General features: G+C 46.9%; 21 protein-coding genes, 2 long non-coding RNA genes and 7 other non-coding genes across 47 annotated transcripts; 16 read left to right on the top strand and 14 right to left on the bottom strand.

Moving 5' to 3' along the window:
* Positions 1 to 17,441: 17,441 nt before the first annotated feature.
* Positions 17,442 to 17,879, bottom strand: LOC108165565. Its single transcript, XR_001775974.2, has 2 exons — positions 17,773 to 17,879; positions 17,442 to 17,691 (listed from the first exon to the last, which is right to left on the bottom strand). It is a non-coding gene; the product is annotated as an uncharacterized LOC108165565 (long non-coding RNA).
* A 5,032-nt stretch (positions 17,880 to 22,911) lies between these two features.
* Positions 22,912 to 24,337, bottom strand: LOC108150996 (60S acidic ribosomal protein P0). The gene is made up of 3 exons (XM_017279346.2): positions 24,228 to 24,337; positions 24,018 to 24,111; positions 22,912 to 23,960 (listed from the first exon to the last, which is right to left on the bottom strand). The coding sequence occupies exons 2-3, from the start codon at positions 24,069 to 24,071 to the stop codon at positions 23,061 to 23,063; spliced, it is 954 nt and encodes a 317-aa protein (XP_017134835.1). The 5' UTR covers positions 24,072 to 24,111; positions 24,228 to 24,337; the 3' UTR covers positions 22,912 to 23,060.
* Positions 24,338 to 24,668: 331 nt separating this feature from the next.
* LOC108150998 (dnaJ homolog subfamily B member 4-like) lies at positions 24,669 to 25,309 on the top strand. 2 transcript variants are annotated; one of them, XM_033387819.1, is made up of 2 exons: positions 24,669 to 24,758; positions 24,822 to 25,309. In XM_033387819.1, exon 2 carries the CDS (start codon positions 24,823 to 24,825, stop codon positions 25,210 to 25,212), a length of 390 nt encoding a protein of 129 aa, XP_033243710.1. In that variant the 5' UTR covers positions 24,669 to 24,758; position 24,822; the 3' UTR covers positions 25,213 to 25,309. The 2 variants fall into 2 exon arrangements, with proteins under 2 accessions (XP_033243710.1, XP_033243709.1); XM_033387818.1 differs by having other exon boundaries at positions 24,692 to 25,309.
* Positions 25,310 to 29,110: 3,801 nt separating this feature from the next.
* LOC108150989 (NEDD4-binding protein 2) lies at positions 29,111 to 33,149 on the top strand. 2 transcript variants are annotated; one of them, XM_017279340.2, is made up of 6 exons: positions 29,111 to 29,516; positions 29,594 to 30,356; positions 30,434 to 31,178; positions 31,241 to 31,929; positions 31,988 to 32,565; positions 32,627 to 33,149. In XM_017279340.2, exons 2-6 carry the CDS (start codon positions 29,631 to 29,633, stop codon positions 32,697 to 32,699), a joined length of 2,811 nt encoding a protein of 936 aa, XP_017134829.1. In that variant the 5' UTR covers positions 29,111 to 29,516; positions 29,594 to 29,630; the 3' UTR covers positions 32,700 to 33,149. The 2 variants fall into 2 exon arrangements, with proteins under 2 accessions (XP_017134829.1, XP_017134828.1); XM_017279339.2 differs by having other exon boundaries at positions 29,111 to 30,356.
* Positions 33,150 to 33,377: 228 nt separating this feature from the next.
* Positions 33,378 to 34,421, bottom strand: LOC108150997. Of its 2 annotated transcripts, XM_017279349.2 has the most exons (2): positions 34,206 to 34,418; positions 33,378 to 34,145 (listed from the first exon to the last, which is right to left on the bottom strand). In XM_017279349.2, the coding sequence occupies exons 1-2, from the start codon at positions 34,221 to 34,223 to the stop codon at positions 33,585 to 33,587; spliced, it is 579 nt and encodes a 192-aa protein (XP_017134838.1). In that variant the 5' UTR covers positions 34,224 to 34,418; the 3' UTR covers positions 33,378 to 33,584. The 2 variants fall into 2 exon arrangements, with proteins under 2 accessions (XP_017134838.1, XP_017134837.1); XM_017279348.2 differs by having other exon boundaries at positions 33,378 to 34,421.
* A 992-nt stretch (positions 34,422 to 35,413) lies between these two features.
* On the bottom strand, positions 35,414 to 66,979 carry LOC108150999 (tyramine/octopamine receptor). The gene is made up of 3 exons (XM_033387817.1): positions 66,316 to 66,979; positions 37,278 to 38,909; positions 35,414 to 37,183 (listed from the first exon to the last, which is right to left on the bottom strand). Exons 2-3 carry the CDS (start codon positions 38,751 to 38,753, stop codon positions 36,791 to 36,793), a joined length of 1,869 nt encoding a protein of 622 aa, XP_033243708.1. The 5' UTR covers positions 38,754 to 38,909; positions 66,316 to 66,979; the 3' UTR covers positions 35,414 to 36,790.
* A 6,457-nt stretch (positions 66,980 to 73,436) lies between these two features.
* LOC108150994 (glucose-6-phosphate 1-dehydrogenase) lies at positions 73,437 to 75,212 on the top strand. The gene has a single exon (XM_017279344.2). It carries the CDS (start codon positions 73,520 to 73,522, stop codon positions 75,107 to 75,109), a length of 1,590 nt encoding a protein of 529 aa, XP_017134833.1. The 5' UTR covers positions 73,437 to 73,519; the 3' UTR covers positions 75,110 to 75,212.
* Positions 75,213 to 114,779: 39,567 nt separating this feature from the next.
* On the bottom strand, positions 114,780 to 116,617 carry LOC108150995 (actin, larval muscle). Its single transcript, XM_017279345.2, has 3 exons — positions 116,514 to 116,617; positions 115,452 to 116,412; positions 114,780 to 115,380 (listed from the first exon to the last, which is right to left on the bottom strand). The coding sequence occupies exons 2-3, from the start codon at positions 116,374 to 116,376 to the stop codon at positions 115,175 to 115,177; spliced, it is 1,131 nt and encodes a 376-aa protein (XP_017134834.1). The 5' UTR covers positions 116,377 to 116,412; positions 116,514 to 116,617; the 3' UTR covers positions 114,780 to 115,174.
* A 2,519-nt stretch (positions 116,618 to 119,136) lies between these two features.
* LOC108150990 (delta-1-pyrroline-5-carboxylate synthase) lies at positions 119,137 to 129,449 on the bottom strand. Its single transcript, XM_017279341.2, has 11 exons — positions 129,205 to 129,449; positions 125,497 to 125,661; positions 125,278 to 125,418; positions 125,101 to 125,208; positions 124,856 to 125,023; positions 124,588 to 124,776; positions 124,310 to 124,505; positions 123,483 to 123,724; positions 120,636 to 121,119; positions 120,299 to 120,577; positions 119,137 to 119,489 (listed from the first exon to the last, which is right to left on the bottom strand). Exons 1-11 carry the CDS (start codon positions 129,298 to 129,300, stop codon positions 119,224 to 119,226), a joined length of 2,334 nt encoding a protein of 777 aa, XP_017134830.1. The 5' UTR covers positions 129,301 to 129,449; the 3' UTR covers positions 119,137 to 119,223.
* Positions 126,063 to 154,232, top strand: LOC108151000. Of its 2 annotated transcripts, none has more exons than XR_001774708.2 (3): positions 126,063 to 126,494; positions 153,506 to 153,785; positions 153,842 to 154,232. It is a non-coding gene; the product is annotated as an uncharacterized LOC108151000 (long non-coding RNA). The 2 variants fall into 2 exon arrangements; XR_001774707.2 differs by lacking the exon at positions 126,063 to 126,494 and adding an exon at positions 153,204 to 153,401.
* Positions 132,334 to 138,671, bottom strand: LOC108150988 (chitin synthase chs-2). Its single transcript, XM_017279337.2, has 10 exons — positions 138,584 to 138,671; positions 138,225 to 138,475; positions 137,976 to 138,148; positions 137,742 to 137,868; positions 137,450 to 137,656; positions 137,211 to 137,386; positions 136,503 to 137,123; positions 135,359 to 135,608; positions 133,719 to 134,948; positions 132,334 to 133,645 (listed from the first exon to the last, which is right to left on the bottom strand). Exons 1-10 carry the CDS (start codon positions 138,622 to 138,624, stop codon positions 132,498 to 132,500), a joined length of 4,224 nt encoding a protein of 1,407 aa, XP_017134826.1. The 5' UTR covers positions 138,625 to 138,671; the 3' UTR covers positions 132,334 to 132,497.
* LOC108150991 (organic cation transporter protein) lies at positions 139,713 to 142,317 on the bottom strand. Its single transcript, XM_017279342.2, has 6 exons — positions 141,679 to 142,317; positions 141,370 to 141,619; positions 141,198 to 141,301; positions 140,360 to 141,129; positions 140,065 to 140,246; positions 139,713 to 140,005 (listed from the first exon to the last, which is right to left on the bottom strand). Exons 1-6 carry the CDS (start codon positions 141,906 to 141,908, stop codon positions 139,799 to 139,801), a joined length of 1,743 nt encoding a protein of 580 aa, XP_017134831.1. The 5' UTR covers positions 141,909 to 142,317; the 3' UTR covers positions 139,713 to 139,798.
* Positions 142,992 to 145,389, bottom strand: LOC108150992 (solute carrier family 22 member 3-like). The gene is made up of 6 exons (XM_017279343.2): positions 144,874 to 145,389; positions 144,588 to 144,819; positions 144,417 to 144,520; positions 143,583 to 144,358; positions 143,341 to 143,522; positions 142,992 to 143,275 (listed from the first exon to the last, which is right to left on the bottom strand). The coding sequence occupies exons 1-6, from the start codon at positions 145,086 to 145,088 to the stop codon at positions 143,099 to 143,101; spliced, it is 1,686 nt and encodes a 561-aa protein (XP_017134832.1). The 5' UTR covers positions 145,089 to 145,389; the 3' UTR covers positions 142,992 to 143,098.
* On the bottom strand, positions 145,477 to 152,719 carry LOC108150987. Of its 3 annotated transcripts, none has more exons than XM_017279333.1 (7): positions 152,541 to 152,719; positions 150,828 to 151,179; positions 148,769 to 150,764; positions 148,293 to 148,697; positions 146,775 to 148,230; positions 146,624 to 146,717; positions 145,477 to 146,567 (listed from the first exon to the last, which is right to left on the bottom strand). In XM_017279333.1, the coding sequence occupies exons 2-7, from the start codon at positions 151,159 to 151,161 to the stop codon at positions 146,227 to 146,229; spliced, it is 4,626 nt and encodes a 1,541-aa protein (XP_017134822.1). In that variant the 5' UTR covers positions 151,162 to 151,179; positions 152,541 to 152,719; the 3' UTR covers positions 145,477 to 146,226. The 3 variants fall into 3 exon arrangements, with proteins under 3 accessions (XP_017134822.1, XP_017134823.1, XP_017134825.1); XM_017279334.1 differs by having other exon boundaries at positions 152,551 to 152,719; XM_017279336.2 differs by lacking the exon at positions 152,541 to 152,719 and adding an exon at positions 152,292 to 152,481.
* A 3,704-nt stretch (positions 154,233 to 157,936) lies between the features above and the next one.
* Positions 157,937 to 197,392, bottom strand: LOC108151823 (sterile alpha and TIR motif-containing protein 1). Of its 8 annotated transcripts, none has more exons than XM_017280682.2 (11): positions 196,718 to 197,392; positions 196,533 to 196,657; positions 174,193 to 174,495; positions 169,265 to 169,620; positions 168,807 to 169,203; positions 163,055 to 164,995; positions 162,806 to 162,985; positions 162,550 to 162,719; positions 162,187 to 162,410; positions 160,821 to 161,760; positions 157,937 to 159,128 (listed from the first exon to the last, which is right to left on the bottom strand). In XM_017280682.2, exons 1-11 carry the CDS (start codon positions 197,343 to 197,345, stop codon positions 159,044 to 159,046), a joined length of 5,349 nt encoding a protein of 1,782 aa, XP_017136171.2. In that variant the 5' UTR covers positions 197,346 to 197,392; the 3' UTR covers positions 157,937 to 159,043. The 8 variants fall into 8 exon arrangements, with proteins under 8 accessions (XP_017136171.2, XP_017136175.1, XP_033242184.1 ...); XM_017280683.2 differs by lacking the exon at positions 157,937 to 159,128 and adding an exon at positions 159,217 to 159,507 and having other exon boundaries at positions 196,718 to 197,391; XM_017280686.2 differs by lacking the exons at positions 196,533 to 196,657; positions 196,718 to 197,392 and adding an exon at positions 193,886 to 194,311.
* On the bottom strand, positions 157,984 to 158,706 carry LOC108165430 (vesicle-associated membrane protein-associated protein B). Its single transcript, XM_017301469.1, has one exon. It carries the CDS (start codon positions 158,704 to 158,706, stop codon positions 157,984 to 157,986), a length of 723 nt encoding a protein of 240 aa, XP_017156958.1.
* LOC108151825 (dyslexia-associated protein KIAA0319) lies at positions 175,574 to 180,066 on the top strand. Its single transcript, XM_017280691.2, has 8 exons — positions 175,574 to 176,376; positions 176,439 to 177,770; positions 177,833 to 177,964; positions 178,026 to 178,134; positions 178,194 to 178,384; positions 178,453 to 178,969; positions 179,033 to 179,200; positions 179,267 to 180,066. Exons 1-8 carry the CDS (start codon positions 175,735 to 175,737, stop codon positions 179,479 to 179,481), a joined length of 3,306 nt encoding a protein of 1,101 aa, XP_017136180.1. The 5' UTR covers positions 175,574 to 175,734; the 3' UTR covers positions 179,482 to 180,066.
* Positions 197,393 to 199,173: 1,781 nt separating the features above from the next.
* LOC108151827 lies at positions 199,174 to 200,336 on the top strand. Its single transcript, XM_017280696.2, has 2 exons — positions 199,174 to 199,275; positions 199,344 to 200,336. The coding sequence occupies exon 2, from the start codon at positions 199,373 to 199,375 to the stop codon at positions 200,231 to 200,233; it is 861 nt and encodes a 286-aa protein (XP_017136185.1). The 5' UTR covers positions 199,174 to 199,275; positions 199,344 to 199,372; the 3' UTR covers positions 200,234 to 200,336.
* Positions 200,337 to 200,422: 86 nt separating this feature from the next.
* On the top strand, positions 200,423 to 200,506 carry Trnal-cag. Its single transcript has one exon. It is a non-coding gene; the product is annotated as a tRNA-Leu (tRNA).
* A 150-nt stretch (positions 200,507 to 200,656) lies between these two features.
* On the top strand, positions 200,657 to 200,740 carry Trnal-cag. The gene has a single exon. It is a non-coding gene; the product is annotated as a tRNA-Leu (tRNA).
* Positions 200,741 to 203,039: 2,299 nt separating this feature from the next.
* On the top strand, positions 203,040 to 203,123 carry Trnal-cag. The gene has a single exon. It is a non-coding gene; the product is annotated as a tRNA-Leu (tRNA).
* Positions 203,124 to 208,262: 5,139 nt separating this feature from the next.
* Positions 208,263 to 208,346, top strand: Trnal-cag. The gene has a single exon. It is a non-coding gene; the product is annotated as a tRNA-Leu (tRNA).
* A 186-nt stretch (positions 208,347 to 208,532) lies between these two features.
* Positions 208,533 to 208,616, top strand: Trnal-cag. The gene has a single exon. It is a non-coding gene; the product is annotated as a tRNA-Leu (tRNA).
* A 1,205-nt stretch (positions 208,617 to 209,821) lies between these two features.
* Trnal-cag lies at positions 209,822 to 209,905 on the top strand. Its single transcript has one exon. It is a non-coding gene; the product is annotated as a tRNA-Leu (tRNA).
* A 185-nt stretch (positions 209,906 to 210,090) lies between these two features.
* Positions 210,091 to 210,174, top strand: Trnal-cag. Its single transcript has one exon. It is a non-coding gene; the product is annotated as a tRNA-Leu (tRNA).
* Positions 210,175 to 211,527: 1,353 nt separating this feature from the next.
* On the top strand, positions 211,528 to 215,242 carry LOC108151826. Of its 3 annotated transcripts, none has more exons than XM_017280692.2 (4): positions 211,528 to 211,845; positions 212,247 to 212,396; positions 213,675 to 213,939; positions 213,999 to 215,242. In XM_017280692.2, exons 2-4 carry the CDS (start codon positions 212,248 to 212,250, stop codon positions 214,878 to 214,880), a joined length of 1,296 nt encoding a protein of 431 aa, XP_017136181.1. In that variant the 5' UTR covers positions 211,528 to 211,845; position 212,247; the 3' UTR covers positions 214,881 to 215,242. The 3 variants fall into 3 exon arrangements, with proteins under 3 accessions (XP_017136181.1, XP_017136182.1, XP_017136183.1); XM_017280693.2 differs by lacking the exon at positions 211,528 to 211,845 and adding an exon at positions 212,086 to 212,170; XM_017280694.2 differs by lacking the exons at positions 211,528 to 211,845; positions 212,247 to 212,396 and adding an exon at positions 213,433 to 213,537.
* A 656-nt stretch (positions 215,243 to 215,898) lies between these two features.
* Positions 215,899 to 217,271, top strand: LOC108150764 (borealin-like). Of its 2 annotated transcripts, none has more exons than XM_033387174.1 (4): positions 215,899 to 216,152; positions 216,213 to 216,259; positions 216,458 to 216,633; positions 216,693 to 217,271. In XM_033387174.1, the coding sequence occupies exons 3-4, from the start codon at positions 216,468 to 216,470 to the stop codon at positions 217,094 to 217,096; spliced, it is 570 nt and encodes a 189-aa protein (XP_033243065.1). In that variant the 5' UTR covers positions 215,899 to 216,152; positions 216,213 to 216,259; positions 216,458 to 216,467; the 3' UTR covers positions 217,097 to 217,271. The 2 variants fall into 2 exon arrangements, with proteins under 2 accessions (XP_033243065.1, XP_033243064.1); XM_033387173.1 differs by having other exon boundaries at positions 216,455 to 216,633.
* An 870-nt stretch (positions 217,272 to 218,141) lies between these two features.
* On the bottom strand, positions 218,142 to 220,902 carry LOC108153592 (JNK-interacting protein 1). 2 transcript variants are annotated; one of them, XM_017283674.2, is made up of 5 exons: positions 220,483 to 220,902; positions 219,936 to 220,321; positions 219,140 to 219,849; positions 218,882 to 219,066; positions 218,142 to 218,811 (listed from the first exon to the last, which is right to left on the bottom strand). In XM_017283674.2, exons 1-5 carry the CDS (start codon positions 220,596 to 220,598, stop codon positions 218,739 to 218,741), a joined length of 1,470 nt encoding a protein of 489 aa, XP_017139163.1. In that variant the 5' UTR covers positions 220,599 to 220,902; the 3' UTR covers positions 218,142 to 218,738. The 2 variants fall into 2 exon arrangements, with proteins under 2 accessions (XP_017139163.1, XP_017139162.1); XM_017283673.2 differs by having other exon boundaries at positions 219,140 to 219,870; positions 220,483 to 220,901.
* A 3,493-nt stretch (positions 220,903 to 224,395) lies between these two features.
* On the top strand, positions 224,396 to 226,845 carry LOC108153552 (tryptophan 5-hydroxylase 1). The gene is made up of 7 exons (XM_017283622.2): positions 224,396 to 225,036; positions 225,111 to 225,276; positions 225,344 to 225,394; positions 225,478 to 225,759; positions 225,815 to 225,941; positions 226,008 to 226,240; positions 226,305 to 226,845. The coding sequence occupies exons 1-7, from the start codon at positions 224,469 to 224,471 to the stop codon at positions 226,594 to 226,596; spliced, it is 1,719 nt and encodes a 572-aa protein (XP_017139111.1). The 5' UTR covers positions 224,396 to 224,468; the 3' UTR covers positions 226,597 to 226,845.
* LOC108153553 lies at positions 226,726 to 227,695 on the bottom strand. The gene is made up of 2 exons (XM_017283623.2): positions 227,428 to 227,695; positions 226,726 to 227,368 (listed from the first exon to the last, which is right to left on the bottom strand). The coding sequence occupies exons 1-2, from the start codon at positions 227,445 to 227,447 to the stop codon at positions 226,885 to 226,887; spliced, it is 504 nt and encodes a 167-aa protein (XP_017139112.1). The 5' UTR covers positions 227,448 to 227,695; the 3' UTR covers positions 226,726 to 226,884.
* Positions 227,696 to 235,132: the final 7,437 nt, after the last annotated feature.

Below are 235,132 nucleotides of genomic sequence, written 5' to 3'. Positions count from 1 at the left end.
AAGCTCTGCTTGACTTAAGCTCTATTATATTGCCTCTTGCGGCAATCACACTTTTTGGCAAATGTTTTTGATAATTTAAGTGCCAGATTATGCGGATCAAAACAAAAAGGTCGCTGTCAAAGTGTTATAACATGGTTCTCTCAGTGAGAGTCCCAGGTAATAAACAGTCGATCAATTTTTAAGCTTAACCTCTTTGCTGCTGCTGCTGCTGCTGCTGGTGCTGCTGTTGGTGCTGCGTGCAGTGCACATAAATCGAAATCCGCACCTTCTCTGCCATTGTCAGGATACCAGAGGATACCAGAGGATGCCACTGCCTTTTCTTTAGCCTCTGGGTTGGGTTCCTTTGGAGCCGAAGCCGGAGCCGGAGCTGGTGCTGGAGCCACCTCAGTTGGTGGCTTTCCTTGGGTTTCGACCGACTTGCCTTGGCATGGCTTGGTTAGATAGCGATAGCGGCGGCAAGTGCCATGACTATGACTATGAGCGACATTGTGCGATATGATAGCGGGCGGACGCGCATTTTATTGTCGTTGTAAATCGTTGCCGTACGTTTCGGCATTAATAAAAGTTAGCAAATAACTTGACAGAGCGAGATGGAGCATGGCAGAGCGGAGGGGCGAGAGAGAGAGAGAGCGGTATGTCAGGATGGCTCGAAGTGACGCTGCGACGTTGTCGTCGAGGGTTTCGGTTTCCATTTTTATTGTGCTCGTCATCAAGTTGATTGTTGATGACTGCCTCCAGCTGCCTGCCGTCCGAAGCCCCACCGTCCTCTGGGAGTATCTGTATCTGGGGGTATCCCGGGCACTCTGGGATATTCAAGGATATTCGTGCAAGAGGCACAATGAAATTGAGTAATTTGTTGGGTCAGGCGGTCAGCGTTGTGGTTTGCATAGCCAAACAGGTTTCCGTTGCGGCTGGCTCCTTCCTATTCCTCCTCGGTTCCTTCCTCTCACCTTACACCGGGCTTCACTTCTGATTGATGTCTATGTATGGGTTTGTAACCTGTCCGAGTGCTTTTTCCCAGAGAGGGAGTGCATTCGAATTGCACTTGAAGATGCTCAGGGAAATGGGAAGATGACGACTAGCGATGGACGATAGTTTTTCCAGAGTTGATTTGTAATACGCTTCCATATCGAATGACTACTGTGAACGGGAACGGGAATGGGAGTGGGAATGGGAACGGGAACGGGAATCTCCCCGATAAGCCAGCACGCACAGACGCGTCTCTGCCTGTCAGCAACCTGAGGGTTCTAAATTACAAGTACACACACACACACACAAAGACAGTGAAAGAGAAGAGTAAGGTGAAACCCAGCGAGAGAGAGAATGGGAAAGAGCGGTGGGTGTCAAGAGAGTTGCCAGGTGAAGTCAGCAGCAAATAGATTAGGCAACGAATTGATGCATACCTGCCAGGCATGGGCGGAGAAAGGGGTGAAAGGAGAAAGCAGACGCAAGGAGTCTCTGAGGCCAGAGAGAGTTAAGAGTTGTGATAACCAAAAACCGCAAGAGGAAGACAAGAGGAGCAGCAGGAGCCGAGTTGGTAAAGAAGTTGCCTGAAGGAGCAAAAGTCACAGCCAGAGCTGCATATTGAGCAGAGCCTGATAAAAGGCTTTCGGCCCCCGCCCTGAAATTGGTTATTATACCCCGCTACCCAGTAGAGTAAAAGCATATACTGTGCCCCTGAAGGGATATGCAATAGAAGTATTACATTCTGTTGGTGGAAACACCTTGATCTCACTTCTTTAGCGGGTATCTTAAAGTCGTATGATCCGCCATGGTATTCTTAGTTGTTTTAACTCTGCTTTTTGTTGGCATTTGGCAAGTTGCAAGTTTCTTGTGGCAAGCGCAGCCATGTAGATATGCAAGCACAAAGAAGGAGCAGCAGCAAAAGATTAATAGAAGTCGAATTTCGGGCAAAAAATAACCCAAGTCCGTACTCTTTAATGAACAGAGAGAGAGAGAGAGGGAAGGACATGCAGGCGGGACGGGACTCTAGTCAGCTTAAAGCCTCAGCTTTTCAAATGGCATCTCGTTAGCGCTCAAGTGATTCAACAGAATGCTTAACATGCCTAATGTCATTTGACACAGCGCTCAAATTAATAGCCAGCCACTTTTCACCTGACCAACCCAGAGCCACCATTCCCCACTCTCTGGTGGTGTTTTTCGTACGCATTTCCACCACTCAAAATGAAAATGTTACATTTTCTTACCGCCGTTCTTTCAGCTAATCCGCAGCACACACACACACACACACACAAAAAAAAGAAAACAACAGAATAAGATTCGAGGGCCAAACGTTTTGATACCCTTGCCAATTAAGAAATCCCATTGGATTGGCATTAAATGTCTAGGGAATCTTTTGAATATTTGTTGTCCGAGAGAGATTCAACTGAAATGCATCGATTAAACGAGATTCTTTAAAAGAATGTCTTGAATTTCTCCAGCTCCTTTCTTTTAATCCAACGATCTATCGCTGATTTCATAAATAAATTAAATATTTCCATAGTTAGATTAAATATATTTGCCACAAAATGTAATGTGTTATATACATTTTAAAATGCTTTAAATAAAACTTAGATTGAAAAAATTCTTTTCAAGTGAATTTCATACTTTTTTTTACTTTAAAAGCCGAATATTTCATTTAAATATGGCTATGCAATTTTTCTCAAATATCTGATCAATTAAGTAATAGCTATACCTTCGGTAAGGGTATCATAAGAAAGAAAAGAAAGAGAGTAAGTAAGAGGCACAGCTGAAGTACTGAGCGTTTATAACAGAGCCCTAACAATTCCCTATAATAAATGGCCACGACTCGGTTCAGGAGTTGTTCGCCTCTCTCTGATTTTTATGCGTTCCTCCTCCAGCAAGAGGGGGCAAGGGGGCCCTCATATATAGAACTTGGCAATAAAATGTGAAATGCGAATGCCAAATGTAAGCGACACACGAGTATATGTACATACATACATACGTGTATGTGTATGTATATGTGCAGGAGAACTGGCCATTATGACTAATGGTTGACATTTAACTTAATCTGCTTAAGATGATTATTGAAAATGAGTGCCACTTATGCCAAATGTTGCGTCATAAATATTCATGCACTCCACAAAAGAAGAAGAAGTAGGCGTGGGAGAGGCAAGAGGCAAGAGGCAAGAGGAGAAGCCGAGGGTATGAAGAAGAGCCACACGAAGAGAAGGCATCGCGATGCCTTTTATAGGAGACGCCTTGGCTAATAGAAAGGCATAAAAACTTGCCAACATGATTTATACATAAATATACATAAAATCCCTACCCACCAACTACCCCGCTGCCCCCCTCTACACTGTTATCAACATAATGCATATGCATGCCGCGTTTATATATGTATATGTATGTATATATTTTTATACACCACCCCATAGCAAGAATACAACAACAATAACCACAAGAAAAAAAACTCATTTCGAGTTTCGGTTTCATCTATGTATGTGTGCAGTCGTGAGTGCGTGCGTGAGAGTGCGTCTGTGGCTGTGAGTGTTTGAGTCCAGAATTTGATTTATAGGAATTTGGCGTATATTTTACAATTTAGCGGCCATAATTCATTTTGTCGGTTTTGGCGATTCGATGCGTTGCGATGCGCTCTCCCTCTTTCAGAGTAGAGCATTAAGATATGCATATGCAGTTCGACATTTATAGGCGCTACAATGCAGCTTAAGATTTGTGTGTGTGGGAAGAGGGGGTTTAGCAGGCGACAGGGACGACAGGCGATGGGAAGAGACAGATCAAAGAGATTATTGGTATAATATATTGACCGAGAGAGGAATGTGATATTTTAAAAAATAAATTACATGTGTGGGGAATGTTCGCAGCGGAACATAAGTTGAAATTCAATATCGAATGGCTACCAGTTGATAATATACTTGGGAATGTATCCAGCATGAAATTGGCTTATAATCAAATGGATTTCCTTTACTGAAATTCAATTAGAGCTCAACTGTTGCTCACTGCTTGGCTCATCTAGGATAACCGAACCTTGGCACCCTTCCATGCTTTCATCTCTCTCTCTCACTCCCTTTACACCACGCTCAAGCTCGCTCCAACGCTTAGGCCAACAGCTGTTTGTTGGAGGCTGTTCCCGGGTTCTTCTGACCATATTGCAATTGCCAGAGCCAGAGCCAGAGCCAGGGCCAAAAGGGCAGGGGCTAGGGCCAGGCTCGAGGGCGTAGATTTTGGGCCTGGCCTGCGGTTATGTTAATGAGCTTGCACACAATTAGCAGCTGCTGCTGATTCTGCTCCTGCTCCCGGCGCCCGGCGCCCGGCTCTCAGCTCACGGCTTCTGCTGCCATCAAAAAGGGACACAGGGACACGGACACGGACACGGGGCAGAGCACTCCAGGGGAACTCCAAACCATTTCGATGTAGTGGCATTTGTGCTTGTCACTTCAATTATGGTAAATATTTAATGCAATCGAGGGGTGGCCAGAGAGGCTACCAGGAACTGGATGAATGTTGGATGGGGGGCCGGAGGGCGTAACCATATAATAATCAACGCAAAATCAGTTGCGCATTCTAATAAATAAATAAATAATCCTGGTCCGTGCTTTAATTACAGAGAGCGCAAAATTAAATTGAAAATAAAATGCCGCAGATTGTGTTGTGGACGGACATGGGATGGATATGGACATGGGCATGGGTTAAGGGATAAAGGATACCAGAGGATATATGTATGTATTAGGGTAAGTGACATTTTATGTTTAAAATATGTTTAGCGGATGCAATTATTGGATCCACTTTGAATATGAAATCAGCATTGGAAAGCCTGAAAACACTATTCAAAATATTTCCGAATCTACTTCAAAGGTAGTGAAATTATTTCAGCTTTCCAGAATCTAGGTAGCGATTCCTAAACAATTCCTAGAGCACATATTCACTCTGAACCATGCAATAGATTGATTCATTCGTTTCACTGGGCATCCGTCAGTCGGTTCGGGGGGCACTTTCTTTTTTTTTTTTTTGCCCCAACACGATACTTTGATAAATTGCATTGGCAATTTGCATTTGAATATTTCAAACACGAATCTAAAAACCGCCAGCCAGCCAGTCAGTCAGTCAGTCAGCCAGTCAGCCAAGTGGCTGGCCAGTCAGCCATGGCCTGGCATCATTTGAGCTATCGAACTGAAAAATTTCCTTTTAAATTACAAAATTGCAAATTAAACTGCAGCACTGAGGACTGAGGACTGAGAGAGAGACAGTTGTACAGTGCTGTACAGTACCCAACAATCAGTTCTTGCTCTTTGTCTGTCTGCACTAAGAACAAGAAACACACGACACGCTTTCTCCCTCTTTTTCTTTCCTTGGCTCTTCTTACAGCTGTCTGTCTGTCTGTCCGTCTCTCTGTCTGTTTGGCTGTTAGTCCTTCTGTTGCTCGGTCACATAATTCAATTCCAGACGAAATACATGCAATTTCTTTTGCCAGAAGAGAGCACAGCAATACATAAGTAAAACATAATTGAATTCAAATTTGTGCAATCGTAAGTAACTAAGATACAATTATGTACGTGGCTGGTACTCTCCATTCTACATTCTCGAGTCCCCAGTATCCATCTCCAGCTCCATCTCTATCGCTATCCCTGTGGCACTCCTTGTCGCTCGTCTGAGGACTGTCAGGTCTCGTCATGACTACATTTTGACACACAATTGAAAGGCGCTGAGGACACACGCACACACACAGCACACACTCCTGGCCCTCCTCTTCCCCTCGGGCAGGGACTCAGGACCCGGGCAGACAATGAAACGTAATCACACTAATGGCTCCAGGAGCAATGAAGCGCACGTAATTGGTAAAGAGCCCGACAGTGTACAGCAGTGTAAGAGTGTTGCATAGCGCTGCCAGCAGTGTTGTGTAGGGCTCTTGTAGTGGTGCATTTGCAACTGATGCAACTAGAGGTGGAACCCTGTGAAGGGATCACATTTATGGCGATGCTAAAATATTTCTTAAGCGATCTTTCAAACTTCTTCGGAATCTAGGTATGTAGGTATATATATTTTGTATCACTATAATCCCGCCACCCCCACCGCCCAAAGCCAGTACCAATCTGTCCTGATTGCCATCTACAAACAGTGAAATTTCCTTGAAAATCACTTTACACCGAGACCCAGAGCCTGAGCCAGAACTATACCCAATCCCACCCCTGGGCATCCGCATCCCCCTTTGCAGCCTTGCATCGCCCGCCCCGCACCGCCCCGCACCGCCCAGCACTCATCTCGTCTCTATTATGTAGAACACGCTTTTGTGTCGCTATATTGGTTAGCTTTGGTGGTTGGTGGTCCTGAAGAGTTTCGGGCTGAGCTCGGCTGGGCTGGGGGTCCCACTGGGTCCTGCCAATGCATTGCATTTTCGTACGGCATGGCATAGCATAGTTTTTGGGGCGTAAGCAAAAGTCGTTGACGCTCGTTACCATTACCTCCCCGCCTCCCCCCCCCCCCACACACACACACACACATACACACACACACCCATACAGATACCTATACATACACATACAGAGTCGTACAAATGATGACATGTGATGTGATGTGATGTGATGTGAAGAAACCTGCGCCAAAGAAATGCAATTACATGTTACCGTTACCGTTGCCGTTATCTGTGTGCTTGTGTCTGTGTGTGTGTGTGTGTTAATGCGTGTGTGCCTGTATGTGCTGGTGTGTGTTTTATTAATGAGTTGCTCGCTGCCGCCGAGAGTTTGAGTTTGAGTTTCAGTTTGAGTTTGAGTTTGAGTGGAGGCTCCATCATCATCTCCATCTCCATCTCCTCTCCTCTACTCGCTCGAGTCCTGTATTCTGTATTCGGTGTTCTGTGAAGTTATGTCCCCAGCAAAAGTTGCAACTTTTGCAGCGGCATATTGAAAAATGATGCAAGTGTCTTCATTCTTCCTCTTTTGGGGGCTGGCTGGGGCTTCTTCCTTCTCTTGCTTTTTAATGCGAAAATGAGCGACTGTCAGTCGGATAGATGGATAGACAACGACAGGGGGGCAGGGAGGCTTACCACAAGGAGGAGTCATGCATTTCTTGCTGAAAATTTGAAAAAATTTTAAGACAGAGACCGAGACCAAGAGAGAGAGGCAGAGAGAGTAATGAAAAGTTTCAGAGAATCTCGAGAAATGAGAATGTCGTGTGTATGTGTGTGTGTGAGTGTGTGTGTGTGTGTGTTTGTGGTATACTCTACCTCGTAAATTAAAAATCAATAACTCATTTGCCAAACGTCGTCAGGCAAAGTAACACAAAAGTTGTCATAACCAATAACGGTGAAGGCAACGATCATCAACCAGGATAACCATCATGATGACGCTCACGATATGGGGCTTAAGGTGTACACTGTACAGTGTACACTTTTGTAATTTGCGTCAGTGCTGAAAGAGTTATGGAACAGTATTAAAAGTGGGGTTTGGACTGGGACTAGGCCAGGAGCTGGGGCTGGGTGGCATTTGGGAATCTGGAGTAATGGGTATTAAGGAAAGTTTACCGGGTTCACTGGGGATGATTCCATCAATGAAAGTTTCTTAATGAGTTTGGTAGCTGATTAAACAACAAGAACAATGAATGAATGAATGAATGAATGCAGCAATGCGGAAATGGAAAACTTTAAGTGGAGTAGTATGGATTTGATCAGAAAATGTTATGCTGGAAAATTTCGTTATGAGATTATTATAATGCGTATTTGTATGCTGGAAGCGGGTACGCAGGAAACTCAACAATTTGCCCTGGAAAATTACATTACAATTAATTGCATAGTAAAAGAAACATAACCACTTTTAATTTAAATATTCGGGTTTTAATTACAAAACTGTGAAATTTATTATAATAAAACACTTTAAAATAAGTATACCTGCTAAGTCCAGCATTTCAATTGCACCGCCTGATGTCATTTGTAAGCGTGAATTTGAGCGCATGACAATAAGCACCAATCAGCACTTTCAGATGAGCGGAATATTCAATATTTGGCTCGTAGGCGAGTGTAACAAAGCGGATGTAAATGCAAGAAATACAAAAAAAAGTTTCAATGGTTTCTGTTATACGGAAAACTGTTATACTGTGTGCTATCATCTCTCCCTGTTCTCCCACCCTCCGCTCAATTCGTCAATAGATCGCTTGGAACCGAACCCGCCTCTAATCTCTATAATTGATGCAGTTGGCTGTTAACCTACATGCTGAAAACCCTCTAAGCAGTTCTGTCAGCTCCAATCAAATCACCTTCCCCAAAAGTGCACTCCAGCATTAGCCTTGATTCTTCCGGGTTACCTTCCCCCCAACCCATTTCATATCAGTTTTGCCTTTGGCAAACGCAACACACCCACAGACAGACCTGACATATATCAGAGTGATCCCATCGGCTGGTCGGGCCAGGCCTGGCCTGGCTCACTTAACTCAGTTTAGTGGAGAGTGGGCCGAAAAGCCACAGAACTGACAAATAATGCTAATGAGCGTACAAAAACTGCCATTTTCTAACCAATGAACTTCCGTCAATTGCCGGCACAGAGGATGGGACGTGGAGACACAGAGTCAGTGCAGTGGCGGAGGGGGTGGCGGAGGGGGTGGCGGAGTGGAAGGAGTGCGGTTCGTTGGAGTAGTGCAAATCGGACGCAATGGTTGCAGAAATGGCGGCCCGGCGCTTTGCCAAGTGCTTCCAACGAGGCTGACAACCGAAAATTGTGCTGCACTCTCTGCTATAATAATAGTTAGTAGGGCAACCGCAGGGCAGACACACAGCCAGGAGAAGGAGAAGGACATGGCTGCAAGTAGCTGGGCGTTGATTGGACTTTCTCTCGGAGCCCTCTCACAGCGGCTGCCTGACTGCCTGGCCGCCTGCTGCCGTCGGGCATTTATGTCAGTTTGTCACGATAGGCGATGGAAGCACAGAGATTACCTTGGTTAAACTTAACAATGGCTCCATGCCATGGCAGACACCAGGATCCACCCCTATCCACAGTCAGGAACCGAGCCCGAGCTCGAGCCCGTGCCCGGGCCCGGACCGGGCTCCATCCGCATCCACATCATCAAAATGCAGCGCCTGGCCGTGCCGGTTGTCGGTTGCCTCAGCCAGTGCCTGAGCCCAGAGGCTAACCAGCAAAACGGTCGACAATATGGCACTGTGTGGCAAGGAGCAGCTGGAGAATGGGCTCACTCTTTACTGAATGTGCAACACTTTCCCATCGCCTGTGCCCCACTGTGCGCTGTGAGGGGTTTTGGAGTTGGGAAAACTAGGAAAACGTTTTGGGCTCGCGTGCAGAGCTGTTGAATCGCATTAAAATCAGTTTGCTGCATCTTCACTGACTGCAATTTTCGGGGCAAGGACAACACCGGCATGCCACTCTCCTGCAGAGAGTGCAGAGAGGAGGGATCGGGCAGTAGTGGGGTGGTGGGGTAGTGGGGGGACTCCCTCGCTCGATTGGCTGCTGTCAGCAGCATTTTATGTTAATTTTCATTAGCACTGCCAGCGTGGCTGGCTCGGCTGGCTCGGCTGGGCAATTTGTATGGAAAGTGAATTTGAAACTTGGTTACCCACGGTCTGTCCACCCCTCCCCCCTTCCCCCTTCCGCCATGCAGCCATTCGAAAAAACTGTGCCAATGGGCAGACTCAATTTCTGTGGCGCCCTCTGCCGCTGGATGGGTGTGTCTGTGTGTGTGTGTGTTTGAGGAGCAATAAAATTGGACAACAAAGTATTTTTCAATTAGCCAAACGGAGAGCTTTCGGGAGCTGCTGGGAGCCAGAGATGAGCTCGTAAAAACAATAACTGTAAACGTGTCTCTCCTTTCTCTCTCTCTCTCTCTCTCTCTAGCAACCCTATGGCTCTTTGTTATGGCGCGTGAGTTTTTGTGGAACAATTGCAGAAATGGTGGGGTTTACACGGCAGGCCCGAGGCATAAATTGTTTAATGGTTTCGGCATTCTTATTCTTTCGCTTTTATGACAGTCCTACCTGGAGGGCCAGCATGAGTATCACCGACGCACAGCATCCATCCATCCCTGCTGCTAATGCACCCACATGGACTCGCCTGATTGAGCACTTCCATTCATCGATTCCATTAGGCAATCATCGGCATCATCAGCTTAATGAATTTCCATAAATTTTGCGACGATAATTAAGCGATAGCATTTCTTCAGCCCTGTCAAAATTCATTAATGAACGAATATATGTATGCGCCCACAGCACCCCAACGCACCCCACCGCATCCCACTGCATCCCACCCACCCTACTGCATCAATCGTTTGCTGTTTATGGGCGCCTAATTACAGCAATCAGGGAAACGAAATGGAATCAAACGAAACGAAACGAAACGAAACGGAACAACAGCCGTAGAACTTTCCCACAGTTTCCATACACAAAATTCGTATGTAGTTGAAGGAATAATTTCCACTTAACACTAATTAGTGGTGACTCCAACTGGAGTGGAGGGGGCAGACAAATCGTGTAAGCAAGTCAGTGCAGTTAGTGGATTTTATAGGCCTGTGCCCTGTGCCGTTCCGCTTGCTTCATTAAGCTGCATTTTCAGGCCAGTCAGCAACAGAACAGAACAGAACAGAACAGAGCAGAGCCCAAGCAACAGAAAAGACCCCACAGCCACAGCAGATTCGAGAACATTCATTATATGCACCACACATGACTACAGTGGGCATCACTTAACTGAAATGCACGCAGAGAAAATAGCCCTGAGAATCGAATGGTTACACATAGATTTGAATATACATATATATGTACATATAACGATACCGTCGTCATATCGGCGCGATTGGTCAATGTATTGTATTGTATTCTTCTAGGCGTACGTAACCAGATAACATAGGGTATTTCTCTTGATCGGCTTACCTTCCTTAAAATGATCATCTGCTGGAATTCGTTAGTAGATCTTGAACATATGCAGGGAGCGAGAGATACAGATAGATAGAGAGGGAAATGCTGTGCTTAAATGCTCAGATGGTGTCGTATTTCCGTCTTTGTCTCTCATTTAGGTTCCCCACTGTACTGCATTATATATGAGCTGCTTATGTGTGTGTAAGTGGCACTTGACTTGTTCGACATAAACATGAAAATGATGATGTCACATTTGCACAATTGTGCGTACAGCAGCAGCAGCATCCAGAGATTGGGCCCCCCCTCCCGTAATTGTTATTGTAGGCCCCTATCCTGTCCCCGTACCGTGCCGTTCCGTTCCGTTCCGTTCCCCTTCCTGTGTGTACTTAATGCGCGTAGTAGATCGTGCAAGCGTGAATCTGTTGATATGGCGATTAAAAATCGTACTGCCCAATAAAAAAAACCCCCTCTCTCTTCTCACCATTCTACAAACGAGTATGGGTGTGTGTGTGTGTGTGTGTGTGTGTGTGTTTATGCGTACAACAATGGCAGACAGCGCCACGCATTCGATGGGATTTCATTTTTGAAATTTCCCTTTTTTTGGCATTCGACATGCGATGGCAATGGCGACGGGAACGATAAAACAAAAGCCGATTTTCAGTTGAAAAGTTTAATTGAACAATGATAATGTTGGGCAGAGTTTTTTCCAGCGACGACCAACCGAATGTCCGCACATAAAAAATGTCAAACAAATATGCACACACACACACTGGTACACGGATGAAATTGTATTTATAAATGCATGCCTACAATGGTGGGGGGCACTTTGCTATCATAACAATGCAAATTGGTTAAAAGCCGGGCCAATATTGTGACTGATTAAAGATCAGGGCCCCGCGCAGAGTTCAATAGTCAATCCATTATCAGGACTAATCATACTCCATCTCTGCCTCCTGGCGAGATGCGAGTGTTCCTGCCACTTCCACCCTTTGACACTCTCAACATTCTGTCATTATTTCCTATTTCCCTAGCACTTTCAACTTGGACTAATTTAGCCCTGAGGGGCATTAACTCCATTTAAACTTATCGCCAAAAGTTTCCCTAACAATGCCAAAGAAGAATGAGAAATCTGGGAAATCAATTCATTGCATTTCCATTTTGAGAGATGTCCAGAAGAGCCTTATGGCAACATAATTCCCCTGACACAAAAAAGCACAGAACCGATTGCATTTCAACACTTGTGATACTCTTTCAGAGGGTCATATTCGTTAGTGCTAAAGTTGGCAGAGGAACAAAATGATCAGTAGTAATAAAAGATGGTTGTATAAAGTGTCCGGTAAGTACACATGTATCAAAAACTATGCGTGGGGGCCGGAATGCCACAAAGATTAAATTACCACATCAGGCCAATGATATTATCAGTCCTAGGACGAAAAGTACATATTACCTACTTTAGTGCATTTTTTCCTGCAAAGTTGAAAAGATATTTCTGACTGCCTGTGACATTATTTAAGATATATTCATGAAACTTGTTAGGCAATGACCGATTTTTAAGGGTATAGAATGGTCTCACTAAGCTTCAGCTTTTATTTTCTTCCTTTTTGTTGCGCTTGAAGCCCCGAGGACATTTCAGGTTCTCTCCTTTCAACTGTGCGAAGTTTTTCGAGCATCTGAGGAGAAATTCTCCCCTGATGGGCCACTCCTGGCCCGGGGGCCATCTCTCAGTGGGTGGGCGGGGACTTCATTTGTTTGCCTTTGTTGCTGCCACAACAATTGGTGACGATTTTGCGTCAACGAAAAGTTTTGCACACTCTCCTGGTCCCGCTCCCACCCTGTCGTCCGCCTTGCCACTAATTAAATAAAATCTATTCTATTCTTCCGCTCCATCATACATATATATTTATACATTAATTAAGACTTTACAGTGCAGATGACACATGCAAGACAGGAAAGAAAGGGGCGGCACGGGGCGGGGGTCAGGGCCTGGCAGGGCAGAGGGTCTAAGCAAATATGACAAAACAATAATGAAAGCTTTGACACGACTAATTGCCTGCGGCGTTTGCTGTCTGCTCAGATTTAACTCTCTGGCTGGCTGGCTGTCTGGCTCCTAGGGTTGTGCTGGGTCCCTGTCCCTGTCCCTGTCCCTCTCCCTCTCGCACTCCCACTCATTGGATTTGTAATTGAAATAATGCAATTTCCGTTACTCGTTTCAAATACATTTCACAGGAAATCTCAAAGGGCTCGTCGACATGGCCCACCCGAATCCGTTCGCTGAAAACTTAAACCAAAATTCATTAAAACTTTGCATTGTTTCCCCATCAAACCCACTTACCCTCCTTACCCCCCTCCTCACTGATACTGCTACCCCGTTGCCTCTTCCGTTGCCGCTGCCGCTGCCACTGCCACCGCCACCGCTACTGCCACCGCCTATTTGTGTCTCTCTGTCTGTGTGTGCGCTTCTCTCTTATTTGAATAGGTATCCATTTTATTGTTTATTCTAGACTTTTGGTATAAGCATGTCGCGACTAATTCCAATTAATTCAGCAGACAAATATCCTCGAACGACGGAAGCCCAAAACTTGCAAACTTCCTTCGCTCTCTCCCCCTACCCCTCCCCCTCCCCCCTTTTTCATCCTGTCTCAATGAAATGCTGAGCATGCAAGCCAGCCGGCTCACTCAACGTACAAGAGCGACAGAGAGAGAGGGGAGGAGAGTGAGTGAGCAAAAGCGATGAGCTTTTGGCTTTGGCTTCAGCTTTGGCTAGTTGTCTGCCTTTGATTGTTGCTGTTGTTGTTGGTGGGCAAGGTCGCCTTCGGTTGCAGGGCGGAACAAACAACGAAACCTGAAAGTGAGGCGGCACAGTGGAGCGAGAATAATGTATCGTTGATAAGTTTTGGCTCAAAGACATGTTCTGCCATGAAGAGAATCACAGTGGTCCACATCTCTTCAGGAATGTTTTTTCGTTAATCAAGAGAATGTTCAGTACCGAGGAACAGAAGCTCCTATGGGAGATTCCAAGGATCTGACTAAAAAGGCTTCAAGCATATGCCTAAACTTGTAGAATGGAACAATTTTACACTTCTCGCCGTCGTATTTACCCCACTGTGACGCATAATCAAATTTCCCAAAATTCCGAGCGGAGTCAGAGGAAGAGGGAGAGGCGGGGGCACATTCGGAAACATTCAGAATCGGAATCAGAGTCCTGAACTTCTCCAAGTCCTGGCCCCGGCATGTGTGCATGTGTAAAATCAGCTTATAGCCTCTGCCCTCCACTCCGGCTCTCTCTGTGTGTGTGTTTGTGTGTGTGTATGTGTGTGCAACACAGAGTCAGAGTTTATTTAAGCAAGTTGAAAGTTTTTGCCTGAAAGATTTACCTTCTGCCAGTCGGGAAGACAGTCGAAAACTTCTTTTTGCAGCACCATTGACTTTTGTATTTGTTACAGTTTTCTTCGGGTAATTCAGATTTTAGCAATCTGCAACGTGCAACGCGCAACGTGCTACCTGCCGCTGTCAGCTCCCATCCCACCATCCCACTATCCCCCGCCTCGTCCTCTAGGATGTAATTTGTTTGTGCTCAAAATGCTAAGATGCTGAAATGAAACCCACACAGATTTCGACTTGGTGCAAACAATGGAGAGCAGTGCCAAGCGGAGCAGAAAGGTATCTAAATATATATATATGCGATATAGAGATTAACCAGAGAACTGGAACTGGAACTGGGCCTGTGATATGTTTATGCAGCCATAGGTAAGGAAAAACAATCCCAGACGCGCTGGGCGAATCTTCTCACAAGATTCCAATAGCAGAAGCACCACAGAAAATTCATTAAGCCATATCCATGCTCATTAGAAGTTCAAATAACTTTCAGATACTAGGAGAGCAAACATAACCCAAGCCTTAAAGTTCCATCAGATGGATATCATGGCCAAGGGTTAATTGGCTGAAGCCGGGCCGAAAAGTGAATGAAATGGATGGCAAATCTCGTCTGGCTGTTAATCATGTTATTACTTGGCAAGGCAATTAATTAATTTGAGCTATTTATATATTATGCATGAGCCGGATACAAATGTATCTGTATCTGGCCATCAGCACAGAGCGCACACACACATACGCGCACCCAGAGATGATGGGGGGCGGGGTGAAATTTGCTGAGCCAAGCTGTCAGAGACTTTGGTCATATTTGGTTTTATTATTATATGCATATGTTGACATTTACAAAGCCAACAGTGGAACGGGGGCTGGTGGCAAGAGGCGGAGGTGGTGGCAAGAGGCGGAGTTGGAGGCGAAGGCGGAGGTTTCAGCTTGTGCAAATAACTTTTTGTATCTACTATGATCCATCAGCAAATGCAGTGAACAAACTTTTCCCCAGCAAAAACATGATTTTTTAGCCCAACCCCAGACTCCTAACCCTCAACCCATGTCCTCACCCTCACCCCACCCTCATCCTCGCCGAGCACCACCGCTCAGAAACCATAAACCAAACACAGCAAAGACATTTAAACAAATCAAGCAATGAAGCTAAAAGTCTCTCAACCGTATCACACATGAGACCCCGTCTGTCCCCACAGTGGAGTGGAATGCTTCATTTAGCCCAAAAATGTTACGGAAAATACCAAAGCAACGTAAGGGTTACAAGAGTCTCTCTCTCTCTCTCTCTCTCTCTGGTTGGTTACTGCTGTCTTAAGTGATGAATATCTGGAGAGAATTTTGTATCCGCTTTAATGGATAGATTGCTTTAGCCGAATAAGACCCCTGGGACAGGGGACTGAAACCAGAATGGAGCGGAACCGAAAGCAAAAACGTACCAAAGCTAAGTAAGTAAACGGATCCTTTCATCAGACCCTGCTGCGGGGTTACTTTATGAGTACTAGTGCTAATTCGGATAGCAGATGTTTCGTCACTCTATTTAATTGAAACTTCAAGTGGAATCAACTGGAAAAAAAAAACTAGCAGTGTATCGGAGAATTGCGACTGTTTAGTCCATCAATTGATAGTGTTTATTTGGAATCCGTTCTGGTAGCCAACAAATCTACTTCCTACCTTCGACGACGATATTGTTCTCATTTACGTTCTCATTGGCCACGGTTTGTGCGGAAGCCCCAGCCAGAGCGAGGGCCAGGATCAGGTAGAGAAACCTCATGTTGATAGCTATGGTTTTCGAATGATTTTCGAATGTTCAGCTTACTGCTTTGGGGACCGGGCCCCACTTATATACCCTCATATTCCTGGTCATGCTTAAATGCTATTTTCAATGCATGTTTAATGAAAAGTTTAAGCTAGATTTCATAACTGGAATCAATGTGGCTGGTAACTGTTTCCTCAACTAAACACTATCGGTAGAGAATTCGGATGCGCTTTACTGGATCGATTCTGGTCCACAGGGACCACAGGGACAGGGACTGGATCAGGATCGAACGCGAGAAGTACTAAAGCTAAATATTAGTACAATATTGTTCAGTAGGTAACATTTCTCATTAAATATATCCATATACTATATTTTAGGGTAGTATGACGAGTATGACCTGGAGTACCTGCCTTCACTCATGAATCACCTATGATCATATGTAGATACAGAGAGATATCAAAACATAGGTATATATTGAGATGTATCTATGTTTAATCTTTCTCTCTCTCTCTCTCTCTTTATCTCTTCTCCAATGTGGCTTAGCAGTTAAGGGTGAGGTCTTATGCCACGCTAGGTTACCTATCATCGCACCTACATGTATGGGGTATCTGGACAATGACTTTCTACCAGATTTGTGTACAAAGATAATCAAACTAATCGTTCATAATTATATTTAGGTATATTTTTATCATATATTTAGCTGGGGAATGCCATCCCTTTAATCCTTCAAACCGATTATAGCGTTTATTTATCAACCCTTTTGGTCTCCACGAAACTACTTCCTACTTCCCTCCTTCGATGACGATTGTGTTGTTATTTCTGTTCACATCGGCGTGAACGGATAAAATACAAAAACATCATTTTTTGCTAGCCAAATGGTCTTGGAAGGTAGATTCCGCTAACTGGCGAACCCTATTTATACCCACATGCTTATTGGTCATGCTTAAATGCTACTTTTAATGGGTATTTATGAAGTATTACTGGACGGGAAATCTGGAACTAATAATGGTTACCAAAAGTACTTGGCAATTTCCCATTTGTATTTAATGTAAGGTTCAACAGGGATTCTTTAATATGAAGTTATTCGAATTGCTATATTTCGAATAAACTGTACTTTTTTCTACCTTTATAAATGGCTTGTTTCAATGAATTCCCGAAAATCTTTCGAAAATGTACTTCCATCTCTTGTTTGTTTCTCTAGTGCTAGAAGGTTGTACTACCTTATAAATGATTTAAATACAAAATTGTACGTACATATATTGATACGATAATTTCTTGGCAAAATTCAATACATTTTTTTTTTTAAGCTTAAATGTCTCCTAAACATGATATTTAATTCGATGTGATTCATATTATTTAAATTTTATTTGAATTCTTTGTTCTATCTCTTGACTCTGGGAGAAACAATCCAACATTTTATTGCATTCTAATTTCGCTTCTCCCACCCGCTTTCCAGCTTTTCCAGCCCCATTATTAAAGAGGCATGCTTGATTATCATTTTACGCAAATTAAAGATTTCTTTGCAAGATTATCTGTCCAAACCATAGATCTATCTACGACCAACTTTGATATTGTTGGTATTCTTATTGATATTCTCTCCACCTTTTCCACCTACTGGGCCTGGTTGTATTGGTTGATTTTGTGGCATTTGTTCTGCTGGTGGTCCTCCTACTTGGCCTGGTGGTAATGGTTGATGTTGTGGCATTTGTTGTGGCGGTGTTCCTCCTACTTGGTCTGGTGGCTGTACTTGTGTTTGATATGGATTTTGTTGATATTGCACTGGATATTGTTTTTGTTGTTGTTGTCCTTCATAACCCATTACCTGTCCATTATATTGGGTAATCGCCAGAGCCCCCCATATGATCGGGAGCAGAGTAATGCTGATGCACTTCATCTTAGCATTGGGAGCAGTGAAGCCAATCCCTGTTGACCGGACGCTTTTTATACCCGAGCCCCTGGCTCTCACCTTTCGGTGGTGCAAGTGTAGAGAATCGATGGAACCGTGTCGGGCTCTATTTCCCACTCAAAACTGGTAGCCACTGGAGAGAATTGATCGAACTCCTTAATGCTTCTGTAGCGGGCTGGTAACTCTAATGGAACTAATCCCAGGCAATGCTTACATTGCACGCATCTTAGTCACGGACTTTATGTAACTTTCAGGTGAAGTTTTCAACGTATGTAGTTTTGGAATGGGGTTGGGTTGGTGTGATACATATCTGTTTGTCCTGGCTTTTTCCAGGACTCCGTTTCGTCTTGTTTGTCTTGGCCTTTTGCTGTGATAAAATTACATTTTACACATTAATTTGTGTAAGTGGAAACATTTTACATGACATTTAAACTTGCGTCAGCTCACTCTCTCTGTCTGTCCCTCTACTGGTGACTGCTGGCTGTCTGGCTCCTTGCTGCTTGCTCCTTGTGGTTGTCTGGCGGTTGTTGCAGCTGCAAACCACCCAAAAGATACACCACACACTAGTTAGATAGACCGTGGGGAAAGGAGAAAGGGGAATGGGGATTGCCTTGCACTTTGTCTGTTGAGGCGGAATATGCCGCGTTCTGTTCTCAGTCCTCACTTTGAGCTTATTTTTCGGGGGTACAGTCTCTCAGTTCCTCATACCCAGCACATGCCCCAGCAAACTTTCCGCAGAACTGCAATGGTGTAAGTGGTCTCTGGGGGGGTGGCTGGGCGGGTGGCTATGGGGCAGCATTGGCATGGTGCGCCACGCCACGCCACGCCACTCCTCCCCGCCCACCACCACTGCGGTCGTGTAGTCAACTTCAACTTCACTTAAAATCCTTTTTGCCATTACGTTTCGATGCATATGAGGTTTTGTTTTGGAGGCAAGTGCTTCGGATCTCGCCGCCCTCTCCACCCTCAGCTTATTTATAATTTAAATTTGGCAAAAAGTTTTGCCAGGTTGCATTCCCAGCCATCGAGTGGGTGAACTTTACTTTTATGTAAATGCCGCACACACTATCACTATCCCTTTCCCTCTTCTCATGGCTCTGGGCCCCTCTCTTGGCCCGGCTCGATGTCATTCAAAAAGTTTCGCTTTTGGCCATGCCAGAGAGAGCCCATCAGCCATGAGCCATGAGCCATGAGCCATGAGCCAAGAGAGAGCCCTGTCCTGCTCTTTGCTGGAACACCAGCAGTCATTATGGCCTATGATTAGGGCTTTTAGAGTGCAGTTTAGTTGGGCTTATGGCCTGTGTGTGTGCGTGTGTGCGTGGACCTTTGACTGGGTTAGCTGCTGGATTATTCCCCATTGAAGTTGATTCCAGGGGAACCACTCATCCATTTATCTGTGGTCCAACAGCCGCCGCAGCAGCAGCAGTAGAATTCTAAGCACCCGAAAATAAATACATTTTGAGCAGCTTTATCAAAGCTGAAAAGCCTGCTCCAGCCAACAGCGTCCGCCGACCACCGTCCCAGCCCGAAAGACAGTTGGAAAACTTCAACCAATAAAAATTAAAATATTTAAGCAAAGCGTAAAGATGCAAAGCTCCGCAGTAAAGAAAGATACATGGACCAGGGAGAGCTTTCGGCTCAGTGCCGGCTTCTATTGAAGATTAAAAATTCCACACAACCTGCGTTGGAGCAGCAGGGGCGCGGCAGAGTGGGGTTCCGACCGAAAGTATCATTGCAAAAGTTTCATTCGCTTTTCTCCGAGAGATTTCGAGGCTGCGGTAAAAATGCCTGTGCACAAAAGAAAGAAAAGAAGAGAGAAAGAGGATTCTCTACCTTTCGTATGTGTGTGTGTGTGTGTGTGCTAAGTATTTTCTCGGTTAATTATGCAAAGATATACGCTTAAAATTTTGCAATATTACGTGCATATTTCAAATACCCGGTCCTGGAAAATTCCCGCTGCCAGCGTAAAAACGTAAAGCCGTAAAAATGCCTTCAAGGAGACAAGGCTCCAGCGATACACACACACACACACACACACACTCCAGACAGCTGTGCTAAGGAGTAGGGCCAAGGCTTACGCCTCGTGGGTAGCATGCCCCAAGACCGAGACCAGGACCACGACTAGGACCAGAACCAGAACCCAGACACAGGGCTCAAAAGTGTTCTTTTTTTTGGATGTGTCCAGAGACGAAGGATGCCTGCAATGGCTGACGCTGAGGCTGGGGCTGGGGTGGGTACGTGGAAGGTTACTCCCCTGGCACACGGATTTTTAATTGCTCGTTTGCCTTGCAATCATCGTTCGTCGTTACGTTTCTTGTCGTTTATTGTTACCGTTAACACAACCGTTACCACTGGCCCAGAGACAGCGACAGAGTGAAAGCGCGTTAGATGCTCCTCAGTTGAACCCGTTTTGTGTTTAATTAAAGTGCTCCGATTTTAATGACACCCACCATGGAGAATCACCAGAAAAAAGATGTGGGGTATAGGATTTATCCACTTTATCCACAGAGAACAAATCAGATCTTCAAACACGAAAGGAAGACAAGGATAAATGATCATAAATGTCCTAACTTAAAGCTTAAAAGAGAACATCTTGTAGTACCTAGTTCTCATCTACACCTACGAATATTCCCAAATCCGAGCAAATCCCAGTGTTTTTTCAATAGGCACCTGATAGAAATGTGTATAGATGCACATACATATGTATATGTATAGGTATAGGTATTCATGGCAATTGCTTACAACCTCAGATTTTTCCGTATCGAAGGGCGAATCTTAAAGTCCCAGCGACATGAAAGGGGTGTTGGATCGGTGGTTATGTTGTTGGGTTGTTGGGTGGGTGTTCCTCTGAGTGCGTGCTGTTGACTGTGATTTATTGGGGGCCGGGGCCGGGCCTCGTTTTGGGACCACCTCAGCTTGAGCTTCCCTGTTTTGGGCAACTCGAAACATATGCATAGATAAATTATACGCGGCAAGCGCCCCTCAACCACAGCAAATCCTCGTATCGGCGGGGAGAAAGCAAACATTTTGATGTGACGAGACTAAATTGAGCATGCTGTGCAGTCGGGGCGGGGGGGGGGGTAGGGGGCGTGGCTCCAGGTGCTCTGTTGGCCTCCGCCCGGACAATAATCCCGGGAATTTGTGTGTTCAGATCTCTATTCAATTTTTGTGTGGCTTCCCCTTTCATGTTTTCAAAAGATTTCACAAAATATGTATGCTTTTATTGTACGTCAGTCAGTTGGAAAATATATTTTTGTTTCGGCCATCAACGGATGTGTCCAACAGCAGATGCGATCCCGACTAAAGTTCAGTTCATTTGGAAACTCCAATTCCAATTCCCATTCCTTTTCCACTTCGCAGTTCGCAGTTCGGTTAAAGAACTGCTGGCCAAGAATCATTTAAGCCATTCCACAGGAGCTAAACCATTTTGCTCCAAATCTTTTGGCCAAACAAATCACAGCTGAGCACACACACACACACACACACACACAGACATTGTGGAGTGTGGTCGGTCTAGTGGGGTGATATACTAGTATGTCATGGCCCGGCATGGTATGCCCGGAGAACAGAACATGCATAACAGCAGCATCATCGTTATATCGATGGCATTCACATGTTTAGCACACAAACGAAATGCCAAAGCAAAAATATGCATACAAATCTATCTGTGTTCACATTGGATAGCCCAAAATCGAGTACAGTTTGGCGTCTCGTGGGAATGGGGGGAGGAGCTGGAGTCCATTCGAGAGAGAGAGAGAGTCGCATCTGTATCTGGGATCTGTCGACTGCTCCACATTTTGTTGTGCATTGCAAACATGGCGTTTGTGTGTGTGAGGCGATGCTGTGTGTGGTGACGTGTGGTACATACATATATCGTATATTGTCTATATGGGTCTTCTGCTGTCCGTCCGCCACATGGCTGGCTGCTGTCCCAATCAATTGTCCGACTGTCCAAACTTCATTTGTTATGCGCATCACAAAAATTGAAGCAAATCATTTTGGCAATCGCATTTTGATTTCGAATGTCGCTTGCTGATTGAGTGGGATGGTAGGATGGAGGATTTCAATGGGGGATTGGGGATGATTGGTCAATCGCCCCACAGTTTATGTTAATTTCGTCGTATATTTGCCGCCAGAGGCGCTCGAATTATGCAATGCCCTTATTAATTTATCTAGCAATCAAATGGGTTTCAAAGCCACATAGTGATAACAACGTGACACCGGCAACTCCATGCGATATATGTACTATCTATTAATTTATATTGAATGTTAAAAGTCTTCATTGATTTTGGCTATCAAACCCCATACACAAATTCTTATACAGTATTCTTATTATGTGAAAAAATTCTTAGCCCTCTCATTCTATGTTCATAGCTTTCTCATATCCAGCTGTGACTCAACTATCGCTTCACTCACGCTACCAAAAATCATCTCTAGATCCAATGAAGGCCTGCGGAGGATTTATTTTTGTCAGGGTTTCGGTCCTGGCTATTTATGCAGTGTTTAACTTGGCCCGCGGCTGCTCCTCCTCTTCTTACTCCTATTTTTGCTTATTTTCCCCGTCCCATGAAGGCGTGGCACTTTCACGCCCCAGTCGCGTAACTCATTTTCGCTCTCCAGACGGGCCAGAAAAGTGCCGAGAAAAGGGAAAGAAAGTTTCTTTGGCTGCCACTTGGCACATTCTTAATTTCTTGCGTATTTTGTCAAGACAAATTGAATTTTTATGAGCGTCGTCGTCGTCGCCGTCGTTTGCGAAAAGCAAAAGAAATCGCAAAAGTCGTCGACAACGAACGACGGCAGCAGAAACTTTAAACTTTTCTCATCTTGTGAAATTCATTTTAGCACAAGTAATTACTTTGTAAATATATGATGGTGGGGGGACGAGAGGCAGCAGCAGATGCAGCCAGAGTCCACGTAGAACAGCACATGCTGCCTTCCGGCTATTTAAGGGGCAATAAAGTGGCTTAAAGGTGTTAGGGGCGGCGCATAGAGGGCGCTAACGTGATCCTCTTTGGGGGTATCTCCTTACAAAGTAGAAACAAAACAGATTGCATATTTGCTTTCAAAACAGTTTACAGAATGTTTAATGCAACTCGCCATTGGGCTTGTCAAACCGCGACGATCATTTGCTTTAGGGACACACATTTTACGATCTTAGAGAGTAAACGCTGAAAGCAGCAACGGGCTGCAGGCGGCTAACCAGCTTAATCGAAGAGACCGAAGCCCATGTCATCGTCCTCCTCTTCGGACTCGGACTCGACCTTCTTGGCCTCCTCCTTCTTCTCGGCAGCACCGCCGGCAGCGGGAGCAGCCACAGCGGAGGTAGTGGCAGCAAACTTGCTGGGGTCCTTGATGTACTCCTTGATGGTGGTTGCCTCCTTGAACTCCACCTCTGTGGTGGCGGCGATGGCCAGCAGGTTCTTGAATCCATTGGCAATGCTGTGAGGGGCCGAGGCGATGGTCGGGTAGCCCACGGACAAACAGACGGCAGCCAGGTTAGCCACTCCTTGCTGGAACTTGGCGCGCAGATCCTCTGGCTTGATGTCTAAGATCTCAGGCGAGAAGATGGAGCCAGAGTCGTATACCTGGCTGACGATCAGACCGTACGAGAAGGGCGAAATGTTCAACATGTTGAGCAATGTGGCCTCGGAGGCGCCCACTTTGTCGCCGGGCTTGAGGATGGGCACATCGTTGATGATTTCAATTGTACCCTTGGAAATCTTGGTCGGGATGGACAGAGCCTGGAAGAAACTGGTCTTCTCGGGTCCCAAGCCAGTGTTCTGTGCTGGGATGATGACGTTCAGGGGAGCGATGGCACCCGGACGGGCTGGGGCGCGCACCTTCGACTCAAGCAACTTGTCGCGGACCTCGGCCAAATCGCCCTTGGTGAAGACAAAGCCAACATTGCCCTTGATGTGGGGTAGCAGCTTCTCCAGCTGGGGATTGTTCTCCAAATGACCGCGAATGGCCTTGCGCATCATGGTGTTCTTGCCCATCAGCACTACAGCCAGTCCGCGCAGGCTGGTACGGATGTTCTGCATCTGCTTGGAGCCCACATTGTCAGCGCCTACAATGAAGCACTTTGGAAACTCGTCGAAGAGTTCCTAGAATGGCACCTATGTTAGTGGCAATAGCCATTTGATGTGGCACACAACACTTACCACAACTTTCACGAAGTACTGAGCCTTCCATGCTGCCTTGTTCTCCCTAACCATATTGATTGTGTATTAGGGACTCGTTGAAAGAATTTAAGAACTGCAAAAAGAGCCACATATTCGATTAAAGGCGTTCCGTCGCATCAGTTTGTTGTTATTTTCTACCCATATATGCCAAAGATGGCATATATTTTCAAAGATTTAATTTCCACTTACCAAAGCAAGAACTTTTCACTGAGGTGACTTTGACCAAAATGGCCGAGCCAAGGGAAATCGTAAATACAGCTGCAAATCCATCGATAGTACTATCGTGTGCCACTGGCGGAGTTGCCACACAGATGAGAATTCCTGAAACTGATAATACAAATCATCTAGTGCGACAATACAGATGTCATAATGCAGTATTGCAGTCCAATCAGTACGAAATTAGCACCGAGGACGATCAAGTTTATTGGTCGAGTTCCACCACTCTAAATACCGATATGATATGAATACACAACGATAGTTTTTTTAGGGTTGGTGGTTTGCATATGCACAGGTGATTCATGTACCGCAAATAATAATTTCAGAGTACGAATTAAAAATTTAAAATTCATTTAAATAAGAAAAAGAATTTTGTTGATAGCGGTGTTGCATGTGCTGAAAATATCGATGCATTGCTCCAAAACATCGAATCTATCGATAGTGCCCTCTATGGTTTGACAATACTTAATCGTCTAAAGTTCTCCTCCTGTTTTAATGAAATAAGTAAGAGTAAAGCTGCTCAGGCAGTCAGTCAACGTACAGAAGTCACATTCCACTTTATATCAGAATGGGAAAAGATTACTACCAGATACTGGGCATAAACAGAAATGCAACTAAGGATGACATCAAAAAGGGATACAGGCGGATGGCGCTCAAATACCATCCGGATAAGAACGACCACCCCCAGGCCGAAGAACAGTTTCAGGAAGTTGCCGCCGCCTTTGAGGTGCTGTCAAACAAGGAGAAACGAGAACTTTACGATCAATACGGAGAAGAAGGTCTCACGTCTCAAGATGAGGCGGCGCAGACATTTGCCCAGCCCACACCTGATATGGTGCCCTTTATGTGCGCAGTGGGCGGAACCGTCTTATTTGCCTTTGCAGCATACAAAACGTTTCAATTTTTCTCGAAAAAAAAGAACCCAGATGTAGACAACGACGAATCTTCATCTGATTAAATTTATTGTTAATTTACTAAACGTACTTTTCGGTGTTATTGTTATTAATTTTTTCGAATAAATAAAACAGCTGAGTGTCATCGATATTTATCCAAAACGATAAACAAAATTATGGTAGCTCAAAAAAATATCAGATGGGAGGATTTTTGTGCATTGATTTGATGTTTTGGAAATTATTAAAATTATGTCGGTTGACTAGAGGAACATTACCGGTGTGGATTAGTTACAATTAACAAATATTAGATAACAAAAACAACAAAAAAGTTTTCAAACTCCCGGTCACGACATTCCTTGCGATAGGCCGCAGCCAAGGACCATATAAATATAGTCTTTGCCGCAGCTGAGTATATTTGAGAGGAAAGTTCTGTACCTCCCATTAAATAGGTCAATAAAATTGCAAGTAGAAATTTGCAGGTATTTGAAATCAGTTATATCGAAACATTAAACATATATTGTAAATTTTATATAGGATAAAATGGACAACTTCAAAGTTTTGGGAGTGAAAAGAAATGCTACCTGGCAGCAAATTAGAAAGGCCTATTTTAATAGGGCCTTGCGTTTCCACCCAGACAAGAACAAAACCGGAGAGGAGGAGTTTAAGAAGATAAGCGCCGCCTACAAAATCTTGGAAGATCAACATGAACGAGGCAAATTAGATCAGACCTACCGCGAAAAACAAACACGTCCCGAAAAATCACAAGAAGAACACCAGCGGAAGCACAGTCAAGACAAGAAAGCTTCGTGGAACAGCTCAAATTGGAAAATGCCGTCCAAGTCAAGCCTACAAATTTATTTTCTTGTTCTTGGAAGTATGGCTTGTGCATATACGATCGTTAATAGGACCACAAAATCATCGACATCTTCTCTATCGTCGGCTACCAGCGCCGTAGCTAGCGAAACTGCCGGAGGGATATCCAAGATATGGAAGTGGACTACAGGGTCATCGAATGCAGAGACTTCATTGACTTCCTCCCTATCATCAGCTACCAGCGCCGTTGCTAGCGCCACTGCCGGAGGGATATCCAAGATATGGAAGTGGACAACAGGGTCATCGAATGCAGAGACTTCATCGACATCCTCCCTACCATCAGCTACCATCGCCGTAGCTAGCGCAACTGCCGGAGGGATATCCAAGATATGGAAGTGGACTACAGGGTCATCGAATGCAGAGACTTCATCGACTTCCTCCCTATCATCAGCTACCAGCGCCGTTGCTAGCGCCACTGCCGGAGGGATATCCAAGATATGGAAGTGGACAACAGGGTCATCGAATGCAGAGACTTCATCGACTTCCTCCCTATCATCAGCTACCAGCGCCGTTGCTAGCGCCACTGCCGGAGGGATATCCAAGATATGGAAGTGGACAACAGGGTCATCGAATGCAGAGACTTCATCGACATCCTCCCTACCATCAGCTACCATCGCCGTAGCTAGCGCAACTGCCGGAGGGATATCCAAGATATGGAAGTGGACTACAGGGTCATCGAATGCAGAGACTTCATCGACTTCCTCCCTATCATCAGCTACCAGCGCCGTTGCTAGCGCCACTGCCGGAGGGATATCCAAGATATGGAAGTGGACTACAGGGTCATCGAATGCAGAGACTTCATTGACTTCCTCCCTATCATCAGCTACCAGCGCCGTTGCTAGCGCCACTGCCGGAGGGATATCCAAGATATGGAAGTGGACAACAGGGTCATCGAATGCAGAGACTTCATCGACATCCTCCCTACCATCAGCTACCATCGCCGTAGCTAGCGCAACTGCCGGAGGGATATCCAAGATATGGAAGTGGACTACAGGGTCATCGAATGCAGAGACTTCATCGACTTCCTCCCTATCATCAGCTACCAGCGCCGTTGCTAGCGCCACTGCCGGAGGGATATCCAAGATATGGAAGTGGACTACAGGGTCATCGAATGCAGAGACTTCATTGACTTCCTCCCTATCATCAGCTACCAGCGCCGTTGCTAGCGCCACTGCCGGAGGGATATCCAAGATATGGAAGTGGACAACAGGGTCATCGAATGCAGAGACTTCATCGACATCCTCCCTACCATCAGCTACCATCGCCGTAGCTAGCGCAACTGCCGGAGGGATATCCAAGATATGGAAGTGGACTACAGGGTCATCGAATGCAGAGACTTCATCGACTTCCTCCCTATCATCAGCTACCAGCGCCGTTGCTAGCGCCACTGCCGGAGGGATATCCAAGATATGGAAGTGGACTACAGGGTCATCGAATGCAGAGACTTCATTGACTTCCTCCCTATCATCAGCTACCAGCGCCGTTGCTAGCGCCACTGCCGGAGGGATATCCAAGATATGGAAGTGGACAACAGGGTCATCGAATGCAGAGACTTCATCGACATCCTCCCTACCATCAGCTACCATCGCCGTAGCTAGCGCAACTGCCGGAGGGATATCCAAGATATGGAAGTGGACTACAGGGTCATCGAATGCAGAGACTTCATCGACTTCCTCCCTATCATCAGCTACCAGCGCCGTTGCTAGCGCCACTGCCGGAGGGATATCCAAGATATGGAAGTGGACAACAGGGTCATCGAATGCAGAGACTTCATCGACTTCCTCCCTATCATCAGCTACCAGCGCCGTTGCTAGCGCCACTGCCGGAGGGATATCCAAGATATGGAAGTGGACAACAGGGTCATCGAATGCAGAGACTTCATCGACATCCTCCCTACCATCAGCTACCATCGCCGTAGCTAGCGCAACTGCCGGAGGGATATCCAAGATATGGAATGGCTTTCGGAGTTTTCTCTATCGACAAGTATTCTTCTCTCGAAAATAATAAAATATTGTCCGGTTGTGGCGTTTCGTTCTGGTTGATGAGACTGAATCAAAGCGATGTACGAGGACTTCGGGTTCATAAATTTCTACATGGTGCTGGGCGTCGACTTGAAGGCACCGGAGGCTGAGATTAAGAAAGTCTTTCAACACCTTGCTCGTATATATCATCCAGATAAAAGCGGATCGAAAGAAACAACAGAACAATTCAAGCTAATCTGTCACGCATACAATATTCTTAAAGATTCAGAAAAAAGACTGAGACATGATTGCGACTTGCTGGCAAGACACCGTGCGAAATACAGAGATCACAATGGCAATCGACACCACAATCAGAAACAGAGCCAGGAGCAGCATCATCAAAGCCCGAACTCAAGTTATCTAAAAAGGTGGTTCAACTGAATTAATTGGCTGCCCGTAGTCGCTTTCTTTTCGATCTTAGAGCAAGTGATGAAATATTGTCAGCGCTGGCTGTGTTGTCAGTTTGTTCTACCGCTGCTACTCGAACTACTCCACGTTGCAGTCAAATATTCGAGAATTGTAATCCCAATCGTGGCAAAATTGTCTCTGCGAACATTGTTTTTTCTGGCCAAGGGCCTTGTGACCACACTGGCCCAATGGCTGGTCCAATTTCTGTCTAGTCGCTCCATTGTAGAGAATCTTGTGATTTTCGGCCACCTGATGCAGATTCTAATTCTGGGATACTGGATGGGAATATTGCCCTTGTTTGGGTGGAGGATTTTAATAAAATTTAGTTTAAGATCTAGTAAGTATCGAAATTTATTTAGAGGTAATTGTTGTTAATCATTTTTGTTTAAAACTTATTTTGTAAGCAATCCAATCAGACGATATATTTTATCGATAAGTCCACTATCGATATCCTGTGACGAAAAAATGAGACGTAATTATGAATGGGCTATAAAAAAGGGTATGGACAACAGGCAAAAATAGCCAAGGCAAATTGCTAGGTTCGTACGACCTCACCTCGCGGGTGAGCACAACATACCTTGAAGACAAAATCGGCAAGGCATATTAGGTAAATGTGGTGAATGTCACCTTGCATGCGTTGCATTTTCTGGGCTGTATTGCCTATTGTCCATACCTTCTTTTCCCTTCCATTATTTCCTTTCTTGCAATGCTTTAAGTTTTAAGTGTAATTACTATAAAGTGTCTCAAGCTAAGCCTAAAATTTTACTCATCGCTGGACATAGATATACTGGAAATCGATGGCCATTTACATATGATCATTTATATATGTCATTGATGCAGTGGTGTTGTTAATGCGATGCAGCGCAAAAAGCACTTTGATGCTTCCAAGACGTATTATTTAGTTTATGTACACAAAACACAACACACGACAAAAAGGGACGCATCTGAAACTCGAACCCAAGGAATCCGCATGTGTTAGCAGTAAATAACCAGCTAAAGAACGGCCCCCAAGTTTGTGCAACAGCTTGGGTCGAGGATCGAGTGGATTGGCAGTTTCCATAGTATTGGTGAGTCCGGTCCGCGATAAGGGAGCGGAGCAGAGCAGTCGAGATTACTGCGTATTACGTTTCACTTACACATTCAGAGAGAGCAACAGTTGCGCAACAACAACAACAAATAGAATGTCAGCGGCGCGAAATGCTGCTGAGCAAGCGGAATTGGCGGTCTTGCTCAACAACGAGCTGAGCGTCAGCCAGCCCAACGTCAACAGCAGCGGTAACGGCAATGGCAACGGCAGAACCAACATCGCCATGTACACTCCGAGGAAATTCGTTGGCCCAGCCGCAACCAGCAGCTTCAAAATGAATCCCAGCAGCTTCGAAATGTATCCCAGCAGCGCCAACAACAAAGACAAACAGTTCAATGCCATTTGCATGAAGGCCCAAGCTGGCCAAAAACTGATGATCATCATGCGCGGGCCATCGGGCAGCGGTAAGTCCACGCTGGCTGAATCTGTAATACGCCAAAGCGGTCTGCTGGAGCAAAACGACATGCTGGACTTCGTCTTTAGCACAGATGATTACTTCAACAGGCCGCGTGGCTATAAGTTTGATAAAACTCTGCTGACGACCGCCCATAACTGGAACAAGGAGAGGGTACAAAAAAAAGCCTCTCTGGGCTGGAGTCCCATCATAGTCGACAACACCAACATAACGGTGTGGGAAATGCAGCCTTATGTCAAGATTGCCGTACAGTATGGCTACCTGGTGGAGCTGCTGGAGCCTCAAACAGACTGGTCAAAGTCGGCCAGCAAGCTGGCACAAAAGAACATACATAAGGTGCCCCGGGAGAACATTCAGCGCATGCTGGAGCGCTACGAGAAGACAAGTGTGCCGGAACTAATCAAGGTAAAAGCAAGAATCAAGTGCAAATCTAAGGTTTTCCCTATTCTCAAGGCTTTCTCTCTCTCTTTCTCTCTTCTCAGTTGCTGAAGGAAACCAAATACACAGTAAAGTTGCCACAGCTACGACAATACCCGCCACTGCCGGCCTTGCCCACGATAGTTACGCTGCCAGAGAACGACAATCCTGATAGTCTATCCCCAAACGGTGTCAAGCTGAATGTCAATGCCTGCAGTTGGGTGCCCCACGAACAAGGTGCTCCCAAATATTGGTCGCAATCGGGCGGTGAGCAGCCCCCATCAGCCCCCAGACTAGATCCAGTTGCTGTTGGGACTGGTTCGTACGAGAATGCGCTTATAGATCTGCTGCGCGATGACCCGGCCGAAAAGGCCCCACCGAAGGCTGGTTCCAATGAGCAAACCACTTTCGAGCGCCACTGTCTTAATTGTCCCAACGAGCCCCCAAATTTCGTTTTGCTGCGTCAAATGTATCCGAACAAGCGGCTGACAGGCCTCTGGGATCTCTACGTGAAGTGCAAAACGAATGTGGATTGGGCCGTGGACATACTAATCAAAGAGGATGAGCTGAATGCCGGCTTGGAATCGGACCTTGACGCGTCCATGTTGCCAGAGGAGTCGGCACAATTCCAATGCGATTGTGGCAGAGCTGATAAAAAGGAGGAAGCTTCTCCACCCCCATGTTCACCATCGCCAACGGCCTTGGGGGCCAAGTATATGCCCAAGCCCCAACGCCAGAGCCGTCACAAACGCTTCTCGGCACCGCCAAACAAGAAGCTGCAGTTGCAAGTTGAGAACTTCTTTGTACTAGGTTTGAGATGCTTCGAATGGGAACCATTGCCCTCAAGCTCATGGATTTGATTTGTGTTTTAGGTGATGAACAATACTCGGAGCACACCCGAAAGATACGCGACATACGCAATGGTATACTCGATCAGCCGATGATTGTGCAGCCCACAGAAGTCGTAGAAGCGGAGGAGGAGGAGGATCCCGATGACAATATTCTGGAGGAAATGGATTTGGGGGATACTCTGGTCAAGCAACTGCGCACTCTGTTCCACACAGATGGGGAGATGATGCCGCCGGAGCTGCCCGCCACCAAAGTGTTTGTGCCACGGCAATTGCTTAAGCAATTGTACATGCTGTGGCTGGAGGGCGTCTATAATCAGCTGGAGGAGCAGCGCCAGAAAACGTTGCGCGACGATGAACAATTCGCCCGTCTACTGAAGCATCCCGAATATGCCGAGTGCAGCGAGTCGCCCAGGAACGTGAACGAGCTGCTCGACATGGAGCTGGCCTGGAGCATTTACAACAGCGAGCAACAGGCCGCCAAGCAGGCGTCCGAGATGGCCGCCCGTCATCAGCCCAACGACATTGCCACCCATTTGACAAAGATGAAGCTGTGCGAGAAGTTCCCGAATATACCCAACGAAACGGTGCTCGAGATATTCTCGGCCACCGGCAGCAACTATGGCAAGACCGTGGAGGTGCTCGACAGTGATGTCCAGAGTTCTCTCAACGAGGCGGAGCTTTATGATAAGGCGTTGCGCGAGAGCGAGAAGGTATGCCATTCAAATATGCTTAGTCTCTGCCTCACTTTAAACCACTTTTTCTGTTTAGGTCGCACTGCAGGAGCAACAGCAACAGCAGAAGTTACAGCAAACCGTCAAAGGCAGCGAGAATAGTGCTGCAAGCCAAGGCCAGAGGTGTGTCTCGACAGCGTCGTCGAGCAGCCGCTCGCCGCAGTTGCACGAGGAGGCAAAGTGTGCCGCTCTGCGTGACTTTGAGGAGACCCGCAATCTGGCCGCCCACCATGCCCAGCTAAAGGCCGAATGCTATCTGAAGGCCAACCAGGCTGTGCAGAAAGGCAACGGCAATGTGGCGCTGTACTATTCGCAGATAGCCAATCTGCACAAGACAAAGATCGATGTGTTCAACCATCGGGCTGCCACCTGCATTATGGAAGTGCACAAGCACACCCAGAACAATCCGGATCTGCTGGACCTACACTATCTGCACACTGTGGAGGCCATCAGCTGTCTGGATCTCTTCCTCGATCGCCACATAACCAAGCTGCGCAAGAGTACGCGTGTGTACAAGCATGTGTTCATCATTACAGGACGGGGACTGCACAGCGCCAATGGAGTGTCCACCATAAAGAACAAGGTCAAGTGCAGATTGGGAGAAAGGCGTTTACGGTGAGTCTTGAGAGGATACATTTATGAGGGATCGCTTATCGCTTGCATTTTATCACTCCAGCTGGCAGGAGGTCAACCCGGGACTTTTGCGTGTGAAAGTGTTTTCTGCTTCGCGTCACTCGGATAACTTTTGATCAACGTCCATCAACGGTACAGGACAGGTCGGAAGAGCAGCAGCATCAGCTATCCGGGATCTGTAATTGCTCTTTGTATTGATTCTTACAAAATTCATAGTCAGCCCATTCTGTTCGCTGTGTGTTTTTCTTTTAATTTTAAGCATGTTCGTCATGCCGCTGCCAAAAGAGACATTCCAGTTTAATTTTGAACGATGCATGCTTGCAACGTACCTTCAATTTCTTTAAAACTTTCTTATTTTTCTTATCATCGAAGTTTCGTATGAAACACGAAACGGGGAAATGGAATGGAGTCGATAAAACAGGTGCTATATTCGCATAGCCTAAAAATTAACTCAAGTATCTATCAAGGATATATAACTATATATTTTTGTACTGCTGCACAAGTTATTATATTAGAATACATAAGAGTCTAGTCTTAAGTGTAGCCGTAAGAAAAAAAAAAAAAAACTACAATTAAATATTTTTGTTATGCTCTGCAACTTTTCCACAATTAATCCAAGAGTCCCGTGTTAAGTCCTTGGGCAACGCAGGTATTCATAAATGCCATTCCGAATATGATTGGTGATATTTCTGCAGGTACTGGCACCAGCAGGTACCAGGTAAATAGCCTCCTACCTACTGGGAACGGAACATCTGGTCACCATAGAAAACCCCATCGCAGAGTGGAAACCAAAGTTTTTGTTGAATGTTTGAAACATGGAAAGACGATGTTTTATTTAAGACCACAAAAAGTAAGATTCCTGGTCTGTAAAATATAAATTCAGTTCATTGCTTTCAGATACACATGCAGTGTGTACACAAAGCGAATGATTCGTATTCGGTACTTAGTCTAGAACTTGGTCGATGGCAGTCTAAGGAGTGCTCCTATGGCTTTGGTTGGGTCTAGCGGTAGCTTGGTGACGCCTTGCGCGGAGAGGTCGTTGGCGATGGCCACTTGGCAGCAGCCACTCCTGCTCCCGGCGACTGGTTCTCCTTGCCGGTGGTGGTCTGTACGCGATTGCCGATGGCCGCCAGTTCCATGAGATTTGCCCGCACGCGCTTGGGCGTGAAACGCGAGGAGCCTGGGCTGTTGTTGGGTTTTTCGCGTGGCGGTGTGTTAAGGAACACGCCCTCGAAGATCGTCTCCAAGCTGTTGGTGCGACTCAGGGCCATCTTAGAGTCGTCGGCGTCGCTGGGTGGAGTGATTTGTGCGTTGATTTCATGCAGGGCCACAAAGTCGGGATGGTTTTGGCAGGCGGGCTCTTCTGGATGATGCTGCTTCGGAGTCTCAATGTCCGAGATGTTCAGGTCATCGATGGGCGATGGCGTGCGTCCATGCGGCGAGAAGGCGCGTATCTCAAAGGCCGGTAATTCGTCGCAATTGCTCGGCTCCTCCACGCCCCCCAGATCACGCTCGAATGCCAGCGATAGGTCACTCTCGCTGTCCACCGACGACAGCGAGCACTGCAGGCGAAAGGAGCTGTTATGCTGCTGCTCGATGATGCCGCACATGTGTGTATTTACCGAATCCGATGAGTCCATGTTGTGGCTCGAGTCCTTCGTCTGTCCTGTATTTATATGCGACGCCTGCAAGGCCAATGTTTCTGCCTGCTCTGGACTGCCTTCGCGGAAATCTAGGCTAGCAGGTAATCTGTACGCTGTCCTTTGGTTGCCGCTCCGGTCGGCCGGTTTGTTTACGATAAATATATTTTTGATTAACAAGTTACATTTTAAACCCAGCAAATATCGAAATGAGAGGTGTCAAATATATCATATATCGATATATATCGATTAAGGTATACAATGAACTGAACCACCAAACGCAATTATGAGCTTGAACTAATTAACCCTTTATGGACCAATGCGTGTTTAAATACTCAAGAGGAGATCGTGCGATCGTTTTATAAAGTTCCGGGTGTCCTTTATGCACTAGAAAATAATTAAAAGCGATATGCTTACACGCCAGCCAGATTGGTATTTAAATACCAAACGGATTTTTGTGTTGCTATATGGCAAAACTTAAACTGGAGCAACAACCAGATGAATATTATAATAATATTTTGTCAGTGGTATTTAAATACACAAGATATTTATCAGATATTCGCAAAATTAAACATTTGTTATTGTCTCTATGAGAGGAGGAGCGAACCGTAATGGGTTAATGTTTCGGTTTCAGAAAGTGTGCGCCAAAAATAAAAAAAAACACTACCATTCTCTCATAGTTATTGTGTTTCAATATGGCTTAACTGATTGCAGCGATTATGATGCCTTTCAAGCTTATACTGTGGTAGAGTTTAGTTACTTTATTAAACGAATATGTTTCGCTTAGACGTTGTTTACATTGCCGCTGCCGGCTCGCGACTTGTCCGAAGTTCTGAACGTGGGTGATCGCTACGAGCTGACAACACATGGACAATGGCCGAAAGACTGGAGGCCATCAAGGTACGGCGGTAATCGAACAAAATTTAAGTGAGATATACATTTGAATGTTTCAGGACAACCCCGCGCAATTGAACCTAGTGAATCCGGATCTAACCAGGTCACTGATAGAAAAGGACGTGGTGAGTCGCTGGTACCATCTTTGGGAGGGTTTTTTTCCGATATTCCTGTAAAGAGCTTGCCGTGATGTCGTTGAAATCTGAAATCCAGCCAGCAGCAAAAACTTTCTAATGGTGCAGGTATATAGTCAATTTTAGAGCGGCGCGGCTGTTGTTCTACTTTGACAGATACATTTGTAAGAAGCTAAACATAACTGAACACAAATAAGAGAACTGTTTCCGATTGATTTCTCCTGAGATCTGTCGTTTTTTCAGGCTCTGAAAAGAACCTTCATCATCTAATATAAATCATACAAAATTTGGAAAAATTCTATGCCACAAGATTTACCATCTCTACCCGAAATACAATAGTCAATATTTTTCATAACTTTTATTTGAATCTGTCTTTTGTTGGTTTTTTGGTTTCTGTTTTTTGTTTATGCTTAGTTTGGTTTTGCTCGTTAAACAATTTAATTAGTGAAATTATCGTACATCGTCGTTAAAAGTCATAAATTGTGGTGTATACGATGTGTATAGTATGTACTTTAGATTAGTTTAGTTAAGTTTAGTTTAGTTTATACATCGATTTATAGATCTCGTCGGCTAACTCTGTTGCATTCTGCCAAGTGCAATGAAACATTTATTTATGTATTTATATTTATTATAATTATTATGTATTTATAATTCTCGAATGTGCTAGCTTTTAGCTGCCCATCGAAACGCAATTGTTGCTGTCTGTCAAAAAAAAAACACACATTTAAAATTAACGGTTATATTATATTATATTATGTAACAAATAGTTTAAAGCGTATTCAAAGTATACATTAAGTACAATAGTTTAGTTCTTTGGTTTACATTTGCCTACAATTACAATTAAATACAAATCGTTAAAGTAATCGCCTAGAAAAAAAAAACACATTTCGTTTCATAGAAGTTGGTTTTTTTTTCTTCTTTCTTCTTTTGTTCTGTTTCGTTTATGTAATTAATTTATGTTGAGCGCATATTTAATTTTACTAACACTTTTCTTTGGGTTTTCTGTAGTATGCATAGAGTGAAACACGAAGTTTTTTGCCACAATCCTGTGCCTAAACATTTAATTTAATTTTATTAAATTCAATTTCATGTTTGTTCTCTTGTGTGGAACGATATATGTATGTATGTATGTATGTATGTATTATACGAGTACTCGTATGTATGTATTTATGTAAGTATGCATTTTTTTTTCTTCGATTTCATTGCATAATTTTGATGTGGGACTTGCTTGAGGCCAGTTGCCCCTTCGCATGAGTATCTAACGGGGTATATCTATACGCCAAATACAGTTTTACTCGCGCCTCGAAAGATCAGAGAGACAGAAAGAGAGTCAGTGGCCCCCGAATGCCAAAGAAAGGAAACCAAATATGTGCTCAGATTTTCTGTGATCAATCGATGTGGGTATCTCCTTGCCAATGCTTTTGTTTCCAGCCAGTTCTCTTTCTTTCACTCTCTCTACTTTAAGTTTGGCACAAACTCTGAGTAATGCTCTCCCTCTCCGTTCCGTTCCGTCCAGTCCGCTCGCTCTTTCAACCATCCTTACTTCATGCCTAGCAGCCGCTTGAAGGCCCGCCTATAGTCCAGGTTAAAGATGGTATAGATGACCGGATTCAGGCCGGAGTTGATGTAGCCCAGCCAGGTGATGAAGTTCTTGAACTTGTCGCTGGGACAGCAGCTCTGGCAGAACGGCAGGATGACATACATGAGGAAGAAGGGCAGCCAGCAGATGACGAAGACGCCCATGATGATGCCCAGGGTACGGGCTGCCCGCCGCTCCTTGGACAGTGAGATCTTCTGTTTCTCCTCGATGAACTGGTTCACGCCGCTGGGCTTCTTCTGCAGCGGTGCGGCGGCCACTGCACCGGCGCCAGTCGATGATTGGGGCGGTGTCAGCTTGAGCGAGGTCTGCTCCTCCGCCTGGGTCACACAGACCTGCGAATAAAAAACAATTCAATCACTGGCTCGCTGGATCTACGAAAACTTCAGCTAAACTAAAACCCTAATTTGGTCGAAGCTTGTGCCTCACCTGAATGCAGCCTTTGGGATCGCTGCCGCTCTCCGTGCTAATCTCAGCATCAGATTTTCCTGCAGCATTGCCGCCGCCACTGCCGCCAGCCGGCAGGAGCTGCTGCTCGCCATGGGGCTCGCAGGTGGACGCGGACTGGGACTTGCGCCCACCCCGGGCCTTGCCGTGCTTGATGGAGTCCTTTATCTTTGACCGACGCGACTTCTTCACCAGCACCACCACATGTTGCTGCTGATCGTTGGTGGTGGCCGTCTTCGAGCCCTCCTGCTGGCCATGGGTCTCGCTGCTGATGCTCTCCTGGTCGTTCTGAATCATGGGCGTGGAGAAGTTGGCCCGGTCCCGGCCGCAGCAGAGCCAATTGGTGAGAGCGCGAGACTTCGAGGAGGAGGCTGCAGCCGGCGAGGAGTTGGTGATGGGCTCCAGCTCCGTGGACTTGAGGGCAATCGTGTTCAGCTTGGTGGCCTTGGCCCGCTCCCGCAGCCGTCGCCGCGTGGCCACAAAGATCTCGATGTAGACAATCGTCATGATGGCAAGCGGTATGAAGAACGAGCCCAGCGAGGAGTAGATGACGTAGCCCCGTTGCGAGGTGAGCTCGCAGGGCGTGGCGCTGGTGAACTCGTCGGGCCAATCGTTCCAACCGATCAGCGGCGGACTGCTGATCACCAGCGAAAGCACCCACACTCCGGAGATTAGGAGCAGGACGCGGCCCACTGTCCGCTTCTGGGCATAGTTAATGGGATCCGTTATGGCCCAGTAGCGGTCCAGGGCAATGGCGCACAGATTGAGGATGGAGGAGGTGCAGCAGAGCACGTCGCAAGTCAGCCAGAGCTTGCACAGGTGTATGCCGAACTCCCAGCGTCCCAGGATCGAGTAGGCCACGTTGAACGGCAGCACCAGCAGGGCCACCGTCAGGTCGGCCACCGCCAGCGAAACGATGAAGAAGTTTTGGACAATCCGCAGCGGCTTGTACGTGAACACACTGAGAATAACCAGGATATTTCCTATAATGGTTAGCACGATAATTATCGATAGAACCAGTGCGGTCAGCAGAGCCTCCCACTCTGGGACGGCCAGCTGCAGGCCGAGAATGCTGGCGTGCAGCTCCTCCACGGCACCGCCGCCACATTCCTCCGATTCGCCCGGACTAGTGCCCGCCGTCGTTGTCAGCGCAGCTGCCACTGTGGTCAGCCCCTCCACCAGCGAGCCGGATATATTGGCTGCTGTTTCCGTGGCTGATGAGCCCCGTCCGCTGATTTCGTCCGCCTGGCTGCTGGCGGCGGTGGCGGTGGCGGTGGCGGCAGCGGCGGCGGCGGCTGCAGCGGCAGCGGCAGCACTGACAACAGTTACCGATTTCGTCGATCCGCCTGCTGCTGCTGCTGCTTCCGGCGCTGTGCTGACAGCGGCTGCCGCGGTAAAAGCCGCCGCTGCCACCGTTGTGGTGACATTTATGAACAAGATTTGATCTGCCGATGGCATTTTGGCATTGCCTGTCCTGTCCTGTCCTGTCCTGTCCTGTCCTGCCCTGTCCTGCCCTGCCCAGCCCTGCCCACCAGCGCTCGGATCACTCTTACATGCGTCCTTCAAGGGTGTGGGAGAGGGGGAGTAGCGGGGTTGGAATGTATGGGTGGTGTCCTGAAAAGAGAAATGGCGTGAAAAACAGGATTAATGTGGCTGCAACTTTCAACGCAGAGAGGATGTGGGTCAGACATTTGAAAATCCAAAGCACCATCCGAATTCGTTTCCCAGTAAACGCCCCCCCAATGGCCTGTTTGGCTCAGTCGGAAGTTTTCAGCCGTCAGCCATCAGCCATCAGCGATGGGGGAAAAGTTTTGTCATTGCAAATGTGAAGGACTCAAGCACAAGGCAATCAGGATCATGTCAAATCCAAATTATTTACAACTTGTCAATAAGCATGCAAAGATTCCCTCACAATTTCCAGCCAAGACAGTTGAATGATGGGACCACCAGTCCCAGTCGAACCGGAACGGAACCGAAACGGAACAGAAAGGAACGGAACGGAACAGCACATGGATAGAGCCGAAACCGGGGCAAAAAGGTCAAGTTGATGGGGCATCCTTTGTGGTTCGCGGAGGGGAAGGGAGGGAGGGGCAGCTACACTTGTCAATCCGATGGAAACGCGACCAGAAGGTCATTAACAATTTAAATGACGCATCTTCTCGCATTTAACTCTGGGTTGGATGAAATATTTAGAAGTAATTAAAAATGTGCAGCCCCGAAGTACTCAAGGAAGGACTCAGCTGTCTGGGATGGGACTGGGAATCTAAGTAAACGGTTTTCCCGATAACCCCGAGAACCGGGGCTTGTTGATCCCTTCCCCACCGCCCTCTTATCAATAAGAACCCACCCCTCCTCCCACCGCTCCCCCCATAATCATCCAATAATTGTTGCTCTGCTCTCGCCGGTCCTCTCCCACTTGACACTTCTATATCCGTTAAGCTCTTCCCAAGTTTACCCAAGGCATAGCAACCCCGCCCCCGCCCCTAGTGATGGCAGTTGAAAGAACATTAATCAAAATAACCCGCTCATAAACTGAACACTCCGAGGGAGCAGGAAGGAGCAGCCGGAGAGAGAGAGAGAGAGAGAGAGAGTGAGAGAGGAAGGAACAACTTTGAAGCAAACATTTCCATTCAGCCAAAAATTGTTTTGAGTTTTTTTTTTGTTGTTTTGTTTTTCGCCGCGCCATGGGTAGGGGGGGGGGGGGGGGTGTACGGGGGGTGGAGCTGGCAGATTGCTAATGCCTGAACCCTGAATCCCACCTTGATTTCTGTCGGCAAATATAAAGCTTTTAGCTCGGATTGTGGAAGGAAGGCCGTTCTTTGGATAAAAGGTAGGCAGCGGATATTTTTGTACAAACAGATGGGGAAAAAGTTTTAAGCGATTTTTAGTTGGTTACCTGGCCAAGATTTGAACAAGATATCGGGCACGAGTTGAAGGGGGTAAACCCCACCAGAACCCTGAGTGGGGGACCTTAAAGAGCATTTCCCTATCATTGATGGAACCCAGGCGACATATATAATTAAATACATCTTGGGCGGTGGATGGGGAGCGGCCTGTTTTGTTTTTGAGACTGTCCTGGCCGCCGGGCGATAAGCTTATTACAAAGCTCCTGATTACGGCTCCCCCACGACTACGCTTTTCATGTGAGTGGGTGTCGATGTGCGGGTGTGGGGAACAGCTTAGGATAGTTTTGGCCCTGACTCTACTTGGGCTCGGGCTCGGGCTCAGTGCCTTGGAATGGGGTAAAAGTTTTTTGAACTCGTATGCAGTCGCCTGCAAAGGATGCGGCGACCTTGACTTGACCAGATTTCTCTGCTATACATATCCTGCGCGTATGTATGGGCATGTCCTTTTTGGCAAACTTGTCATTAGCATTTGTGTGTGTGCGTGTGCGCGTAAGTGGATGTGGATGTGGGAAAACCACTGCTGGGGATAGAAAACTTTTGCAAGTTTGGGCAGAAAACAGAAATCGAGAATCGCTGGCGAAATCAAATGGAATATTTAAGGGTCATCCTTACATCGAGTTGAAATATCTGCCCCCCAGCCCCCCCCCTCGAAAGAGTATCCCAGCTTCGTTGATGCGATCTTCTTGTTTTATCCAATTTTCTGCCGTGTCATGCTCATTAAATATGCAAGAGTTCCGGCGTATCTGCAAGATACACGCATCCTAACACCACCCACAGAGAGCGCTGCCCGTCTTATTTATAGCCCACATTAGGCACTTGGCCATCTAAAAATACTGGAACCCCCCGCACCCACCAAAAGAAAATAAAGACGAGAGACGGGCAGGCGAAACGCTTTGATGCTGATCAAGTTTGCCACACACACGCACAGAACAAAAAAAAAAAAACAAAACAATGATAATAATGAAAGATACGTGAATAGACCCGGACACATGTATCTTGGGGAATTTCTGTTAATTGGCATTGATGGGCGAGTGGGCCACGCCCCTGGACTCCGGCTCTTTAACACCTCCGAGCTCCGTTTCTTTTAATTTGCATGATTAATGGGGCGCACAAACACCCAAATTTCCCCGATAATTACACGAACCAAACGAAAAACACACAAAAAAAATAGAAACAAAATGTACCAAAGAAAACGATTTGATTTGCTTGGCTTTGATTGCGTGGCAGCTCTTTTTGAATGCCGGGAAATTTTAAATATTTCATGCGCAATTAAAACGAACTCAATTGATTGGAAATTTCGACATTTTTCGCGCCTAACTAAACATGGTTATGCCCTGAAAGGAATGCGAGTGGGGGTAGGCCTTCGAATGTTTTCCTTGCTTGCAGTTTTCCCTTCGATTTCCACTCTTCTTGGCAAATATTGTAACGGGTCGCCGATCTGTACGGCAACTGACAGCTGGCCAGGCTCCAGGCTCCCGATAAGGCCAGTGAAACTCTGATGGCAATTCCAATTCCAATTCCCATTCCAATCCCATTCCCAAGCCTAACCTCACCTGCGTTTTTGCAGTTTCTCCCATTACCTACCTACCAGAACTATGCCGGCATGAGCTCGGGACTCGGGACTCGGGACTCTGGACTCTGCCTGATGCTGAACCCAAATGAAAGTCCACATCTTCTCAATAAAGTGCAATCCGGGAGCGAGTCCAGGGGGAGGGCCTTATCCGCACATGGTCAGGCGCTGCGGTCCATTCAGGATATTCACGCATTCCACGTTGAGCCCCCAACGGCCCTTCCACAATTTTTGGGCTTTTATTACGCAACTATCGATGCAGTTTTGAGATAGAAATGGGATTATGTGGGACACTCTCTCACTGGGCCCACCAGGACTGCCAGGACAAACAAAATATTTAACAATATTTATAAACGAAACGTGTCGGCTTCGGTCTATTTATATCCATTCAGAGCTTGCAGGCTTAATGCATTTTAAAGGAGCAGCCAGGAAGACACCTCCTCCCACTCCCACTTCCACTCTTATTCGGGCAGGCTGCAATTTTGTGAAGGCCAGGTGTCTTGGGGTCTCCCTTTTGTTGCGGGTCTGTTGTGCAGGTGCCTTTCCGCAATGACAAGAACATGTGATGTGTAAAACAGTGTGAAGATCGTTCCTGACGGGGGACAGGAGGTAAGATAAAGGCCGGTGCCTGCCAGGAAAAGTATTTGCAAGGCAGTGACGAGAGAGAGAGAGGTAGAGCTGCTGGCAACTGACTGATTGGATGGTTATTGGAGAATGCAAATTACTGAGGGATTATAACGAACGGATTATACCGTCAGAAGGGTATGCTCCTCGTATACAATGTGGGTATTCCTGAAACGGATTAGAGAGCCTTCAGACTGCGTCAACTATCGCGAGAGCCCGATTCTGTTTACGTTTTGGTTTTGTTTCCTTGTATCGTTCCTTGTATGTTTAAATCGATCGGCAGGAACCTAACTGTGAATGAAATTCAACTGCATAACCCTCCATGGCATTCCGTCGTGGGCTGTGTCAATCGTTTCCCGTTTCTGTTGAAATGTCAGCAATTTGTACGCCGCTATCCTGGCGCCCGACAACTTGGCACGTTTCTGGGAGCTAATGCGGGCCAAGCTATTCGAAAATTGATGCATACTCGTACTGCTGCACAATCAGAGTGGGATATACGGACGGGAGGGGGGGGGCGGGGGGATGGGGCAGATGAGGATGGACACGTGCAGCGTCCGACAAATGCTCTGAACATACAACTGTGTGAGTATACCTGAAAGTGATAAACATGGAAATCATCATCATTGGAAAAAAAAGAAGCAAACCAGCCATGTAAGCTGCCAGCCAAACGAGTATCCCATTGCTTGTGCTTGGCCACGCCCATGAAAGTACGTCTGTCCGCCTGTCTGTCCGTCAGTCAGTCAAAAATTGCACTCGAATGCACATTTTGTGCCAGCGAATCGAACCCTGGTCCGAGACCCATTGAGCAGCGCCAAGGACCAAGGATATGCGATGCGAGAGTTGCAAATGGAAGTGCTTTTTCCGCTGGCACCCCCACCCCCACCCACAGCCACCCATCCAATGCGGCGGATTTCTCTTGGCTGTTCGGTAATTGCTGAAATACTTGTGGGGTCTGGATGGGCGTGTCATAGTAGTCTGTATTTATCAGTGCTTCAACCCACTGTGCCATTCAATCGAAATTCTTATCAATTTATTTTACTGTTGCAGGCAGGAGCCCCTCCCCCCATTACAAGCCAATTTACTGTGGCAGGATAGCAGCACCCCTCCCATACACATAATTTCCTATTCCTGCAGCGATCGGGGAAACATGGAGCATTAGCTGGGGATTATGCGGCATGTGCCTCCACCCCCTCCTTTGATGTCTTCCACACTTTTTAGTCCATTCAACATGTGGTAGGCGTGTCTGGCTTCCTGTTTCCATTAATGGCCCCCCCCGCCCTTGTCTGACCCTGAATGCTCTTTTAATACACATTCTATTCGTTTCGTTTCGTTGAGTTTCGGCTAAGACAAAATGCTAAACTATTCATGAATTGATTTCCCCTTTTCCACCGATTTCTGTTTATTTGTCTGCCCAGCGGGTAGCGGGTGGCGGGTAGCGGGTAGCGGCCCAGGGAGCCATAAAGTGCTGGCTGTCTTCTTCGTAGTAAAATCAATTTGTAAAACTAATTAATGATATCATCTTTTTGGCTGTTGTCTCTCCCAATTAGCTAAGAGTTCCGAGTATTTCCCCCAGTCAAATCTCTGTTTATCTTCATTTCACTTCCCATGCCCCTGCCACTTCCAATGTTGGTGCCAGATCTAAAAGTTAAATGGACAATGGTTGGGGTTTTGTGTGGCTGTTTAGTTTTCATATGTACACACAAACGGGATTTCAATTGATTTGATTGATTTGCTTTTTCGTCCTATCCTATACCATCCTCTAACCATTTGCCACTTTTGATTTTTTGCACAAACAAATCAAAATGTCTATGGAAGGCACTTTTTCTTCCATCTTTTTTTTTCTGAATTGGCATGCAATTGGTTCTTGTTTTTGTTTGTCGATTGTGTGTGGTGCTGCGAGTGGTCATGGAATTTCAGATTGCTTTCAAGTGGGTTGCTCGAAGCCTTTTGATTGCAATTTGGTTCAGATTTGATTTGATATATTCGCAGCAGCAGCTGGATAACAATCAACCTGGCTCCGATTGGGTTCGAGTGGCTGCACTGACTCTGACTTCAGAGTCTGACTCTGTATCATATTTGTATCTATTAACTTTTCCTTGTATTGCCATTGTCCTTCTTGTTCTAGCTCTTGTACGAACTTGGGCCAACATCTGTTGCTGCTCCCGAGCCCCGGGCACGGGCCAGCTGTTCAACGAGCACATATACATACGTCATCCGGGCAGTGGCTGTGGCCTGGCCTGCACTTAATTAAACATTTCCGTTTAAACAATGGACTTGCCCCGCACTCGCCCACGATAAATATATACGTGTCAGTACTCGTATATTGCCTATGGGAGAGCCCCAAGATTAGCGCTTCACTAGCGCGCCCTCTTGCCCGTGTCCCCAAAAGGGGGAGAGAGGGGCAGAAACAAAGACCAAAATGTAATAAGGATTGTTATGGGCAAACTTTCTCGGAAAGAGCGGGTGTCTCCGGACTCCGGCGGACCCTGGGCGGACTTTGACTGCGTACGTGTCGAGAGGTTTGATTGAAAAGCCATGGCCGATCGATGCAGTCATAAAAACTAAAAGGACGCCGGGCGTTCCGCTGTACGCGAAAGCTCATTTGTAGGCAAGAGGGCCAACACTCTGGGTCAAAGTGGCGGCACTGAGTCTACACTGGGAGAAATATACACATACTTAAGCTGGATAATTGGGTTGGGTTCTCCAGAGCAGACTCTAGATATGTTTTCCTAATCGCATTTCACTTATTATACATTCTTTTGGCCAAGTTTTTTATAGTGTACTCCAGACGATTGCAATTGCGAAAAGCACAAAGCAAAACACAACACAAAACGGCAAAGACCGTGGCCGTCGGGTCCCCTCATTTCTATAAAAGCTTCTTCTTCGTTGCCCAATAAACAGGGACTGTTTATGGACTTTGGCATTGATGGGGGACATGTCTCTGGCTTTTGGGCCATCCAAATCCAAATCCTAATTCGACTCGATTCGATTCGATTCGATTATATTTTTATTTTCTTGATTTTCTTGATTGTGATTGCTGGCAATGTGGCGTTAAAAGTAACCGAATTAGCGCTTAAGAAGTTGAACCACTTATTCAGGTCATCATTTTTCGATTGAGGGGGGATGCGGGAGATACAGGGGTATAACGGGCATACAGAGCACCCTCGCACTCATGAATAAATGCATTAAAATCAAGATGCAATATTTGGGCAAAGGATTTCACTCGATCCCCTGCCTTTGTCCTTACGCAGACTGGCTTGCTTTAAAATTCATTGCATTGCAGAGCAATCTAGTCGATGGTTGATGGCGCCTCATCAATATGGGGGCTGGATTTGCTCCTTCTGCTGCGCCTCAGACGGGGCAACTCAAAGCAGCATACCCGCAGTGGCAGTGGCACTGGCAGTGGCAGTGGCAGCAACAGCGGCAGCCCTGACATGGAGCGTATTTGTCAGAGACACAGCCCCCACGCTCTTTCGCCACCCCAAGAATTCCCCAAATGATAGTCACAGAGAATCGCAGGGAATCGGGGGGAGGGGGGATGCTGGAGAGAATGTGTTCGGTACGTGTCTGACAGAAGGGAACTTTGTTGCTTTGGCTTTTCCTTTGACGCTCTCACTGCATGCGACAAAATGTACTTGCTCGCATTTATTACATGCAATTTGGTGGCCCAGTGGTGTGGCTTTATGTTGTTTACCCAGGCACCGTCCCGTCATTCCTTCTTTTTGCTGACTTCTCGACTCGGAAATACACCCAGAGATACGCAGAGATACGCAGAGATACGCAGAGATACCCAGAGAGATGTGATAACTTTGTTGGCCCTGTCCAGGGAAAGCGAGACGAGTGGAGCAAGCAAATAGTGGAGTCAAATAGAGCAATGCTGGACGGGCGCCATCCATCAATTGCAGTTGGGGATGGCCAAGAGTGGAAAAGTGTTTAAACAGGATGGCTTAGAGGGCATTGAGATAGGTCTGTTAGTGTTTTGTTAGACGATAGTGTGTCAGGTCAGGATGGGGCGGAAATAAGTACCCCCTCCCTTTGGAGAACACTCGAATACTTCCAGCTATAAATATTTTTTGTAGGTGTATATCTACCCCGCTAGAGCTCTGGCTAAAAACTAACCCATTAAGGTAATCCACGAATTTATGGGTGTGACAGGCCTACAATATTCGGGCACACTTGACAGCTGTCAGAGCCATGATAGATTAGCCATAGACATAAGTTATGACTGCCACAAATAGCGACGGACGATAATGGGTGACAAAAGGATTAAGTGGAAAGCAAAGGCATTTCCCGTATAATTTCCCGGTATCACAGATTATAATCTGTGTGGAATAATCAGTGCCCGCTGGCATGCCAAGACCAATGCTCGTATTTTGAAATAAATATCGCACTCGAAGTATTCTCTAGTCTAGATAAATCTATGATGTGTCAGTTTTGCCTGAGGTTTTCCTTGGGCCCATAAATTGTTGTCCGAAATTGCTGCGGCTTTTGCTGCTATCCCAGCTATATTTTTACTGTCGTATTTTGGACGAGAGTACTTTCGCCCATCCGTGACATGTACGTTGTACATGGCATATAAATCATATTTGGCAGCCCATTGGCGCTGTCCACTCGCGTACTCAATCGCCATTAGAACTACATACTGGCTCTCCCCACCCTCCCCTTTGAATGGGGGGCAGGGAGGTAAAAATCACTTGAAATATTATCATTCCCAGCACAATTCGTATGCATCAAATGCAAATATCCCATATATATTGATATATATTACACAATCATGCCGCACCAATTGTTGTTTATTATCTGCTCGTCTGCCCCTCTGCTCGTCTGCTCCTCTGCTCCTCTGCTCTTCTGCCCCTCTGCTCGTCTGCCCCTCTGCTCGTCTGCTCCTCTGCTGACTGGGTTTCCTCTCATGTCTGCCGTCCAAGTTGTGTTTTTTTTTTTGTGTGAGAACGAGTATATGTATATGCATTTTTTATTTGGCAATAGCACTCGTATTCCCCCCTTGACTCTGGATCCCGAGCAGCTGCAGCTGCAGGTGTCGTCTGTCTGCACTCGAACATCAAGGAGCAGCAGCAGTAGCAGACGGTATAACGTGTGCCTGTTAAGAAAATATATATCTTACACAGAACAGAAGCAGAAGAAACTTTTCCTGCCTATCATGGCAGTGATGCAAGTGCTCTTGCGTTTTGTTCTTCGGTTGGGGGCTGGTCGACCCAGAGAATGACCTGCAGAGTAGTGAGTGCTGGGGCTATTTCTAGGGAAGGATGGCACTTCATAACTCAAGTCTTAACGAATTCCATTCCACATAAAGCAGACTTCCTTGGCCGATCTCTGTATTCCCCGTATTCTGCGTTTCCTGCTTATGATATAGTATGCCAGTATATTTCATGGTTCTTCGCCCATGCCCTGCTATTTGGGAACTCGCTTATGAAATATTTTCCGATGATTTTCACTCTCCTTCCACTTGGCTTGCCAGAGGTGCCTGTCTGCCCACCTTCCCATCTCAACGCCTAGTCCATCTGTGGCCCGACAATTGTCTATATATATTTAGCAAAATGTTTTCTTTCCTCCGCCTTTGTGCTTTGTTTTGTGTGTGTGTGTGTGTGTGTGTGTGTTGGCCGCACCAGCCCCAGCACCCGCACCAGAGATATCCATAAATAATTGCTTCGATTTTTTAGCTAGTGCCGATGCCTCAAGTAGTGTGTCGACAACTTTATGAGCACCACCCGAATTGTGGGGGCGGTGAAGGCGGACCAGGCGGCAGTCGGGGAATGCCTCAAGTGTTGGACTGTTTGGGGTTTGTTTCTGTTTCGCCTCAATTTCCCTCTATTTTCCTTGATGAATTCAACAAATATTGACAACGTGCGTGCCAAACACAAAATAAATCATAGTCGATTCTTGCTTTTATTTTTGTTCTCTCTTCTCTGCTTTTCCTTCCTTTTCCTTCCTTTTCGTCTTTCCATTTTCCCCAAAATTTTCTTCTCGTATTTATTTACATGCCGGAAGAACGCCGAGCGGGAATGAAAATGAAAACGAAGTCAACATCAGTGCCACCACGAGGGGCAGTGGCAGCAGCAGCAGCAGTAGCAGTGGCAGCAGCAGCAACGCACGTCATTAACAGCTCGTTTTTCCTGGCGGTGGGGGGGTGGGGGGGGGGTGTGGGGGTACATGAACAGGAGGGCGAGGTGGTGGTACTCGTGCTGGGGTCCAACATTCTGTGTGGGCGCTTTAGGCGCATATCTCCGTATGTCATATGGGGCTCGACTCTCGGGGCTATCTATTAAATGGAAATAAGTTTTGTACATTGGCATGGCAACTGTTTTCCCCAATTCCCCGATTCCCTGATGGAAATAAGACCCATGTACATATACATATATCTCCACAAAAATTCGTGGCACTGCAACGCGTTGCTGGCGATCCGAAATCTCAACAAACCGCAATATTTTCAATCGCTTTTTCAACTAATTCGGTCCTGAGATTGTTTTTATAAGAAGTGTCTCCCAAAAACAAGGTCCTTGAAAATGTTCTATTCTGCAACTTCCGCCTTAAGGGAAGTTTCGTCTTTCAATCTATTCAACTTTCATGTCTCTCTTTAGGCCGCTTATATTTCCCAACCTTTGTGGACTTTTTTCTTCCTTTTCCCGTTATCTCTTGGGCCGCAAGTTTTCCCATAAAAATTAAGTAAATTGCCTCGTCAATTATCGCAGCTCAATGGCAATTAGCAATTGGTTTTGTTTGCCAGGGCGTAACCTCAAGTGTGTTTTTGCCTCTCCTTCGATGGGAACTCTTTGGGGGCTTGTTTTTCTCTCTGGCAAATTCCCTTAATTTGGGTTTCGTTTCGGCGGAATTTGGAAATCAATGAGCCTTGAATGTTGCCAAATTATTGACGATGGGGGGGCGGGGCATTGCGGCGGCATTGCGGGGGCAACAAAATGCAAACTGAAAATGGATCCTGCTCCTCTGTGTCGCATGGAGCACACAAAGGAAAATTAGTCACGCCTAATTTGCAATTCATTGCAGGCAACAATTGACTTTGCCAATGATACAATTTGAATAGGTCCAAAATGCTCCTACTCCCCTCTAGCCCCCCACTCCTTCAATATGGATACGGATGGATGCTGCTCACTTCCATGCGAACGCCTCAAGTGGCGCCTCAGATGATTGATTTGGGTGCTTAAGTGGAGCAAGACGAAAGGAATCAAATTAAAAATCCTCACACTAGAGTCACGAATGGAATGAGGAAAGAGAGAGCAAAAGCTGAAGTGCCCTAACCCTTGAGGTCCCTCCATCAGTGTCCTTATTCCCTTACCCTTTTGCTAAATGTATTAATTTTTCCTCTTTTGGATCTGCGATGGGAATTTACATCACATTCCACTGCTTATAAATGTAGTCTTACCTACAAAGAAGTAAGTGTTGAATAAAATAGTGCTAAGAGCCAGGAATCGATTCGAAAACAATGATCTTCACGTTAGGGAGCGTTTTCCAGGAGCCTCTAGGACTTTCATTAAAATGTCTCCATCTACGAATAGCATCTAAGATCCTTTCCTATAGAAACAATTTTCATTTTAAATGAAAGTCCCGAAGTCAGTCCAAGGGTTTGCCCATTGTATGTCCCCCAGCAGACGGAGGGGGGGAGCGCGAACAATGAACTATAATTTATATGCTCTGAATTAATCCAGGTCCTTGGCAAAGCTCGCAGCTTTATCACCTGCCACTGTTGCTCCTGGCTCCTGGCTCCTGGCGATTGCAGGGACAAAGTCTGAGGGCGTGTCCCAGTGCCGCCGCTGGTTATATATTGGCACATAGTCGTACGATATGTACGCTCGTGTATCCATTTAGCAAATGCAACTCTCATCGGTGCAGTTGCAAATATTTAGCTAAAATATGCCACACTTTAACATCTTTAGACAGGAGCTCTCTCTCTCTCTGTCTCTGTCGTCCCTGAGGCTCCTTTTGTTGCCCGACTCTCGGCTGTATAATTTAATAAGGTCTGGTAAAAGCTATTGGCCCAGGCAGCAGACCAGGCTAAAAGGAAACACACACACACACAGCCACGCACTGGCAACGGGTCCCTTATTGCTGCTCGTTTTGTAGTTTTCGACAGGTGGGTGGTAAGGTGGTAAGATGGGAGTGGGAAACGATGGGGTTGGATGGGTGTAGGAATGCATAATTTCATTATGCTCGCCGAACAAAGGCAGAGGACCAGCAAGAGATACGGCTACAAGGGTTAAGGGGGGACAGAGCTGGAACTGTGCAGAGTATTCGCTTTATAGCGAAGGTTAAATCATTAGGAAAATTAAAATTTTCCTCGTGCCCGTACATTTGATTGTGTTTTATTGGTGGAGCGGCCCAAACACCATCTCAAAGGAGATATTTATCTTGCAGATACTGTTGCATATCCACATCATTAGTTGGCTGGGCTGCCCCTTTCGAGTGTTCTATTCCTGTACATGGACTATAAATTACTTAGTTGCCTTTTTAGAGCTGGTTGTAGTTGTTGCTGTTCCGGTTGGGCTCTGGCTGGGGCAATCTGGCATCTTTCCCTGACTTTCCCTGACTTTCCCTGACTTTCCTGACTTCCTAGACGCTTCATAAATTTCAATTTATCTTTGGGCCCGTCGCCTCGTCTTCCTTTTGGCCATATTTATTTGCAGCTGTTGACAAGTAACATTAGGTTTAGAGGGAGGCTGCGATGAGGTCTAGAGGAGTCCGGAGTGTGTCCGGCACGGAATGCCCCTAATGGATAGTGTGCGAAAGGCCAAAGGATACGGCCAAGGATAGGGATACAAAACACTGGGAAGGCAAACAGTTTTTTACGACAGGCCATTAAGTTTATCTCTGGCCGCTCGGGCCCTGTCCTGCAAGGTGAAAATTCTCAAGCAAGTGCACTGTGCAGATCCTTTATCTAGGGAAACTCTGAACTATTATTGATTATACGACGAGCACTCCCCCCCCCCACCCCCCCACACACCCTCAGCACAAAAAAAGCAGCAGCCTAATCAGTTCTCGTTTCGTTTCTAAAGGTGGAGGAAGTTTTTCATTAAAGTTTGATTCACCTTTCTTTTTTTTTGTTTGCCGTGTGCCGTGTCGTGCACCTGCAGAAGAAAAGTTCAGGCTCTTGAACGAGGAAAAATTGCAAAGGTGGGCGAAAGTTGTACTCATTAGCATGCGGTCCTGGGCGCCCCCTCTCTCCTCCAAGGATGTCAGCTTCTGGTTTCTGCTTATGCGTGAGCAACTTTCAACAGCTGACAACAGTTTTGTCTGTCTGGCTGGCAGGATGGGGGGACCGGGGGATGGGAGGATGTGGGAGGGGCTATGGGGTGTGGGTGTGGCATAGGCCCTTAACCCCTTATCCTGGGGCCAAGACAAAAGTGAAACAACACGCAAGCTAAAAAAAAAGTTGTTCTAAGCTCTCCAGCTCACTCTCTATCTCTATCTCTCGCTCTGTACCCGAACCTAGACCCGGACCCGGACCCAGACCCGTACCAGATACTACAGATGTCGTTTTGCGGTTGCCTGTGTCTCTGGCCCTCTGGCCCTCTAAGAGTCTGAGAGTCTGAGAGTCTGAGTGTGTGTGCATCTGATGTTCTGTCAAAACTGTCTGCAGCAATGAAAACGAAAACTGATGCGCGCCACCCCCCCATACACTGAAAGAAACTGCAGGACATTTTGGCAGGATACTGGCTACACATCTGCACTATTTATAGATAGATCTAGATCACTGGTTCGGTGTTTTGCCCGGGCAGACTTCTAATGGCTGGGATTATAGTCCCCGATAGATGAGATGGGCTTCAGCCGTGGCCCCAAACTTTTGGCAAGTGCTTGCGCCCCACTTTCTGTCTGTCTGCTGGCTCCCATCGTCAGCTCACTTGCCAGACATGTTGAGAGCAATCCACATGCATAGTTTTTCGAGAGCAATTAAGTGAAATTCGTATTAGTTAGTGGCAGAGGGGTGGCCAGGACATGCAGCAAGCAGCGAAAAGTATTAGCCAAAAGGATGGTGGAGGGGAACGGGGACGGGGACGGGGACGGTGACAGGGACACACACAGCCGCCAAACTTGGACACATTGCCAGGGCTGTGCTCAACGCTGAGCCACTGAGCCACCGCCGAACCGCCGAAGGAGGAAGGAGGAAGCTGCGGGGAAAAGTTGTTGGCGCTGGATGCTTCTCCTTTGATAATGTGAGTTCCATGTAACACGCGCTCGCATACAAAGCATGTCATTAAAAGTTATTCCGCCTCCACCGCTCTCCCAGTGCCGCTCCCCCTGAGGCCGACATCGGTTGATTTTGGGTTCCATTGGATAGTAAGCCACACAAGCGACATCTTATGCTCTGGTCTGGCAATTTCTTTGTTGTTGGACAGTGACTGGCTGCCCCACACTCCACCTGTGCAGGGCGCTTGTCATTAGCTCTGGTCTGTTATGGTCAAGGATTCATCGTTTTCTATGGTGCTAACCAGCTATACCGATGCTTTTTATTATCTTATCTAATCCAAAACAATTTCTTTCGATTGTCAAATTTTTCACAAAATTTAGAGTGGTTTGGTGGCTGTTTTTTAAATCCAGAGAAGTGCGGTTGTTTGGCAACATTTTTAATGGGATTTCACCTCAGCCTAGACACTGTTAAGGCCCTCATAAAAGCAGTAACAACGGTCAGAAGAGCAGGAACAACAACTGAGCCATCATACTCGTATAAAAAAGTAAACGAGCCAAGACAAAATTACACGAAAATATGTTTGCACAACTGGGTCGGGTCATAGCCATGTCCAATGAGGTTCATCGTCATAGCCATCGCCATCGCCATAGCCATCGCCATCGCCATAGCCATCGCTCCGACTATGCCTGCGTGTGGCATGTGTCCAGGGCACCGCCACATCCGAGACGGACGTTCGTCGGCTCGGTGTATCCAATTCCATTAAAATCAATTTGTCTATTTATTTAACCGATAATCTGCTGAAGCTTCCAACCTCCAACAACTGCCGGCGCTGTAAAGTTCCCTCAATCGAGTGTGGCTCTGGGTCCGTCTCCGGCTCTGGGACTGGGCGTTCGTAAATTGTTCCTCCATTGAGAGTGGGGGTGGCACGACAGGTGACAGGGCCAAACAGGTGGACAGAGGGAGTGGGCTGGGGAAAGGGCTGCGCTGCGCCAGAGAGCAACCACTACTGCTGGACGTGGACGGCCCTGGGAAAGCTCTAATTTGTCAACATCAGGCCAGGTGAAATGTTTTAATTTTCTGCTCACACTTTGGCGACCAAATGTCGATTTATTATCACCCGCCCGACACACAGCCAGTCCCGACGCCAGCGCCAGTACAGAGGTGGGGGTCACGCCCAGACCTCTCGGGGTCACCTCTGTGTAGTCAATATTTGCGTCAAAGGAGGCGGTAGCATCATGTATGCAGGTGGGACAGGTGCTTTGTCGTAGTTTTTACGACACTATTAACATCATTGTGTATGTGTGATTTATGTACCAGGGATCCCTCGCTCTCTCAGAGCTCGCTCCGTTCCCCAAGTAATCGTAGTGAGCTTGTGTCTGTCTCACTTGAACTCTGATGGCATTCCTTGGCTCTCTATATGCGTTTCTTCTGTTTGGTTTGAATTGGTTTGGTTCGTTTGGGCCATAAAAATCGACTCGTTGCCCCGAAAAGTAGGCAACATTGAAGGCATTACGGCCAGAAGGCAAACAAAGGAAAAAAGAGAGGGGGCGCCGGTACGAAGGACGATAGACGACAGACGACAGACGAGAGACAGAGAACAGCTGCCTTCGTTGATTTTGACATATGAGAAGCACTATGCCTTTATGCGTTCACAAGTATGCGCCACTTAATTACACATATTTTGGGAACGGGTGATGGCTGATGGGTTATGGTCTATGGGTGGTGGCTGTGCTTCCGTTTTGTGGTTATTTGATGATGTTGTTTTTCGAATTTCTGTTTCGTTTTCTTCTTGTTCGACGTTTAGTGTCCATTAAGTGCTTGAGATGCGTAAATGAGCCTTGATTACATTATTGATTTGTCTATGCGAGTATCTGTCATTAGACTTAATCACGTGATCCATTCTAACATGCATTTTCAGGCTGAAGAAAATGTTGTTTAATGGCAACATTCAGTGTTGCTAGGGTCTTGTTGCTGGCAGCAGGCTTAGGCACAAATGCACATTAACATTTATTGCAGGCAGCATTTGGCCACTGCTTCTCTATGCTAAAAAAAGGGCGCGTTTCGATAAAGCAGTTCTATAGCCAGCAATCTATGCCAAAGCCCTCTTTAAAGGAATTTTTTCCTCTCCCCTGATTAAATTTTATAAAAGAAGATCTCCTTCTCCATCTTAGGTAGTCCAGTCTTTGAAGTCGACCCCTTTGGCCGCCCAAATATGTTGCGACCACTGGTTGAGGTCCGCACTTCTTGTGTTTCCTAGCAAGCAGCTTATTTTCAACCACTTCAAGGCGATCTGCTCTTATAGGCTTTGCCTCTTCCCTCCCCTTGTCCCAAACTCTGCTTTGCTTGCTGCTACATCAATCAAATGCCGTTAGAGCACTCAACAATAGCTGAAAGAGAGAGAGAGAGAGAGAGAGCGAGAGATGTGCAGGGCAGTCCCTGAGCATTCCGCTTCAGTGGGTTCGTTGACAGATTTTCTCCTTCTCTTAACTTCTTCCTCTTCTGCTTCTGCTGGTCACTTGAAGCGCAAATAATTGAAATTAATAAATTGAATTTAATTGAAAAGCATTTGGAGGCCGCCTCGACTTGGTAGCCAGGCACTTCAACCCAAGGAGAGAGAGAAACAGGGGGCCAGGGAGATAGACTGGAAGAGTCAATGAGTTGTGAGTTTTGCTTTCCTTTTCACTTCTTTCCACTGTGACTTGGCTGTTGGTTCTCTCTTTCCCCGCTTCCTCTCGCCACTTCTCCGCCTTCTCCTCCTCCGTCTCCTCATTGCTTGCCTTTCAATTTCCGCTGCATAAATCTTTTATCGCCCAAGAACTTTTCACGTTCCAAAAGCAAAGCTAATCGTCAGTGAGCATTTTCCTTGTCCCAGACCAGACCAAAACAGAACAGAACAGAACAGAAGAGCCCACCCCGGCACGGCGCGGCGCGGAAGGGCCTGGAAAAGTTCGTGCATTTGGTTTTTGGTTTGCTTCGGGTTTCCTTTTTCATCTCAATGCGTTTTGTTGGCTGTTGGCTGTTGGCTGTTGGCTCCTGCTGCCGCCGCCGCTGCTGTGTCTGGGGTAAATTAACCAACAAAACGTTTGCAAACACAACCCAGTCTTCCGTCCACTGGTATTTTGTGTTTTTGCTAAAGCTTAATTTATGCATTTGGCGAGAGAGTAACTTTTTGGCTGCTGCACAGCATGGCGTATACTTGATTTGAGTTTGTTCTTTACTCAATTTAAAGCACAGCCTTAAAGTCCCGCGGCTGGGGAAAATGATTTATTATGGCTCTGGGTCACTGAACTCAATTAGTTGCCTGCCATCGATTATCCCAGAGAACAATCAATCAGTCAGTCATGAGGAGGTCCATTGGGACTTAAAAAAAAAAGAGGAAAAACATTGGGCAGATTAGAGAATTTACCAACAGAACTGGAATGCCCCCAAATAGGCCGCTCAAACGGGAAAGAGAGAGATTAGAGAGGCAAGTGGTAGAAAGTTTTCATCAATAATTCCCCTAAACGGCAGCCACAAAACTGAAAGCCAGAAATTAGGTTTACTCTTTACACTCTGCTTGATTAATCCTATTAGCTGCCCTTAATAAACATTCTTATATCAGGCCGCCGCTTAAACAACTTTCAACATAATCCACCCACACGCCCCTGCCTCTCCCTGACAGCTCATAAGCAGCCGCCCCGAGGACGCCCCGGCCAAAGATGTTTAATGACTCAGGCAGGCTGCTGGCCCGGATCCTGGCTACTGGATTCCGGGATTCTTGGAATCGGTATGCTGGATCCTGAGTGATGATGGTTACGCTTCACGTCATCCCGTCAGCAGTTTGATGACTTAATTATAACGCTTTGGCAAAGGGTTCCTCCGAGCCCGGCTTCTTTGTATTAATTGCGGGTCCAAAAGGATATGCTGTCCGCCTCCTGTTGATTTATCCAAAAGCATTTTTGATTAATTGGTTGCTCGGGGTGCACCAGTGATTTATTGGTCGGCGCACATCTCACCTTCACGCTCCGCAGGTGAGGCAATTGATGGCACCAAACTCCATCATAATGTGCCAACCGCCCACCGCCCACCGCCCAACGCCCGCCACTCTGGCCCCACCCACATGTGGGAAATAGGAAATGGCGACAAAAGCTGCTTCTAGCCGAGGAAATTCGGCAGACAGACAAAGTTTGTTTCAAGGTTCCGAGGCTGAGACACAAAAAACTTTGCGCTCAATTCCAAATTGCTGCGGCGGCTGCTGCTTCTGCTGCTGCTCCTGCTGAGCCTCTTATTTTAAGATAAGACCCCGCACAAGCCTTCATTCGCACTCCCTCTAAGAGCTTAGGGCCAAAGTCTCTGGCAAGTCCTCAAATTAGAAATTCTTTAATTTTGCTATTATGGTTGAAATGGCAAGGATCTGGGGCTCGCAAGCAGGCAGCGACGGCTACAGGAAAGTGTCATTTTCCCCTTACAATTCGCTTGGTTCTTGGCACATATCTAAGATGTTCAACTCTGTCTTTTTTATTTGGCTTTTAAAGTTTTTATAGATAAATGAATTGTTGTCTGTGAATTTAATTATTTTGTTGTTTTTGAATATTCTTTATATGGCCTATATACACATATACATACATACGTACTTAATCTCCTATAGGCACTGCTTGAATATTTTCTATAAATTGTAGTCTTCAATCTTTAACCAAATCTCATTATTTTTACTTTAAAATAATATTATTTGATTGCCTTTTTCAATCTCTCATTCCATCTTTTCGCAGTTTTCTTTTATGTTCCATCTTTTCATGTAATTTTTCAATGGTTTTTCTTATAAGCGTTTTGAAGTTATCATTTCGCACTCATCTTTAGTTGAAACTTGAAAAGATTTTCTATAAATCGCCATCGCTTTTTCGTTCTTCCTCATCCCTTTTTCGATTCACTTTATCATGGAATGTTTTTGAAGTCAATTTCCTCAGACCCAGCTTGATCTTTCCACATCTTGAGCGGTTGTCTGGCTTCTCCCCACCTCCTCTCACCTCCCAGTGCCATCATCATCTTCCGTCTCCCATTTACCAGCTGCCATCTGCGCTCCCACCATTTTGTGTCAAGTCAAATGTCTTTTATGCTTTGCCAAATTTGACTAAATTAAAATCAAACGTTTGGAAAATGCCAGAAAGTAGTATGATTGATGGAGGGGGGACGGTGGGGGGTTGGCGGGGTGATAAGGTTACCACTCACTTTGATTGCAGCCGAGCCGAGGCTGATGTGCAAATCATTTTGGCCCTTCTTTCTTTCTTTTTTTGACAGAGTCATTCCACAGAGCACACGCCAAACATTTTGGAAATGCTTTTCTTTAGTTGGGGAGCCACGAGCCACCCTCATCACCATCACCATCACCATCACCATACAATCCCCATCCCCATCAGCATCATCAGCATCATCATCATCCTCATCATCATCGTCATCATTCTGTGACATCAGTTTTGATGACACTGTCAGGGGGGGGAGTTCTTCTCCCAGTCTCAGCTCACGTATGCCAGTCAAAAATGCAGTCATGTGTGTCTCACTTTCTTTCACTTTCTCCTCGGCCTCCACAGCCTTCGCGCTCTGACAGCTAAAGTTCCGCGAAAACAGCGCATGAAGAACCAAGACAGGAAACTTAATTGCGTAAATAAACATCCATGGAAAAGACGGAGAAAACTCGGATTGAATTTCATTTCATACATAAAGGTAGTGAGCGGAAGGAGATACAGAAATAAAAACACTCGGGCAGAAAAATGCTCAAGGAGTGCTCGAGGAAGCTCCAATAGTCGAGTGTGAAAATTCATCTTGAATTTCCCGCTTTTGCCACATTTACAGCACTGCCAATTGACTTTGGATAGCCGCAAATAAACCGTCTGATTGTCTTCCTGCCACTCTGTGTCCGTCCTGTGTCTGGGGCAAGCTGGGGCACCGTCAGAGTACCTCATTCACTCGATAATCAGCCGCATTTATATGCCACACAAGGCACAAAGGGGGGACACAGAGTGGCAGAAGCTGCCACCATTTAAAATGAACATAAATTAAATCATAAATTGCAACAATTTCCGGTAAAAACATTCACCAAAGCGAAGCGCGCGAAAAGAAAGTCGAAGTGAAATGTGCAAGGGGAAATCGAAATCGAAAGGGAAATTGTTTTTCAATGGCTGGCAAATAATTGTTGTTAAATTGTTGTGGAAAGTTGAACCCCCCTCTGCCGACTTTCCCGACTTTCCTTACGAGGCACACCATGCGGGGCATGCGAGGGGTTCCATCAAAATCCAATTAAAAGTCAAACTAAAAGTGTCTCAATGTCGATGGCCTGGATGGCTGGCTGTGACAGCTTGTTTCGGCCGTGGATTGGACTCTTTGATCCCTGTTCCTGTTGCTCATCGTAGTCTAGGGCGTTGTCTAACCCCCCCGAAGAGGTGTCGCTTGTCATGCTCTATAGAAAAAAAAGACACAACAAAAGCTACATAAATCCCGAACGAAACATCATGGTGCGCCCTGCTTCCCGACTGACTGCGCTCTTTTTTACGAATATGCTCTCCGTCTCTCTGGGGGAATATCAGTTCACTAGGAAAGCAGCTAGGTTTTCCCTGCATGAGAGTAGTTTCGGGTCGACTGCGGGACTGTGCAATTGACGCAGGTGACGACACCGAAACCTTCACACTCACATGAGCAATGATAGTCAGTCGTATCGTCAGACCTTGTCCTTATCCTTCACTCTGGGTACCCTTTATCCTCTGGCCTTCAACCTGTGTTCGGTGTTGCCGTGTTGCCGTGCTGCCGTCTCCCTCCCTATCCGAGCTCCATTGTTTATGTGCTCTGGCCTGGTAAGTGGCTCTCTGATTGCGGAAATTAGCTGGTTTCAAGTCGTTGTCTGAACGGAGCTTTGTTCTCTTCTGTTCCCTCTACTGTTCTGTTCTGTTCTGCACTGCTCTACTCTGCTCTCTTCTGTTTAGTTCCGTTCTGCTCTGCTCTGTTATCCAGTGTTGTTTTCTTTTCATTTGATGGATATGCATGCAAAATATGTTCCTGGCTGCAGATGGTTCTGGTTCTCCTCTTCCTCCTAGACGGTCGCCCTGCCCTCACTGTGGCTGGCGGTGGGGCTTGTTGTGGTTCACGTTGTTGCGGTTGGCTGGCGGTATTTATGGTTTTGCGGTTATTAAAAGTGTCAAAAGCGTGTGCAAATAACGATGACAGCAGCAACAACAGCCATTTTGTTGTTATCTGTGAGTGTGTGTGCGTCTGTATCTGTGTGGGGTGAAGGATGCCATGCCGGTGTCAATGTTGTTGGCCGGGGCTGAAGGGTCTTCTCATGAATTGAATATCAGATTTAATTGCTCCTAAATCTGTCTGTCGCCCGGGGTGGACTTTCGTATGGTTTTGAGCACTGAACGATTTATGTTGTGATTATAAGAAAATATACACAGCAAAACAGGAGCTTACTTCTATGGTATTAAATATCCCTTAGAAGGCTCTCTACTTCATAGAATATCATTTTTAATGACGTCGCCGTTTAATTATAATTAATTGTAAGATGAAAGAGCTTTCACTTGCCTTTTGTCATTAATATGCAAATATTTTATTTTTAAATATTAATTTAATTAATTTGATATTTCATTTATATATGGGAGTGTTTCTCTTTCACTTCTTCTACATGTGTTTTAGCTTGCAAGAAAAATCAGTTCAATATTTTAGTTACAAATCTTCCCCGAACCCTGGCGGGGATCCTGCCTCAGCAGCAGTAGCAGCCGCGCATATCTCTGTGTGGAAAATGGCGGCCCCGCTAAGAGAAGACGCCAACACATATGCCAGTCCAGCCACGTGTCCGCTTCTGGCAATGCCCCAATGCCACCATAAAGCGGCTGGGCATAGCTTCCGATGATGCCAGCAAGATGGTGGAGCTGTCGACCGTCAAAAACATCGTCCAGTTCACAAGGCAGCACTGCTATATGTCCATACAGTATGTGTCCTGCTGGACATCAAAGCCCGTGACTGGACCATCCTGCTTGGTGGCAAGTCGCTGGCCACCTTAGGCCCCCCGGGCGCCGTCATTGCCCACAAGTGTCTTGTGCCCGACATCAATAATTGTTGATGGGGATCAAAACGATCCCCAACGGGCGATATAATCTTCAAAATCGACTATTTTGTCCATCGTCTGTCTCAGTTCAGGACCCTCTTGCCCGCGTAATGATTCTGAACTAGAGGCCATTCTTCGATAAAACTTAATGAGCATAATACAAATAGTATTCTTAGGACATTTCCGGCCACCTAACCCACCAAAAATACACATAACCATACGAATATTACCAGCTGCAGGGTGGGAGGAGCCAATTAAGAGTGATAGAGAGAGGAGGCATTTCCGAATCAATTAATATATTTTTCTTTACTCGATGTTTTCTCATAAGTGATGAGAAGGAAAACCTAATACATATTAACAGTTTGAGGGCTTTCTAGAAGTCCGAATGATGCCACTTATCATATGAATAAATCCTTTCTTTGATGTTCACAATTCCTTCAATTGATCCTGAATCTCTCTCAGAACTTAAAACCCTAGAGTTTCGCTCAATTGCAAAATTCCTCTCTGGAAAAAAGCAATTAACTGGGCTCTTTCATATATTTCCTATTCCCCTCTCTCCACGTATTCCACGCTTAAGAGCAAGAATGTATAAAAGCGGCGGCTACGACTTGTTCAGCCTCATTCCAAAATTCGATGACGCCGCGTGTGTTTTAGCACCCGGGCGGAATAGGCTCGAAATCGTGAATAGACTTCGGCCGGAGGGCCCTAGAAAGGCGGCCAGAGAAATATAGGCCGGCTGTGTAATGGCTTTCAGTCTGCCCCCTGCTCCCTGCTCCCTGCCTCTTGTGTGTGTTGGCACTCTCATTTCAATTCCTATTCCGTGTGCATATTTGCAACAAATTAAAGTGCTCGGGCCTTAAAAATGATGGTAAATGTTGTAAAAAAAAAAACAGCAGCGGAAAGCAGCATATAAAGGGCAGATGGCAAGTTGTATAAAAACTTTATGCGTGCATACATATATTACCCCCTTTTGGGATCAAGCTTTATGGGGTCCTTCAGAGTATGCAATTAAAAGTGAGGTGGAGTCTCAAGGCCCTCGCTGTGCGGCTCTCCTTTGTGGCGTCAATCAAAAATCAAAGGTGCAGTGATAATATAATAAGCTCCCAGCCCGCAGCCCCCTCTTGTGGCATGCAACACATTTTTCTGTGAGACAAAAGCAGGAGCAGGAGCAGGAGCAGGCTGAGGATGTGCATGTGGATGAGGTACTGATGAGATTCCTTTGACTGCGGCTCATCCCATCCCATTCCATCCCATCCCACCGTCCGTAGTCCGCAAAATGCAAAAGAAAGCAGCTGAAAAGCAGTTGCCGACGCGACGCAGGCTGAGTGATGTGGCAACAATTTTTTATGCGTTTGCAGCAGAACAGAAGCAGAAGCTACAGTGAGGCCCCGCTAAGGCTGCAGGGCAAATGATTCGTGTGTTCAGCCGGATAATCGAACGGGAATTGAGGATGAGAGCAAAGGAGTGCTCTTCACTGGAGATACTTGAATTCCCTTGCGATGGTTCTTGAATTCTTGAATAGTTCTCCCGAGCCTCCACTGTATCTCTTTCTGCCTGCCAGCCCCAATTTGTATGCATCATCTTCAGCGCTCTCAAAAGCGAAAAATTAAAATCTTAGCAAAGCAAATTGTGCGCAAAGAACGGGTAAAGAGATAGAGACAGGGATAGGGATAGAGGCGGCCAAACAGATGAAAAGTTCAGGGTCTAATTGAAGAGCCCAGCCCGCACATGAAGTTTGTGCCCCAAAGCGGGATGATAAATGAATGATTTGTGTGCCGGAAAAGTGTGTCGTAATTAGCATATTATGCAGATTAACGAAACCAGCAGAAAAACTGACCAGAAAAAGACTGCAAGGACGGCTTCCATGGTAGATAGCAGTCTGGCAGCGCCCCCATAGATATCCATGGGGATCGGGCGAGCTTAGTTTGTGTTTTCCATTAACATGCAGCACGCTCCATTTGCTCACACTCATAAGTATGCTAGACTATGGTCTCCAACCTGTTTGCTTTCTCTCCCTCCCCCTCTTGGATAATACTTAATAATTGCTTTGTTGTAATTAAAACTTTTCGTCAATGTTTGCACTGAGGATAGCCGCCGACCAAAGAAATAATTGGGACTGGGTAAATACGAGCCAGAGATGTTTTTCGTAGCCCTTTCGTTTCGTGCCGTTTCGTTTCGTTTCCTTTCTTTTCCATTGCCCGATGGCATTGACAGGCCACAGGGCTGACAGAAAAACCCAGCAAATACCCGCAGTGAAGGGGTGAAGCTTTCTGCACTTGCTAATTTGTATCTGTGTTGCGGTTGAGTGAGCAAAATGGAGCCCAAATCCAGCCCAACCGAACCAAACCGTACGAAATGGGATGGAACTGAACCGACCTGATCCGAGCTCAGTGACTGAGGCACGTACTGGGAGCTGGGAGCTGAGAGCTGAGAGCTGAGAGCTGTACTCGGTCTCAGTTTTTGCGGGACAGGGACCCATTATTATGCAAACCGCAGCCACAAGCTTTCCTTGCCTTTCCTTTTCTTTTCTTTATTTTGCTTTCCATTCTCCTTTATTTTTTGGGTTTTCTCTTAAAATAATTTTCATCACGCCCGCTGATTGATTGATTGGTAGATAGATGTCCCCGCCCCTCTTCTTTGGGCCATTCAATTAAATGAATATATTAAAATTTATTTGCGAGTAAAAAGCTTAAAATGGAAATTGTTTCCACTTGATGGAATGCGCTGCAATTGTGATTGTGGAGAGCCTTTCGAGCACTTCTGATCGGTTAAAGCTGTTAATGAGCTTAGCGGAATAATTAGCTGGCGCTTTTCTGTGCGCCCAACGAGGCGTATGCGTGATTTGTGCAGCAAATTATGGACTATCGATTCTATAAAATCCAGAAAAATGGCCATATAGTTGAGTGGCTCCAAAGAAATTATGCTTTCTTGATTGTTTGGCCTACAAATGGCTAGGAAAACAAATTGAATACCTTTGTTTAGTCGTGCCAGCGGGACGTAGTAGTATTATTTGATAGAACTGGATATTTATTAGCAGAGAAAATGAGGCTCTGTGGGAAATCGCCCACTCATTGCGAATCCGAATCCGAATCCCAATCAATTCGTTAAATCGCCAAGAATCGTATCGGCAAGGAAACACACACAATATTAATGCAGATGAGCCGAGCCGTCCGCACAAACAGCAACTTGCAACTTAATTTGTATATTTAATTATTTTTCAATTAGCATTTTAATTGATTTATGCGACAACGTCATTTACCATTCCGGTCCCGTATCGGGACCAGAGCTGGACCTTAATGTGTCATTAATTTCGGTCGCCAAACATCTTCGGAGGCCGTGGTAAATCATTGCCAATTTAATTGAAAAGATTAAACATTAAAATATCAATATTTCATTGATTGCATGCGGTCCGGTTATCTGCATTAATTTTGTTGGGCACATAAAGGTTTTTCATCTTACTTTTTTGTGTATTTTATTTATTTCTGGCTCTGTTGATGTCGAAGGTACATATGTTCATATGTGAATAAAATGTCGTTCTCCGGCCACTCGCATGACAAGCACAATTCGTGTGAATCAGATGGAAGCGTGTGGTTCGGGGCTATAGATAGACTTATCAGATGGGGCATATGCCCAGTCTATGAGGTGGGATACACACACACACATACATATGTTGCTCGTTTTCTGCCTAACAGGTTAATGATTGATTGCCTCCTTTCTGGGGAAGATCTGGTCAGTGACTAATAAAAGATAATACAATAATTAAGCAATCTATTCGTGTGTTTTATTAATTTGTTTATATATTAATTAGTGCCTGGAAATGCTCCTTTAAAGCAGATAGATTTCAAGTTTACTTTTATAGGGCTAAGTTCGTGGCAATTGAATTGGAGTTATCAGTCACTAAGAAACGATACACGCTATTGGAATCCCACTTTAGGGCATTAAAGATTCGCTCTTCGCTACATCGGACCTCTTTAGTCCACGATACACGAAACACGGAACACAAAAAAACAAAAAACATATAATATAAATAAACAAGTACTCGTAAATATACGAATAAATTGAAACAACAAGCTTAAAGAGTTGGCAGGCGCCTGTGACAGACAGACAGACAGACAGACAGACTGCAACAAAATACAAACTTGTGAATTATTAAAAATGCTTTTAGAGCTGTTCGAGCCCCAAAGCCTAAACGTTGACTTTTCCGAGCCCTCAGACCGCTGCCGAAATGTGGGTTAAGTGCAGCACATACATACATATGTACATATGTATGTACATACATGCTTGTGTGTCGATGTCTTATTGAAATTTTCATGAGGCGGCAGTCCGAGCAGATAATGTGGCAGGCCTTTTGATTAGATTTTATGTAAATACTTTCCCAAGATTGTGCGGTGGAACAAGAAAGAGCAACCGCACACCGGAAAAAATCAAATAAATATATAATCATGCGGCTGGCGCATAAGTATGCCGCGCTTTTCAAATTGGTATAAATGCGGCACGCAGTGGGACAGAGGCGCCACCCCGGGGTGCCTGTCCCCCGCCCCGGGGGACTAGGGCCTCGGGCGGTGCCGGCAGAACGGAAAAACCTTTATGAGGCTGCCGCGACTGTACGACGACTGTTGCTTAAAAGCCGCGTGATGAAATAAAATAATAATCATGATGCTGTTGAAAGACGACCCCGCCGCTGGCCCTCCCCGCCCCCATTACTTCACCTGAGGCGAAAGAAGCAGCCTCGTCGCGAAGCAAGAAGTTTTTTTTAGACGCCCGCACTTGGGGGAGCTGTGTCGTTTAATTAATTAAAGGTGTTCAAATAAAAAAAAGAGTCGCACTTGCCAAATTTGTTGCCTTTTCCCATTACACACATGTATATATGTACATGAATGGGTGTGGGTGTGGGTGTGGGTGTGGGTGCGGGTGTGTGTGTGTGGGGGCTTGGCTGTGTATGTGCGAGAGAGTTCCGTTTTCTTTTGTACGGTCACGTTGGGGCAATATGCCGAAGCAGTTTGTTAATTGGGATCAAGCGGGGACCCAGAGAATAAAGTGTATTAAGGAGGCAAGAAACTTAAGTTCTCGTTCAGCTTTGGGTATGCTTTGAGTGGCTTAAGGAGTTTCTGATATGATAAACAATAAATTTAAAGCGATATTGTATACAGACAGTGACGGACTTGAGTGTATTTAAATAACTTTTCTAAAAAACAACAAATATTGTATCTTTTAATGAATCATTTTCTCTAAGGCTGACTATTTTTTATATTACATTATTTTTCACAATTTGTAAGCCGAAAAATATTAAAAAAATATTGACATCCCCAGCACTTATCACTTTTTAATGAGTGTATAATCTTGTAACTCGTTCATTTGATCACTATTTTTGTACCAGGAACTGTGGAACTGTTCACTATTCAATTTTAAAACTATCGACAAGGTCTGGCGACCTTGGCTCAAATTTAGAAAAAATACAGGTTTGGAAAAACAAACCACCGAATCCCAGATGAAAATCAACCAAGGAAAATATGTTCATCGTTCAATGGTTCAAAGAAAGGAGCTTCGAAATTAGAAAGTTCGTAACACACAGCGAGAGAATGCAGAGAATGCCCCAAATTTGTTTGCCTTTTTTCGGGTAATTCTGGGATAATTTGTTTAAATGGTGGATTTAGCAGTGCATGCAATATTCGTTCTTTGAGCCATTTTCTTACCTGCTGTAACTATTACCAATTATATATTATTGTGGGTGAGGTGAGCCTTGCGGCTTTCTTTGACTCTGTTTGCCACTGCCACAACACAGCCCTCTGCCACACCGCACTGCACTGCACCACAGCCCCTGGCCCTGGTTCGTCTATGGTTCGAGTTGTTTGCTTTGAGCTGCAATTGGCATGAACATTTTGCCGGACATTTCATTTGATTATGCTTGGCTGCGATTTGAAATTCATAATTGTTTGCAATTTATTTATTACACGAGAACGAATTCTGTTAATTGGTTCAGACTGGGAGATTGGGTGTGGATGCCTGGCAAATGTTTCGAGGAGTTTTCAGTTTTTTGTTTTGGTTTTCGATTTGAATTCACACAGAAAAAAAAAACGTCACGGAACTTTGTGCTCAGAAAACTTTAGCTATTATCGTTGTTGTGCGTATAATGAGTCGGCGAATCGAAGATCAGACCACAATCGATTCAAATTCAATTTGCGTTGATTTTGTCGTAAAAGTTGATATTGGTTGGGAAATTGTCACTTGAACTTTTGCGGCTTATTCTCAGCGTGCAGCGTGCTGTTGGGGCATCCCCGTCAGTCAGCCAGTGCCGGAGATACGAAAGACACGGAAGAGCTCCTATTTATAGCGCTGCCACTCGCGTCCACACCCAACGACGATTCGCAAAGAACAGAACACCAGTCGCCAGTCGCCAGTGCTCGTCGCCCAATGCCGTCCTTAAACTTCACGAGCTTTCGGCGTCGCACAGTGGGACATTCGGGCATTTCAGCTTGCTAATTTAATGAGTTCCGAACGAATGAAAAGATCTATTAGCTCGCACAAATAAGCAGGGCTTTACAACCAATTGTCAAAGCTGAACGGGCCTTTTTTTTTTTTTGAGGTCTTACGTGCGATCTCGATCTAGCAGCCAAATGGCTGAGGTCCTCAGAACGCGCTTTAAAACTTAGGTGAAGAAATATTCAGAGAACACATGTAAGAAAAATCTACATGAAATTCAGGAATATACTTGGTTTTAAGTCTAGTCAAATTTGAAAAACAACCCACCAATTGGATGATTTGAAAAATAGGTTTTTCTTTAGAGCTGTCTATGCAAAAGAGAGACCCAATAATAGATACCAAAAACAGAACCATACGTTACAGAGCTTACTTTTTTCCACCTGAAAGATGCAGTGGTAATTAAAAATTCAATCAAATTTTGGACACTGAAATAATTTTCAATTTTGAGTTCTCATAGTCCGATTTGCTGAAAAATTAGACATTTGAAAGCTCTTTAAAATTCTCTATTCATACCACTCAAAGTGCTCATGAAATTCTTTGATTTTGTAAAACACTTTTCGGCTGATATTCCACTGTGCGCCGCTCGTGGACTGGCTTCGTGTTCGGCGCGACGCTCGGGCATTTGCTTCGTATTCGGCGTCGGTTAAGCAGTGCACGGCACCGCTCTCTTTCCGTTCTTTGTCTCTCTTTTCGTTACCAAACTGTTGATTCCGCCTCAAATTGAAAATTCCATTTGTTAGTTTTCGGTTTTTATTTCCAATGCTGGGGAATTTCTAGATAGTAATTGCTTCTCGTCATAGACCCAGGAACGAGGAGAAAGTGCGAAGGAGTGAAAGGAGTGGGAGTGGGAGTGGGAAGGAATGTGACAATTCACATTAGACATTCATGGGAGTATGATGATGATGATGATGGGGGGGGGGCACAACTGGGAGTTCTTCCTGTTATTCCTTCATTCTTTTATGGCAATGAGTTAACAATAATTTGTAGTTGTTGCTGGATCTCTGTGTGCAGGCAGGAAACTCAATTATCTGGGAGCATGAGAATGAAAAAGATGATAAATACGAGCACTGCCAAACTGTAGGACTTCTGCCCTAATGCATGTACATAGTCGAGCGAGTAAGCCCTTGTCCAGCCGGATATAATCTAACTCTCAGTGTTTGCCTCTCAACTGCTGCTGTCTCCTGTCGACATTTTTGCTGTCCTCTGCCCCGCTCTGCCCCGCTCTGCACCTCGCCCTCTCCTTGCCTCTTTGGTGTCAATTAAAGTTTTAACAGTTGCATGTCACAGCAAATTATCGTGGCAACAACAGCACATACACATACGCAAATAAATGGCAAACCGTGGCAAGGTCCTGGCCAAATTGTAGACCCAAGTGCTCTCAGACAGGCAGATACAGTGAAACGAGGTTTTGTAGCTTCAATCTTCAATCTTAGTAGCGGAAGTTTGAGACAGGGTCCTCTGAAAAGACATTCCACTGTGGAAGGTGTTGGGTGGGACACCCACAAAGCACAGTTTTTCTTCATAAACATTGGCACATGGCAGCCCATAACTTGACCAAAACACATTTGAGTGTCATACATATGCACATATGTGGATTGCTGCACATGCCAGGCAGCTCCTTCGGAGCCTTTTCTCACCTCAATCGCACACAAGTAGATGTCTCTGTGGCCACGAAGTGGGTCACGTCACGGAATTTTGCATATTTCAACCCGTTGAGCACATCAAAGCGAATCGAAACCAGACAGAAAAATTGGGCAGTTCTCCCCGGCAATATATTTGTGTTTGTATTTTTTTGATTTAGTTTTCAATCAATCCCTTCGGTTATTAACGGTTCAGTGGCTGTGTATAGGGGATTTTCGCACCAGGCCCGGCAACCATTTCTCAGTAATTCGATCCGAAGAATATCTAGAAGGATTTTCATATTTCTTTTCGTCTGTCAACCCTCCGCCCAAAATTAATTTATCTTCCAGCTGAAATGTGGAAAAATACCGGCGAAAAAATATATATGGAAATTGAAAAGTTGCAAATTACAATGGCTTGGATCGATAGTTGGCCAATATATATTATACGAACACGAATGCGAATACATATGCATATGCATTCTATATCTCTCTGGCACATTGTTGTTCACATCCGATTGGGGTTTCTGTAGTTGTTGGTTTTGTTTTGTCTTTTTTGTTTTTGCCACAAATGAATTGGCATCTTTCGAATGCTTTTGGTCAGCCCGTGCTCTGTGGATGATATTCACTCTCTCTACCCCCTTTCGGGCTGCTCTTTTTCACTGCATAATCGCCAGAGATGTTTGCTATTCGGTGTTTTGGCCTTGCCGTTCTCTATCTGTATCTGTGTCTGTGTTTGTGTCTGTGTGTTTGTGGGTCTCTTTGTGTGTGCCCTACCGATGCATTGAACCAGAAATATGTAGATATGCCAATGAGTCCGCTTTCCTTTTTTGCTCCTGTGCTCTGTGTGCCATTTTGTGCTCTTGCTGAGGATTATGCCTAAAAGTATGCCACGTATTTTCCATATACAGTGAAGCTTCTCCAACAGCTCCAAGCGGAGCCAAGTGTGTGCATACAAAAGAAGCTTTTCTTAAAGCATTTGTGTAGCTCTATTTATTTATTTAATATTCTTGTTTTCCTGCCAAGCTATTATCCTTTTATGCTAGGCTTCAACTTGAACTCGCCGAGTCAATACGAACTCCACCCACAAGTGGGTATGGTATTTCCCTGGCACAGAACTGGACCCGGACCTAACTCAACTTTTGTCGTGTTCCGGGAATCCCCACGCGCATTGCCCAAAAAAGCACTTTAAGAGCAGGTGAAAGGTCAACTGCCATTCAGAAGTCAACTCAAATTTCGAATTAAAAATTGTAAAATTTACCCAGAAATTAATTATCTCGACAACGGAAAGAGCCAGGTACCAAAAGCCATTGTTTGAGAGGCTCAGGGATAATGAATTTTCATTGGTTAATTTTTAAAACGTCTCCTAAAGTCACTCAAAGCCTTGGGTCAATTACTTAACGGGCTTTTAGTTCTTCTTCTTATTAGCCATGCTCTCACGAAGGCCCAAACAAATAAGGAGATACCCCTACTTAAAAATCCTGATATCATTTGATGAATGGATGAATGGACCAAAGGAACCCGAGTCCGAGTCCGAATCTGACTGTGACTCCGCCTCCGTCTCAGACCCCCCCTCTGGCCGGGAAATCCAATAAAAGATTGGCCAAACCCACAAAAATGCGGAGCAGCACCGTATTTTAATTATGCGAACGGAGATTTCTTTTCTCTTCTTTGGAGCATTCCATTTGCTCGGGAGATGCTGAGATACTGAGATGCTGCCGACTGATGCCAGTTGGCCAAAAGGAATGCCATTCGGCCAGAATGCAATAAAACAATTTAATTAAATTTTATGCGAGCCAAGTGAAAGTAAATGAAAACAAATAAACCACAATTTACTCCCGACAGATGGCACATGTGTGGCCCTCTATTACTGTTCCCGGTCCTGGTCCTGGTCCTAGTCCATATTCCTGCCGCCTGGTCTGCCATATCCATGTGGCAATTATGAGCTTAATGGTGTGGCCTCTATCCCGCTTCCATTTGCCACACACTGTCACACATCATCAGAGGAGGAGATGAACAGACCTGCAGTCCACCCGACCTGACCTGATCATTTGGGCATTTAAAAACTTTGGCTTTAAGCAACTGTTTGCCAAATAATTCATTTTGTTCCGCTCTCCCTCTCGCTCTCTTTACCGGGCTTTCTATGTGTGTGATTTATGCATGTGTTTAAAATGCTTTGCTTGTGCATAAATCGCTGGCAAAGTTTCGGCTCCTTCTGGTCCTTCTGCTCGAGCTCTGTCCCAGCTAGTTTGTCTGGGTCATCCATCCGGACTCCGTACTGCGGGCTCCGGGCTCCGGGCACCGTAGTTCCGTTCCGTTCCGTCCCTCCTCCTGCTGGGCTCATTGACCACTCTTATGTTTGTGCTTGGTTCGGTTCCGGCCTAGGAATTTCCTTTGTTTGCTGATTGAAATTGACTTTCAGGGGGGAGAAGCCAAGGCGCCAGTTGGCCTACTCAACTGACCAAAATTGCTACAATCAAATGAGCCAAGGAATGCTGCCTCTTGTCGGGTCATTGCAAAGGTTACAATGAGCGATTTGGGGGTGGTCCAGAGTCATGAATCAACCGATTTGTGTGTGGCCATAATCCATTAAATGCCTTAATATTGAACTCATCTTTCTTCAGGCATCATTCTTCCACATTGACAGCTTTGAAGGCAAACAATTTGAATAAATTTTGAGAGCCCCCCATAGTTTCTGTCTTCCGACAGACTTTAAACTCCTAAGAGTCTAAGAAAAATATTGATTATTATAAGCTTCAAACAAAATCTTTACCCCTTCACAAATTTCGTATTCGTATTTCTATGTAGCCTGTTCTCTCTGCATTTTGTATGGTTTCGATAACCCTATTAACTTGTTATCACATTCATAACTTGATTTTCCTTAAATTTGGCCAATTAATCTTAATGTCCAAAGTACTTCAATCTCGAGTCTATCTGTCGATGGGCGGCTTATGCAAATGCATGGCAGAGACGACTTCGACCTCAATTAGTTGTAAATACAAGCTCTTGACCAATGCTCGGCCATGATTATGGCAGAATAACAAGCATACGCAAGGTGGGCGCCCGGCCAGGACGAGGATGGGGCCTGCACTCGTAGGACGTTTTTGAATGTGGATAGGGATTGGGCCTATCCAGAGAGGGGCAAACTAAGCCAATTAGCAAAGCCAACAGCAAACAATTGAAGTTGAAGATGTCCAGGATGAGAGGATTCTCCTGGCAACTAATCTCTGAGCGACTCCGGCCCCTCCTCATGTGCCTGCCTAATAATATTGGCGGGTTTGTCAGGCACGTGGGAAGAAAGTGAAAGCAACTCAGAGAGAAAGTGGTAGAGCAGGAGCGCCACTGAATTAGTCCTGATTTTGATGCGTGCGTCACGTTTACGCCAACGCTTTTCTTTTATTTACTTTGATTCGCTGCTGTTTGCGTTCCTTGGCTCCGTGGAGGGGGAGAAAAGGTCGTGAGCCGTGCTTGTAATCCCTGTCGGTCCTCCTTCTGTCACCTTAGTCACTGCAGGATATGAGCCACAGGAAACTCTCTCTTCCCTGAGCACCTAAATTCGTAATGGAAGGATCTTGTAGCGAATAAAAGCAGGCTCCTAAGTGCATTTCGACACAATAACTCTTTCGACACAGCATAGACCCTCTTAAGCCGTATCCAAAAGTCTTCGTCATGCTTTATTCTCTATAAAGTTTCAGCTTTTTAGCCCGATTAGCTCCACCACATGACCGAATCGAGTGCGTTCTGTTCCCCCGCCTTAATAGACGCTGACAACAGCTGAGCCATGAAGATCTCCCCGACAGTTGTCGGCCTCTTTGCACTGCTGCTCCTGCTTTGCTGCCTCAGCCTGGAGGCTACAAAAATCAAGAAGTGCTTCAAGAAGGGCTACACCTGGAACCGTAAGAAGCAAATGTGTGCGAAATCGGAGCGGAGAGTAACCATTATAGAAATCCGACCGGGCGACCCAAAGGCAATGAAACCAGAGACTGCCCCGAGCCCAAAGCTACCATAGACTTGGAAGTGAAACAGTCAATAAAGACAGGGAGTTAAAGGCTCGCAAGAGCCTTTGGTCCCCTTGAATGCTGTCCGCGTTTGGCCGCGTTGCCCATCAAAAAGTGAATAAAAAAATAGAAATCGGTCTGCAATCGTTGAGCTCGAATTGCCATCATCTGTCTGGGGCCTTAGGAGCAGAGGCCAGCACTATTAGCTGGCCCCTCAACATGTGCGCCATTTGAAGGTATAAAAATGCCAGTGCAACATCATCCCCCAGTCCTGATCCTTCGTCGGTCTCCGATGCACTTCAACGGGAGCTTAAGGCATTTGTAATGATTGAATTTGAATTGAAAGGCAAAGGCAAACGCAAAGGCAAAGGCAGCTGGAAATCTCTCATGTGTTTATTCGACTCTCGAAACTTCTTTGCCCCCACCATCGCCGTTCTGGTCTCCGCCGGCAAGTAATCCTGCCGTGCTTCCTGCCGGGCTCTCGAATATTTTTGCCAGCCAGTTTTCCAGCCAGCTTGTTGCTGCTGGCTGAAATAACATTTTGTTTGGCAGCAGAAGCAGCAAATGGCGATTTAAATTCTGTAAAAATATTGCATTGGATCACTGGGGGCTTTAAGGGCTCTGCTGAAGTATTTCCAACAAATTGAGATGGTATTTAGTTGAAGTTTTCAGTATTTAAGCTTAAGCTGCTATTTCTTGGGTGGCTCTCATCGCTCTCTCTTTGCTCGAACTCTCAAAGTTCACTTCAAAATTCTCCCTTTTGATAATTCCTTTAAAATTTAAGTTTTTCCGTTAACGAAATGCAACCCATCGATCCGAACAATGACACGGCCACCTCTTTTGTGGTGTTGGGGGCCTCGGGGAAGCTGGCCAAGGAGAAGATCTTTCCGGCCCTGTGGGCCCTCTACAGGGACAATCGGCTGCCGCAGGGCACCAGGATTTTCACCTACTGCCGAACGAAGCTCCACACGAGAACCTTCCGGCTGACGTGTGCACCCTACATGGACCTGGACCCGGAGCGCGATCCCCCGAGGTTCAACATTTTCTGGACGACGGTGCACTGTGTCCAGGGGCAGTACGACCAAGCGGACGACTACGTGGCCCTCACCGAGGCCATGGTGCGGCAGGAGACGAAGCACAACCAGGTGTATGCGAATCGCATCTTCTACCTGGCCCTGCCCCCCATCACCTTCGATCACGTGACCCTCAACTTGGGCCGAATGTGTAAATCGCCGTTGGGCTGCACTCGGATTGTGGTGGAGAAGCCCTTCGCCAGGAACGATCTCACCTTCAAGCCCTACCAGACATTACTGTGTCAGTCCTTCAAGGAGTCGCAGATCTACATGATCGATCACTACCTAAGCAAACAGATCTCGCAGAACCTGTTCGGCCTGCGCTTCGCCAACAACCTCTGGTCGGAGACACTAAACAACCGTCATGTGGCCGCCGTGTTGATAACGTGGAAGTGCGAGAAGCCGGTAAAGGCCCGTGCGGAATACTTCAACTTCTACGGCATCATTCGCGACGTTATGACCAATCACATGATGCAGCTCTTGGCTCTGGTGGCCATGGACAAGCCCTACACCAATACCATCGACGACCTGCGAGACCAGCGACTCAACATATTTAAGGATGTGGTCACCCCCGACATGGGGGACGTGATCATCGGCCAGTACCGCCGTGCGGAGAACGATCCCGAAAAGATGGGCTACACGGAGCACAGCTACATACCCAGGGACTCTTTGACGCCCACATTCGCTATGGTCGTGCTGCATATCAAGAGCAGGCGTTGGTCCGGAGTGCCATTCATCCTGCGTGCCGGCAAGGCCATGAACGACACCAAGATAGAGGTGAGGATCCAGTACAAATCGGTGGCGTGCGACGAGGGGAACAGCAAGGATCTGGACATCAGGAACGAGCTGGTCCTGAGACTCGCACCCTTCGAGGAGATCTTCATGCGGCTGCGACTGAAGCAGCCCGGAGAGGAGCTCTGTCTGAAGGAGGCGGCCCTCAATCTACGAGTGGACGAGCGAGACACCAAGTACATGCCCAACTTCCGCAGCCAAATCCTGGACATCCTGAAGGGCAACCAGAGCATGTTCATGCGCACCGATGAGCAGTGCGAGATCTGGCGCATCTTCTCGCCCATCCTGCAGAAGATCGACTTGGACCGACCCAAGCCCCTGCCGTACGATTTTGGAACACGGGGTCCACTGCTCGCCTACCGCAAGGCTGAGCGGGTCGGGTTCGTATTCTTCACGTCCGATGAGTGGCGCGAGAGCAAGGAGAACCTGCACTACACGGTAAAGAGCAGCAGGATCCTGAGTGGACCGCACTATTCGTTGAAGCCCGACCGACAGCCGGCCAAGTTGAAGCCCAGCGAAATCTAATAAAATCAACAACGAAAGTTTTTTAATTAAACAAGTGCAGCCAGAAGGCAGAGTTATTGTTACAGCCAATGCCACTGCCACTGCCACTGCCACTGCCACTGCCACTACCAACAACCAACTACCAACTATTACTGCACCAGTTGGCCATCATCAAGTCCGGGTTGCTGCACCTTGACTTGGTCTACTGGTTTATCCAAACTTATCAACACTTTGTTCTGTGTTCTACTGCTGCTGTTGCTGCTGCTTCTGCTGCTGCTCTGGGAGGGTATAAATAACACGCATGATTTGGCCATTGTCCCTTGGTCGGGCTCTGGGGGCTGCAAGGAGCTCGTAAATAACCAGGAGGTAGCATTGACCAGATAGCGTCTAGGGAATTCCCTTTCGGGGAACTTTAAGGAGTAACAATGGAACCTACATGTTGTAATGTACTGCATGTAAATGTGATAGATGGAAATCTTACACGGATAAACACAAAGATATATGTAGGACGAGTAAGTTCCAATCTCTGGCTGCTCCTCTCTTCACGGCTTCGTAACAGATATGCCTCGCCTAAGTTTGTTCCAGTTTGTTAGAGTATTAACTGCTACTAGCCGTAGTCAGGCGTTGGCCAGTTGTTGTTCTGCAGGAGCTGGCAAGTTGCCTGCTCTGGCTCGGCTGGTTCAGTAAAAGTTTCCAATAACTGTATAGCAGTTGATGAAAAAATGTATGTACATATGTATACCCCGTATAACCCAAAAAAATACAGAGAGAGAGAGAGAGAGAGAGAGAGAGAGAGAGGGAGAAATAGAGATAGCTGCGAAAGTTACTTTGATTTCTTAAGCGCAACTTTGGCGAAGAAACTTGTTCGAACTGCTCAATCACCAGTCTTTGACTTCTTGTTTACCCCGTAAACTTCGCTGCGGTCATTCTGCTCCTGGCTGCCTCGTGTTCCTGCCACGCCTGATGAGGACGATGACGATTCCGCGCCGATTCAGCCAATGCTCAAATGTAAATTGGTTGCTCCAAGAGATTCAAGAGTTTCCAGTTAAAGAGCTTCGATGAATTGCCATCTAATTAGCTAATGCACTAAGTGGCTTTTGGCTTGTATGCAACACATTGTTATCCTTGGCACACATTTGCTTAAAAGATTTCCCTGCCCACACAGTGGGGGGGGGGCGTGGGTTTGTTTCATTCGTTCCCCCAATTTCTGCCGCCTTGATTTTTCATGGTCTTTTGTTGTTCTCTAAACGTTGCCACCCACGCATATGCTTTGTGTTATTTTTCTTTTCTCTCGCTGGTTTGTTTTTCTCGATTTTCCGGGTTTTCCTCCTTTCGGCAGCCAAAAAGCCAAATAAAAAGATTCCCTCGCCCTCACCATCCCACCATTCCACACGATCCGGGCGCTGTGTGGTCGGTCTGTGCCATGGAAATCATTAAAAACAATATTGTCGCTTCCAATTGAGATTGCCTTCAAAGTTTATTTATTTTATTGCCACCTCCTGCCTCTGCGCTTGCCTTTGCCTCTGGCATCGCCTTATTTCTTTAGCGTTATATCTCTCATAGGGGACTCGGGCTCGCCCATTTGCTTTTTCAACATGATTGCCTATTTAATTTGCTATAAACATGAAAATAACCATTAAATCAGCCATAAAGCGATTAAGTCGTTTACAATATCCAGGAAAGAGGAAGTCTCAGGAATCAGGAGTCAGGAATCACCTCAGATCCACCCACCATCATCATCAATCTGTGCAATCCGAACCATTTAGCTCTGCGTAACCGAAACCAAGACCGAGACCGAAACCGAGACCAGAACTAGAACCTGAACCAGTGCCCATCCGTACCTAATCGAACCCCAACCTGAGCTAATCTCTGTCATGCCTCTCCGAAGGCCTGCCCTCACATTCTGCGGGTATTCCATCTATGCGAGCACACACATATGACTTGCATCCTTGGCTCGCTCTCTGGGGTTTTGCAATGCCACCATTTCACTTTTTAATACCCACAAACAGGAGACCCAAACAAACACACCTACAGCAGGCCCCATAGGGGGGCGAGAGCGATAAAAAACGAGTCCTGGCTACACCTAGTGGCAAAAAGGATTTCGTGTTTGGAAACCGTAAAGTGAAATTAAAATGGCTGGCCCAGCGCTGAGCTGGTCAAAGCCGGCTCGCCTCCGACCGGACCGAACCGGACTGGGAAGGGAAGGGATAGGGGATGGGGGATGGGGGATAGGGGATAAGGGATGTGGGTGTGGGACAGGGCTCGGAGGCGGTAAAGCAAATGGCCAGCGCGCTTACAAAACACGGGCAATCAAAAAATTGTAGTTAGTCGGGCATCGACTCATCCTTCGACACAGAGCTGCCACCCCTTGCCGCTCCCCTTGCCGCTCCCCTTGCTCATCCCCTTGCTCCATCCCCTTGCCGTTCTCCTTGTGATTCCCCTCTGTGTGCTGGTTGTACTATCTTTACGGGTTTTTCTATGCTATGCTGCAGCTACTGCGCTACTGGTTCTCCGGCTTCTGTTTCTGACCAAGTTACAGGCACCTACAACGAACGATTACAACCCGTGACACTCTACACAACTTGTGGGCCAACAGTTTGCGGTTTCAGTCGAAACGGAATGGTGGTGAAGTGAAGTGAAGCTAAGGAGAGGAAAGATTCTCTGGTCAACATTTCAAATTGCTTAATTTAAAAGTGACTGGCAAAAAAGGAGCAACATTCGTCGAAAACAGACAGAGAAGAGGGATTGCAGAAGAGAAGGAGAGGGAGAAAGAGATAGAGATAGAGACTGAGACAGAGACAGAGAGAGTGTGAAAAAATAGTTAGATAAATGTTGACCAGCTCAGTAGTGGTACGAGTAGTTGGGCTTGTGGCTTTGGAGGTGTTTTTGGTCTTTCTGGATCTGGTCCTCTGCCTCTGCCTCTGGCTCTGGCTCTGTCTCTGTCTCTGTATCCCCATCTCTATCCATGGCATCAGGCAGCAACAAGCTCGTAATCAAAGCAAACGAATTGGGCAGATTTTCAACGCTTGTCCCGGACGAGGGCGGTGCGAAGGAACCCCCAAAAAATATGTTGCAACAAATATGCCGTTGGGAGTGGTACGGAGGAGCCGAGCGTTAGGACTGCAACGGGACTGGAAGGGTGTGAAATGGTGGATTAGCCAAGTGAGATGACAGTAAATGGAATTGAAGGATGAGATATACACATGTAGATATGAAGAGTAATATGCAGGGTTATGAGTTGGAGAGTGCAAAAAATCTTTGAGGTTGCTTTTGCTTCTCGGATTCTCTTTCAAAAGCGACACCAAGTTAGTTGGTTAGGTGCGGTCGAGCTCCATTTGGGATCTATTCAAGCCTGCCTAAAAGGCCATGTCCTTGAGCTAAAAACCTTTGAGTGGATACAGTTTGAGTAGGAGAAATGGGAATCATTGATTTGAGTGTTAATTCGTTTTGATTGGGAAGCCTATTGCTAACTTTTTCCAGCATTACTCATACTCCTCGATCCACTCTCGCTTGTTAGATGTTCCTTGTCCGTGCTATCCATACATTTTTCAGCATTTCCATTCTGTTTTACATTTGCTTTGCTGGCGCTCCTCCACTGACGTTCTCTGTTGGTCCGTTCCGCTCCATTCCGTTCCGCTCCGCTCCGCTCCGCTCCGCTCCGTTCGACAGGGCTCCGACACTCGTTACATTGATAACGTTTCATTTGCTGCTTCTACCTGGTCCACTTAACCTGGTCGAATGGAGCGGGGAGGGGAACCAGAAAAAGGTTTGTTAATTTCAAAGATATTGCAGAATAATTGCTTGTTTGCTCTGGCCACTGCAGTTGCCAGTCGGACAGTTCCTGTCGCCTTGGATTCTCGCATCACTCCTTTAAGGCAGGACTTTAAGAGTTTAACGGTTAACTGCACTTTTTGTGTGCCCTGCCAGTCCTCCGGTTCCCATTGGCAGCCCTCCTTCCGGGGCACGTAAAAATGCGGTTTATAGTTCATGTGCACTCGCGGCGGCATCTTCTCCATGGCTTCTCCATGGCATCTCCATGGCTGCTCTCCTCCACCTCTGCGCTTCTCCACTCTCATCAGCGTCAGAGCTGCAGGAGAAGTTCCAAGGAGCTGTACTGCCGCACAATGGCCGCATGCACGTCTCTCTGGTCATGGTGTTTGAGTCTGTATGTTCCAGTAGTATCTGTGTGCTTGTGTATTTGTGTGTGTGTTTGAGTGCGCCTCGACGTCTATTTGTGTTGGTGCTAAAACGTGTCATTTGATGCGTAGAAATGTCGTAATATGAGCTAGGTGCTTGGCTTGGCTTGGCTTCGCTTCGCTTCGATGTTGCGCCTCCCTGCCCGCTCTATTCCCCACTCGCAGCGCGCTTTTTATGTGCTCCGTCAGTCAGCTGCTGCCACCGTCCTTCCAAAACTTTGAATTCCTTTACCCCAATGCACACCCGTACATATGCAAATTGTCCACGCTTTATGGGGGGTTTCATTTATTTTGCATAAATATTTATATGCGAAGTGTTTTTATTTTTTTTTATTTTTTCGGTGACTCTTTAATAATCTAATAGAGAGCGAAAGCGGTCGTAGACGAGGTTTAGTCAAGAGCACGGAAAGTTGTAGGACTTTTATGGGTTGGGGTCTTATGAATATGAAGGAGTAATGCCATGATTTAATGCCTCATTCTCTCTTTATGTATTAATTTAAAATAATTTTTAGGCTCATAAAATACAGATAATCAAAACCTATAAATATGTTCAAATCTTAATCGTTTTCTTCAAATTTAAATACTTTTTCTATCTATTTTCATAGCAAAGTGTATCTGTAGATCCTTGAATTATTAGCAAATCTCAATTGTCGAGTCATCTCCATTTGAGGCTTCCCAGCGGGCTTTTCGGGGGCGGACGTCCCAGATTATTTGATTATCCGTGTTGGTAAACAAATATTATGCGCCAATTTGTCATTTACGAGCATTGTCCGGATCGTAAATATATTTTTATGTTGCACATTGAGGGAAATTTATTTGTTATGCGCTTTTGGTTTTTATAAACAAGTTATGAAGTGCTTTCCCCTCGATTGCTGGCAGCTTGGGATCCTACGATTTTATGGCTCTGAGTTATTGCTGATGGAAGGGCGGTGTCGGTCCTGGTCCTGGTCCTGGTGCTGGTGCCAGTGCCGGAGGATGATCAGGTTAAGCGACACTAAAGTTTATTTCAGCTCTGATGCTTCACCTCCTGGCCATATTATAATTTGAAAATAGTTCTTCGCGCCACAGTTCGGTGAACATTTTCATAATGGCAATTTTGGTGTGCAAATCTGTGGGTGGATGTGGGACGGGGACACACTTTAGTTATGGCTGCATTATAAATTTCAAATGCAAAACCAGACACTTGCGAGGAACCTGGCTGCTGCCTGGGAACCGACTCCCATTTGTCAGGGTTATGTGCAGCTTCCCCTGCGCACACGTTGCGGTTTATGCACATGGCAATCTCTACGAGTAAATGCTCTTGGATCCCGCCACCCGCCACCCATCTCCTTTTGCGACAATCGTCTGGGCTGCATTACGCTAATAACCTAAAACCGTGTGAGTTATGCCATTCTACTTGCGACTGTGGCGGCTGGGAGGGCTCTGGTTTTGTCTAGCGGCTTAAGCTGAATTTGTGAGAGCAGGACGTATCTTCAGCTTCGGCTTCAGCATTAGCATCAGCATCAGGAGCAGGAGATAGTTCTGCTAAGCTGCTAATTGACTCAATGAGATCTTTGGGAAAACACTTAGGCCAGGGCCACTTCTGTCCCAGTAGAGATAAAGAATTTACCCACGTCTGTGTGCGCTAGTCAGGCTTTTGTGTTGCTATTGAAATAACTTTGAGCAGGTAAACGCAAACGTAAACGTAAACTTAAGCGTTATCCCTCTCCATGGTATTGCCCCTGTGATGGTTGACAGCATTTAACGGCTACTGTTCGGCGCACTTCCGCCCTACCCTGAGGCGGAAGTTGACCAAACGCTCGAAGGTCGAAGGCTCCTCTGCGAGTCTGCGAGTGTGCGAGTGTGCGTGGCGTGTGCGTGTGAATAGAACTTCCGGGGCATGTCCTGGAGCAAGGGCTGTCATTGTCATGTGCCACGCTCTAGTTTGCATGCCCTTCTGCCGCGTACCGCCTTCATATCTCCAGCATATTTGCTTTGACAGTTTGTTAGCATATCAATGACCTCTCGGATGTCGCCCAAAAAGGTGCAACCAGCAGCATACATACTATACTGTATACCGTATATGGTACATATCCTCCATCCACATAGATTCTCATCCAACTCTTTGCCTCCGTCGGATACCAGGGCAACCATAAAAGAGGATGATGACCACATCAATTTGTTTTTACTCTGTGTCTCCCGCCCACTTAATTAGCGGTGAACAGTGGACATTTTTTCGTTGTGATGAAGCTTAAAGTGAGAATAGTTTGCATGCCATGCTGGAATGTATTCAGTATACTCTGAGTTAATACCCCGGATAATTGCTCGGTATATATTTCGAAGGGTATATGGGTATATTAGATGTTGTGAGCGAGATGTAACGCCTGGTCTTAGTGCGAAAAGCGAGAGAGGGAGGGATAAAGATGAAGTGGACATACAAGCGGTCCTGCTCCCTATCCTTCTTTCTATGTTTTTCATATCTTATGACAAGTGCAAGCAAAATTGTATTGTATAGGATACATAATCTTAAAAACATATATATGACCGCATAACTGAGTATCGTGTATTGTAGTGTCGCGGCACGTGTGCCGCAACTCACGAATCGAGCGGTTTTTTGATCAGGCTGAGCGTATTAATGACTTTGAGCGCGGTCTGAGCCCCTTCAAAGAGAATTTCAAACGGCTTTATGCCAGCCGCAGCTGCCAGAGGAATGTCTGTGGAATAACATTAGAATCTAATTGAAATTAAACTGTCGAAGTAGTCAAAGGGAATCTGTCCGAGCTGGTCGAAGGATGTCCAGGCACTCCTAGTGGTTTATGGCATTACATTCTCATATTTCCACACACACACACACACACACACACACGCACACAAACTAGCCTTAATCTCCACATAAAGTTTGAGATTTATCATCTTGTTGGGCTTAAATGAGTTAGCATAAATCACAACCAAATGTGCTATATATGATCCGCACATATTAACATGTTCAAGTCGTAAATTTTGAGTACAAAGCAAAATATATAAAAATTCCAGCCCCGGGCCAAAATTCGACCGAAAAGGGTCCCAAAAAGAGCAGACAGTCTGGACGAGAGCAGAGTGGACAGGAGAAGCCAAAGCTGGAGGGAATCTTGGCCCTGGCGTCAGTTCGACTTGGCCATTGTCCGAGGTTGAGGTCGAGGTTGAGGTTGAGGCTGCGGCTGTGTCTGGGTCTGAGGCTGGGCAGGAAATCATTTCAAATTTAGAACTGTCAGAGAGGGATCTAGCAGAGGGGTCTGCCCAGAAAGCTCCCCAATTTGGTTTATTGTTGTCTGACGAAAGTTTGCCTGATTTGCGGTCGCTCGTTTCTCGTTGCATTAGTGCAGACATTTCACGCAAAACTGTTGGAAGTTTTTCTTGTTCGAATACCCTGTATCCAAGAGTACAATGGTACATTAGAATGTGTACAACACCAGCGACTACAAGAGCTGGAGTAATCGAACTTGGACCATGAAAGCTTTCAATCCCTGCCATGCCATCTTTGCGAAAAGTAATTTGAGATAAAAATCTGCGCCATCCAGCCATGAAAAAAGGCAAGCAAGGGTATCCTTCAGTCGGTACGATGTACACTGTAGTGTGCTACCATGTATTTGATGTTGCCGGCGACTAATTTGGCTGCAGGAGCCGTAGCGGTCTCAATTTAATTGCATTTGCCATGCTGCAACTCCTCCCAGCAGCAAAGGCTGCTTCATTCCGAATTCCTTTTACGCATTATTATTTAACTAACAAGTAACTAGCAAAGTTTCCATACTTGGGCTAACTTTTGTCTTTAAAGTGTTTGCAGCGCGCAGCCGGCAGCCGGCAGCCGGCAGCGGCAGAAGGACAGAGTGCCATCGTCCCTTCCTTCTGCTGCCGTTGACAGCCGGGGGGCATGCGAGAAACAAAAGCAGCGAGGATCCCGCGCAGCAGGAGAGGGAGAGACAAAAAGTATGTTTAAATTAAATAAGATAAAATCTCATAAAAATGAAAATAGTTTGCCATCGTGTGGCGGCTTCTGCCCCCTTTCCCCTCCCTCGCCGAGCGCTCCGCAAAAATGTTTAAATCAAAAATTTATCTCATTAAATCCGTGTCTCTAAGAAACTTCTTCCTCGTCTTTCGTCTTCCACCTCTTGGCCCCGTTTGACATTTGCTTATGCGAAAATATTTTCTTAACTCGATTTTTGCCCTCCTTTCATCCTGTCGGTGGCCAGGGACATGAATCAACTATGCAAACAGATGAGATTTATGTCACATTTCTATGAATGTTTTGTGTGTCTCGAGATAACCTCAAGACCGGTTCATTTATTTTTCCAGCACACAAAATGGGAAAAAAACTGAGTTCAGTTAGACTCGTAGATGGTTTGGATGGCAGGCTATAACTTTTGTGGTGCAACCTCAATTCGCCTGCCACATCCGCTCCAATAAAAGCTTTCATCGTCGCCTGGCTGCATTTCAATTAATGCAACAGCATTTGCCTGCAAATCGCATCAGCGGCAACAATCGCCAACGTTTTTCCCGCATTTAAATAGGCGGCTAAAAACAAATTGGCCACCATTTTCCTCGCCATTTCAAGAGAGAGAGAGAGAGAGAGAGAGGCAGCGAGACCTAATTCATTTGCTCGGAGCTCAGGGCTCGGTGCTCGGTGCTCGGTGCTCGGTTCTCGGAGATTTGTTGGCGGGATAAGTCCGCAAACAATTTGCTGCCACTGGCGGCTCTGGAAATGTTCGAAGCTAAATGGAAAAGTGCAGGATATGTGACAATTTGCATTTTTATGCAAACTATTTTAGCTCAATTATGGGGTTACTGTAGCCCATCCTCCCGTCCACAGGTGAGCCCCTCCTCCCCCAGGATAATGTCTGCAGCTGGGGACTGGGGTTCCCACTGGAGATGAATGCGTGACGCCGAGTAAGCATACAAAAGGTAATCGAATTCGTTAACAAATGCTATATAGGATTCAAGTGTCTTACAAAAATATCCAGGAATATGTGAAATGGTGCTGCTGGAGGCTTCACATAGACCATTTGGCGGAGCATCTGGTATTCCGGGTCCGGGTCTCATTGCAGCCCTTTTCGGGCTACCTTCGAGCCACTCACGATCGGGATCAGCTCACGCATTCATCCCCGTGTCGGTTTCCGCCAGGGAACGTTAGGCAGGCATGCGAGAAACTCATTTTGTTTTGGCATACGAGTATAAAATAAAACACGCGCGACTGCTCCTGCAAGCCATGGAATGGGTAAAGGAGTAGCGGAGAGCGGGCGGGGCAGGTGGTGCAGGTGGTTCCTGGGATGCAGATTCAGAGCTTTGCATAGGCTGGCGCATAACTTCGCATAGCATACTTTGTGCGGCAGCCACACGAGTGACTGAGTGAGTACGAGTACAGTATGTGGGCAGGGGCGTAATCTATATGTTTATAGAGAATTTATGCATTAGTCGCACCTGCCACACCCGCTCTATTCGAGGAAGGGGGAAGGGGGTGGGGGGAGCCGCACTCGTGCGCCGCTTTATGGCCATCAGACATGTAAATTAACATAATAACCATCATGAGCCCTGAGCCTGAGCCCGAGCCCGAGCCCGAGCCCGAGCCCAGAGCCCAGAGCCCAGAGCCAAGCGCCTAGAACCCTAGTCTGACTCAAATCCGGACTCTGCTTGGCTCTCTGAGCCCCAGCTTGGCCGGAATTGCCTTGGGGCAGAAGGACTACAGTAGCCCTTTGGGGTGGCGCTTGAAGTGCGCTTTCGGTGTGATGAGGCGACGCCGCAAATTATGCAATGTTTTTCCCTCTCTTAACTGGCTTCTCTGCACCTGTTTGTTTAGCATTCTGGAATAATGTAAATCAAATTATGTTAAACTATGCAAAGTCTGTGCGGAGTCTGGGCGGAGGAGCATGTTTGCGAAAGGGATTTAATTTTGGCCGGATTTGGGTTCAATTTGATGAGCATTAGCATTTTGACTCTATAATTGCAACTAAAATTTAATAATAAATGTTAATTTGAGACTTGTCCAAGTAGGTTCAACAAGTAATTGTTTATAAAAAAATGATTAGTGTAGAAAAAAAAAAAAAAAAACTAGGGAGCTCGTTTCAAAAGGAAAAGGGTTTTTGTTTTTTCATAGCTGCTTTTGAAAATTTAAATGTGAATAGTTTTTAAAAATCATCGTTTTATAACGTATCACCGATTATATTTGATTTCCTCCCAATCACACTGCCTCCCGCCCAATTATCGCTTGTAAGCCATAATCCAACATATAGTTGTTGAGTGCACTGCCGCATCCACAGCCACGGCCACAGCCGCATCCTGGCCGCCTTTCCATCAGCTCAGTCCACTGCGGCACGTTAAGCTCGTGTAGTCTCTTTCTCTGTATCTGCATCTGTATCTGTCTGACTCTGCTGGGTCTCTCTCCTTCTCATTTGCTCGCCACCTCTCTCTCTCTTGCACTCTCACGTTGGTATTACTTTATTAATCTGCCTGCTTGGCATGTGTAAAAAAGCAAACAATCGCTATCCCTTGTTAATTAATAGCCATTGCATTGAGTGCGCGAAAAAAGGCAGGAAGAGAGATATTTTAAAATCCCTCTTTACGAGCAGCCGCAGCAGCAGCAGCAACAAGCGAGGCTCCGTGTCCGGGCCCGCGCCAGTATCATAATAAGCACTGTGTTAAGCGCCTCATGGTGCACACGCAACAACAAAAAAGTGCATGAAAAAGGCTTTAAAACCATCAAAGATCAGGCCACAGACCGAGGTGTGCAACAAAAACGGCAAATTTTAAGTTCTGGCTCGCTTTAAGCCCAAGCGAGCGCTTTAATAAACGGTTCGACATGTATGTGTGTACATATATGTATGTATGTGGTCCTTGCTGTTGTTATTGTCGCTATAGCTTCTGCTGTTGCATGCAGCTTAAATATTTTTAATTGCATTTCGCGTAATCACCGACACCTACACAACAGCAACGACGCCGAAGCCGAAGCCAACGCCGACGCCAACGCCGGCACAGACGCCATCATCAGCAGGCTCCGACTACTCCTTCGACTCCTTCTATCACCGCCTCTGACTCCGCTGCAGACTCACTTCATGTAGAGGTTGGGCGTGGGCAGGGTGGAGAGGGGTGCGGAGGGGCCGAGCCAAAGTCAGGGCAAGCGAGGCGAACATTTTTCCAATAGTTAATGGCAATTTGCTGTTTTGCTATTTACGCCAATTATCCAGCATTTCGCAGCAACAACATGAGGGCCCAGCCAAGTCAAGGCTCCAGCAACAGCAACAGCTACAGCAACAGCAACAGCTACAGCAGAGCAGAGCAACAGCACAATATGGAACCAGCCAGGAGCCGACCCGACCAGCTCCAGCCCCAGCCCCAAAAAACCCCAACCACCCAGCCCATTCCACATCAAACTCAACAGAGTCCGGGGTAAAGTGCAAGTCGCGCTGCGGTTGCTTTGCGCATGTGTGTGTGTGTGTGTGTGTGTGACAGCGGCTTAGTCAGAAGGGGACCAATAATGGGGGGGGGATAAATGGCCAACTTTATTAATTTCCCATTGATGCCACAGTCATGCCGCAGTTGCCCCACACTTTGTTTTCTCAGATATCCCTCAGTTATGAAACAGCCATCACATTCGTAGACTCACGCTATCTACACTTACTTTCAGCTCTCAGTCGAACATGTGAATAAGAGGTCTATCTACTCTGTGAAAAACGGAAACCCAAAGTTCGTCTTTGATTCGTGTCCGACGAAGAAATTCGCCTGTTGCTTTGCACACATATGAAGGTAAGTGACGTTATCAAATACAAATACTGGCTATCTTTAATTTCAATCAGCGAATGATTTTTGCCTTCGAACATGTCGCATTAGAATGGAAAATAAATTGTAAAGGAAAACAGATAAAAACACATCAAGGGATTTGCATGGTCACTTACAATATCTGCCAGCCCCCCTTTGGAATATTCTGGTGCCACCCCTCTGTTCAATGTGCACCAATACAGGGACGCTGTGTAAACACATCATAATTGAAGCCTTCAACAAGTTTCACATACAATTACGGACACCTTTTGCTGGTGCTGGAATACAGTGGAATACAGGGGGGCACCAGCCAGAAGAGGTGGAGGTGGAGTGACGTCCAGGCCTGGGCACAGACCCCTTTTGTTTCTGAGTGTTTCAGCGACATGGGCGGTCAGCCGAGGGGGAATTGGCCTTTTGTCATTTGCCCCGTGAGCGGTCAATTGCATTAACGATTAAATGAAGACAAAAGTTCGTTCCTGGCAAAGGAAAATTCCAACCCATCTCTAGAGCTCTCTCCAGAAAGGTTGATAATTATAACCCACATGAATTGTGAATACGGCCAAATTGTCGTTAATTATATTCAACATTTAACAGCGGCTTTCGCATAATGAGTTCACCTTTAACCTCTCTTCATGCTATTTACCCATAGACCCAGCTCGTACACACTCGTATTCATCGCTGGAGAGATGGAGAGCTGGAGAGGATGAGGAAGTCCACATTCATTTTAATCCACTCATAATCCTCTTGGAGTTTATGCTAATTGACAATTTGTGCCGCGCTGGTAGGGCTGGCTGGCTGGCAGGCAAGAATTTCGACAAAGTGCAGCCCTGTCGTTGTCTGTCTCTCTTTACCTATGGATGTATGTATCTCCCTGTTGCTCTCTCTCTCTCTTACTCTTTCTCTCTTTCTCGTTCTCTTTGAGTAATCTAATTAAAGCATTCAAGTTTTGTCTAATTTGTTGCGCACAGTTAGTTCTTGTTGTGTCGAGCTTAGTGATTTTATTAGCATTCAACACAGAACGCCAATTAATTCCATTAGTGGTGACGACGGCGTTGTCCTGGCGCTTTGGTGTCTCCTAGCTACAGAATTGGGTATGGGAGTGGGGAGGGGGAGTGGGGAGCCGGGACTTGCGAGTGGGTGGCTCGACTTGGTGGAGCTGTTTACTTTTAATAGCAAAAGGGTGTGGAACGGGGACAGTTGTGAACGCATTTCGAGCTGATCAAATCAGTTGAAATACATTTTCCCCACACAAATCATTTCAACTTTTTAATTGCTGTAATTATTTGTGCACCACGAACGGGGGGTGCGGGGGGTAACGTGATTAGCAGCCTTGGGCCACAAAAGTTGGCCTCGATGGTGGCGGATAGTAAATGGGCGAGTGCCGAGCAGCTGCTTATGATAGCAAATAAAATTCCATTTTATTTTCTTAATTTATGCAGTCAAATGGCAGAAGGACAGCTTTTAAAACGATAGGCGAGAGTAGTGTGATCGGTTCTCTAAATTTAAAAACAATCGCTATTAAGAGACGTAAATTCGATTGAGGATTGTGGGTCTATCTAGATTAGTAGACCACAAATTGGTTCAAACCATTCCGATCTTTAAGGATCGGACAAATGGCAATTATACTTTCGCTTGCTCTCCCACTTTATATATTTACATGTCGGGTGGCTATTACAACCCATCTACTCTTAGAGCACTCTCTCTACGCACTCGCTCACTGGATACTACACAACAGAGCGACGGACGACAACAAACGGTAAATCGTGAAGAAGGCAACGGGAGATAACACGACGAACAATCTCGTAACGAGTTCTTGGACAACAAACAGACCAAAATACACTGAGAACAGTATTAGGATCCGACCTACATACGAGTATCTGCTCCAGAGATAAACAATAAGCGAATTTCCGGGAAAGATCAATGAAACGGAACTTTGCTTGCGACTCTCGACAAACACCCGGACGCCTAGTCACACCTTCTCCTGCCGTATGTCACATTGGATTTATTACTATTTGATTGGTTTTATTTATTTACCCTGCCGCAAAACGACAACTGTTGGGGGCAGGCATCGGCACCGGCATTCGCATCAGGCTAGTCCAGTGCGTCACAATCACATGTGACAGCTTGTGACTAAATACTTTCGGCAGGGCACTGGGGACGGGGCTTTGGATGAATAATTCATTGCCCGGAATAGGACACGCCAGAGCTAAAATAAACATGCAGCAATTATCCAAGGCTTCGGACTCTGTTTATGCAATTGTGAAATTAAATTCAATTTTGATGATTTTCTGGGACAATTTAACATGATTCGGCGCTCGGACAGACTCCAGACATGACCGTAATGTTTGACAAATGCCTGCCTCTTCCACTGTCTCTGTCTCTGTCTCTTCCTCTTCCTCTGCCACTGGCACAATCTCATTGCAAATGCTGTCTGACATCAATTTGGGAGATTATTTCTAGCATATATATTCGTATCTCTTGTGTGCTAGGAACAAACAATACAATACCCGTTGACATTCGAATTCGAGTGGAGAAGTGCATCTGTGTGGGGCTCTCGACTTGAATTCGCCATTTATCGAACTGTGTAATTTATGGCATTTGTTGTTAATTTGTCTTGCCCCTATCCCCAGTCCCCCATTCCAGTCCCATGCCTTCACTCTAGCTCTCTCTCTCTCTAATACTTTTTCCGCAAACAAAGCCAAAGTCAAATAGTCGAGCAAACAGTGCGTATACTTGATGAATGGCATACAATGGACATTTGGAGCTGGCCAACCCCACCAATGAACTTACGCTTATTTAACCTCGCATTGAGTTATGGCTATCAAGCGTTAACCACAATATAAACGGCTTTTGCAGGTCTGTCCTGGATGGGAGCAGGATACGAGTAGGAAGAGAAAGGTCCTAGGGAGGGTCCGCAGAGCGCTCTTTTAATTCCCAGAAATATTACCTTAAATATCTACTCTGGCAGGATGGTATTATAGTTTTGAGCAGATCCTATAGAGTATATGCATTCTATGTATCTATTTATAATCGGTACTCAAGGGTATGCTCTTAGCTCTTTCTTGTTATCCTTTAATTTAATTAATTTTAGTTCGCTGTTGTTTCAGCATTAAAAAAATATCACCTGAAGATGGATGGCACGTGCAAAAACTTTACTCATTTGTTTGCTGTTCGCTGCACCCCAAGAGAAATCCGCAGTCTCACTAATTTCGTGCTATCCCTCAAACACATCCAACCGCGCGTACTTAAATGCATTTCAGCTTTGGAAATTTAGTTGGAGAGGTTTCTGTCCAAAGAATATGGGGGAAATCGACTAGAAATAGATTTCTAGCGGCAGCGGCAGCAGGTGGGAGCCGGGGGCATCCTCAGGCGTTCCCTGCAGCTGACAGCAGAAGAAAATTAATTTGCGAATTAAATTTGAGCATGAACTTGTAATTAGCACCCTGGCAGCGGAGTGGCATGCTTCAAACTTGCAGACCGAGTTTTATTTTGTTCCGCACTTGTTCTGCTCAGACTTAGAGTGCACTTCGTGTTGTTCTTGCCGAGAGGCTGCAAAGTTGCATATGCATAAAAGTCAGAACAAATACCGGTGGAGAGGAGTGGAGTCGAGTGGAGTGAAGGATGCTTGGGGAATTGTTTTTGCGGCAGCAACAGTTTCCATTTCCAACTCACAGGCGAAGATGCTCCCACAGCAATGGATACTCGCCTCTAGAACCGCAATGCAGATGAGCAGTGTCTGAACTTTGATTAGGCAAATCCTGAAATGCACTTCGCAGGAATTGAATATTTAATGCGCTTCAAGGTGCAAAATTCTTCACATTTATCTGGTACGAGTCCCCTCCACATTCCTGCAACTTTCTGCTGCTGGCAAACACTTTTATTGGACACTTTACATGGCACTTTCCCCAGCATGAATTTCCATAAGAATTGTTCTCTGTGAAACTTCCCAAAAAAGAAATATATTCACCTTTTGGATTGTGGGGATTGTGGATTGGGATGTGGTGCGTGGGTGCCCGTATATCATCCGCAAGTTGCAATTAAAACGTTGTCAATGCCGGATTTTATGTGACCATTTCTGCATGGTGGCAAGGTCCTTCCTTTTTGCAATATTTACGAAAATATGCGCTCTGGTCCTGGCTCTGGTTTCGGTTCTGGCTTCGACCCAACGAAAATCTCTCGGGCTGCCAGTGGCACAACGAAAATGTTACTTAGGAGACAGCCCCAGCCCCAGCCCCAGCCGCCCTTCCGTATCCTTCCAGCATCCCTATTTACACTAGTCTGCACAGCTCCGTTTGCTGTTTGTGTTTGCTGTTGATCTTCCAGCTTGATTTTACTTTAGCCCCCCAAAAAGCTGCGAACATTTGTATGCCACGTTTTCAGCAGCAACAAAAAGGTAGAGAACGAGAGGCGGAGTGTGGCAGAAGAAACACTTCAGTTGCACGCTCTATATATGTCCAAATACATATGTATATGCACATGTGTATAGTATATATTGTTGATGTTAATGCCATCGCCAGTTGAGCTAAATTCGTGTTGGGGCAAATGCATTTCTCTCATAATTGGATGGGATTTGCTCTTCTCCGTGTTAGGATTCGGTTCGATTCGGTTCGATTTGGGGTTCTGTGACTTTAAAAAAGATAATAAAAGAGGAAGCCTTAAAGGGTTCTGCTTCTGCTGCTGCAGCTTAAAATGAACGACCATGATCCACTCTGTACTGCACGAGTATTCCCCTCTTTTGAGGAATATTTTACTTCTAGCGAATGGTAATTGCAGAACAATCGGCCAGCCCACAGCAGGGAGGGCATGCCACAATGCAAGTGACAATTTAATTAACACATTTCATAGACACCGCAACCGGGGGGTTGAGGGGACCCTGCTCGTTTTGCGGCAGCAACAATTGGTTTTTCCCTTTGGCATTTTAATTATGTATTTGTTGCACTGGCTGCCATTTTTGTGATTGCATGTTTAGTTAAACAATTTAATGGGTCTCCTAATTTATGGGTGGCAGCCGCTGGCTGGCCATAAATTAACACGCAAACGAACGCTTAAAAACCATTTTGCCGTAAATCGCTCCTCTACGTACAGTACTTTCCTCTCAAACATTTCTGTACAATGGCGGGCCAGATGTGGTCTGGTCAGGTCTGGTCTTCATCCTCAAACTATTTTAATTGAGCTTTTAATTCCCGCTTATCCCTGCTTTCAGCCCCATTACATTTCATCATTCAAACATGCGACTGAGGAATGAGGACTGAGGAATGAGGACTGAGGAGAATAAATAATATAAATGACTGACAGTGTGCAAACATCTTGTAAGGCATTAGTTAACATGTTCTTTGTCCGACTATCTAAATGAAAATGTTTTTGTTTTCGCTTTTCACTTTTACTTTTCGCTTTGCCTCCCCATTGATTTTCCCTGGGTTGCTTGTCTGTTGTTCATTGCTGTCGTTCTCGACAGCCAACAAGGATTGCACGTCACTTGCAGTTTTTCACTGGCAGCCGGAATATTCCGCTGAAGTTGCGGCTGAATGACAGGGTTAAGGGTGAGCCGAGGACATTGCGAATGGAATGCGCCAGTTTATTCAATAATGTGTACCGGAATGTCAGGGCTAAGCAGTAGCATCTCGAACTAAAGGAATAACTGTGAAGGGCTCTAATTGAAGCTCTCTATGCCCTCCCCATGGGAGTGGGAATGGAACTGGAACCGGGGCTTCATCTCTTTGATTGATGGCTGTTCGAGCATACATCAGAGTTATACTAATATCTACCCAGTGCCCCACGAGTCATACCGTACATACCAGCGCCTATTGACAGACAATTAGGTGTGCCAGTTAGTCAGTGATTGATGAATCTCCGCACAAGTTTCCGCTTTTCCAACTAATTGCATCGCCAAGACCGAAAAACAACTCTTAATAGACTACGGCAAGAAACTACCAGTACAAGAAGAAACTGAATCAAGAAGTTTGCATATCCATTGCACGTTCTACAATTTAATTGCAAAATTGCAGGGAGAATTAGTTGTGGCGCAATCATAAAACAAACTGTCTGCCAGCTCCAGTTGTTCGCCTGCTCCTGCTCCAGCTCCAGATCCGGTGTCCTGGATGCCCGGAAATGGCAGCCAGTTGAGTCAACAATAGACGACGCTTGGATTTTCGCGTAAAGTTTCCCAGTGCAACTACGGCAGCGGCAGCGGCTCCGACTCCGACTCCAACGACAACGAGGACGAGGACGACATCCGTTGGCAACATTTCACAGCATATTTAGTTGGCGGGCTCGGTGACTTTAATTTGCCTGGCCGGCACCTGGGGAAACGCGACCCAGACCCATACCCATGCCCATGCCCATACCACGCCTCAGCCACGGCACGGAGAAATAGCATTGTTGGTTACTTACAGTCGCTTGTTTTATGGTCCCGAGTCAGCCCCCGAGTTGGCAATTAGAAAAGGGAAACTGGCAAACACACGCGGCGTATGCGTAATTTCCAAGGCACAAACTGGAGTGCCAGGGAAACGCAAAGGGAGCAGGGAATGGAAACGCAACAGAACAAAGACTTAGACAAATCTCGAGATGGTGAAAGGGAAACCAAGCCGAGAAACAGGCTTACCGAGGAGGTTTCTTTAATTTGCATTAAGAGCATAAATGGCATTCTGTTCGGTTCCACTGTACTCTCACCGGTTGTGCTTGTGAAATCCTTTAAGTTTTATTACCAATCAATTCCGATCCGCCTCTCATAACTCTGCCTGATGTTCCGGGGAGTAGCCAGGGGAAATCATTCCGACCGTATCCAATCAACGCCTGGCCCACGCCTGACAACAGTCCCGCCAGCCATGTGTACAGAGCCGCCACATGCCTCCATGGCCCGCCTCTACGCCAGGCCCAGAGCCCTCTCCGGACTGCTCCCTCCCTGCCTGCCTCTCATCGCACTTTGTTTGCCTTGTTGCCACACACTCATTTAGCGCCCAGTTTGTTTTGTAATTGCTTTCCATTGTTGGACTGAAAATTGCAAAATGTTTGCACTCCACTCGCAGCACGGGCCTCGAGGCGGGACTCGAGAACGCACCTCAGGCAGCGAGCACTGGAGATGGAACTGGAGCTGGAGCTGGAGATGGAGATCCCTCATTTGCCTACCGGTGCACATAATTGTGAGCTTGGCAACGCTAAACGGCAATTGTTGACAGCCCAGCAAATCAGCTTTAATAGCTCCAGTGTTCCAGTGCTTCCCTTTGAGAGAAGGCGGGACAAAGAGGTTTATTAATAAACGCAAGTCGTCGACAGCTGTGCCGGCCTGGAGGACGAAGGACAAAAGACGATCCTTTCAATTTATGCACAAAAGGTGGTTTATTATTAATAAATTTCATCTTAGGCCCCCGCTCCCGCGGCGCTCAAAATCCAAATCGCGACTGACGATGACACTTGCCAATTGTTCTGGGACCCCATCAGCCATGCCCTTCGACCAGGGTCAGCGTCGGCCCCGCTCAAGTTCACCAGCCAGTCTGGACAATGGACAATGGACAAAGGACAAAGTCAAGGATTGTCGGGGGCTGCCCTCCAATGAAATTTCCTGCCAGTTATTGTGTACTAAGCACCTTTGGCATATTAATTAATGGCTGATTGTGCGGCTCGTTAGCCATTGTGGGCCCTGAAAAAACCCGACCAGTTAATGAAGCCCCAAATTGCCGAAAATTTGAGCTCAAATAAAAATAAAGCCATTGAGTAATTGACCTCGGGCGCTGGTAATAGCACATTCGATGCCGATAACAGGGAATTGCCCAAATGGCATCCAAACATGGGTGACCTGGTGTGTGACCTCATCTGCAATTGACTTGTCAAGGAAAGAAAGCCGCAACTTGGGGTGTTTTGCATTGGCATGGAATGCGGCTCTTGGGGCTATCGTGGTTAATTAAATCCTTATGACTATGCACCCAGAATATGCGTATACGCATATGTATCTCAAAATAGGTTAATATTTTCGTTTGCCCCGCAAATTACGCATACGTCACGTAGGACAATTCAGAGACAGCTTCGGGGCAATCAGCCCGGCTCTGTCCGAGGTCATGAACATCGTCCGCACTCAGAATGCTCATGAGACTAAGACGAGTCAAGGCCACTGGCAAACTCAAATCATATTTGAAATAATCAGAATAAATAAATCCGAGTACAATTCTCCCGGCAAGACACGAGGCAGACGGCTCATAGACCGTCTGGCAAAGGTACTTTGTAGTCGTGTGTTTTTGGCCAGACCACATCAAATACACGTACAACACGACCACGATACTAATTTCATATTCATATTCATATTGAAATACAGATTTATCTTTAAACAAACAAACGGCGAGGGAAGGAGATGCGCGACAAGGCAATAAAAATTAACACATGCCCGATTCGCAATGCACACTCTGCACTTCCCCATTCCCACCTCACCAATCCCCATGCCCCCATTTTCAACTGACAAGATATGTTACCATAAACAATACACAATCGTATGATACACAATAAAAGGTCCCATAAATAATGCAGTCCGACAATTAGAGGAGCAAAAACTGGTGCAGAATTTCTAATGCATAAAAGTTAAATCGAAAATGGTGTGAATGGAATTTCAATTGGCATATTGCATGTTTGCTTAAGCGAAACAATGTAGCAGAAATCAGCAAAAAAAAAAAAAAAAGTGAGAGCGCCACACAAAAACTATTTCACTGAATGGGTTTGAAAAGCAAACAAACTGTTGTTGCACATTTTAAATGGAAATTGAATTTACAAACACACAAAATTCAATTCAATTGACGGACGGACGGGGAGAGTGAGAGAGTGTACGCTTTGGTTCTGCTACTCGCGCAAACTCTGAACTTTTGATGGCCATTCACTTCGATAAGGCGTTCATTAAGCTTCCTGCCACGTGGCGCTTTCATTCCATTCAGCTCCAGGTTTTGTCTGATGAAATGCTTGCCATTTCGCCTCCCATAATTCATATCCTGACGCAATCAATCTTCACGAACTCATTCACCGACTCTCGGAGCACTTTCTCAACTTTCTCTCTCGGTTGTCGTTCATTTGCATGCGACCGCCGTTTGTTTGCTCATTTATAATGGTCAAGAGGGGACCCGAACCAGCCTCGATGCCCAGCTGGCCCAAACACAAATCCAGACCCATTTGTAAACATCGTGTCAAATTTTTGCATCGCTGCAGCACACTCGTATTTATAAATATTTCCCAAGCTCATATTTGTCAGCCCCGGTCCCCGCCCCCGCCCCGGCCCCGTCCCCGGCCTCACTGTCCTGTTCTATCGCGAGATATACGAGTATACCTCGCTGGTATTTATAGACGGAATGACAGTTTTTTCTGTTTTGGTTTCTGTTTTTGTTCTTGTTTTTGTTTTCATGTTTGCGGACACATGGGCATGGTTTGTCGACTTCTGATGTGGGTCAAGAGGGGAACACGTTGGCCTCAACTTGTCTGCCTTCTTTGCCGTTCCTTCCGCTCGGAGACTGATGCGGCCTACACGTGCTGGCAATTAGTCTGCGTTGAGTCGTCTCCAACGTGACTGGGAGCTGCCGCTGGAGGGACTCCGATTAAATGGAAATGAATTCGAACTTTGCGGATTAATTTGTGCCTCCCCCCCTTGGAGCACGCCCGTATTTAATATAATATAAATAATGTGCCAGAAATATTTTGCACTGTCGCCCAATTCTCCTGAGGCGGTTCATCAAAATATTACGCATACGCCCTACAGAACTCCCTCTCACTCCCTCCCAATACGGCCATTGTTGGTCTTTTGGGGGCTTTCATCGAATTCGCGAATATTTGACAAACACAAACATTAAAGCTAAAGCCTCTCGCCAATCGCCCCTCGCCTCGTGGGTCAACGACATCGCCGAATCGGCCCCTCGCTCCACCTAATATTTGCTCTGTACTTCTGTGAGCTGTTCTGGCATAAAATTTATGAGCTGCAGCTTAACTTTCAACCAGCCGCAAGTAAACCACACAAAAATTTGCTACTTAAGGAGGCCAAAAAAGAATGGAAGAAAGGGGGACGGGGGGAGGCAAAATGTAACGAGAAAATGCAGGAGAAAATGGGAAAATAAAACTTCCACTTGGCGCCAGGGGGAGGCTAATTTTAGAAGCAGAAGCAGCAGCAGCCAGTTGAGAGCAAAACACTTGGAAGCACACTTTTAATTTTCACGCTGCAGTCCGGTCCCTGTCCTCGGGGTGTACTTATGGTAGATGCGCTCGATGTGGGCGATGTGGGTGATGCATCATAGAGGAGTGACCCGGACTGACCTCCGGCACACCTACGGGCTGTTAAGCAGTTGAACTTTTCAGTTGTTCTATATATATTGTATATAAGCTGCTCGTATAATATACTGAGACTCGATAAACTGGGAATTCGCCAGAAAGTTTTCCCCCTGGCATTGCGATTGAAGAAGTTTCCCCAACTGGCGAAAATTAAAGGCACATTAACTTCAAACTGTAGCCATCAAATAAAATACGATTTATGCAGCGGAAGAGCGGATAGCGAAAGAAAGCGGAAAGAAAAGCGTTGGGAATTATTTTTAGCAGCCGAAAATATTTTAATTAATTAAGAATATTCAGTGAAAAGAACCAGAACCCTTTTTTTCGACTGCAAGTCATAGACAGAAATGAAAAATGGACGCTAAGTAGCGTAAAGTATTTGCAATGAATTTATGAAGCTTAAGAGAAAGAGACAGACAGAAAAGAGCCAGAGGGAGATGGAGAAGGAGAGGGGGAAAGAGAGAGGGGGGGGGGGAAGCAGTAATAGATAACGTTTCAAGGATGTCTGGTGGGAACATTAGCCTGGGTCTTCCTTGAAATTTGTGGCATTTTAATTGGGTTGGGTCGAACAGGAAAGGAAATGCGGGAAGGCAGAAGAAAACGCTTCAGAGAAAGGCTTACACAGTTCGTGGGCATACTCGTACCCACTTTCACCCCCACCCGGACAGGAAATTGCCTAGAGAATTGAGTGACCCCTGCTGTAGGGGGGCGGGTGCTTCGTGGAATATATCTAATTGAAGAGAATCGCTGAAGAAACGATTGCATCTCATGTGTTAGCCATGTTAAAAACATTGAAAATTAAATCTTAGACGGGTATTTTTGTACTTCGTGAGACTTATCAGAAATGCCATCTAAGCCAAGAATATCAAACAAGGACGGGACTTCTCCTTAGGCCCAATCAAAGGTCTGGCTTGATAGAGCATATTTGCCAGGCCGGACAAATGGCTAGATGTTTGAACATGTCCGGCCATAATTTCTGCTGCCAAAAACAAACACAGAAACAAAGAAAGAAAAAAAACAATCCCAGAGACAGATAGAACTGTGGCCGACAGCACACAGACGTTTAATAAGGCTCGTCCCTGGGATTTGATTGATTAAGTGCCTGCATTTGACGCTGCCCTTGACGAGGCCGAGCGCGTGGGTGATGGGTGATGGCTGATGGACTACTCTGGATAAAGTTGTAAAAATCTATAAAAGCCTGTCCTGTCCGGGCAAAGTAGGAGCTCGAGGGAGTGGAAAGCCCGAGAGTGGGAGTCTAAACACATTGTAAACATTTGCTTTTACGAGCAGGCGGCCGTGTGGACAATTTTATGCACATTACATTTATTACTAATACGCCACGTAAACACTTAAAGCTCCGGCCGGAAACACGGGAAGCAGCCTGGTGGGAAGCAGAGCAAACAAGCCACTTCCGTTCTTCTTGTCGGTTTCTCGAACAAACAGACGAACCAACAAATGGCAGTGGGTCAGGTCAGTGGGGGTGGTGCTGGGGACGGGGAAGTACAGGAAGTCTCACAAAAGCCAGGCTCATAACACGGCAGCGGCTTTTTATTTAGATTGTGTTTAGTTACCCTACAGTCTGGTGGGGTATACGCAATCGCAGATTAAATATGACAAGAAAAATCACACAGTTTCCCTAGTTAGGGTATCTGTATCCCAATCTTGCGATTTTCCGTGTGGGATTTTATATTTATCCCAAATTTATATGCACGCAATGCTCGACCGCAACGTGACATTGTCAAATGTGTATGTCCGTATGTCCGTGTGTCCTGTGCGTCCTGTGCATGGGCTTGTCTGTCTGTTCCAAGACCGGAGCAGGCATTTCCGGGATCAGCGGTGGCGGTGTTGCCGTCACTGGCAGACAAACCAAGCCAAACCCCGAGCCAGCCAACAGCCCCGAAAAACACCACACCATAAACTCTGTGCGACCTGCTGTGCTCGTTATTATGCAGTAGGAAAATAATACGAGTAACAATCCCAGCTTGGGGTATGAAAAACAGCAGCAGGTGTTGCCAAAACATAAGAAGCGGAGAATCAACATGAAAAGATTTCGTTTTTCCGGGCCCTGAACGAAATTTCGCCTTTGACGTGACGCCTGTCTAAACGGAGTCAGAGCCGTGCAGTCCTCGAGAGTCCTCGTCCCCGTCCCCGTCCTTCTAGTCCGCAGTCCCCAGTCTCCAGTCTACAGTCCCTATTCCCATTCCAAGTCTCAGTCTCGGTTGCTCAGTTTGTTTTTCCCTTCTACGTCTGCCCGTCTACCCGTCTACCCGTCTACCCGTCTTACCCTGGACTAGAACCGACTCTGTCTATCTGGTTGTTTGTCTAGGGCTGTCTGTTGTTGGTGTTTGCTGAAGGCAGTACATCAGCCGGATGCAGACAACGAGCGCCCATGAAAGAGTTTGCATTTTTGCCAGCACTCATCGCTTCAGTCGTTCTGGGAAACGGATTTTCCCCCGAATGCCCCCACCCAAAGATGGCCTCGTACGAGGAATATATTTCGCGAATCCGACGGAGATTTCCCGGGGAAAACGAGGCGGGGAACACACTCAGTCGGATGCTAGATTTCCATTTCTCGGCCATTTGCTGCATGTCTAAGCTGTTGCTGCTGTCAGGGCTCTCCATTCTCATCCTGCTGCCTGCTGCCTGCTGCCAGGCCCGCCCAGGCTAAGTGTGTGTTAATTTTACGCCTGTGTGGGGAGAGTCCTCTTTTTGGGGGATGGGGCAGGGGGGCACATGTTGAGGTTAAGTTTTTGCAATTTGAATTAAGTGCACGCCTCTCATCCAGCGCCCATCCACACCAAAGGGGAGGTGCGGAGGCCTCTGATGATTTTATTGCAGCTAATTGCTCATTTACAGTCACTGCCATCTGTATTCGCAGAAGATCACATTCCACGCCCAAATTAAAGCCATTCCATCTCCCACTCCTACTATCTCGTAATTATTGGCTCCAAGAATCGCAAATTTATGCTGGTCGCCTGGGGAACGACTATCAAAAGCCCACACGTGGCCGGTTCTGGATAGCGGAACACAAAACTTAATGCGTTTTTAATTTGCAGCGTTTTTATGGCCACGGAGGCCCTCTGTGGTCCCCACAAAAAAATAATACGAAAGCGCTGACTCGACGAGGCTGCTGTAAACACTTAATGTGCAGGTCGCGTTTGGATACTAGACCGACTCCAAATGGTCCATGTCCAGCCAGAGAGGGAAGTAGCCGGCAGCCGGCAAGGGGTTTGTGAAAAGAAATTTACGGAATTTACAGACCAGCGCTTATGATCATTGGATTTTACGTAAAATAGTTGTTTGACACGGCATGTGTGACTGATTTTTCTTACTCCTCCTAACTGAACGATCTATACAGAGCACAACCTTTACTCTATCCTAGTGGAAATAGTATAAAGTTTATAATTTACTAATTGAATTCCCTTCTGTCGCTCCCTTCTGTAGCTCCGCCACTGCTCCCACACTTACCACTGACCACTGACTTTTGTTGCCTCTTGCTATCTCCCTCTCTCTTCTCTCTCCATTGCTCTATCTCTCCTGTCCACAGTTGTACATTTTTCGGACAGGACAGGACAGCGCCAAAGACAACAACAAAGTGCATAACAAGGACAACAAATTTGCACACAACGTTTATGTAAAATAGGCAACATTTGTTTTATTGTCGTGGGCTGCCTCATGTCATGGCATACCGCCTGTTTCTGCACCTTCCCTTTCCCCAGCTCCCGGCTGCCAGCTCCCAACGACCCCGACCCCAACCCACAGTCGCACAGTCACAGAGTCGTTGCTGTGGACCAAAAATGTTGGAGGAGCACGCTTTCATTTTAATTGCACACATGCTTATCATTTCAACAACAGCGCAGAACCCAACAACGCGACATCGGCCAACATTCATGCATACATATATATATATATATTTACATATACATATATAAATATATATATAGTACCTCTTTCTCGTAGCACCCCCCCGTAACAGCTCGTTAGCCCTTTGGGGGTAGCCGAAAAAAATATTGCCAGGCTATTTCTGCCATCAAATTGTCCCACCCTGTCGTCTCTAGCATCCGTTCTTGCTGAAATTTGCAAACGGCTACAACACTGCGAACAAGAGAGCAGAGCAGACAACAACTGTTGAATATATATCTATATGTACGAGTAGAAGGACGAGGATGAGGATGAGGACGAGCACGAGTCCGAGCACGAGTATGTATAAATACCCGTATATGGAGAGCAGGAGAGTACTGCAGGCAAAAGCCATAAAAGTCAGCTACTTAAACGCAATTGAGCTTTAATGGTGGAGAACTGGCGAGCTGGAGAACTGGAGAACTGGAGGATAGGGGCATAGACGAGGATCCGGAACGGGTCTAGAGCCACATCAGCAAATAAACACCCAGCAAACGGCCCAGATGAACAGATTTCTGAGAGGGAGTCGAGCGCCTCGACTATAAAAAAGATTTACTGTCTACAAATTTATGATGCCCCCCAACCCTGTTCGGGTTTCCTGGCTACCCCACGAAACCCTCGGGGCTGCAGCAAAAACAGAAGCAGAAGGAGAAGCAGAAGGAGAAGCGGAATCAGGAGCAAAAACAAGGTTAAGCCGAGGCATGAACAAATTTCACTTTCTGGCTTGGCATTTTAACTCTCGCTGTAAATCTCAATTAAAGTTCCATCTCCTGCCGCCTCACCACCCCGGAAGGATGGGTGCGGATACTGCGGCTGCTCGGATATGTTTGGCATGCGATGGCCACTCAATCTAATTGAAATCCAAACGTTTGCCGCACAAACCAAAGCAAACAATGCGTCTCAAGGAGATTCACGAGACCTGCCAGGGGCAGGTCCTCACCACGGAAGGCGGCGATTGGTATTAGTGCTTTTGACCGTCGACTGAATGGATGGAGTTGGGGAATGAAATGCAATTTAATCTTACAGAATTCCTTCACAGAGTTGACATCATGAAAGTATTTCTTCAGGAAGGGGCTAAGACAATCTAAACTTGCCCTGGCTCAACCCCTATTTGGACTCCCCTCGCCCAGCCCATCCGATCTATGCTTAACCCCGGCTAACCCCACGTAACCCCATTTGAGCTGCTATCCAACCAAACTGCACTCCATCTTCGCTGGAACCCGACTCGAACAATTATTAGCATAGAAAGACACTTAGCGGGGGGGCAATCGGTAGAGTCCTTTTGTGCTCTCCCTGAGCGTGGTTCCCATTGTCCGGTAATAGGTCCCCTCGGCCCTCCTCTCAGACTATCTACTCGTACCTATCTATCCTTCGCTGAAACATTCTTTGAAAGGAGCTCAAATTGCTTATTCTATTTCCAGATTTCTGTCTCTGCTGGTCTCACCTCTTTCGCCCCGAGTTCGGCCCAGCCCTTCATTTCTTTTCTCTTCACTCTTCTCAACTTCATCCGCTTTCGCCATTCTCATTCCAATCGCCTTGCAGCTCTTGTCGTAAATCGTTTTAATTTCCAGCACATTTTACGCGCTACTCATCTTACCCCCTCCGCCTCCACCTCCATCCACTCACACACAGACAAAAGAGTTCCAGATAGAAAAAAATACCTGGAACAAAAACAAAGAGCACGGGAACGGGAACTTGAAGAGAGAGAGGTGTACTCGTACTCGTACACCCCGGCGCGATTGCAATGGGCAATGGACTGTGCCTTGAGGGCAGGCCAAAAGTGTTTGGTTCTTCGGTACTTGGCGGCGGTGTCCGTGTCACCGTAACTTTTATTTCCCCCGACGGCCGAACAATACAAAAAAACCTGAAGCACTCTTACTTGCCTCCACTGCAGCTCTTCCCATCCCTCGGCCCCCGCCTCCCCCACCATTGTTGTCGGATTTTTATGACAAAGAGGCGCACGCGGCCCCCAATGAAAACTGAAACAGTCAAATGGCGTGGGCCTCGGCCCCCCTCCCCTGAAAATGGGCTGCAAAAAAAAGAAAAACTGTTTACTAAAACGGAACTAGCCGCACAGGAGAGGTGCCCGCTGCATATGTGGTGCCGCAGCGGGGCAGGGCGTCCGTATGGATAGTCGAGATATGCAGATACATATATGTATACCTACTGCCTGGGAGGGTAACCGAATTTATGATGTCGTTATTTACATGGCATAAACTTTTGCTGTCCGCTGCCCGCTGTCCGCAGTCCGCTCCTGACTGCAAATAGATTTAATGCTTTGTTTTACCTTCCAACTCGACACCCTATTCCTATCTCCCTTTTTTCAAGGACGGGGGCCATTTGGATTGGCCCAATAGAGGTGTTGGGGAAGTGTTGACCACGAACAATGGCCGGCCTATAGGGCCCTCCTATAGGAGGTCTCCACTATCATGAAAGATGATCGCTCCAATGGCAGTCGCTCTCTCAGCTTCATTGAGGTCCATTTGCAGTGCATCTGCTAGTCATCTAGCTGATGGTGCTGGGGCTTTTTTATGGGGAAGTTCCTCGCGATTTTAATTGGATTTTATCTTCCCGCTGCCATTTTCATGGCTCCTCTTATCTCTTTCCTATTCCGCATTCCCAGCCCTCCTCGGGCAGCTCAGCACCTCTCTGTCTCGTCGTTTTCATGCTACGTTGATTTGAGCTTGAGGAAAATTGCCAAATTAAATGCTTGGGGTAAACAGCTGACACTGGAAAGGGGTTGCTTGGCTGGCTGGCTGGCTGGCTGGCTGGTTGTTTCCCCTCGTTGTCACTGCTTTGACATGTTGAGGCAGGCCACACTGGATTTGAGGGGTGACCGCCGAAATGCCACTACCAAGGCACAAAACACGCACGAGCACGCACGTTAAGGAGCGGCAGGAGCAGGAGCTGGCATTGGAGTTTGGCACAAATCAATTGGACAAATATTGAACCCAAAAGTTGCTTCCCCAGGACTCCACAAAAGTTTATGCCATATGCTGGCTAAGCACTTTCCATCTTTCTTCAATATGACGACAATTTGGTTACTAACTTGTGGAGCAAATGGGAAGGGACTACTTCTGATGGATCGTCCAATCAAAGCGTCCTCCACCTACTGTCTTCTTTAATTGGCTCCCATTTCCTGTGTTACAATTTCTGTACAGCAATTAAGTCATTTGGTGGCACAGTGGCAAACATTTTTCATTCAAAATGTGGCACCTACAATACGAGGAGTAGACAACACACCCACACACACCCACTCACACATAAGGCCGGGGAAAATGACATTTCGATTGTGGCACATAATAGATGGCAGATGATAACTAAAGTCATTTGCAAAGTGGGTGGGGAATGGGAATGGGACTGGGAATGGAGCAATGAAGTCCACTTAAATTTATACAATTTGTTTTATTTCGACAGGGAAGAAAAAGGAAGAAAAATTTATTTAGAGCAAGACAAATGTTTCTTTTGTGCGTCGACGACCATTTTCCCGACTGAAAATGGGAATAAAAAGACTGGGAATAAAGACGAGAATCATAATGACAATGACGATAATGATGACAGAGGAATCCTGGACAGGGCGGGGCATGGTGTTGGAGGAGCTGTGAGAAAATGTGTTTTGTTAACAATTCCACACGATGGTCTTAGGCTGCTCAGGAGGACTTTCCTAATGGACAAACAACAAGAATTTAAGTGCTAGCTGGCTTCTCTGAAAGGCGACAGACGGGAACGAGAGGAGAGGTGAGGAGAGGAGAGGAGAGGAGAGGAGAGGAGAGGAGAGGAGAGGAGAGCTGTGTCGGCTGACCATCATTCACACAACGGACGGAGAAGTCTTAAAAGTTGTGGCAAAGTTCTTTGACTTTTCCTTGTGCCACTCTTGCCTCAGGGGATGCGATGCGATGCCCCGGGCTGTATAGTATGTTGTGGTATAACTTTCGCAAGAATATCTATACATCAAATTGAGATGAGATGATAGGCAAGCAATTCTCCTGGACCTGGAGAAATTTCATTTCCCTCAAAATTGTTATGATTTTTCTCCTCTGGCATCTGAAACTTCAGTTCAATTTATTTGTCATTATTTAATTGAAGTTTTCTCGGACTGTTGTTTCCCTGGAATTCATTTGCATTTCATTGTATTCCAGATGTGTGTGTGTTCATGATTGTTTTCCATTTTGCTTTCGACTTAAAGTTATGCCAGATGGCCACTAACCATACATCTCTGAGCAGAGAGAGAGAGAGAGAGAAAAAGAGCAGAGAAGATTCTCACTGGAGTCACTATATTTCTTACGTATTCCATTGGATGCCTGCCATTTGCCCACCGCACCTGCTCATCACACGATGAGTGTTCTCTCAGTCATGCAACATTAAGCATTTGTCTTTACAGCACTGCCACTTCGGTCCCTTCCGTCCCTTCGGCTTGGTTGCTGTTTAATCTGGCCAAAAACCATTGCACACTTCCCGGCGAACCCACACACAGACATAAATTTTTACGCATTTTCGCGGTATACATGCTTAATGCTACTATTAATTTATTGTTTCAGCCGGCGAGGGCTGCTCCCTCAGTTGTGGGCACAGCTCAGCAGTGCTCCTGGAACTTCTGGGAGCTCCCCCGTAGGCAGCTCGGGAGTGCACATCTGGGTATAATTCATATATGTTCATGAGCTCAGCTTGGGATGGGAGAGCGTCTCCGGATTCTTCTCCAGGTTCCTTCCGCACGCGTGTAATGCGAGTGATTAAACTGTTTCGGCAAACAAAGTACCCGGCAAGACAATGACGAAATGAGTCGAGTCGAGTAGAGTAGAGTAGAGTCCCGAAACTCCTTGCGGGTCGCAGCATTTTGTGTACTGGATAATGTTGAAAATTCTGGCAATGGCTCATCCCCGTCCTGCCCCCAGTGCTTGCATGAAATATGCAAAGCCACTTTTCATAGGTTGCATCAACATCTGGCATGAAGCAGCTGCAGCTGCAGGAAAGATTCAGTTACAGATAGAGATACAAGTTAATAGAGAGAGATACGATACTCGTGTGTGTACATTACCCCATAAATTCGAGCCATTTTACGATTTCTATTTGCCGTTTCCTCTCAAACAATCCCCGAACGGAAGCTTCAAGATAATGGTATCAAGACAGATATTGTCTTTCCACTCTTAAGTTTTGACGCTTTTTTTGGGGCAACCTTTTTGCCACTTCTTTTCCTTTTCCTTTGCCTTCAGCATAAGTTATTATTTAGTGTGCTCTTTGTTCTGTTTCTCTTCTCCTCGTTGCCCTCCCTTGGAACGCTTTGTCTGTGCCACGAGCTGCAGTTTTGTCGCCTGCAGTGGTTGCTGCTGCTGTTGCCGTTGCTGCTGCTGTTGTGCTCCATCCACTTGAATGAAATTTCCGGCGACAGCACTAAACAATCATAATAACAGATACTGTTTCCCTCGCACACAATTCTTCTTTCCTTCTGTCAGTCCTCCTTCCGCCCCTTTCCACTTTCCCCGCTCCCCGCTCCCGGCTCCCTTCTCCTTTCTCTCTGCTGCTGTTTCTGTTGCTGAAATGGAAGAAGAACTCAATGTCAGTCAGTGAAGCGTTCCGAAGAACACAAACGGACGTACAGTCAGACAGACGGACAAACAGACAAACAGACAGACAGACAGACAGCTGTCTGAGTTTGTTCTTTCAGCTTAAAAAAAAATTGCATATGCAATTAGTAGACGAAAAACTAAATACAAACAAAACGGGAAAGTTTCTCAAAAATAGTATAGAAATCTTGAAAATGAACAATAAATAAGATAGCTTTCGAATATTTAACAAGAAAGACCTTTCCCTGCTTGAACTCCTGCATTAATTTCTGTGATCAATTGTGTAATTCCACAGCATCAGCGGAGGACAGTCTCCTGTTCAAAGTCACTTAGCCATAAGTTTCCCTTGCCCAGGCGTACGCCCCTGTCTGGCCCAGCCAGTCGGCCTCTTTGACTGCAGTACCATGGAAGGCGATAACTTTTTGCTTAGAACACAAATTGAGTTAGTGTCTTGACCTACTCAACGGCCCGATTTTGTTTGTGATTTGTGCCCAGCGGCGGCGAACGTCGCTCCAGCAAAACGCAGAAACACAACTTTTGCTTTCATTTCGGGCAAAAGTTAATTGCGTCGGGGAAAGAGAGCCACGACGAGCGAACAAAGAGTGGAAGCTGAAACGAAGAGAAAACTTGAGTCGATAAAGCAGTGTGGAAAATGCTGCATCAATGTGGATTTTGAGGCTTTCAAAGAAACCCGTAAACAGAAATGCAATGAGTGGACAATTGGGTAGCACTAGCCCCCCCCCTCAGGTGGAATTTGCCTCCTTTGAGAGAATGCCTTTTGAGGAAATTGGGAAACTCACTCACCTCTGTTTTTCAGGCCATAAATGTCCGCGGGGGGTTTGTTTATTTCGGGGTCTATTGCACTTTGGCGTACAACTAGGCGTATGGGGGATATTGCGCATACGCCGCCAGTGACTCGCTTCAGTGTTTTTTTTGTTTGTGTGCTTGCTGCAACGTTTTTCGCAATTTCATATAACAATTAAAAGCCATTAGGGCTAAAACAAAAACTCGTGGCAGCAGAAGCATCTTCACCACACATTCAGACCGCCCCCTTTCAGCGCCCAACCCACTCTGCAGCTGCAGCTGCAACATCTGCTGCTGCTGCTGCTGCTGTTGCTGTTGTTGCTGTTTTTGCTGTTGTTTAAAGGTAATGGCGTGTCATTTGCATTTTGCATGAAGGCAACAAAACAACAACAGTCTTGCATGAGAGTAGTGTGGCAAATGATTTTTGTTTGCTGTGGCATGCTGCACAGAGAATGCGAATGGGAGATCATATGGCTCAGCTGGGGAAAGGTTGAAATGGACCTCGTGATGACGATGAGGAGCCCCATGGCTCCAGGCCAGGAGGTTCCATTTATGGATATGATGTGCTAATGCAGTGAAGTTTTTACAATGCCAGGACTTTCAGCAGTGCGAGAGCCAGTGCCGACGATGATGAGCGGATCCGACCAAAATCCAGTCGGAAACAACTGTGAAAGTCATAATTCCTCGAGAGTTCGCATTAAATCCCAATTAATCACGCTCATTTGACTGCATAACAAAACAATTAAAATCCTGCCCTGCCCTGCCCTGCCCTGCCCTGCCCTGCCCTGGCCGTTCATAGAGGTAAATCAAACATCGAGTGTGCTTGCGTAGCCGTCATTAATCTGGCTGGGAACCCCCTTCGTTAATGCACATGAAATGTAATTAATTTGCGGGTTGCCTTTTGATTTACAATTTTATTTGCCACCGGCCATAAATAAGTCTTTTTTTTCCGGCACGGTCAAATCGCACCAGGATCGTATGAACGGACGGTCGGTCAAAGGCCAACGCCAACACCGCCAAACTCAATTCAAACGCTAGGACTTGACGGTCTGTATTTTTTCTCCGAAATTCGATTGTGGCTTCCGCCAATTTTATTGCCATGATATTCCACGTCAGCGGCAGAGTGTCAGGCGATTGTCGTTATTGGCATGTTTTGCACGTTTTTAATATTGAAACTGTGTGCTCCCACAATTGTTTTTGTATCGTCGGTTTTTGCGGATACTATAGTGGGTATAATACAATTTTCAATTTTCAATTTTCGATTGCAGTCCCACGATATTTATGTGTTTTTCTCCCATTGCCATTTTCGATTGCCATCAATGCGAAACTATTTGCATTCAACAAGGATTGAAGAGTGTTTCCAGAGGACATTGGTGAAATATTTTTTAATTAGTGATAGTTTTTCAAGTGGGATATCAGGCAGCTAGGCAAGAGTCCAATAGAAAATTAAATCTAATTTAAATTAAAATTATTCGGCCTCAATAAGTGCCCAAAAAGAACGATGCAGGCTGCTAGCCATGCAGAACCATCCAGCAAATGCTGGCAACTAATAAAAAATTATATGCGGGCATTTTAGAAAATTGTGACAATATTCGCTGTCCCAAGTTGACCATTTCAATATCCTGGCTAAAGTCCCCTGTCCATTTACCTGGAACGCCGTCTTCGTCCATCTTGGTCGACCCATCGCCATACCCATTCCCGCCACAGATCCTTTTCGGGCCACATAAATTATGGCCAGAGCTACAGCTACCGCTCCACCGGCATTACCAACTCGTTTAGCTAAACTCGCACAATAACTGCTAAAGCCACTGAACAGTTGCCATATTTTGCTCGACCTTTTCACTTTACTTGCTCACTTTTCTTTCGCCGCAACCCGCCCCGCCCCCGCCCCAGCTTGTGCATATTGTGTGCAATATTAAAAGAAAGGGAATAACCAAGAAGGGCAGCACACCGCCACAGCAACAACAATGGGACTGACTGCAAACAGACCGGAGACCGCAGACCGGAAACCGGAGACCGGGGACCGCACCGCGTCTGGAATTTCAATATCCGAAGCAGTGGTAATATGAAAATATTGAATTTTAAACTCAACCATATTACTGTGTTGTTATTGTTGCTGTTATTATTATTATTAAAACCAAAACACAATGCAGACAAAGGAAGAAATTCTCTTTAAGGCAAACGCAAACCTAATGCAAATTTATTAAATGACGAAGAAAACCGGATAAAAAAGAAACTCAAAGGAAAAGCATTAACAAAAGATTTTTCTGCTCAGGGCTTCATTTTTGCCAACTGATTGGATTTCCATATCAAATTCTCAACTTTTTCCGCTCTCTCTCTCTCTGGCGCTCTCTGTCTCTCTCTCTCTCTCTCTCTCTCTCTCTCTGGCGCTCTCTGTCTCTCTCTCTCTCGCTCTTGGACCGCAATTAGGCGCTGAGGCGTTGAGGCGCCAAGTCTGGAGGGATCTCGGGCCACACTTCAGCAGAGTTTTTCCCTGCAATTAAAAAGCGCCAAAGGGAAACCAAACAAAACGAAACCAAGCCAAACCGAACCGAAACTGCAATTGTTTCAACGTGGTCTGAAGCCGAAATGTGCTTTTAAATAGTTTTCCCTCCTTCCTATTTGTTGCGATCTCTCGACGTGGGCGCCTTTCAATTCAATTCAATTCAATTGGATTTGATTTGGTCAATATTCATAAAATCGGGGGCAAACTTTTCAACTTTTCTGCGGTTTTAAGCTGGAAAGTTTTTATTGGCGTTGGCACTTTCCACTTTCCCACTATCCCACTATCCTCCATGATATCCCCGCTGCCTCGCTGTCCCACTGCCTCAGTGCCAACGGTTTCCCCAGCTCGTTTGCGGCTTTGTTCGACTGGCAAATGAAAATAGTTTGCTGCCTGCGAATGAAACCGAAGAACTGAATGGAGGAGCATCGTTCAGGGTCAAATATTTAGCATGTTGTTCAAGAAAATTAAGGTCAACCCAGACCCACAGAGGCGGACGGGGCCTGAGCATCTGTTACGGAACTTTTGTACATTTTTCCGCTTCATATGAGAGCAGCACAGCACAGCGCAGCGCAGCCAAATAAAAGAATAGTACCAACAAATTATATATTCAGTCAGTGAGCAGCAAAACTGTTCATGAAATTCAAATTTTTGGTATTTTCCATGAATATTTCAAGCTATAATATGAGTTAGTTTTGTCATTGGCAGTCCTGGAAAGAAGCCTCAGCATCGGCCTCTCTCTTGAGTCTGAATTTATTGAGCTTTTATAGAGACATTTTGGAGACACACCACTTGTACCCTGTCGCATCCTGAATTACCATCCCGTAAATATAGCAGCTGCTTAGAGCACAATCCCCCATCGATATACGGGCTCTGGTGTTCCACCTGCATATGGTAGCAGCTTCGAACTTTGTCGATAAGGCGGGGATGGGGATGGGAATGGCTGAGGATGGCAGGCTAAACCGGAGCTTAGCTGGAGGCGCCTGCTCCCTGCCATATGCAAATTGTTCCGGCTCAAGTCTGCAGCTGTCGACAGCCCGATTCAGAGGCAGCACTTTATTTTTACGGCTCTGGCACGGTCGTATATTTATTCTGCTGCTGCTTCTGCTGCTGCTGCTGCTGTGGCACACACGGAGAACGAAGACCGGAGAATTTATGGTAATTAAAGTCAGAGTTTTGGATAAAGGAACAACTGTTCTCCATCTCATCTCTCGATTCTCTGCCTGCCCCATTTAGCTGGGTTCTCAATCAGTCTGGTAATTATGTATGCTCAACCGATCCCTCGAGCAGCAGCAGGAGGAGCAGGAGCCACTTGGATGGCACTCACCGCACCAACGGCATCATACCCCCACATCCCCCAGGTTCTCTTTCTCTCTCTCTCTCTCTCTCAATCCGCAGAGAATCGCAATCGGAATCGGAATCAGCATTAAGCAGATTCGCCCTGATGAACATTAAAAAAAAAATAACTGTTCGCAGTTCGCTTTCACATATCCTTTGCCTTGTCCCCTGCCTGCCTGGGACTGCGATTCCCCTCCCCTTCATCTTTGTGTAGCAGAGTGCACACTGAAGCGTCGCAAGGCAGCGGAGGGAGAGTCCTTCTCCCCTTCTCCCTCTCTGCAGAAGGAGCAGTGGAACGCAATTTATTGTAATGCCTTCTTTTCCTTTTTTTCCTTTTTTTCAATAATCACTGCACTTAATTGCGAGCAACTATTAATTGAATGAAGAGTGCTCCCACACACACACACACACTCAAACACACACGAAGATATGCAGCCACTCACAGATACACAGATAGATGGAGGAATGTTGTCATAGTGAGCTGAAGAGTGAAAGGATTTCCACGTTGCCATGCTCCCAGTGAAAGGGGAGGCTGGGAGTCCGACTGTTATCAGCCCGCAATGTTTATGAAACCCTTCCACATCAGCCCGTCGTTCTGTCTGTCTGTCTGTCTGAGGGTCCCTCACACATACCTAGATAAATCAGCAAACAGGGGACGCCAAAGCAGAGGGAGGCAGTACACTTCAGTGGGTGCCCTGACAAAGATGCGATAATCGCTTCATTCATGGGACTTAAGCCCGAAACGAGCCTACGCAGACAGGATAAAAGGTGCAAACTGTGTAGATCCACGTGCTGGTGGAGGAGTGGTAGAGTGCGTTGCGGAAGGGATAGGAGATGTATGAAGGTACACCTATCCGTATGTATTTCTCCGTGATGAGAGCTGATATTGTGGTATCTCTTTGAATGCGCGGTTTTATTGAAGAAGTTTGCTTTTGCCAGGAATTATATAAAGTTTATTTTTTGTATAGCAATATTTGACTAGTCCTGCCCTAAAGGGTCTTCGGCATCATGCAAAGATGCAAAGAGGATAAAATATCTACATCAATCTTTTCCAGCGCAATAATTTCTATAGAGCCACATATCAATCTTGGCGGGACATTCATCAGCATCAGCAGTACATCAGCACTTGGAAGATGCATTTGATACACATATCAATCTTTATAGATGGATAAATACCTACATATATCACAAACAATAAACGCTTCCTTTAAAACCAGCCATGCATCAACGTCGACTATAGGGTCTCCCTCTGGAATGTCGCAGCTCTGACATTTCGGAGCTTTTTCCATTAACTCTTTCCTCCTCGGAACAGAGCCAGCACCTGCTGTGCACTAATTGAATTTAACTTTAAATTACTGAGAATAAAACGGAAACTCAAAGAGAGAAGAGCTCATACAAACACCCATGCCCCCACCCCCACCCCCACCCACAACCATGTGGGTTAAAGTTTTCTCTCTTTTGGAGAAATGTCAGTTACACTCATTTGGCATATACATAAATTTAAATTTGCAGATTCCTGTGAGAGAACATCAGCATGATGATGATGATGATGATAAGAATGATGATGATGATGAGGATGACGTGATGGAGTCGACTCAACTGCGATGTCTGCTGTGGTCAGCCAGGAGGGGGTAGTAGTAGACCCATCATGGATGTGGGGAGGGAGGTACAGCAGCAGCCTAGCCTGATGAAGATTGAGGGGTCCTGGTATCATGGTGAAGCCCTTTTCTTTATTAATTTCCTGTCCGCATGTGGTGCACCTCAAGCCCGGAAAACAATTTGTTAGCTTGTCAAAAGCATCGACCGTCAAGTCCAAGTTTCGGGCCAACGCTTTCTCCGCCCAGCACCCAGCACCCAGCAACAACTCGTTAACTTTGGGCTTTAATTCCAGAAATGTTTGCCTTGGTTCGGGCACAAATCTGCATAATGAAAACGGCAAATACATTGAAGTATTTGCCTTTGGCATTAACACCAAATTATAATGGTATCAATGGGCGGGTGGGTGGCCTGGCTGCAGGGGGCGAGTGCATTAAATTAGCATAAAATAAACAGCAACAAGCCGCACACCCAACACAACACTTGCAACTCGTTGCTGCTGTTGCACCGACTGCAAAACAATTTCCAAACAAACAATCGAGGCAGATTACACAGTGGTGGGGCGAGGAAAACTCTGGCCGGACTGCAATTAAATTCAATTTGATGCCCAGACAAGAGTGGTCCAACATGACCGGCCAAACGATGCAATGCCCGCCAGTGGGTGTGGTATTCGAATAGTTGATACCTCCACTCTGTTACCCATAATTTCCGTTTTCCGTTCCGTTCGATGTATGTATGTTTCCCCGCTTTAAAACTCACACTCATCATATCATACCCTCATTTCAGTGGGCCCTTCCTTTGTGGGCTATTTCAATTCTTCGACCGTTGTGTCCACTGATTGATTGAGTGACGATTGCCCGGCCTCCCATCCCCATCCACATCCTATCTCCAAACCATCCCCAACCCAGTCCCATCCGAGTCCAGATGGGGAGACAAACATTAAGTTGTCTGCCAATTGCTGACCCTCCGAGTAATTTCTGTGGCAGATAATGAACCGCACTTGGACTGCCCCGGAGGTCGGGATCGGTTCTAATGGAGCATTGCTAACAATGCAGGCAAATTCTGACCAAAAGTGTAATTACGAGAATTCAGGATGTGCAGTATAACCCCATTGTTTGGTATATGTATAGGTTTTCGATTTTGAAAGGATATCCCAATAGTCACTGCCATCCCAGGAATGCCTGAGCTGCCTAGCAGTTTAAGCTATTAGGCGACTGCCAGTGTTTATGGAGACTTTGTAAGAATTACCCCATAAACTGAGAGTCAAACGCTTGTCGCCAGCCAGCCACTGGCTCTTGACTAATTAGGCCTCAGCTTTTGGCACCTAGTTTATGCATAGATTGCCGACAATCTGCAAAACTTTCCGCCCAAAAGCTGTCAGGTGTCTGTGTGCATACGAGTGTAAGCATTTTATATGGGGCGGGGGGAAGGGCAACTAGTGACAAGTTCTTGCAGCAGTTGAATCTCTAAACTCTTCCCCCTGAGTCCATCTCTTGAGCTGTGCCTGGACCCCAACAAGTGGAGGAACAGAAGTCATATAGACAGAGAAAATGTGACAGGCGAGCAAAGCTGGAAAAGTGAATGCTTGACTATGCTCGCATATTGACATCCCAGCTGTCCAGCAGCAAAAGTTTTCCTTGGACTGATTGACACTTGGTCCAGTCCGAGGCCTAATTAGAAAAGTTTAGCCCCCCTCTCCCAATGATTCCTTCGATTCGATTCATGTAGGTTATTGGTTTTTATTGTCGATATACAACCGATTCGGATGGCACTTTTCTTGATTCTTTCTACAGCTCCCGAACTTAAAAGCAAATAAAAAAAATTCCGAGGCGAATCAAATAAAATTAAAAAAAAAAAAAAAAAAAAAAAAATAGGCAACGGCCTGCTCGTGTTTGCTTGTTCTCTTTGTGGTATTTCTCTGTTCTCATTTCTCTCTATGTTTAAAACTTCTTCATCAACTAAATGTAATTTTAAAGATACTTTTTCATCGAATTGCCTTCTGGCTAGCCCCGACCCCAGTGCCTAGGCATATATATGTCTTATGCAAGAGACAAATACCAGACACAAAAACCCGAAGAGATATTGAATGGGTTTTGGGGCTGCCCCGATGTCTGGGCAGCGGCGGCGGCGGAGGTGGGAGTGCTTAGAAGCACTTGCGGTGAACGATTCCGGGGCCGGACTCGTCGTACTCCTGCTTCGAGATCCACATCTGCTGGAAGGTGGACAGCGAGGCCAGGATGGAGCCACCGATCCACACGGAGTACTTGCGCTCTGGTGGGGCAATGATCTTGATCTTGATGGTTGAGGGAGCCAAAGCGGTGATCTCCTTTTGCATACGATCAGCGATACCTGAATAGGAACGAAAGGCAATTAAGCAATATCCAAAATTGACAGGGCTCGAAGGCAAAGTGAATCCCAACCTGGATACATGGTGGTACCACCGGACAGCACATTGTTGGCATACAGATCCTTGCGGATGTCCACGTCGCACTTCATGATGGACTGGTAGACGGTCTCGTGGATGCCGCACGACTCCATTCCCAGGAACGAGGGCTGGAAGAGGGCCTCTGGGGTGCGGAAGCGCTCGTTGCCGATGGTGATGACCTGGCCATCGGGCAGCTCGTAGGACTTCTCCAGGGAAGTGGAGGCAGCCGCCGTGGCCATCTCCTGCTCGAAGTCCAGGGCGACGTAGCAGAGCTTCTCCTTAATGTCGCGAACGATCTCACGCTCAGCGGTGGTGGTGAACGAGTAGCCGCGCTCGGTGAGGATCTTCATCAGGTAGTCGGTCAAGTCGCGACCAGCCAGATCGAGACGGAGGATGGCATGGGGCAGGGCATAGCCTTCATAGATGGGGACGGTGTGAGAGACACCATCACCGGAATCCAAAACGATACCGGTGGTACGGCCGGAGGCGTACAGGGAGAGCACCGCCTGGATGGCGACGTACATGGCTGGGGAGTTGAATGTCTCAAACATAATCTGGGTCATCTTCTCGCGGTTTGCCTTGGGGTTGAGGGGGGCCTCAGTCAGCAGGACTGGGTGCTCCTCTGGGGCCACACGCAGCTCGTTGTAGAAGGTGTGATGCCAGACCTTCTCCATGTCGTCCCAGTTGGTGATGATGCCGTGCTCGATGGGGTACTTCAGGGAGAGGATACCTCTCTTGGACTGGGCCTCGTCGCCGACGTAGCAGTCCTTCTGGCCCATGCCCACCATCACACCCTGATGCCTGGGGCGGCCCACGATCGAGGGGAAGACGGCACGGGGGGCATCGTCTCCAGCGAATCCGGCCTTGCACATACCGGAGCCATTGTCGACCACCAGGGCTGATGCTTCTTCGTCACACATTTTGATTTAGTTCGGTACGGTACGGTTCGGGTAGCACTAGAAGGAGGAAGCAGGAAGCACTGACAGAGCTATAATATCCTGAATATATGTGGGCTGTGTGGGGCTTATCCTATATCCCACGACAGGGCGGCACTCACGACGTGTAAATCCAACAGCGACAGCAATCAGAGTGATTCGTTCTGCGACCAGACATCGGTATTTAAATAAGTTCTGTCCCCAGTCCCAGTCCCAGTCCCTGTCCCTGTCCCTGTCCCTGTCATCTTGAACAATTGTTCATCTAGTAACATGTTGATGAATTTCGCGATATGCTACGCTTGTAGGGGATCAGGCATTCAAAGCGCGGGGATGTGGGGGGCGGCACGGATACACATCATTTCGATTTTACGCGAGTGTTGGTCATCTGGGGTATTCCGATTTTCTGGCACCGTTTGATGGGCAATTGACGGGACTATAACATATCGTTGTGTTTATCCTATTGTGCCAGGACAACACACAGAGGAATTCCTCTTTTCATTGATCGATCTTGTTGATCGCTTATAATTGTGCAGGCCAGCTGCGCTCTCGCAGGGAGGCTGGCCTGCGCGTAAAGCCCGAAGGGCAAAGCGAGATAGCATGCTTAGGCTAGAGATGGCATTATCGAGTACTTCAGCTTGAAAAATGCTTAAGAGATGAGCTTTTTCCAGAGATAGTGGCTTGTATCGCCTCTCAAATGCATTTGCCAATGGATCAGTGCTCACATCGCACTTTCTTTTAGAGTATCCATTTGTCTCCACTCGTCAAAATCATTCATCATTTAGTTTCTTTTCATTTTCGCTAAATTATGTCGGCTGCGTTTGCCAGCACCAGCACCAGCACCGCCTCGGACTTCCACATAGAACGGCGGGCACGGGCAGCGCAGCACACAGAAGAGGGAAATATGCGCCAGGACTTGTATAGTCATCTGTTGTTGTTATATTTTTAAGTTTTTATATAAATAAACCCACGCGAAACTACACGAAAAAAAAAACAACAAAAACACAAAAAAAAGGCAGCAGCTACAAGAACAATGCAGGCATTTTCCCTCAGATTCAGTTTTGACGGCACTGCATGGGAAAATTGTGCCAATGAAGAAGAGAATACATCTCGATGCTCTCGGGCTCGGGCGCGGTCTCGGTCCCACTCAGTCCCTAGATGGTTGTGGCCCCAAAGTTGTCGCCCAAAAATGCAGCCAAAGCATTTACACATGATAGAAAATGTTGACGGCGCGGCGTCGTGTGGATTTCATTGAATCTATATAAAACAAAATGAAATTTGCTTCGCAAAAATATGTGCCCAGAGCAGGGGCAAGAGCAGAGCAGAGCAGAGCAGAGAAGTGCAGAGCAGAGGAACTGAACGGAACGGAACGGAACCCAGAGCGATGTCTGCATTTGGCCCATGGCAATTTCTCGCCTGTCTTCTGATATCGCTCGATCTTAACGTGGTATTAGCCACAAGATTAATGCCTGCTATTCTAATTAAGTGGGCCCCAATCGAGGACTGCAGTGCTGCTGCCGGGAGAGAGACGGCGAAGACCCATTCCGATTCTCGTTTGCAGTCGCTAGTCGCTACCCATAAATGGGTAAACTTCTCACCAGTTAAGTTGCTCAAGTGCTTCGCAACTACGGAAAACTACGTGCTTTCCGCACGGATCAGGTACGGGAAACTTTCACGTATCATTGTCTGTACGCGCGTCGAGGAGTTGAAAGAGGTAAAAATTATGCTCGCCCTACTCTGCCCTGCCCTGTACACGCTATATGTCGGTAAGAACGAGTTGCAGTTGCCCCGGGGAGAGGCAAGTAGATAAATAAAGCGGGTCGCTCGAGCACTTCAAAGGAGAGCATCGTATCTGGCGCTACCTATTCTGAATCCTCCCTGGCAGACGGCTGAAGGCTGAAGGCAGTAGCTGACCCCGTCTTCAATTTGGGATAGAAGTTAGGATGCAAGTGGGTAATGCCAGAAAAGAAGAAAAAAAAAGTTTGGCGCGTTGACAGGACGCTCCGCAGCCAGTGCTCCACCTCTAACCTTTCAACGAGCGTAATGCAGCAGCAGAAACTTGAGGCAAAGAGCGAAAGCTGAGCTGCACCTGGGGGAAACGAGAAACGGGAAACGGGACACGGGAAACTTGCCCCAGTGCACATAAAAATTAAAATACCTGCCACGCGGTTGCATACCAAGTGGAGAGGAGGAGCTGCAGTTCACGTTTCTTTTGGCTAATTTATGATTTGCCATACGAATACACGTATATTTGGATGGCTATGGCTCTACTACCAGTGATGCTTGTGGAAGATTGAAACTTTAAGCGGAATTCTTGGGTACGACTACTTTTCGGTTTATTTTATTTTCATTTTCCTTTCCGTTCCCGTTCCCATTCCCTCTCCTCCTCGAAGTGCCATCTAAGGTGCGGTGTGAAGGGTGGAGTACGGATGAACTTTCGCTGGGAAAACTTTCGGAGCCCAAGACAAGGGCTGACAGCTTTAACTACCCCCGGCACCAGCCCGCCCCACAGGGCAAGCCGGCCACATCCTTTACTTTATTAATTACACAAGTTGTCTGGGCAAATATTTTTCACTCAAATTAATTTCTCCCATGTGGCCACGACGGTAGCTGTCATCAGGGAAAGCGGAAAGCGGGGACATGTCTCAACTCCGTGAACACCCGCATCCGCACCCGCACCCGCACCTGCAACTGCAACACCAAGGCACCGCCAAGTAATTACCCTTCACTCAAAATGCACTCCCGAAATCATGAGGATACGTACGTAACATTCTTCTTTTGAACACGAATCCGAGCACTTAAAACTATATACAATTTAGATTAGATTGGTGAGTCCTAGTTGTCCAGGGGCATGCTCTCGTGCAGCCACGTGCGCCCGCCGCCCTCTGCAAAGTCCGCCGCTGCATGATCCTGGCCATTCAGTATCCACTTGGTGGTCAGCAGCCCCTCAACGCCCACGGGGCCGCGGGCGTGGATGCGGGCCGTGGAGATGCCCACCTCGGCGCCAAGGCCGAAGCGGAAGCCGTCCGCGAACCGGGAGCTGGCATTGTGGAACACACAGGCGCTGTCCACGCTGCCGAGGAATTGCTTGGCCGCGGCATCTGCAGTGGAAAATGCAAATAGTAGAAATTGCAATAGAAATTGTGGAAATGTGTAGAAATGTGTAGAAATGTGGAAATTCAAACACGAGAGGGAAAGTGTTGAATAAAATTAATTTCCCAAATGATTTAAATTTGTTGTGGCAAGCAAAGCAAAAGCGAGGTATGGTGCATGGTGGGGGTGATGGTTATGGTGATGATGTTGCATGGCGTGCATGCAAAAGTTCGCATGCAAAAGATTACGTAACTTGAATTAGGACTTGGGTTTGGGTTTCATTTGCAAGTGGTTGTTTTTTTGGCTAAGGGCTTGACTGACGAACTGCAAATGTAATTACAGAAGTCGCTCTTGCTGAAGGGCCCCACCCCTTTCTCACCACGGAAACCCTTTACTCCTGCAGTAATATTGATCAAAATGGGAACTTTCTTATTGTGAGGGTGGGATTCCCTCAGCTCCTAATTGAATTAAAGTTGAATATTGTACGTATACCTCATGCCATATCCCATTGTGAATGGCTGCCCCATTGAATTACAGGCGACGGTTAGGAGCCACCTGCCATTTCGCATATAAATCTCATATTTAAAGGTTCCCCTGATTCAGCTTTCCCATTCTCCTCAAAAACCCACTCATCTGCAGCAATAACCATTATGGAAGCTCGATCCCCCAGCCAACCAGCATTTGAAAATTCTCATTACCCCGAAACACAAATCAAATTGGAATAAAAATGGCTAAAGGGAGCGGGGGACAAAACGATTTTTCTGCTTCGATTGCAAGCAATAGAAATTAATTTTCAATTTGTCGAGCGTTTCGTTACCGTTTTCCGTTACAATGACATCGGTGTGGCCGCTGCCGAATGTATGGATGTGATTAATGGCCTCCTCCAGGCTGGGCACAATCTCGATGCAGCACTCGAGGGCGCCGTACTCGTGCCGCAGGCTCTTGGCCGCGGGCGGGCCGAAGGTCAGCTGCTGGTTTAGACGGGGGCCGGCATTGATTTTGACACCCTCGCGCTTCAGCATGTTGCAGACATCACTGAAGATGTCGCCACTCATCAGATCCTCGTGTATGAGCAGGGTTTCCATTGCGTTGCAGGCTGGTTGCAGATAAAATAGGTTAAAATGTGCACCAGTTGAACAGCTGGATGGGCTTACCGGCTGGATAGTCACACTTGGCGTCGCGGGCAATGTGCAGGGCCTTCTGCAGGTCCGCATCCCGGTCGATGTACACGTGGCAGACGCCCTCCGCATGGCCCAGGACGGGGATGTGCACCGACTGCTGCTGGATGCTGCGCACTAGCTCAGAGGAGCCGCGTGGAATAATCAGATCAATGTGCTTCTCCATTGACAGCAGATCGCTAATCTCCTCGCGCGTGGAGACCAAGGAGACGGCATGCTCGGCTCCTACTGTGACCAGTGCCTCCGTGACCAGGTCCATGAGCGCCCTGTTGCTGTGGGCCGCCTCCTTGCCGCCCTTGAGCAGCAGCCCGTTGCCGGAGGCCATGGCCAGGGCGGCGACTTGGGGCAGCGAGTCGGGACGCGATTCGAAGATTACCAGGAGGACGCCAATGGGAACGGTGACCTGCTTCAGTTCCAGTCCTTCGGCCAGCCGGGTGCGACGCAGGACGCGACCCACATTCTAGAATGACAGCGATACGGGATGAGAGAAAGGGAAGGGAAAAGGCAACGGCAGGGCCAATCGGCAATTCAGCATAAATCGCATAACGTATACGCCATGTGAGACCGCTGGTCATAAAATAACTCGATTCTTATGCGACACTCCCAGCAGCAGTGGCGGCAGCGGCAGCGGTTCCTGGTCCGGGTCCGAGTCCGAGTCCGAGTCTCCCATCCACCCCCCCTGGATTCTGTGGATTCGCCGCATTTGGATTCCCCGGCGTCCATTTTGAGGCGTTACATAAATCAAGACGCTCATCGCGTCGTAATCTTTATTTATTTTTAATGGCCTGCTGTCCAACGCCCCCGCACTCGGGAGGTCCTTTCACTCCAGGTCCCTTCTCCTGCCATGAGAAATCTCTAGAAAATTGGCTGCAGATAACATAAAGAGATTGCGGAATGGGCTGTTCTGGCCTGGTCTCCTCTGGTCTGGTCCGGGTTTGGGTCCCTGTCCGAGTCCGTGTCTGGGTTCGGGTATGGGTTGCTCCCGACAGCAGTGGACTGGCTTTGTTTGCATAGAATGGACCTCCGACCAAGACCTCCTTACAGACCTCCATCCTCCCCTGCTATTGCTGCTCGGCTCACCGTGTTTAACCATTAAACTCAACTTGGGCGCTGAGTAAATTTGGTTATATGGTCATTATTATTGACTTTGGCATTGTAGGACGCAAAACTTTAAATTATATTTGCAAAGGACAATTGGATAAGTCATGGCTGGGCTGGGCTGGGCTGGACTGGACAGGACAGGCTGTAGTGGAGTTGAGTGTTCTTACTTCTTGAGGAAGTAGGGGCTTGGACAAGTTTATTATAGCCCAAGAAATGTGTAAGAAACAGAGAACTTTATGATGGGCAAAAGGAGGAAATTGAAGAATTTTTCGTTGTGTTATTAGAAGTTGTTTGATGATTTCGAAAAGCGTTCAGACCCTTGGGACAGGGGAAATCCCGATGGTAGGCCGAACTCCGTACCAATACTGTCAGCACCGCCCGCACCATTCTGCCCTACATTTATGCTGGACCTTTTTTCGTTCAGTACTTATTTTGCAATAAAACTTTTTATACGAACTGTAAGTAGTCTGGGTAATTGAAATCTGAAGCAGTGTCGGCCCCTACCCTTGACCCTGCCCTGCCTGATTCCGTCATACACTCAAATTTCGAACGAGGTTCAGGGGCTCGGCTCGGCCCAGAGGCCAAACAATGTCCGCCGCATTTCGGTCAATGTGGGGGGAACGGGCGGAAGAACAGAAACACTTTCCGCGGCATCCGAGCGACATTTATTGAGTGCGTTATGGATTTTCTGTATGCCCAGCCAGCAGGCTCCTCATGCGGGCATGCGACTACGAGTACGAATACGAGTACGAGTACGAGTGTGTTTGGGGCGGGTTCACTTTTTTATGATTTTTCACGCTGCCGCCATTTTGTGTCATAATTTCGCCTGCTATTTTTACAATAAACTCATGTCCTGCCCCATCCTGCCATCCTGCCCTCCCGCCACCCCTCCCCGTTACCATTCTCAATGGAAAAAGTTTTGCTGGAGCAAAAAAAAAGACAGAGGAAAACTTTTTGCGTTTCCGCACAATCACATCCAATAAAACGGTTGGCTGAGAGGGCGGTGGCTCAGCCCAAGCCCTGGTCCGGGTCGCCCGTCCCCCGCCCCCCCATCCATCCTTTCCCCAGCGATATTCGATCAACTCTGTCTGGGAATGGCATCGGGCTAATGTCACTGGCAAGCCACCCAACGGGGGGGGGGGGGGGGCATACAAGGAAACTGTCTTTTATCTTTCACTTGCTTAGCTTCCAGGGCCCTGCACACTCCCAGGGCACGGCCAAGGGTGTATCCGGCTCCAGAGCATGCAGCTCGTCCCCCGCCGAACCTCCTTTAGCTGCCTTTAGTCGTCTCGTCCGGGGTGTCAATTTTTGTTGAAGTGTAAAATTGCTTAGAGATTTCATAATGTTGCTAAAGCGCTGCAAAACTGCTCCAACTACACCAACTACACCAACTGCACAAACTGAAAACTGCATATGGCTCTGGGAGCACTCCCTGGCGGAGTGCTCGTGCTCGGGCTCGGGCCCGGGCTCTCGCCCTTTGTTGCAGTCCATGAAATGGCCATTTTGCCAGGGGAGACAAATCCAGTTCGCAGGAGCTGCTAACTCAATTTCTGGCTGATTTTTCGACATCGCAACAAATGCAATTTGCTCGAACTTTTCGAGGGGTCAGCAGAGCTCTGTGTGCCTTTGCTCTATGCTGCCTGCTCTCTGCTCTTTACTCTTTGACCTGTCCCTGCCCCACAAAGTGGGTGCAAGGACGGGCAGTAATTAAGTTCGGCTTACCTTGTGGCTGTCCTCGGCGATTTGCTTGAGGCCAATGGCCAGGTTCTTCAGCTTGGCCGAGTTGAGGGAGAGTCGCGAGAGCAGCGGCTTGGCCAGGCCGTTCTTCTGGGCCTCGGCCAGATCCTTGGCATTGGCCTCCAGGATGAACTTCTCCCGGCTCACCAGCAGATCGGCCAGCGTGTTGACGGCGCTGGCTCTCTGGGCGGGCGTCAGGGCCTGCATCTGACGGCTTCCGGTGCGAGCTGTGGCAGAAGGGATTAGAGGCGAAATTAGCAACAGCCGTAACAAGTTGCAGCTGTCTAATTAACAGCCACTTTTGGCCAACTGCGGCCAACAGCTAGCCCTAATAACAATTAAATTACATTTTACCCAACTAAAAATAGCAGCAACATCTCCCCCCCCCCCCCCCCCCCCCCCCCCTCCGTGGTTAAGCCAGGCACCTTCCTGACCCACTTTTCTCCACCCGCTCTCTCCTCTGACTGTCTCGGCTTGTTTGGCCGTCTACGGGTGTAAGCCCTAATGGCCATTAGCCCGGGCCCCAGCCACTTGTCATTCGCTGTTAAAGCGATGCTTGAAAGTTTCCAGCCAACCGATGGACTTAGCTGGAACCCGCTTAAAGCCTTACTCTAGTTGATTGGCAATCAATGTGGTCGGATGGGTGGATGGGCAAAACCGCTAATTACAGCCGGAGATTCCGTCTTTTGCTAGTACTCGTACTCTTCTCCTCCTAAAGCCCTTGTCCTTGTCCTTATCCATTGTCTAGCCACATCATTGTGTAACCCCCGTTGTCATGGCCATAAGCCGGATTGAGTCGAGGACTCACTTACCGTTCTCGGCCATCACCTCAACGGACACAGTATTGGTGTTCTCGGTGGCCTCCGTGAAGAAGGTGCCCACCTTCCTGCCGCCAATGATGGTCTTGATTGCCTTCTCCTGCATGCCGTTGCAGATGACCACGCTGACGCCACGATCCAGTGCCCAAGTGGCTGCCTTCACCTTCGAGTCCATGCCGCCAGTTCCCACCTGACGCAGAGAGAGAGAGAGAGAGAGAGTTGCAGGCGGATTTCGAGACCAGATAATTTAGTTAGGACGGATCTGGGCTCACCTTCGACTTCTTGCCGAACTCGATGCTGCTGCTGTCGTTGCTGTTGTAGGTGTGCATCAGCTTGGCGCCATCCTCCCAGGGGGGCTTGTTGTAAATGCCATCGACGTCCGACATGAGGATTAGCAGATCCGCCTGCACCTCGGCGGCCAGCATGGCCGACAAGCTATCGTTGTCCTTAATGGGAATTCCCTACGATACACATAGACTTTGTCACGTGTCTGGTGGCAGATAGAGGACATCCCATCCTATCCCATCCCACCCCACTCACCCGCCTCGCTCCTCCCGCAGGCTCATCGTCACGTATGAACATCGGCGGCGACACGGCGTCATTCGTATTTATGATGGGCACAATATTCAGGCTAATTAATTCGGAGAGTGTGCAGAAGAGATTGTTGCGCGTCTCCTCGTTGTAGAAGTCCGGTTTGGTCACCAGCACCTGCAACCAGAAATAACCAGAAACAACAGCTCGCGGTAATCCTAGTACCCTAATCACGGGGATCTGTGGCCACGTACCTGTGCAATCTTGACGCCGTATTGGGCAAACATTGCATCGTAGAGGGACATCAAGCCCGATTGACCCACCGCAGCCGCTGCACGCGGTTCCAGGGTGGCGCCATCGAACTATTTTTGTGGTAGGGATGGGGGAAGACTGTGTGGATTAGTGTCTCCGCGGCTGATTAGTATGCTCACCTCCTTGCTGTCCTTCGGGTTGAGAGTCTCGCGCATTGACAGCGACATGAGCAGCTCCTGTGCGAGCTTCTGCTTGCCAAAGGCCACCGCTCCACTCGTGACCATCATCACCTCGCGGCCCTCCAAATGGCATTCGGCCACCTGCAAGGGGGAACAGAGACGGTGCAGGTAATACGGGGATCATCCAGCCAGAATCTGAAGTCTCCGCTCCACACTCACCTGCTCCACAATGGAGGCCAGCCGGCCCAGGGCCAGGCCGTGGTTATCCTCCCGAGTGATGACCGCGCTGCCCAGCTTGACCACCAGGCGGCGGGCGTACTTCAGCTGGCTGCGCTCCGTGAACGTGGGATGGGCCATCTCCAGGCGTCTGTCGGGTGACACCAGCTGCAAAGATCGTTAATCGTTAGCACCTTTTTCTGGGACTCTGCGACTCTGGGTCTCTGGGTTCCAGGCCAAGAGCGCAACGCTCTGTCCTCTGTCCTATCGCTGACAATCAGCGACAAATACACGAGTAAGGTCGTAAATTACGACAGCACCGGCGCTGGCCATAAAAACAATAAGTCGAAATAAATGGCAATCCAATTAATGGGAACAGTACCCCCCGCGCCCCCTCGAACGTGTTCAATCAGTTTATAATCAGCAAAACTACGACTGTAAAATGGGAGAGACCCCTATAAAACGAGTGCTCGTAGGGGTAGTGCAGGGTCCCCTCCCTACCTATTCGAATTTCTAATTATTATGTGTGTTAATTGCTTTTTTAGCCAGCGGCGCGTGGTCAAAAAGTCAGTTTGCTGCTGCGCTTCCCCGAATGGATAATCAAATGGAAATTATGCATAATTGAATTGCATAACTCCACCAGAGCACACTATGCGACTGGCTCTAATTATAGCGATTATCTGGCCGGACTTTAAGGACACATAAATTCAAGTGTTTACCACTGGCATTTGATGGGCATTTGCACTTCCGGGAATCGGAACCTCGAAACGTCGGAGCCTCGGAACCTGCCTTGCCGCAAAGGCTTCCGGGAAGCGCATCCAATCAAAATCTTTGGAGCTATGCCACCAAAGGCGGAGGTCAAGGATTGTGTTTTCTTTACTGAACAGCCATTTGGAGGGTAATCGGATTAAATTACCCATAAAAATAATTGCTAGAACCGGCATTCGTCGGTCTGAGATAAACAAAGTGAAGTGATAAGATTACGTAGGCGGAAGAAAATGGTAAGTGTGCACAAATTTGTGTCTCTCTCTGGCCGAACATCAGGCCATCATTACCTATCATCTTTCAGCTGACTCGTCCATCAGTCAATCAATCAATCAAACGGTTTTTTCAGGTCGCGTTTTTTCAGTGTGGTCTGTTCCATTCTGATTGCCTTTCAGACGCAATAACATCAAATCAGCTTTGACTATTCACATAACTCGTCGTCGTCGCTTTCGTGTCAATTATGTCGGAAAAATCAGCTCAAAATCGAAGCGTAAATACTGCGATTTTGTTACATCCCCCCTCTGACTCTGATTCTGAATGACTGACTGACAATCGCGATGAAATTGCTGCGATGAGTGGTGACAGGTGCAGGACCGTAAACCTGCTCTGTTCTGTTCTGTTCTATTATGTTCTGTTCTGTTTTGTTTGTTTGCTCTAGTCAATTGTTTGGCCATTTACAGCCTGTTATCGCGAAGGCACGCTTTACCTTTTTTTTTTATCAGTATGAGTATGAGTGCGAGTGCGAGTCCGAGTATCGCAAAGCAAAGACCTCCTCCGCAGCAAGAAAAAAAACAAAACGAATCAGAAACAGAAACAGAATCAGCCAAATGTTTTACGAGCATGGGCCCTGTCTGACACACACCAAACACAATAATATTGTGTCTGGCCGGCGGCGGCACGGCACTCATGGCATATGCGTGATACCAAATGCAATTAGTCGAAGGTCAAGTTTTACCCCGGAGTAATACATACGAGTATGTAGGTATATGGGGCTCTTATCGAGTGTCTGCTGCCTGTCAAATGGGATGGATGATGGAATTCGAATTCGAATTCGAATTCTAATTATCGAGCAATTAATGCGAGCATTCTGGAACATAGCCCCCACATCTTGTTAGGTTCAACATCCACTTCCACTCGGACTCAACCGAATCCAAATCTAGATGTTGCCTCTACCCATTCCCTGGACACTTTGTCGCCTGTCGCTGGCTGCCTCTTGTGCTGTGTTTTTCGGGTTTTTCTTCCCTCTGCGCCATGTTCCTCTGGTCCGTTGCTGTTGCTCTTTTTTATGATGTGCCCAGCACACACGCACAGGGAGTCGGGACCGAAGGCGCCATAACTGCCAACACGTGTCAAAATGAAGCGACTCAATGGTGGGGCAGGCTGGCAGCCGGGCAGTGTGGAAGTGTGGTGAAGGGTATACGAACGACCCTGACCTAGGCAAATCGTTTCGAGTGTCAAAGGCTGGGCCTGATGTCGGACATATGCAAATGTGTGGCAGGCAGAGAGGAAACCACCGAGTAGAGTAGAGTCGAGTCGAGTCCTTGCCTGGGGGCAAGAGCAGCACAAATGTTGCTGCATATTTGAAAGGGGTTTTGAGTTTATTGTAAAGTTATCCCCTGCCACTGCCACTGCCATAGCCATAGCCACAGCCCCTCTCCCTGCCCCGCTCATTCTGTGGAAATACAATATTTACACTTTTAGAATTTATTTGAACACGTTCTTCCATTTGCCTGACCTCTGAACCCATCCGAATCCGAGTCCGAATCTGGTCAGGCAGCTGTCATGCTGTGACAACATTTTATCAGCTTGTCGGGACAATCTTTACCCCCTCCTTGCGTCTCCTCTCCTCTGCTCTTCGCTGCTCTCCTTTCCTGTGGCGACGATGCCTGTTTTGCATGTTTTGGAAAATCAAACCGAAACTGTAAATGATTTACAGCCCATAGCTCAGAACCCGACCCCGATACCGACCCCCACACCGACCCCGACCCCGATCGATGGCCATTCAATTAGCTCCGGCTCCGATTTTTGATGGCCCATTTTGGCCCAGTTTATGGCTTGGGTTAGCCCCGGCAACGAGAGAACCCTTTCAAGCTGTTGTTGGTCGGTCGTAAAGACTATAAAGAGAACTCTTTATATGTACCAATGGGCTGGGGGTTTGTTGTTTTGATTCGCCTCTGATTAGATTTAAGTGCGAGGGCAAAATTTTCCAATGGAACTAACGAAAGCGGCACGAGTACTCCCCCCCTTAGCAGCAGCTGCTAATAAGTAGCTTACGTAATCAAAACACAGCACTAGACAGGAAAGGGGCCCCACTCCGACTGGGACTCTCCTTGGGGGTAACGGCATAGGAGACCGAGACCCCGGACCGGGGGGGGACCCAAACAAGAGGTTCACGCCCAGACGTCATGCCTCGGGACTGCAGCTGTAATTTTCCCCCTCATTGGAATCAACTTTAATCACTGCTTATCGGTCAACAAGCTGGCGATTTCTTAATACTCGTAAAAAAAAACGTGTATATGTGCGAGTAAAATTGAATACATTCATCTTTATATACACTTGTACTCGCAGATACTGCACAGGTTCGTGCCCCGCCCTGGCGATGTTCTTTGTCGCTGGCAAAGTCCAAGAGACTTAGAGCCGAAGTCTGCAGGCTATGTGCACTACGGGTGTAGTAATCTCTATAAGCAGATCACCCAGACAAGGGTACATATGAACATACATACATATATCACTAGGTTCCCACAGGTTTGAACCGCTTCATCGAAACACAAAGCACTGATAAAGCCGCGAGTGTTGATCAGCAGTCAAAGGTTCATTTGCACTCATAAATAAATTTAAAAAAAAATATAGAAAATAGAATAAGTTCTAAGACGGACTTTGCATTATCGGTAACTTTTCCACTCGGTTTCAGTCGTAGATCTTTACGGTTATATAAATCAGACTCACTGGCTGCCGGGGTCCATGGGAGCTGGCGGCACGCCAGACATTGCTGGAGAAGCTGTTGCGCAGGGCATGTGCCACACTGAAGCTGTTGCGCAGCATTTTTGGCAGTGAAGTGAAACCTCTGGGATGGGATTCTGCAGGATATAGTCAGTGGGGACTATGTTGGGTATATCACAGATTGAAACAAGACGAAACGCGCTCGAACGGAACCGCACCGCAAAGCCGGACAAGTTCTACTGAATGGAGGCTAGTCGAAATTGTACTGCCGGACTGCTGCTGGCGTTGCTACTAGCTTGTCGCTTGTGGCCTGTCGCCCGCTCCTGATAGTAGGCCGCAAACATTTGTAATTGTAAGTGTTCATTGCGATTGCGATTATACAACAGTTCGCCCTCACTTCCACTCCCACTCCGGCTCTCCTACCCTCGTATCTCCTATGGATTCCCGCTCTCCGCATCTCGCTCTCTCTCTCTCTCTCTTAAAGTGTTATCAATCAGAGAAGCTCACTCCCTCTCTCTCTCTCTTTCTCTGTCTCCTTGTCTCTCCGTCGCTATTCCACAAAGATAATGTGAATCGTTTGACCATGCCAAAGTCGGAGGGGGGAGAGAACTGGGGCCTTATCAAGTGGGGCAAGTGGCGCGAAGAAGCTCATATCTGAATTTTCAGTGTTTGCATCGCTGGATGGCAGCGAAAATCAATTTTTAATTGGAAGTAGGACGATTTTTTGTATCACTCCCAGGGCTCTCCTCAACTAGATAATCACTTGACGCTTCATTTGGCATTGTTGAACACTGAATTGCACATCAAACATTGTCATGGAAATCACCTGCCACTCAACTATAATTGCAGCAGCTGACGAAAAATCATTATAAATACCAGACAGCATGGGAAATATTAATTAACTGCTGAAACGCGAACTTGTTTATTTGAATGAGCAGTTCCCGGGAAGGGGAACTACGAGGCTAGTGACAGGCGGTGGATGCGGGACAGGGACAGGGACAGGGACAGCGACTGGGACAGGGACAGGGACAGGGCGCATAATCAGTGCATATTGTGCTCAAATGTCCTGCAGCCTTTCATTTAATTATTTTCACAAAGCAACCAGCAGCTCCTCCAACTGAGTCAGAGCATCGACTAACAGATGCCCTGCCCTGCCCTGCAAAGAGTAAGCCTTACAGCACGGAAATGTTTCTCCCCTAATGACATAATTTCTGGCCGTGACAAAAAGCTGCTGCTGGCAGGCCAGACCAGGACGCAACTGACACCCGGACACGGAACTATTTTCATAATTAAATGACATTAAAAACTTTTGTTGCCGCTTTGTTGCAGCTCAGTGGTGGCCCGATCATAGTTGCAACTACTGAAGCCCCCATCCCTTCCCCTCCCTTCCCTTCTCTTCTCTTCTCCTTTCTACTGTGCTCATCCTGTCCTGTCCTGTTCTGTCCTGTCGTGTCGTGTGTATTGTCCTCGATTGCAATTGCAATGCATAGAAAAGCCATAAAATACAAAAGCAAATGGCAAAAGGCCCCCGGGAAGGTGGTGCTGGGCCGGGACTTCCACTGCAGCTGGGTGGTCTGCCCGGGGTCAGATAAGTGCAAAATTATGTTCCCAGGCATTGGCTCCGGCTCCGGCTCCGGCTCCGGCTATGCCCTCTCAGCCTCTCTCCCCGTCTCTCCGTCGCCCCCTTTGAAAGCTGCAACTGAAACTGGCACAAGTTTTTCAATCGAATTTTGCTGTTGTTTATGGGTCGGGCTTTCCAGTTTCCGTGGCGCTTTGTTTCGCTTTACGGCCAGGTCGGCCCGAGCAGTGGCACTCTATGAATGCGAAATTTATATGCCTCGTGGCCACAACTAGTGCAGCAGCAGAGCAGCGAACGAACAAGCAGAAGAAGCTACATTACGCATACGCCAAGTAGGCCAGCGGCAAAAATAGTTGTCAAAGTTTTCGGTTTCTTCAGAGCTTCTTCCCTTCGGCTAAGGCTGGTTGCCCGCTAGCTGGCTGGCTGGCTGGCTGGCAATTGAAAATTGTCATAAATTTGCTAATGCCTTGCAGTTCTTGTGCGGATTCTGAATTCCGGATTCTGGTTTTTCCCTCGCGCAACACAAAGGGGAAAAACGCATTCAAGTCTGAAATTGTTTGCACTTTTGGCCATGGCATGCAAATGGCTGGTTTTTGTTGGTTATTGTTTCATCTGCCTGAATGAGCTTTGGGCTGGGCATCGTCAAAGAGTTTCCCAATTAATTGATACCGGGATTACTCTTCTTTATGGCCAGAGAGAATAAGGATAAGCCAACAAAGTTTTCCATTTCCATAACTCTTCTACTGTCTGTCTAATCGATATTCCCTGGGTGCCGTGCCCTCCCATTTGACCAGCTGAATTCATTAGTTAGCCCTGTTCTTACATGATGGCCACTACTCCGCCTCGTCTCGCCCCCCTTTCAAGCTTCAGCTAAAGCACTTGGGGAAACCAAAGACAATCCACATCCTGCGGCCATAAGTTCGTCCTTCTTGCAGCTCCTGCTTCCTCCTCCTTTCCTCTCCTTCTTTTAATATATGCGCATTTCCAAAGTAAGTCCTGCCTGTCCTTGCAGTCCTTGGAAGAGTCCGCTCCCCGCCTGTCAACTGGTTTTCTTTTCGCCGAGGCACTGAAAAATTCACTTACAAAACACTTACGCCGACACCTTGCCACGCCCACTCCCACGCCCACGCCCCGCCACACACGCCCACACCACACCACACCACACCACACCGTTAGGGTGGAAGGAAGTTGAAGGAAAGTGGGAAACGGGGAAACGGGGAAACGGGAAAAGGAAAACTTGTGCATTGCTGCAGAAACTTCATCAAATCCGAGCTAATCACACTTTGATTTGCATTTTGTAACGAAACGAAGCGGAGCGGAGCGGACTTTGCCACGAGCAAAAAGCGCATCGCATCGCATCGCCACCACGAGGAGCACTTAGCTCTAAGCGTTGGCTCCGACATTGATGAATGAAGGGCACCCCCTCTCCACCCCTCTCCACCCCACTCCACCCACAGTGGTGCATCTGGTAATTATGCTAATGAGACGTCTTCAGCTCTCTAAGTACAAGGGGGAAGAGGATGTGAACTTGGCTGCTTTTGCCACTCGAGTTAAATGCAATTAATTATATTTTTATGCCACCAAGACGTTAAGGGACATGAAGTACATAGAGATATAGTTAGTATATGTAGGATAAAGATACATGTGTTGTATATAGCAGATAGTAAATAGTACAGTTGGAAGATTCTCTGGGTAATACTTGTGCGCAGTATGTTCCAATCTAGAACTCGCTTTGCTCGTAGCCTCCATTATCGTAGAGCTGCATGCTATTCCGGTTACTGAAGCTCACCTTCTTGGCCATGAGCGGGGGGCGTGTGCCCGTCTTGGGGGTTGGAGTGCCCCCCGGCGTGGCAGCTGCATTGAACTTGGCCGCGGAACGACGCTCCTGGAGAAGCTTCACGGATTTCCGATTGAGAGCCAGGTTCTTGAGGTTCAGGTCGTCTTCTCCGAAGAAGCGACGCTCAAAGTTGAACACCAGATTGCTGTAGTCGCTCTGCTGCTTGTTGCGGGTCTCGTGCAGCCGAAAGATAGTCTGCCGTCGCACCATGCTCTCCCTGTGCTCCCCATCGTTGTCGATCAGGAGCTCGTCATACTGATGCTCGTCCTCTTCATCGTCGAACAATCTCTTGGGCCGCTGCAGGCGCCTGGCTATATTGACAGCACTCCCCTTCAGCTCCAGGGCGGCATCCGCGTCCGTGAACTGCCCCCCGGAACGAAACCAGTCCACTTGAGTGGTGGCCAGCAGCTGGGACATGGTGGCAAAGCGGTGGAAGAACATGGCGATAAACTGGATGATCAGAATCAGGCCAAAGAATATCACGAAGCAGAGGCCAATGGGGTCCAGCTCCTTGTACTGGCGGTAGATGCCAACCTGCAGGTTGTCCCGGTCGAAGGACACAAAGTCCGTGGGGTCGATGGGCCACTTTAAGTGAAGGAACTCCTTCTTCAGCTGCAGCAGGAACACGATCAGCACGAAGATGGCGTTCACCATCACGAAGGCAAAGGCGATCATGTTCCTCAGCTCTCGCAGACCGTCGGCCATGGACTGCTTCTGCTCTCGGCTCAACTCCAGGGGCTTTAGGTATTGCTTGATCACATCCTTCCAGAATCTCTGCTCCATGAGAGATATTTCCCCGAGCTCCGAGTTAATCAGCAGAGGATCGTTTAGCCAGCCCGGCAAATGGGTCTCCGGATCACCGGGTGAGTCCTTGTCATCGTCCTTGAGTACAGGTGCCTCTCGAGTGCCCCAAGAGACATCGTTCATGTTGAAGACCGAGAAAATCATGAGCAGCATGTACATTGAAGGTATTGTGATGTAATATATGACGCCGCAGAGCAGCGCCCAGAACTCCTGGGGATGCATTAACCCTTAACGAGATGGGAATAAGTACAGATGTAAATGCTGTCTTTAAGTATTTTGGCAACCGTTCCATACTCGTACCTGCAATTGTGATCTGCACTGCCACCAGGAGGAAGAAGAGCGAAGCAGGAGCCAAAGGCCCATCCTCCATCATCTGGACGATGATTCCAATCAGGACGGCCATCATGACCAGGCAGTAGAGCGCACTGATCACGAAGGCAATCAGCAGCTGGAACTTCTGCTTCAAGTACACGCACGAAAGAATAAAGAACAGGATGGGAAAGAAGTTCCACAGGAAGGCGGTCCAAATGTTGATGGAAAAGACAGCCACCAGAGCACCCACCATCATCAGGAAGATTGTGCCGGGCCCAAGGACAGTGCCAATCATGAGCATGCCCTGGTACCACACGTACATCGTGGATATCGAGTTGTTCTTCTTCACCACCGTGTCCGCGTCGGCCAGGATGTCAAAGATGTTGGCTATCGTGGAAGGCACCCAGCGACGCCGCTGGTTGTAGAACTCGTTGAAGCCCTCCGGGGCGTGGGTGTAGGCATCGGAGGCGGCGCAGTACTCGACCCGGGAGCCGGCCTTCAGCAGGAGCGTGCAGAGCCAGCGGTCCTCCCCCTGATCGTACTGCACCATCTTCATGGGCTCCGATGTGACCATCGTGTAGCGCTTCATCACGCTGTTCTCCATGAGAGCACTCGCCCGGAATAGGCTGAAGCAGCCAGGACTGCAAAGCACACAGCCAATCACGTGCTCCGTGGCCTTCTGCAGCCAGTGGCCGATGGCGTACTCGAAGCGCTGGTACCACACCATCGGACCCCTGCCCACTGGGTGGATGCGCCCACAGGCGGCACCCAGCTCGTCCACCGCCTTCATGCGGTCGATGAGCAGCTGCACGGCTCGCGGCTGGAAGTCAATGTCTCCGTCCAATGCCAATATGAAGGTGTTCTCCGCTATCACCGCCTTGCGCCGGGGCGAGAGCTGCTCCGTCTCCATGATGCGGTACCCCAACAGGTAGTACATATACATAACCTGCGACCAGCGCTTCTTGTGTCGGATCTTGTCCTTATTCTTGAGGTGGGCCACCATCTTGGTACGCCCCGGAAGTGTCCACACCAGGCGGCCCCCATACGGGGTCTCTATTTTGAGGGGCGGCTTCAGCCGGATGTTCACTCCGTACACCTCAAAGGCGGCCTTGTCTATAGTCCGGGTGAGCGTTTTCACGTACTCGTTGACTGGCGGGTTCCGTTTGTTCTGGCACTGACGTGGGTCCAGCACAAAGGCGTCGTCAAAGAAAATGTTTGCTAAGGAAATAGACGGAAGGGAGAACAAGAAAAAAAGAATAAGAATAAGAATAAGAATAAGAGTAGGAGGCGGAATTAGACAGATCGTAAAGTTGTCGGAGACACTTGCAAATGCCATTCGCTTTGGCTTAATGCCATTTTGGCAAGCGCGGAAATGAAGTCGCCAAATGCTATAAATAGGGCTGCACACAGAGCACCCGAATACGACTTATTCCAACTGCAACCTGCATAAATTTCCACTTTGACACATTTAATATATGCATGCAAATGCGGGACAGCGGAGAACTACGGACGATGGCATTCCCATCTGGAGCATCTGGTATCTGGAGGGATTTTGTTCTGGTCCTGGTGTTGCTGCTGCTGCTGCTGGTGCTGGTGCTGGTGCTGGTGCACTTGACACATTTACATACTTTCCAGCTCGTAGTATTCATCGTCCGCCTTGCCGCCGTTTAGATGCGTCTTTGCCATGCGGCGTGCGCATTGATCCTCATCCAGGCGGACAATTGATTTGAGGAACTCCATCATCTCCTCCTCCGTCTCGTGCCACATTGTTGCACAAACAATCAGTTGCGGTATCTTGTCCTCCTCCAGAATGTCCCTGCTCGCATTCAATTCTGATGCCAGGGCTATCACCGACTCCCTGGGTGTGGTTAGGTCGCTCTGGTGGGTCGACAAACAGAGAGAAAGAGAGAGAGAGAGAGAGAGAGAGAGAGATGGAGGTGGTAGGGTTTAGTTTAAGCTCTGAACGATTGCAGTTGATATCAAGTGGTTTTGGCCATCAAATGCGGTATTGTGGGGCGTTAAAGAGAGCATGGAAATTGTTAGTGAGCTTTCGTTCGTAACCTTTGATGCCTTCCCCCACTCCCATTCACCTCATTAGAGGAGAGGTAGTCGGAGCCATCTCGTGTGCTGTCCCTAATGACAGAGCCACATTACGAATGCACATAATTCGCTGGCATTCTAATTTATGCCCTCAAAACTCTCAACTCTTGTGCCCTGATTTTAATTACTTTAATGTCTTTATGCTGGCCCTTTTTCGGGAGATGAGGCCTGAAAACATACAACCGAACTGAAGCACTTTTAATTAAGTTTACACCCACTGAAACACCCACCGAAAATCCCCTTCCACACATACGCACGCATCGCATGAAGGGGTAGGGTGCAGAGGGAAGCCCAGCAAACGCAAACATTTCCTGAACTTTACAGTTTCCCCGTCATTTAACTTAATTACACTGCCTGACATTTGAAGTGCAGAGCGAACATCTCCTCCTGATGAGTAGTGCCAGTCCGTCTAAATGTACCAGAATAGTCAAAAAGTCCTCGAAATAGATAGATGTGGCGTGGGGAGGAGGAGGAGGGGTGGGAAAGGCATCTCCTTTCCACACATGGCAGTCAGTGGGGAAAACTCGTGAAAGCCTGGCGCTATGATTGATGCCGCCTGATTATAATTATTCATATACACCCCATTCCTCGGGCGCAGCAATTTGATTGGCGACGAGACACAATTAACAGCACAGCAGCCATACCCATACCCAGACCCATACCCATACCCACTTTGATGGCCAGATACTCTTCGCTCCAGTCCACAATCCTTCGGTTCATCATGCCGCACTGATCCACCAGCAAGCCGCAATACCACGGACAAACGAAGAGCTTCTCTGTCGGGGCATTCTTGTCGTTGCGTGGCTGCCAGATGTGCAGGCACGTCCACACTTGGGCCAGCCACCACAGCGGCCACAGCCACAGAACGTAGTCCATACAGCTCTTTCCCAGTTCTTCCAGACTTCCGGCCAGTGCCTGCAGTGTGAGGTAGTCCGGCATGAGTCCATGCAGGGAGCAGGGATCTGTCGCCCGAAGGTAGGCGAGGAGGGTGGCCAGTGCAACGGTCACTGGCGTGGCCAGGATGAGGGGCAGGGCATAGCTGAGCTCCTGGATCTTGATTTTGCAGGCAAACTTGCCGAAAACGTGGCACAGATACGCGGCAGCCACCTGCACCATCAGGGCATACACCACCGCATTCGGATTGGATTGCATCGTATACTGTGACTGTGCCCTTGCTTCTGTCCCGATAAACGAGCTGCTGCCGTTCGCCTGCGATGAGGCGGCGGAGAATTCTGTTAAGTGTGGCGGCGCATCGAGTTCGTCGCTCCTGCTGCCGCTGCTCCCGCTGCTCTGCTGCAAGTGCAAGAGGAAGTGGAAGTGCATCAACGTTGACTTGCGCTCTACTCTAATGAGCATCAGGATTCAGTGGTCTGCACTCACCACCAGCGTTATGAGATGGGTCCGCCAGGCGTCCGAGAACAGACTGAAGTACTCCACGAAGCTGTGACCGTGCAGGAGGAAGGCAGTTGTGGCGAACACCACGATTTTGAGCGGTGCCAGGTAGAGGTACGTGTGGTAGCGGGAGCGGGTACAGCGGATGGTGCGAATGATGTAGGCTGATGGATGATAAAAGTGCGAGAATCATTGGTGGAGAGTCGGAGGGAGGGAGCGGCACTCACCGATGGCCTCGTGGGTGTTCGCAAAGTTCTCCCACCAGCGGAATGAGACCAACAGTAGGGGAATGGCCAAAAGCTGCACCTCCAGCTGAGAGCTCATCGACGGCCAGAGCAGGAAGACACTGCCCTGCGCCATTACGGCCAGAATGGAGAGGGCCAAGACCAGACTGTCCACCGACTTCCAGTGGATACGGGTTCCCGTCAGCAGATCTGAAGTGCGGGAGCAGGCAGCCAGTGGCAATCAATTTAATTGTTGTCGGCCCCAAGCCCCCAAGATAAGATTGCTGTGACTCACTGAGCAGGGCGGGCACAAAGCAGACACAGCACCCCAGCATCGCTCCACGCGTCAGGTCCAATGCTGGCAGCACGGTGAAGGTGAGCAACGCCAGCCCAACGACGTGCAGCAGTTCAAAGAGGGTGACCTGATTACAGCCCACAGCAAGGAGCAGGGAACAGAGAGAGTAGAGGGAGCTTATCAATCACCATCCGTGCGGGTTAGACCATGCCCCGGTCCTTTCCTAACACTCACCAGAGCCACTTCCAGTCCGCTGGGTCGATGCTCGCGCTTGAACATGCAGATGCGGAGGGCGCGCAGGAAGGTGAAGACTTCGGGGGCGGCGAAGGCAAAGATCAGGGCCCACACCCACGCGATTTGTTCCAGCTTGTTGGGCATAGCCACCACCACCGCGCCGGGCAGCAGAACTTTGGATAAAGAGAAAGTTCCGTCATCAATTACAGAATACTGAATACAGAATGGAGGGTTAGGCCCTTGACTCACGGTATTTACTGCACACTTGCACCTTGGTACCGCTACTTCCGCTGCCACTGGTATTGCCAGCCATATAAAGATAAAGCAGCTTGGCTGCCACACTTGTGGCCAGAACGACGGCGAAGACTATGAGGAAAACGAGCAGCTTAAAGAGCTTGAGAAAGAACTGCAACTTCTTCCAGTCAGCATCGGAGCCGCTCGTCTTCTTGGCCGGGGGATCCTGGAAAGAGTCCCAGAGGGGCTGCTTATCGCGTAGTTTCCTGGAATCAACCGATTGTGGTCTTAATAGGTGCTTGCGAAGTCGTATGTTATATATACTTATAGATATGGATATATCTATATGTATAGTATATAAATTGGTGTCCTACCGAGTACGCATAATATAGTCGCTTTCATAGTCACCGCTCATGTCTCTCTGCTACCATCGACAAATCGGAACTGACAGAGAGACAGCAGTTCCGACCTGGTAGTTCTCCACTCACTACAAACCGATCGGGCGATCGATCGTAAGATAAGGTTTCTTCGTCGTGGTCGTTAATGATAAAATCGAGGACAGATGCGCGTAAGTAGTCAGCAATTAACCAGAAAATTCGACTCCGATAAGGCCAATCTCTTATGATTCAAGTGCAATCGTCATTACCCATAACTTGCCATTCATAAAGTGAACGTAAAGCTCGTAAACGCCAGTAAAGGTAGTTGTCAATTGCTTGGAATTGTTCTTTTTAATTTTCTGTCTTTTTTGGGGCGTGGACCGTTTGTTTGTTGATTGCACCACTGACTCAAGTTCGCGGCTATGTTACCTGATTTCCTATGTAAGTGCAGTTGTTCTGTCCATTGTTTGGCATTACTGCACCTCCCCACGAGCTCTACAAAGCTAACAAAATTATCGAGCACTATCGTTGGCTCGTGTGGAAGGGAAAGGAAAGCACTTGAGGTGCTGCATGCTACATATATCTCAATTGATCTTGGTGTGGCATGTCTTTTCGGGACCGGGAGAGTCCTGCCAATCGATTTGAACACATGGTTGGATCTTTTAAAAAAGCTACAACTCTGACCTGCCACAAGTAAGATTGGCTGATAAAGATATTTGTTTTAATTTGTTTTCCTTAAGATTGGCCTATTTTGAAAGGAGTATGTATTAATTTGTTTTAAAATCCAACAAAAACGAGTGGGAACGTTGTGAGTCGCTTCTACGGCCGCGAGTCTACATTTATGCTTGATATTCAGTCAGTATGTCTCCCCTCCGCCAGAGGGCGCACACTGAACGATGAATACTGTGTGAGAGAGAGGGAATGAGGGCTTATCATTTAACATTACATTTTTGCTTACATTACATTCTACACGTGTACATATACAAATCACATGTAGAGTGTAAAATACATGTAGCAAATTTTAATAAAAAATGTGTTTTTATGTAGTATTTGTTTAAAAATTATGTTTTCTTTGAAATAAAATCGACAATTACATACGAAACTTAACTAAGACATAACGAACATATTAACAAATGCATCATTGGCTTTATTACACTTAAGCTATAAAATCTTTGGCGCTTTCTCGGATACGATTAAAACACCGGATGCAGATCAACACATCTTACGAGTACTAGGACCTTCTGCTTCCTCACCCACAACAGCCTGTCCCCGGCGTTTTACCAGATTCAGATCGCGCGCCTCCTCCATGGTGGTGGGCAGTACTTTGTCTGCCGTCTCTGGAAAGGCCAGTGTAAGAACACCACTCATCAGAGCAAAGCTGGCAAAGAGAATTTGCGGGGCGTATGCATAATACTTGGCCTAAAGTAAGGAAAATATTATACTCTTTGCAAGATGGTGATTGGGCCTGATATACTTACCAGCAAAGGCGTCTGCGGCGCCAGCATTGAGCCAATGCGACCCACCATGGAGCAAAGGGAAAGAAGACTGTTGCGCACATTGGTGGGAAAGATCTCCGAGGTAAAGAAGTACAGAATCTGAAAGCTGCAGGTGATAGCCAGCTTGCCAATAAGAAACAATGTCAGGGCGCCAGCGTAGTTATCTAGGAAGAAAGATACGAGTGATTGCCTAATTTATACATTTTCTAGACATTGCCAAAGGCAATCTTGGACTATCTTTAATACTTAATAAAGAAATATATTTCCTTTAGCTTACCTGGTGCAATGCCAGCGGAGGCGCCCATGCAGACCGCACAGAGGAGCATCGATGCGCAGAGCGAGTAACGTCGGCCTATTCGATCCATGATGATCAGTGGAAGGAGCAGACCGGGGATCTGGATGAACCCGTTCAGCATGAAGTTCGTGTACTTGTTTCCGCCCAAGTTAACCGAGTTGAGGCTGAGTCCCAGGGCGATCAGAGTGTGGGTGAACCAGCAGAGGCAGCAGTTCAGAATACGGAGTGAGAAGAATCGCACAGCTTTCATAATGGGGTACTGGCTCTCGTTGGCCTGACTCAGCTTCTGGCGATTGGTGGCCAGCAGCTCATCCAACTGCTCATCCGGCAAGGGTCGTTTGTTGATTCGGGCTGCCCGACGCAGCACAGCAGCGGCTCGTTCCTCCGAGCCCTGGCTGAGCAGCCAGCGCACGCTCTCGGGAAGTATCCACAGAAACAGTATCTGCAGGACAGCAGGGGCATAGAGCACTCGGAGTAGCCAGCGCCAGTGCTGGACCTGCGAGGCCAGGAAGCCGAGGAATGCCTCACCCAGGGAGTAGAAAATGGTGATGATCGTGGCCGCAGCCACCCGACGCTTGGGGCCTACCAACTCAATGGCCAAAAGGAAGGCCGTGGGAAAAAGAGTGCTGCCCACGGCCATATCGAGGAACTCGAAGATCAGGAACATGTAATAGTTGGTCGACAGGGAGCGAATTACGCCCATGAATGCACTCAGTGCTCCAGCTATGGCCAACATTGTTCGGCGTCCGTATCTGGAAAGGCAAGATTGGGAAAATGAGGGAAATTCCAAATTAACCTGAAAGGATCTCATCAATCGTACCGATCTGCAAAGAAGCCGCCAATGGGTATGCCCACAAACTGTCCCACATTGTTGATAGTACCCACCATCGAGAGCTTCCACTGATCGGTGCAAAAGATTCCAAACTAAACGGAGGAGTACAACGTGATTATTGAATTGGGGAAAACACACAAAAAAACTGCAAAACACATACCTCCGTTGAGATGGTCTTCTCCTCATCCCTGAACTTGAAGTCATGGCCACAAGTCTCCGTCTCTCTGTTAAAGTACACGGCATCACAGTACGCCCCAGATGGATCCGTGAACGGAGCGTAAAGCTGCTCCGTTTCATTCGCCACATAGCGATGGCAGTCGTCCCAGGCGGAGTTCTTGTACGGAACTGTGAAGTTCAGCCAGCTCTCCTCGTAAACGCTGGCGGGGCTGTCGCACTGAGTGATGTTGCACCTAACAACAGGAGATGAGAGTCCAGATTATGGACATATTTTCACTACGTTTTCACCCACCTATGCACCACTGTGCTCGCGGTAAACACATATGAGATCGAAAAGAAGGCATTGAAGAGCATGGGAACGCACAAAAGCACGTAGTTGATGATCTGATAGCGTCCAAACTGGCCAATACGCACGAGAATGGCGTCCAGCGAGTTATCTTCATCACTCGGTGCCGGTTCCGGCTCCGCATGACCGTTGCTCGCAGCCGGAGAGCTGCCGTTTCCCTCCTTTTGGTTAGGCATCGTTGTATATATAAAAGGCACTATTTTCGATTGAAAGTGAAATACGCGGCACGTGGTTGAATGCACTTTTTATGTGCGTCTCCGCGCGATGTGTGTTTTATAACTTTCGGACTGGCTTGCGGAGACTACAGCTAAATATATTTTATTTATAGACATCGACACTCTGGAGCGTCTCGCTGCCATACACTGACTGATACTCGTATCGCAGCGCGCCCACCACATCACCCGGTTGAGGTTGCTTTCAGTTCTGCCCGTAGCGTGCTCCCATCGTAGAGAGAGTTCTTACTTTCTTACTTTCGCTGTTTCCTCTCTCATTTACTATTTGTGTGCTAGTGTCTGCTCTGCTCCATGCCTCCCCTCCACTCCACTCCGCACCGCTGGGCAGGCCCTATCACTGCTTGATCTGTTGCTATCAGGTTCTTATCAGTCCCAGTCCAAAACTATTTGCTCTCTACAGCTTTGGGTGAATAAAAAATTACACTCTAATCGTAGCACACGTTTAATTGTGAATTGTTTTAGTCGGACATTAGCACAAAACTGTTGATATCAGTCTAGTACATTGTATGTGGGATATGGCCAGTGTATGTTCTATTAGACGGCGAGACATTCTGTCTGAGGTGGGGGAAACAGCTGTTCCTGTTCGTTGCCTGATGGCTCGACTGGGTCAACAAGTTGTCTGGCTGCATGTCGATGACCTTGTCAGGGAGCGACAGTGTTTGGCTTCACACTTGATTTAGGTAACCCTAAGATGATTAGGTGAGGAAATTGAATACACAAGTGACTGAATAATAACTGACAATCAATTTGTTCACTTCCATTGCCGACCAGACTGATAAATCAATGATAGGTAGCGATAGCGACAATGAAACCGCAATCAATGAGAAACCTAGTGAATTATTGACGGTTTGTAATTGAAAATACGAGTATGTCATCGAAGGAAGCTATAAATCGGTGATAAGTCGTGGAAATAACAGTCGCTGGTGATAAGCCACTACTTAGTATTGATTCAGCAAATTCCCAAAGTACTCCATCGGGAATCGAATCGTAAAAACTCACCTTAAAAATGTCTAAAAATGCCCTGGCTTCTTATATTTATAAATTTTTTATTGTCTTTGACTTTTTTTCTGATCACGCACTGATCCTATCAGATCTCTGGTCTCCATGATACCCCAAAAACGGTTCAGTTTCGATTAGACAGCACTTTTTGTTGCCAGGGGCTTTGGCATGCTTCTGTCCAGGGATCGTGCCTCCTCCAGCGTGGTGGGCAGAGCCTTGTTCGTGGTCTCCGGAAAGTACAGCGTTAGGCAGGCGCAGACAAAGCCGAATAAGGCAAAGAGAAAGTGGGGAGCGTACGTGTAGTAGGGAATCTGCAAGAGAAGAGGGTCTTCATTAGGGAGACACTGGCGGAAAAGTGGACGCCGACACCACTCACCAGCAGAGGAGTCTGGGGAGCCAGCATGGAGCCAAAGCGACCAACCATCGAGCAGAAGGAGAGCAGGCTGTTCCGGCAGTTCGTGGGGAAGATCTCAGAGGTAAAGAAGTACAGAATCACAAAGCTGCCAGTAGAAGTCATCTTGGCCATGAAATATAGCACAGAGGAGGTTACCGGGTAGGCTGGCAAAAGAACTGGCTTCGTAAATGGTAGTTCCAGTGAATAATTGAAGCAAAACTTACCCTCCTGCAAAGCGGGTACAGCCAGTAGAAAGAGTGTGCAACTCGCCATGCATGAGGTTAGGGCCCAGCGTCGACCAATGCGGTGCATAATAACTGTGGCCAGAAGAGAGCCCGGCAGCTGCATGAACCCCATCATACTAAAGTTCTCGAACTTGCTGCCCTTCAGCTCGCTGGAGTTGAGGCTCAGGCCTAGGGCAATGAAGGTGTGGGTGAACCACACGAAGCAGCACTGGGCAATGCGCCAGCCTAGAGCATGAACAATCTGGCGCAGGCTGTAGTGGCCTCCTGTGGCAGAAGACTTAGCCACTAGCTGCCGGTTGGAGCGCATCAACTCAGTCAGCTGCTGCTCCGACAAGGATTTTCGATTGACCCGAGCCACTTTACGCAGAATGTTCATGGCGTCCAGCTCCTTCGACTGACTGAGCAGCCAGCGCACGCTCTCCGGCAGCAGGCAGATAAAGATCAAGTGCAGCAGTGCCGGGGTGTATAGCACGCGGAGCAGCACCCGCCAATCCCTGATAAAGTCAGCCAGGTAGCCCAGGGCAGCCTCGGCCAGTCCATAGGTGAGGGTGATCGACGTGGCAGCCACAACGCGATGCTTCGGGCCAACCAGCTCGAGGGCCATTAGGAAGGCGGTGGGAAAGAGAGTACTGCCCACGGCCATGTCCAGGAACTCGAAGCCTAGGAAACTGTAATAGTTTGGGGCATGCGAGCGGGCCAGTCCGGCGAAAGCGCTGAGAATTCCACCTATGACAAGCAGGCTTTTGCGACCATATCTAGAATGGGAATATCTGCTTGCTATCGGGTCTCTGCACTAGACCATAAATCACTTACCGATCTGCTAAGTATCCTCCGAGGGGTATTCCCACAAACTGTCCTATGTTATTGACTGTGCCCACCATCGACAGCTTCCACTGATCGCCGCAAAAGATTCCAAACTGTGAAAGAAAGATTATGCGGCAAAGATTATATATTTCTGCGTCCTTAGATCTCCCCCATGCCCACCTCGCTTGCTATGGTACGCTCGTCTTCTACCAGCTTGAAGCCTGCTTCACAGCTAATCAGTTCACTCTGGTTAAAATTGCTTTCATTGCAAGCTGCAGATGCAGTTTCAATTTCAGAGCTGAGTGCATAGTGCTGGCACTGATCCCATGCTCCACGGCTTTGAGGGGTCGTAAAGTTCAGAAATGGGGCGGAGTAACTGCTATCTGAGCTGTCGCACTGGGTAATATTGCATCTGCGGATAATTTGTATTGGTTATTGGTTAGCGAAGGTTACTCATAGATTGAACCTGTGGGCCACATTACTGGCGGTGAAAATGTACGAGATGGAGTAGAAGGCATTGCATATGATGGGCAGGCAGAGCAGCAGATAGTTGGTGACCTGGAAGCGACCAAACTGTCCGATCTGGACGATGATCGCGTCCAGTTGGCTGTCCTCCGTGGATGTGGCGCCCGACACTGCCACCTGCGGGACCCCGTCCAGTTTGGGCTGCAGTTTAAGCATGCTGCTGATAGCGCCGTCTCTGAGTGACTGACTCGCCAACCCCCAGCCTCCAACTTGGAATGCCGCACGCTCAATTCTCACTGCTCTTAATTGGCAAAATTATTCACGCCGCCCTGGGGGGCGTGGATGTGGATCTTCCCCCAACGGTTTCCCTCTGTTTTTTTTTCGCACGTTTCAATTACCTAGGCGTCGGGTCGGACCAGCACGCTTACAAAGAACTTTGACGGCAGCTGGCAGAAATTAATTGCCGGATTAAGTAATACTTAGCACCAGCTGGAATCTGAGCGCTGTCTGCGATCTACTAGCAATCTTCGGCTTGCAGCGGATACGAGTACGGGCACGGGTAGGTGACTAACCTTGCCGCCTTATCAAGACTTCAATGGAGCCATTGTAATGTAATTATGTTTTTATTGTTCAGATTCAATGCAAGAATTAAAAATATCACTTGATGTTGTTTTTGTAGTTGGTGTGTTTGAGTGTGCTGTGTGTGTCGGTAAATAAGGGAATGAGTGAGACTACATATAAATATGGTAAAAATACAGACGTATGTATGTACGTATGAACCATTTAGAGTATTAAAGCTTCGGTCAAAGGAAACTTGGCGTAACATTACGTACGAATATAAATACAATTTCAAATACAAATATACGTGGGCGTGAAGCATAGCACTATCTTTCCAACTTCTCCATTACTCCCTAAGCCTTAACTGGTTTACTATGGCCAATACCGCATCAAAGGGAAGGGGGGGGATTGGCTCCAGAGGAGTTATCTGTACAACCTACAGGAGATTTTTTTGTTTGTTCGGCCTGTTTTGCTCCGTAAATCATTGCTACAATAATTATCCAAATGTTGCGTTTGTGTCAAACAGAATGTCAATAAATAATGCAATCGTAATGGGTTTACGAGTCCTAAAACTACAAACTACATATGTATATGTCCGTATGTATATGGTGCCCTCTACATGCGTTAAATACATAAGATATAAATAACGTTTTTTGATTTTGTAATACCGCCTTGCTACGTTAATATCAATCAATCAATCTTATCATTTGCAGTGTGATAATTCCGTTTGTAACTAGTTAAAAGGGGACTACCGACTGTGACAAGCTACTATTCCCAGATCAAGCATGCATACAGATTACAGATTATACATGGGATTACTGGTAGCATCGAACAACTGAGTCCCCGTCGACTCGATCATGGACCTCAGGGCAATGCTTCGTTGTTTGGCCACTGCCTTGCGCAGTGTGAGCTCGAACACATTGTCTTCGTCGATGTTGTCCATGGGCAGGTGGTCCCTACCCTCGGCAGACTCCTCCGGACCCCTGAAGACGAGCTCTTCGTGCTCATAGAGAACGCAGGTTTCGGCAAATTCCTTGGCAAAGTATTGCGCAGTGTTCCGATTTTGAATGACCTCGCTGGGAAAGCACTGAAGGAGTTCCTCAAAGGTCAGCTCCGCCACCAGATTGTTAAGGATCTCTGCAAGTTAGAATGGTTAGGATACTGCTCAGACACATCAAGGCTCTACCACAAACCTGTTATGTGCACTTTCCAGTTGGGCAAAGCATCCTGCTTGCTGAGAATCTTGCGCAATAAACTCTCCCAGTGTTTGGGTGTGAAGCCGCAGGACTAAAATTATACGAATTTTAAACTCTTATCTCGCCAGAATCTTTCTCGAATACCGACCTTTCCATACTGCCATAGATAGGCGGGACAAAAGCTCAGCATGTAGTTAATGGCCAAGTTCTTCGGCAATATGATCACCAAAAAGCTGTCAATGCCCATCAAGTGCGGCGTCTTTTGAATGAATGCCAAAAACTCCGAAATAATCTCTCGATCCACTTTGCTGGAGGCCAGAAGACTTTGAATCTTCAGTGTCAACGTCAGCAGCTCGTTGTGCCAGCTAACAAAGCGGACCTTGAACTCGCCTTCATCCTTGTTGGGATAGCTGAAGTCACTGCGTTCGAAGGGCGGCAGGCGGTTCAAATATTGTGGACGCTCCAGTAGGCAGGGAATGGGCCGTATATAGGATTTGATGTGGCGGTCGTATTCCTCGCCGTCGGCCAACTTGTAGTCGGGAATAAACGGAACGTAGATCAGCTTGCCAGCCAGGGGATCGTTGGGATTCTTCACCATTGGCTTGGGACAGTAATTCGGTGCCATGCCCACCATGTAGGAAATGCACTCCATGCGCAGGTTGAGGAAATCTTCAGAACTCGACTGCTGTTCCACATCCGCTGACTGGAGATCCGTGATGAGATCACTGAGGGCCTTCAATCGGCCCATGTACATGCGAAAGAGGATCTTGAGACCCTTGAGATTCGTAATGGCCAGATCGTCGTCTGGCTGGGGCTGCGAAAGCGAGGCATTTGAGTTACGCTTCTGGAATGGCGACGACTGTTGTTCCTGCAGCTGATCGTAGACTATACGCTGCTGCCTACCGTTGATCGATAGGCTTGCTGATCTCTCCTCCTGCGCTGAGCTGGCGCAGGAGCTGGACAGAGACTGGGCGTCCGCCTCGCTGTGCAGCGAGGGAGCCCGAGAGCTGCTGCACTCTTCGTCGTAGTCGTCATCCAGCTGGGGTGGTGTCTGCGACCGAATCTCGTGGGGCTGCAGCGATGAGCTCACATCGTAGAGATCATAATAATAAACCTGTAGAATATTCACAAAAACCTTCTGAGAGGTTTGATAGCCCTTCTGGCCAATGTGCGAGGCAATGTAGTTGAGGAAGAGTTGCAGCAGCACATCCAAAGTGAGGCTATGCTCGATGCAAAGGGCGTGAATGAAGGCATCGCTGATGGCCTCTATTAATGCAGGCTGCTCGTTGGCCAACAGAATGGTTTCACAAAAGTCCGAAAAGGATACGATGGCACTCGGCGTGGGCGTGGAGACACTAGCGGGCTTGCTTTTCACACCGCCTCGACGGGTTTTCTTCCGCGAGCTGGTGGTCTGTTGCTGGTCAGCCTGCTGATGCTGGCGTCGCTGATAAATCACAGTGCTGTCGTCAAAGAGAACATTCTTGTGCTTGATCAAAGCCGTGGCCAGGGTTCGCCTGGTCGACTTGGCTATGATTTCCTGGGCCAGGAGATAGTTGGACATGCGGCAGGCTGTCACAGCCAGCAGGAGGTTCTCATCGGCGGAGCTGCAAAGGTAAATTTCAGCTAGGATATATTCAGCACATAACCATATTATTTGCAGCCTTACAGCGTGTTCAAGTATTTAAAATAGTTGATGAGCTCTCCGCTCATGGTGTCCGCCACTACAGGGGAACACAGCATTATCTGGGGTATATCCACCGGGGCATGCTTGATGAACATATTGAGGAACTCCAACGAAATCGGCACTAGCTTGTACCCCTGCTGCAGCACTCGGGCCGGGGTGAAGTACGGTCGAACTGTCTGGTTAAGAAAGGCGGACCTCAAGCGATCTGTTCCCAGGCTGAGTAGGAATAGTTTTACTGTGTAGATTAGGCCTGCCAATTCGGATGTTTCCACATCTTCCTCGTTGTCCATGAACTGCTGAATGTAGTTGTTGTAAATGTCCACCAATTGGATCTGGCACATTTTGTAGAAACCCGTTGCTTGGAGATAAACCTCCTGCTTGCTGGAACTGCAACGGAAAAGTGGGGAACCGATTATCACACATCAAAGAGATGAAGAAAAACACTTGTCACTACTTACCGTATTGAGAAGTCGGCCAATTTTCGACAGTTCGCAGTAAACATTTTCCTCAGCAGCTGCTCGCGCTCCGAGCCCAGCCGCTCGCCCTGCAATGTGAGGCTCAGCCGCAACATGACATGGGCCTCCTCCATGAGATCATAGAAATTCGAGCTGCTAGCACTGCGATACGACTCCGCAATGCCCTCGAGATCCTCGATGACGTGCTCTACCCGGGGCACCTCCAGGTTGTAGAGGGTCCACTCATTAGTCACCGTCGAGGATTGAGCAGCGCTGCTGCTCCTCAGAAGGCTGCTGTGCTTGGCCTTTGCTTCGGCCAGCAGTCTGGCAGCAATATTCCGCTTGACAGCGACGGTTGTGGTGGACACTTCTCCCGTGCTGCGACGCTTGTGCAGCTCCAGGGCGGCATTGGTGATTAGCACCAGCTGCTCTCGATTCACGCAAACAAACTGAACGTGCATGAAGGCAGCGAGACCCACGACAGCGATGGGCGTGGTGATGTCTGGTGCAGACTCCTCGGGAAAAATGCCCCCAATAGAAGGATATTCGAAGCGATTGTGGAAGAGCTTGTGGCCTATCCGCGAGGTGTGCGTCTCCACGGATTCCGAGGTGACCGCAAAGACCACATAATCGTTGATGTGCACCTGGATGACGGGAGCCGTAAAGCTGTAGATGGCCACAGGCTTCTCGTTCTCACTATACCATTTCCCCTGAGCGGAGAACTGATAGAGGTAGCCGTCCACACTGCTAGCCACCAGGAGAGCATGGCCTATGCACCGTTGATGCTGCGAAGACTTGAGGGTCCTGCGATTGACGTGTTTGAAGGTGGTGACGGCACTAGGCACCTGCTGGTTGCCCATGTCGTACTCATCGTCCTCTAGGTCCGTTCCCTGGCCAGTCCTTTGGTAGATTGCCTTCAGATCCAAGCAGCGCAAGATGTCCAGAATTCTGGGCTGCTGCTCGGATGTTTTCATGCAGATCTGCAGTAGCTTTCTCACATCATATTGCACAGAGGCGTCCTCCAGGTGATTCCCACCTGCGATGCCACGCACATTCATGGCCTTGGCCTCGTTGACGAGCTTTATTTTGATATCGCCGGCCCGCTGTGGTGTGATAGTGATATCCTGGCTGTCCTCTGGGCCACCATTCTTTCCCCCATTCTCGCTCTGATCCCACTGAGAGCGTAGCTCTGGTTCAAACTCACGTCCATAGGCGTTATTCACCAGCTTGGCCAAGTTAAAGTCCAACGGAGATCGTCCGGGCAGGGCTCCATTCAGTGCCATGGGAGCTTTTCCACTGCTCGTCGACTGCATGGAGTCGCTCTCGCAGCTCTGTTGACTGTGGGTGGAGCTGACCACTCCCCCGCTGGCGCTTGCCTTGCTGCCCAAGCTCAAGGATTCCGAGAGCGGCTCGTCTCCGATGCCGCCATAGTCGTTGTCTAAACAGCTCAACTCCTGCCCGGCGGTTGCCTTGCTGTTTGCCAGAGCATCAATCACCTTGAAGGCCACACAGTAACGGTGACTTAGGCAGGCGATGACATTCTCCGCCAGGCACAGGCGCATGGGGACAAAGTTCAGCTGCACAAAGAACTTGAAGGGCAGAAAATCGATAAACGCGAATCGGGGCTGAGTGTTCTCGTGGACACATTGCGTGTACTCGTACAGGTAGATCCTGTCCCGGCTGCTCACGATGATGTTTCCAGAGGTCTGACAGCACTGAACCAGCTCGGGGGGACTCCGCAGCGGCAGCTCGATCACATCGATGCTCTCGACGAGCGGCGTCTTCGGCGTTGTCATCGAGGCTATTCTGATGGTGATGGGCAGCTCGTTGAGCTTGCTATCGGGGAACTTCCAGAAGTTGGCGTAGATCCGGACAAACATCTTGGTGTCATCCTCGGAGCAAACCGTATTGCTGTTGCTGCTCGAAGTGCAGCTAATGGTCGAGGATGAGTGCACTGGGCTGCCAGCCTGCTCCTTTTCCAGGGTGAGCAGATACTTGCCTAAGCGGGAACAAGCATTCAATTAAATGTGTTTTCAGAGAACATAGAGGAATTCTCACTCACCCGCCTCGCAGTATATCAACTGCACTACCTCGCCAACGGTGGCCAGTGTGTTTCTCACCGGCAGTCGTTCATCTCCTCCTACTCCTGCTCCTCCACCTCCAGGGGCATCTCCACTGATGTTTGCCTGCCCTGCCTCTCCATCACCGTGTTCATCCTCCTGGTGCTGCTGCTGTTGCTGTTGCTGCTTCCCAGCAATGTCATAGATCTCTATAAACTGCTCCGCGCTACTGATGGCAATCCGATTGTTGCCAATCAGACTTGCTGCCAGGATCTCGCCATTGAGGGCATACGTCTGCTGCCTGGCAAAGTTGTACGCCTGCAGGATCTTCACCATGGCTGCTAGAACTGGTCACTGCAAGAATCAGGAAACACTTCGGGTTAGGTTTTAGTTTAAAATTCCACAATAGCGAATACAACGCCCTGGGCAGAGTGACTTCATCGCCGGACGCACACAGACTGTCTGGTGACGGTGAATCAGTCCGTTCTCCACTACAGCAGCGATAGCAAGAGCGAGCGCTCAGCTTTGACTGGGGAGTGGGAGTGGGTTAGCAGACCGCTTAGCGGGGGCTCACTAAAGTGGTTGTTGTATGGTGTATGGTGTATGGTGTATGGTGTGTATGGTCTGTACGTAAGCCATTAGCATAATTGTGCGTTTATGCTGGAGAGAGAGAAAGACACTGAGGGAGAGCCGTGAAATCGGAGAGATAGCGAAAGAGGGCTGGGCCAGCGAATGGGGGTGGGGGGAAGAATGGTGATGATCATTGGTATGCAAGCCACAGTACAGAAGCCGGAATAGTTCATGATAATAATATTCCCAAGTAAAGTTTCAAGGTTTTAAGAATATTACAACAGGTCAGTGCTGCACCTTTCACTTCCGCTGGAATTCATGCCGTATCCTTTTCCCCCTTCACCCCAAATAATAACCAGACAGGAAATGAGGTCACAACAATATACACAGCACCCTACTACCCTCCTCTTCTTGTCACAGTGTCTCACCCCATCTTAACTAGGGTTGGGCCCGGCGACCATTTCGGCTCTGATTCCGACGCTTCTACGTGCGTTCCCCTAATTAAGCCATGAAGAACAACCGAACCACGCACCGACTATTCTGCATACCCTGGGACGCATCAATCAAAACACCGGCAAAGAGGTCAAAAGGTGCGAACCCACAAACGGAGAGGAAGAATTCCGGAAATAGAGTCAGCACGCCATAAAGGAATTTATTCTTGGCTGACCTGGCTTGACCAAATCAATAAATACGACGATAATAATCCGTGCATTAACCTAAATGAACCTGGGAACTGCTCAAAGAAGGAGGACGAGTGCTAGGGTCAAGGTATACTAATACTATGGTAAGGGAGTCCCGGCTCTTTGGGTGGCATAATTTGTTTGCCCTCTCTTTCTCTCCCACACACAACAAACGCAACTGAAGCCGGTTAGGGCTGTTCTCTCGGACTGCCTTACCTTTTAGTGGTATACCTTGGGCGGAAGAAGGAAGGGTGAGGGATGTGGGCGTTCGTGTGTGTGTATGTAAATTGCATTTTGGCAGAGGCATTCAGTAAAAATCAATAATTTTGCGGCTTGCCAAGAATTTAGATAAGAAACTCTACCACACTACACATTTAACAAATCATTGATTTGTTATAAACATTAAAAACAAAACAAAAGCATGTAAAAGGCAACAAAACACTGACAATTATTGTAAACACGCACATTCTATTACCGCTTCGTTGTTGTCGCGGCTTTCGCTGTTTTTTTTTTGTATTTTCAAGTCGTCGTCATTCAAGCCGCATTGCTAACATTAAAAACACTCCGCCCGCATATATCTATATTCACTAAATTAACGAATTTGTTGTTTGAAACATTTAGCAATGCCATTGGGGACAGTGTGACCGCGGATTTATCGCTAAAATATACCGTCCGATCCTCAGATATATACTAAAATATACCGTCTCATTTAAAAAATATACCGTAAATAGACTGTTGAATTCAAGTTCTATTTTACATATTCCTCGTTTTTGATATTCCGTGGAATATTACTAGCTATATAGAACATTTAGCCATGCCCACATAATTTTATCCGATTAGTGAATCAATTTTTTACTTGACTGGCTTATTCTTAAAACTTGCTTTTATTGTATTTCTATATACCTTTAACAATTAAATCTAATAGATTGACAAAATATACCGATATACCGTCGGTTCAATTTTGACCTCAAAAAATACCGAAAAGTATTAAAATTACTGTAAACGGTTACCCTGATATTCGCTCCACCACTAACCATACAGTATGTAGATGTGCCAGTTCATACACCGAACATGTCGCAAACGAAATTTCTGGAACTTTCACATTCTGCATGTATGTATAGGGTTTACGGCTGTCCACAAATGACAGACTATGTAGTTTTTGGAACAGCCTTTTTTGAGTTAGGACTTTTTGACGACGCTTGCCGCACAATATCAGAAAGACGTTTATTTTGTATATGTTTTAGATGCTAATATTGCTTAATGCAGAATATACGATTATAATGACAGGATATAATAAATTTCATACATATGTAACTTCACATTAGAGTAAGTCCATTAATACATTCTAGGGGCAAAGTGTGTATAAGTAAAAAATGTTAGTTTAAACATAAATACTATATGGTCCCACGCTGTTTTCTTCACCTTTCCAGTCCGCTCGCCGTCGTTACCGCCACCGCCAGTGAATCTGCGGTAGCTCCTCGTCCACTATGGAGGCCCAAAGGATCTGCACCTAGCTGGACTGTGACAGCCACTGGCTGTCCAGCTGCAAGCCATAGCCATGATATCGCTGCTGTGTCGCTGAGTCGACAATGTGGCGTCCCGTCCACTGCAGCAGGGACCAGTGACCAGTTCACGCCCACAGGAAATAATATCAGCAACCCCTTTTTCATTTACCGCTGAATCAAACGCTGGGATTTAGCATCGAGACGCGTGAGTGAATAAGTATATAATTATGGATTTATTTTAAAATATATCTTCCTTCACAGAGGACTTATGTACCCAACGCTTTGCCACAAGCCTGATACGACTATCCGATTGCGCCCCACCAGACGGAGACCTATCCAAGCATTACCGAGGCGTATTCGAGACAGACTGAGTCCTATTCCAGACAGAGAGAATCTTATCCCAGCAAGACAGAAGCACACCCCTTGCAAGATCCGAAGCAATCCATCGTCATCCTTCGACCTGGCCATCGAAAACAAGGACTTAGACTATGGCAACCAAGGGAGGAGCTATGCGGGCTACTAGACTCTAGATAGATCTTGTTGTTGTTAAGATTAAGGATATGGAATTCCATTCATTTAGATAGTAGATACAAATTGTTTCCGCTTGTTCATTTATTTATACTAAGCTAAGTTTTGATGAATAAAACTATTGAAAAAAAAAATCATCCTTGCGAAGAATCAGGATATATGACTGGGTGGGATTGTTTGGGGCCTTCCCAAAGGATCTATATAGCGTGCAGAAGAAACCATCATTTTAATGGTGTGAAAATCAGAATCTTTGCAAGGCTATATCTCAGACAAATGGGGCCAGATCGGTCAAGGACCGACTCTCCCAGGATCGCGAGGGTCCAGCCTGTCGATCGGCATCGAAATCTCGACTTTGAAAATGATGCCGATTTTTGGCAAATTCAATGATGGTTACATCATGATTTTTTGCGAAAATCGTGAGGAAATCGATGTCCTTTTTTCTGGTGCCAATCGGTTGGCAGGACTCTCCCGGACACGAAAAGACATGCCGGACCCCGATCGGCCGCTGTTTATCCCAGATAAAGCGTGCAGAAGAAACCATCATTTTAATGGTGTGAAAATCAGAATCTTTGCAAGGCTATATCTCAGACAAATGGGACCAGATCGGTCAAGGACTGACTCTCCCAGGATCGCGAGGGTCCAGCCTGTCGATCGGCATCGAAATCTCGACTTTGAAAATGATGCCGATTTTTGGCAAATTCAATGATGGTTACATCATGATTTTTTGCGAAAATCGTGAGGAAATCGATGTCCTTTTTTCTGGTGCCAATCTGGTGGCAGGACTCTCCCGGTCACGAAAAGACATGCCGGACCCCGATCGGCCGCTGTTTATCCCAGATATAGCGTGCAGAAGAAACCATCATTTTAATGGTGTGAAAATCAGAATCTTTGCAAGGCTATATCTCAGACAAATGGGACCAGATCGGTCAAGGACTGACTCTCCCAGGATCGCGAGGGTCCAGCCTGTCGATCGGCATCGAAATCTCGACTTTGAAAATGAGGCCGATTTTTGGCAAATTCAATGATGGTTACATCATGATTTTTTGCGAAAATCGTGAGGAAATCGATGTCCTTTTTTCTGGTGCCAATCGGTTGGCAGGACTCTCCCGGTCACGAAAAGACATGCCACGCCCCGATCGGCCCATAAATAGCCGAGATATAGCGTGCAGAAGAAACCATCATTTTAATGGTGTGAAAATCAGAATTTTTGCAAGGCTATATCTCAGACAAATGGGGCCAGATCGGTCAAGGACCGACTCTCCCAGGATCGCGAGGGTCCAGCCTGTCGATCGGCATCGAAATCTCGACTTCGAAAATGAGGCCGATTTTTGGCAAATTTAATGATGGTTACATCATGATTTTTTGCGAAAATCGTGAGGAAATCGATGTCCTTTTTTCTGGTGCCAATCGGTTGGCAGGACTCTCCCGGTCACGAAAAGACATGCCACGCCCCGATCGGCCCATAAATAGCCGAGATATAGCGTGCAGAAGAAACCATCATTTTAATGGTGTGAAAATCAGAATTTTTGCAAGGCTATATCTCAGACAAATAGGGCCAGATCGGCGAAGGAATGACTCTCCCAGGATCGCGAGGGTCCAGCCTGTCGATCGGCATCGAAATCTCGACTTCGAAAATGAGGCCGATTTTTGGCAAATTCAATGATGGTTACATCATGATTTTTTGCGAAAATCGTGAGGAAATCGATGTCCTTTTTTCTGGTGCCAATCGGTTGGCAGGACTCTCCCGGTCACGAAAAGACATGCCACGCCCCGATCGGCCCATAAATAGTCGAGATATAGCTGGCTATATCTCAGGGATATAGATCCTTTGGGAAGGCCCCAAACAATCCCACCCAGTCATATATCCTGATTCTTCGCAAGGATGATTTTTTTTTCAATAGTTTTATTCATCAAAACTTAGCTTAGTATAAATAAATGAACAAGCGGAAACAATTTGTATCTACTATCTAAATGAATGGAATTCCATATCCTTAATCTTAACAACAACAAGATCTATCTAGAGTCTAGTAGCCCGCATAGCTCCTCCCTTGGTTGCCATAGTCTAAGTCCTTGTTTTCGATGGCCAGGTCGAAGGATGACGATGGATTGCTTCGGATCTTGCAAGGGGTGTGCTTCTGTCTTGCTGGGATAAGATTCTCTCTGTCTGGAATAGGACTCAGTCTGTCTCGAATACGCCTCGGTAATGCTTGGATAGGTCTCCGTCTGGTGGGGCGCAATCGGATAGTCGTATCAGGCTTGTGGCAAAGCGTTGGGTACATAAGTCCTCTGTGAAGGAAGATATATTTTAAAATAGATCCATAATTATATACTTATTCACTCACGCGTCTCGATGCTAAATCCCAGCGTTTGATTCAGCGGCAAATGAAAAAGGGGTTGCTGATATTATTTCCCGTGGGCGTGAACCAAACATTTCGGCGTCGATCACTGGTCCCTGCTGCAGTGGACAGGACGCCACATTGTCGACTCAGCGACACAGCAGGACAGCCAATGGCTGCCACAGTCCAGCTAGGTGCACATCCTTTGGGCCTCCCAAAAAGAAGAGGAGCTACGGCGGAGGAGAAAACAGCGTGGTAGTGTCCGGACCCAAAGGTCGCACAGGCCACAGGTCGCAGCTCGCGACAGGAAGCAGGTCCTGAGGGGCTCTCGGCGTCGTGGCCCCCTGCGCAGGAGCCTGCGAGGAGTTTGAGATTTCAACCGGTCAGGCGGCTGGAGTGGACAGCCGTATACTCGCTCATATGAACCGGAAGACCAGAAGGGTGAAGCCCCTGGTAAAAGATGGTGGGCATATCGGTGTCCACGGGCACGCAAGAGCACGTCCTGCTAAAAAGAAAGGAGGAGTTAAATAAAGTAAATGATTAAATAATAGCTTAATAACTTTACCTGACGGGGTATGAGAAGGTTATCGCGGCACACAGTTTGTGGGCAGAGAGGGGAAAATCACCAGAGCGGCGCAAGGCACGGAAAAGTGAAGGTAAAGAGCTCGATCCGCTTATCCGGAGAAATAGATCATGAAATATGCACTCAGAAGGAAAAAACAATTCGTAATCTCTATTGAAAGCTGGGATCATCGGTTTTCAGTTGATTTTCAACAGGGTCTCCAGGGTCTTCGGCTCTGGCTTTCCGCTACCGCCGTGTCCTAAATACCTCGAGGACCGTGTATAAACGAAAAGAATAACGGACAGCCCAATAGGGGAGACAACGCACATGAGAGAATAACAGACGCAGGCAGCTCTATGAATGCTTGTTATGTACATACATTTATTTATGTAATAATAATATAACATAACGTAAATCAACAACACAAGAAAGAGCAGCACAGCTGTAATTTCTAATCAATAGAAACAACACCAGAAAGAGCAGCAACGCTAGAAACTCGAACGCTGCTGCTCTTTCTGGTGTACATATATCAACATATGTATGCGTCAGCTTGGATTTGCTATTGATCATTTTGATATATGTGACAATTTTGTTTTAATTTTAAATACAAAAGGTGCCTATCATTCATTATTGAAAAATTTTCATTGAAAAATCAGTCGGTCAGTGTATTTTTTCAAAAAAAGAAAATCTAACCGACACAATTTTTTGTATATATGTATGTATGTGTCTGGCAGCATTAATTACGACAGAGTCACGACTTATCGATAGAAAATTTGGAAAAATTCGGCTGTTAGGCCGCCACTTAAAGCACCATTTAAATGTTGTTGTTGCATGAGAGATTGTGGGGATTTTCGCAAAATTTTAGTTTATGTATGTATGGGAATTCCACGAGTTTTATATGGCAAAAGTATACAAAAAAACGAAAATAAACTCATTTAAAAAAAACACATTTTTAATTTCTTTTACAGAACAGTTCTTCAGAAAGCTTGCTCAAAAAGTTTTAGCATTGCATTGCCGTAAGTACCAAAGAATATGATGGCACCGACGATGAGAAGTCCGGCCAAAAACATGTACCTGTTAGGAGAACGCCGGCGAAGCAGTTTGCTGACCTTTTTCCCCTTCTGAGTAGGGTCACGTAATTCCTTGATTTCCTGTGTCAAGTCCTGACGCACCTTCTCAAGACTAGCAACTCTCTTCTGTAAGATATCATTGTCCTGCAGCTCCAGCTTGATGGCAGCCAGGGCGTCGTACACACGCTCGGACACTTCAGTTGTCTCTCCACCAGCAGTGTGGCGGATGGACGCGTCCAAATTGTTAGTCAACTCGCAACGGACCCTGCCTTCCCACACGTTAGTCGGGTCCAGACCCCTGAAGAACTGGTGCACATCAGCCACGTGATCTGTAACTTCGCTAGCCAAAATAAGGAATTTGTGACGCTTCTCAAACAGGTTCGGGGTCAGAGACAACGTCGTCGGCTGCATGTAAATTTTTATGTTGACCGACGATTTGGCAGAAAGTATCCCAACGTTCGGGCGAACACAGAACAATTCTGGCGAGGTTGTCTTCATCTTGAACGCGACATCCTTATCGGTCAGACTGCGAATAACCAGAGTGCGCTTGAAGGTCTTGTCGAACGGCCCCTTGAAAATAAAGGCATCAGCTGGCTCGTGGGCTATTATATCTGCTATATTTTTTGCCATTGTAATTTTGAAACTTATTTCAGTTCGGTTTACGGAATTTTTTTGTTCTGTTCAAAAAACGATGTGTCTAGATAAGTTTGTGAGACGAAATGACGAAAAGAAAATGAAACCAACGTAGCAAAATAATGGACAAAAACAGGCCTACTTTTACGGTTTAGGTGTACGGCTTACAGCACTGAAACACAGCTCAGTAGAGTTGCCAAGCCTGCTGGAAGTTTCAAATGTTGTTTCGTTAGAATATTTTTTATTATTCTTTGATTCGTTTTATATACAGTTTCGTCGTGGTAAAATTCGTTGAGTAATTGCTCTGGAGTGGGAGTGGAGTGTATGTGGAGTGCTACCAGAATATCATGCGTCCAGCATTTGGGGAAGTAGCCTTGGCCAGAATTATGCCCGACAGCTCTTCGTCGTCCAGTTCGTTGCTGTTTTGTGCATTGAAGGGGGTAAGGAGAGTCGCATTAGGCTTACAGTTAACATGGACTTATCATGGTTTATATACACATTTATAGCTAATGTTATTGGTGTTTCTTGATCTGTTTTATTTGTTTCATAATAAATAACAATATGAATGTGGCTTGTTGTCGAGACAGCTGATGCTGGGGGGGTGGTGGGAGGCCGTCGATCACATCACCTAAGGAGATGGGGGTTTCGATGAGTGTGCTGATCGAAGTCGATTCGCAGTTGTGGGTGGTTTGATTTTTGTGTGTTTGTGTGTGGTGTGCGTGGGCGGGCGGGAGTACAGTCACAGGGATAACAACAGTTACAACGAATTGCAGCAGTAGCCAATTTTGCTCTCATGGTCTGCAAAACAGAATCCAGATAGCGAGAAAGAGAGTGGAAGAAAAGAAAGAAATAGAGAGAAAATATACAAATGGAGAAAGAATCAAATAAAAGCTAATCGAAATTCCGTTAGCAGCACAAAAACAAGACACAAAACGAAACAAAAAACGAAACGAAACAAAAAGAGGAATGAGAACATGCATATGAGAGATGGAAAGATGTCAGATGGACTGATAAAGCAGGTGGACAGGGGGCAGGTGGCAGGTGGAAATAATACACATTTCATTTTATTAATTCACATTTTTTATTCTTTTTGATTTGTAGTGGTTGTTCTTTTCTCTTGCGTTTTCTTTCTGGTTTTGTTTTAAATTAAATCGTTTCGAGGCACTTAGTAGGCCAATTTGTAGGCACTATTTAAATATTAAATATATATGTATGTATATTGCAAAAAAAATCAATTAAAATATGCTAAAAATTAAGTATTGTACAGCATTTGTTTCTGTTATGTAAATTTTGCATTTAAATAAATTTCAGTTTCGTTTATCGTTTAAATATCACTTAAATAGGTTCGTTTCAAGCCACTTAATTGGTTTTAAATTATTTTTTTCTTCTTTTTTTTTAAACTTTTTTTGCGGACGGTTACAAGAACAAATAAAAAAAATATTTTAAAAAATATATTAACTATAAATAGAATATTACATACAGGGTGTGTTTCTATTGTATTTTTGTTTCTTCTTTTTTTGTTTGTTGGTTTATAAATTAGGTTTCGTGGTTATGCAGTCGTTAATGTTGTTTTGTGGTTTGTTTTCTCATAAATTAGTTTATCAATTGCAGTTTAAATTCGCTTTCTCATTTGTCACAAAAGATAATTAGTTAATTTACCAAAAATCAACAACTAATCACAAGGCAAATAGACTTTCTAGAGCGAGAGAGAGAGAGAGAGAGAAAGATGGTGGGAGGAGGGACGTTCGGTTTTGCTTTTGGCAACGCAGGCGAGTTTTAGTGGATGGCTTAGCTTAACGAGTATAAACAACGAGTGGCGAGCGATAATTTGCTAGCGAGAGTACCAACACCAGAGAGAGAGAGAGACAGAGAAGTACAGCGAGTGGAGAGACAGAGAGTTGTGTGGGGACCAGGGGTAGGATTAGACGTGAGTATGAGTATGAAGAAGGCATGAGATTCGGTTTTAGATGGCACAAATGCAACGAGTAGCGAGTAACAGGCACTTAGTGAGCGAAATACTAAACTAGATGAGTGGAAGTAGCGAGTGACGCGTCAAGACAGCTTCGCTTTGCTCAACGTTTTGGCTTTGCTTGGCTTACGGTTTGGCTTACTTTTTGATCAGCGAGCGAACCTTCTTCATCGTGCGATTGAAGATGGTCTTGTTGTTGCTGGCACTGTTGTTAGAGCCCAGCGACGAGTTGGACGTCTTGTTGCTGTTCAGGCTCCCGCCGCGATGCACATGCGCCGCCGCCCGCTGCTGGTTTCCATGCGGCTGCTGCACCTGCGACTTAGGCGACTGCCCATCCTCCCGCTCGCTCTCCGTCGAGCTGACGCCCTCGGGACTCTGGCGACTGTAATGCGGTTGCATAGGTCGCTCTGGCGTTGGGGATTTCGAGGAGGAGCTCTGATCGCGTCGCTGGGGCTGCGGCGTCAGTGGCATGGCCAGATTCTGCATGCTCTGCGTCTCGTCCGTGGGCTCGATGCTCGGAGGCAGCAGCTCAGCCAGCGTCTGCTTCGACAGTATGTGATCCAAGCTCCGCGACTTGCGATGCTGTTGCACATTCGGCGGCGGCGCCAGGCGCTTCTCTCGCCTCGTCACATGGTCGCACGTATCCGTGTCCGCTGGCTCCTCGTCCTCCGGCTGTAGGGTGCACGTGGAGCTGGCATTCGTCAGCGCTGTGCTGCCGGCCGTCACCATGGCCGCCGCTGCCGCTATCCTCTGCTCCGGCGTGGCCAGACTGCTCTGGCTGGCGGAGGCCTGGTCCAGCAGCCCATCGACGCTGTGCGACCGATAGCCACTGCCCATGCCAGCGCTGTGCCCCAGACCAGCGGCGGAGCTGCGTCGCGGCGGCAGATACGCCAGTGGCATCATGTTCTGCATGGAGGCCGAACCAGCTCCGGATTTGTGGAGCAATGCCGCCTGCTGGGTGCGATACGGTGGCAGAATGTTGGAGCGCTTTCCGTGCCTGGCGTAGCCGCTCAGCTGTGAGGTGCTGCCCCGTTGGCGGGCCGGTGAGGGGGATTGCCGGTATCTATTTGCCTGGTGATTAGCTGCGAGTTTCGAGCGAGTTTTTAGCGAGTATCGAGTGGTGTTTTTTTGCAATCAAAATTAAAGTATTATTATCATTATTAGGTGGTAGAGTAAGAAAGAGAGAGAGATAGAGAGTAATGTGTGTGTTTGTGTGTGTCAGTGGGTGAGAGAGACTGGGGGTGGGTTCGAGGAGGGTGGGAGATAGAGAGTAGTGTGCTCAAAGGCTTGAACTTTGACCGTAACTTGAGGAGAATCTCCGCTTAACCTTAAGACATATTCGAGGGAGGTCGTGAGGCTCAGTTTTGCTTGTTTTTTTTTCTTTCTATGGGGTCTCTACGCCGGACTCTGGCTCCGGTTGGGAGTTGAATTTGCATTTGCATTTGCGTTTGCATTTGAACTTGAACTGGAGTTGGAGTTGGGAGTAGTACTACTCGTTGTTGGCCCACCTTGTCCGCTGCCATTGGCCGCCATCAGGCCATCCACCACACTGCCTGCGCCGCCGACACCACCGCCGCCGCCGCCGCCTCCTCCACCGCTGGATGATGCTCCTCCTCCTCCTCCACTCTGGTAGTCGGAATCGTTGCTGTGCATTCTTTGGTATGACACCGCTCCGGGCGTCCCAGGCACCATGGCCGCAATGCGATCGATATTCTTTTCGCCGCGCAAAAATCTGCCGCATCAGAAGAATGGGAATTATTTGAGTTTCGAAAAATTGACACAGAAATTGCAAGATTGAGGAATTGAGGTAGATCCCAGCCAGATCCCAAATTGCATCCTATGCGCGTCTCTAAATGCGTCGCTTAATATACCTTTCGAGCTTGTCGATGCATGCATCCTGGTAGTCATGGATCCAGCTGACGCCATTGAAGTGCGCCACACTGCGCATATCCTCTGGCAGCTTCTCCACCTCCGGCCAATCAAAGTGCTGATCCATAATTGGTATAATGTTGCAATTGGAGTTCAAGGCAGCCACAATTTCCTATACGAACGAACGAAATCACGAAAGAAGGGGCAGACCGTTCTTGAGTAAACATTTCGTTCACTGTTCGATTGAGAGACACTTACGCGATGCACCCAATCCTTACAGTCCTCGTCGGCAATGCAGCGATGCAGGGCATCGGGTGTTAATACTAAAACAAAGTTCTTTGCCTGCCGAATACTGTTCAGGAGTCCATTGTCGAACTTGCCCGCCTCCAGACGCTCCACGTCGATGAAAACTGAGAAGCCACGCAGCTGCAGATGGACCTACAGAGGAAGAAGTGTCATTATTCCATTATTATATATATCTCTACAGTATAGCAAAAGTATCCTTACCTTCAGTAAGCTGGCCAACTGTGAGCCATTGGAACGTCTGTAGCTGACAAACACATCCAGGGTCTTGGCCATGTTCTCCTCGGAGGAGCTGGGGAGCGAGTTCTCCAGATTCTTCACGGCATTTAGGATGCGCAGGCGATGGATGGAGTTGTGGATGCCACACTCCGTCATTAGCATATCCTCGTTGACGTGCGGCAGGGCGCATTTGTCGATGCCGGCATTCAGCATGGCGTATGTGTAGGTGCAGTAGTCGGTGCCGATCTCCGAGAGAAACTGGTGCATTTTGGCCGTGTCCTTGGAGGAGTAGTCGGCCATGCGTTTGAGATTTTGCAGTTCGCGCTCGAAGCGCCGCAGCAGGATGCCGTTGCCGATGCCAATGTCGTCGCGCAGGTTGTCCTGGTTGAGCTTCAGCAGCAGATCGCCGTCCACCTGGGACTCCTCGAACCGGTCGATGTAGCCATTGAACCCGATCTGCTTAACCCATTCCTGCACATCCTCGACGGACCACAGGGGCACCTGTTGCGACAGCTTGTGAGGCACTGTCTCTCCGATGAGGCGCAGCGCCTGGGCGGCGAACTTCGAGGCGATGGCATTCGGGCAGCTGGCCACAGTCTTGAGCGCTTCGATGGCATTGATCTCGCGGAAGATGTCGGTGTTGCCCTGCTCCCGCTTGATGCCCGCCTCCATGCAGAAGTGGAAGGCGGCCAGGTTGCGGGCCTCCTCGCGATTGGAGCTGAGGACGGGCACCAGACGCTTCAGCCAGTGCTTGCTCTGGCCGTGCGCATGCGCCAGGTTCGAGCGGGCAAAGGCCGAAGGATCGTGGGTCGTCACAAACGGTTCCACCAGATCGAGGCAGCCAGACTTCAGGACCTCCGCCTCGATCTCCTTGTTGGCCACCAGAACGGCAATGGCCAGACAGGCGTAGTACTTGATGTTGTCGTCGTTGTGAAAGGCCAGCGGGAAGAGCCACATGGGCACCTTGCGCAGGATCATCTCCTCCTGGTTCTCGGCCCCGCCATAGAGCGACAGATTGGCCAAGGCACTGGCACAGTGTCGCAGCGTCTCCACGTCGCTGGTGCGGCACTCGAAGAGCACGGCATCGAGGCCTCCCAGCCGGATCACATCCGAACAGGTCCCCTCCGAGTGCTTGAAGAGGTGCTCGAGGATGCCAGTGCCGACGCGCGAGTGCTCCATGTTGGATTTCTTCGTGCAGACGCAGGCCACATTCACGACCTTGTCCAGGCCGTTGTCCACCACATGCTTGCGGTTCTCGGTGGTGAGGCACTGCTCCAGCAGCTGGGCGGAGGAGAACTGCAGCGTGAGGTCTTTGTGAACGCAGTTCTTCATGAGCAGATCGAGGCCGCCGCTCTGCCGGAGGGAGTTGCACAGGGAGTAGCCTAGCTCGTGTCCGTGAGTGGGCACAGCCCAGGCCCTGCGGATCACCTCGTTGATCTTCTCCAGATACTCGGTCTTCTCCTTGCCGACATTCATCGCCTGGCCGCTGCTGGTGCCTCCACTTCCGCTCTCATCATCCTGCAGGGAGCTGACGAACGAGGTGAGCACATTCGAATACTTGTTGATGGTCTGCTCGATCTCCTGCTGGCCACTGCCAGCCGTCAGGGACTTGAGGTCGTCCAGCTTGAGGTCCGTGAGCTTCACCATTTGGCCATTCATCGCGGACATCTGGGAGGAGGAGGTGATCATGCTGCTGCCCGAGCTGGAGACGCCCTTGTGGGTCATCGAGTAGTTGGCCTGCGAGGCCGAGGACACGTGCTTCTCCTGGCTGATGATCCCGTTGGAGGTCATCGTCTGCGACTGCTGTGACTGCGAGATCGCCTTCTTGTCCGCGGAGAAGGTGTCGCTCTGCACCTTAATACTGGCGGCGGCCACATTGTTGCTCGCCTGTTGTGTGATGTCGCCGGTGCGCAGCGAGAGGGCCTCCTAAATGGGTCAAAGGTAAAGTATAACAGTTAGTATAACACTATAAGATGGTTGAGAATACTATATAACATGCTGCAAGTCGAATACAACAACAGTCTACGAATTTCTGAACATACAGGGGAATGCTGGGAATTGTTTATGGGACGTATAACACTTTATAGGACAGTCTTTTAGCATACAAAAACAGTTCTTCAACTGTCATAGACTAACACAAAAACAGAAAATTACTTTTGGGGTTCAAGTAAGTATGTATAACAGATTTAAAAGTGTAATACAAACTGTTATACACTTTAATGTACGCTTGAAATGGTTGCCGATGCCTAAATATGGACGTATAACAGTTTATACGCACTGTTTTCCTAGATTTTCCTTTAGATTTTCCCCTCTAGTACAACATAACCCCTGTTATACTGTTATACCTTGCTCTGTTCTACCTCTATGGGTATTTCGCGCACATTATTCATGTGTTTGTTGTTGCTGTTGTTGTGGTTTGTGGTTGTTGTGGCTGCGGCGTGATTGCTGGTGTTGTGGTTGTTGTTGTGGTGGTTGTGGTTGGGCGCTGGTGGTGGCAATTGTTGTGGCGGTGGTGTCGGTGACAGTGGACGGTTGGCAATTGGCTGTAAGGGCGGATTAGAACTTTTACGTACTCTGGTGTGAGAGCTAGAGCTCGAACTAGAGGACGACGACGAGGAGGAGGCCGAACAGGCTGAGGATGCTGAGGCCGCAGAGGACGAGGCTCCAGACATTCTGGCAGCGGACGCAGTGGACATGGTAGCGGCAGCTGTCGTCGCACCCACCACCTGGATGGGCTGCGGGGGCGGTGAGAGCGGAGAGGTGAGCCCAAAGCGATTGCTGGGCGTGGCCACAGGTGGCGGCGATAGTGGCATCTCCACTATGGGACTGGGCGAACGTCCGGGCGTAAAGTCCGACTGTCCGCTCGAACGGAAGATGCCCTTGCGGACGGGCCAAGGCGCCTGATTGTTGGACATGCCTTTCGCCGACCCCAGTATACAGGAAGGAAGCAGTGCCGAGTGGTGCCGAGTATTTCAATGTCAAAGTTGTCGAATCGGTAGTTGCAGATTCCTTTCCGATGTTTCTTGAACTATATATAATCGGACACTGAATGTTTCTCTTTCGCTTTCCGTGTGTACTTTTCTGCTATTCCGATATTCAGTCTTATATACTTTTTACATATATTTTCATTCACATAAAAATAGCGCACAAATTGGCTGCGCCGACGTTGCCGTCACTTTCTCTGTGTCCGTGTTTAAGAGAGTGTATCGTATCGGATCGCCGTGTCGGTGTCCGTGTCCGTATCCGTGTTTGTGGCAGAGTGTGCTTTGTGGATGTGCGTGTGACACTGACCGACAAATAGAGCTTGTAATATTTTACAGTTTCATGACAATTAGCGGAGCACTTGACGATGCTTTTCAGTACAAAATGGGGATGGGAATGGGTATGGCGAAGGCGATGGCGATGGCGATAACGATGGCGATGATGCAGTCGAACACTTGTTGATCCACAATTTGCATACAAAACGGGGGATAAAAAAAAACCTAATTAAAGCTCACATAGCGTCGCAGGCGGTAGGCCATCTTGTGTCAAGTGTTTTTATTGGTTTCTTTCAATGGTATTTCGTTGGGTTCCGATCCGTGTTATTTCCCTAAATTGTTGCTTTTCTTGTATCACACATGTTTCGTCAAGTGGAATTTCATCACTGATTTCGTTCAGTTTTTCGATATTTCGAAACTTGCTCGATCGTCAAGGTCAGCTTTCAACGTGGAATACGTACATATATTCCATATAGTCCATGTATGAGAACTTTCACACTCCGCAAACCCAAAACCGATTCGAATTGTTTTGTTTCCCAATTAGAGGGCCTTTGTCACTTGCACTCTACTATATATCGTACATACACATGTATATTGATACAGTTGTGGATCTAGCCACAGACACACATCGGATTCGTTCGAGCACTCATCGTATATATGCATACGATTATATTCGGTTCTTTTCTGTTCTGTTCTGTTCTGCTCTGCTCTATTCTGTTATATGTAGTATTTCTATATCTGCATAGATTTCATGTGTTGCTGTTCGAAACGCTCGCGACGCTCGTCTGTCTGCTACTGGGGCCCGCGCGTATCGCTCAGCGCCAATATATTCTAAATAATTTTCGAAAATAAAACAAAAGAGAACCCCCCAAAAGCAACGGCAGAGCAATTCTTTCCAAAATTCAGAGCGCAAGACCATGGGAAATAAATCAAAAATCGGATGGGATATTGCGGAGATCACGGAGACGGGACCGCGGACTATGATGGTTCTTTGTTACTTCTGGGAAATAGTTTCGGCGGGAGCAATGCGTGTCGTTGCTTGGCATTTCTGCAATTGACGCAAATGTCCTAAGACGATTTGGATTGGGTTCGTGGAACCATAAAAACGATATCAAAGTATTTTCATTGGATTTTCTTTATTAATATTCACATCTTGAGCACTTGTTAGCATCGGTCCGGTACGGTCCGGTCCGTTCCCTCCTTCTGTATTCCACATGGAGCGTGGCTGACTGTCTGTCTGCCTGTCTGCCCGATTGTTTGGCTGAGGGCCAAGCACAAGCAAGCACCCATTGAGATTGATGCTCTCGTGTGTATTTTTTGTTGCTTTTGTTGGGGTTCTGTTGTTATAGTGGGGCACTGTTTTTGATGTATGATGTGTTGATGGGTCGTATGGTGATGGATTTTGAGGGCGTATTTTAAAGTGCTCGGGTATAACAGTTTTGAAGCTGTTCTATGAACTGTTCTACGCACTTTAAAATGATTTTATTAACTGAGAATATGACTTTTTTAACTGTTATACGCATGTCTAGGGCGCTATTTTACTTTGTCCAGCTGTTATACATTGAAAATACCTGTTCGTTCTACATATAAGAAACACAAGAACTCTGACCCTTGGCATATATCGTATCATTGCGGCGCATTTGACAGCAATATTTCATCAGGCCGTCGTAAAATGATTAAGGCTAATATACCCCCAGACAAATCATCAATGATGTAATACAGCAAGCCCTCGCCGACCGTCCGATTAGATAAATTCCCTCGAACTGCGAGTGGTTTTTCCGCGTAACCCTGGGTAACAGGTGTACCCAAAACAGAGGCACAAACAAAAACGATCTGTGCAGGGGGGCGGCAGGGCAGTTAGGAGTACCACGTACCTCGTACCTGAACTCTTTTCAGCATGCTTCTTGGCGCTTTTTCCTTGGGTCCTGTCTTCGTTTTGCAATAGTTTCGCATGAAGTGGGGGCTGCTCCGCAGGAGCAGGCACTTGTTTAGGAACATTTCACATAACGATTGCCCGCTTTTTGGCGCCAGTGTATTGATTTTCTTTGTTCCAAACTTTCACTTTCGTTTTGGGAGAGTTTTCACTGGTCAGGACTGGGACTTGGACTTGGACTTGGACTTGGACTTGGACTGGGACTGGGACTCCATTAACGCCTTGGCGCGTGTCCCTTATGCGACCTTAACATGCACGCGATGGAATTCCAACTGAAAGCCGAAAGGAGTGCCCGTCTAACAGTTAGCTAAAGCTACCCTCAAGGGTTGCTGCTCCTGCACGCTCCCCTTTGTTACGCTCCCACCCACCCCACACACACACGCCAGAAAGCTTTGTGCGAAAGCTTTTCGCTACAGAAAGGGCAACAGATTTCTGGGGGCTGGTTCAATGACAGGTTCAATGCAGCAGGTTATTAGCTTTGATTCCAGATGCCATGCCATTCCCCCTGACACCGCTGGGACCACGGGGACCGCTCTAGGAGACTCACCTTAATGACAGCTGCATTCTCCTCCGTTTTGACGCCGTCCACCTCCAGTCGATTCCTCATCGCCGACGCAGCCTTGTTCTCTTTGTAGTCTATGTCCCCGGCCTGGAGTCGCTTCATCTCCGCCGAGTTGCTGGTGGCCTGCTCGGAGCTGTAGCCATCGGTGACGACCTTCGTCTTGGACTCCGTTTTCATGCGCTTCTCCTGGAACTTGATCGTGTCGATCGTCTTGCTGGAGCCACTCAGCCCACTGCTGGCACTCAGCTGCGCTGCCGTGGGATGTGAGAGGTCGAGGCCGCTGCCAAAATGATTGTGCGGGCAGTCGTCGTCATCGGGCAGGGTCACGATCACATTGCTGTCGTCGTCGTCATCCACGAGGTTCTCCAACGAGGCGCGAAGTCTGCAAAAGGAGGCGTTTAGTTTTGTTTCGAAAAGGATTGATGATGACGGCTGGGACCCACTTCTTCTGGAGCTGTTCGATCTTGTCTTTACTGCTCATACCCCTGAGATCATCGATCGATGGATGGGCCGATTTGAGTGTGCCCGGCGTGAGACGGGCTGTTGCCGTCTGCCCGCTGCCGGGCATTATGGCTGTCGTGGGCGTGGCTGTTGCGCTGTTGGCCAAGTCGTTGATTTCCGACATGGACTTTTGTATGTTTGTGAGATCTCGCTTGACCGCCGCCGCCTTCATCTCCGAGGATGTGGACAGTGCCTGTGTGGTCGAGGATGAGCTGGAGGATGAGGAGGTTATGTGATGGTGCAGACGCTGGGATTTCTTCTCCACCCGCGTCGTAGTGCTGCTGCTGCTATTGACAACCTGCCGAAAAAACCACAAGAACAGGAGACGGAATGATAAATAATTCATATTTTTGGCCCACAACTAAGGCTAGAAATATGCAAGGAATGTGGGTGACTTGCGTACACCCACATTTCAGTCCCTCTTCAAATATTATTTGGTATATAGTATATGGTAGATATATGCTTTATTTTCTTTGCTGTGTGGCGCTATCTTTATGGCCGGGGGCGCTTAGCGGGCTCTTTATAAATCAAATGAGCCATTTGTTTTGGAATCGACATACTATATATACGAGTGTTCCATTCGTCTGGCTTCGGGCTTAGGCACTTGCCCCAGAGATGGATGGATGGGCCTTTCAAATATTTTTGATAATTAAGGAAATGCTTTATGGCAAAAACTTTAATTTGATTTGAAAGATTTGATGATCACCGATTGATGATACCCTTGAAGGCAGCTTTTCCTTTGTTCTTTAAGTCATTGACCCGCCACTTACTGATTCCCTTTTCGGGCATATATTTATCTATATGTTTCTTAGCAAATTTAAATAAATTAACTCATAAACTTATTGGGAAAAACCTAGCAGACAAAACACTTTTCTATTTATGGTTTTGTTGCAGAAAAGCTCGAGGTTTACGTGAATTTTTGACAAACGCTCGTTCAGGCGAATTACGAATCAAATCTAATTTTGGCCAAGAAGATGTGCCATGCCGCTAAAACCAAACAAGTTCATCTGTCGTGAGTCGTCTCGACTCGAGTCGAGTTGAATTGAGTCTCCCCATCATCGTGTGGGTTTGGTTCGCATTTATTATGGCATTCATTCCTCATTCTTCTGGTGTGGCAATAAAACATGTGCAAATACATGGGAATCGAGAGCGATTTCCGAATGGATGGCACTACGCATGCGACATGTTGGCCAAAGCCAGAGGCAAACATTGCCCTCTTCTATCGCACATCACATTCTTTCCTGACATTAACTTATCGGCAAGGTAAGGCGGTAAGGCGGCAAGGCGGCAAGGTAAGGTAACAATTTCAAGCACTCCACACACTGATCAATAAATATTTTCCTTACAGGGAGTTTGGTTTGGACATGAAATCAAATAGATTAGATATCATCGTTCTACAATATTCAATATGTATGTAGTACCTATTGTTATTGTTGTGTTTTCTGTTTTCTGTTTTCTTCAATTTTTGCGTCATTTACGAAATTATCTGAATGATGTTGCGGGACTAACCTTTTTGTGAAGAGATTGTCACACACTCACACAAGTGTGCGGGGGAAAACTTCTTGGAAAAGTATGCGAAATTCAATTGAATTTCATATTACGTATACGCCTGCGTTTCGATAAAGCACGGACACACATATGTGCATATATTCCTATGGCATATAGCAGTATAATCAGCCTGGGATGAGTGCGGGCTTATCAGAGACACACTGCACACACACACACACACACACTCACACACGGCAATTGTGGAATAGAATATACTACATGTACTATATGTGTACTAGACATATATTTTATTTTATTTCTTTTTTGGGCTGATTTCTTTCACGTTTTCCGCTTTTACAAGTTGTACACCTTTATTTTTGTTCGTTTCGATTTTGTGTGTTTGATTCCTCTTCGCAATACTGATAACAAAAGAGTGTTCGTTTTTGTTTTTGTTTTTTTTTTTTTTTTGATTTTGGGTTCGTTAATGCCCAAGACAGAATTCCTTGGGCATTGATTTCGTTTCTTCGTTTTGTAATTATTTAATATATTATTTTGATTCGCGGGGCATACACGCTAGCAATGGAAAATACAACGACAACAATTCCGCCTTTCGGTTTGGGGTTTCAGGTGTTTGGGGATTGGTGTTTCGGTTTTGGTTTGGTGGATTTTTTTCTCTTATTTGCTCGAGTATTTCCTGAATTTCTTAGCGCGTCGCCACTGCTGTGTTTCGTTCGTTTCGTTAACTAAAATAAAAATGAGCGCCGTGCCGAGAAATGTCTAGCTTAAGAGCAGCAGAGCAGCAGAACAGCAGAACAGCGGAGCAGCGGAAGCTTCCGAAGCTTTTTTTTAGCGGCGTTGTTGTCGTCGTCTTGCCTGTCGCCAGTTTAAAGTGGCGATCGGCAAGCGGGAGAGGAGGCACGAGTTAGAGGGAGAGGGTGATACGTTCGAGAGATAACCGGGAGAGGGCGAGAGTGAAACGTGCCCGTGTGTGCTCCCAAGAGTCTCCCTCTGTGCGTGTGTGTAATTCTAGGAAATCAAATTATGTGTCCCGCTCTCTCCTTAGGGTTTCTACGGGCGTGTGTGTTAGACGTTAATTTATGCTGTGAATAATTTGCATTTCCATAATTCTACCAACTACGGCCTGCCTGCCTCCCCCCCTCGCCACCACCGTATGTAGTGTTCACGTTTTAGAGCTTTTGCTTCTCTAATTAACGCGTTCACCCGCTTGGCTGTTCGGTTTCCAAGTCTCTTGGCTTTGATTTGCTGCCTTTGTTGTTGCTGTATCGGCAGCTTGTTGAAGATCGTATCTCGTTTTTTCTCATTTCAATTTGCGTTGTTTACTTTTCTGATTATCACGGTACTTTTTCCCCCAAAGAGTGCGAAAGAGACAGACAGACAGGGCAGCGGCACAGCGAAAGAGAGGCAGCGAATTTTTGAATCGATATCCGTTTAACTTTTTTTTCGGAATATTTGAATAATTAGGTGTTAATCGATGCATAATTGTTTAACGAATTCGCTTGGAATTTTCTAATAATTTTATTATTATGTCGTTTAATAGGGGCTTGAGTGCATTTTAAAAGGCTTTTAGCATAATTAAAGCTGCTGTCTGTCATTGATCTTTTCCTTAACATTTCCACGATCATAGCTGTTTCCCTTTTTGTTATATATTGTCTTCTCTGAGGTTCTTTGTAATTCTTATTGATCATCCAATCTTCTGTATGTTCTATATTTTCTATACCTTCTACAGCACCGCTTTTCAGGCCATAATTATTTTATTTTCTTGTGCCTTACCTCAACAAATTCTACGAACAGGCAAATCATATCGCTAAATCGGTTTCTTAAACCAACTTAAATAACACATTTTTCACCAGAAAACGAAAATTGTCACCCGTTTCGTTCCGAGTCATTGAGACAATCAATTCGGACGAAAGTCAAGGGACATTTTGAGTGTTATTCAATTGAATATGAACATGAATATGAATGAATATGATGAATGAATACTATACTATATGCGGTCCCTAATAGATTAGAGCAAATCACACTTTTAATGTTTGAACTTGGATCTCTACCAGGATGTAAGCAGATAACCCCCATAAACCCCGAGCCCCCAAAACCCCATAAACCACGGCTAATTTAGCACGAGGCGAGTCTAAGGCGAATCTGAAGCGAATCTGATGCTGATGATGGTGATGGTGATGGTGCTTGAGGGGACGGGTGAATCTCTGGATCTGCGACCGGTGCTTACGTCGAAGTGTGCCGCCGGCAAATGACTCATTCTCCATATATAAAGCACGACCCACAGCCAGACAAACAGAAAGAGAGAGAGAGATGACGTCTAGACAGAGTGTGGGAGAACAACGAAAAAGGTAGTCGTCTGTGTGTGTGTGTGTGTGTGTGTGCTAGGGAGATGCTTTCCCTCCCGCCTCCTGCTCCTCCCCGCCCCCAGCAGAGACCGACCTCTAACGTGTGTCATAAACGTATTACAAAAGCCAACTATTTTCGCATCAGTACTCGTATTTACTTTGATTACGAGAGCACTACACCATCGTTTACCGCGATAAAGTCATAAATTAATGGAAATACTGCTTGACCAAGTCAGTGGCTATTTTTGGGGGGGTCCCAGCCGAAAGCTGTCATCTTTTGATGGACATTTTTCCTTCTGCTCGCTGATTGGCAACTTCCTTATCAAAACTTGGGAAAGTTTTTTTAGATAAAAGCAACACTCGTATGAGTACTATGCAAATTCTGGTGAATACCCAAGCACATATCTAATCTATTCGAATCATAAAAACACAGAGAAAATCATAAATAAATTGTTAACAGATCGTTAAAATTGTTTAAACAACAATTGGCACAAGCGGCACGTTTTCCTCATTCCTCGTTCCTCGTTCCCCATTATCCGTTCCTCTTTTTTTGTTTGGTATATTTTGTGTATTTCTGTGAATTATTCACTTATAATTTTGATGGTTTTTGTTCACACTCGAGTGATTAATGCGAGTAATAACGATTCTGTTCAAACAGCAGCCATGATGTCGCCGATCAGGCGGGTGTGGTGGCTAAAGCAGCAGCATAATCTTATCGGGGGTGGATCGTGCATGCCAGTACATCGTAGGCGAGAAAAGAGAAGGGCAATCAATGGCTGTTAACCTCTAAGTAGGCTTATCGGTGGAGCACAGGTACTGCGAAAATGTTGCTTGATTATGCGGCCTCCTTAAGTAATGGGCTAAATATAGGGGCTCTGGTCAGCTCTCTACCATATCTCCCGTTTCCATTACGATATCTGGGAGCTCTCTGATGACCAGAGGCTACGTCAGATACCATTCTTGTCTAATCGTGGCGTAGTACCCCACTCCACTCCACTGGATTTCGATTCGGTTCTTACCTGCTGCGATGTGGATGTGGATTGATGGGAGGTTTCCTTAAGACTACTGCAAGAACTCGAACTCGTGTTGATCTGTCGGCCACCATTGGTGTTGCCCGATCCCGATCCCGATCCCACAAGCACTCCTCCTCCTCCATTGCCATTCATGGCGGTGGGAGTGGTGCTAGTGATGCTGTTGCTGTTGCTGTTGCTGTTGCTGCCGCTGATGGGCTGTGGGGAGCTGTTCTTCTTGTGGAAATTCTCTATCAATGTAGAGGCTGGACTCAGCACCCCACTGGGCGAGCTATCCGAGAAGTCTGTCATCTGTAAGGACGAAACACGGGAGAAAGAGAAAGAAAACGGTTATTATCAGTGGGAAATAGTTGGTGCCTTGTAAGGCAATGGGTTTGATCGGAAATCTGTTGCTGGGGAAATCTCGGTAAACAAATGGGAAAAATGTGAATTCCCCTTAAAATAAATTAAAATAATTAAAATAAATTATTATAAGTGAGAAATAGTTTCTGCCCTATAAGGCAATGGGTGGTGGTGGGCTTTTTTTAGACGGTTGTTTTTTCGCAGACCTCGGTAATAAAATGGGAAATATGAGATCACATTTTTCTCGGTAATAAAATAAGAAAAATGTGAACTCCTATTAAAATAAATATTAATTAGATTCTGAATTCTTTAACAATGATTTGTGAGTGTAGCCTCTACTTTTCTCCTACTGAAACCGCAAAAAAGTATTGCCTACAATAAAATCCATTTCTATTGTTCTTTATTGTTGTTTTTGTTTTTGGTTAACTAATGCCGCTAGATCTAGATAATAACAGCAGACGTCAGAGGCAAGGCCGTGGAAATTAAGTACCAGGGATTTTCGGGGGATTTTTCTACAACAAACAAAAGTTCCGACCGGCCCGGCCCGACCCGACCCGACCCGACCCTAGCCCTCCCAGATTTCATTGGATTTTGGGATTTTCTTTGATTTTCTGTATATTGTTTTTTATTCAGAAAATATTAACATAAACACAATGCATTGATTTATGTTTATTTGCTTGAAATGTTATTAACTTCTGCAGCGATTCGATTCGATTCGATTCGAGGCGCGTGGGCAGGATTTATTTATTGGCTCTTTATGGGGCTGGGCCGCGCTACCAGCAAACGTTAACGTGTTCGTGTGGGCAGCACGAGACCTTAAAAGCCAGGCAGAGAACAGAACAGAACAGAACAGGACGGAAGATCAATATTTTTGCAATTTATGCAAATGCAAAAGAGCGTACAACGAATCGTTCGGCTGCCAAGCAACGGCAAAGAAAGCTTTCGAAAGCTGCAACTTCGAAACTCTAACGCTCTCTGGCGCCCACCGACAACACCTACAACGCCTGGCGACGGCTTACAACACTGCTTCTGCGCAGAACGACAATCAGCTGTTTGCGTGGTGTAATTTTCGTGTTTTTTGTGTTTGTGTTCGTCCGAAGAAAAACTAGGTTTTTGTGGAAATTATTGCAGAAAAGCGCAGGAAAAAGTGTGCAACTCGTACGGAAAGCTGTGTGGCACGTATTGGTCATGGAGAAACGCGTGTGGCAGCTCTTCTGGCTGCTGCTGGCGATGGCGTCAGCATATGCCGACGTCATGGCTGGTGTAACGACGCAAAATGCTCTGCTGGCGACGGGGGGCTCTGCGGCCGCTGCCGCCGCCGCCGCCGCCGCCGCGGAGACTCCACCAGGCAGCAGCAGCAGCAGCACTGGTGTTTGCCCTCGCATGTTGCGCCACGTCTTTGAGAATGCCACGCCGCGCGACGAGCAGCAGGCTGGGGTCTTCGAGGAGTACAAGCCCGGCGGCGAGGTCGCCTCCGAGGAGCCCCTGGAGGAGGAGGCCTACCTCTGGAACTGCCTGCAGGCGTGCTGCGACAAGTCACGCAACCAGACGAGCGCCTGCAACGTGGTGCTCGTGTTCCACGGCAAGTGCTTCCACATCCGCTGCAGCAGCAACGAGGGATGCCTGCCCAAGCAGCGGGTGCGCAACAACGAGAAGGTGCAGATGGTGCTGGTCAATCCCTTGGGGGAGTCGGCCACGTGGTCGCAGCTGCTGAAGGCCTCCAAGCAGAACGCCGAGATTCTGCCCTACGACGAGCTGGCGGCCCAAGGGGCGGCAGCCCTCAACTTCTGGAAGCAGCCCCGTCGCCTGGGCTACCTGCCACGCAACCAGGTGAGTCTCCAAACAAAGTGCTCACTGAAATCAGACCGTCTAGTAACCCCGCACCTCCAAAGGACTCCCCCACCTACGACGATGAGGACTTCCCCTTGGCGGACAAGCGCATGAAGCAGCTGCACGATCAACTGGACGAGAACGATGTGCTGGCCAGCGAGGATCTCAATTACTTTGGCGGCGTGGAGCTGCCGCAGAATGGCAAGTTCATGACCTGTGACCTGGAGACGCCCTGCCCACCGCAAGAGCAGTGCGTGCCCCTCCATCCGAATGCCGCCACGGGGCTGTGCACCTGCCCCCGAGGCTTCGATTGGAACAAGCAGCGGAAATGCGTGATGCGTGCCATTCCCTACAGCGCCTATCTCACCAGCAACGAGGCTGTGCAGCAGCAGCAGCAGCAGCAGCAGGAGGATGCAGTGGCCGCCGCCGCCAGCGAGAACTCCCCCGAGATGTCCACTGCGCCAGCAGCCAAAACGGAGCCCAGCAAGGACATTGTGGTCTCGGTGATGTCCAAGGAGGTGCGCCTGCCCGAGCAGGAGGTAACGCTGGCCGCCTTCACCGTCCCGGACGAGCAAACGAGCGACACCAAGTACAAGTATCTGTGGACGCTGATATCGCAGCCCAAGGGGCCGATGAACGGCACCATTTCGGACCAGAGCAAGTCCAAGGTGAAGCTCTCGAATCTCTCCGAGGGACTGTACACCTTCAAGGTCACCGTCACGGGGGACAATGGCACCTTTGGCGAGGCGGCGGCCAATGTGACGGTGCTGCCCGAGAACCGCATCAACCAGCCGCCGCAGGTGATCATCTCGCCGGGGAAGCAGATCATCCGGCAGCCCTCCACTAACGCCATCCTCGATGGCAGCACCAGCACGGACGATGACAAGATTACCAACTGGCACTGGGAGGTCATTTCGGGACCCATTGGCTACCAGCCCTCGCTGCCGGAGGTGAATACGCTGCAGCTGGATCTCACGTCGCCGGGCAACTACACCTTCAAGCTGACGGTCACGGACTCCAACAACGTGACCAACTCGACGACAGCCACAATCGCAGTTCTCAAGGAAACGGACTATGCCCCGGTGGCCAATGCCGGGGACGCCGTCATCCTGTACCTCCCGAACAACAACGTGACCCTCAACGGCACTGCCAGCTCGGACGATCACGAGATTGTGGCCTGGGAATGGACCAAGGACGCCAGCGACGAGGCCAAGGCCGTGGACATGCAGAACACGAGGACCCCCTACGCCCAGCTCTCGAACCTGGAGGAGGGGATGTACACCTTTGTGCTGAAGGTCACCGACGGCAGCGGCCAGTCGAGCACGGCCAAGGTGCACGTGTTTGTGAAGCCACCAACGAATTCCCCGCCGATTGCGGAGGCGGGTGCCAACGCGGTAAGCCGGAGTAGGTCTTTATTTCACCCTTGCACTCAATCTGACTTCTGTTGCCCTTGCAGACCACAAGTCTGCCCATCAACTGGGTGCTGCTTAATGGCTCGGAGTCCAAGGACGACATCGGCATCAAAACCTATCAATGGAGGCAGCTCAACGGACCCAATAATGCAGTGATTCTGAAGTCCAACACATCGGTAAAAGCATCCAGCGGACTGTTTCCCCTCGCTCGAGACTAATCCCTGTTCTATCCACCAGATGGCAAACGCCACCAGCCTCACGTTGGGCCTCTACGAGTTCCAGCTGAGTGTCTCCGATGAGAACAACAACACAGCCACGGACTCCACTTGGGTGAAGATTGTGCAGGGTAAGAACCGAGGCAAAAGTCATCTGTGGACCCTTCTAATCCCCGAATTCTCGCCCTAGAGCGCAATGCTCCGCCCGTGGCCAATGCTGGCGGGGACCACAGCATCACAATGCCTGTCACAGCCATCTACTTGAACGGTTCGAAGTCCTGGGATGACTTGGCCGTCGTCAAGTATCTGTGGACGCGGGAGGACAACAGTCTGGCAGCGGGCATGATTGTGGCAGACACCGACAAGCAGCCCGTGATGATTGTAAGTTCGGGCCGCCCCGCACTCCTCTGGCATGGGACGTGCGACTCATATAAGACTCCTTCTTGCAGCTGACGAACCTCGTGCACGGCCGCTATGTCTTCAAGCTGACGGTGAGCGACGATCAGGGGCTGACGAGCACGGATACCGTCAGCGTGAATGTCCACCCCGATCCGATGCTGATGTACCTCGTGCAAATGACCCTCCCCATGGGCATATCCGTCATCTCTCAGTCCGAGCTGGATTCCATCGTGCAAAAGCTGCAGCTGCTGCTGGGCGACGACAACAAGATACAGATACGAGAGCTCAAGTACGATCTGCACACGGAGGCGGCTGTCCTTGTGTTCTACGTGACAGGTGTGCAGTCGACGCCCCTGAATGCGCTGCATGTGGAGCTGCTCCTGCGGGCCAAGCTCCAGAGGGACGCCTCCATTCTGGGTGCCCTGTTCGTGGACATACGCACCACCGTCTGCCAGAACAACTGCTCCGGCCACGGCAGCTGCAACCCGGCGACACGCGCCTGCATCTGCGAGGCCTTTTGGATGCCGTCAGCGGGCTACTTCTTCAGCAATCAGGAGGCCAATTGCGGTAGCTATATGGATTGTGTTTCCCTTAGGGGTATCGTTTCTTACTTCAGTCTCTCTCTTACAGATTGGTCCATATTGTATGTGTTTGTGGGCGTGATTGTGGGCTGCCTGCTGCTGTCGGGGGTCTTCTGGGGCATCGCCTGCGCCTGCCGACAGTCGAAGAAGCCGCGCTTGCGGCAGAAAGTGCAGAAATATGCACTGATAGGCAATCAGGATGAGGAGGCGGCCAATTGTAAGTTATGGAGTGGAATTCTATTACCCTGCCAGCAGCTAACTTTCCCCCGTTCCCCCTCCGCAGATTCCCGCACTACTTCACTCACGGAATCAGAGACAGACTCCGATGTCCTTTTCGAGACACGCACAAAGCCCTCGCACAACGGGATTGGTGGCAAGCACGGCCACAAGTCCGCCCATGGCCATGGCAGCAGTGGTGGCGGCAGTGGCGGCTCCTCGGGACGCGAGGGCCACAGCAAGTATGCCGTCACCAAATTGGGACGCAAAATCAAGGCCTAAATCCCCAGGGGCAACAGTCAGTCAGATATGCCTATATATGTGTGTGTTTTAGTCGATATCTGTACTATATATACATAGTAGTAGTGTGTGTGCGTGCGGATGTGTGTGTGTGTGTGTGTGTGATATATATTTGTATTTGTATTTCCATATATACTACTATATACTTGAGATCTTTTTGTACTTTCCCACACATGTAAGAGGAGACGGAGACGGAGACGAACCCGAAGAAGGAGACGTGGCTCTGTGCATATGTTCCTTTTTGAATTGTATTTTTAAAGCCTACGTTAAGTATTATTATTTATATAGTTCTTTTTTACACGAAGCTGCTGCTGTGCAACCGCAAAACACCTACACCTACACATTATTGTTTATATCGTTTTTACAATGCTTTTTTATGTGTACCCTTATATTCTAGTATATTATATGTTACCTCTTTATGTGTATATAGAAGTAGTAGCTGTTCCACAATCAAAAATGTAACGAAAAAAAAAAACTACATGCAACTGCTGCTTAAAAGTGCAATGTGCACTGCAATGCATTATGGTATTCCCCCAATTAAACAGAACACGAAATGATAGACGAAAATGGGAATGGGATTTTCAATGGGAATCGCAGGGATTATATGTTGATTGGCAGCACTTTTACCCTAAAAAAAATTGTATCGGAAACCATCAAAAGGTTGGCTTTGGGTTCTACATCTTTCGAAGGGATGTGTGCCCAGTGATGGTCCTCACAGGTGCCAGAGCCCTGTCCTGCTTGAATCCGCAGCCTGCCCCTTTAATGCGTTCCTCCTTCAGTCGGATTCGAATCATTCCGAATCACTGAAACAACTCGAAACATAAGACGGGGTTCGTGTGCCTTCGCAGCTGATTCGAATACCGAATCCCAGCGATTCGATTTGGCAGAGTTGAGTCCATTTAAGGGCTCTCAATCATTAAAGCACAGCAATTAAGTGCAATCGTTCATCATTTGAAAGGCGATTTGCATGCCAAAGGCATCGACGTGTGCGATGCTACGTGAATTGTACTTGCTCTAGACTTGTTGGGGTTTACTTTTACCCGATCCTGAGTACAAATCACCACAAAAGTAAAGGAAATTCAAAGGCCTTTAGGAAAGTAGCCTTTTCATTCGTTTAATTAAACATTTTCCACAATTTAAAGTGGATTTTGAGGATTTTGTGCAAACACCAGCACGAAAGTACAGTGCCACCGGGGGGCAGCTGTCGTGCCAGAGATTGACACGAACACGAGCACGAACGCTCTTGTTTACACGACTTTTGTTGACTTTTCGCATTTCGATCGAACGTATGTATGTACGTTTTTCCACAGGCAGCTTCTTTGTTTTTTCAAGCATTGCGAAATGTATTTCATGCAAAATCCCGCCCACACAAAAAACAGTCAACACCAAACTAGGTTCGGGCTCGCAAGCGGATCTCTGGGCTGGCCAAAATTCCTGGTAGCCAAAAACGAAAAATTCTGGCGAAATACATCGCACAGCGTACATCGTACAGCGTATATCGTATCTTGAAGACCTGATTCGACCGCTGCTGATTAAGGGGCTTAAGTATTTGCGTGTTTGCTATTGATTTTAGCCGGATTTGTCCGGTCCAGGCCCCTGCCTCTGGTGTTGCCCCCCCGTCCCGGAAACTTTGTCACGCGCGACCCATTTTTCACAGCTGGGAGCGGCCGCCGGAGACACGCGATTCCACCATAGCCGCCGCCGTCGACTGGCGCCTGTGTCGCCTCTGTCGCCTGCCACATGTCATGACCATTGTCCGCCCCCGTTCTTCGTTGTCCTTTGGTTGTAATTATCCCCCAAGCTCCTTGGCCATAAACTTTTGCATGCCGCACAACTAATGGAGAGGTTCTTGAACCTCAAGGAGGCTCCTTTGCCCTGCACCCCCCGCCTCCCCCCTGCACACGTGATGTGGCTCGTGCCCCTTCGATTTTTCCTGGTATTTAAAGCTTCCCCAATTGTTTGTTTTCCTCTTAAAACTCCCAATTAAACGCCTGCCATACACAATTCACGTCAAAAATTATTCAATTCTGTTGAAAAAACAAAAACGATGAATTTTTAATTTCTTTTGAATGGGCCATCAATTTCCATGCCGCAGGGCCCCATCCGCATTACAGCTGTTCGGAGATGGAGATGTTCGGACAATAAAAACAATCACCGCCGATCGGTGGAGGGGTGGGGAGAGGGGGGGGATGCCTGGCTACTGGTATTATCATTATTAAGATTGTCATTTGTCAAATGATCGACCGAAAAAGTGGCTTGTGTTTGTCTTAGAGTTCGAGATTCGGTGTCGCATTGAGTTATGATGAGGATTTTGCATAAATTAAGCGGATGGCTTTATTTTGTTCAAAAAGATTATTAACAAATACCAGAGGCATGAATAATCCGAGGAATTCGGCGGTGGGTTCGATTGAAAGCGAATTCAAATGCCATTCGATTGCAGTTCCTTTTGAAATCTCCTGGAGACTTGTGCTCCTCTCTGGGCGGAGATTTGGTCCCCTTCGAAAGAGTATTCCCACCTCGATGACTACCAAAGCTTTCCTGATATTATCCAAGCCTTTGACACAAAACTAAGCCCCTTTCAAGGTACTCGTGGAGGTCCAAGGGGTTCAATTCTGGTTTCTCCCACTCCAATTTGCTGTGACGTTCGTTGGAGCCCAAGTTCAGGTTGGTTTCATTAAAAACTTATAAAACTTGAATCAATTAACATAAAGAACGATGGAGCGTCACATAAAAATAGAAAAGAGACCCGCAAGAGAACATTAACATGGAAAAACGAAGGAATAAAACTGGCTTTAGTTCTATTTTGGTTTGTTGTTTGATTTTTATGTGATTTAAATGAACACCATGGGGGCATGGAGTGGGGGGTGCCTCCTGAGTGGTGGGACAGCATTTTTGCAAGGGTAACAAAGGGTGGAGATGGGGATGGAAGGGGAGGAGAACAACAGAAATTGGCACACGAGACAACGGTTGAGTGATTTTTAATGTAGTCGTGACAATAATTTTTTGGCGTTCTACTGATACGCGTTTTGGGCGGCGGGGGGAGGGGGTTTGGGGGGGGGGGGGGGGTGCCACACTATAACCATAAAATGTTTTGTTTCTTTTGATTTTATTTGCGTTTTATAATTGTTTAATTAATGCTGTCGCTGTCGCCTGTCGCCCGTCCCTGTCCCTGGCCCTGTCCCTGGCATTTCATCTATGAATGACAAACTTTTGTTTGCTTTTGCTCCCTCATTCGCTCTCTCTCTCTCTCTCTCTCTCTCTCTCTCTGTGAAACGCTTTTCATTATGAAGCAACTTCCTTTGTTCCCTTTTTCCCCCCCACTTTGGCGGCACATTTCAAATGCACAAAAGCAAATAAATAGAACAAACAAATAGCGAACGCCATAATGGATAATGGGTGGACGAATGGTAGAGGGTAAAGTGCAAAAAACATAATGTAATAATGAAAGACGATCCGAACCGATCCGAGCCGATCCGAGCCGATCCGATCCGATTGGGGGTTCGAAAGAGGATCGGAACTCGTCGTGTCGTGGGTCGAGGCCGTTCTGTGGGCGTTGAAAAAACACACAGTGCCAGTGCCAGAAACAGTGGGAGAGGAGAGTCTTGTAGAGCTTGGCATTTGAATGGTTGAGAGTCAAGAGATTCCAGAGTTCCCAAGAAGACGGCCGAAGGGCACTGCCGCATAACGCGTGGCAGGCTGTTCGAATTGGAACCTACACTCTACAAAAAAAAACCAATTTCGGAATACTTTTAATCAGCTTTTGTGCCCCTAAAATTCATTTTCTCAGCGTAAACATCAATAAATCAATGGAACAAACTTCGACAAAGGCCTGCCTTACTGAACGGTGCCTTATGACAGCACAGACATTCCATAATTCAATTTAAGCAACCCCCCCGCCCCCTTTGTAGCCCCCGAGAGCGCACCTTTTGAAGCACCGATGCACCTGCTACCGAGTGGCAGGCGACAAGTTTCGCAATTTGTGCACTCGACGGTGGAAAATGGAATGAGAAACAAAAGTTGGACGAGAGACAGAAAGAGAGAGAGAGAGAAACTATAAATGACATGGCAGTCAAAGGTATTTCCGCCTCCGCCTCCAACGCCAACTCTCAGTCGATTTTCTATTCAAATTGCTTCAGAGTGCCCCTGCCCCTGCCCCTGCCGCTTCCCCTGCCGCTGGCCCTGCCATTACCCGCCCCGTAGTAAACGTTGAAGGGCGAAAACCGCAAAGCAAAGCGAAGCAACAAATCGAACACAAGTTCAAGGTCAATGCCACATGCATACCAGGCAGACAATGGCATTTTCTCTGTGGCAACAGCTGCCTGCCGCACTGAGATTCTGGGACTGGGTGTGCCACTGCACCGCTGCAGCACCACCGCCATTGCCATTGCCAATTAGAAGGTTCGTTCCCCGCGACTGCACTGCGGGTCTAGACATCTGTCTCATTAGCCGCAGATTAATCTAATGCTCGGGAAATTTGACGTTACATTTGGCGGGGCTCGAGCCAATGCGTGGGTGCAGGAGGTGCAGGAGGTGCAGGTGCGACCAGTGCCAAAAGTTAAACCAAGAGGAACGCCGTCTCGAGAGAGGCAGGCACTTCTAGGCACTTGGTTCTTGAAAGATTTGTTTGCTCATTCTTGATTACCGATTAAATGGATTAATGATGCGAAATATTGAACAGTAGATGAGCCCCCGACCGAGGGGCGCTGCTGCATGACGCGTTGAGGAAGTTCTGGCGTTTCATATCCGCAAAGAATAACCTTTTCGTGGAGTCAAAGATGGGTTTTTGATGGACTAGTCACGAGTCCAGTCCTATAAATAGTACACTCTAACTACCAGGAACTACGACTATAATCAGTGGGGGAGAAGTATGTATGTGTGTGTGTAAATAAATCCATTAAATTTCCTCCCATAAAGTTACACAAAACAAGAGCGGGCTGTCTCTCTCCGTAAACCCCTTGCTTGCTGTTCAACAAATGACGCATTTTGTGAATTGTTTTCGGCAACTGCCTCCCTTTTGTCGGGGTTCGCGGGGTCAGATTGCAATCCCTGCAATCCCCAGAAGGGTGTGTGTGTGCTTTTTTTGGGCCGCCTTTGATTGCCCGATTGCGTGGGCCGGGCCAATGTCTTTTTGACAAGTTTGTCGCGTTCTGCGATTCGATAACGACTACGAGTGCGAGTGCGAGTGCGAGGTGGTGTAGTGGCTGGAAAGATAAGCCATAAATAAAACACTGGGGGGAAACAGCATTTCCCACCGACATTCAAGCCCCCGTGTATCGGCGTGGAGACAACCGGTCCACAGATTCTTTGGGAGAGCCAAAGAGGTGCCAAATTGTATGGGCTTCTGTTCTCTGTGGCGTGTAATCGGGGCAATCGACCATGAAACGGAGAGCCGCACAACTACGCCAAAACTATCTATCTATCTATCTATCTATCCGTCTATATCTAGGGGATCTAGATACATTTGTACATGGGGCCGATCGCCAGAAGGAGGGAAAGGTGCGCTATACACCCCTCGCATATAAACAATAACAATGGCGATTTTAATGTCTTTTCGGGGAAACACACAGCCCACACAGTTTATAGCGAATTTCCTGTTGAACTGAGCGCTTTATTCCAGAATATTTTGAAAATTCGAAACAACTTGTACCTTTAGTTTTCACCTTTAAATGTTGCACATTTCGAGCCCCCTCCACCCGCCCTTTCACTTGTTGCCTTCTGGAAACGCACTTTATCAGAAAAAAAAAATCAAAATAACTCAAATCGGTATATCTTTTATTTGCGATTGCGATTTGTATGTGGAGTAAGCCACGATTTTATTACGTATTTTTTTGCTCTCAGCTTTTGCACGCGCGACGGCCAATGGCGACAGGCGACAGGCGACGGCGAACACAACGGAGAAACAGAACAGGAAAAACGAAAATAAGTGAAAAGCACCGCAGCGGCGGCGTATGCTTGATTGTATATTGTTGAGAGAGAGAGAGAGAGAGAGCGACTTCTTACAGAGACTTTGAGAGAGAGCAGCAACAATCTTTGGGCGCTTGTCAACACTGGCACGGAGCATTGCCAGCAGCCAAAAGCAGAGAGCGGATAGAGAGTGGGAGAGAGGGAGGGAGGTAGGGAGAGTAACTTGTTGCTCTTGCTGTTATTTTTCGGATAAACACCACAAGGTTGTTGAAAAGCTCCTGAGCCTTACAAAAAGCATTTTCGACAGCGTTTTCATTGGTTGAGATTTTGAGAGCAAGAGAAAGTGGTTCCGAGAGAGAGAGAAGCCAGGGCTGGATTTTGATCTCATACTGATCCAGGGCCGATACACAAGAGGCGCGCGTGCAATTCAAATTTAAATTCAAATTCTTTCCTCGTTCCCCGACACTGTACATCAAAATTGTTTTCAGAATTCTCAAAAAGAAAATGTAAAACATACAAATATAATAGAGTTTATTGTTTTCTAAATTTATGGCAAGTTTTAGCAAAAAAAACACCAAGAGCCGTGCATATGAACCTAGTCGAATTACTCTGTATTGGATATACATATATATTGTATGTGTGTGTGTGTTTATATTACACCGAAACATCGAATATATGAGGTATTTTTATCATGTTTGGTCCTTTAGAATTTATTCAAATTTATTTTTAAACTCAATATCAATCAAGTGCCCTTTCTTCTGCGTTTTCCACTTCACTTTTCGAGCATCTCGGGCGGTATAACGATGATTTCGGCACGAGCTCTTCAATGGCCTGAGGCTTGCCGGCGTAAGCTTTGCTTTTCAAAAAGAAGTCCGGACTCCGGAAGTGTCAAAACCGGAGACCTGGCTGGCCATTTTTCGATACCAGACGTCCAGGGAATTTTCGTTGTTGAAAATCAATTGTGGTGCATGGCGCAGCGTCTTGTTGAAACTAGTAGCCGTTGAGACCTTTCTCACGCACTGACCACTGCAGTCCGTTGGTTCGGTGTGAAGCGATTCATGAGTGAATTTTACTCTATCCATGGCGCACCCTGTATTGTGGCCAGCTCTCCCTCTCTTTGGCTTTAATTGCCGCCACCGTTGCAAATTTGAATTAAAGCTTTCTGTTGTTGTTGTTGGCTGGTTCCCTATCCTTCCCTTCCCTTCCCTTCCCTTCCCTTCCCTTAACTTGTAATTGAGTGGCGGTAAAGTGTTTGTGGAGCGTGTGATATCTTTGTCGAGCTCCACTCCACTCCAGTCCAGTCCATTCCCCTCCTGTCCCCTCCTCGTCTGTGCTCATTTTTTAATTGAATTCATTCATGAATTACGAGCATTTGAACTGGACCCCAAACAAGTTCACATCTCAGAGAGATCTACGAAATGGGTCTATAATTCAGATAACCAAAGTGAAATGGCTATTTCCCCCCATTTGGATGCCCACTGGAGCGGTGCGAATATTTTGGAAAAGCTTGGTATTTGATCACTGAATGGAAGTTTAATGGGAAATGCATTAATCTCTGAGATCTGATAGATCTATTCATCGAATTCGGACATATATGATCTATAATCATCTGCTATCGATTTCTGGCAGATTTCTCTGGGAAAGTGTCAAAGTCCACTTTTTGAAACACTTTCCAGCTTTAATACCAAAGAAAATGTCTAGGATCAGAAGATTAAATCCTTGTATTCCTCGAAAATGCGTTGAAAAAAGCCTCCCTTGGATTTCCCTTCAGAAATTGCCTTCCCCTAAGAGATCCCTTGAGGCAGAACTCATTTCAAACTCAATGTATGTCCAGATTTTCCCACTTTTGATTCACTTTTCAGCTGCAAAAAGCACAGAATTTCCCAAGAATTAAACAACAATGAGAATATATAATTTAGTAACTACACTCGATTCGATCCATCAATGCTATAGATAGAGATACGAGAGCGAGAAGGGGCGCCGAAAGATACATATCTCAACTTTGTTGAGGCAGAAATTCCCCCCATTTCCAAGTCTATAATGGGTGTAGGGTAGGGGTCGTCCATCCACCAATTGACGTCAGTGAGTGAGGCAGGCCACAACCAGGCACTAGGCACCAGCCACCAGTCGGGCTGTGGCACGTACTGGAAATCAAATTATGTAGTTTTTCTATAGAGACAAAGGCATATAGAGAGAGACGGCAGAGCAGCAAAAGGAAAACACAGAGCAGAACAGAACAGAACAGAAATAAAACATTCGGTTCCACTTTAGAGTCGAAACAAAAGAAAGAAACAAGAAAATGCGCACAACAAAGATTCAGATCCAGATCCAGATCCAGATCGTGGCAGATCCACGCACAATATAGATGTAGATATATATATATATAGAATAGAGAAGTCTCTACAGAAAATGTTCTTTGAAATCATTAACCAATTTGTGGGGAGAGCCCTGGCAGTGCCCTGGCCCCGGGCTGTTCTTTTTTTCGCCTTGTCGCAGGTCGAAAGTGCAAATTGACAGATGTTTTTTTTCGGGGAACGGATCGGAACGGAACGGAACGGAACGAAGCTCTTGAAAGTCCCGTCCCCTATGGAAAACTGCAGTTGACGCACATTTCCATTCGAATCGCCATAAACAAACGCCGCATGAAATTAATTATAAACAAATTCTGTGCGATTTATGTGCCGGCATTTTGAATACTTTGTGGTTTTTCCCTGCCATTCTTGTGGTTCGATTATCGGGCATGGATGTTGCTCTGTTGTTTTTTGCTCTCCAATGAAACGCAAAATCACAAAAACGTGTTCGAATATTTATGTTTATGTTTTTTCTCGATGGGTGGGATATTAAATTGAAGGTACAGCTATCCTCCAAATGCGTTTCGGCTTTCGGTCTTGAGTGCGTTTCAGGTTCACGTTCTGGGATCGTAAAGCGATTAAAACACATTTAGAGGCGTCGCAGAAAACAGTTTTGAGGGAACTGCACTGCCATTGAGGCCATTGCTGATTGTTTTTCCTAAACTATGGAGCATTTGATGGCGCTATCTGGAGGAAGGAATTTCGAATGGGTTGCACTAGAACTTTCGTCCCAAAGAAGAGCCCTGGAAGATGGTTTCTTTGACTCGGCATTCAGAGTCAGTTTCCTGACATTCATTGAAGCATTGAATGGCTGGTTGGCCTTTGTGTGGGTTCGTTCAATCTTTTATCTTTATTTCTAGTTGGAAATTCTGGAACATTTCACACTCTCCTCAGTCGTGAATACAGTCTCTGGTTGTTTCAATCTGCATATCGAATGAACAAATTGGCATTTCCTCTGGAGACCTCCCTCTAGATAGTATTCCCTTTGCTCAAAAATTCTCTTATCAGCGGAGAGAGAGAGGGAGAGGGTGCAAGTGGAAGTGAGAATAGTGGATAGGGCGACAACATTAGCAGTTTTACATTCCCTGGGCTGCGGACTGCGGATTGCGCCTCCGTCTTAGGCCCTTTTTGTGCCCTGTTCTTTCCGGGTCTCTATCTCTCTCTCTCTCTCTCTCTGTCGGGGGGAACAATGGGAACGAGCACAAAAATATGGAATCATAAAGATTTCTATACACACACAGAAGAGCCATAAATACAGTATTTCTGAGTGCGCCTTTCTGCCTTTCACTTGATTTTATAACCATTAGGAGAGACGTCCGTCCGTCCCTCCGCCTGTCCGCCGACTGTCTGTCGTCTGCCCTACCGGTCATTTCCAGCTATGGCACGGCGCCTTGGGGTTAATGTACGCCTGTGCCACTGCCACTCATTGCTCTATGGCCCCCCCTGCCTCACACCAAAAAAAAAACGCATTGTTATGTCTCCATTTAGGGACAGGGGGCAGGGGACAGGGACTGAAGGGGATTATCAATTACCTGATAATGCTGCCGGGGGAATATCAAGCGGGATCGCAGTGCTGCTGCCGCCGTGTGACTGCCACTTGAGGCGGCATTCGAGGGTTGCGACTGCGCCAGCAGTGGACTTCGCGTCGAGGTGACAACCATGTTCGTAGATGGATTCACTGTCCACTCTCCGCAGTATTCAAAGACGTTCTTTTCCGTTCACTCTTTTCGAATACTTTATCCGAATCTTCTTCGCTTCTTTCGGTTCTTTCGGTACCGTTCGGATGGGGGATTTTTATCCTATACACTCTTTTGTTTACTTTTATTTTGCTTTATTGATATTCTGAGAGGTTCATTGGCATTTTTCCTGGAAATTCTTAGGCCAGAAAGCACACGAGAAAAACAATAGCATATTTCATTTGCATTCATTATTAACAATTAACAGAACAGGTAAAACAATTAGCATTCCTTTCAGCAAACAGAAACCAGAGAGAGACAGAGAGAGAGAGGAAAACTTTGGCTTTGTGTTCCATAATCACATTCAGAAAATTCATACATATTTTCGGCAAAAGTCCATGTATTTCCCCCCCGCCCCCCATTCGGGAGCGATTCTTATAAACAAAAACAATTATCAAGCATCTGGTTTTCTGTGCGCGGGCATTGTGATTATTTATATTTATTTCGCATTCTGTGGAACCGTTAACCAGACAACAAAAGCCACACACACACAAAAGATACAAAGATATAAAAAAGAGCGGCTTACGCACAAGAAGAAATGCCACAAGAACTGGTTTGCCGTGTCGGCTGGAGTGGCTAGAATTTCGTGTATCTCGGAGATACTGTGGGCCTGGCACGGCATGAATGATGGAACTATCATTGAAAGTGTGGCTCTGTTTGATGGCTGATCTTGGATTTTAACAGGCCTTTTTATGGTTATCTATGAAATGGAAATGCTTATGGAATCGCCCTAAAGATGACTAACAATGCAGCTTCTACTGGAAACACAACACCATAAAAGGAAGACCTTTTCGAACTTGAATCTCCATGGGGATGGACCAGATCGAGTAGACATTCCAGAATTTTCCATTGGCTCAAACTCCATTTGAAGCGCGATGAAAAAACCTACAGAATTTACATAAACTAACGTTTTATGACATTTCCATCTTATGGCCAGAGAGACCTTGACTCGGATTCGACTTTCGACTGGTTTTTCACAACTCAAAAGCAAGTTCAAAGCCCACACACACCCAGGGAGTGGGGTGGGGGGTGGGGGGGGGAACTCTCTGTGTTTTTGTGGGGCCCACGTGCTGATGGTTTTTCCCCCATTTCCGCTTGCATATTTTTCGTTTTTCGCTTTGGAGTGTGTGGCTGTTGTTTTTGTTGGCTAATGAGTTTCCGCTCGGGCGAGCCGCAATAGGCGTCGTCGTCAGCGCTGCCTGTTTTCCTGTTGCACTTTTGTTTTGGGCCACACCACAGCGACTAGACTGGGCCCAAAGCGTGGGCCTCTGTCTGATTGATTTCTTGTCTGTGGATACTGTCGATGCGGCGATGCCTACGCAATGATTTTTTAAGCTGGTTTTGTTTGAACTGGTTTCTGTTTCTGTTTCTCTGTTTCTCTGCTGCTCTGCTGCTAACTCGTTTCATTAGCCCACTAAATATTGTATTTCGACAATTTATGAAAATATATTCTAATGTGCACTAAATTTTGTAAATTATTTCTTTGGAATTGCATGTAAATCATTATATCTTTTTTTATTAAATTATCACACAAATTCTTCATGATTTCCATTTAAATTTATTTAGCCATTAATTCCATTTATTTTGTAGTAAATTTTGCACAAAAGTTCTTAATTATTTCATGTAAAATTCCGACATTTTCATGGCGACAAAATGTGCTTTTAAAATATATTTATATACTTTATTTTTAGCATTCATTCAGATTTATGTGTTGGACATTTGCTCTCTCAATTTTACGCACTTTTCACTTGGTTTTGAGGCATTTTCCTATCTATTTCACAACAAACAAAAAAATTTCACGATTTATTGTAATTTTATATGAAAAAAAAAAGTTTCATTTGTTGTTGGTTATTTTCAGAGATATTTGTTGCTCTTTTTAGAAAGATATTTATTGGATTTTTGTCGTTGTCTTCGAATGCGCTCAATGGACTCGACGGCTGAGGGTTCGACACAAGACTGACGGAGGCCCGCAGAACGGAGGCGCACTAGACGTCGGAGTCGGAGAGAGAGAGAGAGAGAGAGAGAGAAAGAGAGCGAGAGGGCAGGAGAGAGAAGCACTGCCTGAGCGATCATCGTTCCTCTCCCGCTGGGGGGCTCTCTCCTGCGTTGGGGCCCAAACAAAGTGGTTTTTTGTTTGACTTTTTGGCGCATTTATTTCTCGCCTCAATGCAATTTTTTTTTTTTTTTTTGAATTCGTTGAGGGCGTGCCAAAGGCGTCAAAACAGCACACAAATAAATATGATTTCTCGGTATTTACTTAGTAGTTTTTACACGTTTTTCCTTCAAGCAAAGCAGGCATTTTTGGCAGGCACTTTCATGGTTTTCATACGAAAACTGGCATCGATTTTCACCTGCATTTTGTCTATTTAATTTGTATTTATTTACATGATTTTGCCATTTACTTTGTTTAAACAAAAGCCGATTTGGAAGACAGACACGTGTTTCGGTGGCTTTTCAAATGGAGCGGAGAACATCTTCTGGCATTTGTTTGGCTTTTGGGTTTCTTTCCTTCAATCTAATTGATTTTTTGGCCCATTTGTTTATCGAAAGTTGTGTGTTTTCCTTTTAGCGTTTCCAGGAAATGGCCAAGTGGAGCAAAATGTAAGCAAAACCGTGTCCGAAAAGCGTGAAAAACCACCTTGAACCGACTAGATACTCTCTTCACTTCATCTGCGGCTGTGTGTCCATTGAACTGCCTGGGAAGGTCACACTTCTGTGAGCATTATGCAATCCATACGACGAATGGACCATTCATCATTCATCTCTCAGAAGACACACAAATCCCTCGTTCTTTCAGATACTTTTGCTATTCGGGTCACCCGCAAATTAGTCACTAAATGCTGTTCCCATTTCTTTGAGTGAGAGATGTTTTGTGTCCAAATTTAAGACACAAACTTAGTCAAGTCCTGCCGCTCCTGAGTCACTTTCCATCTGAAAAGTATCTACAGCTGCTGCTGCCCCTCCTCTTCCTCCTCTTCCCGTATGGGAGGTATCTTCTATCCATGAATGAATCAATGAATGGTCGCGGCTTTCGCCTAAAACAAGTATGAATCATCGCACCTTAAAGCCGGGTATCAAGTCGCCAAATGTGCAGCAAAACAGCGATCGTGTGTCAAAAGTTTTCAGCGCTGACTCATCCTCGTGGGAGCCGCCGCCTGATGGAAGCATCCGCCATGCACGTATGTCCATATCTAAGGCCTAGCTTGGGGCCGCAGCTCCACGCGAGTGAATGTGCAACACGCCCTTTTTCCAGACCCCAGTAGGGGCGCAAGCGCTTCAGGTTTTCTCGTTGCTGGAATTTTCATGCGTAATTGATTTCTGATGCATTTCCCTCTTTCCTCGTTCGACTGGAGATTGTACATTTTATTTATACGCAAAGCGTGCTTAACACGTTCTTTTCTCTCTCATATCCCTCGTTTCTCCCTTTAATCTCTGTCTTTTTCTGTGTATTTCGTGATTTATTTGTAAGTCGAAGAATTGGGTCACTTGAGAGAATCGTAATCGTATTGCCTGGATGCAACATTTAATCGCTGCAGTATCCAAAGGGGATCATCGGCGGGAAAGACTGGTTTCAGCTTGGATCTTGGGGAGGGGGGGGGCAATTTATGCTCCCTTTTTTGGTGTTTTTTATTTTAAGAAGATTTTTACTGAAGTTTGCAATAATTTTGATGGAATTTCTTTCTGAAACATAACATCTGGAGAAGTAATACTTTATAAGGTTTATTTAACTACATATTTAATGATAGACTTTCTATTATAGGAAGTATTTGAATGATAGACTTTCTATTATAGGAAGTATTTGAATCTACTTGAAAAAGCGTACGCAATCGATTCAATTCAAAGTTGATCGTGTAATGCAGCAGTGCCCTTCGGTCGATGTGCAATTTTGCCCCAGAAGACCTACGATAGATGCAGACTCAAAGCCAAACCTTAGAAGCGCTTTTCTTGCACAAATATTCGCACCTTCTATTGAATAATCATCTGAAAACCCTTTTAATTTATGCCATCATACATCCCCCCCCCCATTTATCCGAGTATTATGTACAATTTCAATTAGAGAACAGTCATAAATTATCTGCGATAATCCCCAGCGACGAGACACCTTACAAGCATCCGCCTTTACACACAAGAAATGCTAATGACACCATCATCATCATCAGCATCGTAGGAGTCGCACACTGACACCCCGACCTTATCCACAAAACAAACAAAAAACAAAACAAAACCCAAATTATTTCATAGTTCTGGCCATGAACCTCGGAAGCATATCAAAATAATTCAAGTTTGTCTTTTGTTTATAGTTTCATTTCGGATTCGGATTCGGATTCGGATTCCAATTCCCATTCAAATCATGACATAATTGTGGAATTCCATAGAGAATTGCACCGCACTTACCTTGACAGCGGACGGCAGAAGTTGGGGATTGACTTTCATGCTGTTGCTGCTGGGATCCGCTGCAGTGTGGATGGGGTTTTGGATAAGCTCGCGGTATGTGTGTTCTATGGTGGAGATGCTCGGATCAGGGTCAGATTTGCTGCTGGCCGATCCTTTCTTGTGGTTATCCTTCGTTAACGATAAACGACGGACGCTGCCAAGGCGAAAGGTGCCTCTGAAACCATCACTGACACTGCCACTGCCACCGCCACTGCCACTTGACTTTCTTCGGGTTCTCTTGGACTTATCCGTGGCAATCTGGGGGTTCTCCTTCTCCTCACTCTTGCTGCTGATGTTCAATGTTGTTTTCTTGCACCACAGACCGCTCAAACGATTGCCCATGCTATACGAATTTTGCACATCCACTGCCGAAGCACCACCGAACACTCGACACTGAAACACGACACTGAGGGAATCAAACTACAGCCACGGGCACAGCTCTCCTCCAGCGTTGGCTCAAACATTCAGGCAAAAGTGCGGCGAGTACTCGAGTAGGTAAGTGTAAGTGTCTGGGCGATTAATCAGAAAATATTTTACATAAATTCAGGGAGAATCCACAGAGAGATATAGAAAGAGGGTGACGGGAGACGGGAGACGAGAGACGAGACCTTCGACCGAACCGGTGCGCATCTCAATTCAGCAAATACTGAAAATGGAATTCTTTACGAAAACCACAAAATGCCGCACCAAAAACACAGTCTGTCTGTAGCTTTCATATATCTGAATCTTTGTGTATTTGTATCTGTATCTGTGTTTGTGTGTTTTTTGGGAGCTTTGGATATATTTTGCCCCACAGCAAACCTCTCCCCGACATCGCGTTAGCTTTTTTTTGGTTGTGGCGTCCCTCCGGCTTCATTCCCACTGGGCTTCTGGGCTTCTGGTTTCTGGTTCTGTCCGACTAATCGATTTTCTCTCTCTCTCTCCGTATAACACTCTCTTTTATATCTCTCTCTCTCTCTCTCTGTGTGTGTTCTTGTGTTCTCCCTCTCTCGTTCTCGCGGAAGAACCAATTAATGTGTTGTACATCCAACTTCTCATATAATCTTCATTATAATCTTCCAAGTTCGACAACAACTCACGTTCCTGCGTTCTTCTTTTGTGTGTTTGGAACTGAAGAGCTTGTCAAATAGTTTAGAATCGCCCAAGAAGAGAGAAATTAATTGATCATTGGGTTAAAGGAATACCCTATAGATCGGCAAAGAAGAAAAATGGATTTGATCGAACGGCGGGGAAAATCAATAGCTATTTTTGGGAACTTTAAGGTTAAGATTCTAATCTAAGGCTTAAAGTACTATTTTTAAGCTTCGAAATTTGCATAAAATACCATAAAATGTTTTTAAAATTTTACCAATTTTTACCAATTTAAATATATTTCGGAAGATTTTATAACTTTCATATAAAATTCTTAAAACGATCTACAGAAAGGAAAGCTCCCCAAAGCTCTTCCAAATGATCATCCAAGGCACTATAAATCATCTTTAAAACTCCAATAAATGTACATATATAAATATCTCATTCTTGTATGCCCGTAATCATCTTATCATAGCCTCAAATATGGGTCATCTTTCTCCTGTTCTTAATTGAAAGTTTGTTGTGGGTCCCAACCCCTGATTCGATCTGAAATTAATGTCCGACATTCCCCCCAATCGGTAATCAGTAAATAATAATACTTATAGAAAAGTGTGACAAACCTTTTGGTAGGATCGGATCTACCCCACGTAGGGCATTTCGCTTAACGACGCACGAGCCATGCTAAAAAATCAACGCCAAATGCCCGATTATTCATAACCATCCCATAAGCCATCCAATAATGTGGTTTTAGCTTTACGAATATACATACATATACTCTCTCTCTCTCTCTCTCTCTCTCACTGTCGTTTGCCTCTCTCTTGTGACTCGTTTTGAAAACGTGCTAAATGTTATTTATTAATTAAGTCGAGTCGAGTCGAGTCGAGTCGAGTCGGACGCTATTTTCTACCTATTTACATAAAGAACAGCCACAACAAGCGCGAGAGGGAGAGCCAGAGGGAGAGCCGGTTTTATGAAAGTCCCCAAGAAAGGGAGTGCCTCCCCATTCCAGACCCGAGAACCCAGTCCCCAGAACGAGAGTCGTCGCGTGTGAGGTGTGAGTTATGTATTTTTGGGTAAATATGGCCTGTATGTAGAATGGGGGGGACTTCTGACTGTAAAGCTCAGTCTGGACTTAGCTCTGGGTCAACAGCAAAGGCCCAGAGCATGGTGTATCGGAAAGGGGCTCCCAAACGTGGATGGAGGTGTTCAACTTTCAGAACTGGCCCTAAAGAGTTGTACCTCCTCGAGTGAGAACCAAGGGAAGACCCTCGCTCCAAAGTGAGTCATAAACATTGGCTGCCGTTTCGAGAATCGAGACACAGCCTTGGGCTGAAAGTTAACTCAAGAACACCCTACAGTGTGATGGAAATCTTCAATCCTCTATTCCCCAACTAGAACCCGAGATGGTAAGCTACCCAATCTTTAAGCGATCCCTTCTTTCCTTCAAGCGATTGGCTTGTTCCCTAACCTCTCATAAGAATTTAGTTCTCTATCCGTTTCATCTCATATCTAAGGATCTATCAATGGTTGTACTCACGTTTCCATAGCTTCGTATGCTCGAAGGACTCAGGCTGAAGAGCCTTCCCAGTTGGTGGTGATGTGTGGGCGAGCCATTGCTGTTGGCTGAAGACATGTCCGTGAACAGGGGAGAGTGGGAGTGTTCTAAAACCACAATTACAATGGAATCTTTCTCTGAAAATATGTATCTATCATTCCACTCACCGTTCAACTCCAGTGCTGGCGACATATCCTTGGGAAATGCAAACAAATCGTTGTTGTTCCTTATATCCGAGGAGTTCAATGTGAGGCTGGGCTTTCGCACGCCCAGAAAATTGGAGCCCGAAGAGGCGCCACTCGAAGAGCAGCCTCCCCCCACGCCTGCCACATTGTAGGCGATCCTCCCGCTGCCACTTCCACTCCCACACCCACTGTGGGGCGTCACATTGGGCAGGTTGTGGGACTCCAACGGTGAGGCGGACTTGGGGATGCTGCTGCTCCCAGCCGCTCTCTTGAGTATGGGCGCCGGTGGCAGCTGCGATGGCGAATGCCGATAGATGCCCCCCGTCTGTGGATGCGGATGTGCGTGTGCGTGGAGCGGCAGTGGGTGTGTGTGTGTGTGTGGGTGTGGGTGTGGGTGTGGATGTGGGTGCGGAAGTGCCAGTGGATCCCCCTGATGCTTGGGTATTGCCAATCGAAGAGTTTGCCTCGCGGCTAGCCTACGTCCAGGCGCATATTTATTTCCCGCTGGCGTCGGCATCGCCATCGGCATCGCCCCGGCGTTGCTGCCGCTTCCGTGGCCGCTGCTCTCAGTAGAATCGTGTGCTTGCGCCACCAGCTGCGGCGAATTCATGGCTACGTGACGGACTCTCTCTCTCTCTCTGTCTCTCTGTCTCTGTCTCTTTCGCTTTTTATCAATGAATTCAGTTTTTCTCTTTCAGAGAACTGCAGCAACAAGTTGCATAATTATTTGTATAAACAAAAGCAACAATTAATTGCAGCGAACAACTTTTACGACAGCTGTTGGCTTTTGCCTCTGCCTCTGCCTCTGCTTCTGCCCCGGCCTCTGGCTCTGCCACTGCAATTTTTTCTTGGAACGTGACCGATGGCTTGTGACCCACTTTTTGCCTTGAGAAATGTGCACTCAGCACCTCTTAAATGCGTTTCTTTTCTCCTCTTTATTTGTCACGCTTTAAATTAATCTTTCTTTTGTTGGAGAAGCGGCAAAAGATGGTCCTTGAACGATTGTTTCTTCAGCACTTCTTTTCTCTAAATTCTTTAAATTATGGCTTCAAAGCCATTTTTATTCATAGATGCACTTGGCTATAAGCATGGATGCTGCCACGCCGTCGTGGCACTGCGGTCGTCCGTCGTTTACTTTTGAACTTGAGTCGCGTTACGTGGTCGCATAGACAATGAGAAGTCGCTGTGTGGCGTTCGTCGCTTTGCTCAATTTTCGTGACTTTGCGTGGGATCTCCAGCGACCATAATATGGTTATGGTTATATGCCATTTAATTCTCGGCTTAATCTGTAATATATACAAAACAAAAAAACAACGCATAAACACACACATACATCGGCATCTGGGGTAAAATGAAATTAATTTTAGTTAAATTACTTGGAAACGCGAATGTATCTTAGGCTCATGGCTTTGTTTGTCTAGAAGTTTCGTGGGTGGAGAGATCGTTGATACCGAAAACTGCCCTTGAACCCGGGAACATCTGTCGTTATCGGGGCCTCTGGGGCCTTGATCTATGTGGAATCCTAACGTCCAGTTCCCCTTTCACTTGGTGTACAGTCGCATAAGCCACTATGGGACGTCGTTTTCAAACACTGTACTGCTCATAGCTGCTTTGTGATGAAGGAGGACCTTTTGGTACTCTTTCGATTGATCGATCATCGAGCCGCTAACCCAATTAGACATTCGCCATGCACAAATGCTGACAACTAATTAGCGTTTCTGTCAGAGGTGCACACACATCACTGATTGATTTTCATGCGACAGTGCGACAGGGTTGCCAAGCCGCTGTCACAGATATCAGGCGCAAGGAATTTTCTTTTGAAGTGCCAGAGAGTCGCGGGACCAATTTGCATATGACAGAAAAAGAAAAAAAACAAACGTTCAGACAGAAAAGCGAGATTCATGAAAAGCCGTCGGCCTCTGGTTTTGCCTTAAAGAGCTGCAGCACAAATTTGTTGCATATTTGCACACGGATTTACAATAAATTGCAATTATGCAAATTGCAGCGAAACGAACGCTTAAATCTGAAAACGAAAAAAGATGCCAAAGATGCCAGACATTAATCATTCCAATTGAGACAGACTAGACCGGACGGTTACGGGTGCGGGTGGTGGAGTGTATTTAGCAATTATCGATATTGACAGGGCGTGTCAGTGTTGCACAATGCCAAGTTATTTGAGAGTGTAGGCAGGCCTGGGATACATCGTTTACTTGACACCGAAATTTATCAGTGAAATTCTCAAGAGTTCTGCACCAGAATTGCATTTTAAAGTCATGGCGAATACGCTGAATCTACTGAAGAGGGCTGTGTGCGGCCAGGATGAGAAGAAACGATGATAATTCACTAGCAGAAGTACAGTTGAGTACAGTACTGATCAACTAGTCAAAGTTCTCACTAAGGAGGCTTATTTGTACATACTTTAAGCACTGAGAAGGTGACTCCTCTTACGGCTCGGAATGTGAACCCAATTGGATTGCAGATCAGGATCGGGTGGTCTTCAAACATCGTGCACTCGACTTTTGTCGAATAAATCCAAATATGTGAGTAAATAAATCCCATGCTTAGACGGCTCCGAGGCACAACTCCTCTTTGTTTTATTTTGTTTTAGCCCTGAGCTCCACAGGAAACAGGCTCGAGATGACATATGAGCTGAACTTGGAGAACCTGCGGCCATATCTCGAGCTTACAGACACGCATAGGCACCAATGCCGGGAGCTCTACTACAGCCCTCTTAAAGCCAAGGAGCTGGAGCACAAGTACGTGAAGCGAACGGATGACATACTCAAGAGGACCGCCAGCATTGGATGCGATCAGGCGTGCGATTGCTTCCTGACCTTCGATGCCATTTCGCTGAACGCCAACTATACGGCTCTGGTGTTTAGCCTCTGCGGCATTTCACATCCCCTTCATCTCGTGCTCTACGCCAGTGCCGTGGAGGATGCCAGGGTGGCGGACATTGCCGAGTTTCTGAGCGATATTCTGGTGAATTTGGTCAGAAATGAGTTGCCCAAGCTACCGATGTTCCCGGCAGTTTTCGTGTTGCTCCACAACAACGTGATAAGCCAGAATGTGCTGAGGAAAATCTCCGACAAGGCTGCGTACGCGAAACTCTTTAAGAAATTTCTATTTGTTCTAGACGCTACCTTCTGGCGGTACTACAATATACACATTCCCTACATCCAAAACGCCTGGCTCGACATAATGCACACGGAAATCACAAAGGCCAACATAAAGGACGTCTTCCTGCAGCACCAGGAAATCGCCAAAATCAAGCATTTGGGGTTCATGGAGGAGTTCATCAGCTCCTACTTCAGCCTGGCCAAAATTCTGCTGTCCACCAGAGCGACCGTTATGCTGCGCCACTGCACCCTGGAGCGCGTGGATGACTTTGTGAAGATTATTCGAGCCAATATGAAGGTATTCCAGAACAACGACTCAGTCACACGGCAGCAGGTCTTCCAGCTGCTTCGGGCAGTGATCATCATCTACGACCATTGACCACTGAACGACTGAGGGGGCATCAACCATCGACCATCGGGCACCGGGCATCGAGCGGAGAGTGAAAATTATTTATGTGGCACAACAAATTATACACAAGTCAACGAAATATGCACTTTGCTTCTCTTCTATTTGTTCTCTGGCATCGGCCACGGTTCTAATGGCACTTTGGGCACTCGTCGAACACAAGTCAGGATGGCCGAGTGGTCTAAGGCGCTGCGTTCAGGTCGCAGTCTACTTCTGTAGGCGTGGGTTCGAATCCCACTTCTGACAAGACTTTTTTCCAGCATTTTCTATTTTTAATTAAATCTGAATTAGATATTCTCTTTAATTTTTTAAAATTATAATTCCTATAAATAAAAAATAATATAAACACATTTTAGTTGGGTATGAAACTGGAATCTGGCACTCGTTGCTTCAACAGTCAGGATGGCCGAGTGGTCTAAGGCGCTGCGTTCAGGTCGCAGTCTACTTCTGTAGGCGTGGGTTCGAATCCCACTTCTGACAAGATTTTTTTTCTCATTTTTCTTCATTTATTTTGTAAAATATATATTTGTACGAAATTCGGTTCGCTAAGCCCTCTGAAATCACACACACAAGTAATTGTTGACTATAGGGCTTTAATAAAACTGCAAAAGCTCTATCGGAGAGACACGTTTTCCGAGTACTTTGCCGTTCGAATCGTAAGAGGGGGCATTAAAGTGCATTAGGCGTGCCGTGCCGTGCCGCAAAAGGGCTTATCACGAACACGAACAAGTCATTCATCAAATGTCTGACCATGAGCTCCATTGAAAGAGCTAATGGATACAGGTTTATGGCACTAGGAAATCCCTGCCCCGGCAATACGAGCCGCAATCGGTGGCAAAACAGACCAGACCTGCGACTGCAACTGCGACTGCACTGATATAAACCTGTCCAGACCTTGTGCGACAAATGCCTTCGCTTGCGATTCCCATTACCATTCCCCCAATTTGTTGACGCTGTCGATATGCCATTCGATCCAGCTTTTTCTGCATATATGCAGTACGTAATGCAACACAGAAATGACCCAGAGAACTGCACGAGAAATGGCATTGAGCCCCTAACCTGGAATCGCAGTCCACGAATTGGAATCAAAATACAAACAAAAACACCAGAAATACACATGAAAAATAAAAGGGAGAAATGCCAACTCTCCACCTTTACTCGATACTAAACGGTGTCACATATCACCTTTCTGTATTGCTGACAGCAGACTGGCACACGAGTCGGGTACGGGTATGCTGTATGTACACTGTACATATATCTTGTTATGTGTATATTTACTTTATTTAATGGTTTTTTGATGCATTCTAAATGAATAAAAAATTGCGTGCGCAATTGCTGGCCTGACTTATGAGCGCTGACCCATTTCGATGATTATAAATTACTATAACTTATCAGCCGACTTTTGCCTTGAAACTATAACTGGCTCTGGTTTTAGCTCTCCGCCAGCCCGTACTTGTACTGGTACTTGCACTCGCACTCGCACTCGCACTCCTCTTCTACCTCACTTGAGAGCTGATTGCCTTTCCCCTGGAAATTGTTTATTTCATTTGCGGGAAAATCACAAGTTCAATGGCAAAAATCATTTCTCGCAGCTTGTCAAAACAATTTTCAATTTGAATTCCGAGTTTTCCTTTTTTCCGCACTCTTCTTCTTCTTCTTCTTTTCTTTTTTGGTTATTTTCCTTTTGGATAAACAAATAATTAGCCAGAAAAATGCGCAAATGCAAATTACGTTCATCTTTCAGACAGCGAAACAGACATATGTCTGGGCATATCTATCCGCAAATGTACACACACACACACACACACACACACACACACACATACATACACATGTGTATATAGAGGAATATATATGTATGTATTTATAGATGTCGGCATTGAGTCAAAGGCAAGGCATAAACAATGGCTCCGTCTATTCCATTCTGCTCTTCGGCAACAAAAACTAATTTCGAATTCTTTGAGGGAAAACTGTCGTCAAGTGTTTGCTCGAAAATCTCATTAAAATCAACATTTTCCAAAGATCTTCTTCGCAGAGAGGAACCAGCACAGCAGCCAGCAATCGTAATAAATTATTTTACGGAATATAAAACAAGACGAAATCCCCACAAAAGAGGGGCCGCCGCCGCGGCGGCGGCTAATGAGAAGGGTTCGGTTCCCATGGTAGCAGGCGGCCACGCCCCCTTCAACCGGATTATTAGCGAGAGTTCGCTTTTGGCTTTGGCTTAAATCAGAAGAATGCTGCGGGTCTTGACCTCATTTCCAAGTCGCCTTTTGTGCTCCCCCCCTTTTTGGGAAATTCATAACAAAGATATCCATAGATATTAATATTGTCTGGGTTGTGCGCTACGCCACTCTTTTGTTCTGTGGCCGGCCCCACCCTCCAGAAGATAAATCTTATCGCTAGGCGAAAACCGACTTTGTTAACAATTTGTCGGCATTTGTACAAAGTGCAGCAGCAGCGAGCAAAGCAGCTGATCGAATCGTTTCGATTTGCAATTATTCCGCATTGGAAATTGTACAGTTCTTGTTACTCAACAGCCAATTAGTATTTTAATGGCAGGGCATTAACAATAAATACAAACGGTAATCGAGTCGAGTCGAGCCGAGTCGAGCGAGTCTCTAATTACAAGAAAAAGTACAAAAATTACCATACAAATATGGTTCTTCTCGCATGCAAATAGACTTTCTATAAAAATGTGTTTATGGTTCGATTTATGGCAGCATTCGACTGCAAGGCCACCGATAGAAAATGTGCTTTTGGTCTGCTCATCCCAACAGTCAGGATGGCCGAGTGGTCTAAGGCGCTGCGTTCAGGTCGCAGTCTACTTCTGTAGGCGTGGGTTCGAATCCCACTTCTGACAAAGAATCTTTTTGTCCCATTTTACTCTATGTTTTTCTTTTGTTTTCCCCACTTTTACTTATATTTTCACCTATATTTACTTTTCTGTTTTGTTTCCCTAAAATTGCTTATTATTTTGTGCAGTTTTTGGCTTCCATCAGGCAAAAAATGAAAATAAATACACCTCGTGGGTGTGCTTGTGTGGTGTGTGGGATCTATTTATGGAATATTTTTATTCTAAACAAAAACATGTGCAAAAGGCCAAAACTTCAATCAAGTGAAATGGAAAATGGAAATGGAAATGGGAAAAGCATGTGGCGGAATATACAAAAACAAGCTGTTTAGAAAAACCACAGGCTGGTCATGAGGTTACGGATCGTATGTATGCTTCCCGGAATCACCCACCGCCCAAAGGGGGTGTGGACCGTGTGGACCGTGTGAACGTTGTGTGTGGGTGTCATCAGCCGCTAGTTTGTTTGGAAATTAATGAGATTTTAATAAACTTTTTGCCAAATAAATTGCAGGTCTTTAAGGCAGGGGGCCTTGTGCTGTTTGTGCTTAGCATTTAAATTGCTTTTTGGTGCTTGTCCGCCTTTAAGAGGCTAATATGAGTACTAAGAGATGGTGGCTATGCAAAGATTTCCTGCCATCAATGGATCTGTAAGGGTATCCAACGATTCAACTCCGAAGAATCGTTGCCATCCTGATTTTTCTGATCTTTCGTGTGAAATTTATCTGCCGAGAGCGTGTGAAGAGTATCGTTTGCCCTTTTCCTCTGATTGACGGGACGTTTATGTCGGTTTTTATGGGCAGAGCATTGACGTGCGTCTGTCTTTACAGTGGAATAAATTCCCCAAATGTATACACTTTCAGGGTTTATGACTTTGCAGAAATATACATTTACAAAGGTACAATCGTACCGTATCTGTGGGCTTAATTGGATGTGCAGCGAAACTTACAGAAAACGCGATTCATGGGACGATTCATTTCATTAGCGATTCACGTCGGCGTCGTCAAAATCTGCGTCGACAGATAAGCGCAACGGAAGCTGCGACCGCGACCGCTGTTGGGGCGCTGCTGCTGCTGCTGCTGCTGCACTGCCGCTGCTGCTGGGGAGGAGGAACAGTGGGGTTTTTTCACAAAATTCCTGCAAGTCAATCAACCCGTCAGCTTATGCTTTTGATATCTCTCATTTTTAGCTCTTTTTCGTCTTTTGTTGTGCCTTGCCTGCCCCGCTCCACCGCTCGCCTATTCTATCACTCACAGTGGTTGTTATTTATAGACGGACACATGGAAGCCAGAAGCCGAAATAAAATTAAACGCACAAGAAACACACACACATTTCACACAAGATTTCGTAATTGCATTCGCCGGTGATCGGGTGTTGGGGTGCGGAAGACACACATTAAAACTCTATTCTACATCACTTAACACTTTTCACAACAAGAAAAAGCATAAATTTTCCACAATTCTGTTATTTTCTTCAATCCGAAGTGAAATACGCGCGAAAACTTTCCGCCAAGAAAAATACTGAACCGTCGCGCTGCGCTTTTTTTTGTTGACTGCGACGATGCAGGCAGCCGATCGGCGGAGAAAAAGCTTATTGGGCAGAGAGCAGAGCCGCCTTGACTGTAGCTGTTGCTTCGCATGGTATGAGGAAAGTAGGGTGTGTCTCTCTGGCAATGCCTCATCTGTTGCAAGTGCAGTAACAGTGAGAGAGGTGTACTGGCACTCACAATCTCGAACACAAAACATTTCTGAGAGGGACACTGCGCTGTCACGGGAGCGCTCTCTAGTCATGCCTCACCTGTATTTGATCTGGTGTGTGCTGGCATAAGCGGCAGAGACATAGACAGAGGGTGAGAGAGAGAGAACGGGGTAGCCATAAACTTTTGCTGTTTATTTCGTCTTTTTATTTACTTTGGCTTCTTCACTTGCGGAGAGGAGTGGAGGGAGAGGGAGGCCGAACTGCTGCTGCCAGCTGCCAGCTGAGGCGTCAGCGTCGGCGTCGGCGTCAAAAGCGTGGGTGTGAAGGCAGCACCCGCTCTGCTGCGTCAGGCTGCACGTGCAATGGAAAAACCTCGAAAAAATTGGTAAGAAAATATATTTTAATTTTGAAAAAATACAAATTGCTTGTTAAATTAAGTGTCTATTAGACACGCAGTTAAAACGGGTTTTCAGACGCTTTCTTTGCACTGTCGCTGTCGCAGGCCCCTCGCCCCTCCTCTGTCCCTCTGTCCCACTCTCTGTCATTCTATGTCTCCCCCTAATAACGTATACGCCCCCATAGTATTTTTTCCATAAAACCCGAAATACGAAAGGGAAACACACACAAAAAAGCCGCAAAAACACTCAAATAACAATGAAACCTGTTAATTAACTTTTGTACAAATTTGGCATAAATGTCGCGACATAATATACTACAAAAATATTCGAAAAAGATCCAAAAAATATTGGATGGAGAGAATACGAATTGATTAATGCTCGACCAAGTGGCAGTCGAAGAGGTCTGTCTGCAGTTTGTTTCGGACCAAGTCTCTTTTTGGCTTTGCTTTTTTTTGCGGTGGGAGGGGGGGGGGGGGGGGGTATACTTTGAAGTGTTCTCCGATCTGACTTTGAACTTGAAAAGGAGCATTGACTCTGGTTATGGGGAAATATTGATAAATCGAAAATTAATTGAACTCGATTTTGGGCGGAGTCTCTGGTGGGTTTTGAATGGTTTTCGACTGGAAGAAAGATTGGAAACTGCAATAGACAATTCGGGCGAGGAATTGTATAAGTGTGCTTAGTACCTTAGGTTTTCCATTGAGTTTTATCGTTCAATGCTCAGTGGTTAGTGATGGATTAGCGTAAGAACAACCTACCCTTGAAGTATTGTACAATTTATCATAGAAATCATTCGAACTTTCCGAGTTGATCGTAAGAAAGGAGTCCTGAGAGGAATATATGGAAATTTACTGTTGTAAATATGATTGTGGTGGAAATATCTCTTTCAACAGTTTTATAGAAGAATTTTCCTCCATAATTATGATATTTTAGCTGTTAATTGTTATGGTATATCAATATATCATTTATGATAATCTAAGCTAACAGATTTAAACCTCTTTGAGTTTTGGACTCAGAATTAACATTGACTTAATCTTTGACAATTAGACAATAACTTCATTAGTCGCTTGCTGGCACTAAGATGGATTCAAGGTAGTCTCTCTCTTAGCATTCATGCGGGCTGTGCTGTTAATCCCAACTCCATTTGCATTGACCCCACGATTGACCCATCCGAGCCCGTCCCCTGCCCACTCGATGCATAACCTTTTGTGAGTATGCTAGGAACTCCACTGACACATGTACGCGTGTGTATCATTGGGGGGTTCTACTATGTTGTATTGTTGGGGTGTTCTCTATGGTTCCATGGTTCTGTGCTCCATTGTTGACCCACATATTTCCCCCCAGAATTGTTATGGTAATTTACAACCTCCAGTTAAATGTTTGGAGCTGCACCCAACTGTTGTTGCAGTTGCAACCGCTCCTCCGCTCCTCCGCTGCTGCCCCACCGCTGCACTGCTGCACTGCTCATTGCTGCCTCTGGGGGTTATTTATACTATTTGTATGGTGATAGAGTTGACAGTAGCACAAATTTTGATTGATCACTCTTGATTGACATTCGGGCAATTTGCTAATTCTATTTTCGAGCGGAAAACTCTTGGAACATTGGAAAATGTGTCGCCTTTGTGGGTCACTCTGGTTGTGTGTTGTGCTGTGTGTGTTCGGTGTGTGTGGTTATGCTCACTCAGAGGCCTTTCTGAAACCATTCTGCTCACTCAGAGATCATTAATCATAATGAATGCTATGGCGATTGCGATTGTCCCTACTTCGAAGCAATTGCTGTCGGATTGAGGTAGTCATTGAAGGGGTCTCCGTCTCCGTTTCTGTCTCTGTCTCTGTCTCGGTCTCCACACACTCGAGAGTTTAACGAGCAAATTAATGGGAATTATGCATGCTGCTTGGCTGCTTTAGCTGCTTGGCTGCTGGGCTGGTTAAAAGCGTAAACTTTAATTAACTTTGGCTGTCAGGTCGGTCCGCAATTGCCGTACAGCCCGACGGACACCCGATTAACATATACAAATGCCTATCAAGTGTCTGCCATCGCGAACGGTCTATAAAAATGGAAAATATATCCAAACGCGCAGTCACAGGCTCAAAGTCAAAGTGGAGCGGCCCGGGCTAATTGAAATGCATTGAAAGTGCGTGAGACCAATAACAGCAGCGGCAGCAGCAAGTCGTAAAGATATGCTGGGGGATTAAGACTATGGAATACCCGCTAAAACGATCCATAAAATCATCTATGTATATGTATTCGCTCACACTTGACAGTACGCAGTACGGACTAGTGCAGGATAGCCCCCATGTTATCCCCCTGCCTGTCGCATTCATCCGCTCGAACACCATATACCCTTGACACTCCCCCAGCACCGGGGTATACCCAACCGCACCGACTGCTACTGCTGCTGCAGCTGCGTGTGAAATGTCAGGCTGTGGCAAGCTCCGGCTGGTTGACATTTACCAGACCTGCGAGTAGTAGGCCCAAAATTCGTAGTCTCGTGCACTCTCGCATAACTTAATTACTCCAGAGCTCTGGAGGCTTGGCGAACGTCTCTATTCGAGGCGATCTCTCGCCCTTCCGCTGCCGCTGCCGCTGCCGCTGCTCTCCTGTAGGCCAATGAATATTACAATTTAGGCAACTGTCATTTCTTGCATAATAAATGGGAATATATAAAAAAAGTGACACTTGCCAATCTGCACCGTGTGATGTATGACGTTGACCTGATTTCTGCCTGCTTTTTATTATCATTTCCATCGGCTGCATGTTGATTTCTCAGGTACAAAACACAATCCGTGTCTTGTCGAACTGTCTGCCCCTGTCAGTACACACCTTTCCGTGACGCGCCGCCGAGCGGCAATTTGTCTTTGCCTCTGGGGCGCCATTTATAATATTTCATCTGGAATTGTTCGCCGGCCTGGGGTGGTGTGTGGGCAGCAGGTTCAAAGTGTTAAGTGTTAAGTGTGATTGGGCCTACATGTGTAATACAAGGCGTATGTCCATCGAGAGGTACCATTCCATAGAACCGCTTTGGCCCCCTCGCCGCCTGTGGCAGCCACAAGAGTCAGGATGGCCGAGTGGTCTAAGGCGCTGCGTTCAGGTCGCAGTCTACTTCTGTAGGCGTGGGTTCGAATCCCACTTCTGACATGTTTTTTTGCACCTTTTTCCCAAAGAAAGTTGTTTAGATTAATGGTTAATACTTTATAGGATAAAATCTGTAGTAAATCTGGCGATTATGTTTTATTTAAATGATCGTAGCTTGATTTGAACTCTCTAAAAATACTCTTTAACTTGATTGGGCGAGTAGAGGTCCTGACTCTCGTTGTTTCAACAGTCAGGATGGCCGAGTGGTCTAAGGCGCTGCGTTCAGGTCGCAGTCTACTTCTGTAGGCGTGGGTTCGAATCCCACTTCTGACAAGTTTTTTTGCACCTTTTTCCCAAAGAAAGTTGTTTAGATTAATGGTTAATACTTTAAAAGATAAATTTTGTAGTAATCTGGCGATTGTGTTTTATTTTAATGATCGTTGCTTAATTTGAAGGAAGCGTTTTCGACCCCATAAAGTATTTATAGTCTTAATCAGCATCAATAGCCGAATCGATTTCCTCATTCTGGACGTTGATATGCAATGACTGCATCTTTCAAGTGGCGGTATATAGTTTCTAGTGAATCTAATAGGAATCATGAAGGCTATCTACATCACCCTTGATCAAGTTGTGCTCATTTTTCTACGATCAACTAAGGATATAGCCATAGCCATGTCTGGGTGTCCGTCCCGATCCAGCGCCTAGATCTCAGAGACTATAAGAAGTAGAGCAAGCCAATTTTATAGACAGACTCCTGTGATATCACAATTTTGACACGCCCTTTTCCGCCCCCAAAAACCAAAAACCGCCCTCCTAGAAAACCAAAAACGAAGGATTGGCGGACGGGGCCATACTGAATGGCCATCGGGTATACATATGTAGATGTAGAGTTGCGGTCGCAGCAGCAACTCACAATGTTCCCGCTTGTTTTCAATGGTACATAAGACAGCGAGAGAGAGAGAGAGAGAGAGAGCGAGCGAGAGAGAGAGATCGTATGGCCATGATTAGCCATGAATCGGAATGGGACCATTCCCCCTCGTTTGTAATGAAACCGCGGAGGCATCTAACGAACGTTACATGCGTTGCGTTACCAAATTCTGGGATAATCATCTACCGTTCCGTTAGCCGAGATTGGGCCATTTTTCTGGGATTTTGTTTTTTAGAGATTTCATTATGTTAGACGGGCTTTGATGAAAAACTTCTATCAAGAATCATCTCTCTCATAGGAGATAATAGAAATGGAAAATATGTGCATATGTCTATAAAAATACCAAAAGATACCGAAAAAGTAAACTTTTCCTATTTGTTGTTTATCAAAGTTATTGATAAGTTATTTAGCTATTTTCATTGACTTTTCATGTTTATCGTAATGTAATGCTTTTTATGTAATAGGTTTCTGCAGTGCTACCTGAAGTTACAACGTCGAAATCTTCCCTTCCTTTCTTTTTCATTTAATTCTATTCTATTCTAATTATATTTTTTTCCAAAAAAAAAAATCCTTCCTCGAAAACAATGTTCTGTCAGAACGGTTTCTAAGAGTCAGGATGGCCGAGTGGTCTAAGGCGCTGCGTTCAGGTCGCAGTCTACTTCTGTAGGCGTGGGTTCGAATCCCACTTCTGACAAGATTTTTTGCACCTTTTTTCTAAAGAAACTTATTTGATTAATGGTTAATACCTTAGAGGATAAGGTTTGTAATTAATCTGGCCATTATGTTTTATTTAAATGATCGTTGCTTGGTTTCAACTCTCTAAAAATACTCTTTAAATTGATCGGGCGAGTAGAGGTCCTGACTCTCGTTGTTTCAACAGTCAGGATGGCCGAGTGGTCTAAGGCGCTGCGTTCAGGTCGCAGTCTACTTCTGTAGGCGTGGGTTCGAATCCCACTTCTGACAAGAATCTTTTTGTGATTTTTTTCCATCTCATTCCCTATACAAAGAACGATAGTTGTTTGCCTCTCCTGATCTTCATCAATTAGCAAGCAAATTCCATGATGAGGGGCGCCATAAAAAATTACAAGTAAATCAATTTGTAGCCGCCTAATTGTCAATATTCCAATCACATAATCTGCTGGCAGTTAACGACGATTGCCCTCCGGCTGTCGCTCAGACATACAGAATAGACCACACAGCGATGATGGGCGATGTCGATGGGAATTATCGCCGTCTGGCATCGCCGCGCCGGCAACGGGGGCACACACTTCCACTCGGAGAAGTCTATTCATTCACTTCAATCAGACAGAAATTAAAATGCTGACTGAGCGCGATTTCAAATGCAGTCAGCACTCCGCTCCGGTCGGCCCACTCACATCTGTTCTTGGGAAAAACAGATCGGGCCTATCTATAACTATGCTTCTTTTCTGTTCTGTTCTGTTCTGTGCCCGTAGCCATAGCCGGTCATAAAATGCAATCATCTTGAGCACACACACAGACAATTGACAATTTGGCCGGAATAATTAATTGCTGGCAAAAACAATGAAAATTAACCCCCACCTCCCCATCAAAATATGTAGTTAGCTATTAAACTTTTATGATGTGCATTTTAGCGCCTGCAAGGCCTGGAAAATTGAGGCTGCCTCTGGCTACGAGTACAACTGATGGAACAATTGACAAGTGACAGCCGATTTCCATAGACAATTCGAGTGGGGTGGGGGTGGGGGTGGGGGTGGGGCGTGGCTTGGCTCCAGATGGAAAGAAATATGAAATATGAGTGATGTGACAAGTGGATGCTTATCTTTAGTTCCAAGCCCCTTCTTTTTCAACGTGGTTTTCCTCCATCGTCTAATGAGCAACTATTGAAATTTATGACAGTGTCGAGCCGCCAATTGATTGGCTTTTAAATAATAGTCAAATGAGTATTTGCCAGCCGCAAATTGCCTGTAAAATGTATGTAATTAATGAACAGAAATAGCCTGAAAAACACCTGCGTTTCTACGAATTTTTATTTATGGAAAAGCTTTTAAAACTATTAATTTTGAGTTGGTTAAACTTGTCGATTCAACATTGCTGCTAAATTTATGACTCCTCGTAATTGATAAGCGCAACTGCTATCCAAATTTAAATTTTAAACGGAAAGCAAAAGCTCTTACAACGATAATTAATAAATCCAAAGGAAACAAAAAGTTGAGAGCTTTTAACTGAAAGAGATCCACATGCTCATGCTCTCTCTGCTCTCAAAAACCAAGCTTAATCAGCTTTCAAAAGCTTTCTGCGCCTTCAAAACGACGAAAATGAAACTTTGGTAGTCATACCGTGACGTAGAGAGTAGAATCATCAAGAACAGAGCCCGGGCCTGAGGCACGGAACGGCACCCAGCGTTAATTAAGATAAGCCATGCCATTCGAAATCAAAGGAATTCATCTGAAATTGAATTTTAACGTGTTAAAAAGCCCCCAGTGGAAAATCGTCACACTGATAACAACGGCATTGAGCAGCGGATAGAGAGAAGCGCGGGTATTCAACTTAAGAGTGCAGCTTCGGTGCAGCAACAGACTGAGAGAGATAGAGAGAGAGTGAGAGAGAGAGTGAGAGAGAGAGAGATTAGGAGGAGGAGGAGTAGTGCAACAGGTAAAAATTATGTATACTAGATTAAAAAAAAGGGATGATGCGAGTTAAAAGTAAATGAGTCAACCATTTGTGTGGAATTTTCATCGGTTTTTTCGTAAATATTAAACGGCCAGACAGCAAGAGCAACAGCAACAGTAGCCAGCCAGCCACGCGGGGACCGTGTAAGCTCTAGTTCTACGAAAGCTGAAAGCTTTACATAATGCAACAAAACAAAGCTGTCGACAGAGTGGGAGCGGTGTGTGCTTTTCGCTCTTTGTGGTTTTTCACTGCTGACGCTGGTGTATTGTTGTTGCTGTCTATGGCCTCCCTAGCATGCTTCAGCTAAGTACATGAACAAACAGCGCAGCATTACGCGTACATACTACGTATTACTTTCTTATACGTACATGTGTTTCTTCCAGAATGACGAGCAATCTGCAGATAAGCCAGGCAAGGTCCCTGCATCCCAGTGCCCAGACTTGGTTGGCGGCACCTTCGAGGATTTGTCTGATGGGCTGCCAGGACGTGAAGCAATCGGAGCTGCGTCGCTTTCCAGTCAACGATGCCCAACGGTGAGTTGCCAGAATTTCCATAATTCCAGAACCACAAGAAACCTGTTTACATAGGAATTCGTTCCGTCTCCAAAGCTTTACGATCAAAGCTTAGCTTGTTGTTTTTTTTTTGTTTTGCCCAAGACAAGAGAGAGCTTTCGCTTGTTCCTCTTCGATTATTACCAGTCAAAGGTTATTGAACTGTCTGTGTCTCTCTGCGATCGCTTGGATATCATAGAAAATTTCAATGCCAGCAAAGTGCATTTGTGTGAGTGTTGCAATTATGCTGATGTGGGTGAGCAGCAGCTGGAGGAGGGGGCGCGTCATTGCGTTTATTTATAGCTCTCACGCTCTCCTTTAATGCATGTGGGGGCTTCTTCTTCTCTTCCTTTACATCTTTCTCTCTCTTTTTGTTGTTATTCTGTGATCTGCAAAAACATTCTGTTTGCTTTGGCATTGGCCATGGAGCTTAGGGTGGACCGTGCTTGCTATGCCCTTTGCATAGGGAATTACTGGTATGATTTTGATTTGATGTTTGCACTGTATCTGAAAACATCAGTTAGTTAGGAGAAGATACAAAAAGTGGAGGATTCGAATTTACAGTATATGTATGCATGTAGGGGCAACCATAATTTACGTCATAATATTCATGTAAACCATGTAGCATGGTCCACCCTAATTGGTTGACTTGTCGACTTCTTGCCTATCCATAAACAGTATATGAGCACTTCCACCATCATCCACCACAGCGTCGGCAGCGCGAGAGGAGAGGGTGGAGTAGAAGCTGCGCTGCAACAACACAACACAACACAACAGAAATGTGCCGGTATTAATGCAAAGACATGCATGTCGCTAAACTTCCGTTCAGCTTTCGTTCTCATTCTCTCTCTCTCACAGACTAACCAAGCGCGTGTAAGTAATAGAGGGAGAGAGCATGTGCATGAGCATAAAAAAGCTTTCCTGACACAAAACTTCTGTGCGTGTGTGTGCTGGGAGAGAGAGAGAGAGAGAGTGGGATCTAATTTGAAAGCTGCGGCGGGAAAGCGTCCAAAAGAACAAAACTTCAATGCAGTTTTTGCAGTAAACAAAGAACTGCCAAGGCGATTGCACTATTTGCGCCATCACTCCCTCTCTCTTTCTCGCGATCTCTGTGGAATAATTGGTGTGTTTACCTACAAGAATGGTTGTTTATATTTGATAAATGGTTGATAAAATGTGTTAAGTTAACTAAAAGTTGGGCTTCGCAAAAAACAATACTCTCGCACACACATACTAATGCTATCCATGCTACTCTTGCAGCTGCAACCATTGGCTTCGGCATTTCGGTGTGAGCGATCAACGTGTGGAGAAGCTTGGCGGTCTGCAAAAGCTTCGCATCTGCTCCAGGCATTTTCAGAATATGGCCAAGACGCGCATCAAGATGACGCCGCTGCGCAAATCCAAGGCCATACCAACAACAACAAACACAACAGATACAAATACTACAGGAGGAGGAGGTGGAGTAGGAGCAGTAGGAGCTACAAAGCCCATTGTGGATAACAACACCACCATACAACTGGTTAATGTAAGTCAGGCCCTAGCCCGTACCATTGGACATCTTAACAATCGTCTTCTTTATTTCAGATCCCCATAAGAGATCCACAGAAACCGCAACAGGCCAAGAAATCGGTGACTACCATCACCCCCGTGCCTCAGCGCTCTCACTCCATCTGCTCCTCGGCCTCCAGCGATGTGCAGTCCATCAACTCCGACTACGAGGTGGCACTGCCACTGGCCTCCCTGGTGGAGTCATCACATAATGGAAATTGTTTCCTGGAGAATGGAACTACTAGCCCGAAAAATGCCATTGATCGCCCGGAGAATGGCCAGCCGAAGAAGCGGAAGCTCTACTTGATCACTGAGAAGTCGGACGAGAAGAACGGCCATGATTCAGAGACGAATGGCCAGCCCAAGAAGCGAAAGATGTTCGTCGTCGTGGAGCAGGAGAAAGAGTCCGTGCCCAAGAAGCTGATGATTGTCAGCGACAAGCCACAGGACAATCTCACCCAGCATTTGGAGAAGCTGCTGCCCCAGATACTCAACCGTATTCAGGACAAGGAGCAGAAGCAGGCGAAGCCGCCTCCTCTGGCAGTGACAGTGAAGGAGAAGCCGGTGGTCCACAGGCCCCACATTACATTGCCGCCCAAGAAGAATCCCACGAACTTTGTCAAAATGGAACCGGACTCGGTTCAAGCCACAGTCTCCGTTGTAGCTCCACTGCCGCCACCTATTCAATGTGTCAAGATCATAAAGTCCGAGAAGGAAGAAAAGGCAGAAAAGGAGGGGGAGGCCACAAAGATGATTTCCGAGACCAACATTAATCTCTCGCCCGACTTTCGCTTCCTCATGAAGATCTTGCCGAAGTTGGAGCAGTTGCCCGAGCCGCACAAGCAGGACGTGAAGCGGTCTATTCAGATCTTCGTGGAGAAGAGCTACAGTATCTATGGCAAGAAGAATCAGATATAAGAACATACATATATACATATGTAGGTATACAGGAAGTATACTCGTCCTAATTCTAATATTCGTTTGGTCAAGTTCCCCATTTATTTGAGAAAAGGCATTTTTAATTACGTTGTCTAAGACTGAAGCAGAACCAATTTAATTTTATAAGCAAAAGCAAAAGCAGAGCTGGAACAGCCATCCCATCCCCCATTAGGATGTTAAGCAGACCAAAATTTGATATTACCCAATCAAAGACAAAAATGGGTACATTTTGAGAGAAATAAGCCATACACAAGCATCTAAGCATACAAGACAGAAATGTTAAATTATTCGAAAGAAACAATTTCTATATTGAATATAAAAAACCGTTTTATTGAGCACAACTATCTGGTGTTTATTTCACTGGGAGCGCTTTTTGAGATGTGGGCAGGGTTTTGAAAATCACTCGATCTGAGGTACTTTAACGAACACAGGAAGCTATGTCTAGTCCAAATGGGCCCACTAATTGCAGAGAGAATTAAATGTTTTGGACTCCATAAAATCAAGGATGAGACGCCGCACGCCCAGGTCGGGTATCAAATATGCAACAAAATGTTCTCCAACCAAGGATCAAGGATATTTTCCCCTGTTACCCATACATACCTACTTTCCTTCGCTATTTATCATTCGATCAGGGCGTGCCACACCTTTTTGTTATCGGGAGAACATCCTCGTTCGATTGCAGTCAGATTCGGATCAAAGACAATAAGGTTTAACGTTTTTAACGTTATAAACCGCTATAGCTCCACCATATCTAATCCGATCTTGGCGGGACTCTCCTCCTTGTGGTCGCGATAGTGTCCCCGATCGTTTTCGAGCACTTGGGCATTGAGAACAATAAGGATATTGCCTCTTAAGCGTTATTCTGTAATAGATTTTAAATGAAAATAAAAAATTAGGATCAAAAATAAAAGAATAATAAAATAATAATAATAAAATAATATTTTTTCTAACCAGATTTGGCAAATCCATTAAATCATCATAGTCATATATCACCTATTTAAGTAGGTTTCGTTTAGGTTCAGTTTGAAAATGACGCACTAGTGAGTGCTATTACCGGGGCTACCCCGTTTCCCACCAATCAAATTCTATATCACATATTGAACAAAAATCAAGTTCAAACTAACGTTCATCGTAGTAGCCCGTAAATTATTGTAACAAGTAACATAGGTTTCCAAATTTCATAATTCAATCGGCAGTAGAGAAGGAAAGAGTTACAAAATTCATAATTCAATCGGCAGTAGAGACGGAAAGGTTAAAAAAAATTTATAATTCAATTGGCAGTAATAATACAAAAATATTTTTTCTACCCAGATTTGGCAGATCCATTAAGTCATTATAACCATATATCACCTATTTAAGTACGTTTCCTTTAGGTTCAGTTCGAAAATTACGCACTAGTGAGTGCTATTACCGGAGCTACCCCGTTTCCTATCAATCAAATTCTGTATCACATATTGAACAAAAATCAAGTTCAAACTAACGTTCATCGTAGTAGCCCGTAAATTATTGTAACAAGTAACATAGGTTTCCAAATTTCATAATTCAATCGGCAGTAGAGAAGGAAAGATGCCTCGCCGCCGAGCTGTTTCACGTCGTAAGCCGATGACCAAGACAGCTGACCAAACGGAGATGGTATGTCTGGCTCAAACCAAGTCCGAAGCTGCTCTGGAGGAGACCGATGAGCTTGAGAAGTGCGCCAAGAATCAAGTGGACACTAACACCAAGCGGGAGGGTGAGTGAATGCAAATGATTGGTAATATATTAACGCAATACACACCATATCCTTTTCAGGTACCGAGCCCCCAGACAGCCGAGCTCGCAGCAGCTCCTCTGATCGCGAACGTTGCGGCAGTCCCCAGGGCTCCCAGCCGCCGCACCCCCTCGAACAATCGTTGGACCAGGATAACCCCTATGATGTGCCAGCCGTAATGTTCGAACGTTGGCCGCGCGCCGATGAGTTGGTGCTCTCCGACGCCGGCAGCCCGCTGGCTTTCAAGAAAAACTGGGATGACTGTGCTGATGTGTACATTTACTGCCAGAGTGGCGTGATCACCGTGAGGCCCTACAAAATGAACCCAGTGCCCAGTAAGCACATTATGATGCAACTGGACGAGAAGGCACTCAAGCAAGTGAAGATCTTGCATGCCCATCTGGGAGTGCTTATTGACATGGCCTCCAAAGTGGGCGAGATGTAGGATATATGGAGATCGAATTAATAATGACAGACAGCTACACTTAACACATACATACTTCATACGTCAATATTTTATTTCGACTCCTTCATTTTCATATTTTAAATGGCTCTGTTCAATTGTTTCTTTGTTGTTGTTCGCTTGCTTGTTGGTTGTAAAATGAATTAATACATTTAAATAATTTTAAATAGATGTATGTAAATATATATCTATGTTTGAGCCTGCAGAAGTTCCTTTTCGTCTCAATTTATTTTCTAATTTCGATTTTTTAAACATTTTGCTATTGTGTTGCATGTGGGTCCGTGAGTGTGAAAAAGAAGAGAATGGCATGCCCAGATTGGCCCCGACTGAAGGAAATATCCTTGATCCCTGGACTCCATCAAATCAGGGACATCCTTTCGTGGCACGCCAGGATCGGCCCACAAATAACGGAGCTGAGGGTTTCGGCTAGCCCAAAAAGTATGTCTGATATTTTGTGAATGGGCCATGCCAGCCCAGAAGTATGTCATACTTTAGGGACTGTACACAGTAGTAGAGTTTAAGCGAGCGGGAACTTTGTGAGCCGCGGCAAGGGCCACGGCTTTACTGAACTCAATTAGTATATACAAATGTGAGCTTATGATTGATGTTATTTATACAATAAATTGTATATGTGGTTGTCACTGTTCGCAAAAGGGTCCAATTGATTTTTTCCCACGAACAATTTTCATAGTAATCGCTCGAACCGTTTTTATATATATTCGATTTGATCAGTTTTCATTTTCTTAAAATTTTCTTTACATCTTTCTCTGCTTTTCTATTCTCTCACAAACAACAGCCGTTTTATCTAGTTCCCTTTTGCCAGAGCATGCACACTGCACGAGGATGAGTGAGATAGAGCGATAGAGAGAATTAGAGGGCGCGTGGAAGGGAAGCTCAGCCTCGGCAATTTCTTTGTTCCTTCTGCTATAATATTGATCCGATCTGATCCAATCTGCTAGATATTCTCCAGTAATAAATCGGAATAATCGGCTTGATCGGCTGGAAAGGATAGTAAAGGACAATTTGCTTGGTTTTAATATAGATTTTCTTTATATATTTCTTTGTATACATATATATTCGAGTGTATGCACACAACTGCTTGGATTAACACATCCTAAAACTGGGCTTTGAATGATGCTCGTAATACTTAGGGAGTTTGATGATGGGGTTTTGGGATTATTGAGCCTCGTAACAGGGAGAGAAATCGAAGTAATTATTTGTTAATTTGGGACACTACTTTGGCCTCACTGTGTTTTGTGCTGAAATAGGGGCTGTCCAAAGTGTTTACAGGAGTTCAAGTTATTTGTGGTGTTGTGTGATATCCTGGGTCTTCGTTTATAAAGTGTGTTCTTAGAAAGGGAAGCTATTACTGATTGCCTTGAAGCGGTTTCAAGAGTGGGATTTACAAACCTAAAATTAACTATTTACATGTCTCGGATGTTGCACCATTTGTAGGAACAGATAAATCATATATGTATTCAAATTTTGAATGGAGCTTGCGGGATTATACAAATTGGTTATAAGTTTCTCATTTTGATGAAGGGGCAAACATTTGTTGTAGAATTTTATTTGTATTATTTAATAACCGCACAAAAAATACATCGTATGTTCATCGTGCCCGATCCTACTCGATGTAGATGTCCTCGATGGGATAAGCAGTTTCAATGAATTTCTGATAGAAACGCTGAAAGGCCCGTCTGAGGAAAGACACAAGAATATATGTTAAGGTTTATCTTTGTGAGCATTTGATTTGAATGAAAACATTACCCAACTGCCTCGGCCACTGGCCTGGTGGACTCTGAGCCCTTGAAGACGTGGCAGGCAAAGCGCTGCACTGTGGGATGCTTCGTAATGAAGCCAATGAAGCGATGATCGCGAGGGTGAAATGCACAGAACGAGACGTTCTTCAGCGAGTAGAAATAGTCGATGCAGGGCTTCTTTTCCTTTTTGTTCTAAGGGAAGAAGAAACACAAAGGCTTCCTGAAGGATGACTCATTAACAGTTAAAGCGACATTCAGTACTTACATTGGGGCCCGAACGATCCACCATGCGTAGTCCCTGATCGGAGACCTCCAGAATACAGGTCTGTCCGGTGGGGGAGGCACCGTATTCGCCCACGATTTTGCGTACCGCTTGACAGACCACGCCGGTGCCCTTGTGCGCCAGTGTCTCTACGGATCCGAGGTATCCAAGCAGATAACGCTCCTTCTTCACCAGCTGCACCGTCGGATCGAACTCGTTGTAGTCCAAGTCGACGGCATAGGCCGACGGGAAGATGCCCTGCCTTCCTGTGCGCAAGTTCACGCCTTCGCACCACAAGTCCTCGGCCTCCTTCTGCACATAGATGGCATCGCCGATCTCCAGCTCGATCTCGTCATGGTGTCGTGGCACAAACTTGTGCAGTCCGCGGTGTGTGGCCTCCAGCATCTCCAACTGCCCGAAGGGCACGCCACCGAATGGCGGAGGAAATGGTGACTGGGAGACGGGCGATGTGATCTGTGGCGACATGCTCTTGAAGTCATTCGGCGAGTGCGCTGTACTATGGCCACTGTCCACATCCCCCAGGCTCTGCAGCCGCTCCGAATCGGGGCTGGAGTCTTCATCCATTAGATAGCCGCACTTCAGCGACAGGAATGAGCGTTGTTGTCCGGTGCGCGGTGCAGCCAAGGGACCTCCAATGATTCCGCCGCCTCCAGTTCGAAACTCATCGGCCAGCGATCCGTAGTTAGTGCCACCTAAAAGATGCAGAATGGAAGCTGCAACAAGGCCATGAGTGGGTAAGACTTCAGCTACGAATGGGGCAAGGATTCTGTCTACTTACATTTCTGGTTTTTTGGTATCTCGGGCAACTTGCGACGTCGCCGTGTGGCTGCCGCATTCGGAGTCAACAGATCCGTGCTGGCGCCAATGGTCACGGGGGCCGACGAGAGAGCATTGGGGGCCATTCCCATGATGCCGCCAATGGCATCCTGATGGTTCAATGGGTGATGCCGATGTGAGTTGAACGAGTCGTTTGTGTCGAGAGAACCGTCCGATGAGAGTGTGACTTTGAGACCATCCCCCAGTTCGTCGTCCTCCACTTGGCGCAGCTTGGGCTCACGTTCACGTTCCGCCATGCCCATGCCCCCAATGCCATCCTCCTGGTCCGAGCCATCGCCATCGCTCTTCGAGGAGGTGGAGTCCTCCATATCATCGTTGGGAATTAAACTGAGGCAGAGTAGATGAATTGATTTGAGGACAGAATATTGAAGGACAGAACACGAGCGAACAACATCTTGAAAATTCGATATTTCAAAGAATGTTATCCAGAGGTTCTTTCGGAGCCACGTGTTTCGTTCGAGGAAAAAAATACTTTTCTTTTTACTTACGAGTAAAATGCATGGGAATTATTCTTCTTGTTGGCCGCTGCACCTGCTCCAAATGTGGCAATCGTATGTGGCTCAAATATCGGCCTATGGAACTCCTCGAACTCACTGTCCGCCATGGCAAACACTTGGGCTGCTGCTGCCAGCTGCCACACCCACACGGACTCAAGACGTTGCAAGTGCCTTCAATTAGAGGAGCTGCCTGAATCGGAACTCTGGACAATCCTCCCAGGAATCGGACAACTTTTCCACAGTTTTCCCAGAACGAACTGTCCAATTGAGTTAGAATTTTCACTTCTTCATGCGAAAATCGATAATTTCCTTGACGTTGTCTCGCTGCTGCTGCTGCTGCTGCTGCTGCCTGGCTCTCGCACGAGTACTTGAGGCTTTGGCTCTGGCTCTGGCTCTGGCCCTGTCAGATGTCCAGACACGAGTATGCGTACGCGTATTACTGCTGCTCCGCTCTGCTCCGGGGAAATTTCAGAGGAATTTCAGCTGTCTGACTTTCTCTCTATTCTCTCTTTTTCCCTCTGGACGCTCTCCAAACTTGTTTTTGTTTACAAGCTCTGCGGCGGTGGATTCTCTCTCTCTCTTTCTCTCTTGGGGGTTGACAGGAAACGCGCATGCGTCTGTACCGTACATCCGATTCTCATGCGCTTGGGGGTGGCTTCAGAATTGCAATACTGTTGCGCTTTGGCTTGCGAGACACTGCCAGGCCTGGATCTCTGATGAAACGAGGGAGCATTGCAGTAGGGGCAACAAAATTATGACTTGGTGCAGACATATGCATTTCTCGAATGGAATGGAAGTTAATCATCAGGAATTCAATACTGAATAATTAATAAGGCATAAAGAATGTTGTGAACTACATTTACACTGCCTTGATTGAAGCTTGATTGCTTCTGAAGCCAGGCAAATCAGTGACAGACCGATAAGCTTACTCCCAGTATTCTCAAAGTTATTCGAAACAATATTCTTGAGCAGGCACCAAGTAAAAGTACATAGAGCTGCTTAACACATCCTCAAAGCTGATGAGACCTCAAGGGTGTTTCTCGATGTGAAACAAGCCTTCGACCAAGTCTGGCACAAGGGAGTTTTATGCAAACTAAAGATTCTCTTACCCGGCTCATCATCCACCTGCTACAAAGCCGTTGTGTACCTTGAATCCGCGGAAGATCCAGATCTAACCTTCAATGGAAATATTATTCCACACAAGAGTAGTCACTGCCACCTCGGAGTCCACTTTGATGGAAGTCTGACTTGGAGACCACACAGCAGAGCGGCTGTCATAAACTTAAAAAGTGTCTGGAAAAGGCTATGATATTTCCCATATGGGCATACGGCATTCAAGTCTGGGGATGTGCAGCGAAGACACATCCTCAGAAAATATGAATCAAGCAAACGAAGGCTCTAAGGGCGATGACAGTTGCCCCTTCATTGGTTCGGACCACCATGCTCGACAGAGATCCCACATCTCTACAATTGGGTATCCAGTAAACCACTAGCGTAGCCGATACAATGCTAGGTTGTCGAATCATCTAAACGGAGCAGCTAGAGGAGAACTGCACACTCAAATCCCATGCAGACTCAAACGTCTACACCCCTCGAACACTAAAAGTAGACAAATTTTTTAAATACTAAATGGAATAGTAAATAAATAGTAAACTCTTAGATGCAGAAGTAGTAATCCCAAGAAATACCGAAAATATTGAATCATAGTTTAAGTAAAACTGTTTTCTAATAATAAGTAATAAATACATACATATTTATACCCGATACTCAGTGAGTATGGCTCCCCAGAGGGTCAGAGGGCGCACAATGCACGATGAAGAGTGTGTGTGTGAAAGAGAGGGAATGAGTCAGCGCGTGGAATTATTTGCTCCTTCCTGCTTTAATAATAATCCGATCTGATCCAGATTCGGCAATCTGCTAGATTTGGTCTCTATCTATGATTCTGTGAGCTTTCCCGTATCCTCAAAATTGTGCATGCCACAGATTTTCGTCATATAGCCCCATATAGTACTCTTTGAGTACTAAAGACTACGTATATACAATCTACAGACCTGTAACTGATTTTCGTTGAAGAATCCCGTGGATCATCTTGAACCAAAGTAAGCTAATGTAATGGATAGTTTTTCCCTGCTTTTCTGATGGAAATATCATGCAGTTTTGTATATCCGCACGCGAAAATAATCCACAATATCTCAGTATAGTCGGGAACACCTGTTTTGGTTGAATTCTTTCAGTTAAGAACTGATTAAATGGGTTTAAAGATTGAAGTTTGACAATGACAATTTTGTGGTCCAGAATGTTCTTCAAGCAGAAACCATCCACTAGATACCAAACATTGCCTGATTTTATTGAATAAATAATATGCACATGCTGTAATAGCTTTAAAAAGTGTGCTCTGGGCATCTGAGCATCTGAGCATCGAGCACCCAATGAAAACATATTAAGTGTTGTTTGTGTTCCCCATTGTGTCGAATCAAAATTTCATCCCCCATGCGAATTAGTTGCAGTAACTTAATTATGCCGAAAAATCAAGGAAATTAACAACTGCCATTCATCGTGACCTCGTCTCCGTTTCGGTCTTGGTCTCCGTCTCCGTTTCTGTCTGCTGCCTTTTTAGCAGATTGGAATGGGAATGGGGCAAGGGGCAAGGGGCGAGGGGATGCCATGTAGTATCCTTTGAGGCACAGGCTCGGGCGGTGCTGCCGGTGCCGCTACCATAAATCCATCAAACGCTTGTGCAGCTCTCGTGAACAAATAAAATGTGTTTCAACGTCCCCGCAGACCCCACCACCCAGCACTGTCGACAGACAGCATCGTTTGTCGGTCAATCAGTTAGCCAGCAGCCATTAAGTTTATCGCTTCAGCTGATGAGCCCAAGGACACCCATTCCCATTCCCAATTCCATCAGCATCCTGAGGCATGTGGGATGTGCCACTCCAAAGGCACTAGCACTCTCCCCCATTGGCATCCGCTTTCGCATATTTTAATAGTCAAGTAGCCATGACTGTGGCTTCCCCGGGACGCTGTTTGCTCTTCTCGAAGCGCAAACAATTGAAAAGAAAACCCCAAAGAACGGAAAAGAAATTGCCATTTACTCGGGGATCTATTATTGACTCTGTCGCTTCCCTGGCTCCGTGTCGCTCCTCCTCCAGCGGTGGCGACATGAAAGCATCAAGTGGTTGCGCGCTCCTGCCACGTGGGTGGCAACAGTACCATCTCCTCCATGGGACCATTACCATCCTTTGACCATTCTCAATTTGTGTTTTAGAATCTGTTCGGCGTATTGATTTTTCTAGAAGGAGTTTGTGGAGGAGTTCGCCGAGGTACGCACCTCTCACGGTACGTTAGTTACTGCTGAGACCCGCATAAATTCAGCATTTGGAAAGTCAAGCGCAGGACTCGCCCCTCTCTCCCCACTCCGACCAGCTCCCCAACATCCCTCAGCCCTATATCCTTCCCCCATTCGGAACTTTCAAAGTTGTTGCTGCTGATTAGAAAGTGAATCAAAGGCGGGTGCACATCCATCCCTATCAGGCAATGCCCTGCCACATTTCCAATGCAGGCTGCAGATGAAAGTCGAGGTGCTTCTGTTGCAGGGTATCATGACGTCATGCGTTAACGCTTTAGCCTGATTCCAGGATGATTTGGCCAATCAGAAAAAGGAGCAGAGCCCACCCCCAACCCCCAGAAGCGCAGGAGGTGGGGCCTGTGGCTCTCACTTGTAGCTTTTATATTCTTCAACGAATTTATCTCTATGCCATGCCACGCACACACTTAATAAATACAATTGAATATGTATATGTGTGCCACCTCTGCGATTGCATGGGCATGGGGCACAGTCACTGCTCTGCGGGCCGCCTATAAAAGGGCTGCCACAGCCGCAGGATCTTGCAGTTGTCGCAGAGTTGCTCATCCGACGCGTGTGCCCCGTGCGAAGAAATCTCCTCAACCTTTTTTTAGTGCAGTGCAGTCCAGTGATGAGTGCCTCAGGGAAGAGTCTCCTCGGTCTGTGGCTCTACAGGAGCGGCGAACAGGAGTGGGCCGTCAAGCAGGGCAGTCCCCTGCATCAAATCAAAAAGGAGGCCTCTGTGGCCGCCGCATCCAAGTCGCATGCAAGTCTCTCGCGGCACGCGTCGGCCCCAGGCGACAATTTTCTATGTTTTTCGCCTCCTCACAAGCAGGATCGAAGCGCGGTGGAGCCTCCGCCCAGATTGGCCATCGGCGGGCCGGTGGACACCTCACGGCAGCACTCACCTGGCGAGCGTATTTCCATAATTTTCACGCTCCGTAATCAGGTGGGAAATCTCGCGCGGGCCCTGCAGGTCTTCCAGGAGCTGGGCATCAACGTGCTGCACCTGGAGCTGTCGCCCCTGGAGATGGGCACCAATCAGGCGGACGTCCTGGTGGATGTCGAGTGCGATCCCCGTCGCCTGGATCAGGTGGTGAAGATGCTCAATCGGGAGGTGGCCTCCGTTAGCTATACGTCCGTGAATGCCACGAGTCAAATGTCCAGGGCCCCATCGCTCTCCGCTTGCTCCAGTTTCGGTGAGTTTTCTCGCATGCGAATCCCGGGAAAGTGCGCGGAAATACATTCTCGGGGATCTTCTGCTTCGGTTCAGATTTCGGTGACATGGTCTGGTTCCCCCGGAAGATATCCGACCTGGACAAGGCCCAGAATGTCCTGATGTATGGCTCCGACCTGGATGCCGACCATCCGGGCTTCAAGGATCCCGTGTACCGCAAGCGGCGCGAACAGTTCTCGGCCATAGCCAACAATTTCAAGCAGTAAGTGACACGACACCTGCCCATCTTGCCACATCACGCATCCCCTCTCCTCACACCCCTCATGCAGCGGCAGTCCCATTCCACGCGTGCAGTACACACCCGAAGAAGTGAAAACTTGGTAAGTTTTCCAATTGAGTTTTCGCCTTGGCCCAGGTGGGGGCACAGATTGATTTTGGTTTGCGAAAACTTTCTCCTTCGAAGGGGCACTGTTTTCCTCGAGCTGCACCGCCTCTACGTGTTGCACGCCGTGCCGGAGTACATGGAGAACTGGCCGGACCTGGTCAAGTACTGCGGCTATCGGGCGGACAATGTGCCACAGCTGCAGGACGTGAGCGTGTACCTGAAACGGAAGACGGGCTTCCAGCTGCGTCCTGTGGCCGGGTACCTTTCGCCGCGGGACTTCCTCTCGGGCCTGGCGTTCCGCATCTTCCACTGCACGCAGTACATCAGGCACTCTTCGGATCCGTTCTACACTCCCGAACCGTGAGTTTTTCGGCTGTTATCCCGCGGGGGGCTTTTCTTATGCCTTTTCTTGCAGGGACTGCTGCCACGAGCTGTTGGGGCACATGCCGCTGCTGGCAAACTCCAGTTTTGCTCAGTTCTCGCAGGAGATTGGCCTGGCGTCCTTGGGGGCCAGCGATGCGGACATTGAGAAGTTGGCAACGGTGGGTTTTCGGGGCTTAAATTCCTTTCAATTCCTTAAGGTTTCATCCTCCATCTTCCGTTGCTAGCTCTATTTCTTCACTGTGGAATTCGGGCTTTGCAAGCAGGCGGACAGCAGCTTCAAGGTGTATGGGGCAGGTCTGCTGAGCTCTGTGGCAGAGCTGCAGCATGCCATCACCGCCGGACCAAAGATCAAGAAGTTCGATCCGGAGTTCACCTGCAAGGAGGAGTGCATTATCACCTCCTACCAGAATGCCTATTACTATACAGACTCCTTTGAAGAGGCCAAGGAGCAAATGCGGTAAGAGTCTTCCTTCTGAGAGATGTGTGGCATCCCACTTCCACAGCTAGTTTCTCCCCTTCAGGGCCTTCGCCGACAGCATTCAGCGTCCGTTCGGTGTGCGCTACAATCCGTACACCATGAGCGTGGAGGTGCTCTCCAATGCCCAGAAGATCACGGCGGTGGTGAGTGAGCTCAAGGGCGACCTGAGCATCGTCTGCTCAGCCCTGAGGAAGATATCGGCCACCGATGACAATCTGGATGTGGAATGTATAGCCAATATGCTGCACAACAGCCTGAATGTACGCGGAGCAGCCTCCGGAAGCAAAGCCAGCAGTCCCGACAACTCGGACAACTCCACGGCGGAGGAGAACTAGGGATCTCGATGGCAGATCGGGGAAACGGAATCGGAGTATTTGGGACCATTTGTTTAGAAACGAAACTACAATACAATCTACTATACACCATATATCGTATATGCAATATATATCGTATACCCGTGCATCTCTTTGTCTATAACTAATTGTTGTTTATTTGCAAAGCCTAAAACTATCTAAATGTAAAGGCACTTATTATAAATACAAGTAATACAAGTAATAAAAGTCGCAGCATCTTGGTGTACCGAACTTGCACTTGCACTTGTATGAGTAGGGGATTATAGTATCCTACTTGTAGATCATATCACAGTCGCTGTTGATGAGCAGCTTTTTGCTCATGTAGCTGGTCACACACTCGACAATAAAGTTGGGGATCGTCCAGAGGTTGAAGCTGAGCGCCAGCGAGCGCCACTGCTGCAGTATCAGCCGCACGTCGTACAGCCAACCGAAGCGATGGCCAACGCGCTTCGACACCTGGGACGTCACGCCACGCACCACACCGCCGGCCAGTCCGCTGACGCTCACACGGCGGCGGCGCTTCCTCTCGCCCGATTCCTCTCCGGAGCTCGATCCCGAGTTCGAGCGAGAGTGCGATCGCGAGCGAGAGCGAGAGCCCGATCTTGAACCAGATTTCGCGCCAAAGGTCAGGGCGCGCTGCTCAAACTCCGGCTTGAGATCGACGCGTGGCGCGATTTGAATGCGATCGACTGTGTCACAGATTTCCGCATTACTGATGAGGATCCCCGCCACAATGTACATCATCTTGAAGACCCTATAATGGAGGATTGTGGGATTAGTAAGGGCAATCGCAGGAAGAGCCAATGCACGCACCTCACTGTGTGTGAAAACATCTTGGGCTGTGGTTTTAAATATATTTTTGCACTAGAGAAGTGCCACGCCTTATCAGTCCAGTCACTGGCTTTCTGCTGATAGATCTGGCCGATCTGCTGATTTATTTGCTAGTTTCTATGCTTCGAGCACATGTGAACAACCTGCACCTGCACCCTGTCAACGTCTCGCTCGTTCTCTCTCAGGAAAAGATGTTCCGCTTCGACTGCTCTATTCCGCTGCTTGAAACCAACTGAATGCCAGGGCAGTGGATCGCCCATCCATTCCTTAAACATTCGGCAGGCGATAAGGCTGCAGTTCCAATGCTAATGTTTGTGTAGATATGATCCCATCCCTCATTCAAGTCCATGAGATTATTATTATTAGTATTTTATGTGTCTGCAGTTCATTGGAGGTGCTGTCTCTGTTCTTATCTTTCGCTTCTCATTCTTTGGCTCTCTCTCTCTCTCTCTCTCTCTCTCGGCTTCTCTTGTGATAAGACCTCCTCCTTATCGATCACAATTTTATGGATCACTTTTTCTATGGGACGACGACGGCGTCAAAATAACTCTGAATCGCTTGGAAACTACGTAATGTTTGCCGTCTCTCTTTCGTGCACTTTGGAACCATATTCACATTCCCATTCCCATCCCCATTCCCATTCCCATTCCTATGAACTGTATGAGTGTTCAGTGTTCATTCCCTGAGAATGAGATTACCCATTGGTATGGGCATGGGCCGATGTTTCGGGTTCGGACGGTCTGTCCCATGTTCTAGGTCCGTGTGCTGGCCGGCCTTAGATTACGAGTAGTGCTCCGTTCCGTTCCGCTTCTCTAATCTCTGCCAGAGATCTCTTCCACCCAGACACCTGCAGTTTTTGTCAATACCTTGTGTGTGTGTTCCAGATAGAGATAGAGGTTCTGCTCTGTCTCCCTTCCACTATGACTGTCTTGTGGCAAAGACTCTACCTGCAACACGGACCCTGGAACGGAACCCACCCTAGAACAAGTTTTGTCTTGGCTCCAAAAATTCTCATCAAATTCTGCTGTGTGCTAGAAAGGTACAAAAAACGTGCTTTCATCACTAGTAGCCTTGTATAACAGCTTTAACGGACAGAAAGCTCTTTTTTCCAGGTTTTCAACACTTATCATGAGCTCAAAGTAACGAAACAGCTTTTTCTTAAGCTTTCTTTACGGAAGGCTCTTTTCTTTTCCAACAAGGTGTACTTTTGTATCAAGTTTATTCTTTCCGAAGCTTTATTAACGAAAAGCTCTATAGCTTTGCAAAAAGGTGTACTTTTTTATAAAGCGCTCAAAAACGAAACAGCTTTTCCTGAAGTTTTATTTACCAAAAGCTTTTTCTCTTTCCAAAAAAGGCAAATCTTTTTTAAAGCTCACAATAGCGAAACAGCTTTTCCCGAAGCTTTCTTTTCCTTTCCATAAGGTGTACTTTTTTATAGAGCTTAAAGTAACGAAACAGCTTTTACCGAAGCTTTATTCACCAAAAGCCCTTTCTCTTTAAAAAAAGTTTAAGGCACTTTCTATAGAGGAAAGTTAATTCTTAAGACATCAGTCTGATGATAATCTAAAATATAAAGAATAGAATGAAATTCTGAAACTCTTAGAAAGGGCTCCCCATTACTTGTAACATTTCTCTTGTCTGTCCAGAAGATACACTTTCTTCACGTTCCTAGAACTTGAGTAAAGTGTAGATACTAGATATTTCCCCTTTTCAGTGCATACCGAAAAGAAAGGACAACCGAACGACAAAGGACACCCGTCCACAGCCAATCAACAGTTTGTCTACCGCACCGCAAGAACCACTTAATTTGTTAACTTAATGAAGGCCTATCCTATCAACAGTAGTTGACTTTGTGCCACAGACACACCAGAGAGAGAGAGAGAGAGAGAGAGGGAGAGAGAAGAGGTGTCCATCCTGAGGAAATTCTTAAGCAACACAGAGACGCCACAGAAATTCCCACATAAATTATGCACAAGTCCAGAGCCAAGGGTCGAGAGGCTTGACCACTGTCGTCCGGCTGGCGTCCAGTCGACAGGCAGGATCCGGATACGAATCCCTGTTCGTTCTGGTGGGGCGGGGCGGGGCGGGAGGTGTGTGTAAAACAAGATTATTTACAAAATGCACAGCAAACCACAGAATCTTAAACACAGCCCCCGAGGGCGGAATGGGTCTGGGATGGAAAGAAAACAATTTTCACACAATTTTCTGGAGCCACACAACGGAAAGGCTAACAACAAACAATCAAACGAACAAACAGCAAAGATACAGCACTCAGGGACGAGGGTGGGGTCGAGGAGGCCAGAAAGTTGGCAGCCAAACAAAAGTAGGGATGATGATGGGCCACGGGGGCATGCGGCTGGGACTGGGACTGGGGCCGGGGCAGGGGCAGACAAGTCTGAGCTGCCAAAAGGTATTCCCCAAGAATGTCGACAATAAGGAGCCAGAGGACGGGAAGGCACTGATTTGTCTCCTCATTCTCTCTGGCTGTTTGTGTGTGCCACAAAACACTTCCTGCCACACACACACACAGACAGCTCCTTCTCCTCATTTACAGAACAGACTGTTGCTGCTGCCGCTGCCGCTGCTGCTCCTTGCTTTCATTCACAAAACACAGCTTCGTTTCTCATTCGCACTGGCAGGGCAGCACACAGAGCTCCTTCTCCCATTCGCACACACATTCTGCTTGGGTGGAAATGGAGACGTTATCGTCCTCATCATTTGGCATCGTCTTGGAGCAGGAAACGGCAGCAACAGAATCAGAAGCAGAAGCAGAAGCAGCAGCCAGACGACGGCCTTGACACACAATTGTGGTCAAAAGCAGGAGCAGGCACCCAGGCACCCAGGCATCCAGGGATCCAGGGATTTGAGGGTCGAGAGCAGGGATAAATGCTCATTCAAGTGTCCAGTCTGAAAAATGGCCTCCCCCTACTCCTGCCACAGCTTGGGGCATTCAAGGAAGCTGCACAAGTCCCACACAGAGCAAGAGAGAGAGAGAGAGAGACAGAGTCGACGAGGCGAAGAGAAGGTCTCGTCGGTTAATTGTGTGTTGCCACCAGTACTTGGGTCCTTGGCTTTCGAATGGGGAGGAGTCCCGAGTCCTTGCTCGTTTCGACTGGGAAATGAAAGCAGTCCTTGGCCTTCGACTGGGGAATGGTTGGAGGCGAAGTCCTTGGTTCTTATGGGGATTCCTGCATCTCCTGGCTGCTGCTGCATGTTTGCTGCACTTCTGGCTGACATTTGCCAGAGCCCCAGCCCCAGCCCCAGCCACAGCCGCAGCCACAGAGTCGTGCCACCAAGTGCCTGGCCAGCCACTTGTTGCTCAAGTGAAATGTGCGACTTGATTGGCCAAAAGTATAATTGAAGGGATGCCAGGGCGCCTTAAAGATTACCAGACGAGCCAGCAGACGAGCCAGCGAGCAGCTTAAATGCAAATTGAAAACCGAATGGAAAATCGGTGAAAAAAAATGGAGGAAGGAAAGCTAACGAAATAACGAAAATCGCTTAATAAATTGGCGAACAACAAAATGGAAATTGAAAATAATGAAAATGCATAAAAACTCACACAGAGCGAGAGCGCGCAGAGGGGCAGAGGAGGAAGCACTTGGAGCTTAAATCGAAGGAAGGACTGGGCAAGTCCGGCAAGGTGTTCCTCTGTAGATGATATATGATGGAACCGCAGCAGCAGCAGGAGCAGCAGCAGGAGCAGGAAATAATTCCCAATCCCCAGGCAAATGCTGGAGGGGGGAGGATGGGGCACATGCAAATATTGAAACGGGTGGAAACCAGAGGAGGATTCTGAACGGGCCGGGGATGGGGGCAAAAGAAATCTAAACAACAGCAGCAGCAGTCTGTATTTTTGGCCACAGCCACTAACAATAAATGATGATGGCCAAAAATCCAACTTGCACGAAGGCAGAGATGTGGGGGGGGGGGCCCCCCTCTCCCCCTTTCCTCTCCTGGAAAACTCCGCTGATTAAACGCGAGTGCCACGAATGCGTCGCGAGGTGACGACGACGGCGACTACGACATGGACATGGACATGGACATGGGTCTGGGTCTGGGAGCAGGAGTCGGAGTCGGAGTCGGAGTTGGAGTCGGAGTTGGAGTACTACGTGTCCAGACAGGCACTGACTGCTGCTTCTGCTGCTGCAGTCGAAGCGCAGATCCGCAGACAAACGATGACTAGAAAGGGATTCCGCTGGAGCCGGAGCCGGAGCAACTCCTTCTCCTGTTTGCCGATGACGTCGCCTGATGGCTCCCCCCCGTCCAAGTCCGCAATCGACTCCGGAGTTCGAGTCTGTGGCAACATTTTTCGGAACACAAAGGACCAGAAAACTGCAGATTGCAAAAAATCAACTACGATTTGGCCAGAGGTCTGCCACATATTTGTTGGGGGCTATATGCTTGGGGATATACTACATATGGCCACACGCCACTCCCCCACTCCCCCACTGCCTCTTCGGTTTTTTGTTAGGCAAACATTTCCGTTTGGATTTTCTTTATTTTTTGTTTTTGTTTTTGTTGTTTTTCTCTAATTTATTTCTAGATTTTATTTGTTTCGCTCTCTCCGAAAAACACTCCACTCCGCATGCAAATGATGTTGAATGCGATAAGTGTTTTGAAGGGGTTGCTGCTGCTGCTGCTGCTCCTGCCCCACACCTGTGTCCATCCCCCCCCCCCTATGGAAAATGGGAAAAAACTGCAGACACCAGGAGGTGGGGGGATGGAGGTGGTTGAGAATCGCGGAATTTGAAATATGAACTTGAGGGACGACGCGTATTGTCTGCTGCCCCTGATTATGTCTGGGCAGCATCTAATTCCTCCCTCTTTCTGGGGGAGTCCAGCATCCAGCCCTCCCATAGCGCCTCGCTAGCGTCCAGCCTTTGCTGCAAGTTGATTTATTAAGATGTTTTTATTAGGACAATAGAGGACACTGGGGGACACTGGGGGACACTGGAGGACAAGCCCTAATTGCTGGCTGAAGCCACAGCAATGCCATCAATTAGGAGGGAGATCGCCGTGTGGCTCCCCGAAAGCACTTAAGGTTGCAAGAGGCACGAGGCGGTATCGGAGGACTCGCAGTGGCTTCAAAGGAAGGAAGTTTCTAGGAAGATTCAGAGGTGTCACCAGCTACCACACGAGGTTTCTGGCAAGGTATCGCAGCTTTCAGAAGAGCATGAGAGCAGGTTCTAGGGGGGGGCTTTGGTGGATGTATCGGAACCACGGCAGGTACCTGCCAGGAGGATTCAGTGTAGGACTTTTCGGTGATTCCATCGCCGTGTAGCTCTTTTATATTTCATGCAGTACAAAATCAAGCATACGTCGTGCCCCATGCCCCATGTCCCATGCCCCACACAACCCCCAACCCCTGGTCGATGCATCATCGCGAGCGACATTGGCAGGCGGCAGGCGGCAGGCCAGCGCAGTGCATTACCATAAGCACTCCTGCCCCGTTGTGTCCTTTGTGACATGACCCCTGCAAACCACTCGTGCCCCACCTCCCGCCAGGGTTTTCCTCTATCTTTGGCTGCTTTTCCCCCCCATTTTCCTTGTTGCTGGCACATAAACCAAATATGTATGTAATTTTTTGCAATTTTCTAACAAAATTTCGCATTTTTTTCGTGTTGGTATTTTATTTTGCATGGCTCGTTGGCCCGGCCCGGACAGGACCGTACAGGACAGGACAGGACAGGCGGGCCAAGGCTTTTGGCTCTGTCAATCCTGTCCTGCAACGTCGTGGTCCTCGCCAAGGACATGGCCAGTGGAATGGTGGAGGGGGGGGCGGGCAGCCAGCCACTTGGCAGCCGGATCACGTTGTGAATATTTTCAATGTCCTGAGCGGCGATGTGTGGCAGGGATATAATAATTTCATGTGACATGCAGCGGACGTCGGAGCTGGAGCGATGAGGCGAGGCCATGCCTCCTTCCTCCCTCCTCCCTCCTCCCTCCGCCTTCCACCTAGAGCATCCTTTTCTCTCCAGCATTCGGGTTTTCTTTTTCTGGCTGCTTTGATATATAATTTTGCATTTTTTAATGCCTCACTTGCCCCAAGCGATGTGGCAAATGGCAAAGGCAGAGCTCAGAGAGCTCCAGTCATGTGAGTGTGTGTGTGTGTGTGTGTCCTGTGTGTCCTGCACTTTTGGGGCAGCGCATAATCTCATTTATTTGCTGGCAAAACGCTTTTTAAAATCAAATTTCCGCTAAAACATTTTTCTATTTGGACATTTCGTTGGCATTTCTCGTCTGTCACACAAATGGGAATATTTCCATCGTCCTTCCATCTTTTGTGCTTGTCTCCCGGGGGCAAGGGGGAAAGGACGCAGGACATCCGGCCCTGCCTGCTGTTCAATCACATCTTTAAGAGATATTTGCGCCAAAGGATTCTCTGTGGTGTTTGCTTTCTTCGTAAATAATACTTTTATCCGATTCGCAGATTGATTGATTCCTGGCCATGCGTGGAGGGAGACGGACAAACGCATGTCCATCATAATTAATGGCAAAAGTCCCTGCCCCAAGAAGGGGGTACACCTAATCCTTCGGCTCCTGTTGCCCCTACTGCTCCTGCTGTCCCTGCTGCCCTTGCTGCCCCTACTGCCCCTGCTGCTCCTGCTGCTATTTCTTGCTGATTTCGTGTTGAATCTCTCTCCACGGCGTTGGCTCCGCCTCCCAGTGCCAGCCGTTGGTGCGTCCGGCGCGTTATATACCGAAAAAACCCCCAAACGATAAGGCGAAGGAGAAGGCAAAAACAGCAATGGGGAAAGAGCTAGCAGCTAAAAGAGGAGGCTCCAGGAGGAGGCAGAAAGAAGGAAGCAGAGACCAAGAGGCAGTAGGCGCCAAAAGAGACGACGATGACGACGATGACGACGACGACGACGACGACGAGGACGACGAGGACGACGACTGAGTGCCGAGTAAATGAAAATGAATGGCAGGACGCCTAAAAGTAGGCAACGCACTGCCACTATATGCACATAGTGCCTGGCATGGAGGGGGGCAAACGATGCGGCAATCGAACCAGGGAAGCGGGGGGCTCAGCGGGGGAATCAGGAGACAGAAAGAGAAGCAAGAGTCAGGCGCCATGAGGCAAAGAAAACTCCACGCGGCGCATGTGGCATGTTCGAGGCGTCCTCTCTGCCACTCTGCCACTCTGCCACACTGCCCCCCTGATGCACATTCAGCGATGTATAAATCAATCAAATGGCGGAGATTCGTGGCTCTGGACATTCGCTTAACTTATTTGCGTTAAATTATTTTCCAAGCATAGGAGACACCGATAACCAGCCGGCAGGAGGGACCACCCCACTCCCCACCCCCCGCCCCCCGCCTAAAGGAACCCTGCCCTGGAATGCAAACAAGCAAAACGCTCAGGCACTTTAGTCAATTTAATTTCCTAATTAGCTGCGGCAACAGTCGTCGTCATTGGGCCAATGTCCCTGGACCTTCGCCTGCTTTTAGCTCCTTCCTTCCGTCGTTGTCCACCTTGTCATTAATGTGCGTTTGCCCGAAAGCACAGAGAGAGAGAGAGAGAGAGAGAGAGGGGTCCTGCTCCTGCTCCAGCTCTTCTCTCCGCCTTCTGTCTTCTGTCGCCGTCGCCGTCGCCGTGTGTTGGTAATTAGCAGCAGCACACGTTGGGTCCTTTAACACCCAGCCAGTGGGGCAGCCAGCCCGTGCTAGGGCACTGATGATC

The sequence above is a fragment of the Drosophila miranda genome, chromosome XR (assembly GCF_003369915.1).
Source record: "Drosophila miranda strain MSH22 chromosome XR, D.miranda_PacBio2.1, whole genome shotgun sequence".
NCBI classification, from domain to species: Eukaryota; Metazoa; Arthropoda; class Insecta; order Diptera; family Drosophilidae; genus Drosophila; species Drosophila miranda.
The sequence above is the reverse complement of the archived record's forward strand: the minus strand, read 5'-3'. Positions and strand labels throughout refer to the sequence as shown.

Excerpts from the sequence above, each read along its gene's own strand:
- LOC108150991 (XM_017279342.2), bottom strand. The coding sequence starts at position 141,908 with ATGCCTAACCAAAAGGAGGGAAACGGCAGCTCTCCGGCTGCGAGCAAC. Across the intron at positions 141,130-141,197 it reads GGCGGCTTCTTTGCAGATCG|ATACGGACGCCGAACAATGT; the intron begins GTACGATTGATG and ends TTGCCTTTCCAG. Across the intron at positions 140,247-140,359 it reads CTCCGCTGGCATTGCACCAG|ATAACTACGCTGGCGCCCTG; the intron begins GTAAGCTAAAGG and ends CTTTCTTCCTAG.
- LOC108150987 (XM_017279333.1), bottom strand. The coding sequence starts at position 151,161 with ATGGTGAAGATCCTGCAGGCGTACAACTTTGCCAGGCAGCAGACGTAT. Across the intron at positions 148,698-148,768 it reads TTGGCCGACTTCTCAATACG|TTCCAGCAAGCAGGAGGTTT; the intron begins GTAAGTAGTGAC and ends TTTCCGTTGCAG. Across the intron at positions 148,231-148,292 it reads TTTAAATACTTGAACACGCT|CTCCGCCGATGAGAACCTCC; the intron begins GTAAGGCTGCAA and ends TTACCTTTGCAG.
- LOC108165430 (XM_017301469.1), bottom strand. The coding sequence starts at position 158,706 with ATGGCAAAAAATATAGCAGATATAATAGCCCACGAGCCAGCTGATGCC.
- LOC108150998 (XM_033387819.1), top strand. The coding sequence starts at position 24,823 with ATGGGAAAAGATTACTACCAGATACTGGGCATAAACAGAAATGCAACT.
- LOC108150989 (XM_017279340.2), top strand. The coding sequence starts at position 29,631 with ATGTCAGCGGCGCGAAATGCTGCTGAGCAAGCGGAATTGGCGGTCTTG. Across the intron at positions 30,357-30,433 it reads GTGTGCCGGAACTAATCAAG|TTGCTGAAGGAAACCAAATA; the intron begins GTAAAAGCAAGA and ends CTCTCTTCTCAG. Across the intron at positions 31,179-31,240 it reads TGAGAACTTCTTTGTACTAG|GTGATGAACAATACTCGGAG; the intron begins GTTTGAGATGCT and ends TTTGTGTTTTAG.
- LOC108150764 (XM_033387174.1), top strand. The coding sequence starts at position 216,468 with ATGCCTCGCCGCCGAGCTGTTTCACGTCGTAAGCCGATGACCAAGACA. Across the intron at positions 216,634-216,692 it reads CACTAACACCAAGCGGGAGG|GTACCGAGCCCCCAGACAGC; the intron begins GTGAGTGAATGC and ends TATCCTTTTCAG.
- LOC108150995 (XM_017279345.2), bottom strand. The coding sequence starts at position 116,376 with ATGTGTGACGAAGAAGCATCAGCCCTGGTGGTCGACAATGGCTCCGGT. Across the intron at positions 115,381-115,451 it reads TGGTACCACCATGTATCCAG|GTATCGCTGATCGTATGCAA; the intron begins GTTGGGATTCAC and ends GTTCCTATTCAG.
- LOC108150997 (XM_017279348.2), bottom strand. The coding sequence starts at position 34,223 with ATGGACTCATCGGATTCGGTAAATACACACATGTGCGGCATCATCGAG.
- LOC108150990 (XM_017279341.2), bottom strand. The coding sequence starts at position 129,300 with ATGCTGCGCAACAGCTTCAGTGTGGCACATGCCCTGCGCAACAGCTTC. Across the intron at positions 125,419-125,496 it reads TGGCCTCCATTGTGGAGCAG|GTGGCCGAATGCCATTTGGA; the intron begins GTGAGTGTGGAG and ends TCCCCCTTGCAG. Across the intron at positions 121,120-123,482 it reads TCGCCGAGGACAGCCACAAG|AATGTGGGTCGCGTCCTGCG; the intron begins GTAAGCCGAACT and ends CTGTCATTCTAG.
- LOC108151825 (XM_017280691.2), top strand. The coding sequence starts at position 175,735 with ATGGAGAAACGCGTGTGGCAGCTCTTCTGGCTGCTGCTGGCGATGGCG. Across the intron at positions 176,377-176,438 it reads GCTACCTGCCACGCAACCAG|GACTCCCCCACCTACGACGA; the intron begins GTGAGTCTCCAA and ends GCACCTCCAAAG. Across the intron at positions 178,135-178,193 it reads TTGGGTGAAGATTGTGCAGG|AGCGCAATGCTCCGCCCGTG; the intron begins GTAAGAACCGAG and ends TTCTCGCCCTAG.
- LOC108150999 (XM_033387817.1), bottom strand. The coding sequence starts at position 38,753 with ATGCCATCGGCAGATCAAATCTTGTTCATAAATGTCACCACAACGGTG. Across the intron at positions 37,184-37,277 it reads ATCCCAAAGGCTGCATTCAG|GTCTGTGTGACCCAGGCGGA; the intron begins GTGAGGCACAAG and ends TTTTATTCGCAG.
- LOC108150988 (XM_017279337.2), bottom strand. The coding sequence starts at position 138,624 with ATGAGCGGTGACTATGAAAGCGACTATATTATGCGTACTCG. Across the intron at positions 135,609-136,502 it reads AAGAGTATCTGGCCATCAAA|AGCGACCTAACCACACCCAG; the intron begins GTGGGTATGGGT and ends TCGACCCACCAG. Across the intron at positions 133,646-133,718 it reads AGTGCAGATCACAATTGCAG|GGTTAATGCATCCCCAGGAG; the intron begins GTACGAGTATGG and ends CATCTCGTTAAG.
- LOC108153553 (XM_017283623.2), bottom strand. The coding sequence starts at position 227,447 with ATGTTTTCACACACAGTGAG. Across the intron at positions 227,369-227,427 it reads ATGTTTTCACACACAGTGAG|GGTCTTCAAGATGATGTACA; the intron begins GTGCGTGCATTG and ends CCTCCATTATAG.
- LOC108153552 (XM_017283622.2), top strand. The coding sequence starts at position 224,469 with ATGAGTGCCTCAGGGAAGAGTCTCCTCGGTCTGTGGCTCTACAGGAGC. Across the intron at positions 225,037-225,110 it reads CTCCGCTTGCTCCAGTTTCG|ATTTCGGTGACATGGTCTGG; the intron begins GTGAGTTTTCTC and ends GCTTCGGTTCAG. Across the intron at positions 226,241-226,304 it reads GAGGCCAAGGAGCAAATGCG|GGCCTTCGCCGACAGCATTC; the intron begins GTAAGAGTCTTC and ends TCTCCCCTTCAG.
- LOC108151826 (XM_017280692.2), top strand. The coding sequence starts at position 212,248 with ATGACGAGCAATCTGCAGATAAGCCAGGCAAGGTCCCTGCATCCCAGT. Across the intron at positions 212,397-213,674 it reads CCAGTCAACGATGCCCAACG|CTGCAACCATTGGCTTCGGC; the intron begins GTGAGTTGCCAG and ends CTACTCTTGCAG. Across the intron at positions 213,940-213,998 it reads CCACCATACAACTGGTTAAT|ATCCCCATAAGAGATCCACA; the intron begins GTAAGTCAGGCC and ends TCTTTATTTCAG.
- LOC108150992 (XM_017279343.2), bottom strand. The coding sequence starts at position 145,088 with ATGCTTAAACTGCAGCCCAAACTGGACGGGGTCCCGCAGGTGGCAGTG. Across the intron at positions 143,523-143,582 it reads TGTACCCGCTTTGCAGGAGG|CCTACCCGGTAACCTCCTCT; the intron begins GTAAGTTTTGCT and ends TTCTTTTGCCAG. Across the intron at positions 143,276-143,340 it reads CTCCCCAGACTCCTCTGCTG|ATTCCCTACTACACGTACGC; the intron begins GTGAGTGGTGTC and ends CTTCTCTTGCAG.
- LOC108153592 (XM_017283673.2), bottom strand. The coding sequence starts at position 220,598 with ATGGCGGACAGTGAGTTCGAGGAGTTCCATAGGCCGATATTTGAGCCA. Across the intron at positions 219,871-219,935 it reads GATACCAAAAAACCAGAAAT|CTTCCATTCTGCATCTTTTA; the intron begins GTAAGTAGACAG and ends GCCTTGTTGCAG. Across the intron at positions 218,812-218,881 it reads CCAGTGGCCGAGGCAGTTGG|ACGGGCCTTTCAGCGTTTCT; the intron begins GTAATGTTTTCA and ends GTCTTTCCTCAG.
- LOC108151823 (XM_017280682.2), bottom strand. The coding sequence starts at position 197,345 with ATGAATTCGCCGCAGCTGGTGGCGCAAGCACACGATTCTACTGAGAGC. Across the intron at positions 169,621-174,192 it reads CCACATCCACATCGCAGCAG|GTTGTCAATAGCAGCAGCAG; the intron begins GTAAGAACCGAA and ends TTTTTTCGGCAG. Across the intron at positions 161,761-162,186 it reads GGCCAATGGCAGCGGACAAG|CTAATCACCAGGCAAATAGA; the intron begins GTGGGCCAACAA and ends CGAAACTCGCAG.
- LOC108150996 (XM_017279346.2), bottom strand. The coding sequence starts at position 24,071 with ATGGTTAGGGAGAACAAGGCAGCATGGAAGGCTCAGTACTTCGTGAAA. Across the intron at positions 23,961-24,017 it reads AGTACTTCGTGAAAGTTGTG|GAACTCTTCGACGAGTTTCC; the intron begins GTAAGTGTTGTG and ends GTGCCATTCTAG.
- LOC108151827 (XM_017280696.2), top strand. The coding sequence starts at position 199,373 with ATGACATATGAGCTGAACTTGGAGAACCTGCGGCCATATCTCGAGCTT.
- LOC108150994 (XM_017279344.2), top strand. The coding sequence starts at position 73,520 with ATGCAACCCATCGATCCGAACAATGACACGGCCACCTCTTTTGTGGTG.